This window comes from Balaenoptera physalus (genome assembly GCF_965194825.1).
Source record: "Balaenoptera physalus genome assembly, chromosome: 7".
NCBI lineage: Eukaryota > Metazoa > Chordata > Mammalia > Artiodactyla > Balaenopteridae > Balaenoptera > Balaenoptera physalus.
In genome coordinates, this window is record NC_138886.1 from 384,299 (window position 1) to 605,308 (window position 221,010).

General features: G+C 57.7%; 9 protein-coding genes, 1 long non-coding RNA gene and 1 pseudogene across 56 annotated transcripts; 7 read left to right on the plus strand and 4 right to left on the minus strand.

The window, feature by feature from the left end:
- Positions 1-9,023: 9,023 nt before the first annotated feature.
- On the plus strand, positions 9,024-17,856 carry ZMYND19 (zinc finger MYND-type containing 19). Its single transcript, XM_082467715.1, is given in 8 exon segments — positions 9,024-9,302; positions 9,922-10,011; positions 10,014-10,040; positions 10,667-10,726; positions 11,421-11,527; positions 12,129-12,269; positions 16,980-17,160; positions 17,370-17,856. Coding segments are annotated over 8 exon segments (801 nt in total). The 5' UTR covers positions 9,024-9,251; the 3' UTR covers positions 17,514-17,856.
- Positions 17,857-20,697: 2,841 nt separating this feature from the next.
- On the plus strand, positions 20,698-34,747 carry DPH7 (diphthamide biosynthesis 7; the record flags this gene model as incomplete). The annotated part of the gene is made up of 10 exons (XM_082469504.1): positions 20,698-21,183; positions 21,933-22,066; positions 22,612-22,699; positions 24,130-24,224; positions 24,603-24,775; positions 27,588-27,641; positions 28,431-28,500; positions 28,620-28,685; positions 28,918-29,090; positions 34,222-34,747. Coding segments are annotated over 10 exons (1,791 nt in total), but the record flags the coding sequence as incomplete, so codon positions are not given.
- A 1,281-nt stretch (positions 34,748-36,028) lies between these two features.
- On the minus strand, positions 36,029-36,691 carry MRPL41 (mitochondrial ribosomal protein L41). Its single transcript, XM_082467716.1, has one exon. The coding sequence runs from the start codon at positions 36,574-36,576 to the stop codon at positions 36,169-36,171; it is 408 nt and encodes a 135-aa protein (XP_082323842.1). The 5' UTR covers positions 36,577-36,691; the 3' UTR covers positions 36,029-36,168.
- Positions 36,692-36,924: 233 nt separating this feature from the next.
- On the plus strand, positions 36,925-91,837 carry PNPLA7 (patatin like domain 7, lysophospholipase). Its single transcript, XM_082467675.1, is given in 31 exon segments — positions 36,925-36,984; positions 38,268-38,299; positions 40,164-40,235; positions 40,389-40,476; positions 40,846-40,925; positions 42,265-42,306; positions 42,308-42,357; positions 42,537-42,677; positions 44,108-44,267; positions 56,394-56,522; positions 56,944-57,093; positions 58,023-58,149; positions 58,794-58,934; positions 76,919-77,269; positions 77,486-77,532; positions 77,862-77,961; positions 78,551-78,731; positions 79,433-79,552; positions 85,914-86,070; positions 88,046-88,162; positions 88,303-88,309; positions 88,312-88,371; positions 88,993-89,109; positions 89,622-89,725; positions 89,729-89,770; positions 90,146-90,166; positions 90,170-90,298; positions 90,428-90,488; positions 91,190-91,281; positions 91,419-91,499; positions 91,501-91,837. Coding segments are annotated over 30 exon segments (3,030 nt in total). The 5' UTR covers positions 36,925-36,984; positions 38,268-38,269; the 3' UTR covers positions 91,534-91,837.
- On the minus strand, positions 44,277-47,880 carry LOC309663822 (NADH dehydrogenase [ubiquinone] flavoprotein 2, mitochondrial pseudogene; annotated as a pseudogene). Its single transcript has 3 exons — positions 47,711-47,880; positions 46,622-46,920; positions 44,277-45,376 (listed from the first exon to the last, which is right to left on the minus strand). The product of its transcript is annotated as an NADH dehydrogenase [ubiquinone] flavoprotein 2, mitochondrial pseudogene (transcript).
- LOC309663602 lies at positions 67,329-156,188 on the minus strand. Its single transcript, XR_014265362.1, has 2 exons — positions 154,846-156,188; positions 67,329-67,363 (listed from the first exon to the last, which is right to left on the minus strand). It is a non-coding gene; the product is annotated as an uncharacterized lncRNA (long non-coding RNA).
- On the plus strand, positions 92,554-104,283 carry NSMF (NMDA receptor synaptonuclear signaling and neuronal migration factor). Of its 10 annotated transcripts, none has more exons than XM_082467697.1 (16): positions 92,575-92,821; positions 93,035-93,102; positions 93,236-93,297; positions 93,928-94,428; positions 95,641-95,716; positions 96,857-96,925; positions 97,802-97,854; positions 98,229-98,318; positions 98,874-98,998; positions 99,121-99,204; positions 99,296-99,329; positions 99,402-99,472; positions 99,620-99,699; positions 99,841-99,943; positions 100,165-100,240; positions 104,052-104,283. In XM_082467697.1, the coding sequence occupies exons 1-16, from the start codon at positions 92,732-92,734 to the stop codon at positions 104,096-104,098; spliced, it is 1,629 nt and encodes a 542-aa protein (XP_082323823.1). In that variant the 5' UTR covers positions 92,575-92,731; the 3' UTR covers positions 104,099-104,283. The 10 variants fall into 10 exon arrangements, with proteins under 10 accessions (XP_082323820.1, XP_082323819.1, XP_082323821.1 ...); XM_082467696.1 differs by lacking the exon at positions 104,052-104,283 and adding an exon at positions 100,327-101,476; XM_082467698.1 differs by lacking the exon at positions 104,052-104,283 and adding an exon at positions 100,726-101,476.
- On the plus strand, positions 117,875-123,260 carry ENTPD8 (ectonucleoside triphosphate diphosphohydrolase 8). 17 transcript variants are annotated; one of them, XM_082467680.1, is made up of 10 exons: positions 117,875-118,494; positions 119,816-119,958; positions 120,042-120,159; positions 120,748-120,898; positions 121,025-121,184; positions 121,272-121,502; positions 121,578-121,841; positions 122,026-122,136; positions 122,345-122,479; positions 122,554-122,835. In XM_082467680.1, the coding sequence occupies exons 2-10, from the start codon at positions 119,833-119,835 to the stop codon at positions 122,740-122,742; spliced, it is 1,485 nt and encodes a 494-aa protein (XP_082323806.1). In that variant the 5' UTR covers positions 117,875-118,494; positions 119,816-119,832; the 3' UTR covers positions 122,743-122,835. The 17 variants fall into 17 exon arrangements, with proteins under 17 accessions (XP_082323806.1, XP_082323818.1, XP_082323805.1 ...); XM_082467692.1 differs by having other exon boundaries at positions 119,816-120,159; positions 120,735-120,898; positions 121,445-121,502; positions 122,554-123,260; XM_082467679.1 differs by having other exon boundaries at positions 121,272-121,841.
- Positions 123,217-133,053, minus strand: NOXA1 (NADPH oxidase activator 1; the record flags this gene model as incomplete). 12 transcript variants are annotated; one of them, XM_082467713.1, is made up of 15 exons in its annotated part: positions 123,217-123,367; positions 123,465-123,579; positions 123,670-123,781; positions 123,920-124,074; positions 124,316-124,374; positions 124,598-124,637; positions 125,905-126,037; positions 126,521-126,564; positions 126,811-126,870; positions 127,819-127,926; positions 128,729-128,863; positions 129,962-130,070; positions 130,606-130,668; positions 130,933-131,015; positions 132,877-133,053. In XM_082467713.1, 15 exons carry the CDS (start codon positions 133,051-133,053, stop codon positions 123,240-123,242), a joined length of 1,521 nt encoding a protein of 506 aa, XP_082323839.1. In that variant the 3' UTR covers positions 123,217-123,239. The 12 variants fall into 12 exon arrangements, with proteins under 12 accessions (XP_082323839.1, XP_082323831.1, XP_082323835.1 ...); XM_082467705.1 differs by having other exon boundaries at positions 124,598-124,761; positions 128,718-128,863; positions 130,933-132,238; positions 132,877-132,987; XM_082467709.1 differs by lacking the exon at positions 130,606-130,668 and having other exon boundaries at positions 124,598-124,761; positions 128,718-128,863.
- Positions 132,912-211,670, plus strand: EXD3 (exonuclease 3'-5' domain containing 3). 10 transcript variants are annotated; one of them, XM_082467667.1, is made up of 23 exons: positions 132,912-133,732; positions 148,873-148,986; positions 157,117-157,181; positions 160,470-160,664; positions 161,002-161,169; positions 166,048-166,101; positions 167,168-167,307; positions 172,817-172,914; positions 178,577-178,650; positions 178,756-178,794; positions 180,299-180,465; positions 180,863-180,986; positions 181,269-181,479; positions 181,593-181,702; positions 181,876-182,025; positions 182,211-182,373; positions 182,453-182,619; positions 183,146-183,301; positions 192,502-192,555; positions 192,770-192,901; positions 206,338-206,431; positions 208,153-208,191; positions 208,469-208,858. In XM_082467667.1, the coding sequence occupies exons 2-23, from the start codon at positions 148,893-148,895 to the stop codon at positions 208,780-208,782; spliced, it is 2,808 nt and encodes a 935-aa protein (XP_082323793.1). In that variant the 5' UTR covers positions 132,912-133,732; positions 148,873-148,892; the 3' UTR covers positions 208,783-208,858. The 10 variants fall into 10 exon arrangements, with proteins under 10 accessions (XP_082323793.1, XP_082323791.1, XP_082323794.1 ...); XM_082467665.1 differs by lacking the exon at positions 208,469-208,858 and adding an exon at positions 210,212-211,670 and having other exon boundaries at positions 133,607-133,732; positions 160,491-160,664; XM_082467668.1 differs by lacking the exons at positions 181,876-182,025; positions 208,469-208,858 and adding an exon at positions 210,212-211,670 and having other exon boundaries at positions 133,607-133,732.
- Positions 211,671-213,925: 2,255 nt separating this feature from the next.
- On the plus strand, positions 213,926-215,752 carry NRARP (NOTCH regulated ankyrin repeat protein). The gene has a single exon (XM_082468490.1). The coding sequence runs from the start codon at positions 214,298-214,300 to the stop codon at positions 214,640-214,642; it is 345 nt and encodes a 114-aa protein (XP_082324616.1). The 5' UTR covers positions 213,926-214,297; the 3' UTR covers positions 214,643-215,752.
- The last annotated feature ends 5,258 nt before the right edge of the window (positions 215,753-221,010 follow it).

The window sequence follows — 221,010 nt, forward strand, 5'->3', positions numbered from 1 at the left end:
AATGGTGACTGGCAGAGTCAGAGGTGCCTGTTAGGCACCCAAGTGAACTGGCACTTCTAGGCATGAGTCTGCGGGAGACAAAGGACGAACGATTTGTTAGACCCTTGTTTGTAGATGGTGACTCTATTCAGGACGCTGATGACATCAGAAGTCGGGGTGAAAGCCACAGAAACCTAATCTAGCCCTCCAGCAAAAGGAGAGGGGCCTTACAGACTGAGGGGTCCACTGGGCCGGGCTGAAGAAGGAGCAGCCAGGGAGGCCCTGAGGGCCAGGGGTATGCAGCAGGCGCCAGGTCCGCCTGGTTTACCCGGGATTCTGATGCTTCAGGAGGGAGGGTCTGACTGGCCAGCTTGACACTTTCCCGTCAGGACTGTGCAAACTCCCTGAACAAGGAGTTTGGGGTACCCATGGGATGGGGGAGGATGGTGGGCAGCCCCAAAAAAACAAGTGTCCATGGCAGAAATCAAAAAGGAAGTGTTGGGCTTCCCTGGTGGCTCAGTGGTTCAGAGTCTGCCTGCCAAGGCAGGGGACACAGGTTCGATCCCTGGTCTGGGAAGATCTCACATGCCCTGGAGCAATTAAGCCCGAGCACCACAACTGCTGAGCCTGCGCTCTGGAGCCCGCGAGCCACAACTACTGAGCCCACGTGCCACAGCTGCTGAGGTCCATGCGCCTAGAGCCTGTGCTCTGCAACAGGAGAGGCCACCACAGTGAGAAGCCTGCGCACTGCAGCGAAGAGTGGCCCCCGCTCGACGCAATTGGAGGAAGTCCCGCACGCAGCAACAAAGACCCAATATAGCCAAAAATAAATGGATAACTAAATAAATTTATTAAAAAAAAAAAAAAAAGGAAGTGTTTGCGGAGGCAGGGAGAGACGCTGTGTTGGCTGCTGCTGAGATGGAGGAGATGGGGGCAGAAAATGGGTGACCTTACTCCAGGTCACACCTGTTTCCCACAGTCGCACCCTATAGGGCTCTGCACATCCTTTCCTCTGACCCCCTCTCCCACCCATCCCCCTGGTCTAGAAGCTCTGTTGCTGTGCTCTCATGTCCACCATCATCACCACCCTGACTTCGCTTTTCTCTAAACATTCCTTTCCTCATGCTCTCATGGAGCCCGGGCTTCCCCTGGAGGCTCTAAAGTGTAAATGTTTATTTTCGTACAACCCCTGTACCACTGGGCCTGCAGGTAGGGTGGATGCTCTCCTGACTCCTTACGACCACTTCCAGACCATTTTCCCCTTTGCCCTAATAGCTGCCAGCCTTAACTCTCATCTTCTCAGGATAAGAATTCATTCCCCCCTCCACTCTTGCTGTTACCTTCAAAGCTGAGGCCCGCCCCCCTTATTCTTTGGTGATTTCAGCTCCTGACTCACTCACTGTCATTCTCTCCAGTACCACTTGTGCAGGAATTCTGACTTCAGAATCCACATAGGTTTCCTTCCAACCTCAACCTCCTGGCCTCTATCTTAACATGAACCCAGGATTTGTTTTAATCAGCTATGGTAAGGTGACAGACACAAAGCCAACTGCCTTGAAAGAAGAGTTTAGAACTTACAGTTCCCAAGTGGGGCATGCCACACCATGCAGGGCCACATGGGGAAGCACCAGTGTCATCAGGAGCAGGAGGGAGAGGAGAGCTCAGCCAGAGCCTTTACTGTGTTTTCAGTGGAGAGGAGGCAGGGTACGCAAGTTTGAGCAAGTTCAGGATTGGATAGTTTGAATAATTTCAGTGGTCTCTAGTTGTCCAGTACCTGGCCCTGGGTGATTTAGGCAGGGAAATACTGGCCTGGTGTGCTGGTTACAGGAGGTGGTTGGGGTGTGGGCTCTGGATCGGTTGGTTTGCATGTGAAAGGTGTGTTGGCGGGTGAGTTGTTTGCTGTCTCTAGGAATTAGCCAGCCTGGGAAGGGCAGTCTCTCCCCAGCCAGCAAGGCCCTCAAGATGTCAAAGCATCAAAGATCTAGAAAATAAAAAACATGATCAAAGCAGTGCTCATTCCCTTGACTCCTGTCCTCTGAGAACCTTCCCCAGCTGGCTTCAGCAGCCCCTCCTGTGGCTTTAGGTTTGTCTGAACAACGTCACCCAACAACTTCTCTCACCCCTTTCCACTCATGCTGTTACTCCCATCAGCAGGTGGGTTCTACCCCTCCCACTGAATGGGGCTGGCCCCTTGACTTGCTTGAACTGCCAGAGAGAGAGATGCCATGCCAGTTTCAGGCTCTAGGAAGGGCTGGCAGCTTTTGTTTTCATTCCCTGACAGTCCTGAGCTGCCATGTGACAATATCTGGCTACTCCTCTGGAGAGATCACCTAGAGAGAAAGGGAAAGCCTGCACGTAAGAGTCTCAGACTTCTCGCCTCACTCACACATCCTGACTGCAGCTCCGTGAAGGACCCTGGCTGTTTCAGCTGTCTATTGTCGCATAACAAACCACCCAAATTTATTACTTACTCTGAAAACTAGGTTGCATTCAGCTGGGAGGCTCTTCTACTCTGTGTGGTATCTGCCTGGGTTAGAATGGCCAAGATGTCCTTTTTGCTGGTGTCTGACACCTTGACTCGGGTGGCTGGGGCAGCTGGGGGCTGGTCAAGTACCCATTCCCTGAGGCCTCTCCACATGGTTTGCTTGGGCTTCCGCACAGCATGAGGGTCTCCAGGTAGTAAGACTGATTACCTGTGAGCAGGCCCCCAAGAGGGAGGAAGGTAAAGCTGCCAGTCCTCTGGCCTGGGCTTGGAAGTCCCAGAACTTTCTACCAGATTAAGTGCATCAAAACAGTCACAGGGGGCTTCCCTGGTGGCACAGTGGTTAAGAATCCGCCTGCCAAGGCGGGGGACACGGGCTCGAGCCCTGGTCCAGGAAGATCCCACATGCCTTGGAGCAACTAAGCCCATGCGCCACAACTACTGAGCCTGCACTCTAGAGCCTGTGAGCTACAACTATTGAGACTGCGTGCCACAACTACTGAAGCCCGCACGTCTGGAGCCCGTGCTCCACAACAAGAGAAGCCACTGCAATGAGAAGCCCGCGCACTGCAATGAAGAGTAGCCCCCACTCGCCACAAGTAGAGAAAGCCTGCGCACAGCAATGAAGACCCAATGCAGCCAAAAATAAATAAATTAAATTAATAAATTTTTTTTTAAAAAACAGTCACAGGAGGGAGATTCCTGGCAGTCCAGTGGTTAGGACTCAGTGCTCTCACTGCCGTGGGCCAGGTTCAATCACTGGTCAGGGAACTAAGATCTCACAAGCTGCGAAGTGTGGCCAAAAAAACCCCCCAGAAACAGTCACAGGACGAGTGAGGATGGAGCATCACACCTGACAGGGAGGGAAGGAATTGATGGTGAGAATTTGAGACAAACTACCCACCAGCCAACAGCAGAAGAGTCAACCAGCTGAGCCCAATCTCATCACGGAATAATTAGAAAATCAATAGCTTTTTTTTTTTTTTTAAGAGCTCCTGACCTATTTATTTATTTTATTTTATTTTTTTGGCTGTGTTGGGTCTTCGTTTCTATGCGAGGGCTTTCTCTAGTTGTGGCAAGTGGGGGCCACTCTTCATCGCGGTGCGCGGGCCTTTCACTGTCGCAGCCTGTCTTGTTGCGGGGCACAGGCTCCAGACACGCAGGCTCAGTAGTTGTGGCTCATGGGCCTAGTTGCTCCGCGGCATGTGGGATCTTCCCAGACCAGGGCTCGAACCCGTGTCCCCTGCACTGGCAGGCAGATTCTCAACCACTGCGCCACCAGGGAAGCCCCAACAGCTGTTTTAAGCCATTATTACACAGCAGCACATACCTGGAACAGACACTGACACTTAAAAGTGAGATGCTGCCTCGGAAAATCTACAAACAACAAATGCTGGAGACGGTGTGGAGAAAAGGGAACCCTCTTGCACTGTTGGTGGGAATGTAAATTGATACAGCCACTATGGAGAACAGTATGGAAGTTCCTTAAAAAACTAAAAATAGAATTACCATATGACCCAGCAATGCCACTACTGGGCATATACCCAGAGAAAACCATAATTCAAAAAGACACATGCACCCCAATGTTCATTGCAGCACTATTTACAATAGCCAGGACATGGAAGCAACCTAAATGTCCGATGACAGACGGATGGATAAAGATGTGGCACATATATACAATGGAATATTACTCAGCCATAAAAAGAAACGAAACTGAGTTATCTGTAGTGAGATAGATGGACCTAGAGTCTGTCATACAGAGTGAAGTAAGTTAGAAAGAGAAAAACAAATATAGTATATTAACGCATAGATGTGGAACCTAGAAAAATGGTACAGATGAACCGGTTTGCAGGGCAGAAATAAGAGACACAGATGTAGAGGACAAACGTGTGAACAAAAAGGGGGCAAAGTGACGGGGGGTGGTGGTGGTGATGGGATGAATTGGGAGATTGGGATTGACATATATACGCTAATATGTATAAAATAGATAATTAATAAGAACCTACTGTATAAAAAATAAAATTCAAAAATTCAACAACAAAGTGAGATGCTGCCATCACAAAATTCTGAAATGTGGCCCTGACTTTGGAACCAGGCAGCAGGAGGACCTGGCAGGCAGTGAGGACATTGCTGGTGGAGGCCCGAGAAGGGCGGAGCCCAGTCAGGTATTGGCAGAAAAGTGGGACACCATTGCCTGTGGTAACGGGGAAGACAGAAAATATATCTAAGGATCTGATTTTCCTGGCAGAAAGCTTAAAGGGCCAACCGGCTTCTTTCAGTCATTTATGCTAAAGTGAAATAAAGAAAAGAGAAATGAACTAAAGAAGTAATGTTCCATGTTCCAGCAGGAGTTGGAGGAAGTATTTCAAGCCAGGTCCTGCAGCCGGAAAATAAAAACTATTTCTCAATCTCAGCCTTTCCAGGCAGCAAAGGTTCTCAAGGTAAGAAATGGCATCGTGGGGAAGATCAAATCCAGGGCACTGCAGCAAAACACGACCTCAGGGTTAAAAGAAATGCAAGGGCATGGCGTATGACCCCTTGTTAAGACCTCTGAAAGATTCCCAGGGGACGGGACCCTCATAGATGCTGTCAGCCATACTGAAGCGCCTCCAGGCGTCTTGAGGTCTTTGTGCCACGGCACATGGCTCGACGTCCAAAGCAGAAAGGAGCCGCTCAAAGATATTTGCAGTGTAGCTTCTGTCTACTGAAATGTGTTATAATTTGACACCTAGAAAATCCACAAAGTTTTTTTTAGGGGTTGTATTTGCTTGAACTACAATGGACGAAGTTCGAAATAAAAGAGGCCTCTGGGCTCTCAACTGTCTCCAGGCAAGAAGCAGGCTGAGAAGGCTGCTCAGCAGCAAACAGGGCCCATTTCCCATGGCAAAGGGAGGACGAGCGAGCACACAGGGCCAAGAGGCAGAGAGAGAAGCTGTCGGGATCCATAGAAAAGGGGGGATGGGTGAGGGAACCACTTGCCGGGAGCAGACAAGCCCTTAAAGGAGCACTGTGACAGCTGTCTGCTGGATTTCAACACTGCTGTGCGCCCGTGGCTGCAGGGGGCATGCCCCCTTTTCCTTTTTGAACCGGGTGTCTGTTCACTTATCCTGTGCTTCCCCTTGGAATGTTGGGTCTTGGGGGGCAGACAACTTGCCTCTCGCCTTGTTGCACATCATAAGCCAAGAGCCACGGTGAGGTGGTGGTTCTAGGGTCTTCACGTGGGAGAAGCATGAATCATTAGGGGTCAGAGGGTGGACGGGTGGGGGGCAGGCTGTTCCACTGGTAGCCCCCACAACGCGCCACACTTTCAGGACTCATGCTCTTGTGCATATCCCTCCCACACGGACTCCAAGCTCGCCTGCGTGACTTGCTTTGGCCAGCGGGATACCAGCAGGTGTGATTCAAGCAGAGGCCCACTGGGACCTGTCACTTAGAGCAGAGCCTCCACATGGTAAGCAGTCCAGCTCTCCTGCCTGGATAACGGTACACCACACCCAGGGTCACATGGAAGAAAATGAGGTGCTCCAGGCGAATTCCCAGCTGAGTCCAACCGAAGGAGGTATCCGGCTGACACAGTGTGGAACAGAAGATGCCCAGTCAGTCACAGAATTGTGCAAAATAATAAGTTGATGTGCTTTTAAGCCATGAAGTTTGAGGGGGTGGGGTTGTCACAGGCCAGCAGGTAACTGAGACACGATCATCCCCAGCACCTGCAGCCCCTTGCAAAAGTCTCTGAAGCACTTCCCGTCCTCGCTCACTCCCTCTATCAGCGATCCTTTGAACCCACTGGGACCTCCAACCCTCGGATCTGCCCCTCTGGTGTCCTCTCTTCTTTACTTGCTGAGCTCAGATGCCCCGGGCAAGCATCCCTCTCTTAGACAGCTCGCTCTCTCCCCCTCACCTCACTGCACTCGCCCAGCATAACCACAGTCTTGGCTGAATCCAAATCTTTCTCCTTGCCTTCTCAGGAGCAGCCTAAATAGGCTGGAGAAAAACACACAGTCACACGGACTGGTCCCCTTGACACTGCCGGGCCACCCTACTGTCTTTTCCTAGTTCCCTCCTGGTCCTCTCTCCTTGGACCACACTCCCTTCTCACCTTCAACTGATGGCCTCGTTCTCATCAGAAGAGAACTCCCCAGATTCCTACATCCACATCCACTCACCTCTCCGACTCCTCTTCAAGCTGTGGCTGAGCTGAACCACCCAGGCTCCTGTCAGAGGCCAGCCCCCGCCCTCCCCTCTCAGGCGATTGCCTCACCTCTTTCTCCTCCATGGGCTCATTCCCACTGGTGGACAACATGCTGCTTCCTTTCCCACTATAAAACCAACACTCTCTCTGGACTTGCCTTTTCTTTCTTGCTTTGGCCGTTTCTCTGCTCCTTTTCAGCCAGAACACCCCAGAAGAGTTGTCAGTCTCAAGGTTTCCAAGCCTTTCCTTCCACTCCCCCTTAGCCCGTTCAGTTGGGCTTATTCCTCCATCACTTACTTGTCAAGGTGCCCAGTGCCCTCGTGCTGCGTGCTCTATTGACTAATTCCCAGTGCCCACTGACCGGGACCTCTCAGCAGCATCACACAAGGCTGATCCCTCCCGCTCACCCTAGCACTGTCTTCACTTGGCTCCTGGCCCACTGCCCTCTCCTGGTTTCCCTCATACCTGACGTCCTCATTCTCTTTACCAGCTCCTTCTCTTTTCAACCTCCTTCTCCCTTTAGTATGAGAGTACCCAGGGCTCAATCTTTTTCCTCTCTTTTTCTCTATTTGCATTTCCTCCCATGGTGAGCTCATCCAGCTGTGTGGCTTTAAATACAACAAATATGCTAATGAACGCCAAATCTGTACCTCAGGCTGGACACCTCCGTGAATGCCATATTCACGTATTCAACTGCCTTATAACCTTAACGTGCAGCCTGAGGAAGAAATACATTTTTATTTTGCTAAGCTGCTGAGAATTGAGGGATGTTTGTTACTGCAGCATAACCAGGGCTGTCCTGACTGCTACAGAACACTGCCACCACAGGTGTCCCAACATCATCGTTTCTTGGCTGGGTGCTTGCATTAGTTTCCTAAACAGCCTGCCTGCTTCCACTCTTTCCGGCATTGTCTCCATCAGCCAGTGTGATGCACTGAATAGCTATTCCTCTGCTCCAATCCTCCAGTGGCTCACTTTTCTGAGTGTAAAAGTCAAAGTCCTCACGAGAGCCTACATGACCCCCTTCCCGTCCTCCACCTCTCTGGCCTTGTCCCCTGTTGCTCTCATGCACTCCTTTGCTCACGGTGGCCACCTCCACTTTTCAGACGCACCAAATGTGTTCCCAGTTTATGGCCTTGGCACCGTCTCTTCCCTCTGCTGGAGATGCTCTTCCCCTAGAGCCCACATGGCTCACTCCTCCTCCTCCTCCCAGTTTGTTCAAATTACTTGGCAATGAGGCCTACCCCGCCCACCACCTTTCCTGGATCCCGAACTCCCTAATGCTGATCTACTTGTTTCCCCACAGCACTGATCACTTTTTAACATGGCATATAACTCACAGGTCACTAGCCTTTTCTGCCTCCCTCGCTATAACAGGGGTTTTCAATTTGTTGGGTGCACCGGTGTAGAGTGGTTTCATCGGGCGCTGGGGGTGAGAGCCCGCTGGAGTGGCTGCCAGGAGACAGGTAAAGCCCCGCCAAAGTCCTCAGCCCTTGGAGTTCCTGTTCAGGAAGGACCTGGCCCAGGCTGTTCAGCGCACCGGCTCGAAGCCCAGGGAAGCCTGGTGTAGCCCGAGGATGGGCTATAGCGGCGGTCCCCAACCTTTTTGGCACCAGGGACCAGTTTCGTGGAAGACAGTTTTTCCACAGACCGAGGGCGGGGGGCGTGTTCAGGCGGTAATGCGAGCGATAGGGAGCGGCAGATGAAGCTTCGCTCTCTCGCCCACTGCTCACCTCCTGCTGTGCACCCAGGCCGCAGACTGGTACCGGTCCACAGACTGGGGGTTGGGGACCCCTGGGCTACAGGGTCCTGATCCGGGCCCCTGTGTGGAGGTGGCCAGGGAGAAGGAGGGCGGGCCTGTCGGCAATGGACCCAGACCCTACGCCACAGTGGCCCCTGGGCTCCGGGTCCCTGTCCTCACTCCGGCCTCCTGCCCGCTGTCCGAGGACGGGGGACGGTTTACGGGCAGCCGCAGCCAGTCCCGCAGGGACCCCGACCTGCAGAGCCCGGACGGCCCGGGGCGCGGAGCCAGGCCGCCCTCCTCGAGGGGCGGGGGCCGGGTCGGGGTCGCGGGGGCGAGGGCGGGGGCCGGGTCGGTGTCGGGGTAGGGGGTCGGGGCCGGGAGCCTATAGGTCAGCATCCAGCACAAAGCTTCCCGCGAAACTGACGTCACGCGGGGCGGCCGCGCAGGCACCGCCCCCGACCGCGCCCCTCCCCCGCGCTGGCCCAGGTCCTCAGCGCGCCGGCGCACTCGCCCTCCTGCCATTGGCTGCGTCGTGGCGGCGCGCGCCGGCCGGCGCACTGCGCGCCCCACCATTGGCCGGGCGGCGGCGCGCGGGGGTGTGTCCGCGTCGCGCTCCGCCCCTGGCCCCGCTCGCTGAGGTGCGCGCGGCGGTGGCGGCGGCGGCGCGTGGCAGGTCCGGCGGGCGCCAGGAGGCGGCGGCCCGACCCCGGCCCAGCCTCGTCCCGCCCGCCCGCCCGCCCGGCCCCGATCCTGACCCCGACTCATCCGACTGGCCCGCCCGGCTCGCCGTGGCCCCGCCCCGGCCCCGGCACCTCCTGAGGGAGAGGCGCCGCCGGCCGAGCGCAGGCCCGGCCATGACCGACTTCAAATTGGGCATCGTGCGGCTCGGCCGGGTGGCCGGGAAGGTGAGCGGCGCGGGGCTGGGGCTAAGGTCGGGCCGAGGGAGTGGGGCGCTGGGCCGGCGGCCGGGCCGGCGCTGGGAGTAGGGGGCCGGGGTGCGAGGCAGGGGGCCGGACTGGAGCTGGGGGTGGCGGGCGGGGTCTGGGATTCGGAGTCGTGGGTGCGAGGCTGGGGGTCGGGGGCGCGGGGCTGGGGGCTGGATCGGGGGCCCGACCCGGGCGGGGGCACGGGCAAGGGCCGAGCGGTTTGCGGGCGGCGGGCCGGCGGCCTGGCTCCCGGGGCAGCCCTCCTCCGGTTGCGGACCGGGTCTCCGACCGTGCGCCGTGGTCGGGGGAGCAGGGGGTTGTGGCTGCGCCTGCGGCCGCGGGGAGCGCAGGCCCTTCCGAGGAGGCGCGCTCGCTCCTCACCGAGACCTGCGTGTGCGCGCCGCCGGTGCCTGCCGGTCCGTAGTGAGCTTCGGGCAGGGTTCGTGCTGCCAGCGGCGGCCCCGTCTGGCTGAGCCTCAGTGGGCCTCGCCAGAGCAGGGCCTCCCTCTGCTTCTCTCCCTTACCTGGCCCCGCCCTCCGCGTGTTCGAGGCTGGGGCTTCCTGGCACCTGTGGGCATTGAGGCTTGGCTGTTTCCAGGAGCCGGCCGGCCGTGCAGCTGCACCAGCCACGGACCTTACCCTGGATGGGAACCCTGTTCCCATCACCAGCGGCGGAAGCTTCTGGTGGGAGAGAGGAGCAGAGGCAGTCAGATGAAGGTAAAACCGATTCAGATGCTAGAAAAACGCTTTCCAAGCGAGAATGACACTGGTCCGTTTTGGGGACCGTTTCCTGCCGTTCCTGCAAGGGGACGTGGCTTTCTAACTAGGGAAGGGTGGGCTCCCCATCAGCTCTGAGGTCCCTTCTAACTCAGTGACTGATTGCACTAATGTTATCCCTTAAAACTTTTATTTGGAACATTTTAGACAAAGAGGTAGGAAGGACGATTCAGTGAGCATCTGTGTGAGGACCGCCTGGCTTAATAAATAAAATAAATGTTAACTGAAACCTGGATATTCTGCCTCAATCCCGGCCCCCTCCCTCTACTCCAGTGACGTCATACTCTTGGACTAGGTTTATCAGCACATTAAAATGCACAGCTTAGTACCTGGCCAGTCCTGTGGCACTTCTTTTGGTTCTTCACGAGCAGATGGGAAGTGAAGCCTGATGCCGCGACTCTGCGCGGTCGTGAGCGGGGAAGGACCAGGCTTTGGCACCTCTACCTGCTTTCAGGATAGACGGCCCCTCGCCTGCTGACCTCGCTTAGTCTCAAGGGGCCGCTCCTGCTTATTATCGGTACCTCGTACTGATTCCAAATGTAACGTCTTGAAACGTTAATTTCCAGACCAAGTACACACTGATAGATGAGCAGGACATCCCGCTGGTGGAGGGCTACTCCTTTGAGGTAAGGACGCTGTTCCTTTGCTGGCATGCCCTTAGTCATGCCCGGGAGGGTCACAAGGGGTGGGCTTTCTTCCCTGTGATGCGAGGGCAAGACCTGGTACGCGAGCCTCTCAAGCTGTCTGTCACTGCCCCGTGGAGCCCCCTACCGCCTCTGCGATGCTGGTCTTCCCCCACTTCCGCCTGGTTGCAGGCTCTTCCTGAAAAGGAGACACATTGTGTCATGTTTGTGATTGAGTTCAGTTGGACAAGCTTCTGTGCCCTGGGAGACTCTCCAGGGCTGCCCCCCGTCTCTGGCCCTCCGCTGTTCCTACCTGACGAAGCTGTCCGGGCTCCAGTCCTCCCCCTCCCACTCCTCCTTCCACAAGTCTGTGGACCCGCTCTTACCTCAGATGTCACCCTTTTACACTTACTTGGTCTAGGGCTTATCTATTTTTTACTGGGTGGGGGCTTTTTCTTTTTTAAGGGTAGGAAGATTTATTTCTCTGTGTCCACAATGTTTTGCAAAGAGTGCTTCGTGACCGTGTCTTGCCTCCACAAGAGGAGAGTGCTTCTTGGTGCCACGTGTCTGGGAGACTCCGGAGACCCCCAGGGTCCCAGGAATAGGCCTGGGATTGTCCCTCTGGCTTGTTTTTTAATATGGAATGTTGTTGATAATCAGAGGCTTTTTAACAGAGCTTTTTCTTGTTTCTTCTCAGGCCCGGATGGAAGTAGACGCAGATGGAAATGGTGCTAAGATATTTGCATACGCCTTTGACAAGAACCGAGGAAGGGGGTCGGGAAGGCTCCTTCATGAGCTGCTGTGGTGGGTGTTCCAAGCTGCTTGTTTCCCCTGTCGGGTTTGCGCAAGCCCTGAGGTGCACGGGGCTCGTGGAGCCAGCAGACCCCTTGTTGACAGACGGTGCCTTCCCTGGGTCTCCCAGTTAATTCTGTGTCATTGTCACTATCCCGGAGGAGTGGCTGCTTTGCGACCTGTGGCACTGGCAGGGCAGCCAGAGAGTCTGCAGGCTGAGCGCCCTTTTTGCTCGGTGTGTTTGGGACGCAGCCTCCTCTGGGGGTGGGTGGGGTCTGGCCCCTCCTCCGGGTTGGGGAAGGACCTTCCTCTCTTCTGTGTGAACCGCGAGGTTCCGAAGTACTTGGGACCACGCAAGTGGGGTGTTCTCCAGGCTGTGTGTGAGATGGTTTCGGGTTCCCTCCTTGGCTTCCTGCAGCCTAGCTCTTAAATCCAGAGGCTGGGCTGTCCACGTGGCCTGTCCTGTTTGGGCCACAGACTCACTTACCTGGGTTCCTCTCTGCAGCCTTGCTCCTGATGGGTCCCGTCGGTGTGAGAAGGGACCAGTTCAGGGCACGCGGCTGAGGCGTTCAGGAGGGTTGGGAGCCCACCTGGAGCACTGTCTGTTTCCTAGGGAGCGGCACAGGGGGGGCATCGCCCCCGGGTTTCAGGTGGTGCACCTCAACGCTGTCACTGTGGACAATCGCCTGGACAACCTGCAGCTGGTGCCGTGGGGCTGGCGGCCCAGAGCCGAGGAGACCTCCAGCAAGCAGAGGTGGGTCTTCCTGGGGCCCGGTGATGTGGCTGAGATGCCCCTGAGGGCGGCCCCTCCAAGCTCACTGCCGAGAGGGGCCCGCGTCTACTCTGTGCTCTGAGGCTTCTGTGGGTTTGGTGACCTTGGCTGTTTTCCCTCAAGGTGCGGGGATCCTCTTTTTCTTCACTGGGGGAGGAGACCGCTTGGATGCTTATCTTTCTGGGCTGGTCTTCTGAATTGGCTCTCGCGGGGAGAGGGGTTATGTGGGCCAGTCCCCTGTAGGTGGGCAGGACGCCCTTGAGATGTAGGAGCCGTCTCCATCTCAGGGGTGCCCCTGTGCACACAGATGGGTCTTGCTGTCATGCTCTTTTGTAAACAGCTTGTCTGGTCAGTGGTTTAAAGGAAGCAGGACAGTGTGGTTCGGGGGTTGGCCGCTCGGCCTCCTCCTTTCCTTGGTCCTGAGGACTTGGGCGGAGGGGATGCTCCGAGGGCAGTTCCCATGGCCCCAGGAACAAGCCCCTCTGTGACTTCATGGAGCCCTTAGGAAGAGCTGGGGGACCCGCAGGATGGGAGCCAAAATGAGCCAGGGTGTCCCTGGCCACGTGTGCATCATTTAGGGGCTCCCTGGGGCTTCTGTGCATCTCCTCGGGCCCCTGGGCAGCTTTTCCTGACTTTGGCGGTACAGGTGCTGACTTCCCCTACAGGCAGAAGTCGGTGAGGTCGGTGCGGGGGTGTCAGTGTTTCTTAGGATGGAGACTGGGTGGAACCTTTGCAGTGGTCACCACTGGGGTCTCGGTGGAGCCCCATGCACTGGAGGGCGGAAATGGCGGGATTGCCCGGCCAGCTGGGCTTGCTGGTGGGGGATGGTCCCCAGGTGTAAGAAGGCCACATCCAGTCCGATGCTGCTGCCGCTCTGGAGGAGTGTCCATAACTCTACGAGGGGAGGGGGTGGGTCTCCAGGCGTTGGGGGTCTCTGCTCTGTTGTTAGAGGCTGATCCTCTTGTGATAGCTGGGTTAGGATTTTCATCTTCCTGGAGGTTATGTGAGTCTAGACTTTTGGTTGCAAGTGACAGAAACTAAGCCCAACTTGGCTGAAGCAAAGATAGGACCCTTAATGGCTCCCCTGCTGAGATGTGGAAAGCCACAAAGCCACCTCCAGGTCTCAGGAGCGGCTGCCAGGGTTGCACACCCGCTTTCCTCAGCAGTGTCTGGCGGCGTGGGGGAGTCAGCTTGTTTTGAGTCACTTTTGTCTCCGTGCTGGGGGCAGGAGGGTTCTTTCATCAACAGAAGGAAGCTTGTGTCATCAGGACAAGTGTAAGGGCGGCTGAGCGGAACACCAGCCTCCGTGGATTTCCCCCAAGTTGTCCAGCGCTCACATGGGTTCAGGGCAGGCCTGGGGCTCACCCTCCCTGGCTCCATGCAGGTCTGCTGCTGCCCATCGCAGACACTGGAGGGACACTGCCCACCGTGTCACCCAGCGATGGGTCTGTCTTTCTGGGATCTCAGCATTTGTCTATCTGAGCACCATGTATTGTTGTGAGATGAGGCGACCACAGTTAAGAAGACCTGTTTGGAAAAGGGTCTGTTACACCCAGGGCTGCCCCACCGGTGGTCTCCCCCAGGCCATGGCCCAGCTGCCCCATTCTCCTTCAGACCACTCTCAGGAGGCCCAGGACCACCCCAGGGACCTCTCCCTGCTGGTCGTCCCAGGAGCAGACGGGCTGGGGTTGGCCTGGGGTCAGCCCGTCAGCAGTCCTCCACCTGTCGGGGCAGAGCCAGCCCAAGGGTGGCCTGAACTCCCCGCTGGCCCGGCGTCACGTGTCCTTCCGTCTCACTCAGTGGCCTCCGCACGACGGCTCTTCGTAGGAATCACCCCATATGTGAGGCGGGCGGTTCGGCAGCACAGCTCCTGCCAGGCGTGTACCTTCTGCTCTGCTTTCCTGGCGTCACTTCAGTGGGGCCATGAGGGTGGCCTAGCCGCGTGGAAGGTGCTCTTTGCAAAGGTGCATTTTCCTCCCTTTCTGCCTTCAAAAGCCAGCTGGGACTGAAACTCACCTCTGTCTTCCAGGACTTCATTGGAGGGCTCAGAAAGTAACCAGTTTTCTCCCACATCCTGACTTTCACCCTTTTCTTCTTTAAAAAAATCTTTTTATTGTGGCAAAATACAGATAACATTTATTGTTTTAACCACTTTTAAGTGCATGGTTCCGTAGCATTAAGCAAATTCAGATTGTCGTGTATCACCCTGCCATTGTCTCCAGAACTCTCACCTTCCCAAACCGAAGCTCTGTCCCCATTAAACACTAATTCCCCACCCATCTCCTCCGCCAGCCCCTGGTACCTACTGTTCTGTGAATTGACAAGTCCTTGGACCTTATCTGAGTGGATTAATATGGCATTTGTCTTTTTGTGTCTGGCTTATTTCACTTCGCCTCATTTATGTCTTTGAGGCTCATCCATGTCATAGCATGTGTCAGAATTTCCTTCGTTTTTAAGGTTCAGTAATACCCCATTGCGTGTGTGTGTGTGTGTGTGTGTGTGTGTGTGTGTGTGTGTGTGTATGGCACATTTGGTTTATCCATCATCCATCAGTGGGCACTTGGGTTGCCTCCACCCCCTTGTCTGTCGTGAATGATGCTGCTGTGAACACAGTTGTACAAAGAGCTCTTCGAGTCCCTGCTTTTGATTCTTCAGAGTGTGTACCCCGAAGTGGAATTGCAGGATCATAGGATAATTCTGGTTACTTTTTGAGGAAGCTCCACACCGTTGTCCACAGCATCTGCGCCATTTTACCTTCCCCCCAGCAGTGCACAGAGGTCCCAGTGTCTCCATACCTTCACCAACACTTGTTTTCTGTTTGTTTGATAGTAGCCATCCCAGGAGTGTGAGGTGGTCTCATTGCGGTTTTGAGTTGCATTTTCCTGATGATCAGTGATGTTAAGCATCTTTTCATGTGCTTTTTGGCCATTTGTATGTCTTCTTTGGAGAAATATCTATTCAGATGCTTTACCCATTTTTAAATTGGGTCGTTTGTTTTTTTGGTTGACTTGTAGAGTTCTTTATATATTCTGGGTACAAATCCCTTATCAGATATATGGTTTGCAAATATTTTCTACCATTCTATAGGTTGCCTTTTCATTCTATTGATTGTCTCTTTTTTTTAAAAGTTTTTATTTATTTATTTATTTAGGCTGCATTGGGTCTTCGTTGCTGTGCGCAGGCTTTCTGTAGTTGCGGTGCGCGGGGGGTACTCTTTATTGCTGTGCGCGGGCTTCTCACTGTGGTGGCTTCTCTTGTTGCAGAGCATGGGCTCTAGGTGTGTGGGCTTCAGTAGTTGCGGCATGTGGGCTCAGTAGTTGTGGCTCTCGGGCTCTAGAGCACAGGCTCAGTAGTTGTGGCGCACAGGCTTAGTTGCTCCGTGGCATGTGGGATCTTCCCGGACCAGGGCTTGAACCTGTGTCCCCTGCATTGGCAGGCGGATTCTTAATCACTGCACCACCAGGGAAGTCCCTGATTGTCTCTTTTTTTTTTTAAAGAAATTCACGTTCTTTTATTTATTTATTTATTTACTTATGACTGTGTTGAGTCTTCGTTTCTGTGCGAGGGCTTTCTCTAGTTGCGGCAAGTGGTGGACCACTCTTCATTGCGGTGCGCGGGCCTCTCACCATCGCGGCCTCTCTTGTTGCGGAGCACGGGCTCCAGACGCGCAGGCTCAGTAATTGTGGCTCACGGGCCCAGTTGCTCCGTGGCATGTGGGATCTTCCCAGACCAGGGCTCGAACCCGTGTCCCCTGCATTGGCAGGCAGATTCTCAACCACTGCACCACCAGGGAAGCCCCCGATTGTCTCTTTTGATGCACAAAATAATTGAATTTTCATGGAGTCCAATTTGCCTATTTCTTCTCTTGTTACTGTGCCTTTGGTGTCATATCCAGGATTATTGCCAAATCCGATGTTGTGAAGCTTTTGTCCTATGTTTTCTCTGAGAGTTTTATTGTTTGGGGTCTTACATTTAGGTCCTTGATCCATTTTGAGTTAATTTTGTCTGTCACTTTAGAAGAGGGTGACCCTTCCCTTTTTCTTTTTTCTTTTTTGGAAGTATAGTTGATTTACAGTGCTGTGCCAGACCCTTCCCTTTTTTATCCAAGTCCCTCCCGGCCTGGTCCCCAGAGAGGGTGGGTGGGTGGAAGGGGCTGGTCCACCCATCCGTTTACTCTCGGAGTGCGGGAGGTGCCTCCTTTGGGGGCCAGCCCCAGGGCGGGCCTGTGCTCACCCCACCGCCTGTGCCTCTTGTGGGGCAGGTGCGGGCACTTACAAGCTTCTGGCCCCGTCCAGCAAGAGGAGTGTTCAGGGGGGTGTAGAGCAGCTCACAGCAATCGGGCAGGCAGACCAACCAGGGGCAGATGTGGGCGCCTCTGGGGCCGCGAGCACGTGATCTCCATGCCTGTCTTGTGTGCAGCCTTCCCAGGCGTTGGGGAGATTGACGAGCAAGGCAGACAAAGCCCTGCCCTGTGCCTTTTAGTGGGAAGATGAAACAGGCTACATACTGGATGTTACGGAGAGGTGAGCCCAGGCAGTGGGATGGGCCAAAGGAGAGTCAAGCTGCAAAACTGGGGGCGGGGCAGCCTGAGAAGAGGAAGCAGCTGGTCCACCCTGGGGTCACTCATCGTCACCTCCATACCTTGACCCTTCCTGGCCAAGGCATCCTGAAGCGCCTGCTTCTCTCTTTAAGGGAGCAAAGCTTATACTGGCTGGCGATTCAGCAGCTGCCCACGGACCCCATAGAGGAGCAGTTCCCCGTCCTGAACGTGACCCGATACTACAACGCCAACGGGGACGTGGTGGAGGAGGAGGAGACGTCCTGCACCTACTACGAGTGCCATTACCCGCCCTGCACGATGATCGAGAAGCAGGTGCGCGGTGGGGGAGCCGGGCCGGAGGCTCGACCCTGCGGAGCCCCGCGCCTCCCCTAGGACTGCCCTCTCGCGGCTTCTCCCCTGCGGTGGCCGTTCCTTTGTCACTGCCTGACCGGGGCCCAGACCCTCCGGCCTCGGCGCACGGGTGGCCAGGTCCTCACAGGTCTGCCGTGTGACCGGAGCGCCGCTCTTCTGTGTCCTTTCAGCTCCGGGAGTTCAACATCTGCGGGCGCTGCCAGGTGGCGCGCTACTGCGGCTCCCAGTGCCAGCAGAAGGACTGGCCAGCCCACAAGAAGCACTGCCGGGAGAAGAGGCGCCCCTTGCAGCACGAGCTTGAGCCGGAGCGATGACCGGCCGGTCAAGTGGCTTCTCATCTCCCCAGGCTGCGGGCGCGGCTGGCGGCTGGACCGGGGCCACCAGGGGGGCTGCACCTGCCCCTGCCCCTGCTCCGCCACCGGAGGCCCCCCCGCACGCCGCGGAGCAGAGACAGCTGGGAGGCCCCCCGGGACGCTTCTCATTATTTATATGTTAATATGTTTGTAAACTCATGTACAGTTTTTTTGGGGGGGAGGCAGCGGGAGGGTTAGAAAGTACAAATAGGGTCATTTGCTGTAACACTCACTTTCCGGGCGGCTGAGCCGAGGAGGGCGGCCCGCCCGGGCTGGGGCAAAGTAAAGGGTGGGACCGCCCGGCGTCCTGGCTGCTGTCTGCTCTCCGCCTTGGCCGGCATCCGTGGTGTGGGTGCGGGTGCGGGTGCGGGTGCGCGGGCTGCCCTCCCCACCCCCAGGCTGCGTGGGAGCGTGAGGGAGACCCAGACCTGTCCTTGTCCTGTGGCAGGAGCTGCTGAGGGTGGTTAGTTGCTTGGCCCCTGTTCTCGGCCCCTTTGAACTCATGCACTGGGTGCCTGGGAGCTCGGGGCGGGGCGGGGGGCTTCTCCCAGCAGGACTGCTGAGGTCCGCCTGCGACTTGGAGCAGCCCGAGGGGTGAGAACTGCTTTCCTGTGCTCCTTCTGGGAGCCGCAGATCTCAGGGCTGGGCAGCGTCTTGTACACCTGGCCAAGCCACCTGGGGGCCACGAGCTGGGTGGTGTGGCTGGGAACTTGCTGGTCTCCAGGGAGAGTGAAGGCTGGCGTCCGTCTTGGGTCATCCCTGGCCCCACGTTGGTCCTGCAGGCTCCTGCCATGCCCTCCTTTCTGCAGCGTTTCTGCAATCTCCCAGGACGCCCTGTGTGTGCTCTGCTTCCCTGGCTGGGGCTAGCCCCTTTGTGGCCTTTGGTCTGTGAACTGAGCTGAGCTTTCCGTAGCTTCTTTTGCAGAACTTGGAGGCCTCCTGGGCAGTGCGTCCTGGAGAACAGGACTGGGGAAATGGGTGATAGCAACATGCGGGGAGCAGGCGGGAAGGCTCAGTTCCAACCCCGAGGGAGGGGTTTTCTGCAGGTGAAGGGACTCCACGTGCCCACACGGGTTTTTGCTGAGAAGACCTTGCTACCGTGCAGGTCAGCTGTGGTGCCTCTTCCAGGTTGGGGTTTTTTGCTCCGGGTTCCCCGAGACCCCAGGTTGAGCAGCAGTGGGGGCTCAGAAAGCTGTCAGAGAAGAGGCTGTGTGGTCCTGAGAGACTGTCCTACCGACCACAGCTGGCCCGAGCCCTCGGGACGTTCCCAGGGCCGGGATAACTCCCAGTTCAGAGGCCAGCTCTGGCCAGGCCCATGGGGGTGGGGAATCCGGTGTAGAGCAGCGTGTTGAGGTTTGGGTAGTCTTCTAGGCATGGGGCCCTGAGTGTGCTCAGTCTGCTTTTAAAAACAGGCTCCTGGGATGAGGAGGCCCTGGGCTACAGGCTGTGTGTCTTGCCTGTGTCCTTTGGGGAGTGGCCAGGTCGGCCCTCCAGCCTGTTTACGTTCCCTGACCAGGACTGTCCTGTGGTCAGCTGTTCCTCGGAAGATTGCATTGAAAGGGAAGTGGCAGAGTGTCGGCCGACCCATAGGGTGCCACGCTGGGTCCTGATCCCCGGTGCTTGCTGCCGTGGCTCATGGCTCATCTGGAATAGCCTTGACCTGGGGATCGCTGTCCAACGTGGCTGCAGGAGCTGGTGCTGTAGCTGGTGGCTGTCCCCTCCTCATGGTGCTGTGTCTTGTGCTACTTGTTAGAGACTCTGAGTCTGGGCTGGAGCTAAGAGGGTGGAGGCCATGGGGGCCTAGGGTTTGCTCATATCAAGGCTCCTGGAGTGGATGCCCTCGTGAAGCTGCCAGTGTTTTTATTCCCCTTTGCTTCCCTTGTTCTTTATTTGATACCCAGCCCCTGGTTTCTTTTCTCTTCTGAAGGCCCCGAACCTCTTGATTTTTGTAGCCACACATCTGAGAGCGTCTGCAAGTTCCACATTCATTCATGGTTAAAACGTGGGCCATGTTTCTTACCTGTTTGGAGCGAGGTGTAGGGGGCTGCTTGGCCTGACTGCCTTTTGTACCAGATCAAATCAAGATGTGTGGCTCAGCCATTTCAGGGTGTCCTGTTGCTTCCTGACCAACCTTTTCTGCTTCTCTGCTTCAGCTGCCGTCTGAGCTGCTGGCTGGTATCTGTATTTCTAGCGATAGAAACCACTTTAAAAACCACAGGCTAACTACCCAGGTATCCATGTGGATTTCAGTCTTGTCCCATTTCCTGGAGCTGCCATGACAAATTATCTCAAGCTGGTGGCTGAAAACAATGTATGGTCTAGGTCCTAGAAGCCAGAATTCTCAAATCAAGGTGTGGGCAGTGCCATGCTCCCTCTGAAGGCTCTAGGGAAGGTTTGTTCCAGGCTCTCCCAGCTTCCAGCAGGCTCAGGCAGTGCTTGCCTCTTAGAGACCTACCAGTCTTTACATTGTCTTCCGTTGGTGTCTAACAGACCACATCTCCCCTTCCTAAGGATGCCAGTCATATTGGATTAGGGCCACCCTAATGACCTCATTTTAACTGGAGTACCTCTGTAAAGACCCTGTTTCCAAAGGTCACATTCTGTGGTACTGGAGATAAGACTTCAACATATCTTTTTCGGGGACACAATTCAATCCATAACAATATCAGACAATTGCCTTCCCCAAACCTGTTCTGTAGAGTTCACTGACTTTATTGAATGCTGTCGGCACATACTTGGTTTACGAAATCAGATAGTGGCTGTGCTGGGTGTCCTCCCCTTCATCCTAAATCTAACTGGCGCACAGACCCCTGCCCCTGGGGTTCAGACGCTGGCTCTTCTCCATGCCCTCTGTCCACCTTCCCGTCCACCACCCGTGCTCGGGGCCCTGTGGCCGACCCTGTCTCCTTTCTCTGCTGTCCTGGCAGGCAGATGTGCGCCCACCGATGCGCCGTGCTTACTGCCCTATGGGCAGCTCCTTGGGGTGGACATGACCAGGGAGAGGGAGGGCAGCCCAGGCCCAGCCCTTTTGGGTCAGACCCTGAACTCTGCTCCCTGGACGCCCAGGCCCCTTGCACACCCCACCTCCATGCCCTGCTTTCCTCTGCTCCCCCTTCAGAGCCCAGCTCGCCCGTGACTCTGTGCTGGACGCTTGGCTGTCCCCTCCCAGGCCCGCGTCTCGCCGCCACGGCAGTGGGCGCGCCGTGCCGTGGCACGTGGGTCCAGTCGAGGTCCCCCGGCCGGCAGGGGGCGTGAGATCTCGGCCTCACGCTGGCGTCCACGGGGGCCGGAAGTCCCTCCCCGGAAGGCGTCATGGGGACGACGGCGGAAGTGGGAGAAGTACCGCCCCTTGGGCTGTGCACCTTCTTGGCGCCGCGGGCGCGGGGACCCTGCTGTCAGCCTGGCTTCCTCACTTCTCCGCCGCCCGCTGTCCGCCACCCCGGTCGCCGCCGCGTCCTTCTCCGAATGCTGGGCGGCCGGCAGTCGCGTCCGGCTGTTGCAGGCGGTGGACACGGAGCACACCGTGGACTCGGTGGAGTGGTGCCCGCTGGAGGGCTGCAGGCACTTGCTGGCGTGCGGCACCTACCAGCTGCGGAAGCCGGAGGACCAGCCCGCCGACCCGGAGAGCAAGGTGCGCGGGGCCATCCTGGCCTAGGGAGGTCTTCACCGTAGGTTTGCAGGTCTGCGATCTCAGGTGGCATTTCTCGAGCACCTAAAGCCCCAGACTCGAACTCCTCTCTCAAGAAGGGCGAGAAAAGGCTCGTGAGAGGCAGAGCCGACCACAGGCTTTGAGACCTCTGTGATCTGCTGCGGGGGAGGCTGAAAGGGAAAAGTCTTGTGTGGAGTCGTTCAGGAGGTGTGGATGCGACCTTGGCCTTGTGGCCAGAATGTAGGTTAGAGACAGGGCATCCTGAAAGCGGGATGTCGTCTCTCTGCAGGCGTCGTCAAGGTTATGGATGAAGTCTAGAGCAAAAAGAAAATGGGATTTCATAGGAGCTGTACGTAATCTCTTGAAGGCACGTAGCTATGCGGATCCAAACCAGGACACTTTTAAGAGTGAAAAATGGCACCGGAGCAACAGGCCTAAGCCAGGACTCTCCCAGGCAAACTGTGCCCTGTGGGGACCCTAACTGTAGCTCCTCCCTATTGGCCCATTTGGAAGGAGCCTCCCATCCTGGGCCCAGCAGGGTTTATCCACCTACTCATTAATCACATACAAGAGAAGAGACGTTTCTCCAGCTCGGAAAATCATCGGTGCTGCTTCCAGGCAGAGGTCCGGAGTCTTGGCAAACCTCTTCTTTCCCTCAGTCCCTTTTCCCATCCCTTGGGTTCCTCGGTATTTATTAAGGTAATCAGAGAACACATTTGCATTTTTTGTAGAGTGGACTGGATGTTGATGAGCCTCAAATTCGTTTTGGTCGTCTCTACCTGTATAGTTTCAATGAGGACAGCTCTTCTTGCCCCCTGGTTGAGGTCCAAAGAAGAGATACTTCGGCGATCCTGGACATGAAATGGTACAAGTTTGATAACCGTTCCCCTTGTTTGGAATTTGTCATGAGTACCTAACTGTTTAGTCAGAGGAGCCTGATGCCTGACAGCATTCAACAGGACGGGGAAGTGTCTGAAGTTTGGGTTCATTTCTTCACTGTGCTGTCCTGCCTGCCTGTTGGCACTTGGAGGATGCTGTAGACTCGGGGCTCGTTTCCCTTTTCAGTTTCCAAGCCCTACAGGTACTGTCAGTCTGGGAAGTGAGGCTAGTTTTCTGCTTCCTAAGCTGGGTGATCTTGTTGGAACAGAACTGTAAGCTCCAACCTGGTTTTGGAGCTGAAGTAAATACACTTATTTATTTATGGCCGTGCTGCGCGGCTTGTTGGATCTTAGTTCCCCGAACAGGGATCAAATCTGGGCCCTCGGCAGTGAAAGCGCAGAGTTCTAACCACTGGACCGCCAGGGACTTCCCTGGAGCTGAAATTTAAACAATGAGTTACTGGGGCGCATAGTGTTCTCCTGTACTCTGGCACATCCTGTGTTGTGACTGGCATGTGTGTTCTCTCCTCAGGTGCCACATTGCTGTGGCCGGCCATGCGCTCTTGGGAGTGGCAGAGGCTGCTGGGTCCATAGAGCTACTCCGCTTGGTGCGATCCGAGGTGAGTGACTGGGGCAGGCTTAGTGGAGGGTGGAAGGAACCTGGATGGAGGGGGTTTGGGAGGGAGGCTGTGCTGATACAAACATTTTTCTAGGACAGTTTCTGTTCAACGGTGAACTTTACCATAAAACATTCTAAGGTAGCACAGGGTCAATTTTGAGTTATTGGGTTCTGTGTCTAACTCCAAGGGGAGGACACCTTGTGTGTCATCAGCAGAGGGGCTTTCACTGGACCTGAAAGTCCTGTAAGGAAAGCCTGGGCCAGCATCTTGGGTTGATGATGCTGGGGCTGAGAAGAGCAGCGCATTTACTGGGTGAAAGTGGCGTTTCTCATTGATAATTAGGAGAGCACGTGATTCCTACGTGTATTTTCCCAAGCATCTGACAGTGATCCTGTACCGTGCATTTGTAAAATGACCACATGTTGGGGGAGGGAGGGGACAGGGAAGGCATATAGTGGGTTGAAGGAAACAGCCCACAAGACCGTGCCCTGTCTGTGGGGGGACCCACTCTAATGTAGGTGCTGCAAGTGGGATTGGAGCAGAGGTCCAGCTGGCCTTGGATTCACAGCACCTGAGGGCTTGTATAGCAAGGTCCTTGCTTCAGGCCAGCTGAGAGCAGCAGCCCTGTCTTAGGAAAGAGGGAAGAAATATCTGGGGAGGATATCTAGAACCAGAGCTGGAGGCAGGAACAGGTAAACCCAAGAGAGGATGCAGCTGCTGGAACCCTGTTGATGGAGCCGAGTGCTGTCTAGGTTGCTTAGATAGTAAAACTTGGACCTCAGAAAAGAGAAACAGCATTTTAAGGGCTAGCTGTGGCTTCTGAAAGAGAATCAGAGGAAAGTTCTCCTTGTCTCTGTCCCTGGAGGCAGTGGGGAACCCGCACCAGCGGTGCTCCCTGGAGCCTGCAGTAGTCTCCAGGAGGGCTTGGACAGCGACGGGTCTGAGAAGCAGAGACCTGCTTCCCCTGGGGTCACATGTGTGGGAAAGTCCTCCTTCAGGTGTGAGCGCTCCTGGAGGGCCTGGGCCGTCTGCAGTGTCCTCAGGTTCTTTTTTTTTTTTTAATTTACTTTTTGGCTGCATTGGGTCTTCGTCGCTGCAAGCGCGCTTCTCGTTGTGGTGGCTTGTCTTTGTGGCAGAGCACGGGCTCTAGGTGCGCAGGCTCAGTAGTTGTGGCGCACGGGCTTAGTTGCTCCACGGCACATGGGATCTTCCCGAACCGGGGCTCGAACCCGTGTCCCCTGCATTGGCAGGCGGATTCTTAACCACTGTGCCACCAGGGAAGTCCCTGTCCTCAGGTTCTGCTGTGAGTGAGTGACTGACACACTTTGTTTGCCGAGTAGATGAGGAAAGCATGGCATACCCAAGCCAGGGGAATAGTCTTCTCAGGGTTCCGGGGCTGTTCCCCTTTGATGGCGTTCTTTTCTCTCCAGCAGAACTCTTACACACTACAGCCGTTCTCCCGCTTTGCCCTGGAAAAGCAGTGTCTGGCCTTGTCCTTGGACTGGTCCACTGGGAAAGCCGGAAGGTGAGGGCCAGCGGTGACGGGCCTGTCTTTCCTCTGAGGGTCCCTTCCTATTTTCATGCAAGAGAGAAGGAAAGCCACCTCGTGCTAGCCTTGACTGTGGCTCCCCAAGCCTGGGCGTATCACTGCCAGTCCTCATCTGAAAAGAGTGTTTTCATCAGGAGAAGCTGACCCTGGTTTATTTTGACAAGCTACTGGTAGCTTTGGTCTCTGCCCAGGCAAGCCTCTTAAGAGGCCTGTCCCTGTACCAGGTCCTGGAGAGCCTCTCTGTGACAGGTCTTGGGGGCATAAAGGGTCACTGGTTGGGAGCCAGAAGAGGCGGTGAGTTTGGGTCAGTGGATATATTTCAGCCAGATTTCCCCACTGCTTCCCTGTGTCTAGGGCCGGTGACCAGCCCTTGAAGATCATTAGCAGCGACTCCAGCGGGCAGCTCCATCTCCTGCAGGCGTACCAGGCAGGGCCAGGAATGCAGGCCGTGGGCACGTGGCAGGCCCATCACTTTGAGGCCTGGGCTGCTGCTTTCGATTACTGGCAGACGGAAGTCGTGTATTCAGGTTGGTACTCCTCCGCTGGGCGCCCGTCTCTGAAGACTTGCTGAGGAGGCACGGGCCAAGGGCGTCATTCTGGCCACGTTGGGATCTCAAAGACCTTTTCGGAGAGTCTGTTTTCTGGGGCAGAAGCTGTAGTTGGTGTTCACTTAGCTGCTCCTTGGAGAGTGAAGTGCAGTTTGCTGCAGGCACTGCAGGGTCTTGGGTGGCAGTGCCCCCGGTGTTAGAGCAGCCCCCTTGGGAGCCGCTGCCCCCCGCCATTGCTCTGAGTGTTGGATGCTTCTTCTCACGCTCGGAAATCCAGTGGGAACTCCTTGCTTTCCACCTGGTGCTTTGGGTCCAGTATTGACTTGTCATGCATTTCAGGCTTGTCTGTTCCCTTCTGGAGTAGCTTATCTTCCTGGGGAAAGGGAAGCGTGAGGGAGAGAGAGGGCTGACTTCCTGGTATTGAGAGTGGTGTGTGTGGAGCGAGGTGCTGCCGTGGGAACGGGGTAGTTCGGGTCAGCTCCTTTCACGCGCACGGCAGGCTGGGGCACGGGTCTCTGAGAGAAGACAGAAGAGGAGCTGCCGAATTTGCAGAGGCAAGAAGCCGTCTGCGCCCGTATCCCTTTCTGCGTCCAGTTGCTGGTAGTGTTCTGAGCTCCAGGGCGAGACGGGGAGGCCAGGGCTGCAGGGCTGTTCTGCTGGCCTGTCAGGGTGCTGCACGATCTCCCTGGGACCCCAGAAGCCCCCGCTGAGGGACAGCGGGCGCCCAGTCTAGGGCGCACATCGGCCTCGTCTTGGCCTGTCCGCGGTGTTCGCGTGCCCGACCCCTCGCTCCCGCACGTTCTTTTCCCTGGGTCATCAACGCCAGGCCATCTGGACTTGCCCCTTCTTCCTCTGGCTCCTGTCCCTTCTGCTTTCGGGCGCCTTTCCCTCTGACCGCGGTGTTCGCCGTCCTCTGACCTCTGTCTAGATCCTCCTCTCGCTCCGCATTGCTGCTCTCCTGACTCACTTACTGTGTGTCTTCCACAAACACTGTGTTTCGGTGGTTTAACCAGACCTTGTTTCCTGGGCGTTCCTGCGTTGTCTCGCCAGCACCGCAGCGCTCGTGCAGGGCTGCTCCCAGCGCCTCACTCCGCGGGGCTCCGGCTGAGCCCCATGCGCCCCGTGCTGCCCTGCCACATACCCGCACCTCCCTGATGTCCCGGCCCCGGGACAGGGTCTGCTCACCCAAATCACACATCTCTGTCCGCTCGCCGCTCCCGTGAGTCTGTGTCTTGTTGGTTTTCTCTTCTTCTTTTTAAAAATTAATCAATCAATTGATTAATGTTTTAGGCCGCGCTGTGCGGCCTACGGGATCTTAATTCCCTGACCAGGGATCGAACCCGAGCCCACTGCATTGGAAGCGTGGATTCTTAACTACTGGGCCGCCTGGGAAGTCCCGCTCATCCTGATTATGATTTTGTGTTTAATGCTTCTTTTCCCCTGAGAGAGGATCCTTTCTGGAGTTTTTGCTGTCACACCCTTGAACAGACTCAGGGGGAATGATAAAGATTTAATTTTTTGAGCTCTCATTTGTAGATTAGTTCTTCTGCCTTGAGGCTTAGCTAATTCAGAGCAAGGGTGTAGTAGGACAGTGATTTAATAATTCAACACCAATTCATTCATCCAACAAACATCTGTTGAGCACCTCCTGCGTGCCAAGCACTGTCCTAGGGGTTCAGGAGGCATCCGTGAGCAAGAGACAGCAGTCCCTGCCTTCATTGCACTTCCGTCGCTTGCAGGGAGATAGACAGTGAACGCTAAGCGTAATATGCACCGTAGGTGACAGGTGCTTTGGAAAGGAGAAAGCTAGAACAGGCCGAGGGCATCAGGTGCTGCAAGCAGGTGCAGACTGTGCCATCACAGAGCCCGGTGTGTTCAGAGTAGCGAGTGGCCAGTCTGGCCGGAATGACATGAGTGAGCAGTAGAATAGAGAAGGCAAGATCAGGAGTCACAGAGACAGGGCACGGGGCCTTGCAGGCCACACGGGGGGACTTGGGCTTTTGCTCGGAGTGGAATGAAGCCATTGTAGGATACTGAACAGAGGAATGACATTTCCCGACTTACATTTTAAAATTTAAGAGGATCCGGGACTTCCCTGGTTAAGAATTCGCCTGCCAGTGCAGGGGACATGGGTTCGAGCCCTGGTCCGGGAAGATCCCACATGCCACGGAGCAACTAAGCCCGTGCGCCACAACTACTGAGCCCGCATTCTAGAGCCTGCGAGCCACAACTACTGAGCCCGCGTTCTAGAGCCTGCGAGCCACAACTACTGAGCCCGTGCGCCTAGAGCCTGTGCTCCGCAACAGAGAGGCCACCACAATGAGAAGCCTGCACACCGCAATGAAGAGTAGCCCCCGCTCGCCACAACTAGAGAAAGCCTGCACACAGCAACGAAGACCCAACGCAGCCAAAAAATAATAATAATAAATAAATTTTAAAAATAAATTAAAAAGAAAACTTAAGAGGATCCCTTCAGCTAATATGTTGAGTGTAGACTGCAAGGGGGTGAGGGTATAGGCTGGAGACCTGCCGTGCAGGTGAGGTATGAGAATGACTCAGGCTAAGGTGGGAGCTGTGGAGAGGAGAAGTAGGAAGACTGCTTTGTGTGAAGGTCAGTCAGGATATCCTGGTGGAGCAAATGTGGAGTGTGAGAGAAAGAGGAGAGACTGGTGTGTAAAGAAGCCACACCAGTTCTCTTCACAGATTTGCCACAGAACGGCAGCTTGTGTTTGAGGCTCACACGCAGGCTCAGTGCCCGGATGGACCGACTCTGTGATCCGCTTTGTCACAGACCACGTTCATCCCCCATCCGTCGTGTCTGATACGGGGATCTGTGGTGTGCTCAGTAAGTACCTGTGGGTGGCTGAGTGGGGGGGTGGGTGGATGGCTTATGGATGGTGGATGGATGGATGGATGGATGGGTGAATGGATGGATGGGTGAATGGATGGATGGGTGGGTGGGTGGGTGGTAGATGATGGACGGATGGAGTTTCAGGCTGACGTGGTTGTCTTTTTGCTCCTTTTTGTCCTCTCTGTAGGTCTTCCTCTTCAGTGTTTCTTCCCTTCCCCTGAGATACCATGACATTCTGTCTTGATGTTGCTTTTCTTCAAAGACTGGTTGTGGGTCAGGGCACCAGCTCCCTTGTTCTTTCTATCCTTTCAGTTTCCCCCAAACAAGCACAGGGCTCTTTTACTGTAAGGTTACAAAGGGCATTTCTCTTTAAAACACATGGCGGTGTGTCAGAGGTTCCAGAACCTTACAAAGCCTCCCCGTCTGCTGCCTCCTGCACGCAGGTCTGTTCAGAGCCCTTCGACGGGGCCGCTCTGGTTCCTGGCATCAGGAGCCCGAAGGGTTGAGTCTTGTGTGACCTGGTCGTTCTGCCCCCGTAAAAGGTCTGCCCTTTTCCTACGGGAGTGTAGCCTCTGTCTTTCCCTTCTTCCCTGCAGGTGTCTGAAGACACGGTTACAGCACAGGGGTGACTGTTTCTGGGGCTCCCCTGCCTGTGGCAGCCTGAAACCCGAGAAAAGACACCCATGGGAATTTCCTCACAGACGTAAACCCACTCCCTGAGAAACGGCCAGGTCCTGTTGTCATTGCCCTTCCTCATCAGTGGGTGTTTCTGTTTCCGTGCAGGTGGGGACGATGGCCTTCTGAAAGGCTGGGACACCAGGACCCCTGGCACACCCGTGTTCACAAGCAGGAGGTAAGTCACCGAGGGGCCAGTGCTCGGCGTGGGGGGCCAGCCCTCCGTGCCCCGCCGCGGCCTTCCGCGGGAGGAGCAGGGCTGCCGGGCGCTTGCTCAGGCTCACCCTTCGCTCTCAGACACTCCATGGGCGTGTGCAGCGTCCAGAGTAGCCCCCACTGCGAGAACGTCTTGGCCACGGGAAGGTGAGTCCCCTAGGGTCCGTGCACATGGGTTCCTCCTGCACCGTCGCTTCCTTTCCTCCCGTTGACCATTGTGGTGCTTGACTGGGCGACTCTCCCCCCCAGAGTGCGGGCGTCGGGGTTTGGGAAAGCAGCCGTGTCCTGGAGGGGAAGTGGGCCGGGTCTTCCGGGAGGTGACCCCTGCTGCCCCGGGGCCTGGCTTTCCTGCACGCCCTCTGCGGTCGATGGGTTTTAGCTACGACGAGCACGTTCTTCTCTGGGACACTCGGAGCGTGAAGCAGCCGTTGGCGGACGTGCCCATGCAGGGCGGGGTGTGGAGGCTCAAGTGGCACCCTTTCCACCACCACCTGCTCCTGGCAGCGTGTATGCATGGTGGCTTTACGATCTTCAACTGCCAAAAGGCAATAGGTGAGTGGGGGGCCTGGGGCGGGGGCTCCACCAAGCTCTTCCTGCACCCTCCACACGTTCCCAGGGTCGCCCCCTAGGCCTTGCCATGATTTGTAACTCTGCCGACTTCAGAATCTCAGTTTCAAGCACGCTGCTCTCCAACCGTGGTTCTTCCCTGACCATCTCAATTATTTCGGTACCTTCTGCATTCAGCAGTCTGCTGGCCCCATTGGGACCTCTCCTCCAGAGGTGTTAACCACTGGTCGCTTGCATAACCATCCTTGTCCCACCTTTTGCCAAGTCTTCCTGCTTGCGGACGGTGTAGGCTCCATGGCCTTATGTTCCAGACATCGTTAAACTCTTCCCCTTGCTCCTCCCTCATACCCTCTGGGCAGAATCCAGCACTGGTAAACCCCAGTCTGCTTATGCCTGAGCCACAGAACGTGGCTGGAGGGAAACAGCCACCCTGCGTGATCTCACTTCAAGTTTATGCTACTGTGGGTCCCTTGCCAGGCCAACCTTGACCTTTCTGTAGCCAGTGATTCTTCACTGTCAGGACTGTTCCACGTTTTCTTTTCTTAAACCCCCACCCCCTGCTCTCCCCGCCTCATGCATCCCTCGTGATCTCCCATCCCCCTCCTCTGTACAAACAAGGGATCATAGGCACCTCCCATGGTGGTTCCAAGGTCAGTCTCCTCCCCATACTGGCTGTTCTCAAGGGCTTCGTCTTCTGAATCTTCAGTCCTCCGTCTACTGCATCATTTCTGTTTACCACGTGAATGTGCTCTGATAGTTCTTGCTGTAAAACAATTTGCAAGCTTTTTTCTTTTTTAGCATAGGATTTACAGCGATCAGTTGCCCTCCAAGCTCTGCTTTCACTGCATCCCATAAGTTGCTTCTTTTGCTTGTTTTTTTTTTTTTTTTTTTTTAATTCTTATTTTTGGCTGCATTGGGTCTTTGTTGCTGCGTGCGGGCTTTCTCTAGTTGCGGCAAGCGGGGGCTACTCTTCATTGCGGTGCGTGGGCTTCTCATTGCGGTGGCTTCTCTTGTTTCTTGTTGCGGAGCACAGGCTCTAGGCATGCAGGCTTCAGTAGTTGCAGCACGCGGGCTCAGTATTTGTGGCACGTGGGCCCTAGGATGCATGGGCTCAGTAGTTGTGGTGCACGGGCTCAAGAGCACAGGCTCAGTAGTTGTGGCACATGGGCTTAGCTGCTCCATGGCATGTGGGATCTTCCCGGACCAGGACTCGCACCCGTGTCCCCTGCATTGGCAGACTGGATTCCCAACCACTGCGCCACCAGGGAAGCCCTATTCCTGACCTTGATAGGGTCCCTGCTGGTTCCCACTTGGTTTGATGATATATAAGGACTAATGTGTGTGCTTAGTATTCATCAATCCATGTTTTTATGAGTATTTTTTAAAATCAGGAATTGATTTTTTTGTCAAATGCTTTTATAATATCCATTGAACTGTATTATTTTTCTCCTTAGATATATTAATATGGTAAACTTTGTTTATGGATTTCCTAATATGGAATATATTCCTGGAGTAAATCCCACTTGGTTATGGTTTTGTTTTGTTTTAGTTGTCAAAAAGTTTTTTTGAGGTATAGTTGATTTACAGTATTATGTTTTAGGTATACAATATACTGGTTAACAGTTTTTAAAAGTTATATTCTATTTATAGTTATTATAAAATATTGGTTATATTCCCTGTGCTATACAATATATCCTTTTCTTGTTTTTGTTTTTGTTTTTGGCCACGGCATGTGGGCTCTTAGTTCCTCATCAGGGGTCGAACCCGTGCCCCCTGCAGTGGAAGCACAGAGTCCTACCCACTGGACTGCCGGGGAAGTCCCTGTACAATATATCCTTGTAGTGTATTTATTTTATACATAATAGTGTGTACCTTTTAATCCCCTACCTCTATCTTGCCCCTCCCCCTTCCCTCCCCTTACTGGTAACCACTAGTTTGTTCTCTACATCTGTTTCTTTTTTTGTTATATTCACTAGTTGTTTTATAGTTTAGATTCTACATATAAGTGACATCATGTAGTATTTGTCTTTCTTTGACTTATTTCACTAAGCATAATACCTTTCAGGTCCATCCATGTTGCAGATGGCAAAATTTCATTCTTTTCTATGGCTGAGTAATATTCCACTGTATATATACACCACATCTTATTTATCCATTCATTTGTTGATGGACTCTTAGGTTGCTTCCATATCTTGGCAATTGTAAATAATGCTGCTATGAACATTGGGGTGCATATATCTTTTTGAATTTTTTCATTTGGAATTGCCAGATCATACAGTAGTTAGTTCTATTTTCAGTTTTTTGAGGAACCTCCATACTGTTTTCCACAGTGGCTGCACCAATTTACATTCCCACCAACAGTGTAGGAGGGTTCCCTTTCCTCCACATCTTCACTAACATTCGTTATTTGTGGTCTTTTTGATGATGGCCATTCAGACAGGTGTGAGGTTATACCTCATTGTGGTTTTTATTTGCGTTTCTCTGATGGTTGACCATGTTGAGCGTCTTTTCATGTGCCTTTCGGCCATCCGTGTGTCTTTGGAAGGTATGTTATTTTTTTTTTAGCGTGGTATTGGACTCTGGTAATACCTTATTTGGGACTTTCATTAACGTTCAAAGGAGACACAAACTTTCTTTTGTGCTATTTAGCAGCATTATGTTTGGTTCATGTGAGAATCAAAACCAAAAGTGTGAAAATTTTTCTTCATTTTCTCTTGAAAAATTTATATGCCGTTTGGATTATCTTTTCATTCAAGATTTGGTAAAAAAAAAAAATCTCCTGTGAGACTATCTGGGCCTGATATATTTTTGAATGATGGTTCCGTGTTAACTTTCTCTATATTTTTCTATGGAAGTTGGTTTGTTTATGCTTTATGTCTCTACTGCGGTCAATTTTGTTTTCCTTTTTCTTTCTTTCTTTTTTTTTTTGGCCACGCCAGGCGGCATGCGGGATCCTCCGCACCCCCTGCAGTGGAAGTGTGAAGTCTTAACCACTGGACCACCAGGGAAGGCCTGGAGTCAATTTTGGTGAATCGTATTTTCCTAGGCAGCTATTCATTTCATCTACATTTTGAAATTTATTTGCCCAAAGATGTGTAAAGTCACTTTGATATAAAAAAAAAAATTTTTTTTCTCTAATAGTTATTTCCCTTTTATCATGTTTTACTTTGTATACTTACGCAAGTATACAATATTTTTTATGTCTTTTTCCTTAATTAGGTTAGTTAGTAGTGTGTATATTTCATTTCTTTTAAAGAAGCAGGGTTTTAATTTTTTATTATAGGCATGTGGTTTCTGTTCTCCACCTCATCAACCTCTCCTTTTATCTTTGTTGTTTCTCTCCATGTGCCTCCTTTGTTTTTTTTCTAGCATTTTGAGTTGGGAATACAATGCACTTACCTTTATTACTTTGTATTAAGTGTTTTTATGTCTGAATTTTTCTCTGATTTAAGCACACTTTTAGGTTCTGATATGTAGTAATTTCATTTTCATTTTTATGAAGAAATTCTATGATTTGAGTTTGTATTTCCCCTTTTACCCAAGTGTGGTTTAGTAGAAGGTTCTAAAATTTCTAGGTGGAAGCAATTTTTCGTATTTTGACCACATTATTAATTTTGTTTTATTGCGTTGTGATCAGTGTTGCTTGTCCTGTTTCTACTTTATGGAACTTTGCGACTTCTTGTTGCCCAGCGTGGTTGTTCAGTTCATGCTGCACATGCACCTGAGTAGTGGATGTGCTGTTACTGGGTGGTGGGAAGGCTGCTGTGTCCACCTGGGCCGCGAGCGGGTGCTGCCACTGGTTGGATGTACGGCTACAATGCGCCTTTATTGTCCCAGCGACCCCCGCCTCCCGGTACCCCAGCATGCACCGCATGGAGTGGGGAGGGCTCCTGGGAGCTTCCTTCGGCGGTGGTGCCAGGGCGCCTCTCTGCTCTCAGGGGAAGCTTGGTGTCCAGCTCCTCTCTGGAGCTGCCTCTGCTCAGGCAAAGCCCTGGGTTACGGCGGAGGATCTCCAGGGCCCTGGTTGTATCCTTGGTGTGTCTCCTGATGCCAGCTGCACCCGTTCCGCATCACTGCTTTTTCTGGTCGTGGTTCGGATTCTGATCACATTTCAGAGTGCAGTGGCACTGACCCCTGCACTTGGGAGGCGGCAGTGGCATCCAGGCTAACTGAAGACTGAATGGCCGGCCACTGGGCCTGCCGGCTGGTGACAGTTTTCTAAGCCCGCATCCCCAGCTCACTGGCCACTCGTTTTCTGAGGCTGCTCTTGCCAGTCTCGGCCTTGCCCTGGACCACCTCAGGTTTGGTGACACCTCATTTCTTTTTCTGGTCGCATATTACTTTCTCAGCTGTGTTCTGTCCAGAATAAGGCCGGGCCTTTGCCCGTCCTGCCCTCCGTCTTCAGAGTTGCCATAGCAACTCACCATAAGGAAAGCTGCTCACGCTTCAACTCTTCAGTGAGTTACTCCCTTTCCAACTCAAGTCCAAACTCTCTAATGCAGCACGCCGAGCTCTGCATGACAGGACCCTTCTGACGTGTCGCTAGTTCCTAATGACACCTCAGCCACGTCCACTCATGTGTGGTTCCTCACACACGCCAGGGTCTTTCCACCTCTGTGCTTTACACGTGCTGTTCCCTTCATTTCTCATACACCCCTTTCGCTCCATTTGGGTCACTCGTTTTTCCTTTGCTTTTAAGTCTTAACAAGAAGCTTCTGCCAAGTCCTAAGGGTTCAGGTTCGGGTTAGGGTTAAGGTTAGCTCTGTAGGGTTAGGGTTAGGGTTTAGGGTTAGGGTTAGCTCTGTAGGGTTGTGGTACAGGGTAGGGTTAGGGTACGGGTTAGGTTATGGGTTAGGGTTAGGGTACGGGTTAGGGTACGCGTTAGGGTTAGCTCTGTAGTGCAGGCTGACTCCTCTCTCAGGAACACAGAGTGCATTCCCTGCAGGATAATGGTCTGTGCTTCTCTGCCTGTCTGTCCGCATATTGACAGTCCTCTGCGTGACACACAGTGGTTGCTCTTGGCACACTGTTTCGCTTCGAGGGTGGGTAGGGCCATGGGTGGGGCTGATGAGATCAACCTTGGGTAAGTTTCCCGTGTCCTCCTGTCTCTCTCCAGAGGAGAATCAGGAAGTGCTGCCAGTCACTCTGTCCTACACCTTGCCCAACTCGCTGGTGTACGGAGTCGACTGGTCCTGGCTGTACTTCCGCCGCTTGCCGCAGACCCATCCGTCATTCTGCTTGGGGTCCTCTCCTGGCAGCGACCCAGGAGGCAAAACAGCAGACCCAGTCTGTTCCCTGAAGGATGCGGCCCAGTCGCCAGCACCCTGTTTTGAGCGTTCAGCTGATGCTGATGGAGAGGGTGGTACCAAACACCAGAGTGGAGGCAAGCTGAAGACTCCTCTCCAGCCCTTTGCAGAGGACAAGGACGGCGGCCGGCCGCGTGCCTCAGGGGTCCAGATCTGTGAGCGTGGCCACTCTCTGGAGGCAGCTGACTCTGACGTCAGCCTTGTAGCCACTTGCTCCTTTTATGATCATGTTCTTCACCTCTGGAAGTGGGAGAACAGCTGAGCTAGGGCAGTTACTTGGTTTGACATCATAAAGACCATTTCCACCAATAAAACCAAGAGTGTGTCTTTATCTTTTCTGAGAATGAAGTGTCCTCAGACCATCTCACTGAGATTCTGGTTGCATGCAGTTTTTCTGTAGAGGGCTCAGTGCATCTTATGGAATCTCCAGGTAGGCAGTCAGAAAAGCTGCTGGCCTCTTAAATAAAGCTTATCTGCTGGGGCCCTTCAAAATGGTGATTCGGTGGCAGCAGGGGCCAGGGTGTGAGTGGGGCATGGTTCCCAGCTCCGTCTTGTCAGTTTCCTGCGTTTCTGACTTTCAGTTCTTCATACTTATTTAAGCAACTATTTATATTAACTAAAAGGAGTGGCTTTTTTTTTTTTAAGCTACTTTAAAACACCAGAAGTAGTTTTATATGAACATTAAAAAAGCTCATGTCATGGCACCAGAAGTGCTTGTATAGCCTCCTGTGCAGATAAGCAAAAAGAAGTGTATACACGTTCTGAGTTGCTTTAGCATGTCATGAACTTGAAATATGTTGTCATATGCTGAATTAGTGATACTTCCTCACTGTGGCTTCAGTAAACCAAGTAGCTTCCAAACCCGTACACGGTTTAACTCCAGGAACATAACTGGGTTTGTGACTGATCTGACTCCCATAGATCAGTTCCGCCTGGCCTCTCTGGAAGGAGCAGATGTTGAAGTATAGGCCACTGTGGAATCTGTCACTCCTCAGCATCCACTAATAAATACAACAGATGATAGGTGTTCTGCGTCAGAAAACACAAACCTCTATCCTTTGCTTTCTTATTGTCTGATGGTACAACACTGTGTGCCAGTACAGGTCAGAATGTGTTAATGTTGAACCTTCCTCCAGAGTTTATTTTGGGATATTTCACTTAAGGGTCAGTTAAATATCAAACAGAATTAGAATCTGAGGGATTATGCACTGAAACAGGAAAACACAAGGAGGAAGGAGACGACTATAGATTACTAGGGAAATACGAGTTTGGCGTCAACTTCCTGTGTGGTCTTATCTTTAGGTTTACCCCAAGGGGGGCTGTCTCACCTGACTCCCCAAAATAAGCTGCTTTGGAACCCATAAATATTCTCATTGGTGGTTCCTTGGGGTGAATTGTGGGGGATGAATTAACCAGTGCTGTCATGTGGCTGGATCTGCCTTGTGAATTCTCTTTCTCCTGCAAGCTAAGCCACATGTTCTTGCCTACTTCCCAGAACCTGTTGGTTGGGGTTCTGGTTTGGCTGGAACCTGAGAACTTCGCCTCGGTCACTACACCCTAGCCTGTTACATAGCACACTTTGCTTTTCAAAATGACCAGTTGCCCCGAACAACACTGTAGGGTAGCCAAGGTCTTTAATAGAAGCGAAACGAGGGCAACGCCTCCCCACCCGCCACCCGGGAACTAGGCTCGGCGAGGACAGGTGGAAGTCCTCAGTCGCAGGCACACCCGGCCGCCGCCGCCGCCGCCGCCTGCTCCTAGCGCGGGAAGTTCTTGGGGTACAGCTGGAAGAGCTTGCCTTCCTGCGTGGGCTCAAAGCCGTACTTGTCCAGGCGCTCAGGGTCGAAAGTCCCGGCCTTGAAGTCCTTCTCGATAGCAGGTGCCGCTGTCTCCAGAAAGAGCTGCTTGGCCGTCAGGGGAGCTTCTGTGCCCTCCGGGGCGCGGTAGTTCACGTACGGCTTGAGCCTGAAGCCGGCCAGATCGGGGACCACCAGCTCCGGGACCATTTCCTTGACCTGCACGAACCTGCCGTCGCGGCCGTGGAAGCCGATGCCCTTGGCGCCGCGGCTCTTGTAGAAGGTGCGCGGGCCCCGCTTGCTGGTCCACTTGCTCATTCGGTCGGCGCCCCGCACCAGGGCGCGAGCCGCCCCGCTCAGGAGGCCCATGCCGGGGCCCGAACGACGCGAACGCTCTCCGACTCCCGGGCACAGCCACGCGGCCCCCGGCACCGCAGTGCTCCGCTTCCGGCGCCCACGGCAGCTTCCGACACCGCCTGGCCCCCGCGCCAGAGCAAGAGCAGCTCCGATTGGCTGCGGCGCGTCCAATGTGCGTCCTTGGCCCTGCGGGGGGGCGGGACCTGTGGGGGCCTGGCCAATGCTCGGGGAGATCCCGCGTCCGGGCGGGGCGTCGGGAGCGCGGCCGTGTGGGGCGGAGCTTCGAGGCGAAGTGCCGGTCGCCGTGAGTGCGGACGTTAGGGGCGGGGCTTCGGGAGGAGTGACGGGAGTGCCGAGTGTCGGGGGCGGGGCGTCAGGGTGGAGTGACGGGAGCGCGGGCGTCGGGAGCGCGCGATCCCGGTGAGTCGCCGCCGAGCGCCCCGAAGTGGTAGGCCTGGGGGTACGGTTCTGTGAGCAGAGGTAGCCATCCCCTCCCCCAGCCATCGCCGGGACGTACACTGCCCCACAGGGCTGTCGCCGGCGACGCACCTCAACCCAACTGCCCCCAACCCCTACGGCCCCCAGCCCGACGCCTCCCAACCCTACTGCCCCCAACCCCGACTGACCTCAACCCCGACTGCCCCCGACCCCGATGCCCCTCAACCCGACTCCCCTGCAGCTGGACGCCCCCCAACCTGACTGCCCTCAACCCGACGGCCCCATAATCACTGCTCTCCAGCCCTGCACCCTAACCTCCACGCCCCCCTAACCACCATCTTCCTAACCTCGATGCCCCCAACCGCGCCGCCCCCGGCCCCCCAGTTCCCCTGCGCTCTGTCTCCTTCCCTCCCGCCCCCTGCGCTGTGTAGCATGTGCAGCAGCTGAAGGCGGTTCGGTTGTGTGGCAGGTGCCGGGGGCTTGAGCTCTGTCGCCTGAAAGCCTGGGGGGCGTGGGGAGACCGCCCTGGTCAGGGCTGCGCCGCAGAGCTGGGGTCACGGCGCTGCTGGTCCTTGAGGAGACATCTGAGAAGAAAGGGTTTCCCACGGGGCCAGCAGGGACCGTTGACCAGTGAGCAGATGCAGGTGACCCTGCGCCTGCCTCTCCCGGTGGGATTTCGGAAGAGACAACCCTCTCTTACTGTTGCCCTTCTAAGGGACCTGGGAGCCACAGGGTGAAGGCCCTAGACGGGGCTCCTCCCTGCGGCACAGAGGCCAGGTGCGCAGGGCTGGTCCTCAAGTTCACCACACCCCAGACCAGCACAGCCACCTCCAGGGCTCAGCCACACTGCGGGGGAAATCCTGTGCACAGGCCACTAGGGAGGGTCTGGCTCACAGCCTGCAGTGGCCACACACCCCTCCCCAGGGTGCTGGAAATCCCTGCGGCACTAGGCCTTTGCCCAGCTGCCCACACTTGCCCTCGACTGGCTGGGAGAGGAGCCCGGGGCTTGGCTGCAGTTCTAGGTTCCTGGGCAGCCACACGAGGGCTGTTTACAGAGAGGGAAGGGGCTCCGATTGCTTGTGAAAAGAGCTTCTCGCCATGGAGAACACAGTTTTTCATCAGGGTTTTCCTGTCAATAGAAACGTAATTTAACGTGTACAGGAACCTGGGGAAGGGCTGGGAGGCGCTGCGTTGCACGTGAGCTTGAGGTGGTGGAACGTGTGCCCTCCTTGGAACCAGTCCCTCTTCTTTTGTTTCACTTGTAGCCATGGAGCAAGAGGAGGACGCCGGCCCAGAGGTACAGAACCTGAGGATTCCAGTGAGGAATCAGAGCCTTAAAATTCCCAGTTATGGCCACTTCTGGACAAGGAGAAAAGGGTCCTTTTAACATCTGCCCCGCGGCAACTCCTTGAAGCCTGCTGCATGTGGGGGTGGTGTGTGGGGCCTGTTTTCCCCTTGTCAGGGCTGAGGCCCTCCCTCCTCTTCCCCAAGGTCACTCTTCTGAGTTCCTGCTTCCCCTTAGGAAGTCTGCTTGCTTCGACTTAGGGCCTTCTGCCCGTGGAACATATATAGCCACATTACAAGGGCCTTTACCTCTAAAGCAGAAATGTAGATGCATTAAAACAACAGTGAAAAGCTGGGAAGCCTGAGATGCCTAACCACCAGAGACGGCACAATCGGCCTGGGGCACCCGTGACCGTCGCCGTGCGCGGCCCTGGCTGCCCCCCGGGGTGGCTGAGCTCGGAGGGACACGCCGAGGAGCAGGGTGCTTGTCCTCCTGGTGGACGTGGGCCGAGCACGCGGTCTGGGCCAGCGGGGCCCGGACGCCTCGCTGCGAAGCAGAAGCTCCCACCGCTGCCATCCGCCTCCTGAGCTGAGTTCAAAGGGTTGAGTTTTCTGAATCGCTTCCTTATCCTGTCTTGATGCAACATTCTGCTTTTGAAACGCTTTTCTGAGTGCATTGATTTCCTTGGGTTTTCTGGCATCGCAGCTGTGTGTGATCCTGGCTCTGAAGGACCAGGCAAGCTGCTTTAGTCCTTGGCACTTGTGTAGAAACTTGAAAGGATTAACAAGTCCCCCCACCACTCCCCCAAACCCATCCTGTTCCTGGCTGCTTGGAAGGAGGTATGTGGGTACCGGGAGGAATGGAGTGTAGCTACTTGTTTGGCTGGTTTCTTCAGCTTTGGGGGGAATCTGCCAGCATCCTGTGTATGGGCGGCCCCAGCTGTCTGCCCACTCACCATTCCACACTCACTGTTCTCGCTTTTTTTTAATAAATTTATTTATTTATTTTTGGCTGCATTGGGTCTTCATTGCTGTGCCCGGGCTTTCTCTAGTTGCAGCGAGCGGGGGCTACTCTTCGTTGCGATGCGCGGGATTCTCATTGCGGTGGCTTCTCTTGTTGCGGAGCACGGGCTCTAGGCGCGCGGGCTTCAGTAGTTGTGGTGCACGGGCTCAGTAGTTGTGGCTCGCGGGCTCTAGAGCGCAGGCTCAGTAGGTGTGGTGCACGGGCCTAGTTGCTCCGCAGCATGTGGGATCTTCCCGGACCAGGTCTCAAACCTGTGTCCCCTGCACTGGCAGGTGGATTCTTAACCACTGCGCCACCAGGGAAGTCCCTCACTGTTCTCTCTTACCTTCCTTTCTCTCTCCCTGGGGTCTGGGCTTCTGCAGCCCCTTGTTAACGCCCTCCCTGGGAGCCCTCCTCTGCTGTGAGCTGGTATCTAATGTTCTCAAAATCCAGTTGTCTCCTTAGGGTTTCCCAGCACTGCTGCTGTGTGGGCTTCTGTCTGCCCCGAGGCCGGCAGCACGTGGTTCTGTTGGTGATGAGAGGGCACTGCGAGGTGGCCTTTGTACCCACTGTGGCCAGCCGGGCTTGCATCCTGAGCAGCAGGAAAGCTGAGGATTTCGGATTCAGATGCGTTAACGATGCCTGGAGCGTTTGTTGTCAACACAGCACAGCTGCTGGCCCTGCCCAGCCATGCTGTGGGTGGCCCTGCTCCAGAGCAGGTGGGCTCAGGGGACCTCAGCATCCTGGAAGGTCGCTTCTTTCTGGAGGTCTCCAGGGCTGCCGACTTGTCCCTGACCCACAGCTCTGTTGTCGCTCCTGGGGAGCCAGGGCCGTGCCCATCCTGGCCCTTCCTGACTGCAGCCTTCTCCCCTAGGCGGGCTTCTGCCTGGCCACCCTTCGGTCCTGGGGTCTGCAGCTGACGGAGCAGCGTTCTCAGTCCACCTCGGTAACCACCTCACTGCCCCCGGCTAACGGGCGGGCCCCGGGATCAGTGGCCTATTGCACCCTTGGCTGCCCTGGGTCCTTTGTGTCCAGCCTGTGTTTGGGCTTGGAAGGGGCCTCATGGCGCCTTGCTGACTCTGTCTGTGACCTCGCCCAGCTGATGGGTGCTGCAGCTGGAATCCTCCTGGCCCTGGCCCTCATTGGCATGACCATCTTTTTTGTGTCTAGAAGGGTTAACCGATTCCGTGAGTATCTTGCTTCAGACTTTGGCCCTAGGGGGACGGGGAGGAGGGCTTGAAAGGGTGGGGGAGGCGCGGGTGTTTTGAGCTCCTGGGAGCAGCTCTCAAGCCCGCGGTGGCTTTTGTTGGAAACTGCTGGCCTGTCCGTGAGGCTGAGCTCGTCGGATCCATGGAATTCGAGTCTCTTCTGACCTTCCTTGGCTCACGTTTCCAAGAAGAGTGAAGTCCCGCTTCCTCTGCAAGGGTCTGTCGCAGCCCTGGGAAGAGGTGCTGTGTGACTGGGGGCGGGGCGGGGGCAGGACGAGCTCAGTGTGTACGCGGGGCTGCCTCGCGGGTCCCAGCCGTGCTCAGGCAGCCCCTTGGCTCCCCTTGCAGGACAAGTGCAGCCCACTCCTCAGTACAGGTTCCAGAAGAGAGACAAAGTGATGTTCTCCGGCAGGAAGATCACGAGGAAGGTGACTCGCGCTGCAGGCCCAGGCCTCCTGCCCCTCAGAGGTGTGGGCACCAGCCGGCCTGCGCCTGGGCGCCGCGCAGGGGCTCCGGGGCTCAGGGAAGGTCTGGGGAGGGCACGGCTGGGCGGAGGCATTTGGGGAGGAGGCCCCGTCACCGCGTGAGGTGGACGTGAACTGGAAAGGAGGACAGAAGCCCCTCCCTGGAGCGTCCCTGGAGTGTGGGGGGGCAGAGGGTCCTGGCTCCGGTGCTGAGATTGGTGGTCCGCCCAGGATTTGGGGCCAGGCCCTGCGAGGGGGAAACTGCAAGGCCTCACTTGCCAGTGTCAAGACCCCCCTGGGGAGCGGCATCCGCGCCCAGCCCCGCCCCCTGCTCCCCGCGAGGGCAGGAGGCCTCGGCACACTGCCGGAGGCTGTGCTTCAGATGCACACTTGAAGCCTTTGCTGATGTTTAAAAATATCTTCTCTTTGTTACTTTTCTCGAGTTACACAATTGATTCGTGTCTTCGTGGAAACACTTGAACTGCCGCTCGGGGGTCACGTGGGCGCCCTCACGTGGCTCTTCCTCCTCAGTGTCAGGCGCTGTGAGAGGGCGGGTCGGCTGGGGCCGCTCTGGCGGGCGGGCTGGCGCGCAGGGCCACGTGGAGTGGCTCCCGGCAGGTCTCAGAGACACCCATGCGTGTGTGGTTGGGTGCGGGGCTGTCCGCTGGTGGTCCTGCTGAGGACTGGGCAGCGGCAAGCTGGCCCTGGGCTAAGGACAGGAACGTGGTCCAGTGAGGCCAGGACACCTGGGAGGGAAGGAGGAGTTGTGCTGACCGCCCACCGACAGCCACAGCTGACACCGTGGGGCAGATGCAGCTCGGGAGCTGAGGGACAGCAGGGGGCAGTGGCTGCCCGAGGAGGCTGGCCGGTGCCCGGCTAGGAGCCGGGCCCTCTGCACTCCTCGGCACCCCTGTTTGGGGCAGTCCAGTGGGCCTCGACTGTGGGGGAGGGTGAAGAGCCTCCAGACCGGGAGGACTGGGCAGGCACTCGGGTTGTCGTGTGTGCCAGCACGACGGGTGTGGGGTGGAGAGCGTCAGCCTTCTAGGCGGGGGGGACGCAGGGCTGAGGACTCAGAGCTCTCAGAGCATGGGCTGTCTGGGGACGTGGCCGTGCGGTATCGCTGTCATCAGCACCAAGGATGGTTCCCTGTGTCCTGGGCAGGTGAGCAGGGTGGGGCCGGACCGGGATGCTGGTGTCAGGCTTCAGGCAGGCCAGGTCCTGAGGGCTGGGACCGACCCTGAGGCTGAGAGCTGGATCCACCGGCTGCAGGGTCCAGACGTGGCCTCCCCCTTTCACTCTGCAGGTGACCACGCTCCCCCACGCGCTTGTGGGGAACACAGCTGCCCCCCCGGCAGCGGGTGAGGAAGAGGACCAAGGTGCTGTCTTTGGCCAAGAGGTACCGGGGGTGCCCTTCAGACTAGCCACGTCTCAGCTGCCCTCCCCCGTGGGCGCTGGGGAGCCTGTGGACCTCGCGCCGCCCGTGGCTTCCCTGCCATGGGGTTCACAGCGCAAACACCGTCTGCTTTTGAGCCCCTTTGGGCTTCTGCTCCAGGTGCATGTCTCTCTGCTTTGTAGGATCCTGAGTTTCAAGAAGGAATACCCGACCCTGCAGCCAAAGGAGCCCCCGCCCTCCCTGCTGGAGGCCGACCTCACGGAGTTCGATGTGAAGAATTCTCACCTGCCGTCGGAAGTTTTGTACATGCTGAAAAATGTTCGGTAAGAGAGAAGTGGACACGGGAGGCCCGCCATGTGCCCTGGGGACTGGCTGTCGCCTGGCCTTCGAGGTGTCCTTTCCCTGTGGCCACCGTTGGTTGTGTCGACAAAAATAATGAATAAACAATCTATAATAGGAATAAAAAGAGTTTTATTTGAGCCCATCTGAGGACTATAGCCTGGAAGACAACCTCTCAGATAACTCTGAGGAACTTCCCCAGAGAAGCATAGTTTTTAGCAGTTTATGTCTTGTCAGAACAAAGAACATTAAGCTAGTCAGGGATACATTCCTTCAAGGTTTCAAAAAAAACAGATCAGCAGGTACATGGTGAGTCAGTATGGCCTCGGCACCTGGGAAGGGAGTCTTATCATTGAAGGAGAACCAGCATTGGCATCCTAGAAAGGGAGGCATTTAATCTTTATTTTCACTTGGACGTTTTGTTGTTCTTGTTGTTGTTTAATATTTATTTATTTAATTTATTTATTTTTGGCTGCATTGGGTCTTCGTTGCTGTGCGCGGGCTTTCTCTAGTTGCGGCGAGCGGGGGCTACTCTTCATTGCAGTGCGCGGGCTTCTCATCGCGGTGGCTTCTCTTGTTGCGGAGCACAGGCTCTAGGCGCACGGGCTTCAGTAGTTGTGGCACACAGGCTCAGTAGTTGTGGCTCGCGGGCTCTAGAGCGCAGGCTCAGTAGTTGTGGCGCACGGGCTTCGTTGCTCCGCGGCATGTGGGATTTTCCCGGACCAGGGCTCTAACCCGTGTCCCCTGCATTGGCAGGCGGATTCTTAACCACGGCGCCACCAGGGAAGTCCCAACATGGACGTTCTTTACTTCTGGTCAATGTGCCCTTTAATAATTAAGCAGACGTACAATGTGTGTTTGATCAGCCACAACAGGCTATTCTATCTAGTGAGCATGAAGTGGGAGTTAACTCATGTGTAAGCCAGAGTGACCTCCCCAGACCCCAACATGTGAACGTTGCTTTCATCAGTTGGGAAGGCTTCTTGCCATCGCTGCCCTCCCAGTGGCGAGTGGAACCTCCTCGCCGGTTCTTTCGTGTGTCTGTCTGCTTATCAGAGTGTTCACCTTCAGGGCGACGTGGAGCGCGTATGGGAAGTGTGTGGCTGGATGGAAAATTGAAAGTCTGGTTCCGCATTTCTCCCTGGAAGCCCCGACTCCTCTTTCAAGCGCTTCACTACCTGCCCTTGTTTATGCATCTGGTTCAAATTCATGGTCACGGCCTGAGAGCTCTCTGAGCTCATGGAACAGTAGCTGATGGAAATTCCTGAAGCTTAAGCCTCTGTCCTGCTGGTGCTTGTGCCATGGGCTCTGCAGCCCTGGAAAGCTCGCTCTGTGGTCTGGCCGGCAGGGACGGTGGCCTGTGTTCCTCCTCCCCTCCTTCCTGTAGGTGTCCCACGTGCACTGTTTCTTGTAGGGTCCTGGGTCACTTTGAGAAGCCACTGTTCCTGGAACTTTGCAAACACATGGTGTTTGTGCAGCTTCTGGAAGGGGAGTATGTCTTCCGGCCAGGGGAGCCAGATACCAGCATCTACGTGGTGCAGGACGGGCGGCTGGAGGTCTGCATCCAGGATTCGGTGAGAGCCCTCGGGTGGGGCAGGGCTGGGGGGGTCTGTTGTGTTTTCACTTAGAGGTCTGCCCTCTTTAACATTTGTTAAGTTCTCCATTGAAAAGTTAGTACCAATTTTTATTTTATTATATTTTATTTTATGTAGATAGGAGATTCATATTTTATTTCTCCAGTGGCATGTTTACAGTTGAACATAAATTAAAGGCCTGCTTGCACACCAAAGCCAGGTTCTTTAGGTGGTTCAGTCAGAGAGGTAAGACCTCTGGCTGGCTCACATGAGCAGCGTCCACTCCTTGGCCCAGGTTTTGGGGCTTTGCCAGCCTTGAGTTCATCAGTAATTTCTTCAGTATCCTTAGGTGTCACGTCCTCATAGTAGTTGTCGTTTATTTGAACCATTGGTGCGTTGACACAGGCCCCTAAATGTTCCATTTCTATAAGAGTGAAAAGTTTGTCAAGTGTAGTCTCCCTGACCTTTATTCCAAGCTTTTTCTGAGTGGCCTCCGGTATGCTGCCAGAGTTTCAAGCATGCAGGGCAGAGTAGTGCAAACTTGAATATGATTCTTTCCAAGTGGTTTTTGATTATACATTGTATAAGAAGCTGCTTCTTCATATACTCTCACTGGAGGTACTTGTAACTTTCTGCAGCCTTGTTCACAGCAGAGATAGGCAGCCATCCATTCTGCCTTTGGGCTAAACCCAGGACTGGAAGCACAGCTGCTGCTTTATGCCCTTCTGGGTAGTTTTTTTCACAGTTGCCTCTATCCTCTTGTACTTTTCCAGTGTGAAATCAAGTGGAGTATCTGGGTTATTCTCAGGAGTATCTCTGTGCACAGATAAGGCTCCTCCAGCTCCATTTTGCACCACTGTCTTATGCAAATTTCCTTACGTGTCTTCCCCACTGAGCGGCGAGGGCACCTGTGTGGGCCAGCACGCCGCGGAGAGGAACGTGGTGAGCCAAACTATGGGCCTTCGGAGTGCAAAATTTAAATGTTTTGTTCTTTGGAGGAAAAGGCACATTGGACCACAGCTGCCCTTGACGCAGGTGTGTCAGCTTCCGCTGCACAGGGGCTGCGCATGGTGGCTCACCTCTGCATTTCCCCAGACACGTTGCAAGCACTTTTTAAAAATTAATTAATTAATTTATTTATTTTTGGCTCTGTTGGATCTTCGTTGCTGCGCGCAGGCTTTCTCTAGTTTCAGCGAGCAGGGGCTACTCTTTGTTGCAGTGCACGGGCTTCTCATTGCTGTGGCTTCTCTTGTTACAGAGCACGGGCTCTAGGTGCGCGGGCTTCAGTAGTTGTGGTGCACGGGCTTAGTAGTTGTGGCTCGCGGGCTTTAGAGTGCAGGCTCAGTAGCTGTGGCTCACGGGCTTAGTTGCTCCACGGCATGTGGGATCTTCCTGGACCAGGGCTCGAACCCGTGTCCCCTGCGTTGGCAGGCCGATTCTTAACCACTGCACCACCAGGGAAGCCCACATCACAGGCATTTTGCCATGTCTCTCCCACTGCCTTGGAACCCCTCAGTGGTTGGGTATTGATCTGTGATGATCAGCAGCACCCTTGCCTTATTTTCGGGTTTCAGGCTGTAAATAATTTTAAGTCTAAGAAAATAATTAAGATATTAATTCACCTGGAAGCTAACTCTTTGTTTCCTGCCTCTGTTGACTTATATGCTTAAGTCACAATTGCCAGGGGGGACCTATAGACCAAGACTCCTGAGGGCTTGTCGGTTTATTTGCCTGCTGGTGGGTGACGCAGGCTCCCACCGCAGACACTTAGCGAACCCTGTACCGCATGAGGTCGCCCCCACCCCAGCCACGTGAAGTTCCCGCCTGCCGGGCCCTGGGTGGGCCCTGACCTAGGACAGCTCCTGCATGGTCTTCGGGCTCCTAGACCACAGTGTCGCTTTGTCTACGGGTGACCTGGTGGGGCAATTAGAAAAGGCGTGGCTTTCGTCCAGTCTCCTCTGGCGGGGCCTGCACGTCATCCACGTGGCAGGCCTTCACCAAGAGAGCCGGAGCCTTCGGGCCAGACGGAAGGGCTCCTGGGCAGTGGCCAGTGCCAGGTTTGAACAAGTTCACAGGGGTTTTCCTGGGTCACACTGAGATGAAGCTCCTGTACTAAATCACCAGCGTCGCATCGTTTTCTTTTTCTTTTAATCCAGTGGAAAGATATGTCAAAATGCTATTATTTATACTGGTTTGAATAACTGCATTTGGTTCTCACAGCCCTTTTAGTTAGGCCAGCAAACTCACGTAGGCAAAGCCTCCTGGTGCTGACAAGACACGGGGCAGAAAGGCTGGGCTGGGCCCCTTCTTTCCTCCTAGTCGCCGTCATTTTCCTGTCCTCCTCATTCCCACACGTCGGCTGGGGTGCAGCCCCTGCCCCACATGACCAGTGGTGGTGGAGGTCGTTTGCCCAGCCGGCCTGGCCTCCACAGCGGGTGACTCTGCTCTGCTTCCCAAGCGCAGGATGGCACTGAGGTGGCGGTCAAAGAGGTTCTGGCTGGAGACAGCGTCCACAGTCTCCTCAGCGTCCTGGACGTCACCACTGTGAGTGCCCCGCGCCCCCAGGCCTGCCCAGACTCGCCTGGACAGCAGGTCCCTCAGCACCGAGGCCAGCTCTCCAGTGACAAGGGGCTGGTCTAGGTCCGGGGGACCCCTAGTAGGTCAGGGGTGTGCCCGAGAGCAGCTCTGACCAGGTGTCTAAGGGGAGCTGGGTGTTGGCTTATGGGATTTGGCCGTTTCTTAAATGATCATTCTTTGGACTGAGTAACACATGCATGGGCTCCAAGCTTCAGGTGCCTAAAACATCGCAGGGTGAGAGTGATTTCTCCCGCCTTCAGGCCCTGAGTCCCCTTCCCAGGAGGGACCCTCTCTGGACCTTTTGTGCTAATGTGTGTCCTTCAGTCGTTCCCCAGCTCTTGCTGTTCATCATTGCAGGGAATGGTCTTGTGTGGACATTGTTTCCTGTGTTTGAAGGCCAGTCTGTAGGGCAAATCCCTAGGAGACTCACTGGATCCAAGGGACACGCCTCACACCCCACACAGAGGCTGAACCGCGGGACATGTGTGAGGGCACCTATTTCTTCAGCCTCATCCACTAGTGAGCCATTTCATATCTGATCTTTGCTAGTCCAATAGCTTAAAAACTAGCATCTCATGTTATGACTTTCAAACTTTTTATCATGGAATATTTTAAACATGTTCAAAAGTAGACAGAATAGTAAAATCAATTTATTTCCATCACCAGTTGCAAAAGGCTCAGCTCAGTGTGCCTCATTTCCTCCTGATTAACTAGAATTTAGTATTTGTTTAATCTTCTTTTTCTTCTGAGCAAAATCTACTTACAATAAAACAAATCTGCAGTGTGTGTAGCTGTTTTGATAAATGCATACACCTCTGTCACTCAGAAGGTGTATTTGATTTTAATCTTATCCTTGGAAGTTATACCTCTTGCTTTTATTTTTGTCTGTGTACTGAGGCAACTTGTACCTCCGTTTCTCCAGACACTGCATGGAGAGGTCTCCAGAACAATTCAGCAGCACCTTGGCAGCGACGTGTCTGCGCAGGGCCAGGAGGCTAGGAGCATGTGTGCCACTCACCATGGAGGCACCCCTCATGGGTGTCCTCTGAGCGAGCCCTAAGTTCTTGTGCACGACAAGGGGGTGGCGGGCTCCAAACGGAGACTTTGGGTGTGTCCAGTGTGCTCATCTTGCCCCTGTCAGACCGCACACGTGTGCTTCGAGCTGTTTGGGGCCTGGGGCGGAGGCGTGCACAGGACTCTGTGGTCTTTGTCTGCCCCCAGGACCTGGGATGTCTTCATCAGACGCTTGGCCGGGCCTGAGAGGGACACCGCGTCCTACTAGCGAGGCTGGCCAGGTGCTATCTGGAGGTGATGGGGGAGGGCATCCAGACTGGCACTTGCGGCTGGAGCAGGCTGGCTCTGTGGGGCTCTGGCTGGTGTGCGTCCGAGTCTGTAACTCGTGCTGTGGGCCTGAGAGGCTGGGAGGTCTAGACGGGCTGTCCATCTACACGCAGGTAAATTATTAGGGGCTCCTAAATAAGAACGAGAGAAGGGCAGTGGAGGCCCTTCTCTTGTTTCTTGGTCCGCTGCTGACCCTGATCTCGTTGTAACTTTTGGGCTGAGTGCCGTTCGTGGCAGCGTCGTGGGCTGTGTGCTGTGAGCAGGGTCGGGGCTACGCAGCCTGCTGCGGTCACCTTGCGCCGGCGTCAGTGTCAGCAGAGTGCCCCTCCCTGGGGCAGGAGTCCTGCTGCCTTGAGTGGCTGGAGGGAGAATGTGGGGGATGTTTGGGAGAAAATAATTCTATATTGGGTTAAATGATTATTTGGAAGGACATCATTTTTGCCTCACCAAACATTTGTGTTTGTGGTTTAAAATTTTTTTAATTTATTTTTATCAGAATAACCTGAACAAATTCTAAAAACATATTTGATGTTTTGTGAACTGCAGTTGTCTGTTCCACCGCCCCCTCCCCAGAAAGGCCCCTTCCAGCTCTTTCAGTCTCCTCCGTAAAACCAGCTGCTCTTGTTTTGTAATTCTTCGTCTTAATTTTGTGTCGACTTCCCACTGTAGAAAATGCCCTGCTTGCCTCACCATCCTATTCCTCTCGTCCCCCCTTTGTGGACATTGTCAGCAGCCGAGCTTGTGGAGCCTGGGGGTGAGGTTCCTTTGTTGTCCCTGGAGTTAACAGTTGCCTCATTTTTTGGTTGCTTAGTTTTCTGTGCGTTGTGTGCACCGCTGCCCTGTCCCGGCGCTCCATGAGCTGGGGAGAAACCCCCGGGTCCCCATCCTCCGTCTCCGTCTGAACTTCTGGGCCACACAGTCCAGCCCCCCTGGGGCCCTTTCTTTCTTCCTGGGCAGGGCTCTCACCTCCTCTCCTGGTCTGCTTGCTTGTTTGGGTGGAGCAAATACTCTATCTGCTTGCTGAGAAGAGTGCAAGGGAGATAGAGGTTTTTTTGTTTTTTTTTAAATTATGGCTGCGTTAGGTCTTCGTTGCTGCACGCGGCTTTCTCTAGTTGTGGCGAGTGGGGGCTACTCTTTGTTGCAGTGCACATGCTTCTCATTGCGGTGGCTTCTCTTGTTGTGGAGCACGGGCTCTAGGCGCGCGGACTTCAGTAGTTGTGGCGCACGGGCTTCAGCAGTTGTGGCGCACGGGCTCTAGAGCGCAGGCTCAGTAGTTGTGGCACACGGACTTAGTTGCTCCGTGGCATGCGGGGTCTTCCCGGACCAGGGCTCGAACCCGTGTCCCCTGCATTGGCAGGCAGATTCTCAACCACTGCGCCACCAGGGAAGCCCAAGGGAGATAGAGTTTTGAAACCTTATAGATCTAGAATTGTCTTTGTTTTGCACTCCCTTTATCTTTCTATTTTACTTCTTAGGAGGTTTCTTCAACTTTATTTTCCAAATCTTCCATTGAATTTTTAATTTCTGTCATTTTTTTTTAATTGAAGTCTAGTTGATTTACAATGTTGTGTTTGTTTCAGGTGTACAGCAAAGTGTACAGCAAAGAATATATATATATATTCTTTTTCAGATTCTTTTCCATTATGGTTTATTACAGGATATTGAATGTAGTTCCCTGTGCTATACAGTAGGTCCTTGTTGGTTATCTATTTTAAATATAGTAGTGTGTATTTGTTAATCCCAAACTCCTAATTTATCCCTCCCCCCCTTTCCCCTTTGGTACGTTAGTTTGTTCTCTATGTCTGTGAGTCTATTTCTGTTTTGTAAATAAGTTCATTTGTATCCTCTTTTTAGATTCCACGTATAAGTGATATCATATAATATTTGTCTTTCTCTGTCTGACTTAGTTCATTTAGTATGATAATCTTTAGGTCCCTCCATGTTGCTGCAAATGGCAAAATTTCATTCTTTTTTATGGCTGAATAGTATCCCACTGTATATATATACCACATCTTCTTTATCCATTCCTCTGTTGATGGACACTTAGGTTGCTTCCGTGTCTTGGCTATTGTGAATAGTGCTGCAATGAACATTGGGGTGTGTGTATCTTTTCAAATTAGAGTTTTCTGCAGATAATGCCCAGGAGTGGAATTGATGGATCCTCTGGTGGGTCTATTTTTAGTTTTTTAAGGAACCTCCATACTGTTCTGCATAGTGGCTGCACATTTACATTCCCACCAACGGTGTAGGAGGGTTCCCTTTTCTCCTGTCATCATGGTTTTTATTTCAAGAGCTATTTTTCCTCTCTGAATATTTTTTTTGTGGATGAAGTAAGATGAGATTTTTTTTTGCCCCCTGTATCACCTCGTCTCTGTTTATTTGCTTCTGTCCTTAAGATCTGGGCCTATCCTGTTCCCAACAGTCCAGTTATGTGAGAGGGAAATCCACATCTGACCTGGCTACACAGCCAGTGCAGATGAGCCGTGTAGACATGTAGTGCTTGTTTATCTTGTAACCGGAAGTTTGTACCTTTTGAGCACCTTCCTCCAATTCCACCCCCTCATTGTTTTAATTTTTACAAATTTGTTACGAAATATTTCAGATGTACCAAAAAGCACAATGCAGGAAGCAGACACGTCGGCTGTCAGCCAGGTGAGACAGTGATGGCCCTGTAACTCAGGTTAGCTGTAAGCTGTCAGTACCATTCAGCTCCCCCCTACCCTTTCCTCAGAGGCAGCTGCTCTTCTGAGTTTTCTCTGGCGTTCTGCAAAGCGTGGTGTGATTGTTCACGACGGGCTCCTCAGTGGCGCCATGCCCCACACGGTTCTGCAGCCCCCTTGCTTCGCGGGGATTGTTGCCACACGTCCCTCCACGTGGGCGTGTTGTTCTAGTTCAGTTGTCTGCTCAGTACCCGTTGATCTACCCGCTGTTGACTGACGTTCAGGTGGCTATGATTGTTTCCTGTAGTGGCCGCTACTGCAGAGAACACCTGTAGGTACTTGCAGGTGTGTACCAGGCCTGTGCACAGCCCAGCAGCAGCCTCTCCTGTGCTTTTCAAGTTTCTTGGAGAGGTTGAGGGCATTGTTTTTCTAAGTAAACAAGTCCATTTGAGCTGTTTCTAGCATCAGACGTTAAATTGTCATTTTCTCTTTCCACCCTCTCCCCAAACACACAGACACATGTTCACAGTCACAGGCACACAGACGCTTTTCTCCCTGATTCTGGAACAGATGAGAATTGCTGTCTGATGGGGTTTGTGGCGATGTCCCTCCCGTGCTTCTCCCGGGGTCTCCTGGCAGCTTGGCTTGCTGGAGAGTGGAGGACATGCTGCCGGTACGGGTCTTGTAGAGATGGCCTGGAAACGGGGTGAGGTCGTGCCTGAGATAGACCCTCACCCCGTGAGCCCGCTGAAGAGGGCGCCCGCTCCCCACAGAGCAGCCCAGTGGTGCATAAATACTGAGGGGCCGGGCTGGACTCGCCGGCCTCACAGGGAATCTGGAGCTGGCCTCCCGTTTCTGTGTTGGACGCCTGGCAGGTGGCCGCTCCGTGCTGCTCTGGGCTCCTGTTTCTTGTGTGTGGTTGTGGGTCTCTTGCGGGACAACCTCTCTCTGTCTCTTTTTCTTTTTTTTATTGTTTTGAACTCAGAAGTTTGGTTTTTGTGTGGTTTTTTTTTTTTAACTGAAGTATAGTTGATTTACAATGTTGTGTTAGTTTCAGGTGTGCAGCAAAGTGATTCAGTTATACTTGTATGTATATATCTCTTTTCTTTTTCACATTCTTTTCCTGTATAGCTTATTACAAAATATTGAGTAGTGTTCCCTGTGCTATACAGTAGGATGTTGTTTTTATCTGTTTTATACATAGGAGTGTATACATGTTAATCTCAAACTCCTACTTTATTGCTCCCCCCGTTTCCCCTTTGGTAACCATAAGTTTGTTGTCTATGTCTGTTTGTTTTCTGTGAATCTATTTCTGTTTTGTAAATAAGTTCATTTGTATCATTTTTTAAACGATTCCACATATAAGTGATATCATATGATATTTGTCATTCTCTGTCTGACTTACTTCATTTCGTATGATAATTTCTAGGTCCATCCATGTTGCTGCAAATGGCATAATTTCATTCTTTTTTATGGCTGAGCAGTATACCATTGTATAAATGTACCACATCTTCTTTGTCCATTCATCGTTGATGGACATTTAGGTTTATTCCATGTCTTGGCTATTGTGAATAGTGCTGCTATGCACATTGGGGTGTATGTATCCTTTTGAATTGTGGTTTTCTCCATATATACGGGGCCAGCCTTCTCTTTATAAAGGATCTGAAGTAAGCAGAAAGGACTCCAAGGCAGAAGTAATGTCACTGAGTCCCAGAGCTCACCGAGGACACCTTGAGCCAGATGCCCAGTGTTCCCGACACGCAGGGCTCTTCAGAGGAAGGGGGATTTGCCAGGTTTATTTCAGGGGACAGTCCGGCCAGGAGCCTGGCCGTCCACTAGGTTTCACCTTGTTTGAGGTCTCGTTTTCAGGGCCTCACATATGAAGTTAAAGCAGGGTTCTCTCTAACAGCAGCAACAGTGAGCCTCACCACACAGGTGAGCCGCTGTCTACGGCAATTCATTAGGCTTCTTCATTCTGGCTTTAAAAGAAGAAGGAAATTGTGATTTTATTTTTAATAAAAATGAAATAGAGGGCTTCCCTGGTGGCGCAGTGGTTGAGAATCTGCCTGCCAATGCAGAGGACACGGGTTCGAGCCCTGGTCTGGGAGGATCCCACATGCCACGGAGCAGCTGGGCCCGTGAGTCACAACTACTGAGCCTGCACGTCTGGAGCCTGTGCTCCGCAACAAGAGAGGCCGCGATAGTGAGAGGCCCACGCACTGCGATGAGGAGTGGCCCCCACTTGCCACAACTAGAGAGAGCCCTCGCACAGAAACAAAGACCCAACACAGCCATAAATAAATAAATAAATAAAATTAAATTAAATTAAAATAATAATAATAATTTTTTAAAAAAATGAAATAGAATTCCAGTTCTGCTGTGGCAGGGTGATGCCACCACAACCTCTCTCTCCTGCTGATTACAACAAAAACTCCAGCAAAACGCAAGAAGCAATTACGCAGGAATCTGAAAATAAAAGTGGGTAGACTGTGGGTGGGATTTGAAACAGGAAAAGCAGCCCAGGAATGGTGAGTTCCCTGGGTTTCCTCTGCTGTCTCACTGCTTTGCCTCGGGGCAAAGCAGTCACGGACTTTCTCAGTGTGGGAGAGAGTGTGGGTGGATCCTGCAAGTGTCAGCGCAGACGGAGAGCAGCACAGCACAGACCGTGAGAGAGAACGGGACTAAGATTCAGCCTCAGCCCAGGTCTCAGCCTAACCCCCGAGGGACACCTGTGACAGCAGGAGCCAAGCATGCGAGGCATTGCCCCCAAATCAGAGACACTGGCACCCAGCCCCACGGAGGGTGGGTCGGGGGGAGTAAGACAGAACTTGTGGTCTGAACCCAGCCAGCTTGATGACCTGCTAAAAAAGTCAACATTCCCCAGAAAATTGGAGCCTAAACCTAGCCACATCAATAATAACATTGAATGTACCAATTAAATGGTGATCAGATTGGATGGAAATACCAACATCTAGCTATATGCTGACTTCATGAAACCCACTTTAAATATAAAGACTTAGGTAGATTAAAAATAAAAGAATGTGAAAAGCTATACCATGAAAACTCACAAGAAAACTGAAGGGCTACATTAACGTAGACAAAGTAGACTTCCGACCACAGAGTGTTTCCAGGGGTGAGGAACAGCACTAGTCAAGAAGATACAACAATCCCAAATGTGTATCCTCCTAATGGCGGAATTTCAAAAGCGGAACAGAAACTTACAGAGGCGAAAGGAGAAACGGATCCATACTTACAGTTGGTGACTTCACTTCTCTCTCAGTAATCGACAGAACAAGTAGAAAGTCTGCAAAGATGTAGAAAAATCTAAACAACACCATCAACCACCTTGATTAATTAAGTGAACATTTATTGAACACTGGTCCCAACAACAGCAAAACACATTCTTTTCACATGAACATGGGACACTCACAAGACATACTATATTCTGGGCCATAAAACAAATGGTAATAAATTTCAAGGACTTGAAATCATACAGTGGAGATCATTTTGTAATGTATGGAAATATCAGATCACTGTGTTGTGCACCAGGATCTCACATCCTGTTGTAGGTCAGTTATACTTCAAAAACAAACAAATTCATAGAAAAAAAGATCAGATTTTTGATCAGAGGCAGGGGTGGGGAGGGGGCACGTCCTGCCGGGAAAGGCTGGATTCCTCCCAGCTCCAGGGCTCCCTGGGGGCTGCGAGGGATGGCCAGTTTGCACGATGGTTCTAAACCAGGAGCCAGACCTGCAGGTATCCAGCTGAATACACCGAAAAGACAGCGGGTTGTCCAGTGATATTGCTCTAACCAATGCGCTTGCTCTTTAGTTTCATGTCATTGGGTCTCTACTTCCCCAGAGGCATTTAACCACTTGCAGCAAGAGGGGTTTGCTACTGCAGACACCTCCTTGCTCAGCAAGTAGGTAATCGCAGTCTCGTGGTTATCCGAAACCACCTTGGCAGATGAGTTAAGCGACCATCGCTGAGCTGAAACTGTTGGCTCTGGAATCAGCTAACTTTCCCTAAGTTCTCCTGGAAACCCAAGAAAGTTGCCAGAGTCCTGGCCCAGATTCCAAAAGGAATAAAACAAATTACTGGGTTCCAGTTAGCTCTATCTTCCAAAAGAACGTCACTATTGCGCACTCCAGAAAACAACTGAGTACTCACCAAGGATGAAGCCTCGAACCAGAAAGGATGAAACCTTTCCCCTGAAAGGACAAAGCCGTTCCAGATCCCAAATAAAGTCAGAGAACTCAAAATGCAAAAAGAGCAGAGTTTGGAATCCAAGACGAGACTCAGTGAAGTGATGAGCATGAGGGGCTCACAGTGTGGGTACCTCGCTCAATTCCCGGGCCCGTCATCTCTTGGGGTTCACCTCCTTCAGATCCCACTTCTGACACCCTATAAATATATCAACTTTAATAAACGGTAGCCAGTTATTTTATCAGCAAAAGCGAGTTTATTCAGGAAGAGCAGAGGAATTGCAATTCAGAATATGGAAACCTTGGCAGACAAAAGCCAAATCCAGAGAACAAGGAGGGGGAGCTAGCTTTTATAGGGAGAAGGGGGAGTTGGGAGGGGCTGTGATAACCAAAGTTTTCATTGGAGGAGCTGGGGGTCCAATGGAGGCTTCCCATTGGCTGGACCCCTGCTGTCTCTGATTGGCTGGGCTGTCGGGGGCAGAGGGAAGTTTCCTTCCTCCTGCCTGATGGTAAGTAGAGGCACCTTCCTGTCCAAGATGTAGGCGGAGATCTCTTCCTTTTTGGGGTAATTGACATGCATGGCAGGCATGAGACCTCCCCCCTACAGGCCGGTCCCCACTCCAACTTTAGCTGAGGTTTTGGTAAGTAATTCCACAATACTTAGCAAGAGAAACAAAAACTCTGTTCACACAGAACCCTGTATGGAAATATTTACATTAGTTTTATCTATAATTGCCCATACTGGAAACACCCCAGATACCCTTCACCTGCTAGATGGATAAAGAAACTGTGATGCAGCCATAAAATAGACTAGTTCTCATCAATAAACAGCACAAACTACTGGTACATGAACAGCATGATGACCCTGAAGTGCGTAATCTCAGTGGACGGGCCCAAGCCTTGTGTGATTCCATTTATGTGGTACTTTGATGAAGGAAAACCATCAGTTCAGAAAAGAGCTGGTGGTTGCCTGCAAATGGCAGTTGGGGGAGAGGAGGTGGCAGGACTCAGAGCTGCGCACCAGAAAGGGCCAAGGTCACTGCCTGGGGGTGATTCTGCGACTGAAAAAGTCATCTTTTCTCTCGAGCACCAGCCAGTTCCCAGAAGAGAGAAACCACATGCTGCCCACCGGGTCCTTGGCCGTGTGGAGCTCCGTCGGTGGCGGGGCAGGGCTCAGCGGGGGTTGCTGGGCGGGTGATCCTGCCTCCACGAGGCCTTGCAGTAGGCCTAGGAGAGCGGGGTCCTGAGTGCTGTGATGCTTGAGACCGGAGTGGGGGCTTGGGGAGCCAGGCTCCGAGGTCTTAGGACAGGCCAGAGCAGACCAACTGGGGCTGTCGTTACAGGGCCACACCGCACCGTACAAAACCGTGTCTGCCCGCGCTGCTGTCCCGTCCACCGTCCTCCGGCTTCCAGCTGTGGCTTTCCAAGGAGTTTTTGAGAAATATCCTGAAACCCTGGTGAGGGTGGTGCAGGTGGGTCGCTTCTCTGCGGTGCTGCGGCCATCTCGGTGGAGGGTGCGGGGCCAGCACCCTGAGTGTCTCACCATCGGTTTACTGAGTCACGTGGCCATGAGGACGTGTCCGCAATAGTGGAATCAACTTCACTGGCAGGACTGAGTGCTGGTGATGCGGGGTTCGGGCGGGGGTGTAGGAAGAAGTAAGATGGTTTTTAAAAAATTTTGTAATACATATTTTGCTGTAAAAATTAGTATTGATAACCTCAAAGGGGTCTTCAGATCTCCCGCCATGCCCCCAAAGAGCTCTTTTTGTTATTATTAAACTTCTTGATTTGCAGTCATTTTACTCTTACAGAAAACTTGTAAAAACAATGCAGAGTTTCCTTATGCCCCTAGCACTAACACCTTGCGTGACGAGGGTGAGTTGTCTACAGCAGGGGCTTCCCCGCCCGCGAGGCCGAGGCAGGCTCAGCACGTGGAGACACAGTTGGCCCGTCTCTCTCCAGATGATCATGGTGCGGCTGCAGAGGGTCACCTTTCTGGCTCTGCACAACTACCTGGGCCTGACCACGGAGCTCTTCAACCCTGTGAGTGTGCTTGGCGTCCTAACCGTGGGTCCTCAGGACCCGGGGCTTTGAGAGGTGACGACAGAACGAGTTTTCTACCTCACGGCCATGGCCAGCGGACGCGCCAGGGTGGGGTGCGCCTGGGGCCTAGTGCTGAGCACCTGTCCCATCAGTCAGGTCTCGGGGGCCTTCCTGGAGACGTGTGCCTGTTGGCCAGCCTCCTGGTCGTGCCCCTGCGGTTCCCTTCCAGGAGGGTCTGGGGTTTGGCCCGAATTAGCTCCTCTGATACCCTTGCTCCGTGAGCGCGCCTGCCCCTCCCAGCTCCTCACCTGCCGCGCGTCCAGCGGAGGCTGTCCCGCCAGGCCCTGCGGCCCTCCTGTGGGCACTCAGGGCGGTGTGCCCTACCCTCGACCATCCCTCTTTCGAGGCCGGTGGGTTGAGCTGACAGGCGTGAGGTGGGAGAAGCTGCTCCGCCCCGTTGACTCTGGTGGGAAGTAACCCTGATGTCGGAGCAGGGCCCAGAACTGCGTGGGCCGCAGGCTCAGCCCTCGGACGGGCTGGCGGCCCCTCAAGGCTGAACAGACGTTCGTTGTCAGCGTTCACACTGCACTTGGATGTTCTCCCTGGTTCTCCCGATATTTTAGGTACTGTCATCTTTTCCCGTGCTGATACTTTAGGGCGTTTTCTACATTATGTTTCATCTTAATGAAGAGTATGGAGGTTTCTGACAATTTTGACCATTATTTAAACTGATAGAATTGCCAAGATAAAAGCAAGCTGGGTCTTTCTTGCCTTAAAACCCTTCCTTTCTACATCGCCGGCATCCTACTTGATCACTGCCTCCTGCAGTCCCCGAAACATGGCCTCTCCCCGAGGGTTTTGCAGTCGTTCCCAGGGCGCTCGCTCACTAGGAGTGCTGCTGGGGCAGCCCCACTTCTCTCATGTCTCAGGAGAGCCAGGCCATCCCGCTTGTGTCTGTAGCCAGTGTGGCTGCTGGGAGGGCCAAGAGGCCGATGTGCTGCAGCCTCGAGGAGCGGCTGGAGAGGCCCCCACGGCCCCAGGAGCCCTGCGACCCAGGTACTGCTCCCCCGGGGCCAACCTCCCACCCTCGGGTCACCAGCTGTTCCACCCGCCGCCCCCACCCAGGAGAAAACCAGTCGAGGGTGGGTTCCCAGCTTCGCCCTCTGACTGCACTGCTCTGAGCTCTCAGGAGGGGCCTAGACTTGGGGAAAGAAATCATTCATCGAGGCTTCTCTGCCAGAAGTCACCTCCAGGGTGACTGTAACACACAGGCACACTATAGATGTGGACATGTCACCTGTTTGGTCATGAAGTTCATCTAAGCTGCGTTGCTCAGGGTGCTTCCTGGAAGGTTGTTCTGGATCCACTCACCTGGGGAGCTGGGGAGCCCTGCCGCTGGCTGGGGCTCTTTCGGGGGGGTGCGCTCAGAGCTGGGCAGGAGTTTGCCTTCGGGGCGCTCGGCCGCAGACCTGGGAGTGTGGCAGAACAGGACCTGCGGATGGGGCTGGCATTCGCTTGCCACTTGCCTGGGCAGGTGGGCACAGGTGATGGGCCAGGCAGGTGCAGGTGACGAGGACGCGGCCTGAGGGGCAGGGGGCGGGGCCGGCAGAGGGCTGTCCCCAGGCCTCCAGACACGCCGTCGGGGTCTGTGCGCTGCTGTGGGAACGGAGGCCTTGCCTCACGCCAGCCCCTCCCAGCAGATCGTGGCGGCAGCCGTGCAGCAGCCTCTGGGCCTCTGCCGAGGAGGAGCCCCCCCCCCCCGCTGCCTTCTGTCCACGAAGAGATCATGGACAAGCTCAGCCAGGCCCAGGCAGGTGACCAGGCTGCTTCAGCTCCGCCAGGTAAGCAACCCTCTGTCCCACTCCAGACGGCGGGCAAGCCCTGGGCCCAGAGGACCCTGCGCCTGTGCCCTGCCTCCCGGTGTGAAGCAGTGGCGGGCGTCTTGTTGCCTGAATGCCCTGCAGGCTGCTCTGCCCACCACCCTGCAGCACCCGTGTCCGTGGAGCGTCCCTGGGCTGGACCCTGCGCCCCTCTCGTAACCGCTAGAGTGGCTACCTCGGCGCCCTCCCTTCTCCCCTGTGCTGGGCTGTGCTAACAGGCTATGGCCTCTACTGTCCCCTCTGTCCCCCAGCCATCGCCCGGGCTTTCCTCCCCAGGAGGTGTCCGCACCTGCCCCTCTCTGCTGTCTGCTTTGTCTTCTTGTCGGCTCTCAGCTGCAGAGAGAGCTCCTTTCGGCCTTTGGTCAGCAGTCAGCCCTCTTCCCCTCTCCTTGCTGTGACCTCAGCTTGCCTGTGAGTGCTGCAGTGTGACGGCTCCCCGGCATGTCCCAGCGGGGGGGCGTTGTTGGCGCCGCCCAGAGGCTTGCTCACTCCTTGTCCCCTTCCTCCTTTTGCTCTCACGTTCCTTAGAAAGTCCGTCTTGTCTTCACCTGCGTTTCATGGGTTGCTGGCAGGTTTCATCATCTCCTGGTGTGTTCAAGAGCTGTTCGGGCTCCCTCTTTAAGAATTGCCTGTTTATATTCTTCGCGCATTTTCTGCAGGGTTTCCTGGATTTGTTTTGTTGATTTGCATTAATTCTCTATATGCTCCAGATAGAGATCCCTCATCAGTATAAATGTTCAGATACCTTCTCCCGGCTTCCGTCTGTGGAAGAACGTACCCATGGGGCCCATCCGGGAACAGAGACCCTTGTTGTTCGTTTCTGAAAACCAGTTGTTGCCCTGCGGTTTGTGTTCTGGGTCTTCACTTTTTCCCTCCTTCTTCCCAGACGTAAACACATTCTTCTGGGTTCTTGTCTGGTAGCTTTTCAGTTTTACTTCCACATGGAAGTCTGTCTTTCATCATGGTTCCCTCTTGCCTTGTATTCGAGGTAAGAAATTCAGCTTTTTCTTACTCTATCTAGTGGTAACTTACCCAACACCATTCAGGAAACAGTCTTTCACTTCCCTGTTGCTTTTTCTGGTGCCATCTTCATTAGGTATCAAGTTTCTGCATCTACGTGGATTTGTTTTAGTAACAACTTTTTTGAGATATAATTAACATACCATAAAATTCACCCTTTTATTTTTATTTTTGGCCATGCCATGCGGCTTGCAGGATCTTAGTTCCCCAATCGGGGACAAACCTGTGCCCCCTGCAGTGTAAGCACAGAGTCCTAACCACTGGACCGCCAGGGAAGTCCCAAAGTTCACCCTTTTAAAGTATACAATTCAGTGGTTTTTAGTATATTCACAGAATTGTGCATCAGCCCCCCTGTCTAATTCCAGCACGTTTTCATCACCCAGTAAAGAAACCCCAGACCCATCAGCCGTCACTCCCCAGCCCCTGGCTACTACCAACCTGCTTTTGTCTGTGGATCTGGATCTGTTCTGGGTGCTTCTCCATTACTTGGAGCTACTTTTTAGGAATCTTTGTGTTCTGTTGGTGTATTTACCTGTTTCTTCACTAATCGCAAGTTATTTTTTATTTTCATTAAATGCTTATGGTTGTATAATCTGCTTATAGAATGTAAAAGCCCCAGGGGGACATTTGATGAATTTTCATAAACTAAGCTCATCTGTGAGACCAGCACCCAGACAAAGAAAGCCTGGATGGTGCCCCTGCAGTTCCCGTCAGCAGTGATACGGGTTGTAACCCTGTGCCCCTGGCACTGCCCTCCTCCCCTGACCTCTGACCCATTAGCCTGGGTTTGAGTCTGGCTTCTGCTCAGCCTGGTATTGTGGCCTCCAAATTGCCGGGTGGGCGACACTCACCATTCTCACTGCTGTACATTGTTTTCTTTTTTTAAAATAATTAATTAATTAATTAATTAATATATTTATTTTTGGCTGCATTGGGTCTTCGTTGCTGTGCGCAGGCTTTCTCTAGTTGTGGCGAGAGCGGGGCTACTCTTCGTTGCGGTGCGCGGGCTTCTCATTGCGGTGACTTCTCTTGTTGCAGAGCACGGGCTCTAGGCGCACGGGCTTCAGTAGTTGTGGCATGCGGGCTCAGTAGCTGTGGCTTGCGGGCTCAGTACTTGTGGCTCGTGGGCTCAGTAGTTGTGGCTCGCGGGCTCTAGAGCGCAGGCTCAGTAGTTGTGGCGCATGGGCTTCGTTGCTCTGCGGCGTGTGGGGTCTTCCTGGACCAGGGCTCGAACCCGTGTCCCCTGCACTGGCAGGCGGATTCTTAACCACTGAGCCACCAGGGAAGCCCAGTGTTCATTGTTTTCCTGTGAACAAACTGTGTTCGTGTGTCTCTTGGACGCACATGGATGGATATGTTCCTGTTGGAACTGCTGAGTTGACGGAGGGCATGTGCGTTTAGCCTGGGAGATGCTGCCGGTGGTTCTGCACGTGCCTGTCCCGATCTATACCGTCATCAGCCTCGTAGGACTGAGTGGTCCCCCCAGTCTGCAGTCCAGTGTGGAGCCACCTGCCGCTTGTGGTTGTCTGTATTTAAATTTTAACAGTTTGATTCTCAGCCCCACTCAGGTGCTCACTGACTTCATGTGTCAGACAGTCAGCTCACAGGCCGCACCACTTAGGGGCCATGCCACTCACAGGCCACACCACTCACGGGCCACACCACTTAGAGGCCATGCCACTCACAGGCCGCACCACTCACGGGCCGCACCACTTAGAGGCCATGCCACTCACAGGCCGCACCACTCACGGGCCGCACCACTTAGAGGCCATGCCACTCACGGGCCGCACCACTTAGAGGCCATGCCACTCACAGGCCGCACCACTCACGGGCCGCACCACTTAGAGGCCATGCCACTCACAGGCCGCACCACTCACGGGCCGCACCACTTAGAGGCCATGCCACTCACAGGAAGTCTTGCTCCCCAGCCCGTATAATTGTCCATCATTTTCATTTGGCCCCTCTGTGCCCTGTGCCTTGCTGTGGCTGTTACCCATCTTCCTGACAACTCGTGAACCTGAGACTCTTCCATCTCCACTGGGATAGGAATGCATTGTCTTTTGGCCATTTTTCTCTTAGGTTATCTTTCATTTTCTTATTGATTAATAGGAGTTCTTTAGATATTCTCTATATGAGTCCTTTGTTGGATGTATGTATTAAAAATATTTTCTGCTCACTTTTCACTCTCTTAATGGTGTCTTTTGATGAATAGAAATTTTTAAATCTAATAGAGTCTAATTGATCAAATTTTTTTTTTGTGGTTAATACATTTTGTGTCGTGTTTAGGAAATCTGCCTGTAAGATTTAACGTTTTACCTTTCATACTCGTCTAGAATTGAATCTTTGGTCTGAATTGAGTAGGGTCGAAATATATTTCTTCTGTGTGGCTAACCATTTGACCCACCATATTAAAAAATATGTTTATTTTTCAAATAAAATAAAATTTGAATTTTTTCAAATAAAATAAGTAACAGATAACTGAAAATAGTAGCAATCCACATGTAACAAAATTTGAATATGAATTATCCAATTCCATGAATATATCCAGTTAACATTCATACAGGGACAGATTTACCTTTCCTCTGGTCTGTACAGATAATACAGTCTTACAGGACATGGTTTTGGCAAAAGTCAGAGATACACTCAGTCGTCCCTCAGCATCCATGGGGGATTGGTTCCAGAACCTCTAGTGGGTACCAAAACCCACAGACACTCAAGCGCCTTGTGTAAGAGGGTGCAGTACAGTCAGACGGTCCCTTGAGTGGGTCCTCAGGTCCATATCCACATGTTCAACCAAACGCAGGTCAAATCCAGTAAACCAGCTAATTATACTCAACATTTTAAGTTTTATAGACTGTATGATGATAACAGCAGCATAATACAGAAACGTACAACTTTTAACGTCTGCATGTGTTTATCACAGGGAGTGTAGTTGGGTTTTATTTTTCAAGTAGATATTGGTATCATAATACTTTGGCTTATTAGTAATAAATAATAAAATAATAATATGGTAATATAATAATATATATAGCATAGTAATGTGTATATGCATAATATTATAATAAAGTACTATGAATACACAGTTTCTCAGGATGGACAAAAGTAGTTATTGTTAACTGCTACGTTGTTTTAAACATTTCAAAATCTTATTAATATGATAAGAAAATAGCTATACAGATTTAAGTATTTTCCTCTGAGACATAACCTTTAAAAAATTAGTGGAGATTGGTCTTTGTAGTTCCTGTTAATAACCCATCTTCTACTTTTTCATGAGCACAAACTGCATTCTTTTGCCACGTGAAGGGCGGTAATGAGGCAGAGTCGCCCTCTAACGACAGGCAGACCCATAGTCTGGACTTCCTGCCTCCCAGGTTCCAGCTGGCCCTGTGGGAAGTGCCCCGCCTCACTCCTCTCTGCTTTTGCCTGGAACTGGGCCTTCCCATCCTTTGCACGTCTGTGTGGTTGTGACAGCAGCTTTCTGTGAGTGCCCGAGGCTGGTCTGTCTCCAGTGTCACCTACCAGGTCTGTGTGCTCAGCCAGCCCTGCCCTGGTGTGTGCACAGGGCCCAGCGTGCCCAGGCGGCCAGCATGGTGTCCTGAGTCTCCCCTGCATTTTGAGGGGGCACAGCAGGTGCCACCTCAGACCTGAGGATGGCCTGTGACGGCGCCCAGGTCCCGCAGCACGCAGGGGAGCGCCCCGGGGGCACCGTGGCCAGCGAGGTAGGCAGCACCCCGACCCCAGCCTTCGCTCGGCCGCCCCCGCCCCTCGCGCTAGCGTTCTCTGCTGGGCCTCGTGGGGTCGGGTCCCAGGCTGGCCGGACCGCCCGCGCCGCCCGCATGCTCCGGGATCACGCTGCCTGTGCTCTTCTCAAGCCCAAGAAGAGCTTGGTGGGTGTAGAGACCCCGCCGGCTGTCCTCCTCCACTCGGACGGTAACGCGGCTGAGGCTGTTGCCAGCGAGAAGACAGACGCCATCCTCAGAGCCGCCAGGAAGGACCTGCTCACGCTGATGAAGCTGGACGTGCGTGGCCCCTCCTGCCTCCTCCCTGGCTGAGCTGAGGCGGGTGGCGGGAGGCGTCTGACTGCCCCGAGACCCTTGTCCTCGCAAGACCTGCTTCCTTCACGCAGCGGGTCCCAGGGTAGGGGTGGCCACGGCGCCCGCCGGGCAGGGCCCCGGGCAGGGCTCAGGACGGCATCCTAATGCTGCTGCTCTACAGACCCTCTCCCCACAGCGGTCTGGGGTCCTCGCCCTCCTCCAGGTGGCCACAGGGGACAGGGGAGTGTTCTGCAGATGTGGGACACCACTCAGGATGCTAATGAAAGGTTAAAAGTGCCCTGCTAGACATGCCTTCTAGACAGAAGAGCGTGAAGCCACCTTGTCCTGGACTAGACCGTTAGCAGCTCCGCGCCACAACCCCTTTCGCTCCCAGCGCCCTGCACCTGACTGCCGCCCTGCACCTGACCGTGCGCTGTGTAGGAGGGGCGCGTCCTGTGTGTCTTCTGCGTTCACGCCCACGCGCTGCCTGGGCCGCAGGCTCCGCCCATGCCAGCCCACACGTGGGCCTGCGTCCCTGCGGGCGCCCACATTGTAACCTCTCCAGATTGGTGGGTGAGGGCTCCTGTGCTCCCACATCCGTGCCAGCAGTCCGAATTTTGGGGCTTTTCCATGTTTGATGAGCATGCGGGTGTGGGCGTGGCTTTTGGTTTTAATTTGATTTCCTCGGCTGTTAGTGGGGCTGAGTCTCTTTCACATCTTACTGGCTTGGCCTCGGTGGGGGAGGCGCTTCGAGCCTTCCGCCCGTTTCTGTCTTTCCCCTTTAGACTTGCAGGGTTTCTTTATACTTTCTGAATGAAAGTCCTGTGCTGTGTGGGGCTTGAACACAACCATCTGCTCTAGGATTTGCCTTCTTTGCCTCCTGAATGGTCTTTTTGCAGGACAGAAGTTTGTAATTGTAACGCAGTAAACATCAGTCTTGTCTTTTATGGTTAGTGCTTTTTGTGCCTTGTTTAAGAAACATTTCCTTACTTTTGACTTCATAAATATTTTTTTCTATATTGTTGTCTAAAAGTTTTATTGCTTCACCTTTCTTAGGTTTTAATGCAGATGGAATTAATTTTTGTGCAGGATGCAGGGAAGGACTTGGATTATATATATTTTTGCTCATGAGGACCTGGCTGGCTCAGAATCGTTACTGGGAGGTCCGAGCTTTCCCCCCGGTCCGCTCTGTCTCTGTCAGAAGCCTGGCCTATCTGGGTCCTCGGCTCTGTTTCTCGCGTTACTTTCGGCACCCGCGCAGGGCAGCCGAAGCTCTGCAGCTGGGGCTGCCCTGCTAGGGCCCTAGAGGACAGGGGTCGGAGGCGTGCCACCCAGGCCCCCCAGCTCGTGGGATCCTCCTTTCCTGGCCCCCTGGGCAGGAAGTGGGGGGGTTCATGAAGGTTTCGTCGTCTGCACACGCGGCACAACAGAACATCCCGACTGGGTCAGCCTTTGGGCCAACGCTGGGGGCTACACACACCTCCGGCCGCAGCGCAGCGGTCCTGATGCTGCCGCGAGCCAGCTGGCAGGTGCCGCCGCTGCTTTTCGCACAGAGAGGCGGAGGCTGGTGCGCTGTCCCCTCCCCCGCTTGCCTTCCTCCTGCGGGACGGCTCCAGCCCACTGGGCTGAGTTCCAGGTTGCCTGTGGGCGCCAGTACGCCACCTCCGGCCCCAGGGTCGCCGCTGAGACGGGCGTGCTGGTCTTCCCGCCTTCGAACATAACTCTTCTTTTTGCTGTCAAGATAGGCTCTCTTGGATTCCTGCAGCTTCACTTTGACAGAACTGGGCATGGGTTTCTTTTTATTTATCTTGCACGGGACTCTGTGGGCTTATTCAGTCTGTGTCTCTGAATCCCTTTTGGAAAATTATCGGCATTATCTCTTCAAACATTGCCTCTGTCCGTTTCGTCTCTTCTTCAGAGACTCAAATGAGCATATGTTCTCATTTATCCGTTACGAGTCTAACCCTTTCTTCTTCATTTTCCATTAGAAAAGTCTTTCTACACTTGAAAGAAATAGAAATATCCATGTTTTTATTTAAGTTCACTAATTCTTTTAACAGCGTCTAGTCTGCCGTTAAACGTGGGATTGAATTCTTGAGTTTGGTTCTCCTACTTAATCATTCTAGCATGCCTGCTTCTTGAATCTGCTGCCACGAGCCTGGCTTTCATGTGCCTTGCCAGTGTGCACCCGTGTTCCTGTGTCAGGTCCCTGCCTTGGAGTCCCTTTGTTTCCTTTGTTCCCTCTGGTCCTTGCTTGTGGTGTCTCGTCTCTTGCTGGACCTGGTTTTCCTTGGTAACTGTGTGCTGTATGTAGTGCTTATTTGTAGAAATTACATGAGACCTAAGATGACGTTATCTTCCTACAGAAAGGATTTCTCTTTGCTTTTGCCGGAAGTCTGGGCCAACCAGATGCCCCAAAGCTGGACTTCAGAATTCCTGTTATGCATAAAATTTTATTTATAATATTATATTTCATCCATCAATAAAATTTTCAGATTATTTTAGTTGACATTTTCTCAGTCCCATTTTAATAATCTTAAACTTATTTTTATTATTTTATTTTTTGTATTCAATAATTGGTTCATCAAGAATGTATCTATTTTTTTCTCTTCTTATTCATTATGTGAAGCTTTAAACATGTAAAAAGGCAGTGGTAATAGCATTACAAACCCCCATTATTATCACCCAGCCCATAATCGTCCACTCACGGCTGGTCTTTTTACAACTGGACTCCTAACCCCTCCGCCAATTATTTTCTGTCTGAAAAATTTCAAACACTGTATCATTGCACATCATCCTTCTCTAAAGGTTAAGGGCCCTGTTTCAAAACAGAACCACAATATCCTTCTCACAATTCAAGTGTTGAAAAGGCCTCATGACATAATCCACCCAGCCAGTGTTCACGTTTCCTCAACTGTATCATGAAATATTTTTTTTCCCACTATTTAAAAAAATTTTTTTAAAGACTTTATTTTTTAGAGCAGTTTTCGGTTCACAGCAAAATGGAGAAGAATGTGGAGATTTCCCATCTACCCCTGCCCCTCCCACACGCACCACCTCCCCCGTTATCACCGTCCCCACCAGATGGGACACTTGTGACAAGTGAGGGACCTGCCTGGACACGCCAGCATCACCCAAAGTCCGTCGTCTACCTTGGGGCTCACTCTTGGTGCTGTACGTTCTGTGGGTTTGGACAGTGCAGAGTGACATGTTATCTACTATTGAAGGTTCGTAGAGTAGTTTCACTGCCCTAAAACCCCCTGTGCTCTCCTGTTCATCCTCCCTCCCCCCCGCCCCCGGCAACTCCTGATCTTTATACTGACGCCATAGTTCTGCCTTTTCCAGAACGTCATAGAGTTGGAATCATACCGTGTACATAGTCTGCAGCCTTTTCAGATTGGCTTCTCTCACTTAATAATTTGCATTTGTTTCCTCCCTGTCTTTTCATGGTTTGATGGCTCATGTCTTTTTAGTGCTGAATAATATTCCATTGTCTGGAGGGAGCAGAGCTTATTTATCCATTCACCTACTGGAGAGCATCTTGGTTCCTTCCAGATTTTGGCAATTAAGAATAAAGCTGCGAGGGGCTTCTCTGGTGGCGCAGTGGTTTAGAATCTGCCTGCCAATGCAGGGGACACGGGTTCGAGCCCTGGTCTGGGAGGATCCCACATGCCGCGGAGCAACTAGGCCCGTGAGCCACAACTACTGAGCCTGCGCGCCTAGAGCCCATGCTCCACAACAAGAAAAGCCACTGCGATGAGAAGCACGCGCACTGCAACAAAGAGTAGCCGCCGCTCACCACAACTAGAGAAAGCCCATGCATGGCAATAAAGACCCAGTAGTTGCAGCACATGGGCTCAGTAGTTGTGGCTCTTGGGCTCTAGAGCGCAGGCTCAGTAGTTGTGGCGCATGGGCTTTGTTGCTCCGCGGCACGTGGGATCTTCCCGGACCAGGGCTCGAACCCATGTCCCCTGCATTGGCAGGCGGATTCTTTTTTTTTTTTTTTTTTTTTTTAAATTTTTATTTATTATTTATTTATTATGTTTATTTTTAGCTGTGTTGGGTCTTCGTTTCTGTGTGAGGGCTTTCTCCAGTTGCGGCGAGTGGGGGCCACTCTTCATCGCGGTGCGCGGGCCTGTCACTATCGCGGCCTCTCTTGCTGCGGAGCAGAGGCTCCAGACGCGCAGGCTCAGTAATTGTGGCTCACGGGTCTAGTTGCTCCGCGGCATGTGGGATCCTCCCAGACCAGGACTCAAACCCGTGTCCCCTGCATTGGCAGGCAGATTCTCAACCACTGCGCCACCAGGGAAGCCCCGACAAGGCTTTCTTTTCTCCATTTAATTATTGCCTTCCTTCCTGTATCAAAGATCAGTTGACTACACTTACTTATCAAAGATCAGTTGACTACACTACTTCCTGTATCAAAGATCAGTTGACTACACTGGCGGATCTATTTAGGGGTTCTGTATTTTGTTCCATTGACCTCTTTGTCAGTATTTCTCCAATACCCCCACAGTCTTGATAACTGTAGCTTTATAGTAAGTCTTGTAGTTGGGTAGTGTCAGTCCTCCGACTTTGTTCTCCTTTGGTATTGTGTTGGCTATTCTGGGCCTTTTGCCTCTCCATATAAACCTTACAATCAGTTTGTCAATATCCACAAAATAACTTGCTGCAATTTTGATTGAGATGGCATTGAATCTATAGATCAAGTTGGGACGAACTGACATCATGACAATATTGAGTCTTCCTATCCTATAAACGTGGAATATTTCTCCAATAATTTAGTTATTCTTTGACTTCTTTCATCAGAGTTTTATAGTTTTCTTCATAGAGATCGTGTACATATTTCGTTAGATTTATACTTAAGTGTTTCATTTTGAGGGGTGCTAATATAAATGTTATTGTGTTTCTAATCTCAAATGCCACTTATTCATTGCTGGTATATGGGAAAACAATTGACTTTTGTATATTAACCTTGCATCCTGTAACCTTGCTAACATTGCTTATTGGTTCTAAGAATTTTTTGTTGTTGTTGATCCTTTTGGATTTTTCTCTGTAGACGATCATGTCATCCATGAACAAAGACAGTTTTATTTCTTCCTTACCAATCCTTATGCTTTTTATTTCCTTTTCTTGTCTTATCATAACATTAGCTAGGACTTCCAGTATAATGTTGAAAAGGAGTTGTGAGAGAGGACATCCTTGCCTTCACAGAGCATGTCCTGGCCCTCTTCCCTGGGCTGTGTTTGAATGTTAACTTAATTCTCAAGGCCTTTGCAGTATTGCTCTGGTCTGCTGTGCTTGTGTGCTACCCAGAGCCAGTGTAAAGCCTGGCTGGTATGCCACACTGGATTCTGTTCTCAGAGCCTCTGCTGTGCGATCCTGGCCAGTTTCATGCATGGGCTGCTTGGGGGTGAAGCCAGGACTTCATACTAGATCTAGAGGACTGCCTTCTCCATCTCCCCTCTCTAGTGCAGGAGATGGAGAGTTGGGGGCTCCACCCCACTGTGTCTATAGCCCCATGCAGGAACTTGGGGCCCTGGAAAGCCTCCCTGGAGGCAGCACCCAGTGCAGAGGGGGAGGGATGGACCCTGCTTGGCTGTAGCTGGGACAGGGCAGTGGCACATCTACCCTTGCAGCATTAGTAGAATGGTCTTCCCACAAGTTGAGGTCCTGGCTCGTCTGCCCTCCTCTCCACGCCCCTCTGGGTCTCCTGAGAACTGTGTCCAGAGCCTCCTTGTAACTGGTGGCAGCGGTTAGGTGCGATATGCCGGCTCCACCTCCTTCTTGGTCAGAACCAGAACCTCCCACGTGCCTATCTTAAAGGCTAAAAGAAAACTATCAGAAGCTGGCAGTAGAATTCCCCTCTGGTTCTACCTCAGACAGAGGGTTCTAACGTCAGAGGTCACTGGGAAAGAGCGAGAGGAAGGGGATTCCCCACAGAGAAGCTGCCAGAAAACCGGTGAAAAGGGGCCTCCTGCTGCCTCGCATGCAGCTGCCAGCTGGCTCAGAGCCCTCACTTTCTTTCCCTGCCCCCAGGTTAGCTCTTAGGGGCCCCTCTCTCTGCCTTCTGCAGCCCCTGCTCTGGCTTCTGGGTCAGGCCTTGCAGGGACCCACGCTCCATGCCTCAGGACCCACCGCTCCTCCCCAGGGACGAGACCAGCAGAGTCAGAAATGGATGCCCTTTTGGTGGAGCTGGACCTTCCTGCATGGCCAGTGCCAGCACCTGGCACCTGGCCGTGCCCTTCCCGGTCGGGAGGGTCTGTGCAGGAGCTGGGCTGGCACAGCGGCCGGCCAGGGGAGCCAGGAAGAGAGCCTTCGATGTGTTGGGGCCCCAGAAGACGGGGGTGTGGCTGGGACTTGGGCAGCAGGAGGGGTGAGGCTGCCCCTTCAGCCACCTCCATGAAAACAGGAGGTGCCACTTGCCAAGCAGTAACTTTGTGTTGGGAATGAACTTCAGCCGGGGACGCTTGGACGGAGGCTGATGAACTCGTGCGCCCACGTGCCCGCTGCCTCCGTCCCTGCTGCTGTGGGCTTCCTGGCCTCGTCTAGAGAAGGGGAAGCCTGTGGCCTCGGGGACAGGCACCCCAGGACCCAGCCCTGACCAACCCTGGGTTGTTTTGTGCCTCACCCCGGGGTCTGGAAACCCCACGCAGACGAGGTGGTAGAAGGATGTCGATCTCCTAAACCTCAGGCTGTTTACTGTCTCTGGAGCGGTCAGTGGAGAACTCCAGGAAGGGGGGCAGGTCAGAGGATGGGCCCTCCCCTGGCCAATCCTTTCGACTCTTCGCGTTTTCTCTGGGCCTCACGGCCTCCTCTGCGTCTGTGCGTCTGTGTCCCCTTCAGTGGGCCCAGTCCTGGTGTGCAAACGCAAGGGCGCCACAGTGTGGTTGATAATTTCAGCGGGAAAGGTGGGGCTCTGGTTGTGGAGACTAGGGGCAGACCCTCGTGCCTGTTCCTCCTGCCCAGGCCTCGTGTGCCGTGGTGTCACCTCGAAACATCCAGGGACATTGAGACTGTGCCAGTGGCAGCCCGATTCCTCAGGCCAACGCACGCCCCTGTGCTCTGCAGGTCACCAGTTTGGGCCACATGCTGTAGGCAGCAAGTGGGACTCGGGGAACCCTGCCAGCAACCTCTCCACGGTGGCCGTCATGCCTGTGTCAGAGGATGTGCCCCTCACCGCCTTCACCCTGGAGCTCAAGCACGCCCTCAGCGCCATCGGTAAGCCCTGCCCAAAGGCACCTGAGGTCCGGCTGGACCCCCTCCTCCTCCTGCCTCTCATCCTTCCAGGTTCTCCTGAAAGAGCACTTAGTGTTGTCCGCAAGGCTAAACCCTGGGCAGGGGGTGGAGAGGGGTGCAGTGGTGGGGAGAGGACTGTCAGTGAGACGGGTGCCTCTGGACAGTCTTGATGGGCAAACCCTATCTCACAGGAGCTGGTGTGAGTCACACCGCACTGCTCCTCCCAGCTGAACTCTGGGGCCTCCAGGGGCACAGAGACCCCTGCACCGCCCCCCGCCAGCGGGAGCCCATCCTGGGGTGTGAGCCTGGGGTGGGTGCATGCAGCTGCTGCACTACTCGGTGGGAACACCGCAGTGGCCGGGGGAGCTGACTGACCACGTGGAGAACACCCGCAGCTGGGGTCAGGCAGCTTCGGTCATGTTTCCAAGTTGCACGGCTGTTAAGTTTGGGGGCTCAAGAACAAGAAACTGAAATTCCTGAGAACTCTTAGGAATTCCCCAAATCATAAAGTATTCCATATTCTTAACACTTTATGTATATGTTTTTATATAATTGTGAGCGACCATAGTAAGAGACAATAAGTCAATTTTCTGAGATAGGGCTATCCTAAAGCTTTCAGGGGTGTCTTCAAAAATGATATAACAATAGGTGCAGTGAATGTTACATTACTATTATGGAACAATACATTGTGACAAGAGTATGTATCTTATTATGGCGAAAACGTGCTCTACCTGAAACAGACACTTGATAACAGAAGGCGTTAAATAAATGCCAAATGAAAATGATTTATAAAATTGAAGATACTACTATAAATATTTAATATGTAAAAGTTATTCTCCAAGGGAAAATTTAAATCACAGAAAGCATTAATTTCCATTAGTCTTGGTCTTTGTTTTATAACAAATATTCTGGATGTAGAAAACATCATACATTTTTCAGTGACGTTGGTCAGACTGTCCAGGGCACACCCAAAAGATCTGCAGTTGCACAGTGGAGATGTGTTGATTCATAAAAGCTTATTCCCTTTTTTTTTTAAAAAAAAAAAAAAAACCTTTTATTTTGAAATAATGACAGATTCACAGGAAGTTGTAAACATAGTGAAGCGAGAGCCGCACACCACCCGCTGCCCCAGGTTGCAGCACAGCACAGCATCCAGACCAGGAAGTTAGCGTCTGTGCGGTGCGCTGATGTGACACCCACGTGTGTCCGTGCGCATTTTTATTTCTTCGAGGAACTGGGGATCTTGACAGGGATTGAACTGAACTGTTGGTGGCTTTGGGTGGCACTGACATCCTAGCAATGTTAAGTGAAAGCAGGCATCCTGCCTCGTTCCTGATCTTAGGGGGAAGATTTCCGTCCTTCGCCTTCAAGTAGGATGTTAGCGGTCAGTTCTTCATGTATGGCCTTCAATATGTTGAGGAGGTTTCTTTCTATTCATAATTTGTTGAGTGTTTATATCATAAAAAGATGTTGAATTTTGTCAGTGCTTTTTCTGCATCAGTTGAGATGATCATACTTCCCCCCTTTTGTTCTGTTAATGTGATTTATTACATTGATTGATATTCATATGCTGAGTCATTCTTGCATTCCAGGAATAAATCCCACTTGGTGTGGTATGTAATCCTCTTAACACCCTGCTGAGTTTGGTCAGCTCCTCTTTCCTGAGGATTTTGCATTGTCAAAGGCTCTTCGGTAGTTTCTCCTGGCATCTTGGTCCCATGGAGACTTCGGTACTGGTGGGGCGGGGCGGTGCTGGCCCCATGGAATGAGTTAGGAAGTGTTCCCTCCGAGTCAATATTTTTGGAAGAGTTCGAGGAGGATTGGTGTTAATTTTTCTTTAAATATTTGGTAAAATTCCCTAGTGAAGCCACCTCATGCAGGGCTTTTTTTTTTTTTTTTTTTTTTTTTAAACTGGTCCAGTTTTCTTCCTGGTTATAGGTCTATTCAGATTTCCTGTTTCTTCATGCTTCAGTCATGGTAGGTTGTGGGTTTCTAGGAATTTGTCCATTTCATCCAGATGACCCAGTTTGTTAGTATGCAATTGCTCACTGCACTCTCTTGTATTGCTTTTTATTTCTGTAAAATAGCTCATGTCCCAATGTCATTTCTGCGTTTAGTAATTTGAGTCTTTTCTCTTTTTTTCTTTATTCCTCTAGCTAAAGGTTTGCCCATTTTATTGATTCTTTCAAAGAACCAACTATTGGTTTCATTGATTTTCTCTGTTTTCCTATTCTCTATTTTATTTATCTCTGTTCTGATCTTTATTATTTCCTTACTTCTGCTAGCTCTGTGTTTAGTTTGAGATTCTTTTTCCAGTTACTTAAGGTACAAAGCCGGTTGTTGATCAGAGATCTTTCTTCTTCCTCAAAGGAGGCATGTGTAGCTGTAAACTTCCCTCCTAGCTATGCTTTCGCTGTGTCCAGTATATCCAGGAATGTTGTTATTTCTGTTTTCATTTCTCTCAAGATATTTTCTCATTTCTCTTGTGATTTCTTTGACCCATTGGTTGTTTATGCATGTGTTGTTTAATTTCCATATATTTTTGAATTTTCCAGTTTCATACCATTGTGATCAGAAAAAATGCTTTGTGTAAATCCAATTTTTAAAAAAATTTTTATTGGAGCATAGTGCTTTACAATGTTGTGTTTTAGTTTCTACTGTACAGCAAAGTGAATGAGCTTTACACATACATGTATCCCCTCTTTTTTGGATTTCCTTCCCATTTAGGTCACTACAGAGCACTGAATGGAGTTCCCTGTGCTATACAGTAGGTTCTCATTAGTTATCTATTTTATTTATTTATTTATTTTTTAAGAAAGAGTCCATTTTCTCTCATTTCTTTTTTTTTTTTAATTAATTATATTTTAATTTGGTTGCGCCGGATCTTAGTTGTGGCAGGCGGGCTCCTTAGTTGCGGCTCGAGGGCTCCTTAGTTGTGGCGTGCATGTGGGATCTAGTTTCCTGACCAGGGATTGAACCCAGGCCCCCTGCATTGGGAGTGCGGAGTCTTAACCACAGAGTCTAACCACTGAGCCATCAAGGAAGTCCCAGTTATCTATTTTATACACAGTATCAATAGTGTATATATATCAATCCCAATCTCCCAATTCATCCCACCCCCTCACCCCCGCCTTGGTATCCATATGTTTGTTCTCTACATCTGTAAATCCAGTCTTTTTGTTTTTTTTTAAGTCTTTATTGAATTTGTTAACAATATTGCTTCTGTTCTATGGTTTTGGTTTTTTGGCCCCGAGACATGTGGGATCTCGTCTCCCTGACCAGGGATTGAACCCGCATCCCCTGCATTGGAAGGAGAAGTCTTAACCGCTGGACCACCAGGGAAGTCCCTGTAAATCCAGTCTTTAAAGTTCTTTAGGACTTGTCTTGTGGCCTAACATATAGTCTGTCCTGGAGAAAGGGAAGAGTGTGTGTTCTGCAGCTGGGCGGGTGGCCTTTCCTCTTTGTGCATTTTGGTGAGTGTGCAGTGGTATCTTGTTTGGGCCTGAATTTGCATTTCCCAACAACTAAGAAGTTTGTTTGTTTACTGGCCATTGAGATACCTTCTTTTGCAAGTGCCTGTCAAGTTGCCCACCCTTTTTATTGGTTTGTTATCTTTTCCTTGTTGATGGGCAATCTGGATACAGTCGCTTTATTGGATGAAAGTGTTGCAGATATCTTTCCCTCTGTGGCTTGTTTTTTTTATTCTTTTAATGATATCTTTTGACAAACGTAAGTTGTTAATTCTAATATAGACCAATTCATTTATCAATTTTTTCCTATATTGTTACTGCTTTTTGTGTTTTATTGAAGAAATTTCATCCTGCCCCCAAATCATGAAGAGGTTCTTCTAAAAACTTTATGGTTTTACCTTTCAAGTTCACAATTCATTGGAGATTGATTTTGGTGATGATATGCAGTAGAGTCGGGACTCATTTTTCTGTAGGCTCTTCAGCTGACCCAGAGCCCTCACTTAGAAGGACTGAACTCTGCCCCGTGGTGCTCTTTTGCCGACAGCCAGGTGACCACATTTGTGGAGGGTGTTTTTAGAGTGAGGATCTAGGCCAGTGGTCCTTTTCTTCCGCCTGTGAAGGTGTCCACTTCCTCTGGCTTCCAGAGTTTGCGAGAGAGGCCGTGTGACAGCCAGGCTGGCAGTGACTGTCCAGGCCAGATCTGTCCTGGAGCAGCAGCCGTGCCCAGCAGAGCCGACACATAAGTGCCTAGGAGTCACCCCGTGTCCACGCGCTGCCCTGGACCCGCCCGTGACCTGGGCCCTAAGCAGACCCTCCCAGGGACGGGGCTGGTCACCACATTCCTGACTGGCTGGGGCTGCAGCCCGCACCTTGAGCGCCCAGAGCACCGCCTCTGGGGGGCTCCACACTTTCCCGAGGGCCTCCTCAGAACCCTCCGAGTCCAGGCAGGCGGGCCCAGAGCAGGAGACGTGCACTGAGGGCCAGATAGAGCCCAGCCTGGGGTCCCCTGAGGACCTCAGGCTGGGCTCCTCAGTGTTCCTGCAGCCAGACATGGCCTGCCCGTCCCGCCTCGTCCTAGATGTCCAAGAGGTGGACGGGGTGAGCCACTGCAGTGCCCAGGAGTGCCCGCCCTCGCAGGCACGTGAGGCATCAGCCCCGAGAGGACTCCCTCTCTCTGTCAGACCCATTCGGGGTGACCAACTCGAGCTTGAAGCTCTTCCCGGCCTGGCCCGACCTGGCCTGACCCCCAGAGCAGGACTGCAGCCCCCGGGGGACCAGCGCCCTTTGCCCCGAGCCCCCAGAGGAGATGCTTTCCCACATCAACCGGCTTCTGCCATTTGAGTCAGAGCTGCACAGACGCACAGGTCAGTCCAGCCGCCGCATCACAGGGCACCACCCTGTGAGACGCACCCTTATACTTGTGCCTCCAGGAAAGCAGATGCTGCCAGTTAAACACAAGGCGGTGATTTCTTGTCTCTCGCCTTCTGATTACAAGCCCTCAGGGAAGCTCAGGTGTAAGTGCGGGTGTAAGAAGGAAGCCATGGGGAAGGCCCCGGCTTCTCCTGCAGCAGCGGGACTTCCGCATCCTCGGGGCGGTCCAGCAGCCTTCCTGACACTGAGGGCCGCTGGCCTCTCAGCTTTTGTCCCTGCCCCTGGCGGCCCTCTCGCATATTCTGGCGCTGGCCCTCCTGGCTGAGAGCAACTGTGTCTGTGTGGACGGCAGCTCTGAGACTCTGTAGCTGGAGGAAGCACGCTGATCCCAGAGACACGAAACGTGGAAACGTGTGCGTCTGGACGCTGGTGAGCCGCACCTGACTGGAGCCCAGCCAGCCGGGCGGCCTTGGGTTCGGGAAGCTGTCTAACCTCGCACTTTACAAGCTCGTGCTTCCTTGCCCCCGTGCACACACAGCCTCGGTGCTGCAGAGATCCAGCCCCTTCGTGTGTAGAGGAGACTGAGGTCAGAGAGGCAGCCCCTCCCTGTACTGGGTGCAGCCCTTCCACCGGCACCCCTGCAGCCTCGCCTGCCCAGAGGGCCTCCTTCAGGGCCACAGGCACTTCCTCCTGAGTGCTGAAAGGCTCATTGCTTTCCAGAAGAGCCAACTCCAGGAGAAGGCAGGGCCTTGCTTGTCCTCCAGCGTGAGCTGCCAGCACAGTTTTCTGTATTTGGTGGTTGTGCTTTCAGGCCCTGCCCTGCTGCTGACCGGCGCCAACATAAAACAGCGCCTTGGCTCTGCTGCTGTGGACAGGCACGCCGGCCTCCACGTCGGAGCAGCCTGGCCGAGCCTGGCTTCCTGCCCTCAGTGGGTCCCAGCCCGGCCTCGAAATGCGCCCTGGCGTCTGCAGCCCTCTGTCCGTGCCTCCCAGTATCCACGAGTACCGGCTGTCCAGCTGGCTGGGGCAGCAGGAGGACATCCACCGGATCGTGCTCTACCAGGCGGACAGCACGCTCACACCCTGGACCCAGCCCTGTATCGGGCAGGCCGACTGCATCCTTATCGTGGGCCTGGGCGAGCAAGAGCCCACGGTGGGCGAGGTGAGCCGGCCTGCGGGAGTGGGGCAGTGGGCGGTGGGGCCTCAGCAGGTGGGGTCCATGGCCAGGGCTTGGGAGGGGGGGGCGGGCCGGGCCGGCTGCTGGGTTGGGCCAGGCAGTGGGCGTGGTCAGAGGGCTACAGGCTGGGCAGGTCTTGGCGGGAGGGGGGCCCCACTCTCTTCTCAGACCCCTTGTTTCTCTCTTTTCCTCTGAATGAAGTATTTCAACAACTCAGGAAGGGATGGCTAATAAGAGCATTCACCCAGGTATTTGCTCTACACATTTTGGAAACATTTTGCCGTGTTTACCTGTGACGGTTGTTTTAGCAGAGGCAGGCAGGTACCCCGAAGTGGCCAGTGGCCACTTTACAAGGCAGAGGCTCGTGTAAAGTCAGAGCCTCTGTCCGTGTTTCAGATTTTTACTATGTGTGTATATGGCACTGTTTTTTCTTTACATAAATAGTGTTCTAGTTTATACCATCTTGAAATTTCCTTTTTCCTCAGCACTTACACTTGAATTTTATCCATATTGTTTCACTCGTCTTATGGCTGTTTAGTTTCTATCTGTGAATGCCCCACCATCTGTCTCTTCTCAGCCAACGGACTGTGAAGTTACTTCACTACACGCGTGTGCAGGGGTGCCTTCAGGGCACCACCTGGAATTGCTGCCGGGCGGCAGAGGCTGTGTGTCTTCAGGTTCACAGAGCTGCCAGACTGCACTCCTGTTGTGCGTGTGATGTAGGCGAGGCCTGGGGCTCCCTGCTCTGCACTGTCAGCCCCCTGTGTTCCCAGCTTCCTGGGTGCGAAGTGGAGTCTCGTTGTCCCTTTGCTTTGCGTTCCCCACCTCCTTCCTCTGCCCCGTCGTCTGTTCTCATTTCACGCTTCCAGCCCGGTCCTGGGACAGCTACAGACTCGTCATCTCCGATGTGGGTTCCTGTTCTTACCACGAGTGACGCTCCCTTGTGGGGGAGTGTTTGCAGAAGAAGGTGTGGCGTGTGCGCCGCCCCCTTCCTGCAGGCCCCCGGAGCTCCCTCATGCCCCCGCACCCAGCCCCGCACCCCCTGGGTCACAGCTTCACAGAGGAAGGGCCAAGCACACCACAGCCGGCTCGGTCTTCAGAACCAGGGTACCACCCGCCAAGGCCAAGACCTGTGTTGGGCTGGGGGGTGAGGCGGCATCCAGCGTGGGACCTCTGTGGACAGCCCCGTGCTGGCCTTCGGCTCTGTCCTGCTCCAGCCTGCGGCCTCTGCTGGGCTGCCTGACGCGGGGCTCCACTCTCCCTCAGCTGGAGCGGATGCTGGAGCCCTCGCTGCGCGCGCCCAGAAGCAGCTGGTCCTGCTGCACCGGGAGGACGGGCCTGCGCCGGCCCGCACTGTGGAGTGGCTCAACATGCGGGGCTGGCGCTCCGGCCACCTCCACCTCTGCTGCCCTCGCCGCGTCTTCTCCAGGAGGGGCCTGCCCAAGCTGCTGAGGCCCGGGGCGGCTGGGGGCCCCGGCGACCTGCTTCCGGCCGTTTCCCTCTGACTCCGCTCTGAGCCCGCTGGCCCTGATGAGGGCGCTTGCTCTCCAGGAGCCCACCCACTCCTGTGCACTCACATCTGCTTGAGCTTGGTCTTCGGATTCCCGTGGCCACAGGGTGACATGCCCCCCAGATGGGGGAGCCCCTACGGGGGGGCCAGAACCCCAGAGCGATGGGCCTGAGGCTCTCACATTCAGCTGAGGCCTCAGAGAGCCCGGTGGCCTCAGGTTGGCACTGCTTCCTCCTTTGGACAGAAAGCACACAAATCCTGAGGCACCTCCTCCTCAGGGGTCCTCAGCCCTGGCGGCTGGGCGCGGGCCGTGGTGGGAGCGCAGGGGCCGCCGGCTCGCCACGGCCCGCCCAGCCCCGCAGCTTGAGGGAGGCACCCTGCCAGCGGCGTCTGTCTCCACCTCGGGGCTGGTGGGCTTCGGCTGGGCCCGTCGGTATGTGGCCCGGCTGCCAGCACTGCCCGCCCCACCGCAAGAGCCCTCCCAGGTGAGCCCGGGTGCCGAGGTGACGACAGGGTCGGGATCAGACCCACTGGCCGCGTCCAGGAGGAGCTCTGGGTCAGGAGTCGGGGAGAACAGCCAGGTCACGTCGGGTGTGGGAACTCGGCCCAGCCCTCCGCGTCTGCCGGCCTCTCTCGCAGGTGGAGCTGTACGAGCGGGTCTGCCAGAAGCCCCCGGACCGGCACTCGGACTTCTCCCGCCTGGCGCGGGTGCTGACCGGCAACGCCATCGCCTTGGTACTCGGGGGAGGGGGAGCGAGGTGAGTCCCGCCCCTTCCCACGGGCCACGCGTGGGTACGTGTGCGCGTGCGCCCATCCTCCCCAGGCTGGGCTGGCGCACGTGCCCGGCAGTGTTTCCCACGGACAGGTGTCCCCTCCTTCCACGAAGACAGTGGAAGAGAATGTATTTCTCGTTCTGATTGTCTCCTCTTCTGAAAACTCTGTTCTGATCCTTTGCCAGTCTTTCCATTGGGCTGCGGGTGAGTTTCTTTCCATTTTAATGCACACTTTATGGAACAATGATCTGCTCTGCTCACGACCCTCGTGAAGCAGCCTTTAGTTTCTTGGGCTGGAGGGTTCCTTTAAGGACTTTTAACCCAAGCCACTCGTACCCCAAGTTGTCCTGACGCTTGCTGCCCTTCTCCTGACCTTGGTTAAAGAGAAAAATACACGTGGGGCAGAAACGGAGGGGCAGGTGTGTGGTGAGGGTGTGACAGGCCAAGGCCCCCGGGTGAACCGGTCGGCGCGAGGAGGGGCAAGGCAGCACCTCCTGCAGCATCCGTGCTGGACCCCCGCCCCTCTGAGGGCCAGGTCCCAGGGCCAGGGGTGCCCTGTGGGGTGGAGCCCCTCACACCCCTGGCCTTGGAGAACGCCAGGCCAGTCGCTGGACTGGCGGGCTTGTGCCGCTTCCCCGGCACTGCAGCGAGGCTCCCCGAGTGCCAGGGCTGGGTGCCAGCCCTGCTTACCGCGCTGGCCACCTCTCCCCAGGGCCTGAGGGAGGAGCCTGGCTCACCACGCCCTTGGCCCGAGGATGTCCCTTCCAGAGTGAGCTGCAGTCACTGTGTGCGTGCACCCCGCAGAGCCGGGGCTGTGCTCGTGCCCGGCCCCGCTGCTCCTCGGCTAATTGTAGCTGGAGAGGGTCAGGGAAGTGATGCAGACGAGCCTCAGAACTGCTTGTCTAGCTGGAGGCACGCTCCTCGCTTCCCCACCACTGCAGACTCTGAGGCTCGAAGTTCTGGCCTGAGACCCTTACAGCCGGGAGAGCGGGGTGGACACGGGAGGGCCTGCCCTTCCTGGAGACCCCGCCTCCTCAGCCCCAGCCTCTTCACTGGCCTCCTCTTCCTTCACAGCGCACGTTGTGGCCTCTCTCCGAGGGCTGGGCTGCAGGGGAGGGATCCCACGGTCTGTCGGCAGCGGGCCGGGGTGGAGCGCCCTGCACATGTTGACCCTGGCACCCTGAGTGCGGCCTGGCCTGGGTGGTGACGTAATGAGTACTCTGCTCGTTTATTTCGGGTGATTTGGGGGCATCATGTAGTGCCATGTTTTTACCTGAAAGCCGAGCCAGTGGGCCTAGAAAATCAGGTGATTTACCCCAAGTTGCCGGGATGGGGGAGCACTCAGGCTACTTTCTGCAGTGAGGTCCCCTGGAGCAGCTGGCCCAGACTTGCACCTGGTTTGCAGCAGCATGCTTTTTTTTTTTTTTTTTTAAGGAGAAAGTACTGATCCATTTCTTTTTTTTATTTTATTTTATTTTATTTATTTATTTATGGCTGCGTTGGGTCTTCGTTTCTGTGCGAGGGCTTTCTCCAGTTGTGGCAAGCGGGGGCCACTCTTCATTGCGGTGCGCGGGCCTCTCACCATCGCGGCCTCTCTTGTTGCGGAGCAGAGGCTCCAGACGCGCAGGCTCAGTAATTGTGGCTCACCGGCCCAGTCGCTCCGCGGCATGTGGGATCTTCCCAGACCAGGGCTAGAACCCGTGTCCCCTGCATCGGCAGGCAGACTCTCAACCACTGCGCCACCAGGGAAGCCCCTGCAGCAGCATTTTTAATGAAAATTTAGTTGAAGTAATACTTAGTTTAAAAGCCATGTGGCCATTCTGTGAGGCCATACGGTATTTGTGTAACACACAGCAGTCCTCTGCCCAACCTGCCCCACCAACAAATCCAGAGATATCCCACAGACAATATCCCATAGACAGTCACTTCCAACTTTTCTTCAGCTGTTTCCTCATTGACGTTTCTTTTTTTTGTGTGTTGAAGCATAGTTGATTTACAATGTTGTATTGGTTTTAGGTGCACGGGAAAGTGATTCAGTTTTATATGTGTGTGTGTGTGTGTATATATATATGTATATAGTATACATATGTTGTTTTTCATATTCTTTCCCATTATGGGTCATTACAGGGTATTGAATATAGTGCCCTGTGCTATGCAGTAGGACCCTGTTGTTTATCTGTTTCTTCATTTTTTTCAGTTTTAGATGATTAAGTTCCTCACCGCCCCCACATATGCACAGGGTCAAAGTCTGTTTGTCCCCCTCTGTCATGTATCCTCCGTCTGTCCTCCTCTTCAGCGCAGGACCCCGGTGTGGTCCCCTCCCTAGTCAGCCAGGGCTCACTGTTTGCCTTACAGCAAGGTGGGTCTTCTTTGGAGCTAAGCCTTATCCTACTGTATATACGGCTGTGTCTCCCTCCTCCGAGTAATAATTGCGGCAGTTGCCGTTTGCTCAGTGCTCCACCCCAGATGCTGCTGGAGACGCAGCCCCCCTCAGTGTGCTCAGGCCACCAAGTCATCTCTGCTGAACTCACGCTGGAGCGGCCTCTCAGCTCTGCTGGTTGCTCCCCGGTCATGCTGCTGGGAGTTGCCTTGGAGTTTCCCTTCACCGTGATCCTGGGAACTGCCTTTGTCTCTCTCCTGTGTCCAACTCCACTTCTGGATACCAGGTCTTCCTCTTTCTTGATACATTCCTGATTTTGGTGGAGTTCATACTCTAGAAATGTCCTTAAGAGAAGATGCATGGGAGGGAAAAGTTTCAACATCATGCTTAGCAGAAAGTATCCTCATTGTGCTCTCACACTTGCATGACAGTTTGGTCATGGAATTCTGGATGGAAATAATTTTCCCTGAGAATTTTAAGGTGTGGTTCCATCATCTTTTTAGCTTCCAGTATTGCTGTTCTGAACTTCAGTGTCGTATTATTCACGAAGCCTGTTCTTTCTGGATCTTGTAGGAGACTCTCTTCACTCTTGTGTTTCTGGAAGTACTTGATGATGTGCCTGGGTGTCATTCTTTATCCGCATTAGGCCGGGCAGGGCAGACTCCCCGTGGGCCCTTTCAGATTCGGAAATTCATCAACTTCAACCCTGGGAGTGTTGGGTAAGGCCCACACCCCCCGCTCCCTGCTCTCTCTTCTGGGTCACGACCCAGATGACCCCTCATCCTCTCATGCTCCTACCTTTTCTTTTCTCTCCCAAGTTTGCCATCTTTGTCTTTTTGTTCTACTTTCTGGGTGATTTTTCTCAAATGTATCTTCTGATTGATCTTTTTTTGCTGAGATGTTTCTAATGTTTGAGTGCTTTTTTCAGTTTTTTTTCTGTGTGTCCTAGTAGTGCAGTTTGAACTTCTCTGAAAATAATAATGCTTGCTTGCTTAGCTTTCCGTGCCGTGCCGGCCTGTGTCGGCTTGGTCGCGTGGACTCCACGTCTCCGAGGTTGTCTGGGTGCCCCGACCGCGCCTGTGGCGTCGCCGCGTGGGACGCTGTGGGCCCCGGGCTGTGCCATCCTCCTCCTGTCGACAGGCATTTGCGTTGTTTTCTGGGTTTGGTTACTGAGCACAGAACGGCTACAGGCGTCCTTGTACAGACCTTTCCCGTGGACACATGTGCTCTTCTCTCGGGCTAATACCTAGGAGTGGAATGACCTGCCCACGGGGTAGCTAACAGTTTTACACCCCCACTGGCGGTTTTGAGAGTTCGGGCTGCCCACATCTCTGTCACCCTTGGTACGGTCCGGGGTGTAAGTTGTGGCCACGCCCCTGGTGGGAGGCCGCGCCTCACTGAGGGTCTGATCTGCATCCCTGACTCAGGCTCCAGGTGCCTCTTGGTCATCAAGTTCCACGCGCCTCTCTCACAGGTGGCTTGCCCTCTGCTATTTAGCTAGAGGAGTTATTTATATAGTCTGAATACAAGTCTTTTTTTTAACTTTCTTTTTTTAAATTAATTAATTAATTTAATTTTTGGCTGCGTTGGGTCTTCGTTGCTGCACGCGGGCTTTCTCTAGTTGCAGCGAGCGGGGGCTATTCTTTGTTGCGGTGCGCGGGCTTCTCATTGCGGTGCCTTCTCTTGTTGCAGAGCACGGGCTCTAGGTGCGTGGGCTTCAGTAGCTGCGGCACGCGGGCTCAGTAGTTGTGGATTGTGGGCTCAGTAGTTGTGGCTCGCGGGCTCTAGAGTGCAGGCTCAGTAGTTGTGGACTGTGGGCTCAGTAGTTGTGGCTCGTGGGCTCTAGAGCGCAGGCTCAGTAGTTGTGGTGCACGGGCTTAGTTGCTCCGCAGCATGTGGGATCTTCCCGGACCAGGGCTCGAACCCGTGTCCCCTGCATTGGCAGGCGGATTCTTAACCTCTGCGCCACCAGGGAAGCCCTAAATGGTATGTTTTAAATTTCATTTTAAATTGTTTGTTGCCAGTATGTAGAAATACAAATGATATTTGTAAATTGATGTCATGACTTACAACCTTGCGAAATTCACTTCTTCCAGTACCTTTTTTTGTAGTTTTTTTGCACTTTATTCTTCTGAGAATAAAGACAGTATTTCCTCTTTCTTTCCAAAATACATAAATGCCTTTGTTTCTTTTTCTTGCCTGTTGCACTGGTTAGAGCTTCCAGCACAGAGCTGAGCAGAGGTGGTGAGTGTTGGGGAAAGCATTCCCTTTAAGCGTTAAGTGCCATCTCTGCCATCTCGGCTGTTGGGTTTTGTAGATGCCCTTTATCAGACTGAGGAAGTTTCCTTCTATTCTTAGTTTGCCGAGTTTTTGTCACGGGTGGTTGTTTTTATGGGTCTGTCAGGATTGTGTGATTCTGCTCCTTTATTCTGTTAATATGGTGAATCACATTGAGTGATTTTAAAGTAACATCAAACATCACCTCCTTGGGATGGACTCATTGGCCTGTGGCATGTGGCCCCGTTTCTGTGTCACCTGACCCCTTGGGTCTGAGCAAGGTGGGCCATGCTTGTCCTTTCTTGAAATGTAGGCGGGTTTGTTTGCTGCCTTCAAAACTGAATTGGAAGGTGCTGCTGCTTTCCCTGTTCTCTGGAAGGTTTCAGGTGGTTTGTGTTGTTTTTCCTTACATGTTTAGTACAGTTCACTAGTAAAACCATCCGGACATGAAATTTTGTGAGGATTTGAAAATTAAAGATTCAGTTGTTTTGATTGTTATTGGACTCTTCAGGTTTTCTACTTCTAGTGTCAGGTCTGGTAAGTTATGTTGGTCTAGGGATGTGTCTGTTTTATCTGATTTTTCCTACTTAAGGCATGAAGCTCACACTAGCTTCTTACCTTTTTAATTGGAGCATCTGCACAGATGTTCCTTTTCTCAGTCCTGATATTGGTTATTAAGACCTTCTGTCTCCCTCCTCCTCCCTCTTTCTCTCTCTCCATCTCTGTCTCTCTGTCTCTGTCTCTTTCTCCCTCCCCCTCCACTCCCCGACCCTGTCCGCCTCTCTCTATCCCCTGCTTTTTACCTTTGTGGATCAGTCTTACCAGCCTTACCTGAATTAGTCCTTTCAAAGCACCAGCTTTTACCTTTGAGGACCCTTTCTATAATGTGTTTGTCTTCTGGTTCATTAATTTCTGCTCTTTATTATTTCCTTAATTTTACTCTCTTTGATTTAAACTGTTCTTTCTTTCCTAACTTACGGGCCAGCAGACATTGTCTGTGAAGGGCCAGATGGTAAGTCTGTGACCTCCGCAGCCAGCGCGGGGCAGGGGAGGTCAGCTCTGTGTGTGCTGACCCTTTGGAGGCAACATGCCTTTTTGTTCTCAGCCTGGTCTAAAGTTTTATTCATCTTGGGTTTTCAACAATGTAGGATTTTTTTTTTTTTTTGATTTATGCTCAGCATTTAGAATGCTCCTTGAACCTGAGGCTCAATGTCAGTCATCAGTTCTAGAACTTGGGTGTTGCTTCTGTCCACTTCCACTGTCTGTCCCTCCTCCTGGCCACAGTCACACGCTCTCTTCTCCTCACACATGCTGTTTCTGGTTGTGTGGTGGACGTCACACACGAACAGTGGCCAGAGTGGTCTCAGCTGGCGCTGCTTTCCGGTGGTGGCTCGTCCGGCCCTGGGGGCTGCGCTGGGGGCCTCCACCTGCCTCCCCACCCGCCCGAGTCTGTTCAAAGCCTGTTGTTTCAGCTTCACAGCCTCCCAGACGCCAGCGGGTGGAGGAGGCCGAGTGCTGGCTGCCTCTCGGGAGCGTCCCACTCCCTCTCTGAGTTGGCATCTTTGCCCCTCTCTCCGTGGCATGTGCAGGACTCGGGCACTGAGGGGTGGGGTGGAACGGGACGGCCGTCCCTGGGGTCCTGGCGGCCCGGTGGCGCTGACTTCCTGCTCCATCCTCCTGCTGGCGTAGAGGCTGTGCCCAGGTCGGCATCACCCGGGCCCTGACGGAGTGCGGCACCCCTGTGGACACGGTCGGAGGGACGTCCATCGGGGCCTTCATGGGCGCCCTGTACTCTGAGGAGCGGAACTACGGCCGGACACGGACCCGGGCCAAGCAGTGGGCTGAGGTGAGGGGCCCTGCGGGGCCGGGGACGGCAGGAGGGCATCGAGAACGGACGTGGCTCTGCAGGGCTCTGGCCTCAGAGCGTGGCTTGTTGGGGGAGAGAGGGCACAGAGAAGCAAGGGCGTCAGTGTTGTGGGATGGGCTCCGGTTCGTGCCTGGTCTTAAGTTGTAAAGGTGGCTGAGGAGAGGTTAGGGCACCCACAGTTCCCCGCATTTCCACGCCCACCCCACAGGCCATGGGCACCAGTGCCGGTAGGCAGGCAGGGGGCAAGGCCTAGGTCGGGGCCCTTATTGGGGTTTCTGTGGGAAGGGCAAGGCAGGGCAGGGCACACAGCTTAAGATCTGCCCGTTCGAATAATTCCGGTGGGTTTCTGGGCATAGTTGCCTGGCACCTGGCCCTGGGTGATTCAGGCTTGGGGTGTGGGTTAGACAGAGGTGGTCGGGTGTGGGCTCTGGAAGGGCTGGGTGAGCCCGGGTCTGTCTCTCTCCCCGGGTGTGCGGGACCCCAAATGCCAGAGCATCAGGGACACAGAAAGTAAGAAATATACGTCGTTGGTACAGTTGGCCCTGCAGGGAATGGACGCCAGGGGACAATCCAGGATCTGGGGACCCACCCGGGGCAGGGGGCTGTGGGCAAGGGAGGGGGCGGGCTGCAGTCTGCCCTTCTCAGGGCTCTGCTGGTTTTCTGTGGAGCAGAATGGAGCCCTGGCTGAAACCAAGAGTGGGCTCAGAAGTGTTGGCACTCTCATTTTTAAAAGAAAAGATGGGCCTCCTCTGAGCAGAAGCTCTCAGAGCAGGCCATCTGCCCAATCCACACATCCCCAAGGCGCCCAGTTTCCCTGGGGGCTGCGGGCTGCTCGGCTCCGGTCACTAAGGACAGCCTCCGAGGGCAGTGGCCGCGGGGGACGGTGCTCCAGCCTCAGCGAGGGTCCGCGTGCAGGTCGGGCAGACCTCTCCCTCCCTCAGCCCTGCTGGTCCGGTGCGGGTGCGGGAACAGCCAGGGAGCCTTGGGCGTCATGTCCTGCCGCCCTGAGTCTGCGCTGGGCCAAGGGGGCCCCCTGGGCAGCCACCCTGTGGCGCGTGCGGGACGGACCCCCCAGGCTGCTCTGCCGTCCCACCTGTTGGCACGTGGAGGGGGCACGGTGGGGTGGCTGTGGTGCTGGGCAAGGGCCTCCTCGGGAGTGAGGGCCTTGCTGACCGCGGAGGACACCGGGGATGTCCCAGGCCGTCCGGGCTCCCTGTCCTCCAGGGGCACGTGTGTTCCTCCTGCTCGTCCACGAGTCTCAGTGTGAGCAGCCGGGGGGGGCGCGTGACTCACCCCCCGCTGGGGGCCTGCCCCCCCCCTCCCGTATAGCCCGTCCCAGCGTCTGTCCACACAGAGGCAAGGAGGGCCCTTTCTCTCCGTCCCTGAGCCCTGAGGAGTCAGGCATTCTTGGTCCTGTGTCCTGTGCTCGCAGGTCTCACCGGCCCCCATCCTCGCTGAGGAAGGATGGGCCTCGGTCCTGCCAGAGATCACGGGGCTTTGGCAGTGAGGGCCCTTGGTAGGGCTGCTGCTTCCCAGGATCAGAGGGATGGAGCGTCTGCCACGGTGGAGTGTGAAGGCCAAGCCCGGGCCAGCCCGGAGGGGCAGTGGTGGACACTCAGCTGGCCCTGGTCCTGGACGGACCTTGTCCCAATGAGCCTTGAGCCGTCCCCGCTGAGCGGGCGGTGAGGGCCCAGCTGGCTGGGCCTGCCAGGGGTCAGCGGGCGTTCCCCTGGGACCTCCAGGCCCTGCCATTCAGGCCACAGTGTTTGCTCCCCACAGGCTTCTGTTCGCAGAAGGCGCACGTGTGTGCCCAGGTCCCTGCTCCCTTCTCCTGACGCAGGCTCCTGGTGGTCCCTTGGGGTCGCCTGCTGCCGGTGCCTGGGGGGGGCGGCGGGGGGTGAGCCCCTTCTCCTCTGCAGGGGCCTCACACGTGCCCCCATGTGCCACCCCCCAGGATGTGACGTCGATGGTAAAGACCATGCTGGACCTGACCTACCCCATCACCTCCGTGTTCTCGGGGGCTGGCTTCAACAGAAGCATCTGCAGCGTCTTCAAGGACAGGCAGATCGAGGTGCACCCCCTGGCAGGGACCACCTGGGGAGCCCCAGCAGAGCCCACGGCCTCAGCCTGCCTGGGTCTGGACGCCCTGGGCCCACAGGGTTGAGGGCTGGCAGCCGGGGGTGGTCCCTCTGAGTCCCGTTCCCCTCACAGGACCTGTGGATCCCTACTTCACCGTCACCACCGACGTCACAGCCTCTGCCACGCGGGTCCACACAGACGGTGAGCACCTCCTCCCGGGGTGCGGGCTCCCCAGCGGGGGCAGAGTAGCTTCAGGGGAGGGGCGTTAAGGGGCCAGTTCCCGGCCAGGCCCAGGGAAGCCCCAGGATCCCCCAGAGGAGGCAAGAGGCTCAGGGAGATGTGAACAGAGATGACCCTGCTCTGGGCCTGAAGGCTGAAGGGTGCACAGGGAGAGGGAGAGATGGGACGGGGCAGAGTGAGGGCCCACGTGGGTCACAGCTGCGTGGGGGTTGGAGCAGCATGCCGAGGAGAGAGCCCATCTGTGGGTGGGCGGCTGAGGCCCTTCTCCAGGCCAGAGTGTTTTGGGAGCCCCTTGACACGCGTCTGCTTAGAAGTGAGTGGGGTGGCAGGGCTGGCAGAAGGTCACGGCAAGGGGAGATGTGGGGAGGCCCAGAGCCAGCCCGGCCCCGTGGGCTCCGTCCGAGGAGGAGGTCCGGGAAGGGCGTCATCTTCCCGGGCCTGCTGCTCTCCGCCGGAGGCCGGATGTGCAGGGCTCAGGGCCCACGTCGGCGAGGCTCTGAGCCGAGGGTCCAGGGCGGGAGCTCACCTTGGGCAGTGAAAGGCTCCTTTCCTCTCCCCCGATCCCTCTGGACTCCCTCCCAGGCTCCCTGTGGAGGTACGTGCGTGCCAGCATGTCCCTGTCGGGCTACATGCCCCCGCTCTGCGACCCCAAAGATGGACGCCTGCTGATGGACGGGGGCTACATCCGCGACCTCCCAGGTACCGTGGCGGGCAGGGAGGGGCCGCCCGGCCCTGCCTCAGCCCCGCTGCTCCCGCGCGCCCGGGGTAGCGCACACGTGCGCACGCTCGGCACCGCGTGCTCCCAGCAGATGGTTCTATCTGTCGGCTCTGCAGCGCTCAGAACCAGGCCAGGTAGAGGGGCCGGCCGCAGTTAGGGCCCATCTGTGCCCACAGTCAGAACCAACAGCCTGCACGTGTCGGGTCTGCTGTGGGCAAGGCCCCTCCTGGGGCACACCTGTCACCTGTTGGACAGCTCGGTGCGCTCGGCCGACCCCCTCCGCAGGCCCAGGTGTGAGGGTGGAGAGGAGACCCTCCCCACCCTCCAAACCCTCACCTCCATCCCCCCACTCTCAGCGCCTCTCGGGCAGGCTCTGCCCCCAGCCCTGGCTCCACCCCAACTTCCCCCAGCTCTGACCCATCACCCCAGCCATGCTCCCACCTGGGGCTCTGCATACCTGTCCCCATTGGTGACCAGGCCACCTCCTCCCCAGCGGATGTGGCCAGGTCAATGGGGGCAAAGGTGGTGATGGCCATCGACGCGGGCGGCCGGGATGAGACAGACCTCACCAACTACGGGGCTGTGCTCTCCGGGTGGTAGCTGCTGTGGAAGCGCTGGAACCCCTCGGCCACGAAGGTCAAGGTGGGGGCCCAGCCCTGCCTACCCCAGCTGCTCCTCCCCACATCTGGCGCCTGTGTCCCTGAAACCCTGAGATGGGCAGGGAGGGGGGGTGCACCTTCCAGGCTCTGGGTCCAGGAGGGTGGTGGTCACTCACTCACCACCCCTGCCCGCCTGGGACCAGCTCTGGGAAAGGAGCCAGGCCTAAAGGCCCCCCCAACCCCAGGACCCCTGGCTGGGTGCCCAGCCTCCCCCCAGGCCTAGCAGAAATAGCCTCCCCTTGGGGGGGAGGGGAGGGGAAGGAAGGGCCAGGGCAGGAGACTCAGTGGCTGTGCCCAGATGGAGGCCAGGGGCCACACGGGGACAGGAGAGCCACGCTCAGGGGCTGTGACACGGCAGGTGTTGAACATGGCGGAGATCTAGACGCGCCTGGCCTACGTGTGCTGCGTCCGGCAGCTGGAGACGGTGAAGAGCAGCGACTACTGCGTGTACCTGCGTCCCCCCATCGACGGCTACGGCACCCTGGACTTCGGCAAGTTCCACGAGATCTGCGTGAGTGTCCAAGCCGGCTGCCCGTCCCAGGCCTCCCTGCTCTCGCGCCCCGGTCACGGGGTTCCCGGTGTGTGTGCAGGAGGTGGGGTACCAGCACGGCCGGACAGTGTTTGACATCTGGGGTCGCAGTGGTGTGCTGGAGAAGATGCTGCAGGATCGGCAGGGGACGAGCAAGGTGAAGGCATGCAAAGTGAGTGCCTGAGCTGGCGCCCCTCCTTCCTCTCCCACTCCTGTGACCCGTCCTCTGCTGCCCAATCCAAAAAAGAGCCAGGGCTCCCTGCAGCCAGCAGCACGTTGGCAAACCCTCTCAACTGCTCAGGCCTGCAGGTTCCCCTGCCCCGCCCCAGGGGCCAGAAGACAAGGGCAAGGGCAGCGGCCCTGGGGGGCTGTCTCTTGGCCTCTGCCCCGCTTTGACTCTCCACCCTTGAAGTGCTCCCGTGGGAGAGGATGTCGCTGTGGGTGGGGGGCTGCTCAGTACTCTGCCTGTCACCCGTGCCCCCCCCGCAGTCCAGGGCGAGGGCCACAGAGGGTCACAGAGAGGGTGAGGCCGGCTGCGGTCAGGGGCTCGGCCAGATGTCTCCTTCGCCTCTGCCCCCCAGGTGCTCGCCTGCCCCAACGCCTCCTTCACGGACCTTGCTGAGATTGTATCACGTATCGAGCCTGCCAAGGTGGCTGCCACGGACGGTGCGTTGGACCCCGGGCCATATGCCCACACAGCTGAGGATGGTAGTGGCAATGCCCTCTCCTGACCCTCGACACTCTCAATAAGCCGCCCTGGCCACCAGGCTCCCTCTAGCAGCCCCTGGACCCGGTAGGCTGCATATGGGGACCCATGCCGGCCCCTGCCCCTGCTCTCAAGAGGATACCTGCATGGCCCTGCTCTCTGCCCAGATGAGTCTGACGACCAGACTGAATACAAGGAGGTGCTGCTGGGCGGCCCCAAGGACTTCCGGCGTGCCCCAGCCGGCCTGGGCTCCGACTCGGTGAGCTGCCCGGGCACCCTGTGTGCCTCAGCTGAGCTGCCAGCTCTGAGGGCTCCCGAGCAGGCCAGCTGCTCCCTCCTTGCTGCCCTCCTGGCTTGCCCCCACCTGGACCTTGACCGTGTGCGGTTTGCTTCCAGGAGGACGAGCCCTCGCTTCGGCATCGGCGCTCCTGTCTGGCTTCCCCCGAACCATCCCAGGACTCCTCATCCCCCCTGGCTCTCTGACCAAGACGGGCAGAGGTCTCTGCTCTGATGCGCCCCGAAGCCAGCATCTCCCGTGGGTGCGTTTCAGAGAACCAGCTCGCGCAGCTCCTGCAGCTCTTCCCCAGCCTGCCAGGGAGACCCTGCTGGGGCCCAGGGCCCTGCCGGCCGGTGTTGGAGTGGCTGGGGCCTCTCTGTACTGGCCGCTCCTGGTGGGGCACTGGGTCCTGGCGTCCCCTGCACACACAGCAGTCCTGGGGGGCTGTGTCGGCCCCTGTGGGCCCCCTGAGGCCTCTGAGATATCAGAGCCCCTGATGTTTCTGCTTAGCCTGTCAATAAAGGTAGATCTGATTGTGTGGGACATGTGGTCCCTGTGCCGAGGTCCCCGGGGCAGGGGGCAGCACCAAGATGGGCAGCCGCACAGTCCTGAGGCTGCAGGGGGGCGTGGTCACCATGTGGGGACCCCAGAACCCCAAGCCAGGCAGGCGGGACACCCAAGGTCTGGGGTGCAGCTGGGATCCCCCCAAACCAAGGATGAGGCCCTCCCGAGCTCTCAGGCATTGTTACCATTCTGTACACACGGGAGTCTTCCCTAAGATGATGCCCACACCGTACTTCTCAGATCATTAAATAGCGCCAGGGGGGTCCTTTTGTACAAAAAAGGAGACCTGTCAGCTCTATGACTTTGGAGTCCACGATCCCTGCAGGTCTCGGAGCAGGGCACGTGGGTCTGCGAGAGCAGGGAGACCCTTGACTGGAGGGCCCAGGACCCTGTGGTCAGGGGACCGCGGGCCTCAGTTTCCCAGCTCCAGAGGCAGCGCTGAGAGGGCGGAGAGACGGTTGGTCCCGCCCCCTGCCGCCCAACCCGGACCCCGGGACGCCGGGCCCCCCGCCCCCCACCTACTGCCGGCGTGGTGGGCGGGGCTTCAGCCTAGTCCCTTCTGGGCCCCGCCCGGTTCTGACGTTACGGTGGGCGGAGCCTTCCTCGCCCTGCCGTGGCCGTGGACGGTCCGACCCCAGCCCTGACGTAACGGGGGCGGCCCCGCCGAGCCCCGCCCCGGCCCTGACGTCGCGGTGGGCGGAGCGCCACCCCCGGGCCTGGCAGTGCTGTTCGGTGCGGCGGGGCGCGCGGAGGGATCGGCGCGGCCATGCGGGTCCCGAATCGGAGCCCGAACCCGAGCCCGATCTTCGGCGCGGCGCGGCTCCCCCGACGGAGGCGACGGGCGCGGGGCGCGCTCTGAGGCCTGGGGATGCGCCGCCGCCTCGACCATGGGCGCCGTCGCCTCCCGGAGGAGGGCGCTGCGGAGCGAGGCCATGTCCTCGGTGGCGGCCAAAGTGCGGTGAGTGCGGCGGGCAGACTGCCGGGGCCAGCGCCGCCCCCGCCCCCGCCCCCGTCCCCGTCCCCGCAGCGTGCTCGCAGCCGGCGCCCCGCCCCCACCTCCGTGCGGCTCCCTTCCCTGAGGCTGCGGTGGGCGAGCTGCACGACCTCACGACCCTCACACACACTGGGTGGCAGGGGCTGGATGGCAAGCAGACCTGGGTCCCGCCTGCAGGTCCGGCCAAGGTGCACCGGCACCCAAGGGTCCCCGAACTGCGACCTGCCAGCCCTGGGCATTCTGAGGTGGGATGGGAGTGCTTGCTGGGAGTGATCCCTGAGCCCTCCCTTGCTGGCGCCGAGGGCCTGGGTGGGGTGGGGTGGGGACGCCAGGGTGGGTGGTGTGCACTGACGACGCACCCCGCTGTCCACCCCTCAGAGCAGCCCGAGCGTTTGGCGAGTACCTGTCCCAGAGTCACCCCGAGAACCGAAACGGTGCAGGTAAGGGCACGTGAGGCAGTGCCGGGACGGGGTCCACCCACAGCCCCCCATCCTAGGCGAGGAGATGCTGTCTCCTGTCCAGGTCAGGCCCAGCCCCTGCGCACTGTGGGGTGTGAGCAGGCAGCTAGTGCCCTGCTGGGCTGGCTTCCTCACGCCCCCTGCCCCGCCTGGCCCAGAGCCCCAGGAGGAGCTCCTATTCACTCATCACCATGGCACCCACCCAGCTTGGGCCGTTGGCATGGCAACAGGCCTCCTGGCACCCCCAGGACTGGCACCACTGTCTCTGGGGGCCAGCTGGTGGGGGGGAGGGGAGAAGTTGGCACTGGGCACACGGGCGTGGTGGCAGGCTGGGAGGTGGCCTGCTTGTTTCTGCCCCCCCCCATCACCCACAGGTAGCACAGCCTGTCGCCCACACGCACGTAAGAGGGGCTTGGGGCCCCAATAGGCGTGAGACGTGAACCTCTAGGGGGAGTGCGCAGCTCAGAAATACCTTTTCTGAAGTCGTCAGGGCCCGGGGTTCGGTCAGTGGGCCAGGTACACGCTGGGTATTCATTCCCTGCCTTCAGAACACCCGGAGACTGGGAGGGCAGGGCCAGCAGGCTGCAAGCTCACCTGGTGCCTCTCCCCCAGACCACCTGCTGGCTGACGCCTACTCTGGCCACGACGGGTCCCCCGAGATGCAGCCTGCCCCCCAGAACAAGCGCCGCCTCTCCCTCATCTCCAACGGCCGCTATGAGGGCAGCCTCCCGGAGGAGGCCGTCAGTGGGAAGCCGGCCGGTGAGGGCCCCCAGCCCCGTGTGTATACCATCTCTGGGGAGCCGGCCCTGCTGCCCGGCCCCGAGGCCGAGGCCATCGAGCTGGCTGTGGTGAAGGGGCGGCAGCAGCGGGAGCGGCACCCCCGCCACCATAGCCAGCCCCTGCGCGCCAGCCCGGGCGGCAGTCGTGAGGACGTCAGCAGACCCTGCCACAGCTGGGCGGGCAGCCGCCAGGGCTCCAAGGAATGTCCCGGATGTGCCCAGCTCGCCCCCAGTCCTTCCCCTCAGGCCTTTGGGCTGGACCAACCGCCCCTGCCTGAGGCCGCCAGCCGCCGCAAGAAGCTGGAGAGGATGTACAGCGTTGACCGCGTGTCTGGTGAGGGGGCTCGTTGGGGGCCTGGGCAGCTTTAGGCAGGATGCTGGTGCTGGGGTCGGCCCGCAGCAGGCACCGTGAGGCTTGGGCAGAGCAGGGTGCCCAGGTCACGGCCTGCAGGTGGCGACCTGCCGCCACATCCCGTGCCCCATCTCAGGCCTCACGGTTGGCCTTAGCCTTGCCAGCACCAAATCATCGCAGGAGTGCTTCCCCGAGGAGGGGGCCTGGGAGGGTCTTAAGGGTTGAGCGGGCAGAAAACCTGGCTGAACGGAAAGATCGGGCTGCCTCCAGGGAGTCCTGGGGAACAGTCCCTGCCCTGGGGCCCACCCACCGAGGGAGGCGCGTGATTGCCTGGGGCGCAGCCAGCTAGTGGGGCCCTCCCCAGGATGGTCGAGCTGTGCCGGTGGCTGCGGAGCCCCGGAGGCCTGCTGTCGGTGAGAGGCCTCCCTGGGACATTCGAGTGGCCCCACGCTTCCTGGCTCTGAGGTTGTCATGTCCTGAGAGCAGAATTCTACCTAGTGGACCTGGCACATCCTCTCAGGGCACCTCTTGGGCCTCCAAATCAGCAACCCAGCTGGGCCTCAGGGCACAGGCCTGGGGTGTGGGCAGTTCACCTCCACGACCTCATGCTCCTCTGATGCACCCAGGCCAGGGGCTGGGACAGGGGTCAGGGAAGAGGGTAGAGTGACCTTCACCCACTCTGTCCAGTGGCTATAGGGGCCCTGGGAAGGGGCGGTCTCCACGCCCGGTGAGGGCCTCCACCTCGCCCTCCGAGAAGGGTTTGGGGGAGGGGAGGTCCAACCAAGTGGGCGCCAGAGTGGGCCGCAGAGAAGGCCCTGGAGACCCGAAGGAGAGGCTGTAGCCATTGTCCCTGCTCTTCCCCTCCTGCTTAAACGGAGCCAAAGTCAATCCTTTTCCTGGGCACCCTGGCGGCAGGCTGTGCTCTCAAAAGAACACTCGTCAGCTGTGGGTAGCAGAGGGAGAGCTAAGCAAAGACAAGCGTCACCAAGCCGCTGAGCTGTCGTGCCTTGAACAGCTGAGCGACACCCGAGCCTGCTGGCCCCGCGCCGGCCTCCCGACCGGGGATGGGGCTGGGGAGCCCTGGTGCTTCTCCTCCACCGTCTGTGGCGGAAGCATCCCCTTCCCCGACAGGTGGGGGTAAAGACCTCAGGACCCCTGAGCCGGCCTAGTCACTGCGCCTTCGGTCTCTTCCAGATGACATCCCCATCCGTACCTGGTTCCCCAAGGAAAACCTCTTCAGTTTCCAGACAGCAACCACAACTATGCAAGCGTGAGTCACGTCTGACGTGTGCTGGCCCAGGCCGGGCGCCCTCTTCCTGGTGCTCAGGAATTGCTGCCGGACCCTCTCCTGCCCTCTGAGCCCCCCTGCGTGGCTGCTCCGAGCGTGCAGTCTGAAGGAAGGCAGGCCTGGCTGCTGTTAGCGCCCACTGCCCCGCCCCCGCCCCATCCCTTCCCCACTGCCCCGCCCCTCACAGTCCCCCAGTCCGTCCATCCTGTCCTGCGGGGACTTGGCTGGGGGCTGCAGCTGACGCAGTCACCAGCAGAGATGGTTCGCTGCCCCGCGTCACCCAGCTCCGCCTTCACGCACGCCCCAAACAGCAGCCTACTTGTGTTTCGTGTGCGCTGCAAGTGATCACAACGTAGTCCCCTGGGGGGCGTGCTCTTGACCTTCGCACAGCTGGGTGTTCTGTCAGGGCTTCCTTCCAGGGAGGGACTCTGCTGCAGTGTCCCCGATACCGAAGAAGCTGCCTCCTGCATATGCTACCCTGGGCAGCGCACCACCGCCCTTGGGCTGGATGGGGGCCGCTACCTTCGCTGCTGGACCCAGGGCCAGCAGGGCACAGTCAGGCCTCTGTGCGGCCTGACAAGGTCACAGCATCTGGCGGCCTGGGCCACGGTGACTTCCGCGTCTGCTGCCCTTTCCAGGGCTGGCCTGCGGCATAGCCGGCACCCTGCTGGTGCCTGGGATGCCTGTGAGGGACCTTCCAGGTCAATGACAAGAAAGGAGCGAACTGAAGGGCGGTTGGGGGTCTGAGGGTCTCTGCTCACTGTGTCTTCTCTCTCATGCTGCCCCTTCCCGCCTCGACTCTAGCATCTCGTAAGTACCGTGTGGACCTCGAGCCTGAGAGCATGGCGGTTGTCCCTGGGGGACTCTCCCACCCCCAAGTAGGTTGGGGCAGGCCAGGGACCTGGGCCTTGACCATGAGGGCGTGCTGGGTCCCAGCGAGCGCCAAGGCTACAGCAGGGCCTGCGGGAACTGGGCCGAGGACAGGGCGAGGCCGGCCGGGACCTTCTGCCTTGCCCAGCGCCCTGGATGCCCCGCTGGGCCCTGTGCTCGAGCCTCTGTCCCCACGTCTCTGTCCCTCTTGCCTGCGGCCAAGGGCAGTGCTGACTCGTGGTGGTTTCCCAGGGTGTTCAGGGGCTACGCGGAGAGGAAGCGCCGGAAACGGGAGAATGAGTCCGCGTCTGTAATCCAGAGGTAGGGCCTGCCAGCCACCCGCCACCAGGGTCCGTCTCTTGTCTGTGCTGGTCTAGCCTGGGCCCACCCAGCCCAGCAGACCTGATGGGGGAAGGGCGGTGGCGAACACTGGCCTGGCCCTGCTCTGGGGACGCGGCAGGCAGGAAAGGTCATGTGGCCTGAGCCCCTAGGCCTGTGTTTTGGGGGTACACTGACAGCTGAACTGCAGCCAGCTGGCTCCCCTGTGCCTTTTTCTGGCCCTTGAAGCCCAGAGCAGTGGGTTCAGCAGCCAGGCTTACCCTCCCTAATCCCCGCCCACCTCAGAGATGTGTCCAGGAAGCTTGTCTGTCCATCTTGGAAGTTGGGCTTTGGCAGGGCACAAAGTTTGGGGTGAAGGAGACCTTCTGAGGTGGCCCAGGGACACAGCGGCAGGGGAGGGGGCATCTGCCAGACCCAAACCCACCTCACGCTTGGGGACAGTTGTGCTGCCCTGCCCACCGTGTGCAGGAAGCAGGAGCCCTTGACCACGTGGGGAGGGAGGCTCCCGGGGTTCAGAGTGCCTGGGCACAAGGAGAGAAGGGAAGCGTGGGCAGCGGAGGCGGGAGAGCCGAGTGCACAGGGTCGCCGGGGGAGCTGTCCTGGGAGGGGGCGGGGCTGCAGGAGGAGGCTTGCTTACCGTGCCTTTGTACTGGCAGCAAAGGGGGAGCCCGGGAGGAGTCTCAGGAGGAGAGGGACGGGGTGGGATTTGCCTGGGGGAGAGCTGGGGGCGCCGGGAGGGCATCCCTCACGGCAAAGGGCGATGTTGGGATGGTGGCCAGCAAGCCGTGGGGAGGGGAGCTCGTGGGACGGGGCGCCCCCCTCGCGGCCCTCACCAGCCCCCGGTGCTTCCGCCCCCAGGAACTTCCGCAAACACCTGCGCATGGTCGGCAGCCGGCGGGTGAAGGCCCAGAGTAAGGCCCGGGAGCGCCGGCGCGGGCGGGCGGGGGCGCGCTGTTCTTGGCCGCTGGGGCTTCGCGTGCTGCTCTCCGCGCCCCGAAGGCCGCGCTGCTGCCCCGCTGTGGCCCCGCGGGCACCTTCCCACTCCCAGGCTCCGCCCCAGGACAGGGCCCCGCCCCTGCACCCAGGCTCCGCCCATGTGCACCCAGCACGGTCCTTGTCCGCTGTCGCCCATCCGCACTCCCCACTCCCGCCCCTCCCGCCGCAGTGGCGTCTTCCACTCCCCGGACCCCCTCACGGTCCCCACGTCCTCCCCCGCCAGCCCCTGCCCCGGTCCACCTCGTGCGGCTGCAGGCCCGGCCCCTAACGGGTTCTGCTTTCGCTGCAGCGTTCGCCGAGCGGCGCGAGCGGAGCTTCAGCCGGTCCTGGAGCGACCCCACCCCCATGAAAGCCGACACCTCCCACGACTCCCGAGACAGTAGGTGCCCGGCGGCGCAGGCCCGCACACCTCTCCCAGAGGCTCCCCTAGGCCCCCAGTCCTGCGCTCCCACCCCGGGGGGGCAGCTAGGCTTCTGCGCCTTTGCTGAACCTCAGTTTACCAGACTGACGGGGGGGCGGGGGGGCGCTCCGGCACCTCCGATCTTCTGGGCAGGGGTAGCTAAAGGCTGCGGCTCGCTGGCGGCCCTGGCCTGGTGCCGCCCTCATGCCCGAAGCCTGAGGAGCAGTGCCAGACTTCTCCTTGGCCCGGGCGCCAGGCACGCCTGGCTGGAGCTGACCCTTGCCCTCCGGCTCCCACTGGCCTTGCACCAGGGTCCACCGCCTTCGCAGTCGGGCTGGTGGCAGGCGCCAGTCTTGCCGGGCTGCTGGGCTCCTCAGCTTGGCTCTCTCACCCACCCTGGGTTTCTCGCTGACCTGGAGGACCCTCCGGGACATGGCTTGCCGGCTCTGGCCTCCACCCGTCTCGGGGGGTTGCAGCCGGGACAGGAGGCGCCGCAGGTGATCCTCAGGCCCGGTGGCACATCCTGCCCTACAGGTAGTGACCTGCAGAGCTCACACTGCACCTTGGGCGAGGCCTTTGAGGACCTGGACTGGGAGACGGAGAGGGGCCTGGAGGCTGTAGCCTGTGACACTGAGGGCTTCGTGCCACCCAAGGTCATGGTGAGGCCCCACACAGCTGTTGCAGGCTGCTCAGCAGTGGGGAGGGGGGTCTCAGGGGGGCTCCTGCTGCCCACTGGCTCCAAGGCGGCCAGGGCGCTGAGTGGCCCCCCTGTTGTCCCCAGCTCATCTCCTCTAAAGTGCCCAAAGCTGAGTACATCCCCACCATCCTCCGCAGGGACGACCCCTCCATCATTCCCATCCTCTACGTGAGTGCCTGCCCAGCCCCCGTCGCGGTGTCGGGTGGGGGGTGCTGCCTGAGAAGGGCTCTGACGTGGGGCTGGCTTCCGTCTGTCCCAGGACCACGAGCACGCCACCTTCGAGGACATTCTGGGTGAGTACTCTGCCCCCCTGCCCTCTGGTCTTGGGGCTGCTGGGGGCGGCACTCACACCTCTGCCTCCGCAGAGGAGATAGAGAAGAAGCTGAACGTCTACCACAAGGGGGCCAAAATCTGGAAGATGCTGATTTTCTGCCAGGTAGGGCTCAGCCCTTCCTGCCCAGGGGTCAGGGGTGGAGGGTGCCGCCTCCCTGGGCATGCACGTTTGCATCTGCACGTGTTGGGGGCAGCGGTGGTTGGACATCTCCGGTGCGCGGCCCCGTCGGCTAACTGCAGCCTCTCACAGGGCGGCCCAGGACACCTGTACTTGCTCAAGAACAAGGTGGCCACCTTTGCCAAAGTGGAGAAGGAAGAGGACATGATCCAGTGAGCAGGGGGGGCCTGGGAGGCTGGGGGGCTGGAGGCAGCATCTGCTGGGGCACCGTGTCCCCGCAGTGCCTCCTGTGATGCCCCCTCACACCTGGGGGTCGGACTGGGGGCCACCTGTGACCACCCCTCCCCCGCCAGCTTCTGGAAACGGTTGAGCCGCTTGATGAGCAAAGTGAACCCAGAGCCGAACGTCATCCACGTCATGGGCTGCTATGTCCTGGGGAACCCCAACGGGGAGAAGGTATGGGGCCCAGACTCCACACCAGGCTGCAGATCCCAGACGTGTGAAGGGTTGATACAACCCCCATTTCTCTCCAGATTCCCTTTCCCTTCTCATTCTCCCGGAGAAACCCCCATGCCTGGGCCTAACCAGCTGGGGGGGGTCCTGTTCCCCAACCCCCCATTCTCCTCATCCCTCTCTCTTCCCCTGCCCGGAGCTCACGGCCCACCCCCTCTTTTCAGCTGTTCCAGAACCTCAGGACTCTCATGACCCCTTACAGGGTCACCTTCGAGTCCCCCCTGGAGCTGTCAGCCCAAGGTGAGTCTGCCGGGCTGGTCTCCAGTTGTGGGGTGGGTTCCGGGGGGGCGGCGGCCTGAGCCCCGGCCTCGCCCCTCCTGCCTCAGGGAAGCAGATGATCGAGACCTACTTTGACTTCCGGCTGTACCGCCTGTGGAAAAGCCGCCAGCACTCGAAGCTGCTGGCCTTCGAGGACGTTCTGTGAGGGGCGGGTCACCACCCGGCCGCTTCCTCGGCCCGGCGACTGGGGCTGGGCCGCTGTGTGCTGCCCGGTACCGCGTGGGTTCTGGTCTTCACGGCCACTTCAGGGCACCCTCAGACGTCGCTCAGGTTCCCTTCCAGGGGTCTGGTCCTCAAGGCATCACGGGTCAAAGAGGTCACAGCCCCCACGCCGGGAGGAGCCACCGCGGCCGGTGGACGTTGACCGGGTCTAGGCCTCGCCCGGAGGCTGCAGCTCTGGGGCGGCGCCTGGGCAGCTTCATAGAAATAAGTGCAATTTTCTACAGCCCCTGAGACGACTCAAAGGGAAGCAGCGTTACTAGTTAACTAGTTAAGTGCTCCGCTACTAGTCATGGCGTAGATCACCCGGCTCAACGTGTGTTCAGGACCTTGTCTGCCCCAGCGCCCCAGCCCCGCCGTATCTGATCACCAGCACCAGGGCGGCCCGCCTGCCCGGCCTGCCTCCGTCCCTGGCCGAGTCCCTGATCGTCTGTGCTTGCACTGCTCTCGCCACCCCTGCTTACCTGACTTCGGCTGCGCCGGCTCGGCAGGGGTGCCTGGGCAGCAGCTGGGGGGCACAGCTTCCTTGCTCTCAGAGCGGGCGCTGGGTCGAGCCAGGCCCTGCCTGCTCCCCGGCCTCCAGGCCCGCCCAACTCCCTGCTGCTGTCGAGCTCAGCTTTTGGCGGCCGAGCTCTGAAGGCCTCTGCTCGTGCAGAGGCCTGGGGTCTTGGCGGGGCCTGCCGGGGCTGGGTCCTGGTGGGTGAGAATCCTGCTGCACTCCACGTGGGGGCCTGGACCCTGCAGCCGGAGCCCGAGAGCTGGGCGGCCGGTGTGCTGTGGGCTCGAAGCCTGGCCCGCGGCCCAGTGGGTGAGCTCTCTTGTACATAGCTGGGGCTCGGGGGCTGGCCCCCCTTTGCAGAGCCTGGTCTGAGACACCTGGCTGTGCCCCCAGCCAAGGGGGGGGCGGGGGCTTGTGCCGGGCTCTGAAAAATGTACGACCTCCCTTAGAGTGACCATTAAATCTGATCCTCTGCTGCGGCCGCCGCGTGGGTCTCCTCTCTCAGCACCCAACGTCCACTACCTCCCTGGGCCCGGAAGATTCTGGGCCCGCTGGTCTGAGGTTGTTGCTGTGGTGGCCGCCTGCACATCCTGGCTTGGGCCGAGGGGGCTGGAGCCGCTAGGCCTGCCCTGCCAAGGGCACACTCTGCGAGAGGTCTGGGGATGGGGCTCCCGGGGCTCCGAGGAAGTGTCTGGGAAAAGAGCAGGTCCTGGACGCGGCTGCAGGATGCGGTCCTGCAGCGGAGCCAAGTGAGGTCGGGAGATGAGAGCAGAGGCAGCACCCCCTCCTGTAGCCTCTGCCCCGCCCCCGGGCACAGAGCGGAGGGCCGTTCCTTCCCTCGGGCCATTCTCTGCTGCGTGTGTCAGCAGTGTGGCCACAGTGGGAGGCCGGGAGGTGACCACAGGACCAGCTGGCCATCACTAGCCTTAGTCATTCCCAGATGTGCCCATTGCCGCCACCCTCCCCTCCAGTGGCCAGGGTGCTTTTGGGTCCAGCCAGGCTTGGCTACCCTGGTGGCTCCTGGTCCAGTTGCCTGTGGGCAGATCAGCAGGTGCCAGATGGGTGCATCCAGGGCCACCAAGGGCTGGGGAGGGCGGGGGGCTGCCAGGGGATGGCATGGGTGAAGGCTGGGAGGCCTGGGGTTCTGGGGGCCTGGAGGCTGGCAGCCTGGCGTCGGGGGCTGCTGCCAGGAGAATTCATGTCCGGAAGAAAGCCCACGCAGGCCACGAGGACAGCTCTCCGGCCTGACCCATCTGCCCTCACCGTGTGCTTCGAAGGCACGATTACCGTGTGACCTGCAGGCCTGACCCCGGGACTGCCAGAAGCTTTGTCGCGTGCCCCTGCCCCTCCCCCAGACTCTGACGGGGCACCCTGTAGTCGAGGGACTGGGGCTGCGGAAGCAAGTGGGCTTGCCCCGCAGTCCTTTGGGTCAGCCGCTGTGGGTAAGGGCTGGCGAGGTCCGCCCGCGGGAGGCTCGAGGTCTTGCATCTGGTTCACACGGTTCCTTCCCTCACACCCCATAACCACCAACCAGTGTGATGGAGAAAAGACATGAAACCCAGTACAAGTGAGGAAGGCGTTTTGGGAAAAGAACAAAACCGAGGGGAGGGGTGGCAGACCCGGAGGCAGGCTGGGTTGGGGCGGGGCCGGGGCAAGCTCAGGGCTCTGCGGCCTTCCCCGTACACCCAGCCAGCTGGCAAACCGCAGCAGCAGCCAGCGAGGGCTGGGGGAGAACTATTGGCAACTAGTGTGCGAGGAAAAGGGCTAAGGTCCTTAGCATACAAGGAGTTTTTATGTATTGACAAGAAAGAGACAAAACCCAGCAGAGAAAAGTGAGTAAAGGGCTGAACTGACAACTCACAGAGGAGGAAATCAAATGGCCGATGAAAAGCCAGTGAAGGGAAAGAGGTGCTTGCTGCCTGTTTGTTTGGCAAAAATTTAAAGGGTATGAGTCACCCTATGCTGGTGACTGTGTGGGGAGGAGATCATGTGAATTGCTATAGCCTTATTGGAAAACAGTCTGGCGATAGCTCTTAAAATATAACTGGTAAACACTGAGCCAGCACCTCCCACTGGGGCCTTCTGCATGGATGTCCATGTCCCACAGTTCATGCCATTAACTGCGGCAAGGCCAGATCATGTGGACAGCTATCCTGGAAGAAGCAGATTGTTCAGAAGGCTTGTTGTTGAGGGAGAAGTATGGTTGGGCCTGCAAGAGGCCCGAATACTCTGTTTAAACTGATGAGGTCAAGCTCACGTTGATGAGGTGTGTTCTGCTCACCCACCGTGACACACAAGCCTGTATAATGTCTGATGTCCAGTCCTCACCTCCTGGTGACAGCATGGACAGAGGTGGCCCCGGCCTGCCCTGTCTACCTGTACTGCTCTCTCCAAGCCTTGCAGTGTGCATGCCCCAGCCTACGTGGCCAGGCTCACCCCCTCAACCCCAAACAAACAGCCACCCCCTGATACCCCCTGCCCTGGATGTGTGCCCTAGAGGGACAGACCCCACCCTGGGGAGGACAGACTCAGGGCACATCTGCCTTGTCTAGAACCTTCCATCACCATTAGGATGAAACTCAGATCCACTGTTTGCCCTACTTCCGGAAGGGACACGTGCCTACAGGTCCTTTAGTAGGTCTGTGTGGGGGGAAGAGAGTTGCACTTTAATTGCCAGGGAGGGGTCTCCAGAAACCAGGATTAGGAGGGAGATCATCAAAGCCACTGTGGAGGCACCCTCCTGCTGGTCCCACCCCATGCAGCTGTCACCCAGACAGGGCCAGGGTCTTTCTGGGGACCCCAGGAAGGCAGTCGTGGACTAGACATGCCGTATGCATTGGACATGGCTCAAGGGCCAGGAAGGGAGACCCTGGAGGGGGCTGGGAGCTAGGGATCTGGAAAGGTCAGGAAAACCACCTGCAAAGGTGTTTATGAGCCCCTGGACCTGCTCCCAGGCCTGTGTGGACCTGACCCAACCAGCGCCCTCAACAGTGGACCAGCCCATTCCCAGACCCACCACTGGGGGTGCAGCTAAAACCCCAGCATTCTCCATAGGATGGAGGCAAGACCCCAGTCTCACGGAGTGGTATTCAAAATACTAGAAACCAGAAGAATTATGGCACTTGAAGAACCATGAAGATCTTGACCAGCAGGTACAGGCCACCAGCAGGTACCAAGGATGAGAAGACACAGGTGCTGAAATTATCTGACAAAGACTTGGTAGAGCTGTTGGAAAGATGCTCACATGAGCTGTTGATCTAAAATAATAAAACAACCAGTTATTTTACCAGCAACATGGGTTTATTCGGGAACAGTAAAGAACTGGAATTCAGGACAAGCAGTCTAAGGTGACCCACAAGCAAGTGCAGAGAACAAGGGAGCAGAAACTCTTTTATAGAGGAGAAGGGGGAGTTGGGAGGGGCTGTTCTAAACAAAGTGTCCGTTGGAGGAAACTGGGAGTTCGCAGTGTGGTGGCTTTTCATTGGCTGAACTGTGATGGTCTCTCATTGGCTGGGCTGTTGCTGGGCAGGGAGAAAATCTTCCTCCTGCTGGGTAGTAAGTAGTAACCTTCCTGTTGGGCCTGCAATTGAGGCTGCACGGTAGGCCGTGGGGGCTCCCCCTTCTGGCCTCCTGTTAAATAAGGTTTCTGTTTATTAATTTTCACATTTCTCCTCTTTGATCAAGATTTTTCTCTGAAAGCATTGCTTATCAAAAATCAGTTTTTTATGGATTCAGTGACTTTTTGTCCATCAATGCCAGGGAGGACCTTTCCTGGGTACCTTGTCCCTCGTGGAAGGGAGAGTGCACAGACTGGAAACCTCTTGAGGGCACATTCAAGTAACAAGGAGGAGTAGGAGGGCGATCTCTCAGGAATTTCCCATCTAAAGTCTGTGTCTTGGAATAGTGAAAACAGCAAGGGAACAGTCAACACAGAAGGAAATAAGCACTTTGAGAAGGCGCAGTGCAGGAATAAGCATGAAGCCATAGCCGATAAATTTTCCCCCAAACAGCAAAACTTCAAGGACTTTTTATTTTATTTATTTATGAAAATTGAAGTATAGTTGATTGACAATGTTGGTTTATCAAAGACTTATTCATCTGAAGCTAAATGTTTGTCAATAATACAGCCTGTAGGTTACAAATTTAGACCATGAATTTGGATAAGAATCCGGAGTCACTTAATAGTCCAGATGAAAGAGAGAGACTTGTGTGAATTTGAAACCTAACAGGCCTGGTTCTGACATCTGGTCAGATGTTGTCTTCTTCAATTCGGGGAAATCTTTACTTTCAGGTTCCCAGTCGGCGTGCAGCTTCATTCAGGCATGAGTCACCTGAATCCAGGGGTCTATTCCTCGGAGTTTGACAGCCCAAGCGTGGGTTAGCAGTGCCTGATTCGGGCCTTTCCAGTGAGGGTGAAGGGGGTCCTTACTCAGGGGTCTTTTCCAACAAAGTCTCTGGGTTGCAGGTGTGATGGTTAAGCTCTTCACCTCCCGGGAGCGTGCTGTGAAAAGGTCGCTCTTCCAGAGCATGATTATTTTCAACAGAAGCAATCAGGCCTCTATAATATTGAAGTATATCTCCCTTTATCAGCAGTGGACCAAAAGAGGCAGGTCTCAGGTGCATCCGAGGTCTGGTGACTGTCTCAAGGGTGAGAGTTTATGAGTTCCAAAGGGAGTGGTCTGAGATTTAGAAGGATAAACAGCAATGCTTTTGGCCATGCTAGTTGGAGAGTCTCTGTAAGTTTTGCCAGTCGGGTTTTAATAGTGCCTTTAGTGCATTCGAGTAACCCTGTGGGTTGGGAATGGTAAGACAGTGAGAGTGTAAAACCGGCCAAACAGTACAGACTAGTCACAGTACCGGACCAGTAAAATGGGTTCCCCAGTCACTGTGAAGTACTACCCAGGGAAGGGGATTAGGGATTACCCAGGGAAGGATAATCTTTTCTAACAACATGTCAGCCTTGGAAGAAGCAGAGGCCTGTCTACAGGGAAAAACTTTGGTCCAGTGAGAAAACATACAGCTCATGACGAAACATGTTTGTACCGTGAGGTGGGAAAGCTGTATGAAATCCATCTGCCGAACCTCCAGCGGTCCGTGAGGCAGTTCAGTGTCGGGGAGCAGTGCGAACGGGTTTCCCTGGATCGTGTTTTGTTTCTCGTGGAGGTGTTTTTGGCCCCACCGTGTGGCACATGGGATCTTAGCTCCCCAACCAGAAATCGAACCCGCGCCCCCTGCATTGGAAACGCGGAGTCCTAACCACCAGACCGCCAGGGAAGTCCCTGCCTGGATTGTATTTGGACAGGTGAGACAGGTGGGACGAGCCAGGTGGACACTTTCTGCAGCCTTATGAATGTTTCCCCACCAATGTTGGTTCACGAAGGCTCTCATTTTGTCAGTGGACCTATGGTTTAATGCATGTCCAATGGTGAGGAGTGAGAACCTTAGAATTTCTGGTGGAGGCTGGATTGTTATTTGGCCCAAGCTAGAGTTCTTTTTATCGAACCAACAGTCACTAGTTTTCTGGGGGCTTCCTTGGTGGCGCAGTGGTTGAGAATCTGCCTGCCAATGCAGGGGACACGGGTTCGAGCCCTGGTCTGGGAAGATCCCACATGCCGCAGAGCAACTAGGCCCCGTGAGCCACAACTACTGAGCCTGTGTGTCTGGAGCCTATGCTCCGCAACAAGAGAGGCCGCGACAGTGAAAGGCCCGTGCACCGCGATGAAGAGGGGCCCCCACTTGCCGCAACTAGAGAAAGCCCTCGCACAGGAACGAAGACCCAACAAGCGCCAAAAATAAATTAATTAATTAATTTTAAAAAACAAACAAACAAAAAAACAGTCACTAGCTTTCCAATATTGTTTTTCCTTTTCTGGGGCCAATTGTTATGCATTTCTAGTCAATTTTTCCAGATTGTCATCTTGGGGAGGATGTCTTTGGACCGTGACAGAAGTTTGGCCATTGGTTCTTTTGAGAGCAGTGATTTTGGAGGAAATGTCTGGGAGGTGGTTTCCTTTAGCCTCTAGGGAGTCGAGTCTGGAATGCCCAGGGATCTTAATAATCGTCAAGGCGGCTGCGAGAGTATGGTATCTGTTAGATTTGGACATAGGAGCCATTTTTAATCTTTTCCCCATTAGAGGTAAGGAACCTAGTTGTTTCCATCAGCATCCCAAGGTCTTGGGCTGCCCCAAAGACATACTGACGGTGTAAATATGGTGGTTTTGCCCTTGGCTGAAGTACAAGCCGAGTGAGAGCATATAGTTCAGCCTGTTGGGCCAAAGTAGCCAAAAAGTAAAGGTGCTGCCTTGGTGACTTCAGCGGGGGATGTAACAGCACACCCAGCACAGTGTTTACCATTGTCATCTTCAACAGGAAGCGTCAGTAAACCACGGGAAATCTGCCCTGGTTAGAGGAGCCCCCTGTAAAATGTCGTGGGACATCAGCAGGTGATCGTCAGTGTGAGGCAGTCATGAGGTTGTCAGAGAGGGAGACAGCAGAACAGCAGTGGCGAGGTTGCTACAACGGGGAGAGCTGTGTGAGGACCTGTCAGCAGGATTTCCTGGGAGGTGGCGTGACTAACTGGAAAGCGTTGAGTGTGTGAGAATTTGGGAGGGCTTCTGCCGCGTGGGGTGCAAAGATGGTGAAAACTCTTTCTCTGGTGGCCTTGACTGGAAGGGCAGCGGCAGGAGTGGCTCTGAGACAAGGGGGTATCCCTGTGCCACAAGTCCAGCTGTCGGCTGTAATACTCAATGGGTCAATGACAGTTCCCGTGTTTTGGGGCAAGTACTCCAAGGGCGTTCCCTTCCTTCTCACATACAAAGAGGGAAAAGGGAAGCTGATAATTAGGACGTCAAGGGCAGGTGGTCTTGTTAAGCTTTTCTTCAAGGTCTCAAAGACTGTGGCATCTTGATCTTCCCAAATAATAGGGTCAGTTTTGATCTTTTTTAATAGAGCATATAGGGACTTTCCTGGTGGTGCAGTGGATAAGACTCCGTGCTCCCAATGCAGGGGGCCCGGGTTCGATCCCTGGTCAGGGAACTAGATCCCACATGCATGCCGCAACTAAGAGTTCACATGCCACAACTAAGGAGTCTGCCTGCCACAACTAAGACCCGGTGCAACCAAAAAAAAAAAAATAGAGCATATAGGGGCTGGGCCATAAGGGAGAAATTTGGAATCCAATTTCGACTGTAGCCAGCTAACCCAAGAAAAACCTCATAATTGGGGCTTAGTTTTAGATTTGGGGACATTCAGGATGCCACAAAGAGTACACAAATCCAAGTGTCACCCTTGTTCCGAGATGATGTGCCCTAAATATCGATCCTGAGTTTGAGCAACTCAATTTTTCACTGGAGACTTTATGTCCCTTTAAGGTCAAAAGTTTTAACAGGTGGATGCTGTCTTCCTGTGAAGAGGTTTGAGGAAGCGAGCAGAGCAGCTTACCATCTGTGTAATAGGCCCTTGAGAAACGCGGGGGTTTGGGGCATCCACCCCTGTACAGTTGAAAATCCACGCGTAACTTTACAGTCAGCCCTCTGCATCTGCGTTTCTGTATCCATGGATTCAACCAACTGCAAGTTGCACAGTACAGCAGTACTGTAGTATTTATTGGAAAAAAGTGCATATACATGGACCTGCTCAGTTCTAACCCATGTTGTTCAAAGGTCGACTGTATATTGTAGCAAAGTCAAGCCTGCAAAAAACTTTGTCATCCAAGTCAGCTTTCAAGACTTGTGGAAAGTAAGAGGGATTTTTGTAAAACCTGGGGCATTACTGTCCAGGTGTATTGTTATCCTTCCCAGGTGAAGGCAAAAAGGTACTGACTGGCTTTACCAGCTGGAATGCTGGAGCATGCACTGCATAGATCGCTTATGGTGAAATTTTTGCTTTCAGTAGGAATGGATGATAGTAGAATATGGGGGTTAAGAACAACAGGGTGTCGAGGGGCAGCAACGTTGATTATTGCCTGCAGGTCCTGGACAGACCTCCATCCTCAGCCATTGGGCTTTCTCACAGGTTATATTTAATAGTAGTACAGAGACTAGCGCAAGGGGTGGTGAGGCCCTGAGCCTTGGAATCCTCTTATGGGCTTTATACCTTGAAGGGCTTCTTTACTCATAGGGTATTGATTAGCTCTGGGGAGAGGTTTCGAGGGACCTATTTGAGTCTTGACGGGAAGAGCACTGTGGATTTTGCCAATATCAGTTGGAGATTTTGCCCATAAGGAGGATGGTAGCTGACTCAGTAGGGACAAATGATCAGCGTCTCCCGAATCACCTCCAGGACCATCAGAGACAAAGCAAAGCAAAGACAGCGAAGGGTCACTTAATTCACCTGGTTGGCTATTTTGACTGTTACTGTGAAATTCTAGAATTATTTCCCCTTTCGGGAGAAAGAAATTCCAGCATGATATTTTCTGAGCCGTCTCAGCTTAATAAATGAATAGGGGCGGAGAGACTAAGGAGGGAAGTGTGGGTATCTCTCAGGGGCCTAAACGCAAAGGAACAGGTTGAGGTTCCTCAGAGACCCCCACTATTTGGATCACTTTCGTGCTCCGAGGCAGGGGCTGCTTTACCGCAGTTGAACTGAGAGTGTGGCTCTGGTGCCAAAAGAGATTCATTCCCAATCTGGAGAGTTGTTTTTCTGAGCTGATGAAGAGGGAGGGTTGGGAAGAACCCCTGTGGTTCCTTGGCGCCCCATCGTTGGGGGTGAGGAGGGCGTTGGAAAGGCTGGTTAGAGGGCTGAAGGCACTTGAAGCACTTACACCTGTGACAGTCTTTTTTCCCAAAGTCCTGGCTTTTTGCGATAATAGCAGGAACTAAGAGGGTTTGGGTTTTGTTTAGGGACCTTCATTTGCTGGAGTTGAAATTAATCTTTTTTTTTTTTTTGAAATTAATCTTTTAAGTGACTCATCTAGGGTGTGAGTGAGCTGATCTGCCAGATTAAGTAAATACGGAGTGGACATAGTTTCCCATTCCATCCTGCTCCTTTTAACTAAAAGGAAAGATCTTCATTCAGCCCATTAATAAACAGAGTTAAAGGCTACCCTAATGGACTCAACATCTGAAGGAAGACCAGATTTTTTTTTTTTTTTTTAAACTATCTGAAGTTGATTGTAATAGTCATGAGCAGTTCATCCGATTTTTGTGCGCAAGCCTGAATCTTGTTCCCAGCAACAGGCTGAGGACAGGCTACTAGGATTGCTTGGCGGTGGGGGGGGGGGGGGGGGGGGTCCTCCAGCAGGTGTGCTCGCCTCTTGCCGAAAGCTGGGGGTTGTTTCTCTAAATCCCTTTCAGGATGTTCCCATCAGGCAAGTTTCATCCAATGTTTGGCTTGACCCCCATCCACAAGCATATAGATCTGGGGAAACCAGGCTGGTACGTTTGGATAATGATGTTAAATCCTTCAGCAAACTTGTGGGGTTCCCCACTGACTTTAGGATACTCTTTTAGGGCTCTCGATTTAGCCTTAGTCTAGGGAACGTAAACTTGGGGTTTGTTGGGATCCTCCGAGGACTTAAGTTTAAAGGGTCAGGTCCTGAATTAATGGTTACCGGGGGGAAGGATGGGGGAGAAGGATAGATTGGGAGTTTGGGATTGACATGTACACACTGCTATACTTAAAATAGATAACCAACGAGGACCTACTGTATAGCACAGGGAACTCTGCTCAATGTTCTGTAGTAACTGAAATGGGAAAAGAATTTGAAAATGAATAGATACATATATATGTGTAACTGAATCACTTTGCTGTACACCTGAAACTAACACAACATTGTTAATCAACTATGCTCCGATATAAAATAAAATTTTAAAGAATAAATACAGAGGCAGATTCTAACAGGTTCAGAGGAGGAAGCTGGGAGAGGTTTAGGGAAGCGCAGTGAGAGAATTAGAATGAGACAGCGGAGGGCAGAAGGAAAGAGGAAGATAGCACAGGGTGGGGGTGGTGCTGAGCACAGGGGCTGCTTTGTCCAGAGACAGGAGATGGGGCCCAGGGAGAGAGTCCTCAGAGCCATTTTTTCTTCGATTGTTTGTTTGCCTCAGTTAATTTAAAAATTGTATTTTTCTAAGAGGCAATTTCAGAATCTTGATAATGTTTAGAAGCCTCAAAATACCAATCAGAATAGGAATCCCATTTAGTTTTGAAAATTTATAGAGCCATGGCTGTCCAATTCATCTTTAAGAAAAGCTTGGAAAATTTAAACGTTCTCCATAATGACCATCAGTGTTATAAATTACTTTGGGTTAAGTTGGCCCATTTAATTAGAAATGTGCATGAGATGGAATTCTCTGGTAGTCCAGTGGTTAGGACTCTGTGCTCTCACTGCCAAGGGCCTGGGTTCAATCCCTGGTCAGGGAACTAAAATCCCACAAGCCGCACATGGCACGGCCAAAAAAAACCCCCCAAAACCACAAACAGACAAAAAAAGAAATGTGCCTGAGGAAGGACCACAGTTTTTAAACATAAAACTGGCTGAAGGGGGTGGAGGGGGCACTGTCAAAACATTTAGATTGCTGGGATCCCTTTTCTTAGAGGTTTTTCTCTAGAGCAAAGGAAATAAACTTTTAAACAGCACAGTTCCTATAGAAATAACCCAGTTCCAAAGGAATTGGACCAAAGGCTTAGCAGTGCAGTTTCAGTAGGAACAGCCTTATTTCAAGAGACAGGCCAAAGTGCCAAACAAGTACTCTCAGAAAGGACAAAGCCTTTAAAGAAAGGATGAAGTCTTCCCAAAAAAGCAGATCTCAAATACAGCCTGGAGAGCTTCAAAACACAAAAAGAGTGGGGTTTGAATCCTGGAGAAAACTTACCCTCAAACTCCAGGGTCAGCAAGAAAGTAGTGAGCTCAATAGGCTCTGCAAGTCCACACCTGTTTGCTCACTGCCTTGGAGTTATCAGGGGTCTTCTCTGGATCCCTCTTCTGACACCAAGTAATGTTGACCTAAATCAATGAAACCATCAGTTATATTACCAGCAAAAATGGTTTATTTGAGAACAGCATAGAATTGCAATTCAAGGTACGCAATCTATGGTGTACCACAGGTAAGTTCGGAGAACAAAGGAGAGGAACTTTCTTTTATAGAGGAGAAGGAGGAGTTGGGAGGGGCTGTTCTAAACAAAGAGTCCATTGGAGGAAACTGGGAGTTGGAAGTATGGTGACTTTTCACTGGCTGAGCTGTGCTGGTGAAGTAAAGACAGTCTCAGATGAAGGAAAACTAAGAGAATCTGTAGGCAGCAGACCTGCTCTAACGGGACAATTAAGGGAGATTCTTCAGACAGAAATCAAATGATACCAGAAGGAAACTTGGAACACCAGGATTAAGGAAGAGCCACAGAAGTGATACATATCATAGACTATTCTCCTCTCAAGTTCTCTAAAATATGTTGGACAATGAAAGCAAAAGTTACAGCATTGTCTAGGGGGGATTTCAATGTCAGTGTGATGTATAAGACAACTATAACGTGAAAGGTCGGGGGAAAAGAGACCAACGTGGTGTGAAGAGGTCTCCAACTGAAGTGGTAAATACTGATTACAAACAGACTGTAAAAAGTGATGTATGTATTTTGAATTCCCTAGAAAAACCAGTAAGATTTTATACAAAACAGATATAGTCAAAATCATAAGAGAAAAATTTTAATGGCATATGAAAAAAAATATTCAAATAACACAAAAGAAGGCAGGAAAGGGGAAAAGAGGAATGAAAAAAAAACACCAAAATAATAAAATGCTAGACCTAAATTCAAATTACAGTTTTGAATTGAATTGCCAAATACCAATTGACTTACCAAATTCAAATTATCCATATTACACTAGGTATAAACGGATTTCTCTCATAGCCTAGGAAAGTGCAAGGGTTTTAGGAACTGAGAACCAGAGACAGATGAAGACCAAATATATATTTCTCATTATAAATCACAATATCTAAATCTGTTTACAAGAAACTTACTTCAAATATAATGATAAAGTAGATTAAAGTAAAAGGATGGAAGATGATATACCATGCAAATACTAATCAAAAGAAGACAGGAGTGAGTGGTTTTGTTAATATCACACAACGTAAACTTTAGAGCAAAGCGAATTACCCGGGATAAAGAGGGACATTACATATTGAGAAAAGGGACAATTCTTCAAGAAGCCATAGCAATTCTAAAGGTAGGCACCTGAAAACAGAGCTTTAATAGAAAAAAAATTTTGAAGCAAAAATTGACAACTGGAAGTAGAAATAGACAAATCCACAATTACAGTTGGAGTCAGCAGTACTTCTCTCTCAGTAATAGATAAAACTAGTAGACAGAAGATCAGCAAGGATATAAAATAAGTGAACAATACTATCAACCAACTGGACATAATGACATTTACAGCACACTCCACACAACAGCAACAGAATGTATATTCTTCTCAAGTGCACATGGAACATTCACCAAAATAAAGCATAGCTTGATTTAAAAAAACAAACCTTAGCAAATTTAAGATAATCAAAAACATACAAAGCATGTCCTATGACTATAATAGAATTAGAGTAGAAATCAATAAGAGAAAAATGTCAGGAAAATCTTTACTCACTTGGGAATTAAACACCACAACCCTAAATAATCCATGGATCAAAGAGGAAGTCTTAAGGGAAACTTAAAATATTTTGAACTGAATGAAATTAAAATACAGCATGTAAGAAAATTGAGAGATGCAGCTAAAACAGTGCTTAGAGGGAAATTTATAGTACAAATGCTTACATTAGAAAAGAAGAAAGGTCTCAAGTCAATAATCTAAGCTTCCATCTCAAGAAATTAGAAAATGATGAGCGATATAGACCCAAGTCATGCAGAAGAAGGGAAATAAATATAAGAGCAAAAATCAAAAGAATGTGGAAACCAAAAAACAATAGAAAAAATATTGTGAAAAAGCTGATTCTTTGGAATGATCAATAAAATTGATAAACCTCTAGCAACACTGGGGAAAAAAAAAAAGTGCAGACACAAATTACCAGTATCAGGAACGAAAGAGGTCTGTCACTACAGACATCACAAAAGGATAGGAAAGGATAGCTCTGAATAACTCTGTTGACATAAATTCAATAGCTGGAGTGACATGGACCAAGTCCTCAAGAGCCACAAGCTACCAAAACTCACTCAGCATGAACTAGATAGCTTGAACAGCCCTGTCACCACTAAAGAAATTAAATCTATAGTTAAATATCTTCTGAAAAAGAAAGTCTCATAGTTTCACTGGCAAATTATACTAAACATTTAAAGAAGAAATACAAAGTCTACAAATCCCTTCCAGGAAATAAAAGGGGAAGGACAACTTCCCAACTTGTTTACCAGTCCAGCATCACCCCAGTACTGAAACCAGCACTAAAAAGAAAACAACAAACCCTTGTGAACATAGCTGCAAAAACCCTCAACAGATACAATTATTCTTATTCTCTGAAGTAGTTCTGTTCTATGAAGTCACTGCAAACTCCAAGTTAGCCAACACCGAAACACTGCTCCCCAGGGGAGATAGAGGCTCAGGTTCCTGAAAGCACAAAAGCACAAAAAACATGGCACGAAACAGACCGTGAAAAGGACGCTTGTTTACAGCAAGAGCTGAAACAAGAAGGCAGTGTCGCCTTGTTCAACCTCAGCTGAGGACATGCACATCAAGTCACTCAAACTTTTTGCTGCTCTGTTCGTGTCCACAGATGACCACGGAAGCGCTGCAAGTATTGATTTGGGGATTACAAAAAACTTCTGAGGTTAGTAGGCAAAATTGCAAATACAAAATCCACAAATAATGAGACCTGACTGTGTCAATAAATAAAATCCAGTGATATATAAAGAAAACAATGCACCACAACCAAGGGAAGTTTATCCTGAGAATGTATGGCTGGTTCAGTATTCAGGAAAATCAATCAGTGTATATCACCACACTGAGTGTCCAAAGAAGAAAAATCACATGAACATATTAATGGATGAAGACAAAGCACGTGACGAAATACAGCGCTCATTCGTGACGAAAACTCTAGCAAACTAGAAGGGCACTTCCGCACCCTGACAAAGGGCATCTGCATAACACCAACAACTAACAGACACCGTGCTTCATGGGGGACGGCTGGGAACAAGGCTCGGGTGTGCGGTCATCACCCTACTTCGTGCACCTGGGAGTCTTGGCCAGGGCAGTAGGTGAGAAAGAGGAAGAAGAGGCACACACGAGAGGAGGAGATGCCGCTGTCGTGTTTAGAGACCACACGACTGTCTGCGTCAGAAACTCCAGGGAATCTACACAAACTCCTGGGGCTAATAGGTGGGCTTCGCACGGTGGTGGGTACCAGGTCAACCACAAAGACCAGTTGCATCTACTTACCGCCAATGAACAATTGAGAACTGAATTTTTAAAAGTACCATTTACAATAGCTCCCCGCAAAAATGAAATACGTAGTTATAAATCTAACAAAACATGTGCTGGATCATTGTTCTGAACACTAGAAAAATGCTGACGAAAAAAATTTTAAGACCTAAACACTAACTAGAGAGAAGAGAAATTGTGTTCATGGACTGGAAGACTCAAAATTGTAAAGATATCAATTCTCCACAAAGTGATTATATAACGTCAATAAAAGTTTCAGGAGAATTTTTTTGTACATAAAGAGGGGCTGACTATAAAATTTATATGGAAGGGCATAGGAACTAGAATAGCTAAAACAATTTTGAAAAAGAAGATTGAAGTTGGCGGACTCATACTGCACAATATTAAGATTTACTATGTGGGGACTTCCCTGGCGGCGCAGTAGTTAGGAATCCGCCTGCCAGTGCAGGAGACACGGGTTTGAGCCCTGGTCCGGGAAGAGCCCACATGCCACAGAGCAACTAAGGCCGTTCTCCACAACTACTGAGCCTGCGCTCTAGAACCCGTGCTCGGCAACAAAAGAAGCCACCACAATGAGAAGCCCACGCACCACAATGAAGAGTAGCCCCCGCTCACCGCAACTAGAGAAAGCCCGCGCACAGCAACGAAGACCCAACACAGCCAAAACGAAATAAGTAAATAAATAAATTTATTTTAAAATACCCACATCTTTAAAAAAAAAAAAAAGACTTACTATGTGGCTGCATAATTAAGACAGAATTGGGGACGAGAGACACAATAGAACGTCCAGAAATGGGCCCTCACAAATATGGCCAATCATGCAGAGGTGCAGAGGGGTCCACGGAGAAAGGATGGTTCTTTCTTTTTTTTTATTTTTTTAAAATTTAATTAATTAATTTATTTTTTGGCTGCATTGGGTCTTCATTGCTGCGTACAGGCTTTTCTCTAGTTGTGGCGAGCGGGGGCTACTCTTCGTTGCAGTGCGCGGGCTTCTCATTGCAGTGGCTTCTCTTGTTGTAGAGCACGGGCTCTAGGCGCACAGGCTTCAGTAGTGTGGCACGCGGGCTCAGTAATTGTGGCTCGCGGGCTTAGTTGCTCCGAGGCATGTGGGATCCTCCCGGACCAGGGCTCGAACCCATGTCCCCTGCATTGGCAGGCAGCTTCTTAACCACTGGGCCACCAGGGAAGCCCCCGTCCTTTTTTTTTTTTAATTTTATTGAAGTATAGTTGATTTACGATGTTGTGTTAATTTCTCCTGCACAGCAAAGTGATTCAGTTATTTATATATATATATATACACACACACACACACACACACACACACACACACACACACATATATATATTCTCTTTCATATTCTTTTCCATTATGGTTTATCACAGAATATTGAATATAGTTCCTTGTGTTATGCAGTAGGACCTTGTTGTTTATCCATCCTGTATACAATAGTTTGCATCTGCTAACCCCAAACTCCCATTCCTTCACTTCCCTACTCCCCCTCCCCCTTGGCAACCGCAAGTCTGTTCTCTATGTCTGTGAGTCAGTTTCTGTTTCATAGATAGGTTGGTTTGTATCATATTTTAGATTCCACATGTAAGTGATATCATACGGTATGTGTCTTTCTCTTTCTGACTTACTTCGCTCAGTATGATAATCTCTAGATCCATCCATGTTGCTGCCAATGGCATTATTTCCTTCTTTTTTGATGGCTGAGTAGTATTCCATTGTATATATGTACCACATCTTCTTTAGAAAGGATGGTCTTTTCAACACCCGGTGCCGGTGTCTCGGCCGTCCACATGCAGAGGAGGTGGACTTGACCAAGCCACACATCTTACAAAGAATAATTCAAAATGGGTCATAGATCAAGTTACATCATGAAACTAGGAGACTTGAGGAGAAAGAATTCTTCATGACCAGGGGTTAGGCAAAAAGTTCTTAGTAACAACACAAAAAAACCATCCACAAAAAAACACTGATAAATTTGACTTCATCAAGAATTTTAAAATTTGCTCTGTGAAATACACTGTTCAGATAAGATATGGACTGAGAGAAAATATTTGCAAACCTCATACAGGAGAAGGGGCTGCACCTAGAATATATAAAGAATTCTCCAAACTCAGCAGGAAGAAGTCAAACGATCCAACCAAAAGATGTGACACTTGACCAGAGAGGATACACGTGTGCAAAAAGCGCGTGGGGAGACGCTCAGCGTCCTCAGCCCTTGGTGCAAACTGAAGCCACAGTGAGGCTGGACTGTGCATCGGTCAGACCGGCTGAAATGAAAAGTTGTGACGCGGGCACTGGAAAGGACGCAGAGAGACCGGCTCTCTCACGCTGGAGAACATCTGCGCAGTTTTGCATCGAGTTAAACCCAGCAGTCTGTCTCCGGGGTGGGAGCGAAAGCACAGGTCCAGCGAAGCCTCGTGCCTGAACGTCCACGGCAGCTTTTCACAGTCGGAGAGCGGGAACCCCGATGCCTCCAGCAAACGGTTCATCAGAGCAGCCGGTCTCCGCGTGGGCACGGGGGAGACGCCGGGCCTCAGGCCTCAAGCTGGGGGGAAGAAGCCAGGCTCAATCCATCTCTGAGACCCCCTCCCGAGGACAAAACCTCAGTGAGGAGAGCCAGTGGGGTGGGGGGGTGGGGCCGGGCTGGGCAGTTCTGGTTGTGGTGGCCGGGGTCACACAAATAGACCCGTGTGCACAAAAAGGGGCAATTTCACCGCACGCCTGCAAACCACCAAACCACTCGACTGGGGCTGACTCTCGCCCTCCTCGTGGGACCACAGCTGGCCCTGACTCCGGGCCTTTGCTCTGGCCGAGCCCTCGGCCTTGGGCCCTTTCCAGTCACCTGACTCCGCTGACCTGCCCTTCGCCTGAGCACGGGCACCGTCCTCCCGCTGGGGAAGGGCGGGGTCGGAGGGCAAAGTCTGAGCAGCCCCCGGAGGGGACCACCCTGGGCGGGGCTGGTGACCCCAGGTGGAGGCAGGCAGCAGCGGCTGTCGCCTGCCTGACAGCAGACCCGGGCTCAGGGGAGCGGTGACCGGCGGCGGGCGGCGGGCAGAGGCGGGCCGGCACCTGGCTGGTGCCTGAGAGACGACAGCCAGGCCGGCTTCCACGTCGCTGCGGCCGTTCACCCACCAGCCCAGGTGAGGGGCCGTGTTGGTCTTGGGGTGCCGACCGGCCCTGGGGGCGTGCTCTGTGTGGAGTCTACCCAGCCTCTCTGCCCGCCCACTGGGGGCTCAGGCGGGGGGCTCAGGGTGCTACACGCCCGGGAGGGGGTGTGAGGTGGGGTACCGGTGTCCCTGGCCCTGCCTGTAACTTGCCTGTCTCTGTGAGGCGGCCTGTGGCCAGGGTGCGTTTGGGGACACAGGCTGGGTCCCGTCCGGCCTGACGGCGGCTCGAGCAGGTGGCCCGTCCTCTCTGAGCCTCGCTCTTCCCTCCTTAAAATGGGATCAGGACGCAGACGGGCCGCCTGGAGCCCAGGGCCCTGCATTCGCCCTGGGAGGCGGACGCCCCCTGGGAACAGCTGCATTCCCGTGGGGATACTGATGCCGCACAAAGTCCATGAGCCTCAGAGCTCTGCAGACCTCAGACCATTTCCTTTGGACGGTGGTGGCAACTGGCCGAGGCCCCTGCTGACCTCGTGTGCGTGGGCCCTGCTCAGGGACGTCTGGGGGCTGGAGAGGGCCCCGCAGAGGCCCCAGCCACTGAGCCGGCGCCGCGGCCCCGTGCAAACCACCTTCCTGGGTCAGCCCGGGCCGGCTGCGAGGGACCGTCATGGGGCCAAGTGAAAAGTTTCAGATCAGAGAAGCCCGAGGCTGGGTTTTTAAACAGAAACCAGATGAATCTGTTCAGAACCCCTCGGCCTTCAGGTCCTTCAGTAGAGAAACCGTACTTCCCGGGCCCCCGCTGACCTGCTTGGCAACGATTAGACACCCAGGCAGTCGGTCACCTGTCCCCACCGGGTTCAGGCCCGACCTCAGGGCTCTTAGAAAACTGTCCTGGGAGAGGCCTGGGGTGAGGGCTGCAGGGAGGAGCCAGGTAGATGGGAGAGGTGGGGCCCTGGGTTCCCGGAGTTCATTGTGGAGCTGGGGCTCCTTATCCTGCGGGGGACGGGAGGGGAGCTGGGGTCCTGGGAGGGTGCGGGGAGTGGGGCTGCCAGAGCACACGCGGGTAGCTCCGCTGGGCCTCGGTGTGGCACTAGAAAGGGGGTCTCCGGGACCTCCTCATTGCTGTGTGTTGCAGCCTAGCCTGTCGCCAGACAGGGCGTCCCAGTGCCCGGCCCCCGCCGGCCCCCGTGACGCCGTGACACCACGCGTAGCCCGGCTCTCCGGCGTGGTCTTTAGTCCTGCCCATCGACCCAGTCGGCATGGGCTGTCGGAGCCCTGGGGAGGACCGAGGGCCTCTCCAGGGCAGCGGCATCTGCAGCCAGCAGAGTCTAGGTGCTCACTGCTGCCCACCCGACAGGTGCCAGTCCCGCCCCCATGGGGCTGACACGGAAGGAACGGGTCTTCACAGCCCTGCTGGGGGCTGCAGCGGTCTCAGGCTTCACCACGCTCATTCTCTTCCTGGTGGAGGCCACCAACGTCCTCCTGCCCGCAGACACCAAGGTGTGCCCCCAGACCCCACCCAGGGGAGGCTGGGCTGGGCCGTCACGGCCCCGACGCCCTCCTGACCCTGGTGTCACTCCCAGTTCGGGATCGTGTTCGACGCTGGGTCCTCCCACACATCACTCTTTGTGTATCAGTGGCTGGCAAACAAGGAGAATGACACAGGTGTGGTCAGCCAGGCCCTGGCCTGCCAGGCGAAAGGTCAGTGGGCAGTTCCATCAACGGTGGATGGGTGTTGGGAGCTGCCGGCTGCTGCCCGGCTGGGCTTTCCAGCTGGATGGAGGTTTGGGAAGTGGCACAGGGTGCAGCTGGGCAGTAGCAAATCAACCTAAAGGAAAGGGGCTCAGAGAGGTTCAGTGAGTTGCCCCAGGGGGCCCAGCTGGTCAGTGGGAGCTGGGCCAGGGCTCTGGATCTGTCCTGCCTGAGCCTGCAGAGATCCGAAACAAACTCTTCCAGCTCCTGGGGCTCCAGACGTGGCATCCCTCCAACCTCTCCCTCGGACTTCACGTGGCCTCTCCCCTGTGTGTCTCAAATCTCCCTCTTCTGTCTCTTGTAAGGATGCCAGTCGTTGGTTTTAGGGCCCACCTGGGAAATCCAGATGATCTCATCTTAAGATCCCTAACTTAATGACATCTGCAAAGACCCTTTTTCCAAATACGGTCCCATTTGCAGGCTCCGAGGGTGAGGATGTGGACGCATCTTTGGGGGCTACTTTTCAACCTCCCACAGGCCCTTTCAGCTCAGCTTCCTTCGGGGCCTGGGGCCTTGTCCTGTAGTGTTGTGTTTCAGGGCCTGGCATCTCTTCCTACGCCTCCGACCCTGCACAGGCTGGCGAGAGCCTGCAGGGTTGCCTGGAGGAGGCGCTGGCACTGATCCCAAAGGCCAAGCATCAGCAAACGCCCATGTTCCTGGGGGCCACGGCTGGCATGAGGCTGCTCAGGTGCGGGGGCTGGCATGGGCCCGCACACGTCTCTGGGGTGCAGTGTGAGAGCTGTGGTCCCTGCTCAGGCGGGACGGAGGAGGGGTGGCTCCTGCCAGCTCCAGCGTCCCTGTTCTCTCCGTGCAGCCAGAAGAACAGCTCTCAGGCGGAGGACGTCTTCGCAGCAGTCAACCGGGTCCTGAGCCGGTCTCCCGTGGACTTCTGGGGCGCTGAGCTCCTGGCTGGGCAGGACGAAGGGGCCTTAGGTTGGGTCACCATCAACTACGTCCTGGGCCTGCTGGTGAAGGTGCCACAGACGGCCCCAGAGTGGGAGGGGGGCGGGGGGGGTCATCATGGCCGGCCCCAGGACTCAGTGCCCCCTGTCTGTGGCCAGTACTCCTTCTCCAGAGAATGGATCCGGCCTCTGGAAGGGACGTTGGTGGGCGCCCTGGACATGGGTGGCGCCTCCACCCAGATCACCTTTGTGCCTGGAGGCCCCATCCTGGACAAGACCACCCAGGCCACCTTCCGCCTCTACGGCACAGAACACAGTGTCTACACCCACAGCTACCTCTGCTTCGGGCGCGACCAGATGCTGAACCGGCTCCTGGCCGGGCTGGTGCAGGTGGGCTGCTCTGCGGGAGGGGGGCGGGGCACCCTGCCAGGCGGGTGCTCAGAGATGCCCCCACCCTCCCCACAGAGCAGCCCGGGCCTCCTGGTGCGTCACCCCTGCTACCACAGCGGCTACCGGGGCACGCTGGCCCTGGCCGCCCTGTATGGGTCGCCCTGCGTCCAGGCCGCAGCCCCCCGAGACCTCGGCCAGAACCTCACTGTGGAGGGGACGGGGAACCCCGGGGCCTGTGTCGCCGCCATCCGGGGTCTCTTCAACTTCTCCAGCTGCGATGGCCGAGGAGACTGCGCCTTCGACGGGGTCTACCAGCCCCCCGTGCGGGGCCAGTTCTACGTGAGCCCCCGCGGCCTGCCCTCGGGGCCCAGCTTCCCTTCAGGGCCCCAGGGCCCGACCCCAGGGGGCCTTGGGGAGCCTGGGACCCCAGGTGGGGTGGGGTGGGGTGGGGAGGGGTGGAACCCGGCTCACCCTGGGCCCCCTGCCTTGCGCCCTGCCCGGGCAATTCACCCCCCTCCCCCAGGCCTTCTCCAACTTCTACCACACGTTCCACTTCCTGAACCTCACCTCCAGGCCGCCGCTGGCCACGGCCAACGCCACTGTCTGGGAGTTCTGCCAGAGGCCCTGGAAGCTGGTGGGTGGATGTGGGCCACCCGCCCCCCAGCCGGGCCCCAGCTCCCCGGGCTGCAGACTCCACCGAGCAGGGACCCCGTCCCAGGCAGTGCGGCCGGGGGGCTGGGGGGCTCCAGGCAGGAGACTCAGGGTCACGTCTCCGAGGGGGACCAGCCGTGGGGACCCAGGAGGTGAGGCCTCACGGGGCTCCTGGCCTCCCGGGCCCCCAGGTGGAGGCGAGCTCGCCCGGGCAGGGCCGCCGGCTGCGCGACTACTGTGCCTCCGGCCTGTACGTCCTCACGCTCCTGCTGGAGGGCTACGGGTTCAGCCAGGAGACCTGGGGCGGCATCGAGTTCCGCAAGCAGGTGATGGCTCAGGGCGAGAGGGGCTTGGGGCTTCGGGCCGCCGCCCGCAGCCTGACCGGCCATGTGGCCCGCAGGCCGGCGGCACCGACATCGGCTGGACGCTCGGCTACATGCTGAACCTGACCAGCTTGATCCCAGCCGAGGCGCCCGCCCAGTGGCGGGCACAGAGCTATGGCGTCTGGGTGGCCGGAGTCGTCTTTTTGGTGCTGACCCTCACAGCTATTCTCGGGGCCACTGCAGTGCAGTTCTGGCGCCGGGACTAGGCCGGCTGCCAGCTGGTGCTGGAAGGCAGAGGCCTGAGCTGGCCGGAGCCTTCCTGACCCCCAAGGCTTGCCCTGTGGGCTCTGGCCCCATGGTAACATGGCCCCCTTTTACCCTTGGGGTCATTCTGGCCACGGAGGCTGTGCCGTGGCCCCGACCGTGGCCTTCAGGTCCCAGCGCCCCAGCGTGTTTCCCATGTTGCACGAAGGCTGGGCCATCACGACCCATGCAGCCCTCAGGGCTGTGTGACTGCAGACCTACGGGTGCAGGGCCAGGCCGAGCCTGGCAGTGGGGGTGACTGCTGGAGGTAGAGGGGGCCCGGCTCTTTGGGAGGGGCTGGCAGCGGGCCCCGGCCTCTCCAGGAGCTGGCAGAGCCAATGTCCAGGCTCTGCGGGCTTTTCCCGGAGCGGCCACCCCACAGCCTCAGAAGCCTCAGTCAGGCCCTCAGTGGCCAAGCCCAGAAGACGGACCACACCTTGGTGGGGGTAGATCACCTTTATTAAACCCTCCTTGTCACGGACTTCTTAGCGCCAAGCTCCTCATGTGCGCCGGATGGCCGGGACACGAAGCACTTGGGGAAAATACCGATGCGGCCGTCACAGTGGCCCTCCAGCCACGCCTGGTCCACTGCAGGGGGCGTCAGGGCATCACCACATCTGCTCGCAGACACCGCGTTTGCCCCGGGGCCCCCGGCAGGGCGATGGGGGGGCAGTGCCAGCTCTACCTTCGCACAGGACGTCCACGGTGTCTCCCGGCTGCAGGGCCAGGTCCTCTGGCCTCTGGGCGGAGTAGCCGTGCCGGGCCACCACCTGGTAGAGGACAGGCCGGCCGCCCACTCCCTGCGGCAGGGGGGAGGGCTGTAGGGTAAGCTCGGCACGGGGAGAAGGGCCGGACACCCCCGCTCCGGGCCGCCCCCCGCCCCGGCTCACCTGGCACTGTAGCCGCAGCTCCCCAGGGCCGGCAGCCCTCTGCCAGGCCCTCTGCAGTGCCTCCTCCCCGGTGAGGGGCACCCAGCCCCCGCTGTCACTAGGGTCTCGGTAACTGCAAAGAGATGCCTCAGAGTGGGCAGCGCGGGCAGGGGCTTTAGGGAGGGTGCTGACCTCTGACCTCAAAAGCCCTCCCAGGGCCGGGACTAATAGGTGCCCAGCTTGGAGCCCTCACACTGGCTTTCCAGCTCACCTGAGCTGCCCACTCTGGGCCTGGGGAGGGAGGGCCTGGCTCATCAGGGCCCGCAGGCTGGACAGGTCAGCTCCTCTTGGGGCCCTCAGGGCCAGGGTGAAGGTGCACTGCACTGTGAAGGTCACCAAGGACTCGGGGCCCCCTGCAGCCACGCCCTGGGTCCAGGCAGAAAGGTGGTTGGTCTCCAAGGCCCCAGATCTGTGTGCCCAGGACTGCCAGGGTGGCCTTCGGGCCAGGGGGCAGGACAGGGACTGAGAGGGTGGGAGGGGGCTGGGGCTCTGGACTTGTGAGGCTTCTTTAGCTGGGGTCCCTAGAGGCATTCGGAGGATGGGGTCTGGCCTTGGAGCCCCACATCCCTGGGGGGTGGAGGGTGACATGAGAGCCAGTGCCTCTTACCCCAGCACCTGCGGGATCCTCAGAGGAGCCAGGGCCCGGCCCCCCAGCCACCAGCAGCCCTGCGGGACGGGGAGGAGTCAGGGACTCAGGTGGCTACCGACCCCCAAAGTAGAACATGTTGGAGTAGAGATGCTGGCACCACGTGCCCACCGGGAGCCCCAAGGCCACCAGCTTCCTCCCTGGAGGACAAAGAGGCTGCTCCCAGCCCCGCCCTGATACCTGCCTGGTGCTCCCTCCACAAAGTACCCTCCCTCCCACCACCAGCTGCTCAGGGGGCCTCACCTGGAGGGACCTGCTGGCCAACTTGCTCCACGTGGGGCCTCTGCAAGGAAAGCCACAGGCTGGGGCTCTGCCGGGCCGGGGTGGGGTTGGGGGCCGGGGTGGGGCCCTGAGGGTGGAGGTAGCTTCCCCTGGGCCTGGAGCTCGTCGGGGGCAGTGCCCAGACACTGTCCAAGCAGAGCCAGTGGTGAGGGGCATGGCCTGCAAGACAGCCTGGCCAGGCAGGAAGCCACAAATCGAACGGCGCTGGAGGTGAATTTGGGGCATGAACCAGGTCCCTATAGGCCTGGAGACTACAGACAGGCCACCTGGCACTGTGGGCTTCAACCCGTTTTCCCCTGGCCCACCAGGAGGTGGCAGCTCCAGCTGGGGTTCCCGGTGACCCCGGGGGCTGGGGACCGAAGCCAGGGACCCGCTGGACTTCACCCTGTGTTGGGACCCTAAGCAGTGGGTGTGCTGAGGGGCAGCAGAAACCCCAGAGGGCCCCAGTCCTGGCCACACCAACCAGCTGACTCAGATCCTGATTTCAGGTGGGATCTGAAAGTTGGACTAAGTTTGTAAACGGAGTGTTTAGATTTTTATCAGATTTGTCAGCTGTTTAAAGCAATTAGAAAGCTGCTGCCCATTGGAGGGCAAGTGCTCGAACACCCAGCATGTGAACTTAGGGCCATGGGGTTTCATCAAGCACAGCTGTGATGGATGGCTTTCAAGGGCATCAATCTGTCCACCGAGTTAGCTGGACATCAGTGAAAGAGGAAGTGAAGTGACCGTCTCATTTTAAACTGAGTCCTTTGATAAACTGAATGTGAAATTTAACCACCTTCTCTGTGCTGGGCGGCCTCCCGGCTCCCGGTGCCGGCTGCACACCCCTGCCGGCACACCTGCCCAGGAGAATCCTGTGCCCCTCCCTTCCTCAGCCTCACCCAGTGCCTGGGGCATCGTGGGGAGTCCCGTGTCCAAGAAGGAAGGCCGGGGGCCCCAGCTGAGGGGTGGGAGCCTCACGGCTATGACGCACGGGCTGCAGGCCCCTCCCGGGCCCAGGGTGGGGAGCAGGCACCCGGGCTCCTGTCTATGCACACGTGAGCAGCAGTGTGTCCCTGAGCCATGGCGTCCGGTCACTGTGGCCGGCTCCCGCCAAGTCCCTGGCCTGCCTGAGGAAGCCAAATCTCTATCCCCCAGCAGGTGATGAGGCCACCTGCCCTGCCCTGAGACCCTTGCAGGGCCCAGCTGTGGCTGGTCCCGAAGCTCAGCCTGGGGCAGGGGTCCTCCAAATACTGTGGCCCCTGCCTGCCCTGCCCGGGCTCACCCACCTGCTCATCATTGGTGACCAGTGTGCCACGGTCAGCCCGCCCAGCCTGGCCAGAGCTGACCCCCATCTCCACATCAAGGGGCGTCCTGGGGCCACAGCGGGTACCAGGTCCGGAGGGGCCTGTGTCACGGGCCCTGGAGGGAAGGGGGAGGGGGTCCTCGTTCTCAGGCCTCACCCAGCCAGCACAGAGGTCGAGGTCCTCCGTGAAAGGTGGGCCTAGGAGAGCCCTGAGCTGGAAACGAGGAGCTCCCCAGTCGGACCGCCACCTGTGAGGCTGCATCTGGCGGGGCCGGCAGAGCTGCTCCCGTCGGCCTGCAGCCCAGCCTGCGCCCCACCCCCAGGCCTGAGCAGAGCTTCAGTGAGGGGCAGGCAGGCTCTTTCCCCCGGAGCAGAACAGGCTCAGGACAAATGGGGGCACAGGGAGGGCTGAGCAAGGCAGGACCCCCTCCCTACACCGGGGCTCCAGCCAGTCCAGAAAGGGGACACAGCCCCCCTGGGCCCTGGCCCGGAGCGGCCACACTGGGTCTGCAAAGGGGCTTTAGCCTCGGGCCGGAAGGCAGGCCTCGCAGGGCCTCTGCCGACAGGGGAGGAGTGGGGGGGCCACAGCCCCTTCCTACCGTTCGGCAGCCCCAGGCCTGGCTTCACCACGCGCGTAGAGAGCCTGTGGGCACACAGTGACCCCCTCCTCAGAATGCAGACCCCATGGAGCGTCGGGGGCTGGGGGGCAAGGCTGCACAGTTCTCACTGGCTCTCTCCCGGGATGGGACGCCCCCCCACGTTCAGATCAGAAGGACGTTGAGAAGCCTGCGGGGAGGCTTTAAGGCATCCTTAAGAGTAATGGGTCTGGAAGGCCCCACCTGCAAAACGTCAGAGGAGAAGTCCGGCGGCTGGAAGCCTGCCCACCCACCTGTGGCTGCTGAGGCCGGGCGTCCCCGTGCGGGCCCTCAGGGACGGCGGAGGCCACCACCTGGGGAGGGACAGCAAGGGGCCGGCCGAGTCAGGGGTGCCCAGCCCTCGCTGCCCATTCTGAACCCCGAAGTCTCCCATCTGCCCAGGGGGGCTGCCCAAGCCCAGCCCAAAGACGTTGGACCACCGTGGTGGGGGCAGGGAGGTGGGAAAAATATGTTTGAAGAAGGAAAACATCTGTGCTGATCATTTTAACTTATTTTTCATACAACTTTTAAAATACTCTTGTTTCTCAGAAGCAGTCACCTCCTGTGATAACAGGACTCCAAGTTGATGGGTTAATGCAGCTCAGAGCCCCCTCCTCCACGCAGCCCTCCAGCAAAGACACGCAGCACCTGGCCCTCGGGTGACCGGGGGGTGTCAGGCCTGGCTGAGGGCCACCAGCTGGAAACCAGAGTGCATCTTCCTTTGTGCACAGGGAGTCCTCATTTCCCCGGTTACCGCCCCACCTTTGGGGTGAGCTGCTCCCCATTATCCTGCGATCTTGCTGCTGCTCTGCCCTGACCCAGGGTGGGCAGAGGTGGCCCAGGCCAGCCTGCCTCGGTCCTCCCCAGGGTCTTGCTCTCTGAGGCAGAGATGCAGGGAGGACACAGAAACACAGAACCCAGGAGACGCTGAGGCCAGAAGAGCGAGTCGAGGGCGGAGGCAGGTAGGGCCGGCACCACCTTGTGGGTCCTCAGCAGCTTCTGGTGGGCTCCACCGCCAGGTTCCAAGACCCAGATCTGTGGCCCCATTTGGAGACACTGCTGCCCACCCCGGGAGCCTTGTGTCCTCTGTCCACCCACCAAGGCCTTGATGACCCCGGGTGTCCCTGTGAGCTCATCCCAGAAGCTTGGGACACGATGTGAGCTCAGCAGGGGCCTGGCTGCCCGCCGCTCTGCGGCCTGCTGGGTGCTGCTGGCCCCTGAGCCCCTGGGGCCTGAGAAGCGAGAAGCTGCCCCTCCCTTACCTTGGCCTTGCCCAGGAAATCCACGGGCTCCAGGTGCGCCAGGTGCCGCCTGTGCGGCCGGAAGACCTCACCCCTGGGGACCTGCCGAGGCTGCAGGGGGACCTGTTTCTGGAGGGGGATCCGGACAATGCAGACCTGAGCACTGGGCCAGGCCTGCGGCCGCAGGAACCTCACAGCAGAAGGGACGGCTTGGCCCCGTCACCTACTTCCCATAGCCCATGGGAAGCCCAGCCCACACCTGGGCACACAGGCCGCCTCCCTCCAGAAGTTTCTTCAGCTCATATAGTCTTGGGGGCAGGACACATGTAAGCCCCAAACTGCAGGCTATGGGCCTGGCAAGCCACTTGAGTCAGCTTAGGAGTCTGGCTCTGCTCACCTGCCCTCACCTGCCCCCCCATCTGCCCCCTCACCTGCCCCTCACCTCCCCTCACCTGCCCCCTCACCTGCCCCCTCACCTGCCCTCACCTGCCCCTCACCTCCCCTCACCTGCCCCCCCACCTGCCCCCTCACCTGCCCCCTCACCTCCCCTCACCTGCCCCTCACCTCCCCTCACCTGCCCCTCATCTGCCCCCTCACCTGCCCCTCACCTGTCCCCTCACCTGCCCTCACCTGCCCCCCACCTTCCCCCTCACCTTCCCCCTCACCTCCCCTCACCTGCCCCTCACCTGTCCCCTCAACTGCCCCCCACCTGCCCCCACCTGCCCCCCACCTGCCCCCGTACCTGCCCCCTCACCTGCCCCCTCACCTCCCCTCACCTGCCCCCCACCTTCCCCTCACCTGCCCCCTCACCTCCCCTCACCTTCCCCTCACCTGCCCCCTCACCTCCCCTCACCTGCCCCTCACCTGCCCCCTCACCTACCCCTCACCTGCCCCTCACCTGCCTCCCCCCTGCCCCTCACCTACCCCTCACCTGCACTTGGCCCAGGGCGATGTCCAGGTCATCGCAGGCCCCTTCCGGCCCCTTGGAGATGGCTTCCTCTAGGCTGCGGGTGGCCTCCGCCCAGAGCCCCAGCTGGCTCTGTACTGCAGCCACGCTGAAGAGCACCTGAGAGTGAGGCGGGGGTGACGGCAGGCCCAGGACCCCCCCAGCCCCACTCCACCAGCTCTGCCCCCAGCCCCACCGCCTGGTCCCACACCTGGCCCTGCCCCTGGTCCAGCCACTGCGCTTCCCAGACACAGCTGCCCAGGGCTCTTCCGGGCGCCCAGCAGACATGGAGCCCGCCTGGCTCTGCCCCTGGGCCGGCTCTGCCCGGCAGGCCTCATTCTCCAGACCCCCAGCCGGAGCAGATCAGCCCTCCCTGCTTCTCTGCTCTGAAGGTCAGGCGGACCGCCCATCTCTGGAAGCAGCCTCTCGGCCTTTGCGGCCCCGTCCTGCATTTGGCCTGACTCCCTCCTCCCCGTGCTGCCCTGCTTACTGAACCCCCAAGAGTCTGGGGTGCTGTCTGAGGAAGGCCTCTCTCCGCCCCGCCCCTCCCCCCGTGTGGAAGGACGCTTTGGGCCGGAAGTGCTGGGAAACAGCAGCTCCCGGGAGCTGAGGGTGGGGAGCGCTCGCCCACGGCAGCCTCTGTCCCCGCACTCTGCAGGGACACCGCGCTCCCAGAGCTGCTGTCACATGGCCTGCTGCAGCCACGGCCGGCCGACTCCCACAGCCCCCCTTGCACACAGTGCCCTGGGCCAGGGCCACCCCGGCGGGACTTGCCCCGCGGCTGGCTTACTGGGACGCGGGTGGTTCCCAGGGGCTCCGAGGCAGCGCGTGTCCGGGAGCGCTAGGAGCATGGGCGCTCCTCCCAAGCCCCTCCGTCAGTGCCCACCCCGCCCCAGGAGGCCAGGAACGGCGCCAAACGAGGACCCCAGGGCGGGGACGCCAGGGGCCCACAGCCAGGCCTGCTTCGGCCCAGCACCCCCCCCCGCCTGTCACCCCTCGCTGACCTCTGACCCTCCCCTGCGCCCCCCGGTGGGATTTGGGGGCCCCTCTGGCCAGAGGGAGCACCTGAGTCAACACGGCACCAGCTGTGACAGTGACAAGACAGCGGGACCCAGAGGATGGGGTCTTCAGGACAAGCGGCCTGGAAGGACCACCTGGGCCGCCTGCCCGCAGACAGCACCCCAGCGCCCAGCCGCGTCCCGCTCCCCGCACGCCCACCTCCCAGGCCTGCAGCTTGAACCGCAGGCCCAGCTGGGTGTAGTCGATGGCGGCGTTGTCCCTCAGCTGTGCCAGGGTCCGCTGGAAGTCGGACAGGGCCTCCCGGAACCTGTGGGTGGCAGGGGAGCCTGGCGTGGAGGCCCTCAGCGGCCAGAGGGCAAGGGGTGGAGCTTCGCCCAGCCCCACGCTGCCCCAGCTCCTGCTGCAGTGGTGGAGGCCGTGGTGGTCACCCAGGTCTCAACACAGGGGGTCCACACACAGACGGGCTGAGCAGCACGTGGGGCTCCAGCTCTGTCCTCTGGGCGCCTCGCTCCCCTGCCCGTACCCCAGACGCTCTCCCAAGCCTCGGTGTGCAGAGTGCCCTGGGCGTGTCCTGCCTGCTTCTCGGGCCCCGCCCCACGGGCCTCCCCATGCAGAGCCCCGCTGGAAGCTCCCCAGCCCCCACCAGAATCCCCATCGCCCCCAGGAAGGCTCCTGGGTCGATGAGAAGAGGAGGTCGCCCCCAGAGCCCACCTGCCCCCAGTGGGACCTTCTGTGGGGGTCGGGCCTGTCCTGCAGCCCGGATCCCTTCTCTGGGAAGGGCCCGGCGCCGAGGGCCGGGTGGCTAGGGAGGACCCCCATCACCTCCATGTCCTGGGACGCACCACTCCTCCAGCCCTGCCCTCGGTTTCCACGTTGGCAGAATGGGTATAATCGCGCTGTCCCGGCTACAGCAGGGATGTAGGAGCAAAGGAGGGGAAGCCAGCACAAGCACTCTGATCCCCCGAACCCCGCAAAGAGCCAAGGGTCAAGGTGCAGCCCTACCCTGCTTCCGCCGCCACACGACCACAGCATCCTGTTCCTGGGCTCCCCTGGGGCCGCCCAGGAGGGGTCGGTGAGAGGAGGTGACCCGTGGGCAGAGAGGAACACAGGAAAGGGCTCTGCAGAGCCAAAGGGCCATCAGAGGAAGAACAGGGCACTTCTGTGCTCACCTCTCCAGCTGGAAGTTGGCCACTCCTCGCTGGAAGAAGCCAACAGCCATGCAGGCATCCTTGGTCACTGCCTGGTCAAATGCCTGGGGACAAAACTGCCCATGGAACCCCCAGGTCTGTAACCCCGTCACTCCTGTATCACAGATGCGGTCCAGGCGGACGCCCAGCAATGGGTCAAGGAATCCTGTTGGCCCCCATCATGGCCACCTGCAGAAGGTCTCCCGCGCCCACCCGGGGGGCCTCTGAGTCCGAGGCTGGGCGCACGCGTCACAGCCACAACCCAAACCCGCCTGGGCTCCCGAGGTGCCCTGCGACACGCTCAGGGGCAGTTCGGTGGCAGCACAAACCAACTTGTTTACCATGAGGACAAGGAAACACTCCATCGCGTTAATCATAGTTACCTTCGGGGGAGGGAGTTATGCAAGATTTTTGTCTTTTTTAAATCCTAGTTTTGGTAGTTCGTACAAATTGACACAATTCTCATCTATTAGAATCAGAAAGAACAACAACACAAAACTCTTAATATGTGTGTAAAACACAGCTCTTCCTGAAACTAGACTCAGAAATGACATCACCTGTTCCTATGGAGGACAGCACACAAGCAAGAGGAGGGCATACAGCAGCTATCAAGTTAAATACAGGTAACTGGATTGGTGTCATGGCCAAGTGGGGGGCTTGCTGAACTGAGTTTGACCCGAGGTTGAGGGTCCGCACACAGTATTGATGTGGCCACTCAGCACTAGGGAAACCCGTTTGTTGTCCTGCCACACAGAGCAGCCAAACCGAAGCTTCCGTAGGACTCCTACCAACAGATTGCATTCCCAGCTACACCCTTCTCACCCTGTCCAGGTCCTCAGAGACAACCAGTTTTATTAACTGTAGCCCTTCCATCTGCTTTTTAAAAAATTTCCAACAAACATGCCTCCGCTACTCCGTCTCCGGTTAGGGTGGAGGAGAATTTAACACTCACACCCCTCTGCGCAGAACTTTTGTCCCCTCTCTCTGGTTAAATCACGGTTCAGAGGAAGTGGTGACTGGATTGGCCTCACACCGCTGATTCCACGGTGTCCAGTGATCGCACCCCCTTGTTGGATAACATTTTAACACTGACATTGCTGCTGAGATAACTGTAGGTTCATACACAGATGTGAAGAATGACAGGGCAGGTCCCTTGAACACGTTTTCGGTAGCTGTCCCTGATGGCCTGAACAACGCGGGAACCTGGCTCTTTCTGAGGGGGATTCGGGGTGCTGCTGGCTTTTTGTTGTCACCCGTGGAACGTGCACCACCGTGATAAACCTGGGGGCTTGAAGGGCAGAGAGTGGCCTTGCTGGCCGCTCGGCGAAGGCACGTGTGTGTGTGCACGCCCATGTGTACCCCCAGATCTTGGTTCTGCTTTGGGGAGTGGGTGGGAGACGGGTGAGCGCTCAGATCTGGGGTTTGGGCAGCAACCAGAGACCCTGTCTCCTGGCCATCGCCGCAGGTGTCTGCAGAAGGCCCAGCCCAAACCCTACACCCTGGGTGCCCCTTCCCAGCCCCATCCAGCTTCGAGCCTGTTTGCAGGTACATTAGCACCTCGGCCAAGAGCACCTGAGCCAGTGTTCATCCCGGCCGTTCCCCAAAACTACAGAGCCTGGCACATGGTCACCACACAGTGGAGGCAGTGCCAGAGCCCTGCACCCCCATCCCGGCCCTGACTCAGCTCCGCTGGGGTCCCCTGCCCACACAGGCCTCCCCTGCTTAGGTGTTCACTGAGGCGGACCTGGGGAGACATCCTCAGGTGGCCATCAGGGAGGAAGGGCAGGAGTCCTGGGCTCACCCCTGCAGCTGGGACTTTATCCCACCCCTCATCGACCGCCCCCCAGGGCCAGAGAGCAGCGTCCCCCAGGGGTGGGGTCTCTGCGACCAATCCTGGGGGCGCAGGCTGTCGGGCCCCTGGCTCACCCGCAGCGCAGCCTCCGGGTCCCCGGCTAGCAGGTGCACGCAGCCCACGTTGAAGCTCATCCTGGCGGGCGGCTCCGGGACGCTCGAGAAGAGGCGCAGGGCGCAGTCCCAGTCCCCACGCGCCACAGCCTGCGCGCCCCGGTGCCAGTCGCGCACCAGGTCCCCAAGCGAGGGCATGACGAGGTGGACACCTGCCCGGCCCCACGGCGTAAGTCGGAGATTCCTGGCCGGAGCGCGGCGGGCGCGGCCGGCGGCGTTGGGAGTCCCGTCACGGGTCCGGTGGGGTGGCTGGGGGCCGAGGACCGCGGAGCAGGGGCCCCGGGATCCGGAGACCGGCGTGGAGCTGCGGGGGCCCTCCGAGGAGGACGGGAGGGTCGGGGACTGGATACCGGCGCCAGGTACTTGGTGAGGGGCGGGGCGGGGCGGGCCGGGGTGCGCCAGGTGCACCAGGCCTCCTGCGGCCCACGGCGCCCCCTGGCGGCAGAGCGGCCCCACCCCCGTCAGCCCCGCCCCCGGAATGACCACGCCCCCAAACAGCGGCCTGGAGGCCCTCCCAAGCCGGCCCCGCCCCACCGCCCTGACCAAGACCCTAGCCAGCCTCCCGGCTCCTCCCCGGACCCAGCCCCGCCCCTCCGGACTAACCACGCCCCCAAGAAGAGGCCCGGCTCCTCCCCCCGAGTCAACCCCGCCCCTCTGGACTTCCGCCTGGAGGTCCGCCAGCTCGCGCTTCCCGGCTCGCCGCCCACAGCTCGCCAGGCCTCGTCGGCCTCGGTGCGCTGCGGAAAGCCGTCCGGGCCCGCTGCTGAGGCCGTGGCCGCGGCCGGGCCAAGGTTCCGGGCGGACAGCGCCGACTCAGGTAAGCGACCTCGGGGCGCGGGCCGAGCGTGCGAGGGGCGGGGGCCGTGGAGCACGTCCTGGGCCGGGCACTGGCCACAGTTGGTCCCCCTGGGGCCTCCCGCGCCCGCGGCCGGTGCTGGACATGGGCACAGCTGGGAAGGCCCCGGGGGCGGGTCACCCCGGCTGGGCACAGCCAGTCTAGGACCCCGGGTCGGAGCCGGAGGGGAGGCCCGAGGCTCACGTGAGGAAGCAAGTGGTGGTCCTCCCCAGCGACCCTCTGGGGACGTCCGTCAGGGCGTCCTTCCGCCCAGGGGCGCCCAGGGAGCCCCTACCCCTCTCCGTCGTTCCCTCAGCCGGCAGGACTGGTCCAGCCCCCACCTCCCGTGGCTGGCGCTGCCCCTGTGTGGGCAGGTGGGCCCCACGTGGTGCGGCCCGGGAGACCGTGGACGCCAAGCATAGAGCTGCTGTGTACCCCGCCCCCCTCAAGTCTCTGGTTGACCTTAAAGATAAAACAGCCAGTTATTTTATCAGCAAAATGGGTTTATTCAGGAACAGCAGAGAATTGCAACTCAGGACAAGCGGGCTACAGCGAAAACTATAGGCAAGACCAGCTAATAAAGGAGAGGAACGTTACTTGATAGAGAAAAAGGAGGAAGTTGGGAGGGGCCGCTTGCAAGGAGAGCCCATTGGAGGAAACGGGGTTCAGGGTGGCGATGCTTCCCATTGGCTGGGCTGCTGCCAGCGGGGAGAAAACCTGCCTTTTCCTCTGGGTCGATGTGAAGTACGTCTCTGCCTGTTTGGGGTCTGCAGACACGAGGAGTGGTGGTGTGTGAGAGCTCCCCCTTCCAGCCTTCCCGACTCCATTTTAATGAGGTTCCCTTCATTCAGTTTCACACCGTGAACACCAGAAGGTCCTCAGCCCGGGGGGCGGGGGCAGTGACAGGCCGGAGACCCAGGGAAGAGTTGACGCTGCTGCTCGAGTCTAGAGGCAGACATCCCTGTTCCTCAGGGGACCTCAGTCTTTTCTCTTAAGGCCTTCAGCTGATTGGACAAGGCCCACCCACATCGTGGAGAGTCTCTGCTTTACCAGTGTTGTTTTGTCTACTGTTTTAAAGGTTAACTTCATCTGAAAAATACTTTCACAGCAACACGTGACTGTATTTGACCAAATATCTGGGCACCATGGCTTTGTCACGTTGACACATAAAATTAACCGTCACAGCACCCAACCCTAGAAACACTCCCGTAGATGGCTCTGCCCTTTCCGTACTCAGGAGAACACCCTCCAGGGCCCAGGGTGGGCTTGTGTCTCCGGAGGTGTCAGAGCTCGGAGCCCAGCGGTTAACACAGAGACACAGCTGCCTCTGGCGCTGGACTCCTCCTTCCTCAGTTGGGCCTGTGACTCTGCTCAGTTATGGCTGAGTCTCCTCCCTGTGTGGCCCTGGGCCAGCTCCCTGTGCCTTACCTGAGGACCAGGGACGATGAGGACGACCCAGCAGGGCTGCTGTGAGAAGGGCCTGCCATGATGCTTGAGAAGTGCTCAAAAGGTGTCCTGGGCCGCTGTGCCCCCGAGGACCCTGCTTCCTCACCGGTGTGGGCTCTGAGGTTCCCAAACTGCTGGCCTGGAGGTGGGCAGGGCCCACACCACACACACATGCTCCCTCCTCCCCGAGTTCCCGTGTGGACGCTCCCTTGCTCTCACCAGACCTCCCGCCCCCCAGCCTCCCCGCAGCCCTGCCCGGTCCGGCCTCAGGATTCCCGCCTGCCTCGCAGCCCCAGCGGGTCCCTGAGCTCAGCTGCCCCCTCCCACCGGCCCACCTGGGGCTCTCCGTCGCTGCAGCCCTCACCCCCCACCCCGTCTGTCCTTGCAGCTCACGCCCTCCACCTGATGAGCCCCGCCCACCGGGGCCTCTGGTCCCCGGTCCCTTCGGGCTGGAGGAGCTTGGCCTCGCCGGCTGGTCTCTGTCCCCCTGGACCGTGAGCCTCAGGGGGGTCACGCGGGCACTTGCTCCTCCCCCGGCCCAGCTCCTTCCTCATCCTCTCCTCGGCCCCACCTCTGCCCCATCCTGCTTCCCAGCCCAGGACCCGGCCCCCTGGCTCCTGGTGGAAAAGCGGCAGCTGGAAGGGGGTCCCCGCCTCCTTCCTGGGAACGCGCCCGCTCCTGCGGGGCCCACGTGGGCCTGGCGCTGCCCCCTCCTCATCCCCACATATCTCCCTGGGGTGCTTCCTCTAGGTATCATTTCCCCCCTCGAAACAGATGTTTGTCTTCGCACCTTGAACAAAACACTCCCCTCCTGCGCCCACACCATTTCCTTGTTCCCCTTTGCAGCAAGACTCCTTGAAAGAATTGCCAGTACTCAGCGTCTCTGTTACCTTTGCTGGGTGCTTTTTAGAAACTAAGGTATGATTCACATATCATAAAGTTCATTTTTAAAGTGTACGGTTCAGTGTTCTTGTCACATTGACAGAGTTGTGCAGCCATCACCACTAACTCATCCCCCGCTGCAGTCACTCCCTGTCACGCCTCCCCCAGCCCCGGGCACCTGGTGGTGCAGTCTCTGTGGATTTGCGTCTTGTGGACAGTTCGTGTGAGTGGAGTCGTGAAGCGTGTAGATGGGTGTCTGGCTTCTCTCCTCAGCACCCTGGTTGTGAGGATCGCCCACGTGGTAGCGTGTGTCAGCTCTTCATCCCTTTTAAGGCTGAGTTACATGCTGTTGTGTGGATGGACCGATTTCGTGGATCCCTGATGGGCATTCGGGTTGCTTCCACTGTTTGGCTCTTGTGAATCACACTTGTGTGCAGGTGTTTGTGTGGCCGTGTGTTTTCCATTCTCTTGGGAGCTGGGTCAGGTGGTCACTGTGTGTAGCTTTTTGACTGTTTTCCCATCGTGCTTTTTACTCTTAATCCTGCTCCAGGCGGCCTTCCCACCAGGGTTCCACCCAAGCACTTGTCAGGGTTTCTGGTGGCCTCCTTGTGGCTCGTCCGCCTGTCGGTGCCTGGCCTCTGGGACACACCTTCTCCGGGTCTCCTGTGCTCCACCCCCAGCCCGGCCGCCTCTTCCACCTCCTCTGGCTCTGTCCTGGGGCCCTGCCTCTGTGCACTCACTACCTGGGTTCCCGTTGTTTGAATTACTCTCTGGCTGTTCTCTGTGCCCACTACTTTTCAACTTTTCTATTTCCATAATAAAAAGATGAAAAAAGTACCATCCCTGTGCCTGCCAGTGTACACGGATTACTATTGCGGCTCTGCTCCTAATAGCCCAAGACTGGAAACAGCCTAGATGCCCTTCAGGGGGTGCTGGTCAAACAGACTGTGCGTCCACACCAAGGGAGGCCACTCAGCAAAAAGGATGAGCGCTGGGCACACACGGCGACTTGTGTGCATCTCAAGGGAGTGTGCCGAGTGAACACAGACCCCGAAAGGCCAGACTGTGTGGTTCCATCTATGCAACTTGCTTCAAATGACAAATGACGTGAATGGAGATCAGATCAGCGTTGTCAGGAGTCCCTAACAGATGGGTCACTAACAGATCAGCGACTTGGGGCAGCTGTGAAAGGGCATCAGGAGGGCTCCATGGGGCTGGAGCGTTCTGGTTCTCGACTGAATCAACACAAGGTCCTGGTTGTGATTTGGGGTATATGTGTATGGGTATATGGGACATCTATTATTATTTCTTACAAGTATATGTATACCTACAGTTATCTCAAAATAAAATGTTTAATTTTAAAAAATCTTTAAGAAGATTTCAATTACAAGTTTTTCTATTTTACAGATAGCCTGAAAATTGGAGTGATTAAATGACCTCTAAGATTCTCCCAGCTCTAAAATTCAATACTTTAGAGGTTGTTCAGAAAAACTTCCTTGTATCTGAGCTAAAATCTATTTCCCAGGGGACTTCCCCGGTAGTCCAGTGGTAAAGAATCTGCCTTCCAATACAGGGGACATGGGTTCGAGCCCTGGTGGGGGAACTAAGATCCCACGTGCTGCGGAGCAACTAAGCCCGTGCACCACAACTACTGAGCCTGCGCTCTACAGCCTGCGAGCCACAACTACTGAGCTCATGCGGCTGCAACTACAGAGTCCACGGACCACAACTAGAGAGAAGCCTGCGTGCCACAAGGAGGACCCCACGCGGCCAAAAATAAAATAAATGAATAAACTCTATTGCCCAGTAGCTGTGGAGGTGCCTGGAGCGGCTGTGGCCCCGAGAGCCCCGAGCCGGCCTTGGTCAGGACGCTGTTCGGCGCTGCCGCCGATGAGAACTTCCCAGGCGGCTCCTCCGCTGGGGCGGGGCTGCTGAGATTGGTCGGATCCCGCGATTAGTAAGTCAGTAGAGGCCGGCGCAGGGGCCGTGTCCTGAGTGAGGGCAAGACTCAGTGGCCAGCTTGGCGCTGGAACTTACTTCCAGAAGAGTTCAGTAACTGGTTGGTTCTGGAGCACAGATGTCAATCAAATGGGCAGGAACTGGGTACTTCGGAATTGATTTTCGCCCAGTACAAAGAATTTTTGTTTTCTTTTTAAACAATGGGCACTTCCAGGAAAAAACAAAATGCCACATCAGATTTTTCTCTCAGGAAATAAAAACAGGCTCGGATGTGATAGGGGCACTTGGTGTCCGAGGCCAGCCGTGTGGGTCTGGGTCCCCCCGGGCTGTGTCCATCGCACAAGGCCGCGGAGAGCCTCCCAACTCAGCTCGGTGACCACGCTTCTCCCCGGGGCTCAGCCGGGGCACTGGGTGGGTCATCAGACCCACCGCGTCAGGTGTTCACAGGCTGTCGACGTGAACACGTTCGCCGAGGACCCTGCCCCCGCCCCCGCCAAGAGGGCTTAAGAAAAGCACGAATGACAAGGAAGGGCGGCATTCGGACAAGAGCAGAGGCCCCTGCCGCCAGGGCACCCCACACTCCAGGGAAGCCATGCACACAGCAAGTGGCTCCAGATGAATCTCCTCGGAGGGTCAGAGTCGAAAGGAGAATGTAGAACAGGAGACTTTCAGTTCTGTCCTGTAGGATCCCGTGGCGAAGGGCTGCATCCTACGGGGGGCTGGGTGTCTGGGTGCATTGGACCTGGAAGCAGCTGGTCACCCGTCTCTGCTTTGGCGGACGGAGACCCCCCGCAGTTTCAGAGCAGAGACTGTGCTGCTGGTCCCTGAGCTAATGTCCACTCGCAGGCGCCCCACACAGCCACCGGCGTCCTGCCCCGGGACGGCTACTCTGCGGGCCAGGGCCTCTCCCCAAGCAAGGAGAAGCCAGAACGCTAGAAGCTTCGAGCAAACCGGCAGCAATGAGCCTGTAATACAGAACCAGAGCTTGTGAAGGAGAGCTCGTTGTGTGGAGTAATCACAGGAGCCAGCGAGCGCTGCGGCTCCTGAATTCCAGGGGTGAAGGGCCAGTGTGGGGGGGGCTTCCACCTCCCAAGGAAGGAGGGCCAGCCGGAGGGAAGAGGGACGTCTGGGCTATCACGACAGAAAGGCAGGTCCAAGAAGCCTGCGTTTAACCAGAAGGCATTCGTCTGCAGTGGGGAAGGAAACTGTGCCCCCAAAGTCAAAACCAAGAAACAAAAGGAAGTAGAAGAAGTTAATAAAGAGAACAGCTTAGAAGGAAATCATGCCATTTGCAGCAACATGGATGGACCTAGAGATGATCACGCTAAATGAAGTAAGTCAGGCAGAAAGACAAATATCATATGGTCTCACTTACATGTGGAATCTGAAGGATGCAAATGAACTCATTTACAAAACAGAAACAGACTCACAGACACAGAAAACAAACTTGTGTTTACCAAAGGGGAGAGGTGGGGGGGAGGGATACATTAGGGGTTTCGGATTAACATATACACACGACTATATTTAAAATAGATAACCAACAAGGCCCTACTGTATAGCACAGGGAACTATATTCAATATCTTATAATAACCCGTAATAGAAAAGAATCTGAAAAAATATATGTATAACTCAAAAAAAAGAGAGAAAGCTTAATTAAATAATTAAATCAGGAGGTACAAAACCAAAAACCAGTTCTTTGTGTTTTTGTTTTTGTTTTTGGCCACACCGAGCGGCTTGTGCCATCTTAGTTCCCTGACCAGGGATCCATCCCAGGCCCTCGGCATTGAAAGCAACGAATCCTAACCACTGGACCGCCAGGGAATTCCCCAAAATCTAGTTCTTTGAAAATACCAATGAAATAAACTTTTGATAAGACTAATTAAGGGAAAACAAAAGAAGTAAAAACTTGCTGAACATTCATGAAAGGCGAGAACCACACACGTAAACAAGGTTTACGCCGAACGCCCTGATGTTATGGTAATAACTGTGAAAACCTCCTCAAGAAATCCAGGCCTCCTATCAGATCGGGCCTGGGGGAAGCAGGAGACCGGAGCAGGCAATGAGCAGAGAGCAGGTGGGCTCAGAAGTTCCTGCCGTCTGGGACGTGGGCCCCCGGGCTCCCCACCAGTCCTGGCTGCAGCCCCAGGACCCTGAGTCAGGACCACTGGCCGCCGCTTGAGACAGCAGGTGTGTGTGGTGGTCACGGACAGCCAGCGACACAAGCGGCCGGCTCTGCAGCTCAGACCGCCGGGCATCTGGGCGGGCGGGCGGCTGGCATCCCCTGTAAAGCTAAGATTCCATCGTCGTTTATTTTAACTTTTAAGAATAACATCTGTGGCTTGATTTCCTTTTTTTTTCGTGTATACAAAGAGGAGTGTGTTCATTGTATAATATTTAGAAAACACAAAAAGTAAAAGAGAAAACCCAGAGGACTGGCGGGTGCCTCCCGGTGCCAAGTGGGTTGAGGCCCACGGGCCTTTGTTCCGACACGGCCACTTTGGTGACACACAGCTTCGTGACACACTGGGAGGACTTGTCCCCGTTACATTAAATATTTAATGTAAAATGTGGTTTTTAAGTAGCCATTTGTCATTCCTCCGATTTCTACCTCGTTTTTGGTCGTCAGGAGGCCCTCAGTCACAGCAGGCAGGAAGCAGGAAAGCCCACCCGAATGGTGGGGCCGGTGACCCCTGACCTCTACCCCCTGCCCCCACTGCAGTCTGGCATCCGGTGAGAAAGGGTCCCGAAGAGCCTTCTGGCCGAGACTCCCAGGGCTGGTTCCTTTGTGCTGCAGGAGAAACTCGACTCAGTGTGACACCATCGCAGTGACCCTTGGTGTTTAAAGTTGGCGACCTTAATTTTTAAAGGAACAATCGTTAAGTCAAATCAGTAAGTTAAAAATCACACCTCTGGGTTGGAGGGACTAAGAAGAGAGATCGACCAGTGTTGGCGAGAACTCGGGGGGGTGGGGAGTAGTTTCCCGAGGCAGCTGCCCTGGAAGAGTCCGCGGGTTCCCCGAGAGTTAAACACCAGCCGCGTCCGGCCCGGCGCTCCCTGCCCACAGACGTGCCCGCGGCCGGGTCCACACCGTGGCACGTTACCCAGCTGAGATGCCGCAGTGTGGATGAACCTCGGAAACATCGTGCTGAGTGGAAGAAGCCAGACAAGAAAGGACGTGTATTACGGCTCCATGTGCACGAAGCGTCCTGAACAGGCAAAGCCACAGGGACAGGAGCAGGGTCATGGGTGCAGGAGGTCGGGGGGCCAGGGTGGGTGACTGCTGGCGGGGACGGGCAATCTTTTGGGGTGATGACAGGCTCTGGATTAGGGGTGATGGTTGCACGTGCCTGAATATACTAGAAACACTGAACTGTATACTTTAAAAGGGTCAATTCCATGGTATGTGAATTACACCTCAATAAAGCTTTAAAAAGTCACTGAGATGTACGCACAAAAGTTTAATTCAGTTTGAATGGCTTTCAAGTTAGCGCTGTTATTTAACTGAAGCGGCCTGAGTGGCCACATCTGCAGGGCCCAGGCTTTGCACCCCCATGTCTCTGGGGATCCTGGGTGGCTCTGCATTTGGGATTGGGGGCAGCAGGGTAAGTCTCCCCGTAGCTGTTGTGGGGAGTGGCGGCTGGGGGTCCGGTGTCCCCTCGTCCTGCCCCGAGGGCCCGGGATTGCAGTGGGGAGGCGTCCGGCCGCCTGCAGGGCCGCTCTCCTATGCGGTCAGCTGCTTTTCTCAGTCAAGACCAGTGTGTCCAGCAGAAATCCGTGAGCCACACGTGTGGTTTTAAATTTTCTATAGAAAGAGGCAAAATTAACTTTAGTGATATATTTTATTTAACCCTGGCATACGCAACATGTTACTATTCCGACACGTACTGGATACACAGAAGTCAGTACTGAGACCCTTTCTGCTGTCACCCCGTGTGCGTTCTGCGCTTACAGCAGGTGGGGAAATGGGGCCGGGAGGCCGCCCTTATCACCCTCCACCACCCCATCTGCCCTGCGATGGAGGGCAGAGGGAATACCTCGGGGGACACGCAGCCAGCGCCCCCATAGTTGTGGAAAACGACACAGAAAAATGACAAAGGAAGCACGATCTGGCGCCCAAACCAGAATGCTGTGCTGACCTCTCTAAAGGTCGCTCCGTCACTCCCTGTGGTGCGGAGAGAATGCGTCGTGTTCTGTGCTCTCCTGCGCCAGGTGGGCAGATGGATAGATGGACGGGAGGCACGGGCCTGGGCCAGCAATGTGATTCTTTGTGGGGTCCTTCAGCTCTCCTTTCTGGGCTGTTTGAAGGGCAGCTTCGGGTCAGGAATAGTGAATCGTCCGCTCCTCGCTGCCCTTCCCACGTCCTCTGGGCTCCTGCGGGGTCTCAGGTTTCGCTGCCCCTGCCCCGCCGCTCACAAAGCTGCTTTGAGAAGGGGCGACCGGCCTGAAGAACGTGCCCCCAGCCCGGCTCATGAGCAAGCTGGGCTCCTGCCTGGCTTGGCCTCCTTTGGACATGAGGGGTCTCTGGGCACAGTCGGGCCGGGTGGGGGGACATGCCCACGAGCACCCGCTCTGTACTCCCCTTCCACTTCTCGGGGGGGCTGGGCTGTGGTGGGCGTGGGGGCCACTCTGTCTGGAGGCAGCATCCCTGGGAGGGTGGCCCTGCTGAGGTGTCCTCTTTCCCCTACTGGGCCTGCTGGATCCCCTTGGGCCTGGCTGAGGGGGGCATCCAGGAGGCATCTGCCTTGGGCCAGGTTGGTCAGTGTGCCAAGCAGGAGGCTGGTGGACATGGGGCAGGCACATCTGGGGACCCTGATCGCCCCAGAACCTGTAGCAGGCCAGGCCATCTCCCAGGTAGCTCTCAGGTAGGTTCCTAAGTAGCTCTCAGGTAGGGTCCCAGGTAGCTCTCAGGTAGGTGCCCAGGTAGCTCTCAGGTAGATGCCCAGGTAGCTCTCAGGTAGACGCCTAGGTAGGTTTACAGGTAGGCTTTTAGGTAGACGCCCGGGGAGGCTCCCAGGTAGGTCCCAGCTCTCAGGAGGAAGCAATCTGACCTGCAAGGTGTGTCTCTCTGGAAACTCCCCTGCGCCCTTCCTTGGATTTGAGTCTGTTTCTAGGTGGGTTTGCTGCTGGGCTGGGGGCTCCCCGCTCAGGTAGGGAGTGGAGCCGGGGAAGCAGGAGCCTCTGGGGTGAGTGGAGATCTGGTCGTGTGCCAGGGCTCCTTGCAGGGATTTGGCTCAGCTTAGCCCCTTTCAGCAAAAGTCACAACGCTAAACGAGTTGTATTTGGTGACTCTGATTTAAAGAAAGCTCGAAAACTGCCAGGTGGTGCTCACTGCGGGGCCTCCGGGAACTCCTGTCCCTGGGAAGGCCTGTTCGCCTCGGCATGCGCTGCAGACCCGGCACCACGATTCCAGCTAAAGACCATTTGGACTCCAGGCAGACTTTTTTCATTTTAAAGTGAGGTCAATTTTTAAAGTCTGCAGTGGGGTGATCTTGAACTTGGTCGTTGTCAGCAGTTTTCAGTCTCAGAAGCACATTGGGCTTAGTTGCTGCCGCTCGTTGGCGATTGGTTTCAGATTCCAGGGCTCAGGGACAGACCAGAGCTGAGTTTCGATGGCCTCAGTCCTTTCCCAAGGAGGGTCTGGCTCTGTCCACCTGACCTGGGGCCGGCCTGAGACCCCAGCCAATCACCTGCCTCCGAGTGGCCAGGCGCTGGCCACTGTGCCCCTGAGAGAAAGGGGGAAAGTGGTGCCAACAGGGAGGTGGAAATACGCCTGCAGCAGATCTTGAGATTGTAGGGATTTCCCCTAATTGAGAGGATTAGAAAAAAACACCCTCCCATAAAAGAGCCACTGGGTCTGGGCTGAGCAGCAAAGTGGACGGCTGCAGCGGGAAGGAGGCCATCAGGGCGGTGAGCTCAGGGACAGCAAAGTGGACGGCTGCAGCGGGAAGGAGGCCATCAGGGCGGTGAGCTCAGGGACAGCAAAGTGGACGGCTGCAGCGGGAAGGAGGCCATCAGGGCGGTGAGCTCAGGGACGGCAACCCGACCGGCTCGGGGTGAAAGAGCCTGACCGCCAGGGAGTGGGCTCACTGCTGGGCTGGGGCTCCCCCTGCGGGGCCTGACGCAGCGGGGTGAGCAGGACGTTCACCCCCGCGCTGCTGCCGGTCTTTGTGCCGAAATAAAGGCTCCGCCTTCTCAAGGAGGAATGTCCCTCGGGCCGCTCTGTGCTGGGAGGAACGAGGAGGGCTGTGGGCAGGAGACCCTTTCAGAAGCCCCCGGCACCCGTTTGGGGTTTATTTAAACAACCCAATTGCTCTTAACCCCTCGCGTGGGAGGTGGGTGCTTGGCCCCGTGTTCTCCGGCGGGAGACGGGAAAGGGTGCCGACAGAACGCTGCACCCGGGAGAGCCCTGGCCCCTACCCCGGCCTCGCGCAGGGATGCAGGCCCCAGCCCCGCCAGGAGCTCGCTGCCCCGGGGTTTGCTGCTTGTTTGGCAGGCTGGGTGGCGGTTGGATGGTTCTGGACACGGCTGTGTGCCATGAATGGTCAGGGGCTCCAGAGACGGCCAGCAACGGTGTTGACCCCGTGGAGCCAGCCCAGCCGGACGAGCGCTCAGCCTTGCTGAGGCCGCAGTGATGCTGTGAGCTGACCCCACGGGGACTGGGCCTGGGTGAGGCCTGGCTGTTGGGCTGAAGGACGGGAAGACAGGGGAAGAAACAGGCCAGGCTCCCGGCGCCTCCCCGGGGAGGGGCCCACGGGGCCTGGGCCATTTCCAGCTCCCCCTGCTGGGGACCCTCTGGCCGGCCCAAGGGTCACCCCCCGCCCCGGCCAGATGGGCCCCGGAGATGCGGGGGGTGGTCACGAGGCCCGTCAGCGGGCCATGGAGTTGGACCGCCCCTCAGCGCCCACTGCTGCTCCGGGACCCCCAGGAAAGGGCCTGCAGAAGAGGGACAGACATTGGACCCGTCAGAGACCGTGACCGGGCGGGCTTCACGGGGCAGTGGCCGTGATGGGCGTGAGCGGCACCTCCGCTATGTGCGGGACAGGCGCGCAAACAAGGCGCTCCTCCCTGCAGAGCGCCCTGGCTGGGGCCTCGGTGTGGACGGGACAGCTGTGGCCACGCGCCCTGGGACAGCACCGCCAGCAGAGGGGCCCAGAGACCAGCTCGGGGCGCCGCACTCCCTTCCCTGGCGGCAACTCGGCAGCTGGGAGGACGGGGCGCCCCCCGGCCACCCAAAGAGGGTGTGCGGTGGGGATGGGTCTCTGTCTAGAGACCCCAGCCTCCTGGAGTGGCAGGCCCCCCGGGGTTGGGTCAGACTTGGGGTGGGAGGTGGGAAGGAGTGTCTGGGGTTAGGTCCCGGCAAGGGGCGGGGTGCCTGTGCACAGGGGCCGGATAACCTGCCCCACTCGAGGTCCATTATAATGACAGTAAAGACATTAGAAAAGCAAACGTGCTTGAGGGCAGAGAGGAGGGAAGAGGGGCCTTGCAGGCTGGGAAAGGAGAGCCCACGGCTGAGGGCCGGCCGAGCCTGGCTGCAGAGCCTGGGCGGCTCCAGGCTGGAAACAGGGCCTTGTGGAGGTCTGCGTGGGGTGGGGGCTGAGACCCCAGGTGGGGAAGGGAGGATTCCTTCCCGACAGACAGACAGACTGGTCTTCCAGGCCCCTGTTACCCACAGTGAGGCTCTTCCCAGGTGCCGCCCGCCCCAGGTTCCCAAGCAGCCGTCCAGGGCCTCCTCTCCAGTGTGAGCAGCAGCCCCCAGACTCCGGAGGAAAAGGGGGCCGTGAACAGAGGGGAGGGCATCGATGCCGACAAACGAGACGTCTGGAAGCCACCAGGTCCTCAGGGGAAAGAACTCTTGGCTATTATTAAAATTTTGATAGTGGAAATGAATAATTAATGAAAGGGTTGTAAAATAAAGTTCAGGAAATCTCCCCCAGAGGCAGAGAAGAGGAAAGATAAGAAAATTAGAGGTTCTTACAGGAAGCCTAGCATCCAAGTCAGAGGAATTCCAGGAGGAGAGAATGGACAACAGGGAGGCCAGGACATAATCCAGGAAAACATGAGGACGTTTCCCAGGACTGAAGGACATGAGCATGCCTAGTGGATCCTGCCCCGTCCGTCCGTCCTGCTGGCACCCTGGATGCTGTCAGGGGAAGGTCCCCCAGGAGGAGAAGAGCAGCGTCCTACCTACGGTCGGGAGTCAGGTGGTTCAGAGCTCTCCGCACCAACGTCAGGAGCTGGAAGGACCATCACCATCACACACCTGGGGACGGCCTCTCACCTGCAGCCCGTGCACAGCCAGCCTTCCAGCCAAGGCTTAGTGCCCAGTGAAGACATTTCCAGACACCCAAAGACCGGTTAAATGTCCCTCCCTTGCAGTTCTTCTCAGGAAGCTCGTGGAGAATGTGTTCCTCTAGAACCAGGAGCAAAACTGAGAAAGATGAAGGCTTAGAAATCAGGAAATGCAGGATGCACCAGGAGAGAAGACGGGGAGGGAGCCCTAGGGCAGCAGCTGTGCCGCCGGGCTAGAGAGCAGCCATCCAGATCGAGACAGGAGGGCAGAGGCTTGAGAAGGGATGTCTCTGGGAACAAGTGACAGACTCACAGGCTTGTCCGAACATCCTGGGGAGGTGTTATGATGCTGTCAGAGTCCTGTTAATGATGGCCTTGCAGGAAGTCAAGCAGGGAATAAGTCGTGTTATTTTTTCTTTAATCTTCCCCCTGTTCTTTAGATAGGATAATTTCTGTTGATCTGTCTTCAGATTCACTGACTCTGTAATCTGCCATCTCCAATCTGCGGTCAAGCCCCATCAGTGGATTTTGCATTTCAGTTATACTTTTTATTGGAGAACTGCCATTTGGTTCTCTTATGTAGTTTCATGGAATTTCCATTTGTACCTCTCTGTTTACTCATTTAAGAGCATATTTTTCTTTAACTTTTTGAACATGTTTTTCACTCATTCTTTGAACAGTTACAATAGTTGTGTTAAAATCTTTGCTAAATTCAACCTCTGAGCCGCCTTGGAGTTGCTTTCCATTATGTGCTTTTCCGTATTCTTTTCCCCTTGAGTGTGGGTCATATTTTCCTCTTATTTGCAGGCCTTGTGATTTTTATATTATGTACTGAACGTTGTAAATGTTACATTGTAGAGACTCTGGATTGTTATCTTCCACTGAAGAATGTTGAACTTTGTTCTAGTAAACAGTTAATTTCTAGCTGATTACCTTGAACTGGGGGGGCATGGCTTGACATTTTGTTAGGGTGGATCTTTATCTTGGTGGGACTCAACGTACAAAGTGTTCCATGGATTTTTTTATTTCTTTTTTTTTTTTTGGCTGCTGGGGTCTTGGTTGCTGCGCGCGGGCTTTCTCTAGTTGCGGTGAGCAGGGGCTACTCTTCCTTGCAGTGCGCGGGCTTCTCGTCGCGGTGGCTTCTCTTGTTGCGGAGCACGGGCTCTAGGCGCGCAGGTTTCAGTAGTTGTGGCACGTGGGCTCAGTAGTCGTGGTGCGCGGGCTCAGTAGTTGTGGCACATGGGCTTAGCTGCTCCACGGCATGTGGGATCTTCCCAGACCAGGGCTTGAACCCATGCTCCCTGCATTGGCAGGCAGATTCTTAACCACTGTGCCACCAGGGAAGCCCTGTTCCATGGATTTTATTGGGGCTTGGTTTTAGATTTTGGCAGAGTTGGTCTAGGGCGGGGCTCGCTCGCCACGGTCGCTGGGCTGGAGCCCAGAGTGTGAAGCGTTGCTTGACTGTTAGTGCCCCTGTCGAACTCTCGGCCTGGGGACAGCTGCCTCTGGGAGCCCTGGGGATCCTGCATCGCTCACCTGCACTTCTGGCCCCGAATGACCCCTCCAGCTGGTGCCCTGGCCCGCAGATGCACGGCCTCCTCCTCCACTGGAGGGGTGCCCTGCTCACCAGGTTCTGGGTCATGGTCTTAGCTGGGAGGTCGCCCCAAGCTGGGAGCCAGCCCATCCCTGGGCCCGCCCACCCTGCGCATCACCCGTCGTGCACAGCCTATTGTCCAAAAGTCGGCCGCCTAAAGCATGTCTGGTGGACGTTGTCTGCAGTGGGAGGGCCGGCCCGACAGTCTGCTTGGCCGGAGCACAGGTTCGGAGCAAACTGAACAAGGCAGGAAAGTATCCAGAGTTCACCCCAGCTCAGCCCTGCTATGCTCCTGTCTCCTGTAAATAGTGTGTCAGCAGAAGACGCTCAGAGAGCTGTTTCAGGGGCTTTCGGGGTTTGGGGGGCTGGGGCATGACAGTGAATTCTCACCTTGAGCTTGGTCAGTCAGGTGTAAGCCTGGACACTCAGGAAACAACCGTATCAGCGTGTTAGTGAGAAATGTGAATGTAAACGTCCGAAAGAATAGCTAAAAGCCTGTGGGAGTTGGGGAGGAGAAAGCTCCAAGGGCTGTCCCCTCCAGGCCTGTGTCAGGACTCAGGTTTACGCAGGTGCCGTGTGTCACCGTGACATAAATCACACCGCAAATGAGGAAAAACTAGACCATCTCCGTAAACGTGGAAAAGTGTCTTGTATAAAATACACATCGGCAGGAGCCTGTTGGCCGCCTGGGAATGGCACCACTTTGTTGCCAGCCTGGATGATTTAGAGCTGGGTGTGCCCGTGTGGGCTGGCTCAGGGGTCCTCACGGTGGGTCCACCCCTGAGGTTAGTGCTAAGTGTCCCGGGTCCAGCCGGGGAAGCCGAGGCCGCCTGACCCCCCCCCCCCCCCGCAAGCACACAAGTGGGCCCTGCGGGGCTGCCCGTCAGGGCCCGTTCCCTTCTGTGTGGAGCCTGCAGCCTAACTGTCCCTCTCCGCTGGTCCCTTGAGCAGCTCCCTGCCTTTCCCTGAGGATGGACCCTGGAGACCCCGCCGGAGACCCCGCCGGAGAGCCTGCTGCCGGTGACACTGCTGGTGACCCAGCCGGTGGCGAGTGTGTCCCCATGGGTGAGTCTGCACCCCTCACGGCCCAGGTCCAGCCTGGCTGCCCTTGTCAGCGCTGGGCATGGGGTGGGTGTGGGGGGGTCTGTGTACAGGTGCATGCATGTGCACCGGGCAGGGACCCCAGGTGGGAGGCGTCCAGGCGATGTGGCTTTCTGGGGGCCTGGGACGTGTGGAGCGGCCTCAGTTGTGGACGGGAGCAGGCACGTGGCTGCTATCACGGCCTTCCTGTCCTGAGGGCCGCGGGCGGGCACCTCCCTTGGCCCTGGGAAATGTGGCCTCGTGGTCCTGCAGTGGACCGCCTGCTGGCCACTTGCTTGATGTCTGACACCGAGGGTTGGCCATGACTGGACGGACACTTCAGGGAGCCCACACTGAAGTGTGGGTGAAGCTGGGTGCAGGGGGCTGGTGGGAACGGCGGGGTTCTCTCTGGAGCCTGGCCCTGCGCCCCACACTAAGTGTGGACACACGGCATCTTATCGGTCCTGCCAAGAAGGAGAGAGGACGAGGGGGCTGGGAGGTGTCTGATGAGTGAGGGCCCCCAGACTGGCACTTTCAGCTTGGGAGCCCCGGGATCCCACGTGGTCCCTGGCCCCAAGAGAGCTGAGGCTCTGGCCTCCGTTTCTCCTCCGGGAGCCCCGAACTCCTCGCAGTGGTGTCTGCGGGCTCCGGGAGGCTTTCTTTCTGAGTGTCTCCTGTGTTCGGCGAGTGTTGTGGGCAGGGCAGACGCGGGGCCACGTGAAGCCTGATCTTGCCCCGCCAAGGACAGGTGGTGACGTGGAAGAGGAGACCAAGGCTGGAGGCGGAGGGGCTCCTCCCAGGCCTGGATCGGGTGTCCGGTTGGAGAGTGGGGCGCCCCTCCCTGCTGGCCCCTGGCATCCAGGGGGGCCGTCCCAGTGCCGGGCTGGGGTCCTCTGGTGGGCACAGGGGTGGGAGGGAGAGCCCCCAGCAAGTAAGCAAAGCGCTGCCCCTTCTTGCAGGTGATGGGGAACCTGGGGCCTCTTCCCAACCTCTGCACACCCACCCCAGGGTCCTGAGAGGCTCGTGGAGTCGGCCCCCCATCTCCTGTGGGGTCCTCCACAGGTGCACACAGCCTGCTCCAAGCAGAGTCTCCAGGGGGGCGCCCAGGCACCCTCAGCCGCCCACAATGGACTCGTTTTCTGCTCAAAATTCCCCAGACCTTCAGACCGTGCTTTTCCCCACCTGTCCCCAATGTGCAGAGTCTTCAGGCCCTGACACCACCCTGCTGTGACTGGGGATCAGACACAGCCCCCCATCAGACACAGCCCTGCATCAGACACAGCCCCCCATCAGACACAGCCCCGCATCAGGCACAGCCCCCCATCAGACACAGCCCCCCATCAGACACAGCCCCCCTTCAGGCACAGCCCCCCATCAGACACAGCCCACCATCAGACACAGCCCCGCATCAGGCACAGCCCCCCATCAGGCACAGCCCCCATCAGGCACAGCCCCCCATCAGACACAGCCCCTGGCCTTCTGCTGTGAGTGACCTCAGGCCAGGGAAGCCCTCTTCAGTGGGCATCTCTCCACCAGGGTCTGGGTACCTCCCCCAGGATGCTTCTGGCGCCTCTGCTGGTTTTGCCAAGAGCAGGGCCCTCCTCTCTGTAGCCCCCGGACTCTGACTCCCCAGGGCCTGGGCTTGTCCTGGACCATCTGAATGCACCCTCCCCCGCCTGTCCTGATGCTGGGGGCGAGAAGGGGAGGGACAGGCTGTTGGACACCTGCGACCCTTCCCCCCTGTCCTCCCCTCCCCTGGGAACAAGAAAACATTGCCCAACTGAGAAGTCAGCTGGGGTCAAAAATTGTTTTTCTCCTGAAATCGTGGCCTTTGGGTGAGCAAGTGTAGCTGAATCAGAAAAGCTGCATGCTGAAGTCCAGCAGGTCCCAGGATCTCGGGCAGCAGTGGATCCCCCTTCCTTGGGGAATTCCCCCCATCAGGCTCAGCCCCCCATCAGGCACAGCCCCGCATCAGACACAGCCCCTATCAGACAGGGGAAGTCAGGCAGACAGAGCTGAATCACTTCTCAGCATGGAGGGAGGGGCAGGCGCGACCCTCCAGGAAGCCCGGTCCCCGCCCCGCCGCCCCTCACAGGCTCGTGCAGTACCCGGAACCTCCAGGCCTGGCCCTCCCTGTGTTAGGGCTGGGGTGGGGGCCCCCCAGCCCCTGGGAGCTGTGGAACCATCCTTGGGCTGTGACCTGAGGGAGGCTGTGAAAACAGGCAACACAGCACCCAGCTTCCTGGCTGTGTGACCATGGGCAAGTTACATACCTCTCTGTTTCCTTACCTGAGAAAAATAGTTGCCGCCCTATACTTAGCTGCACCTGTGAATGAAAGACTGCTGGCATGTGTGCTGTGGAGGCGTTAGCTGTGATCCTTTTGAGTCTTTGATCCAGTGGAATTTATTTTGCTGTGAGAGATGACGAATGGGTCCATTCCATCCTAGAGGACCATTTGGACACCCAGCAACACTGAGTTCCCCGTGTTTGGAGTCTCCCCGGCTTTCTGCTGTTCGCCTGCCTGCATCACGCTGTTTGATGGCGGTGGTTTTATGACCTGCTGCACCTGGCAGGACTAAACCTCTCGTTGCTTTTCTCTCGTGTCTTATTTATTTTCCATATAGACGTCAGAATAATTTGTTTGCTTCTACAGAAATCGATTGCTGTTTTTACTGGATTTCATTACATTTATGGTTGGACAAAGAGGCATCTGACGCCATCTCACCCCAGTGTCAGGCAGGGCTGTGGGCTCGCAACGCCCTCCCACAAGGTGGGGTCTGCTTCCGCCCTTGAGGGGCGCTTCCCGAGGCCTTGCCCTGGGAGCCAGGCTCAGGTGTGTGCCTGAGGCCCTGGGGAGGAGCCCGTCTAAATTCCTGACCCACAGAATCTGGGATCCTGAGAGATGAACCGCTTGTCTGGGGCCCGTTGCCTTTCTCTCTATTCTTCTGTCTTCAGCAGTGCTTTTTTTTTTTTTTTTTTTTTAATGTATTTATTTATGTATCTTTGGCTGTGTTGGGTCTTCGTTGCCACGTGTGGGCTTTCTCTAGATGCGGCGAGCGGGAGTTACTCTTCGCTGTGGTACATGGGCTTCTCATTGTGGTGGCTTCTCTTGTTGTGGAGCACAGGCTCTAGGCACGCGGGCTTCCGTAGTTGCAATATGCGGGCTCAGTAGTTGTGGCTTGCAGGCTCTAGAGCGCAGGCTCAGTAGTTGTGGCTCACGGGCTTAGTTGCTCCGCGGCATGTGGGATCTTCCCAGACCAGGGCTCTAACCCGTGTTCCCTGCATTGGCAGGCGGATTCTTAACCACTGTACCACCAGGGAAGCCCCAAAGTTTGATTCTTGAGCTTGAGTTTCAGTGTCCTCTGGACGCACTGCTGCCCGCCTGCCCTCACCCACGTGCTCCTGGGGCGGTGTCAGGGGGCAGGTACTAGGCCAGAGGCCACCTGCCCTGCAGCCCCTGACCTGCCGTCTGGCCACCCCTGGCCAGCAGGTCCAGGATATCAGGGTGGCCCAGTCCCGGGCCCAGGGTGGGGAGGTGGCAGCGGTGGCCAGGCTGCGGCCACGGCTGATGTCCACACTGTGGACAGAAGGCCCCCGTGCCTGCCCTCCTAGCTCAGCCCGGCCTCCTGTGGTGCATCCCTGAGTCGGGGGAGCGGGACTGGCCCACGCTCGGCTGGCAGGTGGCCCCGGGCCGGGCACGCCGTGCTCATTGAGTCCTCCTTGTGCCGGCCTTTGGTGCCTGCTGCACTCAGCCCGGGCCCACACTCACACCGGCCCCGGGCCCCCTCCAGCTCCACCTTGGGCTTCCCGGGTGTCTGCCCACGGCCACGGAAGCTGGTGACCTTGTCTGCGCGTGCGAGTCTGGCCTTGGCACCGTCCAGCAGTCACTATAGAGTGTCCCTCAAGGCCTGGGCCACGGCCTTGAACAGGGCCGACATGGTCACCGCTGGGAGCTGGCAGCATCGGGAGGGGACAGACAGCAAACCCGCATCCCACGTGCAGTGTCAGGCGAGGGGGCCAGGCCGGTGGGTCAGCGGTGCTTCGGCAGCAGCTTGAAAGCCGAGGGTGTGAGTGACCGAGGGTGCAGCCTGGCCTATGGCTTTGACCCAAAAGGGCACTGGGCCTGGGGGAGCCGTGAACGGAGAGCAGCCTGGCCCAGCCTGACCCTGTAAGACTTTCCTCGCACTGGGCGTGGTCTGCAGGGCCCAGTGGGGAAGACGGAGACCTCTGGCTGGCGCCTGCTGGGCCCTTTCTATTGGTAGGAATTCTTGACTTAACCGTGTCCCAAGGTCATCAAGGTATTGTGCAGGTGCCCTGCGGAGGCTCTGTTGATCTGTCTTCACAGTGAGACCTACAGCCCCTGGTGGGTTTTCTGTAGGTGTGAGATGGGGGTGACATCCCAGTGTTTTCAATAAGGTTATGCAGTTTCCCACACTGGCCGCACACCCTGGCCCATGCAGGCCCAGTTCCGGCTCCAAGTCCCCCCTCCCTGGGCCACACGCTCAGCCTTAACCCCTGTGGCTCCGGCCTGGGTGGGGCGGTCCTCTGGTTTCCCTGCAGTTGTTAAGACAGGCCCCCTGCACCCACTCACACTGCTACTGTTTGGATTAGAATATAGAATCTACTGATTAATTTGGGGAGAATTGACAACTTTGCATTACTGATTATATGGTATAGCCCTTCCTTAATCAGGTCTTTTAATTTTTTTCTCAGTGACATTTTTTTTTTAATTTATTTTATTTTTGGCTGCGTTGGGTCTTCGTTGCTGCACGCAGGCTTTCTCTAGTTGCGGCGAGCGGGGGCTACTCTTTGTTGCAGTGCGCGGGCTTCTCATTGCAGTGGCTTCTCTTGTTGCAGAGCATGGGCTCTAGGCGCGTGGGCTTCAGTAGTTGTAGCACGTGGGCTCAGCAGTTGTGGCTCGCAGGCTCCAGAGCGCAGGCTCAGTAGTTGTGGCGCACGGGCTTAGCTGCTCCGTGGCATGTGGGATCTTCCCAGACCAGGGCTCGAACCCGTGTCCCCTGCACTAGAAGGCGGATTCTTAACCACTGCGCCACCAGGGAAGCCCCCCTCAGTGACATTTTATATTTTTTGCATGAACTTCTTTTGTTACATTTATCCCAAGAAATTTGAAATTTTTTATGTTACTGTACTTACTGTATTTTTTAAATGTTCATTTCTGTCTGTCACTAGTATGGAGGGAACAGTGGACTTCTTTCTTTTTTTTTTTTTTTTGGCCGCACCAGGTGGCTTGAGGGATCCTAGTTCCCCAACCAGGGATTGAACCCAGGCCCCCTGCAATGGAAGCGCGGAGCCCTAACCACTGGACCGCCAGGGAAGTCCCGACAATAGATTTCTTAATACTGGCCTTGTGTTCACCATCCGTGCTGAAATAAGTCCATTGATTAATTCTAATACCTGTCTTTAGATTCTTCATTGCGTTCTAAAAAATGAATCATTTGTTCAGTGTGTAACGACGTTTTTGGGTATTGTTTTTATTTTTAAAGTCTTTATTTTTTAGAGCAGTTTTTGGTTCACAGCAAAATGGAGAAGAATGTGGAGATTTCCCATCTACCCCTGCCCCTCCCACACGTACCACCTCCCCCGTTATCACCGTCCCCACCAGATGGGACACTTGTGACAAGTGAGGGACCTGCCTGGACACGCCAGCATCACCCAAAGTCCGTCGTCTACCTTGGGGCTCACTCTTGGTGCTGTACGTTCTGTGGGTTTGGACAGTGCAGAGTGACATGTTATCTACTATTGAAGGTTCGTAGAGTAGTTTCACTGCCCTAAAACCCCCTGTGCTCTCCTGTTCATCCTCCCTCCCCCCCGCCCCCGGCAACTCCTGATCTTTATACTGACGCCATAGTTCTGCCTTTTCCAGAACGTCATAGAGTTGGAATCATACTACGTACGTAGTCTGCAGCCTTTTCAGATTGGCTTCTCTCACTTAGTAGTTTGCATCTACGTTTCTTCCCTGTCTTTTCATGGCTTGATGACTCATGTCTTTTTAGTGCTGAATAATATTCCATTGTCTGGAGGGACCAGAGTTTGTTGATCGGAGTGCTGATGCTTTTATTTTTTCCTTTCTAAGTCCTATGGCCTGAATTTTTCCTCCTTGCTGCTCTGCACTGGCGTCGAATGCACCGTGGGCATGCTCCTGGGGTTTCCGTCTTAGGGGAAAGCTTTCAGCATTGAGTTCTGTGTTCGCTGAGGGATTTTTATAGACGCCTTTTGTCTGGTTAAGGAAGTTCCTTCTCTTCTAGTTTGCTGAGTTATTTCTTAAATTATAACTAGAACTCTCCCTTAAGAGATGCTTGTTCTGCATCTATTGAGAGCATCATGTGACTTTCATCCTTTATTTCACTAGCAAACCAGGCTGATGGAACTTCAGTTGTCCAACCAGCCTTGCTTTCTGGGACGGACCCTCCTGTGGTGTACACGGGTGTCTTGTCCGGGTCCCTGAGCCCGTGTCCTCGGGGGCTGTCCTCCAGGGTGTGGCTCAGGCCCCCAGCCTTTCCCTCCGTCCCGCCTCCTACACGGAGCCAGCAGGTTGCCGTCGTCTCCCTGATTCTTGGGTAGATTCACAGGTGAAGCCACCTGGGCTCCTGATCCCCCAGATTTGGCCGGGAGAGTCTGTTAGTGGCCTCCCCTGCCCCAGTGTGTGCACTGATGATCAGGTCCTGACTCTGACCCCTGACCCCGACCCACACCATGTGAGGGCATAGCTGGGGTCCTGACCCCTGACCCTGACCCCCACCATGTGCGAGGTGTGGCCGAGGTCCTGGCTAAGTGCCAGGGGCTTCTCCCACCTCCTGGGCTGGGTCGGGGGCACGCCAGGAGCCCAGACCCCCCTTGGCTGCTTTCCTTCCCGTCCTCCCTGGGCTCTGGGCCTTGGCGCCTGCCGGTTCTGAACAAAAGCACCAGAAGGCTAAGACTCCGCGCTCCCAATGCAGGGGGCCCAGGTTCGATCCCTGGTCAGGGAACTAGATCCCGCATGCATGCCGCAACTAAGACCAGTGCAGCCAGGTAAATAAATACATACATACATACAGTGTGGTCATTCAGTTTAAAAAAAAAAAGAACCAGAAGGTTTGTCTGTAATTTCTCAGTGGGGCTGGAAAGGTTACAGCGCCCGGGCCTTTGAAGCAGAACTCTCAAGGCAAGGAGGGGCTGGGCCTCAAGGCTCGGGCTGCCAGGGAGCGGGAGCGGGGGTGGGGGAGTGGGTTAGGCCGGGGAGGTGCCGCTGAGGCTGGCAGGGCTGCAGTGAGGCGCTGGGGAGGCGGGAGCCCCGCCTGGAGTGCAGGGAGCGTGAGGCCCAGGGGCGGGCCCGCAGCCAGGGGGCGCTGGTGGCCATGGGCACCTCGGAGCTGGGTCCCCGGTCCCCTGGCCTCAGAAGCAGCTTTCTTTCCCAAGCCAAGAGCTGGCAGCTGCGACCTTTCCAGGCCAGCCAGCTCTCCTTGGCACTGACCTTGGATCTGGCCTGAGGGCGCCGACCCTTTTCCAGCAGGAGGGTGACCCCGACCTCCCCTGTCCCGGCCAGCACTGGGCTGAGTGGCACCTGTGTCATGGCTCCACGCCCCGTTCTGCAGCAGGGACAGCGGCTTCAGGGAGCAGCGGCCATGGGGGTGGGGGAGCTTTGGGGAGCGGCCAGCCTGCGTGGGGCTCACCCGGGGCCGGGACAGGGCGGAGGGGAGACGGGGGCGACAGAGGCCAGAACCACTTCGGGGCCTCGGCAGGGGCCAGAGGCCAGACATGGTGGGCAGTGGACGGGTGTGGGGGCGGCGTACCCCGCTGGGCAGGCCTTGCCCATGGGGGGCCAGGTCAGTACTTCCGACTTAGCCCCGGCGGCCAACGCCCCTTCCCCGCTCACACGGCCACTCTGAACCCACTGCGGCTTAAATCTGAGGCCAGGCTCCCTGAGCTGTCGGGGAAAGCCCACCCCGGTGGGCACTGCGGGAAGCAGCCCTGCTGGGTGGCCGGGCCACAGTCCTGAGGAAGGGGCAGAGAGGGCACAAGGGGCCGTGGGCGCTGGGCGGCGTCTGCGGGAGCCTCCAGGCCTTGGCCCCCGCCTGCCTCTCAGCCCATCCTTGGCCCTTGTCTTGTCCCCTCAGGCCGGGACCCGCTCCTGTTCCTGCAGACCCTGCAGACGCTGTGGTCCACTCGGGAGCTGGGACAGGTGAGCACTTGGGGTGTGGGCACCTGACCGCCAGCCTCGGCAGGCTGCCGTGTCCGAATGTTCTGGGGAATGCCTGGGATTGGAGCCGTGGGACGAGGGCTGCTGGACGCTCAGAGCAGGCAGGGAGGGCCTGTGCCCACCATCAGCTTCCGGGCAGCGCAGGGCACCTGCCAGGCCTCGCCTGCCGCCCCCTCTCCCAGAGGGGCAGCAGGACAGCCCGTCTGGACAGCGGGGGGGATGCGTGTGGTCCGGCGGGAGGAGCTCTGGCGGGGAGGCTGCCAGGGTCTTCCACGGCCACTTGGGGATCCTGCAGTGGCAGCCGCCACTGCCCAGACCATGTCCCGCCGTGGCCTGTGCCAGGAGGGCAACTCTGCCTCGTGGCCCCCGGAGGTGGTGCAGTTACGGGCCCTCGGCCGCTCCTTCCCTGCACTTTGCTCCCTTGAGGCAGCGAAAGGGCGAGGGAGGCTGCCCTGGCTCCTGGGGAGGACGGGCCGCGGGGAGCACGCGCGGCTGGAGGGAGAGGGCCCCATCCTCTCGTGCCAGCCTGGCCTCCAGCTGCCCGCCGAGGGTGGGCGGAGCGCCCAGACCTGGGGCTGGCTGGTCGGGCGGGCGTCCGGAGCAGGTAAGCTCCAGGCTTGCACAGCGCTTCGTGGTGGAGGAGGGCCGGCAGCTGGCCTTCTCTCTGGACGGGCCTGGGCTCCCCGCACGGCTGCGCTGCGGGGCCTTGGGCAGTTAGCGGCCCGTCCACGGCCTGCGCTTAGGCCTGCGAGCGGCCATCTCTAGCCGTCAGCTGGAGAATCCAGAGTTTTTGCAAAAGCCAGACGTTTTTTGATTTTCCAGTTTCGCGCCCTGTGGCTTGAGGGTGAGACTCAGGAAACAGGGCTGTGGTGCTGTTCAGCCTTCCTGTTGGGAGCGGGCTCGTTGTGAGGTTGTATTCTCTGCCCTGGTGTCACGGTGAGCCGGCTTGTGAGCTGGGCTGGAGAGGACCTTCCACCCCTGTTCACTGAAGGCAGGAGCCAGCGGCCCGCAGAGCCTGAGGACGAGCCTGGCACTGCCCCGGGGGCAGCAGGGCACGGGTGGTGCGGGGAGAGGGGGGACCTGCAAATGAAGCCTGGGGGCGGTCTCCCTAACGGTTGTGCCTGGGCAGAGTGTCTGTCTCTGGATTTATTTCTCTGGGAAGCGTCCGCTTCCTCCACGTCACCACGGTTTCGGCCGGAGGTCCCTCCCGGTTCCTGACCCCCGAGTCTCCCGGCAGCGCTGCCCCTCCCCCGGCCTTGTGCCTCTTTCCTGGGGCTGATCTCAGCCTTCAGGTAGCCGGACGCCCAAGTCATCGGTTTCCAGGAGGCTTGGTTTCCGATGCTGCATTTAACGCCGCACCTTCCCCCCGAGTTCTGTTCGTCACCGGTTTGATGTGTAGGAGTCCATCGTCCTTCTTGTTTTCTGATTTTCACTGTGTCTCCTTCGACTAACCTGTTGTTCATTTCCAAAGAAACACAGGGCTGTGTCTTGATGTCGGTTAGCTGTTTGCTTCTGGCTGTGAAGGAGCCCGGTCCATCTGTTTTGATTTTTGCACAGGACAGGCTTGTTTTGTGGTTAGTTATGTAAATGCTCTGAGTTCCCTACTTGGCGAAAGCTCCCGCCTGGAGGGGACACACGTTTGCTCACCAGAGCTTGTCCTGGCTTCCTGTGATCAGCCGGCACCACGCTGCCCAGTGTCCAAGCTCGGACATGTGTGATAACCAAGGGCCCAGCAGCTGGAGATGCGGTGGCTCGAGCCCTGAAGACGAGGGTACAGATGAGCCAGGGTGTCCTGGGGGCCAAGGGAGCAGCGGAGGGACCCAGGGGGCGGCCGCGTGAGAACAGCTGGAGCCCAGCAGAGCACGTGGAGCTTTCGGGGACCGGACAGGACAGGGAATCTGGAGGTGGAGGGGAGGCCAGAGGGCGGGAGGGAGGGAGAGAGGAGGTCAGCCAGGGTCTCAGAGCCGGGGGTCCGGAGGATCGTCGACATGGACGCTGAGCCCACCACGCCAAGGGCAGGGGTAGCACGGGGCCAGACGTAAACCCCTGGGGCCCAACCCTGGTGCGTGAGGTCCACCCCAGGGCTGCAGCTACCACTCAGGGCCACTTGCGTCTTATTCTTTACTTAGTTTTGATTATTCTTTTCTTTTTAATTTTAGACATATTTATATTCTATTTTCATTCCCAAACCGATATCTTATTATTCTTTATTCTTAGAGCTTTAATCGCCCTGCTTGTGGTCTTCACTCATGGTGAATTGTTCCTTGTGTGTCCTGTCGTTTTTCATTGCGAGCTCACCTTAGTGCAGCTTTTTCCCTCTGGTGGCTGAGGGCCAGGTCCCCAGGGGCGTCCCCAGAACCAACCTCCTGAGCACACGTGGAAGTAAATCCAAATCCAAAGGCCAGAGCTGGGTCCTTCTAGACCTTTCCTTTTCCCAAGCAAGGGGTGTGGTGCTGATGGAGACCCCACCCCCTCCTCGGGCAATGCTGGTTGGTGGCCCCCAGGCTCTGTGGGAACCGCGGCCCCCTGCTGGTGCCCTTCAGACCCCTGAGAGGTGTGTGTGGCCTTCCCCATCTGTCCTGGAGGGTGACAGCTGTCCTCAGGGTCTGTTTGAGGCCATCTCAGGTGAGTTCCAACAGCCACAGCGAGGGCAGCCCCTTCCAGAGGGCCCTTGGGTGCGAGGGCTTCGGCCCCCTGAGCTCACACCTGACGCCTGCAGCTCCACCCTGCGCCGGACCCCAGCAGGTCCTCGGTCAAGGGAGCTGCAGTGACCTGAACCACTGGAGCGGGCAGGGCGTGGCGGGCTGGCCGTGCGCAGGGCCCCGCTGGTCACGCAGCGGACGCCCGGCTGCTCTAGAGACGGTGGTGAAGTGCACGTTGTCCCGCTGGACGTGGGTGTTGGGGAGCACACCTGTCCTGTCTCCGTCGTTCGGCTTTTCGTGTCTCCCAGAGCTTCCCGCACAGGAGGTAGAAAAGTAAACAAAAGGCATTTTTCAGTTGGGGTTTTTTCCTTTTTTCCATTTCCTGTTGCTGGCTGGGCCCTGCTGACCTGTCACCGTCTCTGAAGGGCCAGCGCCATGTCCCATGCGTGCCACGCGGGTGGTCAGGGCACAGAGGAGCTCCGCCCAGGGTCTGGCCTAGGGAGCAAGCCCCAGCCTTTGCGGGACCATTGGCCTGGACGGTCCCTGTGCCCGGCCTGGGTGCAGCGGACCAGGAAGGTGTGGGCGGCTCCGTGCGGGTGGGGGAGGCCGGCAGGAGGACCCACCACAGCGAGTCCTTGTGTCTCCACAGCTCCGGGAGGAAGCCCAGAGGGGGTTCGCCGCCCTGGAGGACCCGCTCGCCGCCCTCCTGGACATGCTGGACGGCAGCCGGGGCTGGCGGGGGAAGGGCCCCTCCCTGGAGGCCTGGGTCGCCCGCGAGCTGAAGCGCTGCTTGCAGGCACAGCCGTGCCCGGGGCCGGCCCGGGTGAGCCCTGCCCGCGGCCCACAGCCTGCCCCTTCCCAGCCCGTCCAGGCTTCGGCACGGGGTTCCCACGCGCACCTGGCCGGGCCCCTGTGGCCTGTGGAGGTCGCCCACGGTGGTCGGGGGCTCTCGGCCTCCCGAGAGCCACACGCCGGGCCGACCTCAGCTTCCTTGCCTGTGCCCCTGCCCGCCAGCCCCTGCCCACCCACAGCGTCCACCCACTGGCTCTGAGCTGCAGGTGCTGGCCGCACCAGGCCTGCCCAAGCACCAACCCCCTGCCCGCGTCAGGCCCCGTGACTCCGGCTGCCGCCTCCACTGAAGCTGGGTCTGGGGCCTCCAGGGCAGCCCAGGGCTGAAGCAGCTGCAGGCCCGTGCGGTCAAGCTCCTCGCCGAGAGCCCCCCCGGCCTCGTGGAGCCGCTGGTCAGCATCTTCCAGCTGCAGGACGCAGACCGGAGCCCCCTGCTGGCTCACGTCCACTGGCTGCACCAGGAGGGCAAGTTCAAAGAAGTGAGTGAGACCCTCCCTGTGGCTCTGGGCCTCTCGTCCACGGGCCGAGCCTCCACATGGGTCAGCGCGGTGGGCGGGAGCCAGGCTGGGGCTCGAGGCGCCTAGCCCAGAAGTGTCCCCTCCGCCCTCCAGCGTGGGGGGCCTTGCGGGGGGCCTCAGGTCTGGTGTGCAGGGTTTCGGGGACCAGCCGCCCTGGGGACCATGTCAGGTTCGTGCCTGGTGTGGAGGCCCTGGGAGCCCCTCTCGCTGCCCGACGGAGAAGGAGGCTGGGTACAGCCCCCCACACCCTGCCTGGTCTGCACCACGCGCTCAGGGCCCTTCCTCCCCAGGTGCCCGCCGGCCTCTCCCCCTCGGTCAGTGGCGTGGAGACGCCCAGCTCTGGCCCAGAAGCCCGCGTGGCTGTGGCCCAGCTTCCTTTGTTAACTCCCAGAATTGCTCTCGGGGGGCTGAGGGGTGCAGGTGCGGGAGAAGCTAGCCGCAGTCTCTGTGCCCCGGGCCCAGATCGGACCCGGGGCCCGCTTCTCTCTTCTCCCGCCCCTGCCCAGACTCCCCCCAAGGTCACTTGGTCCCGTGTTGGCCTGGCCTGGGGGCGGGGAGCCGAGGCCCCTTGGGGCCCAGCTGCCGCTCCATGAGGACAGACCCTCCCTGCGTGGGGGGCCCTGAAGCCACGACCACGCCAGGCCGGGGGACTGGCCACTGTGCTCTAGTCCTGGTCGGTAACAAAGCACCTGTCCGGGCATCTGTAGGCTGCCCTCGGCCTCCCGGACCTGTCGTGCGGCCCTGCCCCAGAGCTGGGGGCTGCGCTCTGGGTGGTGCCCACCCCTGCCTGTTTGCTGGGTCCCTCGGACTGGGTCGGGCCAGTGGTGGTGACCCTGTGAGGGTCTGCATCCCGAGGGCCCTGCTGGCTCCCACCCCGGGGACCGGCCCCGGCACACCTGTGGTTTTCAGATCAGTTGTGGGGCATCGTGCCGGCTTGGGGCACAGATTCTCAGCCGCGTCAGTCAGGAGTCCCCAGTGTGTGCGACGCGTGTGGGTTGGGGGCCGCCCGAGGGGGAGGGCGTTTTGCTCCCTTGTCGTGGGAAGGGCTGGGCCAGGAGGGCGAACGTGGGGCTTAGTGGCTGCAGGTCTCTGGGTGGGAATTTGGGGGCTTTTGGAAGCTCGGTGGGTTTGCTGAGTCTCCTTTGTGAGCAGCACTGGTTCTCATTTAAGCCCAGAAGGTTCTGAGACGAAGAGGGAGCTCTGAGGTCACGGCCCAGTGTCCCCGGGCCTGGCCGGGTTCACCGGGGGTGAACCGTCTGTGGGTGTGGTCGGGCGCGGCGGGGCCCACGCGTGAGCAGTGAGGAGGCGCTGTCAGTGCAGCTCTGAGCTGTGCTGCAGGCGCAGGGGGCCCGGGGCTCCTCGCGCCCCGAGATGCGAGATTCGCGATGACCTCGCAGGGCAGGGGAGGTGGGGCAGCCCCGGGCGCCCGGCTCAGAGGTGCCCTCCCCCTGGGTGATGAGTCCAGCGCCCAGGGACCAGAGGCTCGCTCCGGGCTCACCTCCCCCGCTGCCTCGTGGGGCCCAAAGATTGTGGCGCCAGGGTGCCAACAGGCGTGGGGCGCGGCCGGCACCCAGGCAGGGGCCCTCTTCCCGGCGAGGAGGCCTGTCGGGACAGAGGTGTGCGGCCCAGGCCCGGGTGGAGGACGTGCCGCGCGGCCACGGTGGCGGCGCAGGGACCGGGCGCCCGGCTGCTCGGGGCTCGGCCGGGGCTGAACGGGCGCCGAGGCAGAAGGCGGGCTGGTGTGTCGCGTCTCCTGTTACGCTCAGGCCTTTCAAAGAGCGTCTGGGCGGCCGAATGCGCCTCCCTCGCGCTCTGAGGCAAGACTTGCACACAAAGGGGGCTCTTGTCCCGCACAGGCCCCTCGTGCGAAGAAAGGCCATTGTCCCCGAGCGGGGCGGCCCGGCAGGCAGTACACGCTCCAGTGCCCACCGCCGCGCCGCCGAGGGGCCGCCTTCAGGCCTGTCCGCTCGGATTAGCGGGGACTCACGACTTAATGCGCTGCGATATTTCATGTCGAGGGCGGCGGCTGGCCCCGGCCGCGTCAATGCCTGCTTTTGTCTGCTGCATTATTTTATTTACATTTTTTAAACAGCTTATCAAGGTAAAAAGATAGCTTTGCTTTAAAAAAAAAAAAAAAAGGCCCCTTGGCTCCAGGCCCGCGCTGAGCCGCCGAGGATGGAAGGCCCGTCGGCCGTCCCGGGGCCCGGCCGCCGGGTCTGGGCACCTGCCCGGCCCCCCTGCTGGCCGAGCAGGCAGTCGGGCGTCAGTGCAGGGCTCTTCCCGCTGTCACCGCCCCAGCCCCTCTGGTCTTCTTAGTTACTTTCCCCCAAAGCGGCAGCTCTGGGGTCCGTCTGGTCAGAGGTCCCTGCAGCCCCGCCCTGGACCGGCCGCAGCGCAGCCCCCTTCTCGTTGGCTGGCTCTCAGCCTCCTGGGCGGAGGTCAGGGAGGCCCGCGAGGTGCCAGGTGGGCCCGGCCCTGGGCAGTGTCCATCCGCAGGTCCCGGCCACTACCCTCCTCCCATTGGGCCTGCTCCCCGGCCTGGGTCTGGAGCCAGTTGCAGGGACCTGGGCCAGCAGGCGATCTTCCTGCACCCGCGGGGCCCCCCCACGTGGCCGCGAGGCCGGTGGTGCGCCGTGGGCAGCCTGGCCTGCTGGCCCCTCAGCAGAAGCTCAGACTGAGAAGTGACCAGAGGCCAGTTCTCAGCCGGGCCAGCAGATCCAAGGTGGAGTCCAGGCCGGGGGCTTCCTAGAGGAGGAGGTTCTGCTGCCAGGTAACCGTGGCCACCCCCGATGGAGTCAGGGCGCCCTCCCGTGGCCGGGTGAGGCCAGACGGTCCCCCTCCTCTTCTTCTGCACCCCCAGCCTCCAGGCCACAGAGCCCCCCGGGGCTGCAGGGGCAGGATGAGGACACTTCCCAGACTGTCCCTGGGGGTGTCCATGGCCTTCCAACCCTGGGTGCTCTGGCCACACCCCTCAGTGTCCACGCAGGCTGCCTGGCCAAAAGAGGGCAGCCTGGGTGCACAGAGGCTCCAGCCTGGCCTGGATAGAGGCTGGCTGCCCTGGAGGAAGCAGGCAGAAGAGAAGGGGACCAGGGCTGTGCGCCCCTCACGGGGGGGGGGGGGGCGCGGCGGGCGGCCTGTTGAGGAGCTTGATCCTCAGACGATGGAGGCCGACAGCCCAGCAGAGCGGTGAGAAGCAGGGGCTCACCTCGCTGCCCCCCCTCCCCTCTCCCAGGTCACTGCCCAGGGCCTGATCTGGAGGGTGGGAGGGTCCCAGGCCCCCAGTCGTCCCTCCCACGGCCTCTTCTCCAACCGTGGCATGGCCCGAGCAAGCCCAGGTCCAGATGTTGGCCCTTCAGGAGCCTGGAAGCCAGGCAAGGGTCCAGCAGATGCAGGACACTGGGGACGGGGTTCTGACCACCCCAGTTTCTGAATAACGTGTGTGAGGCCGCCAGTGTGTGCACTCTGGCCTTCTTGCGTGAGGGTCCAGATCTCCCTCAACTTCTCGGGGGTTTCCCGTCCAGAAGAGGTCAGAGCCATCCTGTGAGGCTGGAGTGGTGCCCAGGAAGGTCCCCACGTGGTGGCACCTGCACCCTGCCCACAGCGCTGGGCCCCTCCCCCAAGCCCTGCACCCTCTCCTCAACCCTGGCTCCTTCCCTGGCCCCGCCCCAGCCCCTCCCCCATTTCTGCTTTATCCCCCTCGCCCAAGCCCTGCACCCCCCTTCCCCTGGCCCTGGGCCCCCTGGGGCCTGGCCGAGGCTGAGCTCCTGGACACCGGCCAGGCCGCGGGGCGCCGGGTCAGCGCCGCGCAGGGAGAGGCCCCCAGCCCCGCGCCCCCGCCGCGCGGTCCAGGCCTCCACCGGAGCAGCCTTTCCCAGGCCGCTATTTTGGGCCTTCTGTGAGCTGCAGGGGGCGGGGCCGGGCTGCCCGGCTAGTTATTTTTGCTCATAATGGGAGCACGATGTATGGAAATTATTAATAGCAGAGCGGCCTGCGCTACGTGCGGGCGCCCAGGGCCGCACCGTTTCCTCTGCTGAGTCGGGGGGAGGGGGGGGGTCACGCGCCCCGTGCAGGGCAGGCCGCTCAGCGTGCCCACTGCCCCATCTGAGGGGCTGCTTGGGAGGGTGGGGGGGTTCAGAGCCAGGAGCTCTGTGGCTCCTGGGGCAGCTCTCTGCGTGCCCCCAATGCACGACCACGCCGGTCCCGCTGCCATGGACCTGGAGCGAGCCTGCCCCGTCCGACGACTCCTAGTCACTGGGGCACGCGGTGTGGCTTGTGGAAAGGGTTCGGAGGCCTGAAGGAGCCCCGCGTGTCAGAGCCGCCGCGGTCCCTCGGGCCTCCCGGGCGCACAGAGTCGCACCCGCCCTCGCTGTGGGCCCTGTGAATGGTGGGAGGGGATACTCCCGGCAGGCGTGGGGAGAGCGGCGTGCGCCGTGTGCAGGCCCCGTGGCCAGGGGATGGGGGCTTCTGCCCCTCCCTCTGCGTCCTCCACCCTCTCATCGGCAAGCCGGGACCCAGGCCACCTGGCTCAGCACGCACTTTGCGGCCCCAACCAGGCCGCACCCCAGTCTGGAGGGCACAGGGCTCGTTCCACCCGCCCCACCGCGTGCGGGGCCTGGCTCAGCACAGGGGGCTTGTGGGCTGGAGCGCTGCCTGATTTCCGGCCGCTTGGCCCGGGGCCACATGGCTGGAACTGGACCGGCCCCGTGGCTGTGCCTGCAGCTACTGGGCGGTGACGGTGATGGGGTGGGAGTGGGGGCTGCAGAAGGGTGGGAGCCCGCCACCTGTGGCACCGCCTGTCCCCCCAGGCCCAGTGTCATCCGGTCCCTCTGTGTTTCCCAGGCCATCGTGCTGGGGACAAAGCTGCGGCTGCAGGCAGATCTTGATGTTGAGAAGGTAAGGGTCGTTCTCATGCAAACTGCCTAGCTTCCAGCTCGAGTAAGGTCCAGGCCTCCAGAAACATGGTGTAAGGAGGGTCCCTCCCACTGAGCCCTGAGCTTTGCTCCCCACACGGCGCGGCCAGGGCGCTGGAGGGCAGGGGTCACATGTGACTACCTGATCATGTGAGGAGGGTCCAGGAGTAGGGGAAGGGAGGGACCAGCAAGGGCCTGTGCGTGGTCAGCAGGCATTAGTGTAATGTGCTCAGAGAGTGGCCGACCACCAGGAGCCGACCAAGCGTTCCTTCTCTGCTCTGGGGTGGCTGGAAGGGTTCCCAGGAATGGGGGTTCCCATAAGGACCGCCCACCTGGAGCCCTGGTTTGGCAGATGGGCCTCCGTCCCATCTGGGCTCCAGACAGCCTGACCTATGCGACCACATGCGGGAGGGAAAGGCAGGTGAGGAGGAGTCTTCTGCAGGGGCCACTGGGAGGGGGCTTTGTCGAGACCTGGTTCTTTCAAGGGGAATGGCCAGTATGTCCCAGTGCCCAACACCACGGCCAGGGGCTCCCTTGGGGCCTCCCTGAGGGCTCAGGCAGCTTGGGGGTCTTGTAAGCTTGCGCCAGGCCACGTGCTGGTGCCATCTTGCCCATGACGGGCATTTCTGGGCCAGCAGGGTCATAGCCGGTAGTTGGTCTCCATCCTGCCCACCCCACCCCGCTCGGTGAAGACAAGCGGACGATGGGGCCCCTCCAGGAACCCCCTTGTCTCTTGGAGCCTCTCATCCTTCCCGATGGAGATGGGGTGACCACAGAGCCCCCCAGCGACGGGGCCCAGGGAGCAGCGGGGCCTGTGTGTATGTGCAGGGGCCCGAGCATGGGGCGCAGGCCGTGAGCCGGGCATGGGGCTTCGCGAGGTCCTCAGACGCTCGGTTGGGCCCCCAAGCTCCCCGGGGGAGGCAAGTTGCATGGACCAGCCTCCAGGTCCCTTGGTTCTGATGCTCTGGCCACTGCCTGCACTGGGTTGGAAGTGAGTCTGGCGTCTTGGGTGCGGTGGACCTGCGGCCTGAAGGTGTGTTTCCCCGCAGATGTGCATTCCCCTGCTCCTCCAGGACAAGGCAGACCTTGTGGAGCGCTACGTGGATGGCTTTCCCGACCTCCAGCGGAGGCTGCTGGCCCTCATGGACTCCTGGTGCCAGCCCGGCTTTGACGTCAGAGTCGTCGCCAGGTGAGCCCCATGGGGGCCCAGGGTGGGGTGGGGGCAGCGACTTGGCAGGGGCAGCAGGCACGTGGGAAAGTCACCCCACACCCCACACTGCCTCGCCAGGTGAGCCCCGGCCCGGTCGGCAAGGGGCCTGCTTCGGGAGCCAAGAGGCTGGGCTGGCATCCACCGGGTGAGAGAGTTTAATGCTCTGAGATGAACACAAATAATTCTCCACGGGGACTCCTTCCTTACGCAGTCCTGGAAGTCATATCTCTTATCCATTCACTGGTTCCTTCGTTTCTGCCTTCATGTAATCTTTGCGGAGCGCCTGCTGTGAACCCTATCCCAGCAGTTACAGAGAAGAGGCAGCATGCCAACAGGGAGCCCACGTGTGTGCGTGTGGCACCAGGGCGTCCCCTGAGCATGGGCATCTGGAAGGAGAAGGGCTTCCTCCCACCTCCCTGGGGTGGCTGAGGGGGAGTGCGCTGGGACTGCCAAGGCTCCTTGGGCACCTGTCCACCTGTCCCTCAGCAGGCAGCGGGGCTGGGTGCTCTGTCCATGCGCCCTGCAGCCCGGACCATCTCCCTTGAGAGTCAGGCCTTGGGCTCTGGCGGCAGGCCTCCCTGGACCCTCCCTCCCCTGGAGCTGGGTGTTTCCTCGTCCCTAAAATGGGACTAATTCTGTCTCAAAGGGCTGTTGTGACTTCACACCCTATGAAGTGGACAAAGCAGCAGGCCAGGCACACGTTGTGTTGCTGCCATTGCTTTTATTATGTATTAAAAAGGAGAGAGAAATGTAGGTGGAGCAAACAAGAGTGTGTACAGACGGGGAAGTGGGGAGACACACGGGTGGAGAGTGGGAGGGTCCCGTGAGTTAGATTTAACTGTGGATATTTAATGATTTTTTAAATGTCCTCGTGCTATGCTCTGAAAGGGCTCAGAAGCAATGACATCCCCTAGCAGTGAGCACGCCTAGCAACCAGATCTTGGTTTCTAGATACCATTCTCCACTAAAAGGAACAAAGGCTCCTTGGGGAGTAGACTGAGAAGGAAAACAATAATAGCATAAAAGCATGTAATAGAGCATAAGACCTTGGATTTTTAAAAATACATGAGTCTGTGGGGCTTCCCTGGTGGCGCAGTGGTTAAGGATCCACCTGCCAATGCAGGGGACACGGGTTCGAGCCCTGGTCCGGGAAGATCCCACGTGCCGCGGAGCACCACGACTACTGAGCCTGCGCTCTAGAGCCCGCGAGCCACAACTACTGAGCCCGCGTGCCACAACTACTGAAGTCGCACACCTAGAGCCTGCCGCTCCACAGCAAGAGAAGCCACCCCAGTGAGAAGCCCGCGCACCACAACAAAGAGTAGCCCCCGCTCCCGGCAACTGGAGAAAGCCCGTGCGCAGCAATGAAGACCCAACGCAGCCAAAAATAAATAAATTAAATAAATAAATTTTTTTAAAAAAGAAAGAAAACCAACAACCTGATTTTAAAAATGGACCAAAGATCCAGATACCTCACCAGAGAAGATACACAGATGACAAATAAGCACATGAAAAGGTGCTCTACATCATATGTCCTCGGGGAAATGGAAATTGAAACAATGAGATATCATGACACCCCTATGAGAATGGACAGAATCCAGAACACTGACATCGCCAAATGCTGGCGAGGATGTAAAGCAACAAGAACTCTCATCACTGCTGGTGGGAATGCAAAATGGTGCAGCCACTTTGAAGGACCGTTCAGTGCTTTCTTACAAAACTAAACACATTCTTGCCATATGACCAAGCCATCGCGCTCCTTGGTATTTACCCAAAGACATTGAAAACCTCTGTCCACACAAAAACCTGCACTTGAGTGTTTATAGCAACTCTATTTATTGTTGCCAAAACTTGGAAGGAACCAAGATGTCCTCCAGTAGTTGGATGGATAAATAAACTGTGGTCCATCCAGACAATGGAATATTATTCAGAGCTAGAAAGACATGAGCCATCAAGCCATGAAAAGACAGGGAGGAAACTTAGATGCAAATTACAAAGTGAGAGAAGCCGATCTGAAAAGGCTACTGCTGTGAGATTCCAGCTACATGACATTCTGGAAAAGGCCAAGCTATAGAGACAATAAAAGGATCAGGGATCATGGAGAGGGAGGAACAAATAGGAGAGCACTGAGGATTCTTAGGGCAGTGAAACTACTCCGTATTTCACTGTAATCGTGGGTACCTAGGCACTTGTCAAAACGCATAGAATGTATGACACCAAGAGTGAGCCCAAGGCAAACCATGGACTGTGGGTGAGGATGACGTGTCCAGGTGGGTTGATCACTGTGACAAGTGGACCATCTGGTGGGGATGCTGGCAGTGTGTGTGGTGTGTCCCCACACGGGGAACCTCCGTGCTCTGCTCAGCTTTGCTGTGAACCTAAAACTGCCCTAAAAAAAGTAAAATCTATTTTTTCAAAAGTTAATACACCATGATCTAGTGGGATTTATTTAAGGAACGCGAGGTTGGTAAAACATTTAAAAATCCATCGTCATTCACCCTGTCAACGGATTAGATAACAAAACTATGTAAGCATCTCAACGTATATAAAAATTTAAAAATTCAAACCTTATTTATGATAAAAACTCCCAGCAAACTACAAATATAAGGAAACTTCCTTCATCTGTTAAAGGATAGTACTGAAAATAAAAAGAAAACTACAGCAAGCATCATTTTTCTCTAAGTTTTCTTAAAGTATGATTACTATATAATGAACTCTGTGTTCAGAGGTGTAATTCTGTAACTTTTGATGTATGTATGTGTCCACGAAACCATCATCACAATCCAGGTACTGAGCACATCCCCCCGCCATCCCCTGAGGACCGCTGATCTGCTTTGTGTTACTGTAGATTCCTTTTCATTTTCTAGTACATTATGTAAGTGGAGTTATGTCGTATGGCTTCTGTCCCCCAGCACAATTATTCTGAGATTCATCCACATTATTTCATTTCTTCGTGCTGAGTGGTGTTGCCGTGTGTAGCTGCACCGTGCTTTGCTTATCCATTCACTCATCGATGGATATTTGGGTGTTTCCAGGTTTTGTCTGTTACACACACCACTGCTGTGAACATTCGTGCCCAAGGCTTTGCGTGGACGTGTGCCTTCATTTCTCTTGGGTGAACACCCTGGAGTGTGGTGCCTGGGTCATGTGATGCATGTGGATTAATTTTTTGGGAAACCGTCAAACTGTTTTCCAGGGCAGCTGCACATTTCCCATTCCCTCCAGCAGCAGGCGAGAATCGCCAGCCCCGCATCCTCGCTGGCCCGCGGCCTGGTCAGCCTGCAATGTCCGCGGTTCTAATGGGCGTGGAGTGCTATCTTCTTGTGCTTTTCATTTGCAGTCCCTAATGGCTAAGGATGTAAAGTGTATTTTCATTTGCTTATTTGCCATCTGTGTGCCTTCTTTGGTGAATTAGCTGCTCCATCTTTTACACTTCTTTTTTTCTTGTAATATTTTATTTATTTATTTAATTTGGTTGCACTGGTCTTATTTGTGGCAGGCGGGCTCCTTAGTTGTGGCATGCAAACTCTTAGTAGTTGCGGCATGCATGTGGGATCTAGATCCCTGACCAGGAATCGAACCCAGGCCCCCTGCATTGGGAGCTCATAGTTTAACCACTGCACCACAAGGGAAGTCCCTACACATTTTTTAATTAGGTTGACTGTCTCATTACTGAGTTTTGAGAGATTTAGAAATATAATCTGGGTTAAAGGCCCTTATCAGACATGTTATTTGCAGACGTTTCACCCTGTGGTGCATCTTCTCATTCTTTTAATGATCTTTCAAAGAACAAAAGTTCTTAATTTGTTGAAGTCCAGTTTATAAAATAAAAAAAATTTTGCATCATGCTCTTAGTATCATAGCTAAGAAATCTTTGCCTAACTCAAGGTCACAAACATTTTCTCCTGTTTACTTCTAGAAGTTTTATAACTTTAGGTTTTACATTTCCGTCTATGGCCCATTTTTGGATAATTTTCATATGGGGTGCTAGGTGTGGATTGAAGTTCTTTTTTTTTTTTTAACAGCTGATGTCTAATTGTTCCAGCAGCATTTGTTGTAAAAGAAAGACTGTCCTTTCCCACAGAGTTGCCTTTGTGCCTCTGTCAGGTGTCCGTATATGTGTGGGTCTCTCTGTCCTCTTCTACTGCTCTGTTTGTGACACATGTTTTGACTACCATAGCCTTATGGTGAGTCCTGAGTCAGACAGGGTTAGCCCTCCAATGCTGTTCTTCTGTGTCAAAGTTGTTTTTATTATTCTGGACCCTTTGCATTTGTATATGAATTTTAGAATCAGTTTGTCAATTTCTATCCCCCAAAAAAGCCCCCTGAGCAGGGGAACACAGCCAGGGCTCTGAGACCTCTGGCCAGCCTATCTGGAGCTTAGAGGAAGCTGAAAAGCACTTAAAAACAAACACGAAAGCTGTAATTGAGGCCTGTAGAGAGTTTCTGTGTCTGAAATAAACGCCAGAGCTATACAGAGGACGCCTTTGGAATACAGAACAGACTTGTCAGTTAAAAACGTGATGGCAGAATGAAAGTCTTAATAAAAGGTTTGGACTATAAACTTGAAGATATCTTCCCAACGTCATACAAAATAAATTAACAAAGAAGGAAAAGCAGAGAGGAAGGTTTTTTTTTTTTAAATGGCAGATTCTGTCAAGAAGACCCAACATCCAAATAATGAGAATTCCAGAAAGAAAGAAGGGAAAGCATGGAGGAATTCACTCCAGACCCAGTCCTGGGTGGATGGAGAGAGACCCACACTGAGGACCAGGACCCTAAACCCTCAGAAAGAACAGGAATCAGACCGGTTCCAGGAGCAGTGCCGGCGCAGGCTTCAGCCCAGCCAGACCCAGTCCCGTGTGAGGCCTAGGGCACCATCTCCAGGTCCACACCTCGCCCCTGGGAGGCGCCTGCAGAGCCGCTTTGCCCTGGCCTAGGGGCAGGAGAGGTGCAGGGCCACCGGGACGGCGATGGACAGGGGCCTGGGAGCAGCCAGCGGCGGGGAGAGGGGCGCAGGGTGCCGTGGGCTCTGTCCGCAGGACAGGAGGCTAAGGAGGCAATCAGACCAGCAAGGATTAACCCGCAGAGAAGAGGAGACTGTGGCTTAGCCGCCAGTCATACTTGCTCCGTCGTAATATCGTAAAAGCAGCTTGTGCCCAATTAACTGGAACCGTGGATGCTGTTGTCGGGGGAGAGGCGCCTTCTGTGGTGAGACAGCGTACACAACACCTGAAACTGAATCATCGAGAGGCCGCAATACAAGGCGGTTCTTGGAAACGTGGGGCAAGTGTAGACCACCTCAGAATTGTCGTGCGGGCGACCGGCAGCAGGAGGGGCGTGCTGACGTGCTGCCTTTCTCTGAGCCTTGCAGGAAGACTTGGCTTGTGAACTGTGCACGCGTATGACATTGATGAAAGTTAAAATCTTGAGATGCGTTAACCGAGAGAAAGCGGTGCTGGGCACGAGCCGTGTCTCTCTCCTGCAGAAGGTACCCGCAGACGACCTCGAGGCTGGAGAGGCTGAGCCCCAGAGCGCTGGGTCGGCAGGTCCTGCGGCTGCTGGAGCGGCACGGCCTGGACCCTGGTGAGTGGGGCCCCCACGCCCTGCGCTGGGGCGGGTGCCGGGCTGGTGCCGCCGGGGGTTCAGGCGGACCAGGGTCTACCGACCCCCAGCTCCCTTCCCGTCTCCTCCCTGCTTCCCCTCAGCATCTGCCCACCTGGGGTGCCCCTGGGAGTCTGGGCCCCGTGGGTGAGGACCACCGAGGCCGCGCCTACACCGTGCTCCCTGCCCCCTCCCCCTCGGCGATCACGGGCACCCTCTCAGAGGAGCAGTCTTACAGTGTTTTATAGCGTCACGTTATGAGATTGTGGAAATTCTTCTCACTTCCTGGTCTGTGCGAGTGTTGGTCAGGAACGGATGTGGAATTTTATCAAATACCCTTTTTGCACCTGTTGGGATGATGCTGAGCTTTTCCCCCTTTGGTCTGTTCGTGGCGTGGATTAGGTTGATCGACTATATAACATTAAACGAATCCTGGATCCCTGCCATGGCCCCGTCTCTGCCGGGTTGTGTTGCCACTTACGTAGACTGCTAGGTCTCGTTTGCCAACTGAAGCTGGATTCAGACTTCGCCTTCCTGAAATGTCTGTTTCTGGCTTTGTGTACGAGGTTAAGCTGGCCTCTGAACACGCAGTGGATGACGACCTGTCCTTTCTTTTCACTGAGGGTGTTTGTCTAAGATTGGAATTCTTTCTTCCTGAGAAGTTGAGGGGAAATGGCCTGTGAACCTGGATTGCTTTTCATTGTGGAAACATGACTATTGATTCGTCAGCTGTGGGTTTTTTTCAGGGAGTTTGTCTATTTCACTTACGGTTCAAAATGTACTGTCATAAGGTATTCCTAAGACCCCTTCTTTTTTATGGCTGAGTAATGTTCCATTTTACATTTACACCTCAGCTTCTTTGTCCACTCGTCTGTCAATGGACACTCAGGCTGTTTCCGTGTCTGGGCTGTTGTGGACGCTGCTGCAGTGAACGTAGGGGTGCAGGTATCTCTTTGAGGGAGTGATTTCATAGCCTTGGAACAAATACCCAGAAGTGGACTTGCTGGATCGTATGGTAGTTCCATTTTTAATTTTTTGAGGAACCTCTACAGTGTTTTCCAGAGTGGCTACAGTGATTTACGTTCCCACCAACAATGTACTAAGGTTCCCTTTTCTCCACACCCTCGCCAGCATTTGTTATTTGTTGGTTTTTGGATGACGGCCATTCTGACAGGTGTGAGGTGATGTCTCATTGTGGTTTTGATTTGCATTTCCCTGATTAGTGATGTTGAGCATCTTTTCATGTGCCTGTTGGCCATCTGTGTGTCCTCCTTGGGAAAACATCTCTTCAGTTCCCCTGTCTATTTTTTAATTCAGATTATTTGGGGGTTTTTGCTACTAAGTTTTATGAGTTCTTTATATATTTTGGATATTAACCCCTTATCTGTACATGGTTTGGAAACATTTTCTCCCACTCCGAAGGTTGCCCTTTCATTTTGTTGATTGTTCCCTTGCTGTGCAGAAGGTTTTGTTTGATGTAGCACATATGTTGATTTTTGCTTTCATTGCCCTGCTTTTGGTTTTTTTGTTCCTGTCTGTTGTATGCCCTGCTCAGCCCACTAAACTGAATCTTAAGCCTTCTTTCTTCTTGAATATATTCCCCAAGTTTCAATATGTATCATTTTTATTACTGTCCTGCTCAAGACACTTTAAATTTCTATTATAATTTTTTTCTTTTACCCATGAACTAACTAGAAGTGTGTTTCATTTCTTTTTTTTTTTTTGGTTGTGCTGGCTCTTTAGTTGCTGCATATGGGCTCCTTAGCTGAGGCTCGAGAGCTCCTTAGTTGTGGCATGCAGACTCCTTAGTTGTGGCATGCAAACTCTTAGTTGCGGCGTGCATGTGGGATCTAGTTCCCTGACCAGGGATCGAACCCAGGCCCCCTGCGTTGGGAGTGAGGAGTCTTAACCACTGCACCACCAGGGAAGTCCCTAGAAGTGTGTTTTTAATTCCCAAGCTATGACATTTTTGGTTATCTTTCTGGTGTGGTCTGTTAATCTCATTGTGATCAGGGACCATGCTTGGTATGATGTCAGTCCTTTGATTGGGTTGAAATGTGTTCTTGGGAAGAGATCTAACTTCTCCCCTTTGAAAGCAATCTCTCTTTTTCTCTGGATACCTTTAGGCTCTTCTCTTTGTCTTTGGTGTTCTGCGGTTTCACCGTGAGGAGCCTAGTTATAGATTTCTTTTTATTTGTCTTGCTTGGGATTTATTGGGCTTTTGAATCTGTGGATCGGTGTCTTCAATCTGCTCTGGAATTTTTTCGGCCATTATCTCTTTCGGATATTGCCTCCTTCCCCTGTCTTCTCTCTGTTCTCTTCCTGGGACTCTGAATGTATATTGAGTCCCCGTATCTTCCATGTGTTTTACCTTTCTTACATACTTTTCATCCTTTTTCTTCTGTGTTGTCTAATCCTGGTAATTCTTCTGCTGTCCTTTTCACTTTACTAGTTCTCTCTTTATCTGTATCCAACGTACTATGAAATCCATCCACTATTTCTATTTCGATTGTTGTGTTTTCAGCCCTAGAATTTATAGTTTGGTTCTTTTTCAGATCCGCTGTTTCCCTTTGTATGGCTTCCCGTTGCCTGAAGACATTTCTGATTTTGTCTTTTCTGTCTCTGAGTACCGTGCTCTGGCTGTGTTATGGTCTGTATCTAAACTTCAGCACTGTCTCTGGTCCTCATCTGGTTTGTCTGCCTCACTTACTTGCAGGCTAACTTTACACCTGCCAACCTTGAGAAATCATCTGATGAAGCTTTCTGCCTCCAGAAAGGAATTTATGTATTTATTTATTTTTGGCTGCATTGGGTCTTCGTTGCTGCGCGCAGGCTTTCTCTAGTTGCAGCGAGCGGAGGCTACTCTTCATTGCAGTGCTTGGGCTTCTTGCGGTGGCTTCTCTTGTTGTGGAACACAGGCTCTAGGTGCGCGGGCTTCAGTAGTTGTGACGCGCAGGCTTCAGTAGTTGTGGCACACGGGTTCTAGAGCGCAGGCTCAGTAGCTGTGGCGCACGGGCTTAGTTGCTCCGTGGCATGTGGGATCTTCCCGGATCAGGGCTTGAACCCGTGTCCCCTGCATTGGCAGGTGGATTCTTAACCACTGCGCCACCAGGGAAGTCCCCACTGAGAGGTTTTGATTCAGCCCCTCTGGAGGCACCACATGCGCGGAAGGGAGAAGCAGGAGGGGTGGGACCACCCAGGCCAGCGGCGCAGGTGCATCAGGGCCCTGGGAGCCAGGGCCACGGGCTGCGCTGGCAGTGTGTGTGGGGGGGTGGCACTCCACCCGAGGCACAGGAGCCCACCTCAGAGGCCTGGCTGGGCAGCAAGGAGCCAGCCCCCCTCAGGCTGCTGATTAAAACCCAGAGGGTGAGTTCTAGACCCAGGAGCTCCGAGGAAGGTCCCAGCGACAGAGACCGCTGGGGGGTGCTGGGCTCTGAGGGGCCAGGAAGACTGGAGTGCAGTGCCACCGCCCTGAAGCTGGGGACCTGGCCCTGAGCTGAAGCCAAGGGACTGGGCCGGAGGGACCCCCGCCCCAGGCACAGGGGCCTCCAGGCTCACCTGCACACCTGCCCTGGGCACCCAGTCAGGGAGCTCTGGGAGCGTTGCCCGGTGGGAACGTGAGGTGGGGACATCCAGGCCCCGGCTGCCAGGGCCTCCCGCTAGGCTGGTGGTGGTCGGTTGAGGCAGGGCCCCGCCCACCCGGGACCAGGACCAGAGCCTCGAGGGCCGGGGAGGGAGGTGGGCAGGAGGCCCACAGAACCAGGCACGGTGGGCGGGCTGTGTGGGGGGCAGCCCACCATCCAGCAGCCTTGTCACACCTTTCTTTGACTTCAGGGGCCGCGTCATGGCCATGGTGGGCCAGGCCTGGCGCCAGAGCAGCCTTTGGCGGCCTCAGGCTGGCCTAAGCTGGGTGCCTCCCAGGACAGGGCGTGCCCGCCTGGGGAGGGTCCATCCCACCCCACAGGTCTCGGCCAGGCCCGAGGCTGGAGCAGGTGAGTGCCCGGAGCCCGCGGGGCAGGTGGGGCCTTCCCTGCTGATCCTGCGGAGGGCCAGGAGTGCGGACAGGAGGGCAGCGGCAGGTTCTTTCCGTGGGGGCCTCGGCCGGCAGCACTGCTGGGGAGGTAGGTGCCACCCGGCCCCCTCCCGGGTGTATGCGCTGCCAGGCCCCTTCTGTAGCCCCCCAGCTGGCTCTGGGGGCCTGTCCCAGCCAGGAGGCCTCACGGTGGCAGGGCTGCCTCTTCTCAGTAGACCTGGCAGTTCCTAACTTCAGACAACACAGGCCAGCGTTTCCAGCGCCCTAGAAACTGCCCCCCCAGAGGGAGGGGCACCAACACCCCCCGTGGTCCTCGCTGGGCATCCGCCATTGCGGCGTGGGCCTCCACGTGGACTGACCCCATGCCCTCCTTGGGAGGACGGAGTCAGACACGATGCAGGGTGGGGCCCGCTCCCCCCTCAGCCCTGAGCTCCCCCAGCCCGCCCTCCCCAGGCCTGGGTCCCGGTGGAGCCCCCAGTGTCTGGGTGGAGTCAGCAGGGCACGTTCGGGTTGCGTTTCCAGCTTGCAGCCTCGGGCAGGCGGCTGGGCCTGACCCACCTGCGCCTTTGCCTTTATGTTTGGGTTTGGATGAACCATCAGTGCAGACTGCGGCCTGAATGCCTTCTGTCAATGCGATACTGTATCCACAGGCTTTTGACGAAGTATCTCATCGGCAAAATGATGCATAGCATTGTAGAAATGTCAGGAAAGCTGGTTTCTGTCTGTCTCCATCCGAGTGAGACTTGCTTCTGCAGCAGCTTCGGCACCTTTGTCTCTGTCCTGAGCGTCCCCTCCTGCCCTGAGTAACTCGTTCATCCGTCCCTGCCTCCCTGCTGCAGTCTCGTCCAGGCTCCCGAGCGGCCTGTGGGGCACGTCCATGGGTCTGGAGCCCTCTCATCTCGCGTCCCTGCCTCGGCAGGAAGCGGGAGGGAAGGCTTAGGGGCGGCTGGCAGGCCCCGGCCTCTGGGCAGCCCTGACCTCTGTGTGCTCGGACGGCGCCCTTGTAGCAAGGGCGCTCCCTGTGCTGGCTGTGGGGTCCTGGCCGGGCCCCCGCCGGGAGGTGCAGGTGGGCAGGCTCTGTGGTCAGCATCCCCCCGGACCGCCAGGCTGCAAGGACAGCTGGCCCCAGGGGGGAGGAGCAGCTGCCAAGTGGGTGGGCAGGGGGTGCCCTTCGCAGGCCCCCTTGGGCTCTGAACAGGACATGAAGGTGAGGCCAACAGGTAGGCATAGTTGGTGAACACATGAGCAAGACCGCCCCTTCCTCGGGAAATTCACGTCCTCGGGGGGCCAGGAAGCAAAGGCACCAGCTGCCTGGAGACAAGGCAGGAAGACCCTGAGAGGTGGGCGTCCGGCCGACCCAGAGGGAGGATGGTAGCCCAGCAGGTGCAGGCGGAGGGCGCACGGAGGGCTCCGGGGTGCTGCACGGGGGCGGGGCACCCTCCTTCAGGGCTGGGAGGGCCGCTCTGATGCGGGTGGAATGGAGGCCGCCCGTGGGGCAGGTGGGGGTCAGCGGGGAGGAGGAAGACAGGCAGAGCCGCATGAGCCCCCACCCCTGCCCCATCCCGTACTCACTCCGTCCCAGCCCTGCCCAGAGCCCGCCCTCTCTTTCAGCCCTGTGTCCCAACGTCGTCACCCAGCAGCGCCTGGCCGCCCTGCGGTATCTGTGCTACAAGCGGCTGGTAGAGGTGTGTGGACTGGGGCCCGGGGAGGAGAGGGGCTCCGAGCAAGGCCCACTGTTGTGCTCCTGGGGCTGCCGCTAGAAAGGCTTGTGCTGGTGTCCACTTTTGCAGAGAAGCGTACCTCGGGAGAGCTGGGCCGAGCATGTGCAGGTGAGTTCAGAGGGTCCCAGTGCGCGAGGACCCCCCCGCCGTGGGGCAGGGTCGGAGCGGCCGGGGGTCCAGGACACTCCTCCACCGCCTGTGAACAGAGCTCTCAGGCGCTGGATGAGGAGAGGCTCACCAAGAGGACATTCTAGACCATCCTCAGGCGCCCTGCTTGTCATGCCTCTGGGCCCCGAGGCCTGGTGAGCCTGAAGACCCGAGAAAGAGGCAGGCGCCCCTTGGGGTGATGTGGGGACGCGGAGGGCCGGACTGCGACCCCATGAGGATAGTGGCGAGGACGGTGTCGTCCTGCAGCCTCTGTCCTCAGGCCAGAGCTGGAGCGGGGGTCATCGCAGGGGTAGAGCTGGTCCCCAGCCCCAGGTGAATCGGCCTGGGGGGAAGGTGGGCTCCTGGGGGTCCCGGGTGCCGTGCGCACAGGAGCTCTGCAGTGGTCAGTGGAATGGGGGGGGGTCTCCTCCCTCCTGAGCGCACGCGCAGGGCCTGGTGCCTGCGTGGCATCCAGTGGAGGGCAGTGCTGAGCCGCCCCCGGAGTGACCGGGCAGTGGGCGGTGAGTCACCGGAGAGGAACGCGGACCCCCAGGCAAGGACCGGAAGGCCGGTCCCTCCTGGGTGCCAAGGCCGAGCCGTCCGGAAGGGCAGCGGACATCCTGAAGAATGTGAGGGGCTTCCACGTATTGTCCACGTGGGAACCCGCGGCCTGCGGGAAACGGACGGCCTGAGGCTGCTGGGGACAGAGCCGTGTGGGGAGGTGGCCCCGCCTGCCGGCCAGAAGGGGCTCCCCAGGAGGGTGGGGCCCACAGCGACCCGTGACCTCGCGGACGCGGGCACCCCACCCCCATCGGGACCCCTGTGGGCCGCGTGGGCCTCTTGCTCCCACACCGGGCCTTGCCTCCCCGAGGGCACAGTGGGTGCAGGGGTGTTCCGTGCCCTCACCCTCCCCGGCACAGCGGCCGCGCAGGGGCAGGGGTGAGGAGGTGCAGGGGAGATGCTGGTGGCGAGGGCCGGGGCAGGCCGTGCGCAGGGAGGCAGTGCGGGTCCCAGGCCTGGGAGCAGGCCAGCGGGCAGAGCCGCGGTGCTGGGCGGGGGCTCGCGCGTGCGGAGAAAGGCCGAGGCGGAGTGGGTAGCAGGACGGGCCGTGGGCTCAGGGTGGCGACCCTTCACTCTGACACGTCCAGGCCCCTCAGCATCTTGGTTCAAGCAGCTCGGTCACCACGGAGCCTCAGGCATAGGAACTGCTGGTCTTCAGAGGGCAGCCACCTCCTTACGCAGGGCTCAGGGCCGGGGCCGAGGGGGGAGGTCAGGGCGAGGTCTGAGTCGGGGTCAGGGCCGGGGCCGAGGGGGGATGTCAGGGCGAGGTCTGAGTCGGGGTCAGGGCCGGGTCCGAGGAGGGGATGCAGGGCCAGTCTGAGGGGCAGATCTGGGTCTGGGGGCTGCCTGGATGGGCCCACCCCCTTGGGGCAGACCAGGCGAGCAGCCCGTATCCGTCCCCCAGGGCCTGGTGGGGCAGGACCAGGGGCTACAGGAGCAGCTGCTGCAGCTGCTGGCGTCTCACGACGACGCGGCCCTGGTCGCCCAGTGTGCCCTGGACCTCCTGCTGCCCGAGGAGCGACTCCCGGCCTCAGTGGCCGCAGAGCTCCGCCAACTCAGGATCCAGGAGAGGTGAGCGTCCCCAGGCTCGGAGGGCCCACAAGGAGGACGCCCTTGGGCCCCCGCCCTCGAAAGTGACCACGAGTCGTACGTGCTGGTGGTTTGGGAATTAGAAGCGCGGGAGAGCCGAGCAGGGGCGCAGGCAGAATGCAGACACGCAGCAGGAGGCAGGCGGGGCCGCCCCTCGGGTGCTAGCGGGACCCCGTGGCCAGATCCCTCATCCGGCCGGATACTCCCAGGGGCCTGAGGACCCGGCCGCCTGCAGTCTGCGAGGGCAGAGGCGTGGGGACCGGACTGCGTAGACCCCGGCCCACGCGCGGGCCCTGAGCACTCCCCTGCCCCCGGGGCCAGGCCGGGCAGTGCTGTGGGGGGCCCTGGGGGGGTGTGCTGCAGCTCTGCTCCTCCCCAGGACGGCCGAGGCCCCTCTGGAGGACGGGAAGGACGATTACTACCAGCTGCCCATCTCCAGGGAGCACCTCCACTTCCTGGCCTCGTGGGAGGACCTGGCCAGGCACCAGGAGGAGCTCCTGCAGGTGGGTGCCTGACCCCCGTGGGGCAGCCGGCTCCGGGGGCTGCTCACCAAGGCCTCCTGGGGCTCTGTCCACACCGGGCACCCTGGCTTAAGGACTCCGGGCCTGAGTCCTGGGCATTGGCGTGGCGCTCAACCCCTTGTGTGTGGGCGCTCGCAGGGCCAGTCCAGCTCTCCCCACAGAGGCCGCCTCCCCTGGACCTCAGCCCTCAGGCAGCCAGGCAGGTTGGCGTGTCCTCCTCCCTGTCTTTGGCTGTGCCGTTCACGCCAGCCCCTCCGTCTGCAGCCCGGCCGGGTGGTCGGCGTGGACCTGGAGTGGAGGCCCTCGTTCGGCGCCGGGGGCCGGCCCCGGGCGTCGCTCATGCAGGTGGCTGTGGAGGGCCGCGTGTTCCTGCTGGACCTGCCCCGGCTCTCAAGTCCGGCAGGAGGGCAGGCGCCCCAGGCCTTCTCCCGGCTCGTGTCCCGGCTGCTCGCGGACCCCTCCATCACCAAGCTGGGTGAGCACAGCCCCGGCCCCGCGCCACAGCCCTGCCTGCCCAGGGGAGGGTGTCAGGGTGAGGCCAGGGCCCCTTCCTTGGGTGCGCATCACAGCGACGGCCCCCGCCCACAGGTTATGGGATGGCGGGGGACCTGCGGAGCTTGGGTGCCTCCTGCCCGGCCCTGGCCCAGGCCGAGAAGCAGCTGCAGGGCAGCGTGGACCTGCTGCAGGTGCACAGGCAGGTCAGCGCTGGGGGGATGCTGGGGGGGTGTGTTCCCTGCTGTGCTGAGCCGCCTGCACAGCGATACCGGGGCAGGGCTCTCACCTCAGGCTGGCGGGGTATCTGTGGGCCGGGACTTGTCCTCGGCCTCTCTGTGCCTTCTGGGCTGGCCCCAGCCCTGCTCCCTGGCCACAGGTCACCAGGGACCCAGGAAGGGCGTGTCACCACACGTCCCCACGCTTCCCCAGAACGAGCCCGGCTCTGCCTACCAACCCCCACCCCAGGAGCTCTCAGCACACACCCTTGGGGCTTAAGGCATTGGCCTCAGAGCTGACCAGTGGGCAGGTAACCACGGCCCTGAGACCCTGACACAGCCTGCCTTGGCTGCCAGCGCTCTCCTCCTGCAGCGCTGTCCGCCATGGAGGACGCAGGGCCTGCCCCAGGGCTCCTCGTGGGGTGGCCAAGGCGCATGCGGTGGTGTCCTCCCTGTGGGGCAGGCCCCTCACCCCCACGGGGGTGCTGTTTTGCAGATGCGGGCGGCAGACAGGCCAGCCCCAGGCGTGGACGGGGCCGCAGGGCCGCGGGGCCTCAGCCTCCTGGTGCGGCAGGTGCTGGGCAAGCCCCTGGACAAGATGCAGCAGCTTTCCAACTGGGACCGACGGCCGCTGGGCGAGGGGCAGCTGGTCTACGCAGGTGGGCGCCCCCCGCACCCCTGCCCCGCAACCCCGATCGTCCCCACGCTGGAGGCTGAGGCTGACCTTGCCCGTCTCAGCCGCTGACGCCTACTGCCTGCTGGAGGTGTACTGGGCTCTGTGCAGAGAGCCTGCCCGCTTCCACCTGTCGGGGGACCTGGCCAGGAGCCTGAGGCTGGGACGCGGTGAGAGAGCGGGGGCTGGGGAGCTGCCTCCCCTGCAGAAGGCCTCGGCCTCGCCCCAGCAGGTAGGCAAAGCCCCCCAGGGCTCCTTTATCACGATTCCTATGGGGAGATCCCTGTCCTTAGAACTGGGACCTTACAGGGTTGGAGACCGGGGTGGGTGTGGGGTGTTGGGGAGAGCCGTCCAGAGGGCTTGCGTCCTGCATGCTGGACCCTCCTCCGGGAAGGAAGGAGAGCAGAGCCGTGGGTTCGCTTCCTAAAGGAGGAGGGGTCTCAACGGTCTCCTGACACCAGGTCTGGCGTGCCCCCTGCCAAGGTCTAGGGCAGCCTCTGGCCGTGTCCCTGTGTGCCCCAGGGACCCAGGCCCTGCTCCAGCGTGCACACGACCACCCCCCCAGGAGACGTGTGCCGGGCCCCCTTGGGGCCCAGTGTGGGTGACCTGGTATCATGTTTGCTGCTTTTCTGCTGTTTTCTGCACTGAGTACACATTGCTCAGGACGAGCTGACCTCACGGCCCTCGGGACCCTCGCTCCCCACCGGGTCCAGGGTGGGCCAGACGGGCCACGGCTGCTGAGCGGGGCTGTGTCGCAGGTGCCCGCGGGTGAGGACGCGGCCCCCGAGGTCCCGGCCAGGGCCTTCCGCGTGGTGTGTGACAGCATGCTGCAGGGGCTGGCGCGGAGACTCCGCTGTCTGGGCATCGACGTGCTGGTGCTGGCCACCAGCGAGGACCACCGCAGGGCCGCCGAGGTGAGCGGGCCTCCCGCGTCCGCTGGCAGAGGGGGCAGTGTCTGGGGTGGCCGCAGGGCCCCAGCTGCATGGACCCCCGCGCCACTGGGGCAGAGGGCAGGGCCCCCCTGGTCGCCGGGGTGGAGACGTTTACGGCTCCGGCACCTGTGGTCTGCGGGCCTGGAGCCCTTGAGGAGCCTTTGGGGGGGGGCCTGACACAGGTGGGCTCAGGGTAGTCCTGGCCCCCTCGCTGTCTGTTGGCCCCTGGAAACGCTGTGTGCCCGTGAGGCCCTCCCCTCCTCCAAGAAGCAGATGCTCCCGCCACCGCTGGAGGCACGAACCCCCAGGGCCCTGCAGAGACCCCAGCAGGGCTCTCAGAATCCAGGGGTTAGAACGTGGCTGGTAAGCGTTTTTTACCAGGTTTCCTGAGATGTGATTTACACACCACACAATTTACAGTGTACAGTTGTACATTCCCAGAGTCGTGCAGCCATCACCACAGTCAATTTTAAACCACTTTCATCACCCGTGAAGTTGTCCCCCGCGCCCCCTCCCCAGCGCCTGGCAGCCTGGCTTCTGTCTCCGGGGAGCTGCCTGTTGCGGACACTGCACGTCAATGGACTCGTGCACGTGGCCTTTCACAAGCATGATGTTTTCCGGGCTCAGCTATGTTGTAGCATCTGTCAGCGCTTGACTCCTTTTTACTACCAAATAACGTTCCATCGGATGGACCGCAGTGGATCCATCCACCCGGCCGCTGATAGATGCTCGGGCTGTCTCCACTCTCGTCTGCTGTGACTCATGCAGCTGTGAAAGAGCATAGAGGTGGCCAGGTCATAACTTGGACTTTTAATATGTGGTTTCTTTTATGAATTCGAACACATTCTTCTGGAAGGGGTCCCCAGGCTCACCAGGTGGGTGGCCGAGGCACAAAGCTGGCCGGGGGCCCAGGGACTGCAGAGCTGTGGGGCGTCGTCAGCAGTGGCCCTTCCCTCCACACTCCGCACTGACAGCCGGGTCCTCCCGGCGGCCCCCACCCCCAGTAATGAGGAAGCTGGGGCCGGAGGAGCAGAGGGGATCTGCCCGGGGCTGCAGGGGGAAGCCGTGAGCCTCCCGTGCCGGCCCCCACGTCCGTGCGAGGATGTCCACTCTCCCCAGCCCTGGCCCCTCACAGCCGTCTCTTCCGGACACCTGGTCCTGGTGCCCAGGGGAGGAGGATGTGGTCGTGCCTAGGGTGGCTCTGGACGCTGTCCCTGTCGGAAACCCCTCTGTCCCCAACCAGGGTTGTTTCTAGCTTACGGGGGCTAAGACTAGGAGGGCCAGCCTGGCATCTCGAGGACCGAAGACCAGGCGTCAGTGGTCACGGGACCCAGGGAGGAGGGGCCTTCCCAACCGGCCCCGAGAGTGCCCCGGTCTCCAGCAGATGGAAGGCAGGGTTTGGCCCCTAGTCTGCACCCGCACTCCCACGTTACCCTCTGAAGTTTTACGTGATGCGGCCCAAGGGAGTTGCAGGTGTGATTTACTTGTCAGCTGACCTCAAAGGGGCCCGCCCCGGAGGGAGGACTTTGGATTATACGGGTGGAGCTAGTGTCATCACGTGAGCCCTTGACAGCAGAAACAGAAGGCAATCCTCAGACTCAGAGCACAGGAAGGATTCGGTGTGGGCCGCAGGGCAAGGAGACGGACCTCCATCCAGCAGCCCCCGGGACTGGATCCTGCGGCACCGAAGGAGCCTGGAAGCGGGTCCGTCACCAGAGCCGGGCCGTTGGCCCCGGAGCACGGGGGTCTTGGGCGTGAGCCCCTGGGGCCCGCCCGCTCCCACCCCACAGAGATGGGTGTGAGTTCATGCTTAAGTGGCTGTGGCCACGTTAGAAAATCAGTAGATTTGGGAGCCAGGAGTTCAGTGCTGCTGTAATGACGCCTCAGCCGCGGGAGATGGAGCAGCCGGAGAGGCTGGGGAAGTGCTGAGGTCGCGACGGCCGGGACGGAGCAGAGGGAGAAGCCGGGCAGGGGGTGGGCTGCAGCCGGGGGTTCGGACCTCGGAACCCGGAACATCGCAGCCCTTGAGGCCACAGGCCCAGGGCCCTCCCAGGGGGTATGGGAGGGGGACCGAGGTGCTTATTCCTGGGGATGGAGCTGCAGCCGAGCCCCTGCGTTGCAGACTGACTTTACCCACATCTCCCGTGAGGCTTTTAACTTGTCCCCTCAGCCTTGTGGTCGGAGCTCCCAGGGCCTCGTCCTCAGTGCCCGCCCTGCGGGGCTGGGACGGTTTACTGTCACCCGCGAGTGGTGCAGCATTCTGGGCCATGGGGCGACTGTGCGCACATCTCACACCCGTGATGGTCTTGGGCACGGCTGGAGCCCTGAGGGCATTTTCTGGAGAGGCTGTCTCTAGCCGTGGGAGCTGCTGTGTCCCTTTGGCCATTTACATTTTCTCTTCCCTGGATCTTTCCCAATCATGCGTTTCCCCATACAGACCCCCGAGTAGATGAACTGGCTGTTTCGTATAGAAGGGCTAGACTGTGGGTTTTGTCTTCTCTGATGAGCGCTGTTAACACTCATAAACACTTTTTAAAGAAAGGCAGCACTGCTGGTGAGGGAAGGGGGGAGGGTCCTGCCACGCGGGGCAGAGGCCCGGGCGCTGTGTCCACGCTGGCGGGGAGTAGACCTTTCAAGGATGAGCCGGGGCACCAGCCAAGCCGCACTGAGGTGCGCCCTGGTCCTCCTGCTGCTTGGGGTCAAGTGTGAGGGGACGGAGTCCACTGAGCGAAGAGCCGTCCGGCAAAGAGCAGCCGGGGCGTGATGTCTGGGGAGGTTCTCGGCCCGTCCGGATGGAGGAAGAGGCCAGCGTCCAGTGGTGGCTTCCCCGGGCGTGGCCTGTGCAGAAGCTGGGCGGCACGTGGCCAGGCCGGGCAGCCGCCCTGGCAGGAGCCAGAGTGAGAAGCAAGTCCACGGCGGACAGTGGCGCAGAGTCTGCCCCGACGGTCCCCCCGCCGCCGCCTTCGTCCTCGGCTGGCTCCTTGCAGTACATCTCTATGTGCCTCTGGGCGGTTCTGCTGCTCTGGGGACCCCGACGGTTACAGACGTGGGGAGAGAAGCGCATCCAGAAGAGTCTCCAGGAAGTGGTCTCTGAGTGGTTCCGGGGCTTCTGGGACTGATCTGCTAATCTGATAGATTTAGGGCACTGAGGACCCGTCCCCAGGGGTAAAGAGGTCACTGGTGGGCCATGGTGCGATGTGGCCAAGCTCCCCGGAACATGGCTGGGGTTCCCCGTGGAGGCCCTGCAGAAGGAGAGCCCGAGGGGCTGGCCAGTGGCCGGGAGGGCCCAGGAGGAAGCCCCTCAGTCCTGGGGCCGCGGTGCTGAGGCAGCTGAACCACACCCGGGGCTCCATCCCGTGCGCCGCTGGATGACAGCACGGGTTACGCTCGCGGTCGGTGCTTCACCGTCCATTTTGCCAGTCTTGTCAACAGGAAGTCACATCTCGCTGCACTTTTGCTCGCCTTCCTCCGAATATCAGTGAAGCTGAGCATCCTTCCACGCGCTCGTTCGCTGCTTGTGCCCCTGTCTTGTGAGGTGCCCCGGGCAGAAAGCAGCAGGCCTGACCCTGGCCTGGGAAGGCCCGCTGGCACAGTTGGTCCGGCCGGTAATCAGCTGATGGAAAACTTTCCCCGCATGGTGGGAGGGGCTCACTGTGCCCCAGCTGTCCAGACAGTGTGGTCTGCGTGGACGCCTGCTTCCCTTCCGGGTTGCAGAGGGTGCTTGGGTGACTGAACCGCAGCGCACACCACGGGTGCTGAGTCACTCATGCATCTGCCCAGTGACGCGTGTTGCGGTGGCCGGCGCAGGGGGCACTCAGCACAGGCCGACTCCACCAGGCAGGCTCTGGGGCTTGAGTGGTTTCCCTGCGCTTCGCCCAGGTGCTTTCCGTAAGCTGGTTCTGTTTTCTGTCCTTCCCTGCTTGTGTGCTGAGTCCTGCAGCGAGTGCCCGGACCTGGGGACGGTGTGGGGACCCTGCTGCCGCTCTGTCCTCCTCCCTCTGGCCTCACCGTTCATCTTGGCATCTGCGGGGGAGCCCCGCCTCGCTCCCCCTCCGCCTCCGCCTTCCCGTGATGGTCTGGAAACAGCCCCTCCGTGGGCTTTGCTTGGAGCTCGTTGACGCTGTGAGCCAGGGTGGGGACAGCGACGTGTCATCACGTCGAGTCCTCTGTGCGTGAGTGTTGGTCTCACTCTTCTCCGAGGGTTGTACGCACGTGTCGTAAGCTCTCCACGAAGCCCTGCCACGTCTATGAGGTTTCACCCCAGGGACCTTCTGCTTTGTCGCCACGACGTGTGGTGCTGCTTTCTTTTCTGCGGGTACACAGAACCGCAGTGGACCTTTAGTTCTTAGTTGCCTGAGCATTGATCTTACATCTGGAAACCTTGCAAAAGTCTCCTAAATTCTACTGAATTGACTGTCAGTTCTTGGGGTTCTCTTGGCGGACATATCTTCTGCAAACAGGATGGTTTCATTCCTTCCTCTCCAGTCTGTATGGGTCTTATTTCTTTCCCTTATCCTGTCCCAGTGGTCGAGGTCTCCAAGGTGGGGTTGACCCGGTGGTGACCGTGGCCGCCTGTCTCAGTTCCGACTTGACAGGGAATGTTTCTCCATGAACCACGGTGGTTGCCAGGCCCCCACACCAGGCCGGGGAGGCTCTCCGGGCTCCATATCCGCTGCACGTTTCGTCATGAAAGAAGCTGAATTCTACCTGATGCTTTCTCTGCAGCCATTGAGAGCGTCCCTGTGACCTGTGCACGTGACGAACCTCTTCAGTCTGGACCCAGGCTAACCAGCATGTCACTTGGCTGGGTCTGCCTCCAGGACCGTGTCTGACACGGAACTTCTCTTCCTCACCATCTTCTCTTCCACCTCATAAACAAGCTGGGGAGTTTTTCCTCCTCTGTGCTTTCTGCTGCTTTGAGTAACATTTGGATTATCCTCTCAAATGTTGGCTGACTTCCTGCAAGGCCTCCTCAGCCTGGTGTTTCGGGGGGGAGGCGTTTCCAGGAGTCTCTGATTCTTTCTTATTTAATCGTTTTAGGACTGCTTAGTTGTCTGCATCTTCTTGAGTCCCTTGGTAGTCCGTACCTTTTTCTGGATGTGCCCATTTCACAGACTGTTTCACGTACGTGGTGGAGTCCAGCTCCTCTGTGAAAGCTCCGCGGTACCTGCAGGTGGTCAGCTTCATTCTGATTGTTGCTCACTTGTGCTACCCCTCTTTCCTGATCTCACAGAGGTTTGTCAGTTTACTAAGTCTTTTCAAATAACTAGTATTTGGCTTTGTTGATCCTTTCTATTGCATTCTTGTGTTTTTTGTCTCATTAATTTCTCTTCTTATCTTTATAGTTTCCTTCCTTTTGCTTGCTTGGGGTTATTTCCAAGCGGAGTGTTCGGCTCTTTAATTTTCAGCCTTTTAAATTTTATGATGTAAACATTCAAGGCAATAAATTTTTCTTGAAGTACATTTTCACTGCATTCCACCCGTTTTGATATGTAGTATTTTCATTACTTTTTAGTTCCAATAATTTTTGAGCGTCTGTTATAATTACTTATTTGACTTGAGTTCTTTAAAAGGCTGTTTTTCAGTTTCAGAAAGCTTGGGGTTTGGGAGCTTTTTAGTTATCTTTTAAAAATCAATTTCTAACCTAACTGAACTGTAGTCTGTATACTGCTGATTTAGATATTTGTGAAGACTTGCTTTGTAGTCAAGCAGATGATCCTTTTTATAAATGTTCCATGTGGACTTTAAAAGGACACAGTCTCCTCCAGCCATGTTCATTTCCCTCTCTTGCTCTCACACGCTCAGTAGGTCAAGCTTACTTAATGTTTGCTCAAATCTTGTGTATCTTGTTTGGTTGTTTTTCTGCCTGCTTCTATCAAAGACCTCGACAGTGGGTTCACCAAGTTCCCCTTGCAGTCATGTCAGTATTTGCTTATTATGTTTTAAAGTTGTTATTAGGTGCACATGCATACAACTTTTAGAATTCTTACATCTTCCTGTTGAGTGAAATCTTTTACAATTATGAGGTGAACCTCTTTGGCTCTAGTACTGCTCTTTGCAGTAAAGTCTATTTGAAATAATATTGATACCATTTCTCCAGCATTCTTTGGTTAGTATTTGTATATCCTTTTCTCACCCTTTTGCTTTCAACCTTTCTTTGCTCTTATTAGGTGTATTACTGTACTTATAAACTGCTTCTAGCTGGATTTTTAAAAATCTAGTCTGACAGTCTTTGCTTTTCAACCAATTAGTTTAATCCATTTACATTTATTGTAATGACTGATATAATTTGTGTTTAGTTGTACTATACTAATTTGTGCTTTCTATTTCTCCTACTTCTTCTGATATTTTTTCCCTTTATTTCTTATATTTTTTTGTCTTTTTCACCCTTGTTTCTATTTTTTCCTCTATTAGTTTGAAAGTTATAAATTCTATTTCTGTTCTTTTAGTGATTGGCCTAGAAATTTTAACATTTATTTCTGAGTTAACAATGTCTAAAGTTAAAATTAATCCAGGGATTTTAGGTCAATTTAGCTTTCTTGCCTGCTTTCCATTTTACCTGCTATTATTTTCCAGTATTTTTAACACATTGTGGTTTTTCTTAGTTCTAAAAATTAGACATCATTATATCTGTTTTATGTATTCTGTCCTTTTTGGAGTTTATGATGTATGGACATGCACATGCACTCCAAGAAAAAGCAGGCTCATTTTCACTAAAAGAACTTCCTTTGCTATGACCTTTCACTGGGGCCATTTTTCCCTGAAAACTCTGTTTCCTCTCTCTTCTGAAAAAGAATGTTGCAAGGTTTATAGCTATAGCTTGACAGAACTCTGATAAGAGTCCACTGTCTCTTGCACCTGTCATTGCTGTTGGGACGTCTGCCTTCCGTTCTTGTCACTCCTGGTTTTATTCTTGACTGCCCTTTTGTTTGGGTCTTTCCTCATATTTACTTCAGTTGTGTGTGTTTGTTTTTAATTTTGTTTTTTATTCATCACATAGATATATATTTGTTACCACTACAAAGTGACCACTTGCTTATTGCTTTTTTTTTAATTGTGGTAAAATATACGTAACATAAAATTGATCATTTTAACCATATTTAAGTGTACAATTCAGTGGCATCAAGTGCATTCACAATGTATGCAACCATCACCACTATCTATATCCAGAACTTTTTCATCATCTCAAACAAAAACTCTATATGCATTTAAACAACCATTCTCCTTTCCCCCCTCCCACAGCCCCTGGTAACTACTGTTTTACTTTCTGTCTCTATGAATTTGTCTCCTCTAGGGACCTCATATAAGTGGAATCACATAATGTTTGTCGTTTTGTGTCTGGCTTATTTCACTGAGCATAATGTCCTCAAAGTCCATCCATGCTGTAGCATGTGTCAGAACTTACTTCCTTTTTGAAGCTGAATAAATTCCATTGTACATATATGTGTGTGTGTGTGTGTGTGTGTGTGTGTGTGTTTGTTTTTGTCATCTGATGATGGACACTTGGGTTGTTTCCACCTTTTTGGCTATTGTGAATAGTGCTACTACTGTGTACCTTGATGTACAAGTATCTGTTCAGGTTTCTGCTTTCATTTCTTTTGGATCTATACCCAGAAGTGGAATTGCTGGATCATATGGTAATTCTGTGTTTAATTTTTTGAGAAACTGCAACACTGTTTCACACAGCAGCCACGCCATTTTACATTCCCACCAGCAACTCATGAGGGCTCCCAATCGCTGTACATCCTCATCAACACTTAATCTCCTTTATAAAAATAAAATAAAAGCCATCCTAACGGATGTGAAGTGGTATCTCATTGTGGTTTGCCTCACATTTCCCTGATGACTGATGATGTTGAGCATCTTTACATGTGCATATTGGCCATTTGTGTGTCTTTGGAGAAATGTCTTTTCAGGTCCCTTCCTTGCCCATTTTTTAAGTGGATTATTTGCTCTTTCTGCTTTTGAGGTGTAGGAGTTCTTTATATTTTCTGGATGTTAATCCCTGATCACATATATGATTTGCAGATATTTTTGACGATTCTGTGGGTTATCTCTTCACTTCCTTGATAGTGTCCTATGATGTACAAAAGTTTTTAATTTTCACAAAGTCCAATTTATCTATTTTTAATTGTGTTGTCTTTGCTTTTGGTGCCATTGCCAAGAAATCATTTCCAAATACGTCATGACTTTCCCCTACATTTCCTTTCGAGTTTCACTGTTCAGCTCTCAGGTTGGTGAGTTGGCCCCTCACACTATCCAAAGATAACTAATGAATTTTAAGGAACCATGCTCGACACGTCACAGTTGTCACCTCATTGATATATCCTGTACCCCGCCGTGGCATATGGGGGCTTCCATCCTGAGTCCTTTTGACACGACGCTTGTAGACTTTTTGATAATTTCTTTGCTTTCTGATCTAAGGAGATGCTCCAGCTCCTCAGATCTAGAATCAGCTATTTCTCCAAAAAGGCCTGGTTCCCTTTAGCATGGACCTTGTCTAGAAATCAGTCTGGGTGAGGGTGCCCGTGGCTGCAGGGTTGGTTCTTGTTTCTAGGCCTTTGCGGTAGGCAGAGTGACGAAATACCTTTAAATATATATCATACATCAAATATATATATAACATACATCTGAAGCTTTCCATTCAGATCTGGGGTTTATTGTGTGATCTCCTTAATTTTAATCCAAATCTCCTTCCTCTCAGCTGAAATTCCTAATACTCACCACACCAGCATTACCCATCTGTTTTATGTTACAATTCACACACAGATATTTCAGGATAACAATGTTGATGTTATTATCACCAACAATAGTATTACTGCCGGTTATTTTTCATTTTGGGTCTGTAGCCCTAGAGATACATGGTCGATTCACTGTGGCTTCGTGTCATCTGGAATGTTTCTCTCTTTGTGATTCACTTGTTTCGTCTTTGGGTTTTTAGAGATTACTTTTTAAATTTAATTTTGTTTGCAATTCTGTGAAGTGTCTGCATGACTCTGAGACCAAATCTATAACAGGAGGCGATGCCCGGCCTCAGGCTGCGGGAATCTGGTGGCCACTCAGGTGCCAGGCGGAGACAGCTCTGGGGCATGGGGGGGGGGCTGGCGAAAGGGGGGCAAAAGCAGCCCCAGCCCCAGGAGCTGGCCTGACACCCTCACCTGCCAGTTTTTCCTCCTGCACAGGTTGCCAGGCGGGAGGGAAGGATCATCCTGACCTCAGGGCTGCCGTACCGCAAGGTGGGGACCCACAGACGACTCACATCTGAACCTTGACTTCCCGAGCCGCCCACACCTCAGGCTCTGCTTGCCGTGGGGCCGGTGGGAGGGGGGCTGGGCGGCACCACCGCCCCACCCTGGGCAGAGTGGAGGCTCTCGACCTGGAGCTGGGAAGGCGGGGCCTGGGTGGGCTCTGGGTTCTGGCCCACTGCTCGACGGCTGCACGTGTCCACAGCTCCGGGCCCAGGTTGGGGCTGGGCGCTGCCTCTCGGTGGACTGCTCCCTCAAGGCCCGGCAGCAAGCCACGGCCGTGATCAGGCATTTCAACGTGCGTGTCACCCACTCGGACATCTTCAGCCGCTGCCAGGTGGGTGCTGCGTGCCCCTTGCCGGCCCTGGGCCAGTGTGGAAGCCCAGGCTCTGACAGGTGAGGCCCACGAGGCCCTGGCGGTGGCGGGACGGCCTTGGCGTTTCTGCTCATGTGAGCAGTGGCCACTGCCTGGTCTGTGTGTTTTCTCCTCTCCGCCACCCCCAGACGCCCATGCCCACGGCACGGGGGAGCTTGGCGGCGGGGGGGAGGGGGCGGTCACTGCAGTCTGTGGCCAAGAGGTGGCAGAGCATCGGGGCCCGCGTGGCCAAGGTGGGCAGCCGAGACTGAAAGGGCAGCTCAGGGCGGGTGTCCGCTCGGGGTTGGGAATGTCCTCCTGGCCCAGGGCTGGCCTCCCACGGGGCTTCTGGAGGGAATACAGGGAACCCACCAAAGTGCCTCTGTCTGGGGCGGATCCCGTTTTCCAAGGGCAAGGTCCAGAGCCACGGGTTGCTGCTGGGTCCACCCTGACGGCTAGAAAGGTCTGGCTGAGGAAATCCCCAGGTCGGGGCAGCCATACCCAAGGTTAAGATCCGTGAGAAATCTGGGGCCTGGGAGCCTGGGAGGGGGCAGCCCTCCCCTCCCCTGCTGGCCTGGGTGCCCTGTCCTGAGCTGTGCGGCTGAGGGGAGGTGATGCGGCCTTTGGGCCCGGCCCTGCCAGGCTGGGGCATGGCTGCCCTCGGCGTTGGGGTCTGCACGGGTGCGGCGGGCAGGGAGGGCTAGGGCCGGTCCCCATGCAGAGTGCTGGCTATTCCCAGAATATTCTGGAGTTCAGGCCATGACGATGTTGCATTGAGAGCAGCTCCCCAAGCCCAGCTGTTTGGTGGCAGCTCAGCCTGGCTTCCCGCATCCGGGTACACGTGGAGGCCGGCCAGGCCCCGCACTTCTGCACAGCCCCCCAGGCCGGCGCCCAGCAGAGTGGGAGGGAGGGAGGAGGGAGGGAGGAGGGAGGGAGGAGGGAGGGAAGCCCCTGTTTTCAGGTCCTTGGACCCCCACCGCCTGGCCTGGGGTGCAGTCTGTGCAGAAGCTGGGCCCCTGCCCTGCCAGGACGGACGGTGGCCAAGCCGGGTGGCGGGAAGTGCTTTCCCTTGGGCTGGAGCTCGGGAGGACGGTACCGGGTCCCTGCTCAAGGCTGCAAGTGTTGTAAAGACCCCAGGACGTCAGGCGGGGCCTGGGGGGGCATTTTCCTGAGCTTTTCAGAGCCTCTGCTGGTGTTTTGAGAAAACGGAAATTGGGTAGCCAGGAGGAAAACCCCGCTCGCGCCGCGGCAAGCCACTGGGGAGCAGCCTGAGCCTTCGGACCTGCGAGGGCCAGGCGCAGAGGGCGGCTGCTGCCCTTGGCGGGAAGAGCACCTGGGGCCCCGCTGCCCTCACCCCACGTGTGCCCCGCCTCTTGGCCCCGCCGCTGCCCGCAGCAGGCGGGACAGATTTGCAGCATTCTAACCGCAGGGCGGGGAGGCAGGAGACCTGGAGCAGGTGGTGTACCTGCCCAGGTAAGGGGTGGCGGCAGCTTGTTGGGGGGGGCGAAGGCGAGGCGCAGAGGACCCAGGATACGATTCAAGGGCGTGGCTGGGACCCTCGGTTTTGGGCTGAGCCCCTGGCCGGCGGTCCGGCAGGTGCTGGGTCTGGGCTCTCGGGAATCTGGTCTGGAGGGTGCGCCGGGGTACACCAAGCTCTTGGGGCGGGGGGAAGGGGCTCACTGCCCAGCGCTGTCCTTCTGTGGTAGATGTGCGTTCCACACGTGCCCAGCTGGCGAGGAGGGCAGAGACAGGGTCCCCGGCTCGGGGCCCAGAAGCAGAAGCGGCCACACCAGCGGCCACGGGGGGCAGCCGGGAGCGGGGCGGGGCGCCAGGCAGAGACCTGCGTGTGCGGCCACGCGGGCGGCAGGTGGGAGCCCGGGTGTGAGGCTGGGCAGCAGCGCCCAGTGGGCCTTTTAGTCGGGAACGGGGTCCCAGGGCCGGGGAGCCTCTGAGGCCCGTGACTGTCCGGCAGCCTCCAGCGGGGCTCAGCTCCAGAGCGAGGCAGGTTGGGTGTGCCCCGGGGCAGGACCCTCCCTGGGGGGCAGACAGCTGTTTGGAGCCATCTACATCTGTGCCCAGGGACCCCAAAAGGCCGGCATGGCAGGGCCAGGCGGGCAGGGAAGGGGCCCCTGAGAAGCCAGGGTTTCTGAATTTGAGCCCAGCCTCGCGCACCGCAGAAGCCTCCGGGGCGGGGTGGGGGGACCCAGCTGGCTGTGGGTTCGTGGACTGGTTCCCACCGTGGTCCTCAGGCCGTGCAGCTGGTCACGGTGAGTAGAGGAGTCCCACTGCCGACGTGCAGCGGCGTCTGCGCCAGGGCTGGGCCCCTCGGGCCGTGCTCCCCCCGCCTGCCCCCAGAGCCCCTCGGCCACGGTGCTTGCGGCCTCCCCTCAGGAGCTCAGCCTGAGCAGCGGCCGGGAACGGCTGCCCGCCCGGCCCTGCACACTGGCTACGCCTACTCGCCGTCCGGCGCCGGAGCGGTGCTGTCCTCGGGGCGGCCCAGGGGAACCAGTGGCCCTCTCGCAGGTGGACCCCAAGAAGCCCAGAAAAGGGGCTGCACAGATGCCCCCAGGTGATGGCCTGGGGCCCAGTGACCGGTAGCTCCGTGCAGCTGCAGACCCTGCTCTGCCCTGAGAGGCCACGGCCAGGGCCAGGGTGGCTCCTAAGCCCATCGGGACATCAAAGGGCGCTGGCCAGCGGCCAGCAGGGAGCAGCACGCTTAGCACTGGCCCAGAGAGCGCCTCCACACTGTGCTCGGCCGGCAGGGTCCTGTCCTGCGCCCCCGAGGGCCCGAGCACCCTGGACGCTGGCTCAGAGCCTCTGCTGCCCCTGCCCAGGCCAGAGCTGGGCGCCTCCCTGGAGAGCTCCCGCCGCCAGGCTGAGTTTCCATTTTCTTTTCCTTCCTTCTGCTATTTTGGTGCCGTTCCCAGAGGGAAAACCCACTTGACACACGAAGCGTTCCCAGAGCCTGCCGGGCCGCTCTCGGGGCTGCTCGTCGGGGTGCGAGGCCAGAGCAAGTGAGGCTGCAGGGACTGTGTGCCCGGCCACGTGGGGGAGGCCCCTGTCGCAGGGAGGTGGCCCGCCCGCCCACCCTGGGGCCCAGTGGGCGAGGGGCAGTGGGTCTCTCATAGAGGGCAGGGTCATGGCCCACAAAGTTGGCGACTTGGGCCTGGGATTGTCCATCGGGAACGTCCGCCAAGAGGACATTCCCAGCGCTGTCCACCATGGGAAAGGATCTTATCAAAGAAATTTGAGTTTAAAAAAAACCCTAAGCAGGAGCCCAGGCGTGGCCGGGCATAACGTCTATTTTTCTGTCCCTCCGGCCCCCTCTGCTGTGGTGGGGATTGGGCCGTGGCCCCAGTGACGTCGGCCCTTAGAAGTGGGCCCCGGGAGGGGAGGCCACTGCAGGATGACAGTCACCCCACCTCAGGGAGCTCTCAGCAGAGCCAGCTCAGGGGTCCCCAGGAAGGGGAGGGTGATGGGGGGAGGAGCCTGCAGTTACGGGAGGCTGGGCCTCGGGGACAGGCTTACAGACCCCCCCGGGAGACCCCAGGGCTGGGCAGGGGCCCTGAGAGGGAGGAGGAGGCCGCCCAGGCTGATTTCTGGCACGGGAACGGGTGTGGGCAGAGGGCTCTTGGGGCCTGGGCATGCGAGGGGGACCCCTGGCCAGCGGCCCCCCAGCGCACACACCCACAACTTGGAGGCCTGCAGTGGTGGGGGCCCCGGAGCCCTCCCAGACCCAGGGGCCGGCCGGGGCGCCCATGCCCAGCCTGTCCCCAAGCATGGAGACCCTCCCTATACCCTAATGGCCAACTGCAGACGTAGGAACAGACAGGAAGAGGCGCAGCGGCCACTGACCCCGCCCCTCCCCGGCCTTTGTGCTCCGTGGCCCCCAGCCCCGTTCCCACACTCGGTGCCCCCAGGGTCACAGAGGCACAGAGGCTGCAGAAGGAGCGGCCCCCACCCTGCACAGGCAGAGACCCTGGGCCGCTGGCTCCTGCAGCCGTAGGCGGGGCCTGTCACAGGCCTCGAGGGTGGCGGGAGCTACCAGACAGGTTTCATCAGGGGTTGGGGCCCAGCATGCCTCCAGACTCAGGATGCCAGCCGGGGTGTCGGGCCCATCGGCAAGCTCGGCCTAGCTCCCCGGAGGTGACAGCAGGGTGGGCCCAGCTGATCACCCCAGGAGGCCCTCCCCACAGCCTGCAGGGCCTTCCTCTCGGTCCCACCCCTCCCCTCTGGGTCTCATCCAGAGCCCAGCCTTGGTTCCCACCAGATGGCTCTTGGGGAAACTGAGGACCTGGACCGCACTGGCCTGGGGACCCCTGCTCCCGGTGGCCCACTCCTTTAGGAAGGATCCTGGGCTGGCGTGACAGCCGTACCCACACCCGCGCACGGACGCAGAGCTGCCTGGGCACCAGCTGTCTGGTAGTCTGCCACATGCCTGCCCCACGTGGGACTCTCATCCTCCCGCAGGGCTACCAGGGGCCCCCATGTGGTCCGAGATGTGTGATGAGGCCCTGGGAACAGCCTGGGCCAGGGGACCTGCTGGTCAGCGCCCGGGGAGGTCGGGTGTGTTGAGCCCCCAGCCCAGCTCACGCCAGGCGCCCATCCAGGCACCCAGCTCCTTGCTCCTTTTGTGTCTGTCTGTGGGGAAGGTGCCCCGGGGCCCGGCGGTCAGGGCCACTCCCCTCTGGACCCTGGTCCTCACCGTGTGCTTCTAAGAGGTGCTCCCATGTGCGGTCTGGGGGCCCCCCCCCAGGACGTACCTCCTGGATGTTGATGGATGTTCACTTTTTAAAAGGGCCGAGATGCTTCAAGTCAGAACTCAGAGGGCGCAGACTCGCCTGACAGAGGACAGGTCACAGTGCAGGGTGGGACGGCGGGCACACTGGTGCACAGATACACGGGACGGAGGGAACAGGCCACAGCCACGGCCAAGACGCGGGCCCCAAGCCAGGCCGGCGTGACGCCTCGGGGGGAGCCGGTGCAGGCCAAAGAGGACAGGCCTCTTGGAGCTGGAGGGAGGGGCAAAGACCATGTGGGCACCCTCGGCTCTGTCCTCTCAGGCCCAAGGTCAGTAAGACACCTTGGGCAGCAAGAGGACACCCAAAACACAAAGTCTGGGGTCTCCCATCCCTCTGCTCTGTGCCCCCCTGGCCCACGTCAGTGCCACTCTCTGAGCCCCAGCCACGGAGCCAGCAGGAGCCACTGGCCAGAGGTGTCAAAGGCCAGCTCTATACCCGCCGCTCAGTGGGCTCGAAAGAAAGGGGAGGGAGGGCAGGGCGCAGATGACCTGCCTTCCGGGCGAGGGGCAGGCGATGCCAGCCAGGCCCGTGGGGTGGGTGGGGGAGGGCACCCATCTCAGTCCGAGGGTCCCGTGGCCGTGGCCGGGGCTGGGGCCGGCGGAAGGGCCGGAGGCGCACCGTCCCCCAGATGTCAGACATCACAGCCCACGAGCTAGATCACATGAAATGCAGACTTCAGGGTCCGTAGATAAGGTTTTGTTGGCAGCAGCCCCGCCTGTGTGTTCTTTCGCACACTGCCCACAGCTGCTTTCGCAGAAACCAAGCAGCCCTTCCAGGAAAGCCCCCGCCCCCGCCCCGCTGCTGGGGTCGGTGGCAGGGATGACCGGGCCCAGGGGCCAGGCTGGCATCTAGCAGGGGAGGTGGCCTCTTCTTCCTTTTGAGAACCTGCCAGCTCCAAAGCCAGGGGGCCTGGACCAGGATAGCAGGCCTCGCTTCTGCAGACCCACTGTCCCCTCAGCCCTGGATGCAGCAGGCGGAACAGGCTCACCAGCCTTGGGGTCAGGGCTGCAGATGGAGGAGGCCCCAGGTAGCCGTGGATTGGGTCTGGGGAGGGTCCTCAGGGTGACAGAGTAGGGCCTGCCAGGCAGTGACTACTCCATCTGTGTCCGAACAGGGCAGGGGCCTTTGGATCGATGGCCAGCGCAGCGGGTGCCCTGTGGGTGGGCAAGCAGCAGGAGTGGGCCTGTGTCACCCCCGCTCCCACCCGGCCACCTGCCCCTCCCCAGCCGCACGGAGTCAGACCGGCTGGGGTGTGGGGGCACCCCCTTCCCAGCCCCTCCCAGGCAGCCCCGCTCTCCGCCCACCCGCCACCCTGAGCAGGGCCCCTGTGGGTGGAGCTCTGCTGAGAGCCCATCGTCGGGTACGTCTGGGACCAGCACAGACCCCGAAGGTCTCCACAGGGATACGGGGTCTCCACAGGGGAGCAGCATGGCTGGTGGATACCTGGGCAGGTGGGGGCCTAGGTGTGCCCCCAGCCAGCCAGGGGTAGGGCAGGGCCTCGGGAGAAGGAACGGTGCTCTCCTCCCTGGAGCTGGGGGAGTGGCGGGGGAGAGTGCATTGCGGGGGCCCCCAGGAAGTGGGGGGCTGGGCTGGGCAGGGACTGCTTCTTCCTCCCCGCATCTCGGCAGACGCACTGCGCCAGGCGCAGGTGGCAGTAGAAGAGGGGGCCCTCTCCTGCTTGGCCTGACTCAGTGGCCCTGGAAGGTGCAGAAAGGGGGAAGGGCCGGGGGACGCCCGCCCCTGGGCTCAGCCCCGCGCCCACCCCTCCACACTGCCAGTGCCCCGACTCGTTCCAGCCTGCTGTCCACACCGGCCCCTCCTGACCTCACCAGACCCCACATCACACCCCAGCTCTTGCAGCACCTGAGCACCCACTCTCTCCCCCAGGCCTGCCAAGCCCCAGTTTAGATGTCACTTCCTCCAGGAAGTCCTCCAGGCCCCCAGCCCAATCCCAGGAATACCACCACCCTTTGTAGAAGTACTTTGGAGCCCCCCTCTCCTTGGGCTGAGAGCACGGGGGCAGGAACTGTCCCCTGGCCCCCTGTGCAGGCCTGATGTGAGTGGGTGACAAACCCCAGGCTGCAGGGCTGCCACCTGCTGTTTGAGGGCCCAGCTCCACTTGTCGGTGGGAGGGGGACAACCAGGGCTGCCCCCAGCCCGTACCGCATCGGCCCTTCCCCAACTTCCCCAGCCTGTCACCCCTCTCTCCGCCGGCTGGCGCCCGCCCCCTCCCACACGGCCCTGGGCAGCCGAGGTCCTCCGCCCCCGCCCCCGCCGGCGCGGGAAGGCTGGCGGGCGGGCGGCCGTTTGCTTTTGAATCTGGGCCGGGCGCCCTGAGTGGCCCTTTCAAAGGCCGGCGGGGGCGGGGGCCGTTCCCAGGCGCGCCCCGCCCTCCGCGCCGCCCCTCCTCCCGCTTTCCCACGCGCCCGCCGCCGGCGGTTCTCACGGCCCGCGCCCCTCCCCCGTCTGGGAACGGCTCGCGCCTGCCGCGCTGGGGGTGCCCGGGAGCCCCGGGAAGGGGGCGCCTCCCGGGCTCATCGGGGACGGTGGAGGGGTGTGGCCACCTGGGGGGGGCTTCGGGACCACTGGGCGGGGGCTGTGTGCCGCCTGGGGGTGTGCTCGGGGGAGGGGTGCTATGTGCTCGCAGCGGGGTGCTCAGGGGCCACAGGGGAGGTGTGCGTGCCGCCTAGGAGGGTGCTGGGGCTGTGGCGGTGTGGACGGCGGGGGGAGGGGGAAAACCAGCTAACTGGGGGCCACAGAGAGGGGGCTGTGTGCTGCCCAGCGTCTTGCCACGGAGAGGGGGTGTGTGCTGCCCAGCGTCTTGCCACGGAGAGGGGGTGTGTGCTGCCCAGCGTCTTGCCAGGGATGGGCGTCAAGGGTGATGTGCTGCCTAGGGGGAGGTGCTGAGGGGCCAAAGGGGATGGGGAGCCACCCCAGGGCCTGGGTCCAGAGGGCATTCTCTGGCCCAGATTCTGTTTGATTTAACCCAGGGCATGTGGCCACCCACCCACCCTCACCTCACGGAGAGAGCTAGGGGGTGCTGGCCATGCCTGCCTGGGGACGGTGAGCACTGCCCCTCGTCGGGGTCTCCCTGCCGTGGGAGCAGGTCCGGGGCCTCCCTGCAGCTCTCTCACTGCCTCTGTTCCTTCTAAGAGCCTGGGAGGGCTGGGGGCCGGACTTGGGAAATGCCAGGACAGACCCCTGGTAAGTGCGAACTTCAGAGCAGAATCCCATGTTTTATCTGAAATTCACATATCGGTCCGCGTTCTCCCTGGTCCCCCTGGAAGGGGGCCGTGACTGTCCTGTGTCAGAGTCCAGGATGCGAGGAGGAGGGGAGGACTTGGCCACCTGTCCAGGCCCAGTGGCTCACACCCCTCTGTCTGCCTCGGTGGACATTGGCCCCGACCCATCCGAGTGAGCTGGACGTGGGGTCTCATTCTGATAGGCCTTAGATGACCTAAGCTGGGCTGTCAGTCCGGCTGTCACCATGCAGTGAGGTCTGCACGTCCAGGTTCTAAGTGGGCCCTGGGCTGTGGCTGGCACAGTTGGAAGAAAAAGGGAGTGAAGGCTTGAGAGGATCAAGGCACACAGGGCAGGGAGTGACCGATTCCCGGGCTGTAGGCCTGCCGGCCCCAGAGAGCCTGAGGGAGGGGCTCAGACCCTCCCCTGTGTCCCTAACCGGGGTGACCCTGGCCAGGCAGTGCCCCTCAGTCAGGCCTTGTGTTGTCCAGACTGCGTCTTGGACACCATGCTTATCTTTCTGCCCGGGGCACGTGGCTTTCCTCCCATTGTCCCAGATGCCCCTGTCCCCTCCCCATCTGCTTGGAGAGGCGGACTCTCCCCGTCAGGACTCCTCCCACCCCAGGAACACACCTCCGGACCCCCCCACACACCGTACGTGTGGGGCACTGCAGGCTGCTGGGCGAGCCCTCAAAGGCACATCCACTCACGCGGGCCCTGTGTCCTCACGTGACGTGCCGGGTCACACAGGCTCCGTGTTCACACGCCTGACTCACGCCCACACGTGGACACACTCAGCTGCTCCAAAGCTGGTGCTCTTGCACCCCAAGGACCTGGGTGCTTCCGAGACACACGCCTGCGGAGTGCCAATGCACACGTGTGTGCCCAGACCTGGCGCTGTCAGGGTCTCTCACACACCGCAGGCCCCAGCACCCGTGGCCCCTGACCCCCCAGGGGGCCGACAGCGCCAGAGGCCCATCCCCCGCTCTGTCTGCGGAGACATTGTCCGGGCCCCACAAAGGGGATGGACCATGGCCTGGTGGGGGAGGGGCCGGGCCTGTGGGAACTGACCTTCCTGGGCCTGGGGGCAGGGCGGGCACAGAGCGGGGCCCCTGCAGGGCTGCCATCCTAGGTCTCCAGCAGTGGGGACAGAGGGCCGCAAGCCTGCTTCACAGGTCAGAAGAACACTGGCTGGGATTTTAAACCTTCCCAGGCAGGCCCCATCTCAACCACACACCTCCCCGGGGGCCTGGGGCCTGGTCCTGCTGCCCCAGCATGTGCCCGTGGCTGGCAGGTGGGGGGTTGAACCCTGTAAGTGCCTGGGATCTCAGCTGTGACGGGAGGGGCCACAGTGCTCCCAGCCCCCAGCCCAGTGCCAGGGCCAGCAGGGCCTTCCTGGGCCAGGCCAGCCTGTCTTGAAGGAGGCTCATAGCCCCACCCCCCGGGCACTTGGGGGGCAGCTGGCCCAGGACCCCTCAAAGCGCTGCCAGACAGCGTGGGAGAGTGAGGTGTGGAGCGGACCCAGGGCGGCGCCTAATTGCTTCCTCCATGGCCTCTGTCTGCCTGTAGCGAGGTGTCAGGCCCGCCCCCAGGCCGGGGGTCTTTCATACCAGCCCTTTGTCCCTGGCCCTGCACCATTTGTTGGGGCAGCTCTGGGGGGTCACGGTGCACAAGCCAGCCCAGGGAGGCCTCTGGACCCACCGGTCTCAGGACCTCAGGCAAGGCCGGGGAGGGGTGGGGCAGGGGGGTGGCGCCTGGCAGGGACCAAATGGGCCATAGGGCCCTGGGAACTGACACTGGTGCCCTGCAGCTCCTCTGGCACGAGTAGGAGACACTTGCCGAGTGTAGGTGTGTACGGGAAGGTGCCGGAGACCCCGCCACCCCATGCTGGCTTTTCTCGCCCAGTGGTCGTACGGGGATGATGTTTATTTTCTTCTGCTCTTTTATGCTTTGCTGTAAATTTGCTCTAAATGAGCAAGAAATGGGCCACTACTCTAGAGCGTGTCACAGCTTCTCAGCCCAAGCCTCCTTCCTGCCTGCCTGTGGGGTCTCCTGGGGCCTGGGTACCAGACTGACCGTACCTCACATCCCACTGGGTGGTGGGCCTGAGGGCAGGGAGAGCGGCTGGCCTACCAGGGAGCATGGTCAGGCCGGCTGCTGGCCAGGTCCTCCTCAGCATTGGGTCCCTCCACTAGGCTCCCAGCCTGGAAAGGCCACTTCCTGCCGCCCTGTCCCCTAGGGACCACTGGTCCTCTCTCACGCTCTGTGCCCTGGCAGCCCCCGGTGTGGCCCATCTCCCACCGCGCCCCCCTCAGCCCCCCACTCGGGGAGGCCCAGGGCTGATGGGGGTCCAAGGGTGTTTATAAGCAGTTAGCATGGTGCTGCTCTCAGCCCTAGGAGGGGCTGGTGGGCTCTGGGCAGGAGCGTGTGCAAGGCCCCTCCCACCGCACTCTGTGGCCCAGTCCGGCCTGCCTGTGACAGCCCTCTCCCCACTCCCGACATCGGTGCACCAGCCGTCCACTACCTGGTGGCACAGCAGACACCACGGACCACGGCAAGTGTGCGTCCACGGCTGGTGGGAGCAGACGTGCCTGGGGACACACAGTTAAGGACAGACCCCGTGACCTCGCCTCTGCTCAGCTCTGGCTGCACTGGTGGCAGTCACTCCCCAGGGGGAGTGATGGGTGGGGGTGGGATTCCTGGGTTCAGAGCTGAGAGCAGGCCTGCTCATGGGCATGGCTCCCAGCACCTGGAAACCGACCCCTCAGCCCTCCAGCTTCCCCCTCCCCAAGTCCCAGTCTTAGAGGAACGGAGGGTGCCAGCTCGCACACCCGCCAAGCCCAGCAAAGGGCTGGGGGCGCCTCCCAGGGAAGTGGCCCTTCCTGCCCTCCTCGGGCCTGGGGGAAGGGAACAGGCCGTAGAGGGCGGACCACCAGGCCCCTGGGCCAGTCCCGGCTGGCACCCCAGCCCCAGAGAGGCAGCCTCACGCCCTGGGGTTGGGCGGCACGGTGGACGTTGGCCCCAAGCACCCTTGGGAGCTGTGGCAACCAGGCATGCAGGTGGACCCCTGGGACAGGGGAGGCAGGAACCTTCCCAGCCCCTCCTGCCCGACTCACCTGGCCCCTCCCACCCAGCCAGGCTCTGGGGGTGGAGGCCCGCCCTGCCGCCAGGCTCCCAGGCTGGATGGGGGCAAGGAGACTGGGCGGGACCAACAAGACCACACTGTCCGCCCGTCCAGGGCGCCCACCGCCCCCCACTGGCGTCTGCCCAGATCTGCTGGCATCCGAGGCTGGGGTCTGCACACGCCCTGCAGGAAGTGGACCTGGCTCAGACACCACCTGCACGCATCCCCTCGGCTGGGGGCTGGCGGGGTAAGGACCCTGCCAGGTGTGGGGTCCTGGCCAGCCAAGTGTGACCGTGAGCAAGCTACTCAGCCCCTCGGAGGCCCCTTCTCCACAATGGGAGGTCAGAGGCTCCGTCCCCCTCTGCGTGGGGAGGGTGATGGTCGTGTGCTCAGCTCCGAGCCCCACAAGGGCAGGCCCGCAGCCACCCACAGCAGGTGGTCAGGCAAGGGTTGCTGGGCCGTGGGGTGGACAGGGGGGCCCTGGGTGCCAGGCCCTCCTACAGATGGGGACCACAGGACAGGGGGTGGGCAGGTGGCCCAGAACCGGCTTTTCCAGCCGGGAGTGGGGGTGGGGGCCCGGGTGACAGCAAGACCCGACAGTGGGCAGCGGCCGTGGGAAAACTAGCACCGGTGCTTCCCGAGGGTGGGGCCGGCCCTCGCGGACAACAGCACCGGGCGTTTGTCTGCGCGCAGTGACTCAGCGTGAGCTGGCGGCCCCGCCCAGGCGTGCACACCGCCGGTCCTGGGAAGGCTGGCGGACCCCTTGCAGAGGACCCCACCCCACCCTCCTCCCGCTGAGCCGTCCCTCCCACACCTGCTGGTGCTGTCCCCTCGGGTGGCCTGGACAGGGAGAGCCTGGGCCTCTGTGGCAGGCAGCCCAGGGCAGGGGCCGGAGGCTAGACAGCCCGCCTTTTCTCAGCTTCTTCCCCAGCTGGACCTGGAGTGACCACGGGCCTGACCTGCAGCCGGGGCTCTGCCCTCACTCCTGCCCCAAGAGCCCCTGGACCTGCAACCAGGAGGGCAAAGCCCACAGTGGTCTCCCTGTGCCGGAGGCCAGCCCAGAGTCTGGCCGGGGTCGGTGTGGGGAGGCCCCCCAGAGAGACCCAGGGGAGGGTCCTGCATGAGGATCAACCTCGCCCCCCCAGCCTCCCAGCAGAGGCGGCCCTGCCCTCTGGCGCCTGCCCACCCCCCTGCCACCCCGGGTTGTGATGCTGGAGGCCAAGCAGTGAGGCCACAGGTAAAGCAGGCTCCGTGATGAAAGGCCGTGGGACGAGGGTGTGTGTGGGGGGGGGCAGGGCAGGAGCCCTCTCCCCGCCCCAAGCCTGTGGCTCCAGGAGCCCGTGGCCACCGCCTCCTACCCACCCCAGGCGCTCTGTCATCCAGGGCACTGACAGGGCTCACCAGGGGAGGAGGGGGCCCGGCGCCGGCGCTTGAGCACCCATTACGGCCCCTCCTCCCCGTGGACAGGCTCACCCCCCCTCCCGTGACAGGATACCTGCATGTACCCGCCTGGGAGCTGGGTTTCAGCGGGCGCCCGGGCCCCCCACCCCATCTCCTTGCCTCGCTCTGGGAATCCTATGTCCAGACCTGACACCCCGCCAGGCAGTGGTTGTCTTGGAGCAGCCCCAGGGTGGCCACATTGTGAGGGCAGGATGGGCCCCGCAAGCCCCACCCCCACCCTCGGGGACAGTCAGGTCGGTGGGGCTGAGCCCGCTACGTGTCCTCGACCCGGACTCTGCGTGGAAGCGGAAGTGGCTTTGCTCCTCTGCCCCTCACACACTCGGTGCCCAGTAGCCTCCAGACCATGCCAGCCCCCGGCGCAGGGCAGGCAGCAGGCGTCATTAGGAAGCGTGGACACTGAAATGGCCCTGGCATGCCCCAAAATGGGCTGAGGGGTCAGAGCAGCTCTAGGGCCGCCCACCCTGACACTTTGATGCTGGGCCTGCATCCCCCACCAATGTTGAGCCATCCCAGGGGGCCCAGGCTTGGCTCTGTATTTGGGGAGGACAGCTGGGTGATGGCAGAGACCTCTAGCATCTTTGGAATTAGAAGAGGCTGCCCAGGGCCCACTTGGAGCCCGTGCAGTCAGGGAGGGCTCCCAGGAGGTGGTGCGCCCCATGGTCTTGCAAGAAGAGGAAGGGAGGTGTCGTGCGTCTCTGTGAAACCCCCTGGGCAGACCCAGAGCTGCAAGGAACACAGGGCTGGGGCTGGAGAGAGCACCTCCGCAGCCTCAGCACCTCCTCCGTCCCTAGGCTTGCAACTGTCACCAGTACCTGAAGGTCTCCAAGGCTGTAATGAAGCAGCTTGTGTGGCTCAGCGGCCTCCCAGAAGGCCCTAGCGGCGCAGGTGAGTGTGCCCCGCTCAGGAGAGGGCTCCGTGGAGTCGTGGGCAGGGGCCCGGCTGCTGCGTGCTCCCAGGGCTAACCTCCGGGGACGGCCAGGGAGGGGCCGGTGCCAGTGTGGGGGTGGGCAGACAGTGTTCAGGGCCGGGACGAGGGCTGTGGCCTCTGCTCCCCTCTGTGTGGTGTGCAGGCCTCTGGTCCAGGAGACCGGGAAGCTCCGGCACTCAGGGCCCCCGGGATAGTGTCCCCCGCTTTCTCTGCAGTGGGCCCTGCTTAATCACCCTGCCCCATACGTGGAGCGCACCCGCACATGGACGCGTACGTGTACCTTGCACGTGAAGACACACACACACGCTCACTGGCACATGCGCTCTCACACACGTGCCCGTGCACACTCGGTCACGTGCGCACACAGATGAACACACACGGGCAGAGCACACACGTTCACCTGCGTACAGTTGCATCACTGGCCTCGCCAAGTAGCGGTCTGAACGTAGGTGAGCCTGGGTGCACAGGAAGGAGGGCGAGCCCCGCTGTCCGCCCCCACCAGGGCAGGTCCTATTCAGGGGCCCGGCCTCAGTTTCCCTCCGTGGAGGGCGGGATGGGGTGGCTATGAAGGGCATCTTGGGACAGCCGAAGGGGTGAGCCTGAGGCCAGGGTGCCTCCGGGCCCCTGTGCACAGCTGGTGCTCTTCCAGGGTGCTGTCTTCTCACTGTCCTTCCCGCCTCCCTTGGAGATTTGGGGCCACCCACGTAGTGGTTGAGCTGTCATGACGGCCTGCGTCCGGCCCTGTGCAGCTCTCAGCTCTCCACAGCATGGCCAGGACGTGCTGGAGGCTGGGGGGAGGGGCAGGGCATGAGCAGTGCCCCCCACAGGGCCCCCCCCCCGGGCTCCAGCCCCGCCGAGCCCCCGACACCCCACCCGGAGGCTCACACTTGCCCTGGGCAGCACCCTCACGAGCTGGCAGGTAAGGGCTGGGGCCAGACAGGCTGTGGCGAAGCAGGGAGGCCAGACGGAGGTCATGGCCTCGCTGGGCTCCACGGGGGTGGCAGGGCTGGTGTGGGCGCCTCATCCATTCAGATCTGGCTGCACTTAATCTGGAACCGTCTGCAAAGAAATGTTTGCCAAGCAAATTACGAGGGTCAACGGGCCTGGGGGACGCTTCTCCCACCTGCTGGCCAGGGCTCCTCGGCCATCGCCGCCTCTATCCCGCACTGGCCCCTTGGCTGCTGCCGGCCTGGCCGTGTCCCTGGCCGTCACACCGTGCCCTCAGTGCGGGTGGGGCCCTCTTGCAGGGTCAGGAGGAGGCCGCCTCCCAGGGTCTCTCCCACACCCTGAGCTCCAGCGGTCCCTTGGGCCCCGGCCCGCCCACCGACCTGGTGCTGGCTGGTTGCGAAACTCCCTCCTTGGCAGTGGGCTTATCTGCTCATCGCCACCGACGGGCTGCCCCCACCCCACCCTGCCCGCCGGTTCTCAGGCCCCCAAGTGCCCTAATCGGCCGATCTTACGCCCAGAACATGGTTCCCAGGGACCTTTGAGCCCCACGAACCTCCCAAGGTGTGAGTTCCCATGGGAGGAGACTGGGCTGGCGCCAGAGCTTCTTGGCCCCCTGCCCTTTGCCCTCTCTGCTGGGGGTGGGGGAAAGGCTGGGCACTTCAAGGTGCCCTGTGGGCGCTGGGGCTGCCAGTGCATCCTTAGAACAGACCCTGACATCCTTGATTGACAGGTGACGAGGCCGCCCAAATCGAGGATGAACGGGAGACAGGTGAGCCCTGGGACCACCCACCGAGGACACAAGGGGCCCTGGCATCTGGACCCACCCCAGGATGGGGCAGAGGGGACCACTCTGAGGGGATGGTCCCTGTGCCCTGGGGAGTTGGGGGGCAGTGTCAGGGAGGGCTGGGAAGAGAGAGGGGTCAGTCACCTGTGACCCAGAGGTCCCTGGGTAGGAGAGGCAGGGGTTGGGGTGGCTAGGGAAGCGGAAGGAGGGACCGCTGGAGAGAGTGGGGCGGGGGCTCAGGGTGGCTGCTCCGCCTGTCCAGGCTCAGCCCCAGAGGAGGCCCCTGGGGGCTGCGCCTACGACCCCTCTTGCCGCTGGCTGGAGGAGGAGGACCTGCAGAGCCGCGTGCCAGCCAGACTGGGCAACGGCACCCGACTGCAGCTGTCGGGGGTCCCGGCAGGCGTGCTGCGGAGGCCGGGGCTGCGGCATTTCTACTGCTGCACGGGCTGCGGCAAAGTCTTCTGGGAGGGCTCCCACCTGGGCCGAGTCGCCGAGAACTTCCGAGAGGTTCTGGAAGGTGTCCCCGGCTCCCGCGAGCCGAGCCGAGCCCCCAGCCCGGCCGGCAGCCCCTCCTGAGGACTGGGCCCCTGGCCCCATGGCCTGCGTCACCCCTGGGGGCCTAGGCAGCCGGCAATAAAATGGAAACGCTGCACGGGTGGTGGCCAGGACTCCTTCGGCTGGTTACCGTTTCACCCCACACCCCCGAGCGCGCTCAGCCCCTCGCAGCCGTCCCGGGAAGACGGAGCTTTCCTCGCGGTCAGGAGGCTTGGACCCTGAGCCAAGAACTGCCCAGCGCTCAGCAAGGAGGCATTCGGGAGGCATGCCTGGAGGAGGAAACGGCCTGGGCAAAGGCCCGAGGGCCACACCGGGGGGGCTCCCCAAGTCTGCTGGTGCTCAGCGGGGCTGCAGGGGTGCAGGACAGGTGGCTGGGCCCCATGTGCTGCGTGGTCCACCCACTTTGCTGTGGCGGTACGTGCCGGCCCCTGCACCACTCACTCCCCGCAGCGGGCCCAGGGCCCAGGCGGGCCGCCCTCAAGACCCTCCTGGCACTTCAGACTCCAGTGAGCGCGGATGGGGGTCCTGGGGGGCCTTCCTAGGGAACAGGCCCCAGCTGGGCCATGTCCCCACAGGGCCTCTTTCCTTCACGCAGGCTCAGGGCTGGGTGGCCTCCTCGCGTGAGAGAGACCAGCAGTCGGCACTGTGTTGGAGGGCCCCGAGCACATGTGCGTTTGAGCCTCCATCCTCCCAACGGCAGGAAGTAGCTGCTGCCGCCCCCCCCCCAAGGGAAACTAAGGCTCAGAGCCAGTGCCAACACCCAGAGGGCCCACAGGGCCGGGCGGTGGAGCCGGGTCGGGGCTCCTGCGAGCAGAGGGCCTGGGCACAGACCCGTCTTGCCCTCGCCTGCCTCCTCCTGGCTCACCCCCAGGAATGCGCACCCACCCCAGCTCACATCCCTTTCCTGTCCTTCCTGCCCCGGGGCGGAAACCAGCTCAGATTTGCTGAGGAGCCAGGCGGAAGCCTCGGGGTGGCGGGGCCTGGGGGCCGGGGAGGGTGCCGCCTCTCCCCAGGGCGGGGCACATCTGCAGGCCCGTGGGGCATGGGCGGTGCCATGCCGGCCTCTGCCCCGTCCCTCTGTTCCTGACCACATGAGGGTGGCCAATGCCTCTGAGCCCCCAAGGGTGCAGCCCCCCGCTGGGTGCCAGGCATTGACCCACTCAGCTCCCCAGCAACCCAGGAGCCTGCTGGGCCAGGGCGTCGCCCCACAGATGGAGAGAGGAAGGCCAGCCCAGGGACGTGGGCTGCGTGCGAGGGCCAGCTCTGCCACCCCAGCCTTCCTCCACCCTGAGGCCACTGAGCCAAAGGGTCGGGCAGGGGTGCCAGGGTGAGCGGGCCCCCACCGGGGCAGGGACCCTCTGCGGCTGGGGTGCTGCTTCCAAGAGCGGGACCTCCGGCCGCACGTCCTGTCCTGGGACGGCAGCCCCGTCCACACTCCTTCCCCCCGTAGGGTTAAGAGGAAGCAGCCGGGGGTGCCGGCCCCGCTCCCCAGCCCAGCTGCATCCTGGAGACTCTTCTGTGACCCGAGGCCCTGGTGTCGCAGCCGGCCCTGGACAGACAGAGGCCGGAGCCAGGGAGAGGCCAGGACCACAGGCTCAGGGAGACGAGGCCCGTGTCCTTCCAGGCCCGCCAGGCAGGTCCGGCCCCAGCTCCACTCTGCCCTTCCCCCCTGCGCAGCCCTCTAGGGAGAGGAGAGGACAGCTGACCGGGACCTGGTCCTCACGCCACGCCCGCCCCATCCAGCTGGGCTTCCCGCCTCCCCACCCCTCTGCTGCCCAGACTAGCTGCGTCTGTCCGGGGACCCTCCGGGCTCACTCGCTCACTGCCAGCCCATCCTAGGCCCCAGCCCCCACCCTGGTCCTGGCCCATCGGGAAGTGCCTTCCTTGCCCCGTGACCGCTTCAGGCCCCTTTCTGGGCTAGGGGTCAGACGCCAGGCCGACAGGGTGGGCTGTGGCCCCGGTGCCAGGCCTGCCGCTGCAGCGATTGTCTGCTGCAGTTCCTGCCCCAGGCGTCCTTCCTCCGCTCAGGCCGCCGCTGGCCCGGGGCTGAGTGTTTGTTATTTGATCTCTATCCTCTCGGCCCTTCTACCAGGTGTCTGGGCTGCTGGGAAGAAACACTCTCCTCTTTCCCACGCTCCCCGACACATTTTAATGAATTAGCTGGAAGCCCCGCCCCCACTGCCCGCCGGCCCGCTCACCCTCCCACCCCTGCCGAGCGCTTTAAGGTGGCCACAGGCCTCGGCCCAGCTCTGGCCATCGCCCCTTCCACACTGTCCTCTCCCGGCCGCCCCTCCCAGACCTTCCCAGCCTGGGTCCCTGGGTGTGTCCCACCGCCCACTGCTCTGAGCCTCTAAAGGAAAGGGGTCCCCAGAGGGAGGAGGGAGCCCTCTCCAGCCCTGGACTTCATCCCACCATGGCCTTCCAGGGTGGCACCCCTGGGCCAGCTCCCAGGAGGACAGGGGTCCAGCCTTGTAGTCAGGGTTGGGTCTGTCCCCCCAGATCCAGGTTGAGGGCTTCTCCTTCAGAGCCAGTGAAGCCCTTGCCTGTTTGTGGAAGTGACCACATCACCAAGGAATGCCACGCACATGGGAGGGGGCTTCTCTGAGCCCCTGGACTCGGTCTGGCAGGGATGAGCCTCCTCCCCCCCCCCTCCCCCCGCAAAGCATTTGGAACAAACGCCCTCCTTTTGGACATGTCCTTCAGCAGACATGAGCAAGTGCTTCCTGGAGCCCGTGCCCCACATGTCCCTCTCCCTGTCCTGTCCTTGAACAGGGCAGCTCCTGGCACATGGCGTGTGGACCAGAGCGACCCCGAGCAAAATCACCCTCAGCCACGGTGCAGCAGGAGCCACGGGCCTTCCATCGGCTCCCCATGGACAGAGTGGCCATCACCCCAGCCCCACAAATGCGCAGCGGGTTGAGGGGGAGGCTCAGGTGGTAGCCGGGGCTATACCTGTCTGACCCATGCTCCGGAGCAAGGGTGGGGCGGGCAGCGACCTCAGGCTACGCTCCTGTGGCCACTCCAGCCACACCGTCCCTGCCAGGGGCACCGAGCCGACGATTTCATGGCTCGAGGTGGCGGCCTCGCGTTCCCACACTGAGCTCACAGGGGCCCTTTGTCTGACGCCCGCCAGGGGTGTCAATGGGACTTTTCTCCCAGGCTCTGCTCCCAGACCCAGCGGGGTCTCCAGATGCTCTTCTCCAGGCCAGGGGGCCTCAGCCCACCTGGGCTGGGGCTTCTCTGTGAACCTAACACCTTCTGGGGACGGCCCTGGGCACAGCCAGGCCCTGGCAGATACACAAAAACCACAGACGTGACCGGAAGGAGGTCCTGCCCCAGACATGTCCTCAGAGCTCCCTCCCCTCCATGCTGTTCCAGGGAGCGGCAGGCGGGGGCGGGTTGCCCAGCAGGTCATGGCCTTGCACAGGGTCACACCTCCCCACTCCAAGGGTCCCTGCCCGGAGGTGAACGTGGGCCTGGGTGCACAGAGCCCAGGACAGCCTCGGCTGGGCCTCCCTCTGAGCCATGCCTTGACTCTGGTGCTGGGGAGGTGGTCCGGGACCCCATCCGCAAGGTGCTCAGTTCAGCAGCCACTAATCCAGGCCCCCTTACCGCGCCCAGGGACACGCCCCCACAGGATGAGCGGGGCAAAGGAGGAGCTCCCAACGGCAGCAGCACCCCAGTCACACCCACGGCCAGGCCAAGCACAGCCCGGGCTTCCCCACCTGCGTAGTGGAGAGCTCCTGGGGGCGGGGGAGGGGGCGGGGGGCAGGTCTGAGCAGGGCAGCTGGAGCACCAGCCTCAGGAAGACCTGAGCAAGGGGCCCGGGCGGCCCTCCCTGGCCGCTGGAAGGACCCCAGGGGAGTCAGCCAGGGTCAGGCCTGAGGTCTTGCCCCGCGTTTCCTTCCGTTTGGCTGCAACTCCTCCCAGGTCACGGAGCAAGGTGAGGGCTCGCCCATGTGAGTCTCGAGGCCTGGGGGGCACGGGGCAGACACCCACCGAGCTCGTCCCCAAACAAGGCCTAACAGGGTGGTCTCCGCAGCTGAGGCCCTGAGCTGCCTCCCCGGGAATTGCCAGCAGCCTCGGAAAGAATTCCGGTGCCTGCCCCAGGCCTACCGCTCCGAGAGTCATTCCTCCTTAATTGCCAACGACCACAGCAGAGCTACAGACTGTTAAATCCTAACGAGGAAATGTGGCCGCAGTGTTAGAGTGTCAATAAAAGATGGGTTTACTGTTTGGAAATGAGTCGTTTCAGAGTTCTCTTTCAGAGCAGCCTTGGCACCTTCCCTGGGGCTGCCCACCTGGCCAGGCCTTACCGGTCCCGTTCGCGCTGATGGGGGTGGCCCAGGAGAGCGAGGCAGGCCCCCGCTGAGGAGCCCCACTGCCAAACCGCCCCCAGCCCCGGGCCTCCTCACCCACAGGCCCGCTTCTTCTCCGGGCAGGGCGGAAACCAGGCCCTGCCTGGCTCCTCATGCCAGTCAAGTTAGGGAGCAAACTCGGGGTGACCCGGGCCGCCAGGGGAGCCGTCCTCGAGCGGGAGGGCCCCGCGTGGCTGAGGTCGCACGCCCGAGCTCCTCGCGGGGGTGTCAGCCTCGTAGAAATGCGTCCCGCGGGCCGGCCTTGGCGGGTCTCGTCACCGCGAGCGCCCGGGGTGCTGGGAACGCTGAGGGTCCGTGGCCAGCGCTCCAGGAGAGCAGAGCGAGACCCGGGGTCTCTACCCAGGCCCCCCGAGTCTGAAATACCCGCGAAGACCCACCCAGGGGAGGCCGCCCTCGGGTCCCCTCGGGGTCGCGCTCGGCCCTGGGCCGGGCCTGGTCTGTCCTCACAGGGAGCTTGGAATTCCCCGGGTGGCCGGAGGGAGAGTGGGCGGGACGACGGTAGAGACGCGGACTCCCCCTCCCGCCCCCCCCACCACACACACACACACACACACACACACACACACACACACACACACACACACACACACACACACACACGGCCACCTGGCTCCTGGCCCCGTGCGACCGGCGACCAGCGCCCCCTGCCGCGCTGCACACCCCCCGACACGCCCCCGACACGCCCCGCCCCGGCACCGCCCCCACGCGGGCGCCGCCCAATCGGCGGGCCGCCGGCGCGCGCGTCACGGGCGCCCTATTGTTATGCAAATATAAAGGAGGTAAAAGTCGCCCAGGCGCGGCGGGCGGGCGGGCGAGTGCAGCGGCGCGTGGGGAGGCGCGTGGGGGCCGCGTGGGAGCCGCAGCCGGAGCGAGCGAGGACCGGGAGCGCGCGGCGCCGCCGCCCCGGCCCGGCCGGCCCCGCGAGCGCAGCGCCCGCCCCCGTCGCCCGCCCGCCGGGCGCGGCTGGATGTGGCGGGGGTCCCGCGGCGGCGGCCCCTGGCCCCCATTGCCCGGAGCGCCTAGGGGCGGCGTGCGGGGCCCGGGGGCGCCGCGCCCTCCATGCGCCGCGGCGCGCCCCGAGGCAGCCGGGGGCCCGCGCCGAAGCCGCCGCCCGCGCTGAGCCCCGGCCCGGCCTGCGGCCAGCGCCCGGCGGCAGCATGAGCCAGGCCGAGCTGTCCACCTGCTCGGCGCCGCAGACGCAGCGCATCTTCCAGGAGGCCGTGCGCAAGGGCAACACTCAGGAGCTGCAGTCGCTGCTGCAGAACATGACCAACTGCGAGTTCAACGTGAACTCGTTCGGGCCCGAGGGCCAGACGGCGCTGCACCAGTCGGTCATCGACGGCAACCTGGAGCTCGTGAAGCTGCTGGTCAAGTTCGGCGCCGACATCCGCCTGGCCAACCGGGACGGCTGGAGCGCGCTGCACATCGCCGCGTTCGGCGGCCACCAGGACATCGTGCTCTATCTCATCACCAAGGCCAAGTACGCGGGCAGCGGCCGGTGATGCCGGCCCGGACCCCGACCCGTGCGCGGGCCCCGCGCGTGTCCACCCTGCTGTACCTTCCCTCCAACTACCTCGGTGTGCGCCCGGCCCTCGGCGCCCGCGGCCACCAGAAGTCCGGCGCGCAAGTCGGTGCCCACGGGAGCCGCGCCCGCCCGCCCGCGGCCCGGGGTCGGCGCCCCCCGCGGCCGCCGGGGACCGGCCGGAGCGCTTCCCACGGCCCCGCCCGCCGCCGCGCGGGTGGGGGCAGGGCGCGGGCTCCAGCCCCTTTGAAATTTGAGTCTCGCTACCAGCAAGTTCGGAATCCCGAGACACCGGATCCTCCGCTCAAAGTGTTCTCCTGAAGGTGGAAGGACCCGTGGCCGACGCGCGACGGAGACGACGCTCTGCTCTTCCCGGGGTTCTAAACTATTTATCACGTGTGTGCATATTTGTGGGTGATGTTTGTGCGCCTGATTTTTTTGTTTGGAAAATATTTCGCGTGGTCAATGTGGTTATGGGGGGGAAGATGCATTTTTTTTTTCTAGTCTTAAAACTAAAAACTTGAGTCTGTCATTTCTTGGTTGCACTGAAATACCGCCCAGCCTGATGGTTTCCCCATGCTGCTCCGTCTCCCTCCGGCTTCTCTCCCTCACCTCTCTCCCCTCCTCCCCGCCCTCCCCTCCCTCCCCTCCCTCCTCTCTCTCCCCTCCCTCCTCTCTCTCACACTCACACACACAATTCCGCGTGAGTTTTGGAAGCCCCAGGCCTCCCTCCGCCTTGTCCGGTGAGAGGCCGCCATCCCCCAAGCCTGCCGGTTTGCAAAGCTTCCGCGGGAGCCTGGGTGCTCGGGTGTGGCGGTGATGGGGGGGGTGGGGATCAAGCCTTTTCTAGTGAGTTCTACTATAGTTAACAGTCGATTGCACACTTTTTTAAAAAAAGTAAATGGATTTGCCACGATTAAATGTCATAACATTTATGACAATATAAAATATTAACATATTTTAAGCCAAGTTTTAGGTGTATTTTTTGAATCTTGGTTATAGACCCAATTTTAAAGGGCGTTGTATCCAGCGTTGTGAAGGCAACTGTACCCATATTTATATTTTTATAAAATGCCTATAAGACTGTGAATCTCTTGTGCTAATTGCTGAGTGAGCTGAAGGGCCGCTTTGCCCCTCTTCAGCCTCCCGGAGCTTCAAGGACCCGATTCGAATCCGAAAATCCTGCCACGGGGGAGGGGCCGCCGGGAGGGGCCGCGCGAGGACCTAGGACGGAGGCGGTGCTTCTGCGTCACTTTCTGTCCCGAAAGGCGCCCTTCCTGGTCTCAGAGGTTCCAATTTTCTATGCAACCCCACACCCCTTGTTGTTTTGATCCTGAGAAATAAAAGGGAGGCTGAATTATTCAAATTTAAATGAGGCTTCCCCTGGGTAGAAGTGCTGCTGACCCTTCGTGCAAAAATGGGGAGCACTTGAGGACACAGGTGGGTGGAGGCCCTTTGTGCGTGGCTGGTCAGATTTGGGCAGTCATCTGTGGCTTTTTATAAAACTTTGTGTGAGAAGAATATATTGATAATGTCAGTGAAACAAGCAGACATTGAAACTGAGGCACAGATTACTCCAAAAGGAGTTTTTCTGTATATTTTTTCTAGATGCAAATACCTTTTTTAATTATGTTAATTAATGTTAAGACATTCTAGGCTTACATGGAAGCTGTGTATGGGTCTCGGTGTGATCACTTTTAACTGGATGAAGTCTGCAGCACATTCCTGAGTGTACGATATAGACTTGTAGCCCAGCGTGAAAAATTTATAAATAAATTTTTCATTGATCTTTTTATATTAAAAAAAGTTTGTTGGTTCTTCTTGGGCTTGGCACCGGGATGAGGGTCAGGCTGCAACATGCTGTTTGCGGGTGACGGCTGTGCAGCGCTTGGCTTGTTTCCACCTGAAGACAGAGCCTGGTAAGCTGCCTCTTGGCTCAGCTCAAAGGCACCGCAGTGGCCACGCACAGGACTTGTGAGGGCCCGCCTGCCTTCTTCCAGCCATGGGAGTGGGGCACCTGAGGGCGCCCAGAACCGCTTCCTCCACTCCCTGGCAAAGGCCTCCACGTGGAAAGTTCTACTTGAAGCTCTTCCCGCCCTCCCCCCTCCCAAAGCCAGCCTGAGATGCCAAGGGTCTTAGGAGAGATCAGGCCCCTCTTGTCTCCCCGCTCCCTGCTACCGTGGGTTTTTGCTGGACCACCTGCTGCGCAGAAAGGGTATCTTTTAAATTTTGGGGAACTTCTGATGAGTAAAAGGCTTCCTCTGCTCCGGTCCCTGGTGGTGCCTGGGAGATGAGGCAGCCACTCCCCCAGAGCACAGACCCCGAGTTCGACTCTGGGTCCACCCCGGAAGCTTGCATGGGAGGGGGTGCAGGGGAGGACATCCACCCGGGGCAAGAGTAGCCTGCCCAGAGGAGACTGGGAGAGCCAGTGGGCCAAGGAAGTTTTAACTTTACTGGGACTCGAGAGTTACAAGATAACTTTCTCCTGTAAAGCTTCCAGACGCCCCTGTGAGAAGCCTGAGGGTATAAGCTTCCCCTCAGGGGGGTGCAGCTACATTTTGTCCCAAGACCGGAAGACAGATGCATTGCCCTTACCCTGTTCCTACTTTGCATCTCCAACTGTGTTCTGCCCTGAGGATTTTCCGAGTGAACTTTCAGTTGGTTACACAAGCATTTACCGACCCCCAGCTGGCCCACTAGATGGACCAGCTCCCTTTGGTTAGCTGTCACAGAGGTGAGTGGAATATTTGATGCAAATGAGCCCCCAGGGGAAGGCCTGACCTGAGCCTTCAGGGGGAGTGGCTGAGGGTGCTGGGGGTGCCTGGCCCCAAAGGAGGAGGTGCTAGAACTTGGACGCTGTCGGGGCATCAGGCCTGGGCACTACCTGGACCCCAGGTGGGCCAGACCTCAGCCCCACTTCCCACCCCGCGCAGGAGAGGGGGTCAAAGCCGTACACAAATGGGCAGCAGGTGCTCCCGCTTTGTGGCCAGGCTGAGAAAGAAGGTGCAGCTGACCCTGTCTGGGGCTGGGCCTCTGGCAACCCCTGGAGTGGCTGCCATGGAGAAAGCGGACAGACCAAATGGGCAAGGGCAGGGCCCGCCCCACTGCCCCCCACCTCCCACCCCCCGGCCAGGAGTGTTGGCAGCTCCTGTCCAACTGTCCGTCTCTCTGACCTGACCCCGGCCGGACGCAGGAAGTGTTTACTGTTGGAAGGGATGCCAGAGAGAGACCAGGAAGTGCAGGAAAATGGTCAGCCAGAAAGAGTGATGTCCAAAGCCAGCAGGCGTGGGAGCCAGGACAGAGCCGGCCAGAACGAAGGGCCAAAGAGACGGGTTAGGAGGAGGAGAGGGAAGGGGCTGCCCTCTGGGCTCTGTCCCTCAAAGGCCCTGGCTCAGCACAGGGAGGCACAGCCCCGGTCGCACACAGGCACAGGGACGCGGCCCTGCAGCTCTGACCCTCGGAAGGCCGAGTGCCTCCGGACGTCGCAGTGGAGCCTGCGGAGAGGAGGCCGGCGTCCACCCGGGCCTTGAGGACAGGAAAGGAGGCCCGGCGCTGCGTGCAACTGGGAAACAAAGCCTGAGGCCGCGGAGCCTACGGGTGCAGGCCCTGGGAAGTCTGGGAATCACCGACGACTCCTCTCCTCCCGAGGCCTCCAGCGCAGCCCCTCCCGGGGCTCCGGGGTCTCAGGGAGGCCGCCCTCCCCCACCACTCCGCCTCGGCGGGCCTGGGCTCCCCGCTCGCCGCCAACACGCCCCTCCCTCTGCCCGGCGCATTCTTCTGCTTGGCTGTACGTCGGACTGTCCCTCGGCGCGGCCGTCTGTCGGTCTTTCTTCTCTCGCCCCCTCCGAAGCCGCGGGCCCCATTCATCCTCCAGGCCTCTGCCCTTTCCTGCGAGCGGGTTCCGCTCGGCGAGCAGCTGCTATGCTAATGAGAAGGGGGTGGGGGGCGGCGGGGGATCGGCGGGGGAGGGGGGACGAGGTGGGGGCACCCGCAGGGGGAAACCAGCGTCGGGAGGCCGGGGGCTCGGCAGTGGGGGCCCGGCCGAGAGAGGGGAGGGACGGGCGCTCACAGAGGCCCGATCTCTGCATTCAGAACCGGCGGGGGCCACTCGCGGGCGCTGGGAAAGGGCGCCGCCCCCGCCCCGCGCACCCACTCGCCGAGCGAGGGGTGCGAGGAGTAGAGACCAGCTGTCATCTCTGTTCTGGGGTCGCGGCCTGGAGGGCGGCTCGTTCCGGAGGCCGCCCACCCCCCCGCCCACCAGACGCCGCTGCGCGTGGGGCTTGGGTGCGCCCCGCGCGGGCGGGGGTCTGAGCCGGAGACGGAGGGCCGGACACCCCCGCCGCCCCCCGGCCTGGGTGGTTGGACGCTGGGGCGGGCGCGGGCTGCCCCCCTCCCGGAGGCGGCGCCCGAGGACCCCGGGCGGAGGCAAGACGGGGGAGGGGCGGAGGCGGCCCGAGCTGGACACGGGGACCCCGACCGCCGCCCACCCGGCGTCCTAGGCGCGACGAGGGATGAGGACGAGGACCCCCGAAACGTGGCTCTCGGAGCCCGGGACGCCCCCCGCCTGGGGCGGGACTCCCACGAACGGGCACGGCGAGCAGCGCCCGATGGCAGGGTTCGGACCCGGGCGAGGACGCCGGCCCTGAACCGCGCCGTGCGGGCTGTGCTGCCACCCTGCGGATGCAGCGGGCACTGCGCCCTGGGGCCCTGGGGCCCGGGCGGCGAGACCCCCCGCCGGCCCTTCGCTGAGCGCAGGCGCTCGCACCGCCCACCCGCGCCGCCGCCGGCTGCGGACCCGGGCCTACTGGTCGCGCCGCCCCGCAGCACCCTCGCGTGTCTGGAGCCCGCGACCTCGTCTCCTGAAAGGTGGCCGGGGCCCGTGGGGGGTCGGGCGCGAGGGGTTAGGGTTAGGGAGCCGAAGCCGCTTCGGATGGGGGCGCTCGGGCCCAGCTCGGGCTGAGAAGCCGGGTCCGCTCCACGCGGTGGCCGTCCCGAGCGAGGCGGGGCGAAGGTGCGCGCTGCGCAGAGGAAAGAGCCGGAAAGGCTGAGAGCAAGTCAGGTGGGCCCAGGTCTCCCTCGGGCGACCACGGGAGAAAATGTCCAGCAGACCCTGGTCGGTCGTGGCTACAGTGACAACACCGGCAATCTGTGGGGCTTGGGGGAGGGGGCAGGGCCAGAACTGGGGTCACCTTGCGGAAGGGCGGCCACAGAGGCCCGCTGCCCGGCAGGGAGGGCCCTGGAGCAGGGTGGGCGTGTCCCTGGAAGGGGCAGCTGTGTTGAACCTGTTGACCGACATTAAACATGCACAACGTAGGAGCCGTGAGCTGAGTTTTATTCCGGATCTTACCGAGGACTGTAGCCTGGGAGACAGCGTCTCAGTAGCTCTGAGGGGCTGCTCTGAAGAGGTGGGGGAGCGGCCAGGATCTGTGTGGTCTGGGCCAGGGGGTGTGTGCAGCCAAGCACACATCTCGGTAGAAGGTATGGAAAGATGCAAGAATCCGGGTTCCTTAAAATTTTTCCCGAAATATATCTAACTCTCTCAGGGGCCTGTTTTAGCCTGTTTTCCCAAATCACAAAGTGCCTCATCCTGTCTTTCCTCCTGAATCCCTTTCAGGGTACACTGTCGGTCAGCGACTGCAGTGGCCAATGACTTGATCTTTGTAGAGCTGGCCAGCGGGCCACATTCTTGGTTTTACAACCCATAGTGGCTCCTGGCTTCTCCAGGCCCCGGAAGGTGAACCAAACCAGGGCCTGGGAAGTGACCCCATCACGGTGCTCGTGGAGCGATTGGCCGTGACGCACTATTCTCCCATTTGGTCAAAAGGGGAAGGGAGGACATTTCAGGGCCCCGGAGTCACAAAGAGTGGATGGTCAGCAGGACACAGGATGTGTCACAGCCCTGTGGACATGGCCACCACGTGACTCACTTCAAGACACAGACCACATCCGTCAGAACCATCAGGACCAGCAGTGGGGTGCTTCCAGATCACCTTGCAGAGCCTGGAGCCTCAGCAGAGGGTGGCGGGCAAGGCTCTGATGGTCAGGTGAGGCTGGCATTGGAATTGCAGAGTCTGCCAGCCGTCTCCCCACCCCGTCCCCCATTCCACAGCAAGTGTCTGTGTTGGGCATGAGCAAGGAAAAGAATTCTCTCTCTGTCTGAACTCTTGCCTGGCTCAGAGATGGGGCCTGGAGACCAGGTTTACCCCCAGTACGTGTCCCCCCGGTGGATAAAATCCACCTCTGCCTGTCTGTGGGCCTCCTCGTTGGTACCCTATGGACAAGAACCCCCAAGGGAGCCCAACCCAAATTGTCCCATAAACTTTCCAAAGAGATATGACAATATGCAGA

Coding starts and splice junctions, on each gene's coding strand:
- MRPL41 (XM_082467716.1), bottom strand. CDS start 36,576: ATGGGCCTCCTGAGCGGGGCGGCTCGCGCCCTGGTGCGGGGCGCCGAC.
- NSMF (XM_082467693.1), top strand. CDS start 92,732: ATGCGCCGCCGCCTCGACCATGGGCGCCGTCGCCTCCCGGAGGAGGGC. Junction 97,855..98,228: donor CCGGCGGGTGAAGGCCCAGA/GTAAGGCCCGGG, acceptor CTTTCGCTGCAG/CGTTCGCCGAGCGGCGCGAG. Junction 98,319..98,873: donor CTCCCACGACTCCCGAGACA/GTAGGTGCCCGG, acceptor CCTGCCCTACAG/GTAGTGACCTGCAGAGCTCA.
- ENTPD8 (XM_082467676.1), top strand. CDS start 119,833: ATGGGGCTGACACGGAAGGAACGGGTCTTCACAGCCCTGCTGGGGGCT. Junction 120,899..121,024: donor GCTGGCATGAGGCTGCTCAG/GTGCGGGGGCTG, acceptor CTCTCCGTGCAG/CCAGAAGAACAGCTCTCAGG. Junction 122,480..122,553: donor GCATCGAGTTCCGCAAGCAG/GTGATGGCTCAG, acceptor TGTGGCCCGCAG/GCCGGCGGCACCGACATCGG.
- EXD3 (XM_082467665.1), top strand. CDS start 148,893: ATGGACCCTGGAGACCCCGCCGGAGACCCCGCCGGAGAGCCTGCTGCC. Junction 178,795..180,298: donor GCTGGGCCGAGCATGTGCAG/GTGAGTTCAGAG, acceptor TCCGTCCCCCAG/GGCCTGGTGGGGCAGGACCA. Junction 182,026..182,210: donor CAGAGCTGACCAGTGGGCAG/GTAACCACGGCC, acceptor GCTGTTTTGCAG/ATGCGGGCGGCAGACAGGCC.
- NRARP (XM_082468490.1), top strand. CDS start 214,298: ATGAGCCAGGCCGAGCTGTCCACCTGCTCGGCGCCGCAGACGCAGCGC.